The sequence below is a fragment of the Stegostoma tigrinum genome, chromosome 5, assembly GCF_030684315.1.
Source record: "Stegostoma tigrinum isolate sSteTig4 chromosome 5, sSteTig4.hap1, whole genome shotgun sequence".
Taxonomy (NCBI): Eukaryota; Metazoa; Chordata; class Chondrichthyes; order Orectolobiformes; family Stegostomatidae; genus Stegostoma; species Stegostoma tigrinum.
The window spans coordinates 81,248,893-81,475,600 of record NC_081358.1 but is presented as its reverse complement, the minus strand read 5'-3'; the positions used below and the strand labels follow the sequence as shown (position 1 = coordinate 81,475,600).

Below are 226,708 nucleotides of genomic sequence, written 5' to 3'. Positions count from 1 at the left end.
TGCAGATCAAAAATAGCACATTTGGAATCTTGGCGTGCAGCTCATTTATTTAGTAATTGCATTTAAATATGATATTTGACATAAAAGTGAACCTTCCAAGGTTAGCATTAGCTGGCATTTATTGAGATTTAACCTGACGCCAATCAGAAAAGCAAAATGAAATTAGGAAACAAAGTTCTGCTGATGTGAAGAATAGTCCAGGAACTCTATATAAGGAGAAATGTTTCAACAGGGGTTTGCCAGTTATGTATCTGTGCAGTTCCCTAGGCTCCTTTACACAACAGGAGAAGCATATGTACAACATCAAAATGGTGCAGAGGTTGGAAATCTGAAATCAATCCTGGTCTCCTGTGGCAATCCATTAGCTGTACATTTACATCCCTCTAAAAACTGCAGCCTATTTAATTCAGTGTACATGTGGTGGCTCACCTCACTTTCACTCCGAAAATCATTGAGACCTAACAGGATGTCACCATTCTAAATGAACCCAGTATTCATGCAAAACCTTTATAGAAATCACTTCCAGAAGTGGTTTGTACCCCACAGCAGTCTTGTACAAGTGCAAGGAATGTTTATTTTTGAAAAGACCACCTTGCAATTTTCAAAAAAGTAATTTTAAATAATTTTACTATGACACTCCCATGAATTTCTCCTAACTGTAACATTTTAAGTAGCATTCAAAAGTTTAAAAATAAATCTCTTACACAATAGTATGTTATCAGTAGACAGAGTGGAACAAATCTTACATTATGGCTGAGTGGAACATCCTATGGAAGGTTCCATTCTTATCTATTCAACAATCACCAGATAAACTTCTGAAATTACTTCTCTTCCCACCCTTGCCATTACTGCTGGAGACCTTCCCCCACTAATGATTTGTACAAGTCCACTTCTTTTTGTGTGGTGGACACAGGTTCAATTGAGGCATTCAAAGGGATATTGGATGATTATTTGGATAGAAATAGTGCACAAGGATATAAGGAAAAACCAGGAGATATAAAACCCATGATGGACCAAATGGTGTCCTCCTGTGACATCACAGTTCTGTGATTCTATGATTCTCAACTATATGCTGCCTCAGGGTGCCTCTACTTGAAAACACATTGCCAGGTACTGCACGAATGCTAAGGACTTCCAGTTCTATGTCAATAAGCTCCTTGATCCATGTTCAGCCCTGGATGATATGAAATTTCCTCTAATTAAACCTTGGTGAGACTGAAGTGTGTCTTTGGCACCCCACAAACTCTGTTTCTTGCTTATTGTTTTCATGGATGACTCTAGCTACTAGTTTAGGTTGAATCAGGCTGTTCACAAACTTGGTAACCTTTTTATTCTTCATTTGGGGAGTATGGGCTTCACTAGTAGGACCGTCATTTGCTGTCTATCATTAATTTCCCTCAAAGAAGATAGTGGTGAGCTGCCATTTTGAACCACTGTAGACCATTTGATGTAGGGACACCCACAATGCTGTTGGGCAGAGAGCTCCAGGATTTTGAGCCAGCAAAACTGAAGTCAGGATGACATCTAATTTGACTCCGAGCCAGACCACTATCCCTTCATCACAAAGAGTACAACCTCAATCATATTGATGATTCTTTGCCCTACCTAAACCCATCTGCTTCTGACATCTTCATCCATACACTTTTCACTATCGAAATTGACTGTTCAAAAACTCTTCTAGTTGATCTCCTGCTTTCCACAACTCATCTACGAACACCCATCCAAATGCTTCTTGCCTATTTTATTACTCACACTAAATCCCCTGTGCTCACAAAGCTACATTCACTCCAACCCCCAAATGTCTTTATTTCAAAGTCTTATTTTGTATTTAAACTCATCTATAACTTTAACACTCTTAACCCCATAACCTCCTCCAGTCCTTTAAGTCTCCAAGAATCCTTCCTCAAACTCTAGGCTCATGAGCATCAGCCATTATTTTCATCTTAAAATTGTTGGCCAAATTCAGCAATGAAGGACAAAGCTCCAGAGTTTCTTACTTAAGTCTCTCTACCTGTCCACCTCCCTTAACAGATTCCTTAAAACTTACTTACTTATTTAGTCAGGCTTTGATTGCTGTCCAAGTGTACCCTTCTTTGTTTCCTTCTGGTGTGGCTCAGGATGTTTTACTATATTAAAGGCAAAATATTAATGAAAGTTGTATTGCTTAAGTCAGCAGGTCTGATGTTTTAGGCTTGGGATTTAAAGCCAATATTTGTTCCCTGAATTCTAAGGAAGGTGACAAATGGTATTATAAACTATTTAGATTATCATCTGTGAAGATACTTTGCGTCAGTCTTCACAGTGGAAGAGTACTTTGCGTCAGTCTTCACAGTGGAAGACATGAGTAGTATGCCAACAATTAGGGAGAGCCAGGGGGCAGAGTTGAGTATGGTAGGCATTACAAAATAGAAAGTGCTAGAAAAGCTAAAAGATCTAAAAATTGATAAATCTCCTGGCCCCAATGGGCTACATCGCAGAGTTCTGAGGGAGGTGGCTGAGGAAATAGCGGAGGCTTTGGTTGTGATCTTTCAAAAGTCACTGGAGTCAGGGAAAGTCCCAGATGATTGGAAAATTGCTGTTGTAACTCCCTTGTTTAAGAAAGGATCAAGGCAAAAGATAGAAAATTATGGGCCGATTAGCCTAACCTCGGTAGTTGGTAAAATTCTAGAATCCATTGTCAAGGACGAGATTTATAAATTCCTGGAAGTGCAGGGTCAGATTAGAACAAGTCAGCATGGATTTAGTAAGGGGAGGTCATGCCTGACAGACCTTTAGAATTCTTTGAAGAGGTAACAAGTATGTTAGACCAGGGAAACCCAGCAGATGTTATCTATCTAGACTTCCAAAAGGCTTTTGATACGGTGCGTCACGGGAGGCTGCTGAGCAAGGTGAGGGCCCATGGTGTTCGAGATGAGCTACTGGCTTGGATTGAGGATTGCCTGTCTGACAGAAGGCAGAGAGTTGGGATAAAAGGCTCTTTTTCGGAATGGTAACCGGTGACGATTGGTGTCCCGCAGGGTTCAGTGTTGGGGCCGCAGCTGTTCAACTTATACATTAATGACTTGGATGAAGGGACTGGGGACATTCTGACGAAGTTTGCCGATGGTACAAAGATAGGTGGACAGGCAGGTAGTACTGAAGAGGTGGGGAAGCTGCAGAAAGATTTAGACAGTTTAAGAGAGTGGTCCAGGAAATGGCTGATGAAATTCAATGTGAGTAAATGTGAGGTTTTGCACTTTTGAAAAAGGAATACAGGCATGGACTATTTTCTAAATAGTGAGAAAATTCGCAAAGCAGAAGTACAAAGGGATCTGGGAGTGTTGGTCCAGGATTCTCTAAAGGTAAACTTGCAGGTAGAGTCCGTAATTAAGAAAGCGAATGTAATGTTGTCGTTTATCACAAGAGGGTTGGAATATAAAAGCAGCGATGTGCTTCTGAGGCTTTATAAGGCTCTAGTTAGGCCCCATTTAGAATACTGTGTCCAATTTTGGGCCCCACACCTCAGGAAGGACATACTGGCCCTGGAGCGTGTCCAGTGGAGATTCACACAGATGATCCCTGGAATGGTAGGTTTAACGTATGATGAACGCCTGAGGATCCTGGGATTGTACTCATTAGAGTTTAGAAGGTTGAGGGGAGATCTAATAGAAACTTACAAGATAATGTATGGTTTAGAAGGGGTGGATGCTAGGAAGTTGTTTCCGTTAGGCGGGGAGACTAGGACCCGTGGACACAGCCTTAAAATTAGAGGGGGTAAATTTAAAACTGAAATGAGATGACATTTCTTCAGCCAGAGAGTGGTGGGCTTGTGGAATTCATTGCCACGGAGTGCAGTGGAGGCCGGGACGTTGGATGCCTTCAAGTCAGAGATCGACAAATTCTTGATCTCAGAAGGAATCAAGGGCTACGGGGAGAGTGCAGGGAAGTGGAATTGAAATGCCCATCAGCCATGATTTAAATGGCAGAGTGAACTTGATGGGCCGAATGGCCTTACTTCCACTATATTCCTGCCAATCCAAAAATAAATAATCTGCAATGCTTATCCTATCGATGGTAGATTTCATTACATTAGTTGATGCAATCCTTCTTTGCCACATTATCTTATATAAGGTCTTCTCTTTTGTTTATATTACAGAAACCACTTTATTTGATATTTATATTCTGAACTTGGAAGACCTACAAGGGAGAATAACTTGGAACTTCAATATATTTGCTTTACAAGGGCATCTTAATTTTGTCCAGCCAATAATAACTTTTTATTTAATTCTTGGCTTTTTTGCTGGATACCTTTGAAATGGGTTAATAATGAGGGTAGTTACACCTTAGTTTAACAGGCAAACTATTGAGTTTCTGAAGCACAATAAATTATAGATAACAATTAATAAACTTCAGTAATAAATTATTTGTATCTTTTAGAATAACTGGATATAAAATAATAAGCGCATTACAAAAATAGGCTTATAATGTGATTTTATTCTGTTGGCCCTTTACAATTATTTCTTGATGAAAACAAGAAACAGGCTCTGAAACAAGAAGAAACTTCTCATTTGGTTTTGATGAGAAAACGAACCAGTAATTTATACAAGTATGTGAGTGGGTTGACTCGGCAATGGTCATAAGGTTACATTTGTTTCTCATTAAATTGTATACGTACACTGATTTGGGAAAAACTCCAAGATTTGTTAAACCTCTAACAAATTTATACCGTATCACTCACAACCAGTGTAGTCAGAGTTGTCCAGATTTTCCCATTCCTCATGCATCACATATTACAGATAGGAACATCTGCACGCACTGTCACAAGTTACTGAGCGATGAGGAAGACAATTCCCAAAGTACTTGGATTACAATCAATCACTGGATCACTAACATATCAGCTTCTGAGTGGAAAGTCCACAATTTAATATTCTTGTAATATTGCACAACAATCTGGGGAATAAACTAAATCTTAATGGGCAATTGATTCTGAAACACATTGCTTCCACAATTTTTGGAATCCTGTTCTCGAAATATCTTAGCTAACTTTTGCAATTCAAATCAATGATATCAAAAAATTAGGGCTTCTCTGTAATATAAATTGAAATGTGACACCCATTACACTAAAGACTGTCTAAAGTTCGCTCATGATCCTTTCATGTTAACATTTGTCAGAATTTGGGGTTTCTATTGCCAATCGTGTTTGAAGAGACTTTGAGAGATATTTCCTATAGTTAGAAACTGAAGTGTCAGTCTATTTAAATTAAAATGAACAAAGAAAAGAACAGAATATTGAATTCTTCAGTTTTGAGTTGAATTTTGTTTGGCTTGCTGGCAAAGACCTGGTCAGCAAGGATTTCCACACAATAATGGCAATTTCACACGATCCAAATCACTTAAAGGAATAAAACGGAGTGGTGCGTTCAAGCACCAAGTAACTGTCAGGAATCATTTCCAAATTTTGAAATACCAATTGGAATTGTGTCATGTGGAAATGAAAGATTTGCTCTTGTTACAAAGTAAAAATCTGAAATTTGAATTTTGAAATTTAAAACAAAAACCAAAATTTCTAAAACAAAGTCACATACTCCATCTGTTTGTCTCATTAAGGCTTTGGAACTATTAGCTGATTCATTTGTAAGCCATGGTAGTGTCGAAAATCATAAAAAATCCCAGATAGTATTTGTGGTTACTAGAGTGTTTAATTTCCAGTAAATCCTATCAACACTAATACTGAGTATATTCATATAACAAAAGATTAGCTAAACTGGTACTGAAGCCAAAATGCATGGCTACTCCAAACTTGACTGTACTCCAAGTGTAGGTTATCTAGTGCATTATTTCATTTTAATTTTCCAAGCTGGGAGACTGCCATATCTTTTTCTACATATTCATTAACAAAGTCTTAAGCAACATGAAGCTTATAAAAACATCTTGCCAGAAATTTTACCTCCCTTTTCGTGGGGCAGTATACAGAACCCAGTTATTTATTACTCACTCTGACCTGATCAAATGAAGCATTGTTGAAGAACTCCCATTCTCAAAGCACTGTGGATGTAATTATTACCACAGTGACTGCAGGAGTTTAAAAAGATGGTTCACCATCACCTTCAAATACATTTAGAGATGGGCAACAAGGCTGGGAAAATGAAAGAATAAAATAAATTTATTCAGTCTAAACCCTGCAATGATCTAGGAACATTCTGAAATGGCAAGGGCAATATCAGACATCTTTTAGTGCCAGTGTCAAATGATACACTGAATACACGTCTGTCGCACACGCTGTTATTTCAAAAATCCAGGTTTTGAGGCCCTCAAATATTTCTTTATTAGCAAGGTGAAATCACCTTCATACAGGTGCCTGTACTATACCTTCTCACTAAATTTCAACAGCCCCAACTCAAACCCTGAACCCTTAACTAATATTGCCTCATTTATACAACTGCCAAATTGAAATTTGTTCTCAACTTCAGATCCCTATTGAGACTCACTTCCTACTCTCTCTCTACATTTTCCTGTCAGCCTAAATTACTCATTGAGCACTCCATTCCTCTGACTCTTCTGATCTCAGCCATTTTCTCTCCCTTCAATCACAGAGTTTACAACCAGTTTTGACTTCTCTGCCTGCAAAAACTTTTTGAAAAGTCTTCTGTCCAACAAAGCTTTTTAATACGATCTCATAATCTCTCCCTTTCTGACATTCATTTCTGTGAAGAGACTTTACTGCTGAAAAAAGAACAAGAACTCAAATGGTTGGGATATAGTGAGAAGGAAATAGGAATAAGAGTAGGCCTTCAGCCCTTCAAGATTCTGTCATTCAGCTGGATCGGGGTGAACTTTATTTCAACATCATTCATCTGCATGATCCCCCATATCCCTATGAAGTCTTTAATATCTAGAAATCTATTAGTCTCTTGTCTTGACATACTAAACCATTCAAAATTCTACAGATTCATAATTTCTGAGTGAAGAAATGACTCTCCATCTTGGTTCCCAAATGGCCTGCACCATATTCTGAGACTGTTCTAGACCCCGTCCCCCGCCAAGAAGGGAAATGCCCTTCTTACATTGACCCTGTTGAGTGGTTGGAATTTTATTTATTTCAGTGAGATCATGTTTCATTCTTCTTAACTCCAGAGAGTACAGACCCAGAAAACCAAATTATGAGCATCAGCATCTGTAGAAGAATACGACAGATTAACAATATTGCAGTCACACTCTGCCTTTTCACCTTACTGATATTGATATAGTTATAATTTGATAAAAATCTTTATCTTTTTTTAAAAATATCTTTTCTATGTTTAAAACCTGAGTTATTGTGTACTTCAGGAATGAAATGAAAATATCAAAATATGAAAATGGTCAGCATTTCTTTAAACCACCAGTACAAAAACAAGTAAATGATCATTCAGAGATAGCGGGATCGCCATCCCCTATTCCCAATTCCTTCGCCTCTGCCGCATCTGCTCCCAGGACGAGGCATTCCATTCCCGAACATCTCAGATGTCCTCGTTTTTCAAGGACCGTAACTTCCCCCCCTCAGTGGTCGAGAACGCTCTCGATCGTGTCTTCCACATTTGCTGCAACTCATTCCTCACACCCCCTCCCTGCAATAACAACCAAAACAGAATCCCTCTCGTCCTTATGTACCACCCCACCAACCTCCAGATCCAACGCATCATCCTCTGACACTTCCGCCCTCTGCAATCCGATCCCACCACCAAAGTCAGTTATTCCTCCCCACCTTTATTTGCTTTCCAGAGGGACCACTCTAGATGGGACTCCGATGTCCACTCCACACTCCCCTCCAGCCCCACCACAACCAGCACTTTTCCCTGCAACCACAGGAAGTGCCACACCTGCCCCTCCACCTCCCCACTCACCCCCATCCAGGCCCCAAGAAGACTTTCCACATCAAACAGATGTTCACCTGCACGTCTGCTTGATGTGGTATACTGCATCTGCTGTTCCTGTTGTTCCTCTACATCAGGGAAACCATGCGGAGCCTTGGGGACCGCTTTGCAGAACACCTACGCTTAGTTTGCACTAAACCACTGCACCTCCCAGTCGCGAACCATTTCAACTCCCCCTCCCATTCCTTAGACGACATGTCCATCCTGGGCCTCCTGCAGTGCCACAGTGATGCTACCTGAAGGTTGCAGGAACAGCAACTCATATTCCGCTTGGGAACCCTGCAGCCCAATGGTATCAGTGTGGTCTTCACAAGCTTCAAAATCTCCCCTCCCCCTACCGCATCCCAAAACCAGCCCAGCTCATTCCCACCTTCCTAACCTGTCCTTCCTTCCACCTATCCCTTCCTCCCACCCCAAGCCCCACCCACAAATCCTACCTACTAACCTCATCCTGCCCCCTTGACCTGTCCGTCCTCCCAGGACTGACCTGTCTCCTCCCTACCTTCCCACCTACACTCACCTCTACTGGCTCCATCCCCGCATCTTTGACCTGTCTGTCTCCTCTCCACCTATCTTCTCCTCTATCCATCTCCTATCCGCCTCCCCCTCTGTCCCTATTTATTTCAGAACCCCCTTCCCCTCCCCCATTTCAGAGGTAGGAGCTAGGCCCAAAACGTTAGCCTTCCTGCTCCTCTGATGCTGCTTGGCCTGCTGTGTTCATCCAGCTCTACACCTTGTTATCTATAAATGATCATTCATCATTGTTTATGGGATTTTGAACAGTTTCAATGACTAACATGTTTGCCTACATAACAACAAAACCAAAATAAATAACTGTTTATGGAACACAGATTTATGAGAGGAAAGAAAGAACAAACAAGGCAAGGGAATATACGATGAACACTAGGTCCCTTCGAAGCACCACAGATCAGAGTGACCCTGATGTGTGTGTACAACAGTTCCTTAAGGTATCAGGATAGGTGGATGAAGTGGTTAAGTAGGCATACGCCCTAGGAAAATATAATTATTCTTATTAGCTGCAGCATAGAACTTTAGAGCTGGGAGGTTATGCTGGAACCATATAAGATATTGGTCAGGCCACAGCTGGAGTATTGTGTGCAATTCTGGAATCCATATTATAAGAGGAAATATGACAAGAAAGGGTGCAGTGCAGATTTACCAGGATGTTGTGTGGACCAGAGAGTTTCAGTTGTGAAAGGAGATTGGACAGACTAGATTATTTTCATTGGAGCAGAGGAGACTGAGGGAGGATGTGCTCGAACTGTATAAAAAAATAAGGCGCATGAAGAGGGTAGACAAGAAGGAACTATTCCCTTCAGAGGATGGATCATTAACTGGGGACATAGATTTAAGAGAAAGGACAGAAGGCTTAGAAGAGATGTGAGGAAAATCTTTTTGATCCAGAGGGTGGTGAGAACCTGTAAGTCTCTGCCTGTAAGGGTGGCAGAGACAGAAACTCTAATAATACTTAAGAATTATTTAGATGTATACTTACAATGCCAAGGAAAAAAAAGGATGTGGGCCAAGTGCTGGCAAATGGATTAGAATAATTAGGTGGTTGTTTTTGACCAGCGTGGACACAATGGGCTTTTTTCTGTGCTGTAGATATTTATGACTATGACTGTGCAATACCATTTAGAGGGAAATGTTTTAGAAAAATGTATCTGTTGGAAAACCGTTTTACTTCTCTGCTAAAATCAGTGTGGTTACACAAGTTAAAAAGAATGTCTTTGAGAGACGATGGAGAAAATTGAAACTAAACTTTTGAAACCATAAATATATTTTGGGTTAAACTTGATTACAAAATGCTCTTTTACAATGTGGTTTACTTTTCACCATACACAAAGGATGCTTGAAAAATTCTTAACATAATAACAAAGGACAAGGATATATGATTATAACAACCTTATTCCTAATGATAGCTCCACAGTGTCATGTATAAGTGAAAGAGACCAGAGAACTAGATTATTTCCAATCAAGACGTAAGCCATAGTGGATAAATGCAGCAGTAGGTCTGGTACTGAATAAGAAACTACCATCCCCTTCAACCTCCTTTGGCTGAGGTAAAGGAAATAAACCCAAGGTTCCCACTACTGTTGCTGCCCTGCCACAAATGGTTGGAAACTGAAGATGTCGAAGAAGACGGGCTTACACCCAGCTTGGATCGCCTTCAAGATTGAATAACCCACAAGTAATTATTACCAGAAATCACATTTGAAGAATTGGCCACTATAGTGAGGTGCAGTAAGGGATGACAATATTTGTATAAGAGCAAGAGCTAGTACCCCCAGGCAAGGACGATTCAAATTTGAGTGGATGCCATTAGGGGAGGTGCAATGGCCATCTCATTTTAGAAAGATTGATATCAATACTTAGCAGTTTAAATTATTGTACCTATGAATTCTGGAAAAGGTGAGTGTAAAATCTAAACTGTTGGACTCCAGGAAACCTTGGCACAATAAAATTGCCCTTTTTTAGTAATGTTCTGTTCTTGGCCCTGTCAGAATACAGGATGATGAGTGATAGCCCTCTCATTACATTCCTAAAATTAGTCACACACTTTTACTTGTTTCACTAAGAGGCTCTTTTGGTGCAGTCTTAGCGCCTTACCACCAAGCCACACGTTCAGGTTCAATTCTCACATCAAGGCTTGTTGGTCACGAAAGAAGTACACATGATAATCTGCCCAGAATTATTTCACCAGCTCCCAAACATTCCCTCTCTCAAACAAAAGTTGTCCTTGAAAATGTACTTAAAATCGTTTCTATAAAGATCCAGGATATGATTATTTCTACATTATTGATCAAGTTAGGATCTCCTTGAAGTTCAAAAAAGTCATCTAATTTAAGTTGTATTGTTTATCCTACTAATGTTACATTTTTTTTGAAAAAAATTAAATCCTCAGATGGATTCTTTCAGACTTAGAGTAAGGCCTGATTCTGTCTGTTGTTTTAATTTCATGAAAACCAAATTGTGAACTGGACCAGCCTGTGTTGAGCCTCAGAGCTCATTGAATAAATGTTTCCAGCTCTTAATCCCACTTTTAAATCTGATGCCAACATGAGTCAGAACCCAGAGCATGACTTCACAGTGAATTCTTAGAGACAAGCATCCTCTGGAATGAGACACTAACTCAGCACTGCAAACACATACTTTACTAAACCCACTTTCTATTTATCCAATGTCATACTTTTATAAAGAAAAAAGTGGAGTGTTTCAAGAATATCCAGCAGACAGATATTTAGGTACAGTTGCACATTCAGCTAAGTTATGACCCTTTAAAGTCAAAGCATCGAGTACAACCACCGAATGCTGCACTCTGATTCCTTTTATGGATATAAACAGAGTGAGTAAATCACTCAACCAACTGAAGACCGGATTAGCTCTTTCTGGTGGTGTGCAGAGAATGGTAGTGGTGGTTTGGTAAATACAAATAGGATCTTATAATTTTATGTACATTTCAGCAGCCTTGTTATTCATCTGATGTTAAAATGAGTATGTTTCTACTCTAATAAAACATGCCTGCTCAAATTAAACAGGAATGTTTGTTATTATAGTTTTTGCACTATAAAGGGGCAGAGCCTAATTTCCTGCTGTATATGGCTCAGTATAATGTAATGTGTAGTGTGATATTGAGCTGGGCAAGCCTAAAGGTCCTTGGGTTGAGCTCAGTGAAGTGCATTCACTTGATTTCAGCACCTTTGGATAAAATTCCTAAATAGTATCCAACTGTGCTGCAATTAGTGACAAAACTGTCCTTTACATGGAAGACGTGTCAGTGTGAGCTGCTAGAAATGCTCGTAATCAATAAGAAAACACACTTCCGACTTCCAAACACTTACAAATTGGTAAATTATACATTTTTGTTTTAGACCAAAGGGTATGTTTTAGTTTATTATTCCATAGGAAATGTATGTGTAAATATATTTTATGAAGTCTATTCACAATTTTATTCAATGCTTAGATCAATACATTGTGAAAACGTTATGCATACAGTACTGTTTGGGGTGTGTAGGAACGGGGAGGGGGAAATCAGGATAATTTATGATGGTGCCTAATTTTGGGTGATTGAGGAACATTAAAGTCTTACATAGGGCTTTGACATTTCTGGCACAGTAGAATATGTTCATGTGCAGCCTCACTCTGACTTTTTTGAGAGTGTGGTCTGGTCTCTACAGATCATTTTGGTTTCCAGAATAGATTCCAGATTTGTATTTACTGCCCTCTGGGTAATAAGCCTTTATAACCATATATGACTGTCACATGTACCACAATGTTTTTGTTGTGGGTGGTGCACATTCATTCAGATAGCATTGACACTTATCCTGCAATACTATGGGCTTCTTGTAGGTAGGCTTAAAGACCAATTCCAGGTCTGCAGGAATTCTGAGACCTCCCACCATCACCCTGAACTTCTGGAGCACTGCCAAATTGCTTTACTTCTCTGTTTTAGTTCCTTTATTCGGTCAGTGCATTTTAAGGCCTCTCGAGCATCCATTCCTGAGGGAGTGATGGTTTTGCAGATCAGATGTTGGGTGCAGTAAGTTTCACGTATGCTTGAAAGCTTGATCCTGAGCTAACTCTTGTATGATTTGCTATGGGTGGTCTCTTTTTCCGCAATTTTCTTCATTCCTTCTCTTTGATAAAGAAGAATGATGAGAATTATATAAACAGAAATACTATCAGTCATTAAGTGGCTCAGGTATCACTCCCAGCCTTTGTGTTGTGGTTTTTGTTGAAGAAAATATGGTAGAGGTTTGGAGATACGTTTGTGGACACTTATCAAGGACTGAAGGTACAGTTCCACATCCAGGAATTAAAACTGTTGACTATAGCCTATAAAGAACTCACTGGCTGGTATTTATTAGAACAATTCCAAAATTAATCTCGCTTTCTCACCATGATCTTATATTTCCCTTCAAATAATTATCCATTTTTTCCTGAAAAGATACAAGTAATCTCTACCTCAACATGTTCCATGTTCCAACAATTCTCTATGGAAAGAAATTACTCATCCTTAAAGTGAGGATCGTCAAATTTCAGAACTTGCTCCTGCAACAGGAAAGAGAAACAATTTTCCTGCCCCAAAATTTGTCATCTTTTGGAAAAGTATTAAATTTTCTCTTGGCCTTCTTTGCTTCCTTAAGGAGTACCATAATTTCCAATCACTCTTCATAATTATAGTTTCCCACCTCTCATATCATTCGGATGAACTTATTGTATGTGACTCTAATGTTCTTTCTGTAATGACCAACAGAATTACACACAATTTTCTAAATGTGGTTTGGCAATTAAAGCAACGTTTCTGGATGAATCTTTTATTAATCCATGTACTCTAAGCCCCTTATCTGAAATCCAAAGCACTTTGACCTATATATGGTCTTATTTACCTGCATTGCCTTGTATTGAATCCCTGTTCATTTTTGGTTATCACACGTTTATCACTGCCTGCACAGTCTCATTCCTGATTCTTCCTACCAAAATGTGTTTATTTACACTATCCATATTCATTTGCTTTGGTTGCTGTTTAGCTAACTTCCCTATGCTTTTCAGAAGTTTATTTTTAAAATCTTCTTCCTCACTGTCAAACCATCTGCTTTTGTGTCATTAGTGAAATGTTTATATACTGTGCGACCAATGGCCAAGCCTAAATCATTAGCATATAAAATCTCACCAATCACGAGATTTCAATAATCTAAGCAACAATTATTTTTTCAAACATATTGTTTCCCACCTAATAACTAAATTTTTACCAGCCACATTGTGTCTTACAACTTTTTGCCAAAGCTATTAACAAACTCCTCCAGAAAATCCAGTTCCTTTGTATGAATTTCATTCTTGTTATTCAGTCACTTGCCAATATTGTACAGCTTCTGTCCTGTAAGGTTGAGGGGAAAAAAAAACATTCAATGCTACTACATTTGGTTTTACAAAAAACTGATCTGACACTAGCCGAAAGAAAAATGGCTCCACAAATCCTCTGAGTCTACAGCTGGATTTTTTCAATGGATTGCAGACAGTCATGCCCAGATATGTAAAGACTCTCGAGATGCTAGGAACTTGCAAAGAGACAAAGAAGGGATAAGATCTCCAACTCTGGAGAGGAAATGTGGCTGAGAAGGACAAGTTCAAAGGGACACAGCATAATCGATTTAATCCCTTCATGGAATCTTGTTTTCTTCAAAGTAACATACTACAATTTTGAGTTTTTGAATGGTATAACAGTCCTGGCCAAGAACAGCCAGTGTGCAAAACTCCAATTAGAACCCTTGGGGCGGCAACATTAACCAAGGAACATGACAACAGCCTATATAAACGTTAAGCTGGAAGAAAGCAAGGCAGAGCAAGAGGGACAAACATCGCAAAGCAGCCAGCAGTTTGCTTAAAGTAATTGAACAGCTAAAGGTCTCACACAGAACCTGAAGTCAAGAAAATCTCCTTTATCTCTAAAACATTGGTGTAAATTCTAAGGATCTGACTTGGACAAGAAATTACCACTCAATTATGAACACAGAACTACTGCTGCTATTAACATCTTCAAGCGTTAATAAGAACATGAGCCCATCTAGTCTTCTCTGCCATTCAGTAAGAATGTAATTGATCTCTATTGAGCTCCTATATTTTCTCTGCCAAGGTTCATAATGCCACATTTTCCCCATGTTATATTTTATCCACCATATTTTTGCTCACTCAGTTAACCTGTCCGTAGCTCTCTACAGATTCTATGTGATAGTCTCACTAAGTGCCCTACCAAGTATTTTTGTGTTATCCATAATTTTGGCTATAACATATGCATTTGCCGTATTAAGTCATTAAAAGAAATTGTAATTAATTGTGGCTCCAGCACTGATCCCTGTAACCTTCCACTAGTTATGGTTTCCATCCTGAAAATGGTGTCTCTCCTCAACGCTATCTCTGTCTCCTATTAGTCAATGAATTCACTATATGTGAATTAATATTCTGCCTCCAACATCTTGGCTCTGATCAAATAGCGTGATGTGTAATTGTTATCAGATGTCCTCTGAAAATCCAAATATATTACATCCATTGCTCTCCCTTTATCTATCCTGCTTGTTACCTACTCATATCACCAAATCCAAAATAGCCTAATCCCTAGTTGGATCCACAACATATTGTTCTAAGAAAGTGTTCTGAATACGTTCTATGAATTCTTCCTCTACATCTGCCAATCTGACTCCCAATCTGCATGAAGATAAAGGTTGTTTATGATTAATGCACTGCTATTGTTACGCACTGTCATTATCTTTTGATATATCTTTGGTCCCACTGGATAGTTATGGTTAGGACGCCTGTAGACAACTCCCACTAATGTCTCCTTCCCCTTTTTATTTTTTAACCTCTATTCATGGATTCCATGTCTTCCAATCCAATTTCTTGCTATTGCCTTTCCTTCTGAAAAGTCACATACCACTGGATATTTACTTACCAGCTTTCATTTCCTTATATCCGGTATGGAAACATGGTTACAAGTAGATACCCATTAACCTGTATTTGTGCCATTGCTCCATTTATTTTGTTCTGAATACTATGAGCATTCATGTAAAGATTGTTGCCTTTTTGCCACATTTTCCCCCTTTTGATCCTATTTCCTGCTGTTTGTACACTCTGTCCCTTCATTCTCACTCTGGGCCTGGTTGTCCAAATAGCTGCTTTTCAAAGCAGCTATATCCACCTGCACTCTACTCCTATATTTCTCCTCTTTCAAATCCTTCCCCCTAGTTAATTTAAAACCCTCTCTGCAGACTTATTCAATTCACCAGGACGCTAGATCACCATTGGTTCAAGTGAAGCCCATCCGATCAGAAAGAGATCTCTTCCATCTCAGTATTGGTGCCAATGAACCATGTCCTAAAACCCACTCTACTCACACAATTTTTTGAGCTATATATTTACCTCCTTGACTTTATTTACCCTTTGCCCGTGGTGCTGGTAGTATTGCATTACTTTGGTGATTTGCCTTTGGAACTTAGTTCCTAACTGTTCCAAATCTTTCAGCAGAACCTCCTTTACAGTCCATGATAATATAGACGATAATAAAGCTGCTGTTGGCTTTCTTGTGTGGATATGAAAGATTCAATTTTAAACAATAGAGGGATTATCATTGGTCCTGGCAATCATTTCAACAACAACGGGTGATTTAATCATTATCACATGACTGTGAGTAGATTGGTTGCTACCTTTCTTACAACAGGAACTACACTTCAAAATTATTTCATTACCTGTACTTTTCCTCATGATTTCCAGAAGTTGTGCAAAACCCTACTCAAATGCACATTTGTTTAAAATTTAATAGAGGTTTTCAAAATCACGGGAGGCCTGGACAGATTAGAGATAGCACGAACTGCAGATGCTGGAATCCACTTCAACATAGGGTGGAGTTGGAGGAACACAACAGACCAGGTGGCATCCGAGGAGCAGGAAAGCTGACATTTCAGGTCAGGACCCTTCTTTAGAAATGGGGAGGGAGAAGGAAGCTGGGAAACAACTAGAGGGAGAAGGGGTGGGGCTGGGAGAGGGGAGGTGGGATGGTAATGGATGGATGCAGATGGGGGATAATAGCGATTGCTCAGTGGGAAGGGTAGGGCGGATGGGTAGGGAAGAAGATGCACTGTTTGTGTCAGGTCAAGGGGGCAGGGATGAGAGGGAGAGTTGGACATGGGATAAGGCTGGGGGTAGGGACATTTGAAAACTGTTGAATTCTATGCCAAACTATCAGGCTGTGGGCTCCCGATGTGGAATATGAAGTGTTGCTCCTCCAGTTTGCATGTGTCATCAGTATGGCACTGGAGGAGGCCCAGGAAACAACATGTCACTTGGTGGGGTGATATGTGAGGACAAGGGGGATTCTGTCTTTATCTTTGTTGGGGTAAGGAGGTTTGAGGGCAGTGCAAGAGATGCGTTTGAGGGCATTTTGGATCACCGGAAGAGGGGGAGTTGAAGTCCTTGAATTAGGAGGACATCTGGGATGTCTAGGAGTGGAGTGCCCCATCCTGGGAGCAAATGCAGAGGGTGGATGCAGAGGAATTGGGAGCCTGGGATAGCATGTTTGCAGGAGGGTGGGTGGGAGGAGATGTACTCCAGGTAGCAATGGGAGTCAGTGGATTTGAAATTGATGTTGGAGTTGAGATGGTTACCAGTGATGGAGATGGAGAGGTCCAGGAATGTCAGGGGGTGGGGGGGAAGTAGGGGAGAGGTATCGGAGATGGCACAGGTGAATTTTGGGTTGGGGTGACAGATGTCAGTAAAGTTGATGAACTCCTCATGGGATCATGAGGCAGCACCAATGCAGTCATCATCAATGTAATGGAGGAAGAGGTGGGGGATAGTGCCCACCCTTCCCACTGACCAATCCCCACCACTGCCTACCTGCACCCCGCATTGCCATCCTACTTACCTTTCCCAGCTCCTCCCTTCATTTATTTCCCAACTCCCTTCCCCCTCCCCATTTCTGATGAAGGGTCCCAACCCGAAATGTTGACTTTCCTTCTCCTCCGGTGCTGCCTGACCTGCTGTGTTCCTCCAATTCTGTTCTATCTGGACAGATCAGGCAGGCAGAAATATTGGCAAAAGGTTCAAGAACCAAGAGATATGGGTTTAAGGTTGGTATAACGTCGGTTCTGTTTTGTATATCAGATCTAGTTCAATGTGTTTGTTGATGGAGTTCCGGTTGGAATGCCGGGCCTCCAGGAGTTCCTTGGCGTGTCTCTGTTTAGCTTGTTCTATTATAGATGTGGTGTCCCAGTCAAATTCGTGTCCTCCTTTGTCCGTGTGTATTGAGACCCATAAGAATTGGTTGTGCCTTTTGGTGGCTAGTTGGTGTTCGTGTATCCTTAGTGCCAGTTTTCTTCCAGTTTGGCCTATGTAATGTTTCTCGCAGTCCTTGCATGATATTTTGTATATGATATTGGTTTTATTGATTGTGGGTATAGGGTCCTTTAAGTTCACCAATAGCTGTCGCAGGGTGGTTGTTGGTTTGTGGGCTACTCTGTTACCACGGGCAAAACCAGGGAATTCCTAGAGGCCTGGCATTCCAACTGGAACTCCGTCAACAAATGCATTGAACTGGACCCGATATACAAATCATTGAAAAACAGAACTGAAAATGATGACAATTATCCCAGCAAATAAGTAACAAACAGGACAGAACACCAACACTTCACTTGAGGTGCACTGATGATGTTACCTAGCAGGGTGACAAAACCCAAGCTACAAATCTTCACAAAAACTTTAAAGGGAATTGACTAATTAACTGAAGAGAAAAAGGAAACTACAGTGCTACAGGCTTAGGGCAGGGAGTAGTCAGGGGAATCTGATGGAAATAATGATCTGAAATGTCTTCCTTCTCTGTTGTCGTGACTCTATGATTCCACTTTTATGGCTGGGATCAACAGATTCTGGACTCCAAGGGAATTATGAGATAAAGGGACCAAGGGAAAAAGTGGAATTAGGGATAAAGATCAGCTGTAATTTTGTTGAACGTCAGAACAGACAAAAAGGACTATCTCACCTACTCATGGATTCATCGAATCCCAATGTGGAAGCAGGCAATTTGGCAAATGAAGTTGACAGTGACTTTCCGAAGAGCACCCCACCCTGACCCATTCCCTATCCTAGGCACTATAAGCAATTTAACATGGCCAATCCACCTAACATGCACATCTTTGGACTGCAGGAGGAAATCAGAGCACCTGGAGGAAACCCATGCAGACACAGTTAAGAATGTGCAAACTCCACACAGCCAGTCGCCCGAGGATGGAATCAAACCCAGGTCCCTGGCGCTGTGAGGCTGCAGTGCTAACCACTGAGCCACCATGCCTCCCCTCTGCCCCTATTTCTTATTAATTACTCCCTTTTTTTGGTACAATTTGCATAGCGAAGGAGGATTGATATTGTTCTAGTTGACAAGATAGACTAGGTTATATTGAGAGAGGCAATAAATTCTCAGGTAATTATTGGATAGGCATGATCTGTTAAGAAGCTGATTTTCATAGCTGTACTATATGATAAAGTTCTAACTGAACTTGGCAACTTTTGGTGAATGCATCTTGAAATTTCCCACTGGGGAAGTGGTGAATAAGTCTTGAGAAATTTTTAAGGGAATTTAGGCTTCTTTTCCCCCAGGCAGATGGTGTCTATCTTATCACAGGGTATTTCAGAGCCCTATGCACCTCTTAGTTCTTGAATGGCAGATCGTATATGGAGTTTGATTAGGAACCACCGCTCTCCAAGGTATAACCAAGTCCTTTGGGGACACTTAAGAATAGAATCCCTCCAGTGTGGAAACAGGCCCTTTGGCCCAACAAGTCCACAAGCATCCCACCCAGACCCATCCCCATTCCCCTATAATCCACATACCCCTGAACACTATAGGCAACTTAGCATGGCCAATCCACCTAGCCTGCATATCTTTGGACTGTGGGAGGAAACCGGAGCACCTGAAGGAAACCCATGCAGACACGGGGAGAATGTGCAAACTCCGCACAGACAGTTACCCAAAGCTGGAATCGAACCCGGGTCCCTGGCGCTGTGAGGCTGCAGTGCTAACCACTGAGCCACTGTGCCGCCCTAAATTCATGCCATAATTCCCTTGAATTGGGTTTCCTGTTTGACTCTGATCTCCCTTCACTCAGGTTTCCACCCCTGCTACAGTATAGATTATGGAACTCATCAAATTCACAAATGACATCCTTCATTACTGAGATAAAGGGAATTTATTCCTCCTACTCATTTGAAACGTTTGACACAGTTGATCAACATCTCTCTATAATCAGGGTTGGGTAGTACTGAATTCTCTTGGTTTCATTCTTAAAGCAACTGGTAATTGCTAGATAATCACTGCAACAACTTTTTTTCCAATGCTGCTTTGTTACTTGAATTGTCAAAAGGTCGAATCTTGTTCCCTTAATATCTCTCATAAATGCTGCTGAAGAAACGCTAGTTTCTACACCCATTTCTCCATCATTACCACCACTCTCAACCCCTTCATGTTTCTAAGTTGTCAGCCTCCTTGTCTAACATCCAAAAATGGATGAGTGCCTAATTTTAAAATCCATTCTTCTCCAATTTCTCAACTTTCCAAGATTATTCTTTGACCAAACTTTCAATCATCTGTTGTAATTTGTCCTTACGTGATAAACATCTTATTTTGTTTATAATGCACTGCGTGAAGTGCCTTGAGCACTTTTGTATTTATTTAGTGACTGTAATATAACAAGTTATTGTTGTCACTGAATAGTTATACCCAAAATAGAGAAAGCACAGCTCTCAGAGTCATAGAGTCAGATCCTTTGGTCCAACTCATCCATGTTTCCCAAACTAAATGAGTCCCACTTGTCTGTATTTGGCCCATATCTCTCTAAACCTTTCCTATTCATGAACCTATCCAAATGTCTTAAATTATGTAACTGTACCTGCATCTACTACTTCCTCTGACAGTTCATTTCGCATACAAAGCTCCCTCTGTGTGAAACAGTTGTCCCTCAAGTGCCTTTAAAATTCTTTCCCTCTCACCTTAAACTTATGCCCTCATGGTTAGTTTCCTTCATGCAAGACAACTTGCAGGGATCCAAGAGAAAGTAGGAACTGCCACTGCTGGAGTCTGAGATAACACGGTGTAGAGCTAGATGAACACAGCAGGCCAAGCAGCATCAGAGGGGCAGGAAAGCTGACGTTTCGGGTCTGGATATTTCTCCAAAAAATCTGAAGAAGGGTCCAGACCCGAAACATCAGTTTTCTGCTCCTCTGATGCTGCCTGGCCTGCTGTGTTCATCCAGCTCCACACATTGTTATGTGCAGGGATCCAAGGTGGTTTTTGGAGTTTCTTGCTGACCTATGACATTTAGAGACACCAATGTCAAGATTGTGGATTAACTGCGTGGCAGTATCTAAAACTATTAAAAGGAACTAAAGGAATGCATTCATTTTTGTTTCTATCTTATTTTGGTGGGACAGGAGGACATCTGTCTCGATTTTTATGCTGTCTGACTGGTGGTGGTGTGCTGGAGATGGACAGAATGAAAGAAAAATTGCCAAAGTTGAAATGTATGGGATGAATAGTTATATGCGAAAAGCTGGACCGTGTTAATGTTGTCAGATCACATAGAACTGAGACATGATTTTAGAAGTCCAGCTTTTAATTATGCCGCTGTATATAATGTAAATAAGTAAGACATCTTTATCAGTTTTCTTTAGTATGGTGTCCAATCCTTATCTAAGATTCCCAGACAAGGCTAGATGATAGTTATAGAAAGGTCAGTTTTGGAATAGTTGTTATTTCTAGGGTATTTGGAATCTGGTCCTTTTTGATACTAAGGTGCAAATCTTAGGAATATGCAAAAGGATAGCATGTATGACAGATATCTTCTGCATTTCATAGAATCCTATTGTGCAGAAAGAAGCCATTCAGTCCATCAAGTCTGCACCCATTCTCCAAAGGGCATCCTGCCCAGAGCCACCACACCCCATGCCCACTGGATCCACCTAGTCTGTACATGCATGGACACAAAGGGGTAGTTTAGCATGGCCAATCCACCTAACCTGTATATCCTTAGACTGTGGGAGAAGACACAAGCAGTCATGCAGAGGATGTGAAAACTCCACATAGACATCATTCAAGGCTGGAATCAAGCACAAGTCCCTGGCGCTTTGAGGCAGCAATGGTAACCACTGAGCCACTTTATCTGGACTCAATAAACTTAAATCTTGAAAACTTCCAATACCTTTTTGAACCAAAACAAAAACAGAAATTGCTGGGAAAACACAGTAGGTCTGGTAGCATCTGTGGAGAGAAAGCATAGTTAATGTTTTGGGTCCAGTGACCCTTTTTCAGAACTCAAGGGTCATAGAATCCCTACAGTGTGGAAACAGGCCCCTTGGCCCACAAGGTCCACACTGATCCTTGGAGCATCCCACCCAGACCCATCCCCCTATAACCCATGCACCCCTGAACACTATGGGCAATTTAGCATGGCCAATCCACCTAACGTGCACATCTTTGGACAGTGGGAGGAAACCCACACAGACACAGACACAGAAAATGTGCAAACTCCACACAGACAGTCACCCGAGGCTAGAATTGAACCCGGGTCCCGAGCGCTGTGAGTCTGCATAGCTAACCACTCAGCCACTGTGCCACCCCTAGCACTGGACCAAAACGTTAATTCTCATTTCTCTCTGGAGATGCTGCCAGAACTGCTGAGTTTTTCCAACAATTCTGTTTTTGGTTTTATTTTCAATTTCCAGCATCTGCAGTTTTTCCATTTTTTGGTTAAAGCCTCTTTTAATCAATTTGGAGCTGTTGATGAATAAGATGAGAGATTACCTACGTGAAATGTCCCATCTAATATGATCAAATATGTGTGCAGGTTTATGCAAACTTCTGCATTTCTGATCCTATAAATTATTAAAATCAAACAAATTTAAAAGAGTCAGAACATCTTTATTGCTATATTGTTGAAAATGTTGAATAGCAAAGGCCCAAATGTCCTGGCTGTCACTTGTACTGATGCTTCCTAGTATTTCTTCTAGAAAGGACACATCCACATGCACGCAAAATGTGCAAGGACAGGCTCTAGGTCTTCTGTGCTACCTCCCGCAGTGGAATAGTTTACTGACATTGCCTACTGGAATCATGCAATAGTCCTGGATATTTGGATGAAGCATTGAAGAATTGCTGATTTCCACAACCCCATACTTCTGCAAGACTCAACAGCTTATAAAAATTAAAAACTAAAGCAGTGAGTCATCATGAAAGTTCACACCATGATATCACCCTCTGTATCTCTGTAGGCAGTTCTGGGAGTTATCTGTACTCTAATTCTGATTTTAGTATCCTTGATTTTAATCACTCCACCAGTATTGACCTTGCTTTCTATTGCTGAGCTATCAAAGCTTTTGAATACCCTCTCTGCTATTCTACTGCACATATCTTCTTCAATAATTCTTTAAAACCTGGAGAGATCAGCTTTCTTGTGATTATTTGAGGAGCCCATTGTACAAGCATGTATTTAATATGAATTGTCATCATGTTGGGTATCTGTCATGAGCTGAAAACATTTTTTAAAATGACAGTTGCATTGAAATAAATATGCCATTTACTTCACTCAAGCAAAAATGATTAAGCCTGCAATTGTAATTTACCTACGTGTAAAACAGCAGCCAATTTGAGTCACTTTATATTATAAAATCTTCTCTGTACCTCTTCTATCTCCCACTAATATGGATTTATTCTTTTATGTTAGAAATGGGTCCCATATCTAAAATTGGCTGTGCTGTAGGGTCATTTAGTATTACATATGGCCTTCAGTACTTCAAAGACAGGGAGAGGATTTTCATTCCAGTTGGAAACCACACAGAGTACATCAAATGAGAGCTGAATCAGGCTTGACCCTATTTTCACTCCAACCCTAACTTGATAATTCTGTCTGTGTTGGATCAGAAATGAATGACTATTCAGACTAGAATCAGCAGAAATGCAGCCCAGAGTGAACCAATGCCTCAAGTCTGAGTCATCTCATTCTTTCCCTTGCTCTCCTGCAATCTGTTGGCTTGAGTTCTCACTATTTCCTTATGAATCTCATTCTACCATCCCTAAAGTTGATGTCATACAAAATACTATTGTCCTTTTCTGGCAATAACTATATTCCCCTCTCACCCCTGTGGTTGCTGGGCTACATTGACTCTTCATCAAACAAAGTCCTGATTTAGGATTCTCATCCTTGTTTCAAAACCACCATGATATCACACTCTGCACAGACAGTCCTGGGAGTTATCTGTACTCTAATTCTGGCTTTAGTATCCTCAATTTTAATCGCTCCTCCATTAATGAACATGTTTTCAGTTGCTAAGGTATCAGAGCTTCAGAATACTTTTCTACCTCATATTTTTGCTTTAAGGTACTTTTAAAAACCTACCTTTGTGGTCATCTGACCTAATGACTCCATATGTGGCTCAGTGTCACACTGTCTTACTGTGCTCCTGCAAAGTCCTTAGGACTTTGATTACATTAAATAGGTGCTTTACAAATATTAGTTATTGATAACAATTGAAGCAATGCTTTCTGTGCCACTCACCTTCCATGGGTTTGGCCAAAATAGATGTTTTTCTTCTTAGAGTTCGTCTGAGGTGAGGCCATTGGAATCTTTTGTGACACTGTTGAGGCATAAGCATGTAACACATTTGGTGACATTGTAAGGATGAGTACATTGAGACCACAAGGATAGGAGAACAGGACTGGATGATTAGAAAACAAGGATAGTTGTTTATAAGGATCAAAGCTGGAATGACATTAAGAGACATATACCTTGCATTGCCTCCAGTCCTATGGTCTGCCACTTGCCTTGTGAAGTCTCCTCAAAGGAGGGAATTCAGGGAATTAGATTTTCCCTCTCTCAGTTAGATATTGACGACTGCTGGAATGTGCTTTATCCTGGAAGAGAAAATCAGAGTGGGGATTGTCAGTAACTCCATTGGTAGTGACTTTCACATGTACTTGACCTGATGTGCGACGTGACTGAGGTGAAGAATGCATGTGAAGAATGCATTCCTGTGGGCTTTGTATATACCAATGTGTAGTTTGTTAGAACATAGGAAATAGGAGCAGGAGTAGGCCATCCAGCCCATTGAGCCTGCTCCTCCATTCAATCAGATCAAGGCTCATCTTTTCGTGGACTCAGCTCCATTACCCACCCACTCACAATAATCCTTAGTTCCTTTACTGTTCAAAAATCTATCTTAGCCTTAAAAACATTCAATAAGGTGGCCTCAACTGCTTCACTGGGCAGGGAATTCAACACATTCACTACCCTGTGGATGAAGAAGTTCTTCCTCAACTCAGTCCTGAACCTGCTCCCCCTTAGTTTGAGGCTACGTCCCCTAGTTCTAGTTTCAACTGCCAGTGGCAATAAACTCCCTGCTTCTATCTTATCTATTTCCTTCACAATTTTATATGTTTCTACAAGATTCCCCCCCACTCCTTCTTCTAAATTCCAATGATTACAGCCCCAGTCTTCTCAATCTCTCCTCATAAACCACCCTGCTCAACTCTGGAACCAACCCAATGAAACTCCTCTGCACCCCCTCCAGCGCCATTACATCCTTTCTTAAGTAAGGAGACCAAAACTGTATGCAGTACTCCAGGTGTGGCCTCACCAGCACCCTATTCAGTTGTAGCATAACCTCTCTATTTTGAAAACTCCATCCCTCTAGCATGAAGAACAATATTCCATTTGCCTTCTTAATTACCTGCTGCACCTGCAAACCAACCTTTTGTGATTCATGTTAGAAGGTGGATACAGCGTGTTAGAGTTGTTGTGGCAGTTGATGGTTTTGAGGTGGTAATTTTGTAATTGAGAAGTTTGACACGTGGAATGCATTAAGCAAAGATGATACTCAATTATCATCATGGAAACAGTGCTCCTGGCTGTGGTCTCCTTAATAATTTCCTTCAATATCCACCGCATTAATGCCTTTGTAGCATCCGTCATCACATGAATACAGGGCAATTCGCTTCAGTTATAGAGATAGTAAGAATTTAAGGGCGGCACGCTGGCACAGTGGTTAGCACTGCAGCCTCACAGCGCCAGGGACCCAGGTTCGATTCCAGCCTCTGCTAACTGTCTGTGTGGAGTTTGCACATTCTCCCCATGTCTGCGTGGGTTTCCTCCTACAGTCCAAAGATGTGCAGGCTAGGTGGATTGGCCATGCTAAATTGCCCGTAGTGTTCAGGGGCATGTGGGTTATAGGGGGATGGGTCTGGGTGGGATGCTTCAAGGGGCGGTGTGGACTTGTTGGGCCAAAGGGCCTGTTTCTACACTGTAGGGATTCTAATCTAAACTGCTGATGCTGGTGTCTAAGACAACACAGTCGAGTCCCTTCTTTAGTCCCGACCCAAAACATCAGCTTTCCTGCTCCTCTGATGTTGCCTGGCCTGCTGTGTTCCTCCAGCTCCATAATGTGTTATCTCCCTTCAATTATATTCTCCTGCATTTCGAGGGAGTGCAATTTGAGAACCTGCAAACCTTACATCCTGATCTCTGAGCCATCCTGATATAAATTGGGTGCAATACACCTTCAGTAAAAACGGGCGCACTGAGGTTACATATAGTTTTTTTAAAAAATCACACCTAATCTGCACTGATTCCTAAACACCGATCTTTGTTTTAGCTCAGTTATTGAATTATACATATAAAGATATAAAATAGAGCAGAAGTAGTCCATTGAACCTCTCGAGCCCGCTCTGCTCCTCAATAATATCATGGCTAATGTGTATTTTGGATTCCAAATGTACAAATACTGCCAATAACCTTTGATTCCCTTGCCTAACAACAATCTATCTGCTTTCTGTCTTAAAAATATTTAATGACTCTGCCTCTACTGTCTTGTGAAGCACACACACTGTTCCAAAGTTGCACAACATTCAGAAAAACAAATTCTCTTCTCTGCCCTAAAAGAGTGACGCCTAATTTTAAAGTAATACTCCCTAACCTTTTCCTACAATAGAGTCAGACTGCACCAAAACAGACCCTTCGGTCTATGCTGACCAAGTTTCCCAAATTAAACTAGTCCCACTTGCCTGCATTTGGCCCATAATCCCGCTAAACCTTTCCTCTTCATGTACCTATCGACGTCTTTTAAATGTTGTAACTGTACATGCAGCTACCACTTCCTCTGGCAATTTATTCCAAATATGAACTACCCTGTGTGAAAAAGTTGCCCTTCAGATACCTTTTGAATCTTTCTCGTCTCACTTTAAAAATAAGCCGTCTAGTTCTGAACTCCCATATCCAATGGATCATTGATATGTTTGCTGAGCTGGTGGGTTGGTTTGCAGATGTTTCGCCACCATACTAGGTAACATCATCAATTCACCTCCGATGAAGCATTGTTGGTCCATCCCACTTATTACTTATGTCGTCCAATTTGATGTTGTGGTTGGCTCATTTCTAGGTCTGCTTCGTAGTGGTTGGTATATGGGATCTATTTCCACATGTTTGTTGATGGGGATCTGGTTTGAGTACCAGGCCTCTAGGAATTCCTGTGTGTCTTTGGTTGGCTTGTCCTAGGATGGTTATGTTGTCCCGGTTGAATTGGTGGCCTTCTTTGTCCAAGTGTATGGGAAAGAGTGATAATTGGTCATGCCTCTTGGTAGCTGGTTGGTGCTCATATACCCTGATGGCTATTTATCTCCCAGTTTGTCTGAGATAGTTTTTGAGGCAGTCCTTACATGGGATTTTATATAAAACATTGGTCTTGTTAGCTGTGGGTATGGGATCCTTTGTTCTTGGCAGTAGTTGTCATAGCGTAGCTGTGGGTTTGTGTGCTACCATGATTCCTAGTGGTTGGAGAAGTCAAGTGGTCATTGCTGATACATTCTCGATGCGCGGTAGGGTGATAAGTATATTCAGGCATACTGTGTCTTTCTGTTGTTGCCTGTTGAGCAAGTACCAGGGGACGATGCTTTTTGGGTAGCTGTTATTTTTAAGCTTTCCTTGAATCCCATGCAATCTAACTTTGCTAGCCAGTGGAAACTATCACGAGTAAAGCCTTTGATGGGGTTCCACAAGTCCATGCAGGTAACATCTACTGCTCTGCCCTCATTTATCTTTTCAGTTATGCCCTTAAAAAACTCAATCAAGTTTGTGTGAGACAGTTTTCCATGCACAAAGTCATGCTGACTATGCCTAATCAGTCCTTGCCTCTACAAATCCTATCCCTCAGAATCCCCTCCATCAGTTTACCCACCACAGATGTTAGACTCAGTCATCCATAGTTCTGGGTTTCTCCTTACAGCTTTTCTTAAATAAGAGGGACAACATTAGTCCTCCAGCACCTCACCTGTGTCTATAGATGATACAGATATCTCTGTTAGAGATTCTGTAATTTCTTTCCCAACCTCCCACAACATCCTGGGATTCATTTTATTTGATCCCAGAGACTTATCCACCTTTATGCTTTTTAAGAATTCCAGCACTTCCTATTTTTTTGTAATGTCAACTGTTTTCAAGACATCAATATTTATTTCCTGGAACTCCATGTCTTTCTCCACAGTAAGTACTGATATGAAATATTTGTTTATGATCTCTTCTACCTCCTGTGGTTCTACACATAGACAACCGTGTTGATCTTTAAAAGGGCCATATTCTCTCCCAAGTTGCTCATCTGCTCTTGTACCTGTAGCATCTCTTTATATTATCCTTAACCTTAACTGCCAAGGCTGTCTAAGATCTCCCTTTTTGCCTTCCCAATTTCCCACTTAGAATGGCCCTATACCCTTATTCGAGAGAATTACTTGGTCCCTGTTGTCTATACCTAAAATATGCATCCTTCTTATTCTTGACCAGAGCTTCAATATCTTTATTCATCCATTGTTCCCTCCTCCTACCAGCCTTACTCTTCACCTCTGAACTCTCATTATCTTAATTTTGAAAGCCTTCCATTTTTCAGTTGTCTCCTTACCTGTAGTCTATTCCAATCAACTTTTGAAAGTTCCTGTATCGTACAATCAAAATTTGCCTTATTCCAGTGAAGATCTTTAACGTTTATACAAGGCCTGTCCTTTTCCATAACTATTTGAAAACTAATTGAATTATGATTGCTGATCCCAAAGCACTTCCCCACTAACACTTCAGTCACTTGCCCTGCCTTATTTCACAAAGAAATGGTAAAATTTTCTTTCTCTAGTAGGTACATCTATATATTGGTAAATAAGATTTTCTTGAACACATTGAACAAATTCCTCCCGTGCAAGCCCTTAACACCACAGCAGTTCCAGTCTGTGTTTGAAAAGTTAAAATCCCCTACCGTTATAACCCTATTATTCTTAAACATATCTGAGATATCTGTACATATTTGCACCACAGTTTCTTGCTGACTTTTGGGGATGGCGGGTGGTGGGGGGGGTGGGGGGGGGGGTGGGCGGCGCGATGGCTATAGTACAATCCCATGATGATGATTATCATCTTCTCATGTCTGAGTTGCATCCATATAGCTTTATAGGCTATTCCTGAGGGATCGTCCAAGTACAGCGATAATGTTTTTCCTAATCAAAGATGCCATACCTACACCTCTCTTGCCTCCCTTTTCATTCTTTCCTATTGGACCTAACCCTAGAACACTAAGCTGCCAGTCTTGTCCCTCCCTCAGCCAGGTTTCTGTAATAGTTATAATGTCCCAGTTCCATGCCCCAATACGTGCCCCGAGTTCATCCACCTTACCTGTCAAACCCCTTGCATTGAAATGCGAGGTAACCCTGAATAATTAAACTGGAAAAGATGCAGTTTAATTCTTCAGTTATCTTATTCTCTGATTTGCTCTTGCCTGCCTTGTATAATTACTTTGTTCGCTTTCACTTCCAAATCATCCTCATCTTTTTACTCTCTCCACTACTTAGATACCCCCATCCCTTCCCATCTCTCTACTAGTTTAAAGGTTCTCAAATAGCACTATTTGTTTGGGTCCCCTTCCAGTTCAGGTAAATACACACCTTTTGAATATGTCTTTTCATCCCAATGATGCTAAAATCTGAATCGTTGCCCACTGCACTATCTCCTCAACCACTGATTTATCTGCCCTATCTTCTTATTCCTACTCTCACGAGCACGCGGCACCAGGAGTAATCCAGAGATTACCACCTTTGAAGTTCTGCTTTCTAACCTCCTACCTAACTTCCCATATTCACTCTGCAAAGCCTCAACCCTTTCTCTAACTGTGTCATTCTTACCAATGTGTACAACAACTTACAGCTTCTCACTCTCTGCTTTGACAATATGCTGCAACCGTATTGAGACCTGGCCTGGCACCAGGAAGGAGAAAACATTCTTTTTATATCCACCTGGTCAACACTTCAAATCAACTTAAATCTCTCTTTTCTAATCTTCAACTGAAACAACAAAATAAAGCAAAGAATTGCAGATGCTGGCAAAACTGAGTGGATCTGGCAGCATCTAGAAGAAAATAGTAATGTTTAGAGTCTGGTTACTGTTCAACCATCACAAAATTATCTTACATATCAGTAAAGACTTCTTGAAATAAAAACAAGCACTTAGAAGGTTAGAGATGAAAAGTAGGAAATTGATGCTTGTTCTGTTACAAGCATGGTTGTTAGATTTAGAATGCCGCATGCAGTTCTGAAGAAGAATCACTGGACTCGAAATGTTAACTTGGTTTTCTCCCCATGGATACTGCCAGACTGGCTATGTTTCTCCAACAATTTCTGTTTTTGTTCCAGTGGAAACAAGCTCAGCTTCTCCAACCTATCCTATGATCAACAGTTAATCCTAAAACCCATGAGCTAATGCGTGACTTTTAAACAAATATCTCTTAACACAAAATCCACTCAGCAGGTTTTTACTCCTCCCCCTACCACAAAACCCTAGAATTTGGTTTACTAATGTCCTTTGGGAGGGCAATTTGCCACCTTTACCTGGTCTGGCTTACATGTGATTCAAGACCCGCTGCAATGTAGTCCATTTGTAAGGTTTTCAATCAGATTTGTAGCTCAGGTCATGGATGTTGCAGTTAGTTCACTCACCAAGCTGGTTCGTTATTCCACAGATGTTTCATTACCCTGCTGGGTGACATCTTCAGTTCAGCCCCCAATGAAGCGCTGTTGTGTTTTCCCACCTGGTTTACATTGAGTTGGATTACCTCAATTCCAGTTTTCCTTCACAGTGGTCTAGCTGCACGTGTTTGTTGATGGCCTTCTCAGTGGAGAACCAGGCCTCTGGGAATTTCTGTGCTTGTCTCTGCTTGGCCTGTCGCAAGATCCTGGTGTTGTCCCACTTGAACTGGTAGTTTTCCTTATCCATGCGGATGGAAATGAGTGAGTGATTACTCTCTGGGCAGTTAGGGATGGGCATTACATGCTGGCCTAACTAGAGATGCCCATATCCCATGAATGAATAAAAATAGGCAAAATAAGGAGGGCCTTCTAACCAGTCTGCTTTGGCACTCAGCCACCCACAACCATCCATGCTGTTTCTGGGGTCAGTGAGCCAGATTCCATTCCATACCTAATCATTTTTATATTATAGTGACAAGAACTGCATCCTATACTCTAAATCAAACAAAGGTTGATACAGAACAAGCATAACTTCTCTACTTTTCAACTCTAACCTTTCAGAAATAAAACCTAGTGCTTGTTTTTTTTTGTAGGAAAAGGCACCATTGACCTGTGATTGATATGTTTGAATGTCAAGACTCCTTTGTTCTTCTCACGTAAACTTACAGCTGCAAGGTAAAAGATGATTTCCTACCAGACTGTATTGCCTTGTTTTTTTTCTGCACTGAACTTAGTTTAACAAATTATAAGAGGATATGAATAAATCTGCAGAATGTGCAAATAACTGGCACAGTTCACTTCAGTATCAATTATCCGAAACTGTTACCCTCAAATTTAGAGATTGTGTTTTGATTCCAAAGTATAAGCTATTAATGTAAACTGCAAAAAGCAGTGATCTCTGGAACCAATACTTGTAAGCACACCGCTTCTCACCTTCTGCCACTCCAATTCATTGCTGTTTTCCTTTGGTTAACTAGCTATTTATTTTGTCATTTGTCCCTTTCTTCTCCACTCTGACCACACTGTCTTTTATTCCTACTGACCTCATTAAGTCAACTGGCCAAAAATTCTGAGCGTTTTCTGACTTTGTTAAGCCTAATCATTATATTAGTGGATTGCTAATCTTCTGGCACAATACCCTTTTCTGACAAATTAAATTTGTCAATGGCTCTTGCTGTCTCATTCACAAATTTATTTAATTTTTTTGTCAAAAGAAACTTCAGTCGTTTTTAGTACAGCAGGCTGCCATTCAGCCTATTGAGAATACTCTGGGTTTCTACACAGAACTCAACCAACCAGTCCCACTTCAGTATACTCATGGCCCTGCAGGTTTATTTCACTCAAGTGCTTATCTAATTTCTTTTTGAAAGAATTCATCCTCTTGGCTCATACCAGTCTTGCAGACAGCAAGTCCCACTTGTTCTGTAAGAGTTCTTTCTCACATCGCTGTTGTATCATTTGTTCAAAACTTTAAATCTTGTGCTCATAGTCCTTGCATTTCTGACTAACAGTAACAACTTTATTGTAACATGTCATAACCTTGTACACCTCCATCAAACCATCCCTCAATCATCTTTGGTCAACAGAGAACCACCCTAGCAGCTCCAGTCTAACTATGTAGTTAAAATAACTCATATCCTTGGAACCATTCTGGTAACTTTCATCTCCTATTAGTTGCCAGCTTTCCTGGACCCGTAGCATCCAGTCTCCGGCATTAAACGTTCACCTTGCTTCTAAAATCTGAGGCAGAAGTGTTAAGCTGAAATTCTTCACCCAACTTTTGAGAGCCATATCAGACTCAACATGTTAACTCTTGATTCCCTCTCCACTGGCATCCTGTGTTTGGTTCCAGAACAGGTTATTTGACATTTCCCTCTCCAACACTGGGATGAGCTGTTAAACCAGAAGTAGATGCAACTCTTTTTTTAAAGGCCTAACTTTCTCAATCAACCTGTTCAGGATCTTCTTAGATCATAGACTCACTAGTGTGGAAATGGGCCATTTGGCCGACCAAGTCCTCACCGCCCTTCCGAACAGCATCCCAACCAACTCCATTCCTCTACCCTTTCACTGTAACCTGGCATTTCTCTTGCCTAATCCATCCAACTTATGCACCCCTGAACACTACGGGCAGTTTAGCATAGCCAATCCACCTAACCTGCACAACTTTGGACTGTGGGAGGAAACTCACGCAGACATTGGGAAAATTGCGAACTCCACACAGACAGTGTTATTACACACCTCTGAAGCAGGTGTGACTTGAATTTGGGTGCCTCAGTTCACGAGTAGGGACATTAGCACTGCACCACAAGAGGGCCTGCCCCTGCTAGAACTTTATCCCCTCAAAGAAATGCATTTTACCAAATTTCATTGGGAACCGGTCTTCCATATTTAAGAATTTAATAGCTTCAAAGACCTCCTGCTCATCATGCTCCAGCTGGTGTGGATGGTGGGTGGGAGAAGACAAAATTCCCCAGTGCACTACAACAGTGGCCTCAACTGTTGGACATGGGTACTGCTGCTGCTGGAAATAACACCAAAGCAGCCTTAGGCCTTATTTTCACAGCTTATTTTGTACATCTCAATAAATTCATTTCTCATCGATCATCACATAATTCAATTTAGCAACACTTACTTCGAACATATTTTTCAAGAGTCATGCCATCTAACCATTCATTTGATGTCAATAAGTATTCCCTATATTGGTTTCTGTTAGATTTGTCATCAGACATCACAACACAAAGCATTTTTAAAATTAGCATATGAAATTAATATATTTGATTAAATCACTGGACAGTAATTTTAAGCTGCGGTTAGGGCAGATGTTCTATCCAATTGAATTTTACCTCTGATGTAGAGCCAATTGGTTGAAACTCAAAGTAATAGTGTGGCAACATGAGGTTGTAGAATGGGCAACTGGTTGTTTCCAGGACTGCTTTGTTTCAGTGGGTTTGGTAAGGGTAAGAAAGGAAAGCATAGCCCAGAATTTTGGTGCAGGCACTTCTAACAGATCAAATTTCTGCCAGGAGAGATGTAAATAATGTGAAGGAAACCCAATCTCAGCAGCATCATTAGAAGATAATAAAATGTGAGGCTGGATAAACACAGCAGGCCAAGCAGCATCTCAGGAGCACAAAAGCTGACGTTTCGGGCCTAGACCCTTCATCAGAGAGGGGGATGGGGTGAGGGTTCTGGAATAAATAGGGAGAGAGGGGGAGGCGGACCGAAGATGGAGAGAAAAGAAGATAGGTGTAGAGAGTATAGGTGGGGAGGTAGGGAGGGGATAGGTCAGTCCAGGGAAGACGGACAGGTCAAGGAGGTGGGATGAGTTAGTAGGTAGATGAGGGTGTGGCTTGGGGTGGGAGGAAGGGATGGGTGAGAGGAAGAACAGGTTAGGGAGGCAGAGACAGGTTGGACTGGTTTTGGGCTGCAGTGGGTGGAGGGGAAGAGCTGGGCTGGTTGTGTGGTGCAGTGGGGGGAGGGGACGAACTGGGCTAGTTTAGGGATGTGGTGGGGGAAGGGGAGATTTTGAAACTGGTGAAGTCAACATTGATACCATTAGGCTGCAGGGTTCCCAGGCGGAATATGAGTTGCTGTTCCTGCAACCTTTGGGTGGCATCATTGTGGCACTGCAGGAGGCCCATGATGGACATGTCATCTAAAGAATGGGAGGGGGAGTGGAAATGGTTTGCGACTGGGAGGTGCAGTTGTTTGTTGCGAACTGAGCGGAGGTGTTCTGCAAAGCGGTCCCCAAGCCTCCGCTTGGTTTCCCCAATGTAGGGGAAGCCACACCGGGTACAGCATCATTAGAACTCTGTGCCGAGTTCAAAAGGACCACAGACATACCTTTTCAAAAAAATGTAAGCACTCATGAAGGGCAAATAAGGTCTATTTAACCATCACAATCTGGATTATTAAATTCCCAGCCCTTTAGAAAATGGAACAAATAAATCTAGACTTAGGGTCATCCTATATTAGTAAGCGTCTAAAAAAGTAGCTTTCTATATTGCTTTGACAGACCAGGTGGGGTTGTCTATTCTTGTAGATTCAATAGTTGTTTGTTGACATTTCCCCGAGGACTCTTATGAATATCTTACTTGTTTCCAAAATAGGTTATTCTGTTTAGGGGAATGACAAGAGGGAAGAATTTCGAGCACTACTGAGTGCTTTATCGATAGGGGTCAAGAGACTATGAAAGGATTGCCTGCCTTTTGATGTGGAGTATGAATAGAAATTTGTTTTTCTAAGAAACTGAGCATTTAAAAAAAAGTTGATGATAGATCAGATCTGAAGAGTGAAACATTGAACTTTTAAAGCTTTTTTCTCCCCTAAGTCATTTCCATGTATGACCTTGAACAAATTCTGGGTGAGTTGACGTGAGTTATCACAGGGTTATGGGAACAATTGGGCAGTGGAAATTGAGGAATATCAGTTTGCACATGGGAGGGAAGAGCATGAATTGAGCATAAGTTTTCTTGGAGGCATAAAGGGCCAAGGCATTTTTTTGGCAGTGTTGGGGAGTGGGGGGGTGGAATTTGTTAAAGAATCCAACAACACAACTGAGACCAAGAAGAATGCATTTTATAAACTTTTCTTCCAAACTACTTTTTGTTGAATTGACTTATCTAGTCAATGAAGTCTTCATACTTAACTATGTTGCCTTTCAGAATTTCCTTGTTTCTTGGTTAATGCTGTGCATGCCAATTTATCTGAATTTTTCAAATAAGTAGCAAAAGTGGAAGGGGAATCTGGTGGTGCTTTTGTGGTTGGTGTGGAGCTGGCACGACACTAGAGTCCTTAAGATACATAAATACAAGTTGTGAATATTTGAAAAATACAAGCTAAATAATAAAAATCACAAAATCAATTGAGGGGAGCTAAAATACTCAGGAGCACAAAGACAACTAAAGATGGCAAGTTTATGGACAACAACAATGTAGCCCAAAAATAATCACATGCTTATTTTAGTAGTATGTAGGATGTTTAGGAACGAGTAAATTGTAAAAGGGATAACAGAAGATCAGGAAATGGTAGACATCAAAAGAATTCTGTTAACAAATCCTGGATCTAGTCATTAATCCCAAATCTTGCAAGTGGGTTAATATCAAGAAACTGGAATACAAGATTACAAATTATTTTAAAATTTACAAGCATTAAGGCATTGCAGATTGTTTTGTGACTGAGTATCTTTCAACTGGCCATTAATTCCATATATTTGTGTGCTCGCAGTTACAGGATAGCAGTGAGTTATTCAGCCAACCAGACATAATAACAAATACTGACAAGACAGAAAAAAAATTTCTAAAAGTTGCTCACTATCTGCTTCTCTAAGGTGATCAGAGACTGTTAACAGATGCATGTTTTGTCAGTGATGCTCACTTCCCATAAACAAATGAAATGGGAAATAATTGAGCAGAGTTGACAAAAAAGGCAATTGCTTCCCCATTAAGGAGGCCTGATTCTTGGACCATAATACGATGTTGATTCCAGAGAGGGTATATCTTGTAGTTTGCAATGTTTTGAAAATACATTTATGTCAACAATCCATGCATTTAATGCACTCTTGAAATATGTCACAACAGGTAAACATATCTCTATTTTATCAACTTAGAGGTTAAGATTCAAAAGATGGGAAGAAATAAGTGGGCAGAACAGTATTGACAGAATTAACAATAAATCCAGGACAACAATCTGTACGGTTACAAAAATAAAGGCAAAGACAGAGATACACATTTAGGCAGTCAGTTGGTCAGAGGTTGATAGCGTGTTGTGTGCTTTCTTCTTGCTCTCACATATATGGCTGTTGGCATCTTTTGTTTATTCATTCATGAGGTGAGGATGTCACTGGCAAAGCCAGCATTTATTGCCCATACCCAATTGCCCAGAGGGCAGTTAAGAATCAATCACCTTACTGTGGGTCTGGAGTCACATGAAGGTCAGACAAGGTAAGGATGGCAGATTCCTTCCCTGAAGAATATTAGTGAATCAGATGGGTTTTTCCAACAATCAACAATGGCTTCACGGTCATCATTAGACTCTTAATTTCAGATATCTATTGAACTTAAATTCCACTATCACCTGTGGCAGAGTTTGAACCGTGTCCCCAGAACATTTCCCGGGCCTGTGGGTTAACAACCCAGTGATAGTACCACCAGATCATTGCCTCCCCATCTGTCCTGACTCAAGGTCAGGTTGTGGAACAGGTTCTATTGTGCTCTATCCAGTTCGTCTATGAGCTGTTGAAATCAAAGTCAGCCTTCAAATAAGTTTTCAGGATATCCACTAGTTGCTCATCAAGTGCCTGATGTAGATAGTACACTCCCGCAACATTCCCTTCCTCCCCACGATGTGTTTCCCCCGTCACTTTTTCTTTTCTATATATTACCTTTTAGCCTCACATTCAACTGTACAGCCTCTCTTCTAATTAGAATTAGAAATGTCAAATATGTGGATGAAAATTAAGCCAAAGGGATAACCACAATACATTAATCCTGAGGAAGTGAACCAATGAGCCAAATGTTTAGTAAAGCAATTGCACTTATTTCAGGAAATTAGTGCTTCATAAAATACATGTGCCATTTGGATAAGAGTAACTTTAAAGAAAATAGCAGCTAATTATAGAGATTTTTATTTCTTGCTTCATGACCAACAAGTTCAGTAAGCCTTTCAAAAAGTTTTTAAAAATAAAAAGTACAAAGTTGAATGTATAAAATTAAGCCTCTCAATTTAAATAACTACAAATGAACATATTATCTACCAACAGTTTTTATATATTTTCAACTGGTGGATAGAAATCTCTGTAGCACATTCATACACAGTTCAATTTTTCTCTCAGACTATATACATTTTTGCTTAACAGTAATTCTAGTTCTTCAAATTCTCATCTATTGAGATATATTGCCCTATGTGAAGCTTAAGAAAATTCTTTTTGTAAAACATTTGAGTTTAGTAACCAAATTTCACAGAGGAAAATATACCCACAAAACATCTACATTTGTTCTAACTCTTCTGTTCAATGTCCAAAAACTTCCATTTGCTCTAAGCCTTTCTTTTCCGTGACAAAGTACTTCCATTTGTGTCCAATCCAGATCCTGAAGGTGGCTGCTGTGATTTTTTCAAAGGTATTGAAACCCACTCTTCCGTACTGTTACAAAGAAAAGAAAGTATTACCCTGTTGCCATTTCATAAAAAAAAATGAAAGGACCAACGATTTACTCATCCTCAAAAGCAGTAAATAGTTGACATTTTTTCAGAAAATAGCTTTGATAACTACCTATATGTTTTCTTTGCACTCTCTCTTCTCATTTTTTTGCTTGGAGCCTGTCCATCAGACAAATCTAAAGCCATTGCTTTAGGACTGCATTCAGAAGTTGCTCTTGTTGGAGTCATACCTGTAGACAGGTAAAAAAACACAGCAATTAGTATAAATGACTTTTTTTAAACCTGGAGAACAATACTAATTTTGTATTGTGTAATCTAGACTAGTTACAGAACTATATTCTTTTGTACTATATTGAGAAAACAAAAATCAAACATCAGAGTCCGATTCATTCTTTCTTTAATTCGTTCATGGGATGTGGGTATCACTGGCTAGACTGGCATTTATTGCCCAGAGGGCAGTTAAAAGTCAACCACATATCTGTGGGTTTGGAGGCACAGACAGCAGGTAAGAATGGCAGTTTCCTTCTCTGAAGGACATTATTGAACCAGATTGGTTCCATGATCATCATTAAGACTCTCAATTCCAGATTTTTATTGAATTCAAGATCTACCATTCGTCATGGCAGGATCTGAACCCAGGTCTATAGAACATTACCTGGGTCTTTGGATTAATAGTCTAGTGATAATACTATTGGGCTAGCACCTGTATAATATAATTTCAACATGTTATTGCTTGTTAGGACCTAAACAGTCTAAAATATATAGAAACAGTATTTTTAGTTTGCAAAAGCATTTCAAACCAAGTTATCATTTATTATTTTGCAGACTTAGGCAGAAAATAATCAATGAAATTTCAATAAAATCTCGATCTTCAAGCAATATAATATTGGGGACAACCATGTAGTTGCGGGGCAACTTGACTGCGATGCAAGATATTTCTGTTCAGCTTGAATTTACTTTGAGTTGTAATCCATTGAAGGTGTAAGATGTTTTGTACTGATGAGGGAAATGTGACACGGAGTTGGATAAACAAAGTGATTAACAATATCTCCTTAACAAATGAAATTTATGGACTGAGAAAGGAAGAGGAATGATGCAGTTGGCTGGATGTAAGTGGACAAATTATAGCAACAAGAACTATAAGAAATATTAAATTGAGAGATCAAGCGTAAAAACAAAGTAAAAAAAAGTCTGAAATGTGGCAAACATCTTACCACGTGTAAGAATCATTTCCATTATTTAAAGAGTTTGTTTCCTCAGATGCATAAATTGATTGGTATTGCAATAACCAAGCACCTGTCTAAAAAGTTAATTACAAACTCCAAATTTCTACAGCATTTTTTCAGAACAAATAATGCACACATCTAGTAAGCTTTGAGAAGTTACTGGAAAGCAAGGGTTGATGTAGGTTGTTAAAAAGACAAGTCTCAGAATGATGTAAATCACCTAGCAATCTCCAGAGATTTGAAACTCATGGCATATCTTCCTCTGAAGATAATGGTCAATTTGCACCGACTATGCATAGTATGTCATTTTTCCATGAAGTTTTGGATTATTGTGTTCGGGGAACTAATAACTTGCCTAGTTGTTTCTCTATTTGCTTGAGTTGGTTCTCTTGTTCATTGAGCTCTTTGTGCTTCAGGGTCATCTCTGGAGAGCCAAGATACTTCAGCTGCAGATCCAGTTCCTGATTAACGTTATTAAGCTTGATCAGAGCAGAGCGATACTGCTGGATAAGATCTACAAGAGAAATGAAACAGCTGAAAACAGAATATACAGAGGACCATTAAAGAAAAGAACCAGTATATTTGATAAGTAAATTAATAAATCAATCAACAAACTGCAGTGGAAAAAACCTTCCAAGTTTGAAGCTTTAGAGTATCTTTCACCAAATTACATTTGTGCCTTACTTTTATTTGCCTACATGCTGAGTTGCTGATCATGGCTGTATCACCAGGCACAAAAGTAGTCCCTTACAAAAATTAACAAACCAGACGACCGGTTAACACAGACCACTCTCAGTGGGCAAAGTGGTACATGGCCAATGTCTGAAAATTGGACACATGCTTATTCTGGTTTGAGGAGCTGACAGTTGATTAAAATGAGTGGATCTCTTTTAAGGGTGCCTGAAGGAGATAAAATCACAATTTAATGGCAGGTTTTATTTTCAGGTGTACAGAATAATCACCATATTAATGTATTGTCCAAAGTAAACTTTGGATTTAAAGTGACAGCACTGCCCTGACGACTACTAAAATGTTTCAAAGAACCAAGAATGAAAGAAACCAAAGAACAAAATGAAATAAAAATTAACCGGATATTGTTCAAATCAAAAGCAGTTTCATTATGAGGTCAGAAACAAAATATTCTCAGCAGAAACAGATCAAAAGATTGACAAGTGTTTTAGATTTATGAAAGCGTCTATGATGTTAGGTGGATATATACTGAATAGGTACACCAGTGAAATCAGCAAGGTGGCAGGTCTGACATACACACTGTTGCCACGTATCATCCAAACTGGAAATATGAAACCTTGACTTAGATTTCCTTAGAGTGTGGATGGGGATTACTAGATAAGATCACCACTGACCCCTGCTGGTGCAAAACATATTCTTTCAGATAAATATACATTTTTGCAACAGTAATTGAATAGCATTCTGCACAGTTTATTCATGAATCATGGCCAATTGTTATTTTACTCAATGTTAAGAGTTTATACCGTAAATAGAGAAAGCTAAGCAGGCCAGAAAGGTGATTGGTTTGGTTGATAGGCTATTAAAATAGCAGAGAAAAGAAAGATTTTTAACAGATTTCCTTCTTCAACATCTGTAATAATTCTCCTGTGACACAGCTTATCAAATATCTTTGCAAAATCTCTATGTGCACTACATTACATCATAAAAATAGTAACATGTTTGAAAACTATTTGTCAACTATGGCCTGCTTTTAAAACCTTTATTATTTAGCTCCGAACATAAAATTAACATGGGTTATTTGGATTCTGGGGTTCTGCTCAAAACTGATAGATGAATAGATATGAATTGTCCAAGAATGTAGTAACCACAAAAATCAGCAACAAAATAACCTGGCTGATTATCATTATTGCATCCTAGTCTTCATTAAAAAGGAGCCAACTTAGAGATTTCAATGCAAAATGCAAATTTCTGAAACAGCATATCTACAGAAGTAGGAAACAAACTCTAACAGAGACCTCCTCCTGCCCAAATATCTAGAGTATGAACCAGTCACGACTAACTTCCTATTCTGCCACCTCAGGACCTAAACACACCTACGCAAACACGAGCAATTATGCTGTTAAGTGCCTAAGAAATGGACTGCAGAGATGGCTACGTCACCTGCATGTATCAATGATCACTGAAACAATCGTCACCCTATTCAATCTATCACTGCCATGAGGCCATGCCCCCAAAACGGAGGAAGTGGAAACAATACCAAAAGAAAACTGAAAACCTAAAGACATCACCAAGCTGACCTTCTCCGTCAGAACTTTAATGCCAAACTCTCACCCTCCAGCCACCAAGAGCACTATTGCACTTTGTCAACTCATAAGTAGCTAACAAAAAGGTTTTTGGTTTCTCTACCAGAAAACATTGCGATAGATTGACAAAAATGACCAAGAAATACAGAATACAACTGAAAATATGCTCAAAGCTTTCACAGACTGGAAGCTTCAAGACTCAAGAGTAAAGCAGCAACTTAGTATAAAAACACAATAAAGAACAAACAGTGGGTAGAAACTGCTTGGGTAATTAACAACTTTTAGACACCAACAAACGTGCACTGTTTCTACAATGCAGTCAAAATGAGTTATAGTTCAAACACCTGAACAGTCCGTTCGCCAAGAACCAAACAGAAGACAGCAAAAATCCAGTGAAAAAAATCAGCTGACACTATCCTTAGCTTGAATGTCTCCAATTCCATTCCTAGCCCACCCAGTTCAGTTTCAGTGTTGTCCCAATCTGTAATGAAGTTGATAAAAAACATTAAACGGCTGAAAAATCACACTGCGTCTGCAGCAGATAGAATCCCTGCCCTAATTCTGAAACACAGTAGAAATGTACTCACAACATGGGAACACAACCTCATACCCCTCTGCTCTAGGAAGAGAAGTGCATGCTAGGGGATCTCAGGGATGCTAACTGAGTATATTCAAAAAGGGAGACAATCCGTGCACAGTGGCTACAAAGCAGTCTTCCTACTGTCTACCCGGGAAAAATCATTGCAACGTCCTCTTCGATCTCATTCTGAGTAAGCTGAGGAGCTCTTTTCTTGGTGACAATTTGGTTTCCATCCATCAAGGGACAGAAAATATGGTGTTCATTGCCTAGCAGATTCTACAAAAACTTAGGAGTTGCACAAAATCCTGTACATGGCCTTTTGAACCTCACAAAAGCCTATGACAGTCAAACAAAAAGGCTCATGGAAAATCTTCTTCAAACTTGGCAGCCCTCAAAGTTGTCACCATCCTCTGTCTTATTCTCACCAACAGAACTATTAAACTTGAGAAAAATCAAATCAAATCAAACACGGCTGTGTCAGTGCACCAATGTTCTTCTCAGTTTTTCACACTGTACTACTTATCTTCAGCAAATTTTCCACGTGCATGTAGAAAATTTGCAGGACAAGAAACCATTCAACACAAGCTGCATTCAATTGAAAGCAAAAAGCATCCCACCTTCAGTCAGAGCTTCAGTAAGCAGATAACACCTGCGTACACTGCTGTCCTCATCTTAGAGTTTATTTTCATTTGAAAAAGGCTGGAAAACACCCAGAAACTAAAGTTCCCTTCTAACTGACTCCCACAATGTAACATCATAAGACTGGTGGGTAGATCCAGGAAATACAGATATTTCTTGTATCTTGGCAGTGTACTCTGGACAAAGACAGTCAGTGATGGAGAACTTTAACACCTCAAGTGTACTGACCAACCTTAAGCAGACTAAGGAAGAGAAACTGAAGATAAAGGATCTCAAACCCAAAGCAAAGGGGATAGCTTATTGGGCAGTGATCCCTATATGCTACAGAAAGTTGAACAATCTATAGTAGGCATCTCATATTACCTTTGTAAGATTCTCTAAATTCAGTGGGAAGAAAGGCAGTCAAACAGCCACCAATGTGCTCAGCATCAATGCAATAATCACCCAAAACTAGCTTTTCTGAGCTGGACATATGGTTCGTGTGTCTATAATCCAGCAACAGCTCTATGAAGAACAGTCATCACCACAAAGTACTCCCAAGCAGTCAGAAAAAGAACAACTTCAGCGTGTCCTCAAAGCTACCCTGAGATCAAACATCCCCTCCAACTCAAGGCAGCCCTGATTTGTGGTGGAACAAGGTGGAGAAGGTTCATTCAGGAAGGCACTGAAGATATCTGAAGACTTTGTTGAGGACAGACAGACGAAACGGACATGCTAGAGAGCACAAAAATCCCAAAATACTTTATCTGTCTGACCCTTTAAACATCTTCTACGCCTTGTGTGGCAGAGTCTGCAGATTGTGCACTGGACTTATCTGTGAACACCAGAACTGTTGAACCAATTGGGAGCAACTATTCCTTGATCGCAAAGGGCTGTTTAATAAAGGAATTTCAGCAAAGCCATCAACAAAGCTTTGATGTTATAGGATTAGGTTGTTTTTCAACAAGTTTCTGAAAGGAAAAGAGTCACATAACATAGGTCAAAAAGTATGATCATGAGTTTATGGTTGCCTTTATGGCTCAAGCTAACGTAAGCTAAAGGTGAATAAATGTGAGTGTTGTTTAACTCTAGATATAGGGAATAGCAAGAACTGCAGATGCTGGAGTCAGAGACGACAAGTTGGAACTGGAGGTTCACAGCAGGTCTGCAGCAGAGGAGCAGGAAAGTTGATGTTGCGGGTCGGGTTGGGTCCTCTGATGCTGCCTAACCTGTGTTCCTCAAAGAAACCTACAGCACAGGAACAGGCCCTTCGGCCCTCCAAGTCTGCGCCGATCAAGATCCTCTGTCTAACCTGTCATTTATTTTCTAACGGTCTGCGTCCATTTGCTCCCTGCCCATCCATGTACCTGTCCAAAAATATCTTAAATGACGCTAACATGTCTGCGTCTACCACCTCCGCTGGCAACGTGTTCCAGGCACCCACCACCCTCTGTGTAAAGAACTTTCCACGCATATCTCCCTTAAACTTTCCTCCTCTCACTTTGAACTCATGACGCCTAGTAATTGAGTCCCCCACTCTGGGAAAAAGCTTTTTGCTATCCACCCTGTCTATACCCCTAATGATTTTGTAGACCTCAATCAGGTCCCCTCTCAATCTCAGTCTTTCTAATAAAAATAATCCTAAACAATTCAACCTCTCTTCATAGCTAGCACCCTCCATACCAGGCAACATCCTGGTGAACCTCCTCTGCACCCTCTCCAAAGCATCCACATCCAGAACTGTACACAGTACTCCAAATGTAGCTGAACCAAAGTCCTATACAACTGCAACATGACTGGCCAACTCTTGTACTCAATACCCCGCCCAATGAAGGAAAGCATGCCATATGCCTTCTTGACCACTCTATTGACCTGCGTCGTCACCTTCAGGGAACCATGGACCTGAACACCCAGATCTCTCTCTCCATTCATCAATTTTCCCAGCCGATCAAGATCCTCTGTCTCCTCTGGGAGAGATCTGATCTGGATGATCCTCCAGCTCCAACTGTTGTCTTTTACTCCAGGCATAGCTATGTTTTAAATTTGTAACTTAAAATCTATGTACATTTGTTTGTACAGTCATTGAGTTTTGATTAGTTTTACATATTCACAGTGGTTGAGTGACGCATGGTTCCAGTTAAAATAATACTGACAGGTTTGGGACAACATTCAGATAAATCAGTTAGGAAATTTGGGATGATAATCACTATAAAGTTGGTAAACTAAGACAGAAAAGGAAATAAAAGGTAATTGAGTAATTGGCATGTCAAAAAAATGACTGAGAGACAGGAGGAAGTGATTTCATTAAGCTATTACTGTAAAGGATCAGATATTGGGCAGATACTACCCACAAAAAAAAACTCGAAGACTGACTACAAACTGTTCATGCACTGATAAGCCAATCAGAATTTAGGTCATTTCTGATCAGGCATTGGGGGTAGTAGCAATCAAGGATCAGTAATGTTTCTTGGTGGTCTGAAGCACCATAAAGACAATTGAAGAAAGAATGTCTTGAAGCAACAGAACAGTATTCCAGGATTACTAACTAGTGTCTCAAAGTTGTTGACTGAAAAAATTCTGCTTTTGGGCATTATCTTTGTGCATTTGTTCTACAAGTAATAAATTCCGTAAAATATTTAAAACACTTTTTAAAAACATGGAATGGCTCTTAACAATTTAGGACTAGAAAAACTTTTAGCTTGGTCCTCTCAAACTTGGTCCACAATTGTAGAACACTAATTCAGTTACACTTAAAGTTGAAGTGAACCCCAATATCTTTCACTGCTGCAGTGCAATCTTCAAGATATGTCAGAGATAATGGGAACTGCAGATGCTGCAGAATCCAAGGTAACAAAGTGTGAAGCTGGATGAACACAGCAGGCCAAGCAGCATCTCCGGAGCACAAAAGCTGATGTTTCGGGCCGAGACCCTTCATCAGAGAGGGGGATGGGGAGAGGGAAGTACAACAAACTCACTGGCTTCTGCCACCTTAAAAAGGATTCCTGCACCTCCCAAATCCCGAGCCTGTCCCTGCCCCTCCCCCACCATGCACCCGCCGCCATTGACCATGAGGACACGGCCAGTGACCCCACCGATGACCCCACCCATGATGTCACATCCGCCACCGCCGGGCACACCACTTCCGGGACCGCGAACGCTGCAGCAGTCACCGCCTCCACTTCCAGAACCAACACCACACAACTCATCCTCACCGCCGCTGCTGTCCATTCCGCTCTGCCCGCAGCCGACGGAACCCCGCCCACAGCTGACGACCACATCGCTCCGCCCACAACCTCCACAGCCAGCAACCCCAGAGAAGACAGCCACACTGAGCCCTGACGAATCTTCATCATCCCCCCAGACCTCCCACTGACTGAGGACAAACAGTCAGTCCTAAGCAAGAGGCTCACCTTTGTCCCCCTCCACCCACACATCAACGAATACCAGTCACGTTTGGACATTGAGCAGCTTTTCCACCGCTTTCGCCTCCACGCTTACTTCTTTAACCAGGAGCCTAACCTTCCTCCACTGACCCCTTCACCCACCTCCAACACAAGTCCTCTTCCTGGACACCACCAACAGGCCTCCTACCCTCCCTTGACCTCTTCGTCTCCAACTGCTGTCGAGACATCAACCGCCTCAACCTCTCCACCCCCTCAACCACTCCAACCCCAACCTCACCATCAAACCTGCAGACAAGGGCGGTGCAGTGGTAGTACGGCGCACTGACCTCTACATCGCCGAGGCCAGACGCCAACTCTCTGAAACCTCCTCCTACCGCCCCCTTGATCATGACCCCACCCCCGAGCACCAAACCATCATCTCCAACACCATCCATGACCTCATCACCTCAGGGGACCTCCCACCCACAGCCTCCAACCTCATTGTTCCCCAACCCCGCACGGCCCGTTTCTATCTCCTTCCCAAAATCCACAAACCTGCCTGCCCTGGTCGACCCATTGTCTCAGCCTGTTCCTGCCCCACCGAACTCATCTCCACCTATCTGGGCTCCATTTTCTCCCCTTAGGCCCAGGAACTCCCTACGTACGTCCGTGACACCACCCACGCCCTCCACCTCCTCCAGGACTTCCAATTCCCTGGCCCCCAACACCTCATTTTCACCATGGACGTCCAGTCCCTATACACCTGTATTCCTCATGCAGATGGCCTCAAGGCCCTCCGCTTCTTCCTGTCCCGCAGGCCCGACCAATCCCCCTCCACCGACACCCTCATTCGCCTAGCCGAACTCGTCCTCACCCTCAACAACTTCTCTTTCGATTCCTCGTACTTCCTACAGACAAAGCGGGTGGCCATGGGTACCCGCATGGGCCCAACCTATGCCTGCCTCTTTGTGGGTTACGTGGAACAGTCCCTCTTCTGCACCTACACAGGCCCCAAACCCCACCTCTTCCTCCGTTACATTGATGACTGTGTCAGCGCCGTCTCTTGCTCCCCAGGAGCTCGAACAGTTCATCCACTTCAACACCTTCTACCCCAACCTCAAGTTCACCTGGGCCATCTCCAACATATCCCTCACCTTCCTGGACACCTCAGTCTCCATCTCAGGTAACCAGCTAGAAACTGATGTCCATTTCAAGCCTACTGACCCCCACAGCTACCTAGAATACACCTCCTCCCACCCACCCTCCTGCAAAAATTCCATCCCCTATTCCCAATTCCTCTGCCTCTGCTGCATTCCACTCCCGCACATCCCAGATGTCCACGTTCTTCAAGGACCACAACTTTCCCCCCACAGTGGTCAAGAACACCCTTGACCGTGTCTCCCACATTTCCCGCAACACCCGCCCCCAGAGGATCCCCGTGTTCTCACATACCACCCCACTAACCTCCGGATACACACATCATCCTCCAACACTTCTGCCATCTACAATCCGACTCCACTACCCAAGCTATTTTTCCATCCCCACCCTTGTCTGCCTTCCGGAGAGACCACTCTCTCCGCGACTCCCTTGTCCGCTCCCCTCCAACCCCACCACACCAGGCACTTTCCCCTGCAATCACAGGAAGTGCTACACTTGCTCCCACACCACCTCCCTCACCCCTATCCCAGACCCCAAGATGACTTTCCATATCAAGCAGATGTTCACCTGCACATCTGCCAATGTGGTATATTACATCCATTGTATCCGGTGTGGCTTCCTCTACATTGGGGAAACGAAGCGGAGGCTTGGGGACCGCTTTGCAGAACACCTCTGCTCGGTTTGCAACAAACAACTGCACCTCCCAGTCACGAACCATTTTAACTTCCCCTCCCACTCCTCAGACGACATGTCCATCATGGGCCTCCTGCAGTGCCACAATGATGCCACCCGAAGGTTGCAAGAACAGCAACTCATTTCCTGCTTGGGAAGCCTGCAGCCCAATGGTATCAGTGTGGACTTCACAAGCTTCAAAATCTCCCCTTCCCCCACTGCTTCCCACAACCAGCCCAGCTCCTCCCCTCCCCCCACTGCATCCCTAAACCAGCCCAGCCTGTCTTCGCTTCCCTAACCTGTTCTTCCTCTCATCCATCCCTTCCTCCCACCTCAAGCCGCAACTCCGTTTCCTACCTACCACCTCATCCCGCCTCCTTGACCTGTCCGTCTTCCCTGGACTGACCTATCCCCTCCCTATATGCCTTAAATATTATTCCTGAACTGAAACGTACCAATTTGAGAATTCAGTGTATGATAAGCTTTTGGTAGAGGAGCTCCAAACACCAGTCCTCGAAGTTTATCCATTTGTGGAGCTTTGTTTTGAAGGCCTCCAAACTTTCCATTGCTTCGAATTCTGTCTCCATCTCTAGTCAATAAGGTAGGGCAATGGGTGATTTTCACAACCTGAAAATGGCATATTAAAGTGAAATTAAGCAAAATTTCAGAGTCAGAGCCCATTTAAGAATTAAGAGTGTTTCCAGAAAGCTTCATTGAATTAGTTCTGCATCTTAAATTTTTAAGCAAAATAATGGTCAGTTTAAGTACTTAGCTTACTGTATATACAGCATATTTTCAAACACCATGCAAAAGTAATAACTTAAGTTTCATGCACATTATGACTAGATGGTGGAGTTGATCAGCTCCACGCTTTCACAGTCCCTTGGTTAATTGCAACAAATATTTATGATTTTTTTTAAAGCATGCAGCTATCACAATTCAATTAAAATCAAGGAGCACATTTATTACATTTGTTCTTGAGTGAAATGAAGTTGAGTTTTATTACCCGTTATCCTGAAAAGGAAATAAAAATGCAACAAATACTTTGAAGGAGTAACCTGCTTGGAATAAAAGTGAAACAGGTGTTTTGTACTAGGATTTCTCTTGCTGCTGGTTTGCTAGTGTGTTGGAAAAGAAGTTTAAACTAGTCCAGCAGGGGTTGGGGACACAGAACATTAGTCAGTAAACGAACCAAAACCAGAGTAAGGCAAGGCTTAATGGCTTCTAATCCTTGGACTATTATAGATAACACAGAGGAGTTAAAATTGTGGATTAACACATAGAACGTGCTAACACTGCCATCACAGATGCGTGGTTGAGGGAGAGGCAGGATTGGCAACTCAATATTCTGAAGTATTGGATCTTCAAGTAAATGAGGAGTTGTGCAAGATAGGAAGTGGTTTTGTGTTATTAATTAAAGAGTCAATTACTGTAATAAGGAGGGAAGACATCTTCGAACAGTTTTCAATGAGATTTTGAGAGTAGGGTCCGGGAATAGAAAGGGATTAAGTCACATATTGGGAAAGTATTATAGGCCTCCAAACAATTAACAAGTAATAGAGGTGCACAGACAGATAATTGGCTCAGTTGGGAGATTAGAATATTAGGATAATTGTTTTATGAGATTTCAACTTCCTCAATATTAATTGTTATACAAGTGGGCAGATTTCTTGAAATGTATTCAGGACAGCTGTTTGCATCAACGCATAGAAGCTCCCAACAAGGGACTGTACAATGCTGAACCTAACTTTGGGGAACAAAGGTAAGCAGGTGGCTGAGGTGGTCGTGCAGCATCGTTTTACTCTTGAAAACCACACACAGTACTGTTAATTTTATCATGGGAAAGGAAAGTGATGGCATGCAAAAATCAGGGTTTTCGATTGGGAGAAGGCTGATATTATTAAAATAAGGCAGGATCTGCCCAAAGCAGAATGGGAATAGCTACTTCTGGGTAAATGTACACCACAACGGTGGGGAGATAGGAAATGCCAAAAGGAAAATAAGAGATCACATGCCCTACATGTAGGCGACCAATTCGCAGAGCATCTGCGCTCTGTACACTATATTCAACAGCACCTTCTGATTGCCAACCATTTTAACTCCCCTTCCCACTCCCTTAGTGGGATGCCCATCCTGGGTCTCCTCCAGAGTCACAATGATGCCACACAAACTGGAGGAGCAACATCTCATATACAGCTTCAGGAGCTCACAGCCCAATGGCCTTGACATAGAATTCATCAAGTTCAAAATCGCCCCAACCCCTGCCTCATCCCATGTCCAGGCCCCTCTTTCATCCCTGCCTCCTTGACCTGACACAATCTGTCTATCTTCTTTCTCACCTATCCACCCCACCCTCTTCATGATTTACCTCTACTTGCATCCAGGTATCTCCTACTATCTCCCAGCCCCAGCAGTCCCACTTATTTCCCATCTCTGTTCCCCCTCCTGAGTCTTGATGAAGGCTGTAAATCTGAAACATAGACTTTCCTGTCCTTCTGATGTTCATCCAGGTCCACTGTATATTGACTGACTCCAGCATCTGCAGCTCTTGCTATCTCCAAGTGACATATAAAAACAAGCTCAGAGAACCCTGGATGTTTAGGGACATTCAGGACTACATGAGGAAGAGAAAGGCCTTGAACCGGTGCAAAGAGAGCAAACCAATGCAGGCTGTAGTGGAGTATAGAAACTGCAGGAAGAAACAAAGCCATCAGGAGATCAAAGAAGGGATATGAACAAACACCGATGGGTAAAATCAGGGGGAAACCCCAAAGATGTACAAACTGGAGGCTGGAAGAACACAGCAAGTCAAACAGCATCTGGAGGAAAGGAGCAGTCAACATTTCGGGTATTACCCTTCTTTGGGAGAGGATGTTGGGGGAGGGGGAGCTGCAGTTAAGGGGGTGGTGAGGGTGGGAGTTGAGGCAGAATGGTGGTGATAGGTGGACACTGGTATTCGGTCCAACCTGGTTGGTTGATGGGAGGGATGAATCTGGCTGGTGGCTAGAAGGGAGGGTCAGACGGTGGAATGGAAGGGAGGCAGTGGGGCTGGTAGGGGAGCTGAGGGATAGATGGGAAGGTTATATAAAATTGGAGAACTCAATGTGCAGTCCTCTGGACTGTAGGATGCCCAAGCAGGAGACAAGGTGTTGTTCTTCAAATATGAGTTCCAGTGTCACAGCGACAGTGGAGGAGGCTGAAGATAGACATGTTGGAGGGGGTGGGGCAGGTAGTTGAAATGGGCAGTGACCGTGTGGTTAGGTTGGCTGTTACAGGCCAATCGGGAGATGCTCAGTGAAACAGTCACTAGTCTCCGTATTGGTGGTGGTGGTGGTGGTGGCGGCGGGGTGGGGTGGGGTGGGGTGTAGTAGTATAGATGGAAGGTGGAATGGTAGTGATAGGGGACACTGGTCGTAGGTATGAATCCGGTTGGTGATCGAAAAAAGGAGCGTTAGAAGGTGGAATGGAAGGGAGGAAGTAGCAGCTGCAGAGAGGGTGGCCTCCTCCAATGTCACTGCGACTTGGAACACAAATTTGAAGAACACCTTGTCTTCTGCCTGGGTATCCTACAGCACGGAGGACTCAACACTGAGTTCCCCAATTTCACGTAACCTTCCTACACATGCCCCCAGCTTCCCTACCAGTCCCACCTCCTCCCTTCTACTCCACCTTATCTGTCCCATCAACCAACCGGGTTGCACCTACTACCATTTAGCACCACCATTCCACCTCCACCCCTTCTCCCCCTCTTTATCTGCAGCTCTCCCTAACCCCACATTCATGCCCGAAGGAGGATAATACCCAAAACATTGACTACTTCTTTCCTCCGGATGCTGCCTGCTTGCTGTGTTCTTCCAGCCACCTATTTGTCTATCTTGGATTCCAGCATCTGCAGTTTCTTTTTGTCTCAAAACAAGAATCCCAAATTACTCTAAATACATTGAGAGGAAAGAGCATAACCAAAGAATAGGGTCCATTAGACACAATAGGAACAATGTGTATGGAGCCAGAACACATTAAATACGGTGTTAAGTGCAAACTTCACTTCTACTGTCAGTCAGGAGGAGAACGATGGTGTACGTACAGATTTTGGCAAATACGACTACGAATTGACAGATTGGTAGAGAATAAGGCAGCATCAGAGGTTTTGGCAGACTTAAAAGTGGATGAATCCCAGGGTGCTGTGGGAGGCAAAGCAAGAAATTGCTGGGTACTTTGACCCAAAACTTTAATTCCTCTCTGCCATAAGGGAGATGCCAGAGGAATGGTGGCAGCTAATATGGTTCCAGTCTTCAAGATGGGTTGTAGGGATAAATCAGAGAATTATGGACCAGTGAGCCACATATCAGTGGGAGGGGAACTATTGGAAAAAATTCTGAATCTGCTCTTGGAGAGGCATGGTTCGAATAGAGATTGTCAGCACAGCTTTGAAGAGGGGCACCACGCCTAACAAATTTGATTCAATTTTTTTGGTTTTTGTAGATGAGGGTAGTGCATTTGATAGAAATTTGTGCCTTTTTTTGACAAGGCCCCACTTTGGAGAAGCATTTAGATCCAGGTCTGTCTTAGTGGTAGGAGACAGTGGTGGTCATAGCGGGCTGTTTGAGAGATTACAGGCCAAAGACCAGTAATGTACCACAGATGGGAATATGGAGGGGAAGAGATGGGAAGATACGTATGTATGCACAACTCGTGGTGCTTGTCGACAGATCCCTGAAAGTAGTAAGACACTGAAGATTAATAAAAGGTGGTTAAGGTGGCATATGGGACACTTGGTTCTGACTTTGCAGGACTTTAGATAGGACATAGTTGAAGTCGCCACAGTATTGGAAGAATGTAGTTTTACTAGAGGGGGCACAGAAGAAATTAACCAGGCTGTTGCCTGGTTTGGAGCATTTTAGCTATGATGAGAGGCTAGATAGAGTCGAACTGCTTTCTTTAGAGGAGAAAAGGTTGGGGTGGTCCTAGGTGAGATGCATTCAATTATGAGGGGCATTGATACAATCATAGGAAGCAGTCACTTCCCCTAGCTAAAAGGCCAATTAACAAGGCAGGCACAATTTCTAAGGTGAAAGGCAAGGGATTGAAGGGGATTTGAGGAAAATCTTCTTTACCATAGGGTGGTGGGAATATAGAATGCACTTCCTAAATAGGTGGTAGAGGTGGAAACGTCACAACTTTGAAAAAGTGCGTAGATGAGCATCTAATTGTCATAACATTCAAGGGTATGGGCCAAGTGTTGGAAAGTGAGATTAGCATAGATAGCTTGGTGCAGAGATGACAGGCCTTTGCTGCACTGCATCACTGAGATATCTAATAAAATGCCACTAAAAGTTTACTGCACAAAATAAGAGACAATAACGTAGGAGGAAGAAAGAAAATTGACTGGCTGGTAGAAAACAGCATAAACAGAAATTAAAATAACTATACTCTCCAAATTGTTAGATCAGGTCAAGTGGTGTGGGCTAGTGACCAAATTTGGAGCCTTTTTCAATTTATAACAATAACTTCAATGAGGGGAGTGAAGGCATAATAGCCAAATTTGCAGTTGTCTCAAAGATAGGTAGAAAAATATGGTGTGAAGAGGGCATAAGGAGATTGCAGAGATATAGATACAGGGAGAATGGGCGAATATCTGACACATGAAGTATTATGTTAAATTGTTCACTTTGGAAGGAGGAATACAGAAGTGAGTATCACATCACCAGAGAAGTTGACAAAATTCCAAGATGCAGAGGCATTATAGTGCGAGTTGAAATTAGTATGCAAAACATCAAATAATTAAGGCGGACTAATTAAACACTATCCTGCATTGCGGACTAATTTAATATAAAAGTAAGGATGTTATGTTTCATTTATACAGGGCACTTGGTGACACTACATTCCAAATACTGAGAGTAATTTTGTTCTCCTCATTTAATAAAAGATGCAAACACACCAAAAGTGGTTCAGAGGTGGTTTACTCTGACATCCTGGACTGATCAGGTTGTCTTATGAGGGATAGCTTGGGGAGACCAATGTATTTCCACTTGCGTTAAAAGGAGAGAGGGGTGAATTGGTAAAATAATATACTATCCTGAACAGTACCAACAAAGTGGAGGACGACAGAATGTTTCTTTGTGTGCAGTATTGGGAGCTGCCATTTAAAAAAACTTGTCATTGCCTTTCAGGACTTTGGAATTCTGTACTTCATGAGGCTTTGAAGCCACAGGGTCATTGAATATTTTTAGGTTGAAGGCAGTCAGATTCTTGATAGGCGAGGGAGTCCAAATTCAGAAGTAGATGGGAATGTGGAGTTCAAAACTCAAACACATCGGTTAGAATCCTACTGTATGACAAAGCAGGCTTGAGGAGTTCATTTGCTCTCAATTCATATATGTTCGTATGTACACAAAAAACGCAGAGGTAATAAAGCTAAAAAGACAGTGGGGAAGAGTTTAGTACAGGCAAGAACGTAAAAGCAATTGCAGTTGAGAACTCGTAAAGACAGAGTTGTTTGAATAACTCAGGTCCTGACTTGTCAGCTATTTTTTCCTGATATGGGTAATTTTACAGATCTTGCTCGATCTCAGCGAACAACTGTTCCAAACTGCTTTTTCACCAGGCACTAACTTTTAAAGAAGAGATGTGCACAGGAACGCTTTCAATAATCTCAATTATCTGCCAGTGTTGTTTTCTTTCTGTTGCTCAAAGGCAGCTATTGTTATACAGTTACTTTGCGGATTCAGATGCCAATGTCATTGTTTCATTCCAAATTGCTTATTTGTAGGCAACCTTTCATCTCTCAATATTCAATGTCATCACACGAGTGTGAACTAACGGGAGACGAAGATGTCTTTTTGATGTCTCAAAGAGTTGGTGTCTCTTGATAAAAATGTTAATTTTGACGCAACCCAGTTTTGTTCATATGGATTCCCTACACATGCCTCAATCTGTGGTAGGTGATCACAGCAGCATTTAGTTTAATATTTGCCTTTTTAAAACCATTTTTTGCCCATAAAAGGTCTCAGGAGTAATAATCAGATGATGGATACTGACTGACAATCACAAAATACAGAATAATTACAAGGCAAGAACATACCTCTTTTCTATATTGATTGGCAGCATTTAAGTCATCCAGAATAATTGTATCTCCTAGAAGCATTCCAAACACTGAAATACAAACACACATTCTAAGAAAATGCTCTTGCCCGCAAGCTAAAAAGCTTACATGCTACAATATTCAACATATTTGCAAGGTTAACTGCAAAGCTGGGTTTTCCCATGGTATGATTGCTGTTAATACATACATAGGAACAACATTTGAAAATCTGATCCTCTGATAAAAGTCTTATTATACACTGACTAACATTCTAAGAAAGTAGTTAGTAGTTTCTTTTTCAGAATTAACATCAGCACAAAAACACTCGTCTCTTGAAGGAAGTCTTGAAGAGCCTACTCAACTTCTCTATCTGAAAATCAACCTGGAAAAATGCAGTTTATTATAACCAGGGTTGATTACTTTATGAACCAGGACACAAATTTCTACTTGCAAAACTCAACATAAAGCTCAAAATTTTCACGTGCATCTACAAATGGTGATAAAGGTCTACATGCTTTCTCCAAGATTTACCACTCAGATGTGCAGTAAACGACAGGAGGTTGATGGAAGCTATTTCAATGCAAGTGAAATATTGTCAGAAACAAAAAACTAAAATAGATTACTAATTGTTACCTTTATAAACTAATATCAAAAGGACAGAATTATTGCAACATAACTCATTCACACTTGCTAAATGCTACAGATATTCACATGCAGGAAGCGTGGGGGCTGCAGGGTGAATGAGTAAGGACGGAGACTGTAGAGCTGGGGGCTGCAGGGCAAATGAAATGAACTTAGTTCCATGGCATCATGACATAAGCAGCTATTTCAAGTGGAGTTGTAAGAAGGCATGCTGGTGTAGAGGTGGCCAGTATAGTGCTGCTGCAAAGTGCACAAGTCCATGTGGCTGTATTGCCTGTCCAGCGTCAGGGTTCAGGACATCTGTTTAGAGCTGGAGAGTAACTTGCAGTAGTAGGGAGATGATTTAATCATGATGGTCCATGTGGGTAACAATACAAGCAGGATAGAGGAGGATGTGCACTGTTAGCAAAAAGCTAATTGCCAAATTAAGCAGAAACTCAAAGGTCATAATCTCTGAATTATTGAGCCATGCACAAATTGCTACTTAGCACGTCAGAGTAAAGAGATATAAACTTAGCTCAATATTGGTAGAGAAGAAGTGGGCTCTGGTTCATAAGGCACCAGAACTACGACTGGGAAAACAGGAATGTTTACTGATGAGGCTGTCTCCACCTGAAAGATGCTAGGACCCTGTGCTCTTGCCAATTGCATACGTAGGGAAGTAAAGAGGATTTTAAATAAAATAGTGGGGACAAGGAATCAGTTTTGTCAAGATAGGTAGATCAAAAAGAGTAGCATCAAACCCAAAGTAAAACGTACAACTACAGAAAATGACAAAAAGATAAATACTATCTATTTTTCCAGTCCCAATTTAAGACCGAACTGACTGATAAAACTAGAATGCAAAAAGGGAACTAAAGGCTTTATATCTGAATGCACAGAGCATCTGAAATGGAATAGATGAAGTCAGAGGACAAATAGAAATGAACGTGTACAATCTGGTTGACAGATTTAGAGGGGAACCTTGAAGGGTATAGAACATTTAGAAATGACAGGAAGCAAGAGAGAGCGCGCAAGAGTGTGAGGGGTTGGGGTCAGTAGTTCTGGTTCTTAATGATGGTACAGCACAATAGAGAATGATGGCTTAAGTTCAGGAAACCAAGGTGCGGAAACAGTTTATACGCTATGTGAAGAGGTTATTTGTGGGAGTGTGAAACAGGACCCTTAACAGGAACCTCACTAAGTTGAAGTATCAAGGAAGAAATAATTCAAACTTATCAGAAAGGTATGGCAATAATCATGGGAGGTTTTAATCTGTATACAGACAGGAAAAGACAGGTGGGCAAAGTAGCTAGACAACAAGTTCACAGTATTTTCTTCATAATTTCTTGGAACAGCATCTTCTGGAGTCAACTAGAAAATTAGCTATATCTTAAACCTAGTATCGTGCAATGAAACAGGATTAATAACCTCAGCGATGGTGCTTCTAAGCAACAGTGACAATAAAATGATTGGATTATACATTTAGTTTGAGGGAGAAAGAGAGCAGTAGCTCAGGGACTACATACTTCAATTTAAAAAAAGGGAATTAGGAGGGTCTTAAAATGGAACTGGTTCAAGTGAATTAGCCCTTTAGTTTAAAGGACAGGTGAATAGAGATGTAATGGCAGATATTTAAGGAGGCATTTCTGAATACATAAATGGATACATTCCACTAATAAAGAAAAAAATCCCACTATCCATGGTTAACTAGTAATGATAAAGAGAATATCAAACTAAAAAGAAAAAACTGAAAGAATTGTGAAAAGAAAGATGCAATGTTAGAAGACAGCGTAGAAAATAAAATGCAAAGAATGATCAAAGAATAAAGATTTAAATTGAGAGAGTGAGATATAGTCAGCCCCAAATATAAAAACAGCTTAAGTTTCTGGAAATATTTAAATTAAGTCAGACTAGAGGATAATGAAAAATAAAGAAATGTCCGATGCACTGAGCAAATATTTTCCATCAGCTTTCATTACAAGAGAAACAAGTAGCATCCCAGAAGCAGGAATAAATCAGGAAATGGAAAAGAGGGAGGTACTTGCGGAAAGCACAATCACCAGAGAAGTGTCACTGAATCAAGTGTTGCAGCAAAGTCTTGGAATATTTTTCAGGGAGAGGTAGAATGATTCTCATTAAACAGAGATGAAAGTTTATCATAGGTAGGCCAGAACACGAGGTTACAGTCAGAACAGCCATTATCTTACTGAACAGGCAGAGCAGGTTTGAGTGACAGAAGGCCTACTCCTGTTCATGATGTGTATTTGGAAGCATGTAGAACCCTTCCAATGTTGAAGAAATTGCTATGGACTTAGGAATTGCATCAGGCCTGTTAAGTTAAAGATAAAATTTTCTCCTTTTTTTCCCCCCCAACAAAACTAGCGTTCTGTACTGTTTGAGAAACATAGTCTGTATGGCTTTAGACATGGTTAAGTTCAAATCTTTACCTGTGTGACACTGCTCCACATTGTCAGGAAAAATAAGCAGTTCCCGAGCAAAAATTGGATTTCCCTCAGGCTTGAAATGACATTTTCCATTTCGCATGTGAGGTAAAGGTCTATAATTTAAAACAGGTCATGAGCTTCTTGATCTCTAAACAAAATTTATAAAACATTTACAAAAGTCATGTTCAAACATATTTAAAATAACCTTATATGCATGTAGTTAACAAAGTGTGAAGCTGGATGAACACAGCAGGCCAAGCAGCATCTCAGGAGCACAAAAACTGACGTTTTGGGCCTAGACCCTTCATTATTATATGCATATAATGTAACTTTTGTATTTCTTTTCATGGCAGGAGCTGATTCTGGCTTAAATTAGGGCTGAGAATTTTTAAGTACCACATCTTATGTTTGAGCACTTATAACTCCTTTAATATTGCCAACCACATTAGAAAGTATGCATGTTGAACTGAAAATATACAGTACAAAAACAGATCATTCAGCCTAACCAGTCAAAGTTAACATTTGTGTTCCACTTTTATCCCCCTTCAGTCCTTCAAGTCCTAAATATCAGCATAACCTGTCTTCCCTTCCCATAGGCTTAATGATGCATTTAAGGGGAGGGTAAATATTATTCACCTCAAACTCTTTGGTACAGCAATTTGTACACTTGCACCACTCCCTGAGCAAAACGGTCTCGTGAATTTTGCAGTTAGTCTCTTTTACATTTGTGACTCTAGCTTTGTTTTTCATTTTCTCCGCACCTATTATACACATACACGGCAACAATTTTTATTTTCTAAGGTTTGTGCAAAGATTTGTAGCTAGGGTTGTGGGTGAAGCTGCTGACTTGCTCACCAAGCTGACTTGTTTTCATTCAGACGTTTTGTCACCATGCTAGGTACCATCATCAGTGAGGCCTCCGATGAAGTATTGTTGTTCTATTGAAGTATCGGGAGTGGGATACAGTGCAGAGAGAGGGAGAACAGAGAACAGAGAAGTGTGGCAGAGGGGAGGGGCTGTAAAGAAGGCAAGTGGTAAGCCAGGAAACTATAGGTCAATTATTCCTAGCTCTAGAGGTGGGAAACTACTGGCAGCAATTCCGAGGCATAAAATCAACCATCACTTGAAAAGGCAGGGATGAATCAAGAATAGTCAGCATAGCTTTATTAACGAGGTCATGCATGACGAACTTGATTGAATTTTTCAACGAGGTGATCAAGTGAAGGCAGATGTCCAACACAAGGGAGTGACAGAGAAAGTGAGAGCCGATGTTATCCAATGAAATTCAGTTCATTGATGAGAATAGGCGAAGTGGCAGCAAGGTCAAGGGGTGTCTGTATCCATGGAGTTCTGCAGGGATCAGTTTAGAGAGTGTTCCTGCCTGTCATATATGTAAATAATTTAAACTTCAATGTCAAGAGAGTTGGTCAGTAAGTTCGCAGATGATGTGGAAATTAATGGGGTGGTAAACAGACAGGATAGCCTTAGATCACAATAGGATACAGATGGGCTGATCAATAGCAAATGGAATTAGATTCAGATAAGTGTGAGGTGAGGAACTTTGCAAGATAAACAAAACAAAGGAATACATGATGAATGGTAGGACCCTGAGAAGCACCAAGGATCAGAGGGACCTTGGTATGCATGTCTATCAGTTCCTTAAGGTAGTGCAACAGCTGGACAAAGTCATTCTGATACTTATCTTTATAAGGTGAGGCACAGTTTATGCTGGAACTGTGCAAGAAGTACTTAGACCACATCAACAGTATTGTACGCAATTTGGTATCCACATTTTAGGTGGGATGGGATTGCACTGGAGAAGTTAGTAAAGAATGATTGGATTGTCATTAGCAATCACTTGTTCAGAAGCCCTCATAACATTTGAGCTTTCTAAAAAAAATTAAATACCCTGACCACTGATTTCCCTCAGCGTAGCCTACTAGTTTGAGTGTTTTGAAAAGAAGTTCAACAGATTTGTGACCAGCCATTATCCTTGAATGGCAGAGCAGAATCAAAGGGCTGAATGGCTTACACCTGTTCTTATTACTTGTGGCATTAGTATTTAGATGTGTAGTTGCAATGCCAAGGCATATAAGACTATGGGCTGTACTAGAAAATGGGAGTTAAACAGTTAGGTGCTTATTTTGTCCGGCACTGACTTGATTAGCTAAAGGGCCCTTATCTGTGCCGTAGTTCTCAGTGACACTATCAAGAACTATTACAATTTGAAAGGATCATCATTAAATTACTCCAGAATCTTCCTTTTTTATGAGGAAAGTGACCTAGTCTGTTCATTATTTTCCTGGTAGACATAACCTAACATTTCTCATATCATGCTCGTAAATCTTTTTGGAATTGTCAGTGTCAATTGTTAATATGGTAAGAAGTATATGCACTTTAAAAGTATTGCCTATCAAGGTTCATCATGAGTCTAGCTTAGCATCACTACTGCTCAATTCTACCCCCTAGAAATAAACCTTAGTGCTTGGTTATTTGATCTTGCTAACTTGTACCACTACTTTTTAGTGATTTGCATTATTTCATCGTCCAAGATACATCTGATCCTTTACCTCATTTGAGTTCTTTATTATAAGCAATATTTTACAGCATTTTTCAAGGAAATATATAACTTTACACTTATCTGCACTGAACATATCAATGATACTTCTTCTGCACATCTATTAATGTTGCTGTGATGATTGTTAAGAGTTTTCCTCAGTACAGAATAACTACCCCAAACTTGGATTAATAAGCAGGAAGTAATATCTGCACCTGGTAACTGCTGGACAATAACCATGCCTATAAAAAGAGGGAATCTGAACACTGCCCCATTATATTCAATGGCATTACCATTGCTGAATTCCCACAGAGAGGAAACATCACTGGAGCAGCCACATAAGTACCTTAGAATTCCGTGCCAAACAAATCATCTGACTCCCAAAAGCCTTCTACTATTTACAGGGCAGAAGTGAGGATTGTGATGGAATATTCACCACTTGCTGGGATGAATTCAGCTCTGGTAACACTATAAAGAAGCTCAACACCCTCCAAACAAGGAAGCCTTCTTGATTAGCACTCCGCCTACTACCTTAAATATTCGATCTTTTCCACCATTGGAGAATGGCAGCAAAGCATAAGAGTCACAAAATACATTGCAACTTGGCAATGCTTCTGCAACAACACTGTCTAAAGCCTCAGACTCCAGCATTTAAATGATCAAGCACAGATGCATGAGAACCGAGACAAAGTGTAGAGCTGGATGAACACAGGTCGAGCAGCATCCTAGAACTGCCATTCAAGTGCCCCTCTAAGAAGCAAATTTCTGAATTGGAACTGTATCGCTAACTGGCACTGGGTCAAAATCCTGCAGGTCTCGAAGCAGCACCACACTACATCGATTGCACCAGTACACAACCACTTCTCAACCATAATAAATGTTAGTCTTAGCAATAATGATTACGTTACAAGAATAAGTGAAGAAACAAGTGGTCTCATATGTAAATTTAAAGGTTGTGCTTTTGTTCAAAGACTAACTTGTTAATATAACAGCTAACAGTGAAATGATCGCCGATAGTCGGGAGATCCTATTTTCCACATTACGGAAGAAGTCACGTGTGTTCAAGAGCAGTTTTACTCCTTACAGTTCTTCAAGATTTGCAGCTAACAGAGAGAAACTTCAAAATTCTGCGAGTGCAAAATATCGCTGAATTTAGAAATTTGAAATAAAAAATGCTGGAAATAATTAGCAGGACATTTCATGGAGTGGAACAGTTAACATTTTAGGTGGAAGACCTTTCAACAGATTGGTACAACATTCAAGCCTGCAATGCAACAAGTTCCTTATTTTTGTGGTTGTTTCTAAAAAAGAGTGATAAGGCGGCAAATTTTTAAAAAAATTTAAGGACAGAGAATATTGCTGCAAACATTGTTACTTTGACATTTGCCCTGATGTGAGTTTGGGTGCATTTTACAGCACTTTCAAGTGACTGGCTTTTAATTAAGTTAGGTTTAATCAGGGCAGAATTTTCAATGGCTTTTGTACCTTTTAGCATCTGGGAGATTTTTTCTGTATATGGAATCAAGTGGTAGTACTTGTTGGCGTCCCTGACTTTCATCGAAGATACGTCGAGCAGCATCAGTGGTTAAAGTAACCACACAGTCCATATCGCTGGCCATATGCCAAGATATTACCCTGGCCACCTCATCATCTTCGATCATTGCCAAGTGGGCAATCTGTAATCAAGACAAATATCCATTTTGAGTTGAGGAATGTTCTGCATCACAAACTGAAAGAAAACTAATAATGGGGGAGAAATATACAATGCTGTAAAGGAAATATAACCTTGAAAAATAAATGTTTTATTGGAGAAGTATAAACAAGAATGAGAACAGTAAAGAACAGGAATAACAGAATGAGTAACCAAAATTATTCTCTTTGGTTACTTGATTAATATAGTATGCGAATCTGCATTCTGTCATTCTAAATAGGCTTTAACTTTGATGCTGAATGTAGTAGGTCAATAATTTCTAAGTTAAATATTTAATAAAGAAGAAAGAGAAACAGAAATCGGAGAAACTTGGCAGGTCTGGCAGTATCTGTGGAAGAAAGCAGAGTTAACATTTCCAGTCCACTGACTCCTCAGAAGTTCTCGAACATTAACTTTGCATTCTCCCCACAGACGCTGCCACACCTGTTGACTTTCTCCAGAATTTTGTTTGTTTCTAAACTCCAGCATCTATAGTTCTTTGTTTTATAAACAGGAAATATAATTTTGTTTAGCTTTAAGTACTAATAGAATAGTTGCAACTTGATTATCAAATGGCCGGGAGCAGGGAGATTGTGGAAAAAGAGAAGATGAGAAGCAGTACAAATGAGAACTTAGGTCTTTTCCACAAGAATACATCAAGCAGATTGAATTAATACAAAAATTAAACGTTTCAGGCCGGGTGATATGGGCTTTGTCTCAATAGTGCAGAGAAAAATGACAGTACAAAAATTATTAGTAAAGAGCAGCTGACAATGCAGTTATTTACATTAGCCATACCTTTCCTAAAACGTCAGCACTACTTCTGGTATAGTTAGACAGAGAACATGTTCTTCTGGGTAGTTTTAATATCCTGTCTCTTTCAATCTTCATTTGCATCAGGACTGCATCAATATCTTGGACCTACATTATAAAACAAAAAGCAGTAACATTCAAAGCATTTCTTTGGTTGGAGAGGACATTGCAAGGAAGATTGACAGTAAATTATTGCAGAAGAAGTAAATAAATATGCATACCAAAGAGCATTATGCAATCTAAAATGTTTTTAGAACAAATGGAAACAATTCAAATGTAAATAATAAACCATAAAGAGATAACTCCCAAAAATTTTCGAGTAACATTATCTTCAAAAAAGATTAACCAGGACATTGCAGGGTATAGAAGGTTTAAGTTATAACGGTCAGCTGTGACTTTTTTCATTAGAATGTAGGAAGTTGAGGGGTGACCTCAGAGGTTAATAAAATCACGAGGGTCTTAGATAAGGTGTTTAGCAAAGGTCTTTTCCCTCGAGTGGGAGGGGAGGGTGTTGTGGTCAAAACAAGCTGGGCATACTTTTACAGTGAAAGGGATCTGTGGGATAACTTTTTCCACACAGGGTGGTTTGTATGCGGAATGAACTGCCAGAGAAAGTGGTAAATGCAAGTACAGTTGCAACATTTAAAAGACATTTGGATAGGCATATGAATCAAAGGTTTAGAGGGATCTAGGTGAATTCAGGCGAGAGAGACTAATTTAGTTTGGGAAAATTGGTCAGCATGGATGAGTTAGACTGAAGGTCTGTTTCTGTGCATATGACTCTATAAAAGTTATACAAAGTTTATACATCATAATTTTTATCCACCTTTAAAATTAAACTTTATTGCTAATTTTAAAATCACAGAATCCCTACAGGCCAAAAAGAAGTCAATCAGCCCATCAAGTCTGCACTGATCCTCCAAACAGCATCCCACCGAAACACAGCCCCCTACCTTTAAGACTCCACATTCTTCATGGTCAATCTGCCTCGCTTGCATATCCCTAAACACTATGGGCAATTCAACAAGCCAATCCACCTATTCTGTACATCTTCGGACTGTGGAAAGGAACTAGACCACCTGTCACCCAAGGTTCGAATTGAACTTCAGCCCCCAGCACTGTGAAGCAGCAGTAACTATTGAGCCACCATGTTGCCCTTAATCAAGTGGAGAATGTGAGAAAGTTGGGACAATAAATAAATTAGTTGGAAAAGAATCACATTTATTTGAAACATTGTTAAAATACAGCAACATGAGGCCCAAGTGAAGTAAACTGGAACAATTGGCATGTAACAACATCATTTATTAACAAATTCCATCTGCAAGATAGATTCCCCGTACTCAAATTGTAATTTAAACTAAAGGACTGTATTTTGTTGCTGTGGCCTTTGTGATTACAAAGGAGAGGCAACCAAATTGATAGAATTCAAGATGAATAGTTTTGATTTAAGGCTGGTGTCAGTCTTTCATTGAAAAGCCCATACTTAGGGAGATAATCAGAATTGTTAGTACGCATCATGCCAATACCAGTTCATCAAACAACCATCATTATCTATTACCAACATTCTGCTTTTTCTTCATACCCAATGTGGCAACTATCATTGTAGCACCGATCTGGACTGAACTAACTTTAAAAAGAGGCATATTTCAATAATAGGAACAATCTTCACAGCAACATCAAAATGATGATTTAGATTTGTGTAAAATCACAAACTTCACAACTGTTGTTTCTTCTCCTGTTGAAAACTGAATCCAGACATGTACATGCATTGCTTACAGACAGGGTCTATGGAAAGGTAACGCTGCACATTTCCATAAGTCAAACAGAACTTTTTTTTTTGGTTCACACTCCTCACATTTGGGAGGAGACTCCTGTTTATCTTGCTGTTCAACAACCTAAAAAATAATCTTGGAATCCCATTGATCAAAAGGAGGTGAAACTGATCTCAATAGTTCCAAATCATACTACTTTATTTTTGACTGCATAGCTCAAAAGGGAAAAAATAAATTCTGGCTAGGTAAAATGTTTGCAGATTTGCATTTTGCTTGTTGCTCTTTAGACTTCCAATTACACTCCATCTTTGAATCAGCTCTACCAGGATGTTAGCACTTTCTTTGAGATTTACAGAACTAGGATTATTAGACCACTTCAGCTTCAGGATTGTCCACATGTACACATTTAAAATTAATACACAAGTTAACTTACAGTTGAAACTTCTGCAATGTCTATCTTCTGTTTTCGAAGTTCATTTCTTAGGTGAGTTTCTTTTGCTGTAGCTTCATGTGCTTGACCTTAATATTAGAGATTTCAATTTCAGTACTTAATCTGATAAACTTTAATTGTTATTTCTCCAAATCATATTTAAAAAGATTAATTGCATTCGTGAACCACTCGGGGAGGTGTCACTGAATGACTGTCTTCTGTCCAGTATATTCAAATTGCATAATTACCTATGAAATCAAATTATCATTCAATGGCTCAAATGAATTTTGGCTGATCCATGTATCCATCACATTTGGGCAAGAAAGGGTTGTCATATTTATTGTATTCGATAAAGATTAGGGAGTAGCCAGGGTTTGGGGTCAACCTCTAGACTAGCTTACAGCACCACAGATCAGCTCTCAGTGAGCTCTAGTTATCAAAATTGTAAATCAAAATCAACAAGTGTTGCTCTAATTCTTCAGATGTTCAGTCTGAGAGGATAAGTAACTGTCAGGAATTCCATGATGTTTAGTGTCAGACAACATGGCTGAAATAAATGCAGATATTTACACACATTAAATTGCAAGAACTTTTCAGTTTGTAATATGTGGTCTATAGATTAACACACTTCATAAATTCAGCTATTTGCACTACGTTTTCAGAGGCATACTAGTTCACAGATTTATTTTTTTAAAGTTTGTTTTTAAAAACAATGTTGTTATTATTGGCCAATCTTAATTATCCTTGAAATTGACAAAATCTAAAACACGAGTCCGGTCTCGAATTAAAATCATTGTTCATAATTTGTACAAATAATCAGATTCTAATTTAACTCACTGCTAAGTTAATAAGATCTCCATTTCAAAACCATTTCCAATCATCCGAGGTTAATGGTTTACTCAGTCAGGAGTTCAAGAATTATCTGCCTGAAGATCTTATATTGCATTGCTGAGGACATGTTCAATTTTTGTTTCGCAGCAAGAATCAGAGGGGCCTTAGTGCATATGTGCACAAGTCCCTTATGTAGGACAGGTAGCAGAAGTGTTTAAGGCAGCACATGGGATATTTGCCTTTAGAATTTCAGAGCAGTGTGGTTAAACTGGAACTGTATAACAAATTGATTTTACCACAGCTAGAGTACTGCATTCAGTTCTGGAATTCACACTATAAGTAGGATGACAGTACATTGGAGAGGGTGCAGAGATTTGCCAAGATGTTGCCTGTGTGGAGATTTTTGGTTGAGCAGAGGTTGGATAGACTGAGGTTCTTTTCTATGAAGCAGGGAAGACAGAGATGATAATGATTTAGATGAATAAAATTATGAGGGAGCATAGATAGGGTAGACAGGAAGGAACTTCTCCCCTTGGTGGATCATAGATTTCAGATAAGAGCAAGAGGTTGAAACGTTACATCGATGGTAGGAATCCGAATCTCAGTGCCTCTAAGAATGGTAAAGGCAGAGTCCCTAATAACATTTTAGTATTTAGATGTAAACTTGTGATGCTAAGGTATACAAGGCGACAGTCTAAGTGCTTGAAAATGGCAATTGAACAGGCAGGTGCATGTTTTGACCAGCACAGACTTGATGGGGCATAAGGCCTTTTGCTGTGCTGCAGACTATGACTGTATGACTATGGCTTGTTACTATGTACATCAGATAATCAAACTAACTAGAATACCAATGGTTTACAGTATAGCTTTCTTTAGTAAATTAGACTTAGCTATATAAATTTTCCCACTGTTAAGTGTCATCAGTAGCAAATAATTCCAAGTCACACAAGAACAGGATATAGGTAAAGCTTCTTCCATCCTGATGCACTACATTTTTTTAATGCTAATTTCAGAATAGCTTTACAGAGATGGCATTTGACTTTCTATCCCAATCATCCTCTGCTCTTTAGTGATTGTGGATTTGGGAAGATCCGTGCTGCAGTTTAGCAGGAAAACCGAATGGAATACCTAAATTTATTTTTTAAGTAGAATCTATACAAAGGGGGAATTTGAGCAACTCTAAATAAAAGCTACACAAAAAAATTCACTGCATGTACACGTTGGGGTATGCATGGAACAGTAACTGATGGATAGCTCTAATTTGCTGTGATAATGACAGCAACTGTTCAATGTTCATTACTTCTCAAACTACACAATAACAAACTCCATGGAAAGCTTAGATGTATCCTGAAGATTTCAGACAAGTAGAAATTGTTATTTGACGCACTTGCATAAATCTCATGAAAGATTTAAACTTGCCTTTCCCCGGAAATATCAAATTTCTCATCGATTATATTATTTTGAAAATATGCAGACTTTACGTTCATAATAATGCAACTTCTACCAGAATGTCATCTGCACATACAAACTTTACATTTTGGCAAGATATTAACAAGAAGGATCACTTTGCCTTGCTGTCTGAGAATACATCAATGTGACTGGCTGCTTGCACTGTTTGATGATGTCACTTGCTAGATATCAAGAGATTTCTCCAGGCACAAATTCAAATCAAAAGAGGGTTAACCTAACTTCAGTTATAAAGTGATATTAGTACAAGTTGTTCCCTAGGAAGCAATGACCTTTAGACAACAGGTCTAAAATTTTTTTTCTACTTTTTGGAGTACTTTCAGGATACAGGCAATCACTGTTAGGAGAAGATGCCAAGGTTGTTTTAACAGAAAAGCAATGAAGCAGTAACACTGAAACTGGTCTCATTTACAAGTGGATTAAATGTGATCCGTTGGAATATTTCTCTCATTTTCAGCTGTCACATCTCTCGCTGTTTGGAAGTAATTCAACTGACCTCCAGTTGCTAGTATACTTTCATATACATGATTGACATTTGTAGTGCTCATTTTTCAAATAAACAGAAATTAACTTCCTTTCTCATATGCAAATTTATGTATGACAAATATAAATGTATAATATAGCTTACACTTCATTTCACTGATTAGTTGATTTGTGGTGTCAAATAAACTCCTGTATGCAATAATAGATAGGGAGAGTTGGTCCTTTTCTTTCGTCAAGGTTGTCATCTGTTGCTGTTTCTTAAAATCTGTGAAGAAAAATATTGTCATCTATTTCAATATGCCAAATTGAATCTCATTTCAAGAAGGGTGGACTGTATTTTTTTTTGAAACCAGAATTTCATTTCTCATTTTTGGATCAACCCTTCGCTGATTCTGTCAACCAATTAGAACATGTGCACTTCGAGAATGGATAGAAAGGCAGTAGACATTGCTACTTGGAACTTAGTACAGCCTTTGACAGGGTTCTGTCTAATTCGACTAAGTGGTGAAATTAGATCACATGGGATTCATGGTGAGTGTGTCAATTGGATACAAAATTGGCTTAAAGCGAGAGACAGTGATGGTAAAGAGTTGTTCTTCTGCCTGGAGGGCTATGACCAGTGGTATTCCACAGGGATAAGTGCTAGGTTCACTTTTGTGTGTCATTTATATAAATGATTCAGATGGGAATATAGAAGGTATGGTTAGTAAGTTTGTGGATGCCTAGGACTGGCGCTATAGTAGACAAAGATGTTTATCCAAGATTACAAAACAATCTTGATCAGTTGGGTCAATGAGCTGAAGAGTAACAAATGGGGTTTAATTTGGATAAATACGAGGTATTGCATTTTGGTAAACAAACAAAACAGGACTTCTGCATTTAAAAGTAGGGCCCTGGGTAATTTGTAGAACAGAGAGCTCTGGAGTTCAGGTACATAATTCCTTGCTTTTTACATCATATATAGATAGGGTGGTTAAGGAGACGTTTAACACACTGTCTTCGTTGCTCAGACCTTTGATCAGGGTCGGAATGTTATTTTTAGGTTCTACAGGATGCTAGTGAGGCCTCTTCTCGAATACTGTGTCCAATTTTAGTCATGCTGTTAGGATAGACTGGGACTTCTTTCACTGGAGCATGGGAGATTGAGGGGTGACTTGCAAGAGATTTATAAAATTATCAGAGGTATAGTTAAGGTGAATGGCAGGTGACTGTTCCCTAGGGTGCGGTATTTCAAGACTAGGGGCATATTTTTAAGGTAAGAGGAGAAAAATTTCAAAGATATGAGGGTTTTTTTTTTAAAATGCAGTGATTAGTGTGTGGAATGAACCTCCAGAGGAAGTGGTGGATGCAAGTACAGTTACAATGTTTAAAAGACATTTAGATAAGTACATGAATAAGAAATCTTTGGAAGGATATGGGCCAAATGCAGGCCTAGTTTATTTTGGAATTATGGTTGGCATGGACTAAAGGGTCTGTTTCCATGCTGTATGACTCAAATTTGGGATAAATTACACATTTAACCATTTGCAGCTCAGCAGCATTTGTATTGGTAACTATAAGTAACAAGTTTCAAAAGATGTTACCATTCAGATTAGTTACATTTTATTTTTCTTCAGGAGCTGTGCTTAACTACAGGCAAATTAAGTCTTTCTTTCTAAAATATTTTACATTTCCATTTTAGGTGTATTATGTGACAAAGGCTGTTTAACTTCACAAGCAAAATTTCAACACATTTCAGTTATCAAATAATAAAACAAGATTACCACTGACAAAATCACAGCCAAGAACAAGTTCTTATTGCCCAGAAGACTGAAGTTTGAACTATGACTTTTCCTTATACCTACCACTACTGAGATCAGCTGGCTTGGAATAAAGATAAACTGAACCAGGAATCATACTGATTTGAACCACAGATGACAATGTGGCATTATCCTTTCAGTCATGACTCCTTACTATTTATTTTCTCACTGATATGACAAAAGGCCGGAGTCAACCTCAAATATTTGTAATGAAGTAATCAATGAGCTAGCTAGGACACTGTCACGTTAATTAAATAAGCTATAACATTTCAAGTTCTTGGTAAATAAGCAAGCTATATAAGCTGCTTTATGCTTACCATTATAAAACATAAATGATAAGATGTACGGAGGTAAAGGATTCCGCTTGACAGGTTTTGAAATAGTCGGTTCAAAAATTAACATATATTCAGTACTATCCCTACCAGGACAGTTTTCTGCCAGCACCAAGTTCTGTTAAAGAGGAATAAAAGTAAACAAAAAAATTAGGGTTCAAAGATTGATAAACAATTTATGTTCACTGAAATTATAGGATTAGGTATAGGAGTGGATGGAAAATCATTTTATGCTGTTGCAGATAATTTTTGACCAAATAAACTTTGATTGTAAAGGAGTTAAAGGCACAATGTTAGGACTGCTAGCTTATTGCAAAAATTAATAATTTAATTTCTAATAATTTCAATGACTGCAGACTGAAACATTCACTTTAAAGTTACAATAAAGCACTCGCAACATAAACTTCTTTGCACACTTTCTTGTCCATTTCAAGTTTCATAAATTATAATGTATAATCTAAAGATAGAAAATTAGGATAGTAAATGCAATATATATCAAATGAATGAATAACATACAATAAATCTATTTTATAGATTCTGATGTTTTGCTCTTAAATACTGACTGCAAAATAATTTGCCAGCATTTATAGAAATGACTGAACAGATTTTGTAATCAAAAACCTGTCACATCAAATTTCATACTTGAACTGCATTCAAAGAATGCTCCCATGCAGAAAAGAATAACCAAATTCCTAACAAAAGGGAACACTGCAAAGTTCCCTATAAATGGGAAAACTATAGAATTATACAATTTCTTTTTCATTTCCATAGATACAAAGTGGGACAACAGTAGACAAATGCACATCCAGAAAACAGCGCAAGGTCAACTGAGTGTGCGCGTATACACACACACACAAATTTTGTTGCAATGGTGGGATATTAACTGCTTCTTGAAATGACAGGAAGCACCCACAGTTTATAGAATTCTGTAAGAAACTTAAAGGCCATAACATAGATAACCAAGCATAGCCAATAAGATTTTTTTTGCAAGTGGTGGGGAGCTGCTTTTTTTTGAAATAGTCAAAAGCCAGTGGGACATGGTTAGAGTAGATATTTCATAAGCACAAATACTTATTGGGCTTGGATCAGCAAAACTGGAAAGAAACCAAAATCAACACAAAGTCAGAAAGGCTTTTGGCAAATGAAGCTAAAATGGGAATGAGGTAATAATAAACTTTGACATGATGGCATACAACATGAAAAGAAAATTCTAAAAAGGTTTAATCACATCTAGCAGAGAAACAAGATTAACACTTCAGCCCTAAAATATTCAGATCAACTACGCCAGTCAGCCGACTTTTACCAGATTAGTTAAACCAAGTTAAACTTACTGAGACAACAGAGGACCCCTGGTTGAGCTGAAACTCCAAACTGCTGAGTTTTCCCTGAAACTGAGGAATCTCACTATCATCTTCAGTTGTACTTTTAATCGTAACCACCAACTTGCCACAAATATCCTCTCCAGTTGGATTGTTATATTCATCCTAATTGAACAAATAAAGAAATCTTCAATGCAGATGAGTGTATTAATAACAAATGTCTACATATTCAAATGTAAATATCCATCCAGAACATTTTTTTTAGTTAAAAATTACTGCGAGGAAAATAAACAGTTCAGAAAAATATTGACTTTATATTAGTCCTTTTAATGAACAGCTCTCATCTTCATGCTTTTAAATTTGCTCATCTATCCTCTCTCCACACAAACCTTCTTATCTGCAAATCACATAGCACCTCTGAACTTATTGTAATTTTGTGTTTAAATAAACAACATACATTTCTCAGATTGGAAAATGGAAGCAAAATATCATGGATATCACATAAAACAGAAGGAGGTAACGAAACTCTGGTAGCATTTTAAATGGACCTAAACAAAACCTATTTGAAGTGTTACATGTTTGCTGAATGAGGTGGTTTGTTACAGAAGCTCAGCTATACTCCCTCATATTATTCATTGCAATTTAGACAGGCAATGGCTGTAAGTCACATGTTCTATACCCTGTTACTTTTTGAAGTGATATCACAATACCTATGGCCTTCAGTGTTTCACACTCTCAGTCAATAAAACAACTTCTGACAAGTATCGTGCATTGCACACCATTCACAAATCCCTATCCTCTCAGGTCGTTTTTTTTTGTTTGTCTCTGGAAAAATATTCTCCAAATCAGTCAGAGCTCCACTTTCAAATTCCCAACTATCTATTACTTCGTCCCAACACCTCTACAGTTAATATATGCACAAATATTTCCTCTGCTTCAACTTTAGTACCCGAGTCTCCACTGTCCCCCATCCCAGGCAGTACCTCTGTACAGCTGAAAAACCTGTCCTTCAGATCCAAAAAGCATTTCCTCTACTAGGCACCAAACAGTCATAACCACCCATAGCAAGATCTGGCTGGAGCACTCCAACTAGTCATCGCTTGCTTACCTCTGGCAAAACCATCTACATGGAAAATAAAGATAACATGTGAATTCATGAATAATCGCCTCTAAATTCCCACCCTTGCTCCTGCCCTTCCAGCATATGCAAGCTCATGATTTCTGTAGGATGGATTCAGAAAAGGAGTTATTTAACCTGAGGTGCATATGCCAGCTATTTGCAAGAGCAATTAAGTTATGCCCATTTACTTGATCTTTCCCTGTAATCTGGAAAATCTCTCTTCAGGCCATTGTCTACTTTCCTTTCAAAAGCCATGATTGGATTTTCCCTCAATCCCAGTCTTGGGCAGTGTATTCCAGATCATAAGCACTCATGGCTTGAAGAATGCTTTTCCTCATGCTGACTTTGATTCTTTTACCAGTCACTTTAAAATCATTCTTTGCTTCTTAAGTCTTCCATCAACAAGAACAATTACTCTGTATCCACTTCGGTGAGCCCCCTCGTTTTAGTGAATGTTTTATATAAAAGCACCTCTCACCGTTCTCATCTCAGAAGAGCTTTAGTTTCTCTAAACTATACAGATAACTGAGGTCCCTTATCTCTGGGACTATTCTCTGAATCATTTCTACATTGCATGTCCTCTGTGACACCTTCACGTTCTTCCTGAAATGCAGTGCATATAATTGGACAAAATCCTCCAAAGATTCATCACTATTTCCTTACTTTTGCACTCTTAGTCACCAAGGCACATTCAAATACCTTTGCTGCATTCTTCTTCATGCCATATCTTCAAAAAGCTTTTAAGCACTCAGGCTGTCTATCTCAGATCTCTTCTCATATCTGCTCTAACTAAGCATTTCTGCTCCCCGAACCCATCTATACTTACTGACAGCAAACACTTCCATCTCCAGATATACTCTACTACTTTTTCAAAAAGTGATGTAACTCTCTACTTCTCTTTCAAAGTGATGTCTAGCTAAAGAAAGACTACACCGTTAGTATGATAATATTGTAATAGCTACGTACTAACCATATGAGATTTTCCACCATGTAGAGTTGCTGGGAATGGACTGGGGTAGACAAAGTCAGAAGTCACAGAACACCAGGTGACAATCCAACAGATTTATTTGAAATCACAAGGTTTAGCAGTGGTGCTCCTTCGTCAGGTGGTGACTTCACCTGACGAAGGAGAAGCACTTCACAAGCTTGTGATTTCAAATAAAAGACTATAACCGAGTACTAGACTTTCAACAATTAAGTATACCATTCCTCACCAATGTCTTGCCACTTCGATTATGATCAGAAAATCTCACTCCACACCAGATTGCTCTTTCCTCAAATACTTTTCCTCCTTAAACTCTTTTTTTTAAACCATTTACTCATAAATAACACTTTACAGCAACAACCAATCATTTGCTTACAAACATTCAGACTTTACAAGCGATCCACAATAGTAATTTACCAGGCTTTACCTTCCTGATAGCAATTTAGCAACGTCAGGAAACACGTGGACATGGTCATGAGGACAATTGATGAAAGCAGAATTCTGCTCAGCTGTGATAGCCTCTGCAACTCATCTACTGAAAATCACTATGTAAGCACAAGGAATGGGCAAGAATTTAAAGGACTGTTGTCATACAAAAAAAACAAAATGCAACAGAAAGGGAACAATTATTTGCATTTCATATTGGAACAGAATTTTATTACCATGACTTTCAGACACAAATTTTTGACCAAGGTACGATGGGTCACACTGCGGACATTTGAGACAGTGGGAGTGGCTGGCTGCTCTTCTGGCATTAATTTAACTGGTTCACCTGGTACCACATGGAAAATGATCTGGAATGAAGCAAATGGCACAGAAAATAGAATTAGATTGGTTATGGTACAACAAGCAGTGATTATGCATGCTATATCAATTGGTTATACCACACCCTTTTTCTCTGTAGTTCTTTCCTCTCTAGGTAGATTTCAATTTCTTTTGAAAGTCAGAATTGAGTGTGATACTACCACACTCTTAGACAACATGTTACAGATCCTACTCTGTTAAACATTTCTCATGTTGATTCTTTTGCCTCGATAAATTTCTATCCTTTCGTTCGCAATCCTGAAATAACTGATGGGAAGAATTTGTCTCATAGCTCATCTTCAGCATCTCTATCAAATCTTCTCTCGAAGTTCTTTTTAAGAAAACATTCCAAATACCCAATGTAATTTCATTTTTTAAAATCAACCTGCTCAGGATATTGTGACACATTTCTGGAGCAGGTGGGACTTCAATTCGGGCCTCCTGGCTCAGATGTAGGGTCATTGCATCACAAAAGCCCCGATTCTACCTATATAGCTGAAATCCCTGAAAACTTCTCTGTGCCCTCCTGAATTCCTTGATATCCTTCCTAAAGTGGTACTTAGAACAGGGCACAATATTCCAGTTCAGATTGGGTCAGCATTTTATAAGAGGTATAAACATTTTACTTCAATTTATAAAGCTGAAGATCTCAAATGCCTTGTTAATGCCTTTCTCAATCTGCCATGCACACAATAATTTGTGCACATGCAGAATGTCCCTCTGTTCCTCACCCATTTGAATTATATTCTTTATTTTATACTGCTTTTTCATCATTCTTCCAACTAAAATATCACTTCACACATCTCAGCATTCAGTTTGTTCCCACCCAACCAGTCTATGTTTAGCCACGTATTTATTTCACTAATCACTATCTTCCTTACAGATGAGCAAGTTTTATGTCATCCGAAAATTTTGAAATTGTGCCCTGTACATCCGAAGTCAAGTTTATTAACATGGATAAAGAAAAACAGTTGCCCTAATACCAAAACTTCGGGAACTCCACTCTACACATCCTTGGACTTGGAGGGGGTCCAGAGGAGATTCACAAGAAAGATCCTTGGAATGAACAGTTTGTCATAGGAGGAACAGTTGAGGCTTCTGGGTCTGCACTTGGGAATTTACAAGTACGAGGAGCGATCTCACTGAAATTTACAGAATACTGAGGGTCCTGGAAGATGCTCTTCCACTAGTAGGAGAGACAAAGACATGAGGGCATAGCTTCAGAATGAAGGGATTACTCTTTAGAACTGAGACGAGGAGGAATTTCTTCAGCCTGAGGGTGGTGCATCTGTGAAATTAATTGCCACAGAAGGCTGTGGGGCCTGAATCATATCAAAGACAGAGATAAATAGGTTCTTGATTAGTAATGCGATCAAGCATTATGGGGAGAAGGTAGGAGAATGGGGTTAAGGAACATCTCTGTCATATTGAAATGGCAGGGCAGACACTACAGGTTGAATGGCCTAATTCTGCTTTGGCATCTTTTGGTCAATATCACCCTCCAGACTAAGAAACAAAAGTGCACCACTATTTTCTTTTCCGGTCAGGCAACCAAATTTTTTTCACGCCATCTGTCTTTTTATTTCGTATTATTGTCAACTGGATTTCAGCCGGTAGCCCTCTTACCTCTGAACCTAAAGTTTCTGGGTTCAAGATGCACTGCAGCACATGACATACAAGGAGTGACTGAGAGAGTGCCGAGTTATGAGAAATGTCATTTTTCAGATGACATGTCAAACAGAGGGCCTAACTGCCTGCTTGGTTGGATGCAAAAATCCCACAACATTATTTTCAAAAAGGCATAAAGAGATAGCTCCTGTTTCCTGGCCAATCAACATCAGAAAACAGGTTGCCTGGTTATTATCTCTTCATTGTTTGTGGGAGCACTTTGCTACATACCTGAAATTAAAACAGCGACTACAATTCAAAGCCATTTCATTAACTAAGGCACTTTGCAATGTCCAGTAGTCGTGAATATAAATGTATTTCTTTTTAAAAAAATTTGAGCTTCAAACTTTGTTGACAAAGCTGCTGTGTTGCACTTTATCAAATGCCTTTTGGAAGTTCATATATATTACATGAATACTGGCAATTTATATTTAACAAAAAAAACAAAAACTAGTTAACCACAATTACCATGACAAATAATGAAGACTTTCCTCAATTAATGTGTCCAAATTACTAAAACGTGGAGGCGCCGGTGTTGGACTAGATGGACAAAGTCAGACATCACATGATGGCAAGCTCTAGTCCAACAGGTTGATTTGAAATCTTTTCACCTGACGAAGGGCAACGCTGTGAAAACTTCTGATTTCAAATAAAGCTGTTGGATTATGACCTGTTGTTGTAGGGCTTCTGGCTCTGTTCAAGTCAGTTATAATTATGTTTAGTATTAATGCTTTTAAACATTAAACTGGCTGGTTATATATTCAATAGATTAACATTACACACTTCTTTGAATAAAGCTGTAACATCTGCAGTTTCTCTCATACTCTGACTCCACTCATTTACTCGAGGACTGGACCAGAAAATTACCGAGACCATAAAATATAGGAGCATCTAAGCTGTTCAGCCATCCAACGAAATCACAGCTGATCAGACAATCCTCAACATAACTCTCCATAATCTAAGCATAATACAGTGGCTCTTATTTGTATTATGAAGTTGTAATAGCTGTCACATGCATTACTAACAAGAGGCAGAGTGGCAGCAATGAAAAGACAAGGAAGCAAATTCTACACTCCAGGTTCTACGACCTTGAGGGACATTGTAAATCCTTGAGTGTATGTTGTACAAGTCACAAATCTGCATGTTCAGTCAAATGAAGACCTACAGCAGAAATTAGCAATCCTCAGAAAATGACATCCTTGAATCAAGGGAGAGTCCATGATGACTAACTAGCACATGTACGTGAGGAATGAGGAAATTATTACCTTCAAATTTTTTCATGTTGATTTCTTTGCTAAATGAAGACTTCATGTTATCATTTTAGGAGCACTTAAAAGTGAAGACGTACTATAACAATACCTCCATAGGCTCGGAGAAACACTATAACTCAACAGTTTTACAGTCAATATTCTGATTTTTGTCTGTCTTACTTGAGTCAGTACTTCAAATTTACCCCTACTGGATAATTTATGCTATGTACCTTCTTTAAAGCTGGAAAAGACATTTCAGCATTGAAACACATTGGCACTATGGTCTCATATTGTAAGTGACAAAAAAAAAGTGTTGAGTATAATTGATAGGCTCAGATCACTATTAAATTTTCCAACATATTGCAGGGCTTTCATGGCATACCAGAAGTCACCATTCACCATTCTGTTATTTTGTTTATTTAATGCTGCTACAGAGCAGCAACCAATGAAGACTTCAAGGCCTTTCAATTTCATTTGTTAGAATTTAAGAAACGAGAAATAACAGTGAGCCATTCAGCCTCTTAAACCTGATCTGCTCAATGAGATTGTGGATATCAATCTCATTCTTCAACATATGGAATAACTGATTAATTATTTCACCTCCATATCCAAATCTGATAGATTATGAACTGCTGGAGCCCAAGCACTGATCCTTCTGACACTCCATTAGAGACAGCATGCTAGTCTGAAAGTCACCCATCTACTTTCACTGTTTATGTCTATTAACCTGTTCTCAATCCATTCCTCCCCATCCCATATGTATTAATTTTGTTCACTAAGGGACCTTATTACAGACTTTCAGAAGAGCTAAACATAATACTCAACATCTACCCTCAAATATTCTGCTAAACTATCAAAGCATCTACGATCCCTACAGCAAAATCTTTCAATGTTTAGATATAGGTCATCGGGTCCAGTGCATTTTTTTACTTTAAGGTGGATTACTTTCTCTATTTTTGTCCTCTCTGATACCAATATCTTGCGAATCTTTAGCTAATACTAGTCTTTTGATTCCCTATTGTTTCTGGGAGTTTTTTTTAGTTTTCATATTGTGAAGGCAGACACAAGTTTTGATTAGTTAATCTGTCATTTTCTTATTTTCTATTATAAATTCTCCTGAAACAAGATGGACCCACATTTGATTTTGCTTGGCTTTTCCATTTTACTTAGAAATAGAAACATTTAGGCATTTTTTTTTGTTTCTTGCTAGTTTATTCTTGTTCTATTTCTCAGAACAGTATAATATCCTCTAATTAAAAAGCTATCCCACTGCCCCTTTCTTACTTCCTCTCCTTTCTAAATTGAAGTATCATTGGATATTCAGGTGCCAATCTTTGGTTTCCACGTAGCCACGTCTTTTTACTAGCTATCAAGTCGTATATATGAATTTCTTTCATAGGTGACTTTTTGCAAATGCTGTGGGCATTCAAAAAAAAGAATGCTTAATCTGTTTCTTTTACATCAGTGGCTCCATTTGCAGGTCTACAAATTTATAATCACTGGCTCTTCATGCCAGATTCTGATTACTTACTTTGATGGTTACACTTGATCTATTGCTTTCCCATTTCCCTATAATGTACACAATATATTCCCCCCATGATTCCTGCTCCAATTTAGTTGAAAGCCCCTTGGTGGCATGACTTGATAAATACTGGCTTCAGCACCATTCAAGTAAAGTGCTTCCCAATAGTAAGCACCCCTCCCCACTCTCCCCATTGCAAATGACAGTGCCCCACAAACCAGAAATACTACTACTCAGAGCAATGTCTGAACCAAGTATTCATTTCACTAACCTGCTCTATCCTACAGCACAGGTTTTCAATCAATCAGTTTGTCAGCGCAGCAAGATGAGAAGAAAGCTGTGAAATTTTCAGGAAGCAGTGTCACTTTACCCAAGTGTCAAGGCTGTTACTTCCAATCTCTTTCGGAGCATCTGTGCCTATTATTTAAGACAGTTTCTGCTGATATTCATCATCTCACACGTACAGTAGAAAGGCAATCCACTGTTATGCAACTTACTTACATGTGTGTACCAAATATTCAGTTTCACCAAACACAATGATTGCATGTTGTATTTCCCATGTGAGGAGAAACCTTGCACACACAGGAAACAGGCTCCCAACTGAAAACAGTTATGAGCTGACCTGCCTACCTGCATACTTCTCATGCCAGCACAGATTTACAGAATATTTTTGGTACTCTTTTTAAGTTATGCTGCTAATCTAAGTCTGAGATTCTAAAAGTAAATGGATAAGCTTTGTGTCGAAAGAGACGATTCCTCTGCTAATTCAGTTGACAAAACATCTGAACTCAAAGAAAGCAAGAACAATTCAGAGACAATATAAAGAATGGTCTTGCCCTCAAATTTTCACGAACAGGTGAAACAGCAAAATCCTTGCGTTCGGATCACCCATTTCATCGTCCACCAGAAAACTCTCATAGCCAAAACACCACCACTGGAGTTAGCTGCAGTATTACAGCATGCTGTGAAAATTCATACAACCAAGGTCATTGGAATTAGGTTTGTTCACTATTTTGCATGCTGTGATAAGGGCAGAGCATCGGAGTTTACTGCTACACACCAAGGTGCAATTGTTATGGTGGGGCAAGGTTCTTGCCCATGTGGATAAGGTCAGGAGAGAAGTGACAGGATTTTCAACAATATATGAACTGTCTTATAAAGAGTTACTATCTGGTGATTACTGGTGGGCTAAATTGCCATAGCTCGCGGACATTTTCAGCCATCTGATTGAGTCGCAGACTAAAATGCAAAGGAAGACCTAGGTGATTATAACCATTGCAGATAAATTTCAAAGGATTAGGTCAAAGTGAGCCTTTGGCAAGACAGTGACAGGGGGTTCACTTGAAATGTTTCCACTAGTATCATCAGCAGATGCAGCGGTCAAGATTCATATCCTCATATTCAACTATCTCAAAGTAATGAAAAATGTCAGATTCTAGATTCCCTCTACCAATGTAGAAAATTATTACTGTATGTGATCAGTTTAGTTCACTGTCTTCTGATGCATCACAAAAGCAGGCATTAAAAGAAAGGAGATAACACAGTGTGAAGCTGGATGAACACAGCAGGCCAAGCAACATCAGACAAACAGGAAAGTTTGACGTTTCATTTCTGAAGAAGGGTCTTGACCCGAAACATCAAACTTTCCTATTCTTCTGATGCTGCTTGGTCTGCTGTGTTCACCCAGCTTCACACCGTGTTATCTCAGATTCTCCACCATCGGCAGTTCCTACTATCTCATTAAAAGAAAGGAATTGTTTGTCTCACTGAAGTGTGCCCTGAAACTGAAAAAAGGTTGAGAACCTCTACCCCACAGCATATAAGTGTAAATTATCACAGGTATAGCTACAGTATCTGGAGCATCATGTTACAAATTCAGAGCCAAACTAAAATGAAACTAAAACTACATCCTTATTTAGAAATCTAGGAAAGATCATGTCACTGAATGGAAACGAATAATACTAAACGCAGAACACATGTATCAAGTGTCACAGTTGAACTTCTGATTTTCTAAATTTGGGTTAGTTTCTTTCTCCAATTTTCTACTTTTGTTCATACAGATATTCCAAAGTTTTGTCATTCAATTTCAACCTTTTATCCTTTCATTATCACAATGGAGTTTTTATATTTAATCACGTTTCTATTAAGAGTTAGAAAATCATCTGACTGCATCTCCCTTTGACAATTATTTCTCTCTCATTTTCCTCGCTTTTTAAAATGCTGAATAATTTACTATTCAGTTCTGATGAATATTCAGTTGAGTTTGACTTGCCTTCAGATTCTAAATATGATGTAGTTCTAAACCCAGACATTGGCAACAATAGCAAAAATGCTGCATTTACAATGAACACCCATTACTTTTACAATGTCAAAAGGTCCAACATGGTCAGAAGTCATACAACCACATTTGTAGGTGTAAACAAAGTACTCTTGACCACAATCTGAAAGAACTTCCCTCAACTTTCTTCAAAACAGTTCTCAAAATTTTAATATTGAAAAATAACAATGCTGGAACACGTCATCCTCACTAATGGAGGGGTATTAGAGAAGTCTAAATCCTTACTGCTGTCCCCAGAAAAAGAATTCAACAACCATTAAGGATCCATTTGTGTAAAGGTGACTCTGGCTGCAGCCCAGCATTTGGAATAATCTATGAATTTTCTGAATTATGAGTCAAAGCACTTTTAAAATAACACTATAGAGTTTTATCGTTTTGCCAGTCTTCAAAATGATAGCGTATATTATTTTTCAAGGAGGAAAGCTGGTACATTTGCAGGTTTTAAAGCTTTTATTAATAGCCTTCACTTAGGCAAGTTTTTTTTGCGATGAACTGATTATTTGTTAACTAATCTGGCTCATTTGTTTCTGATACTGAGCTATATACAACTTAATATATAATTGGCAATATTACCTACCTTCTAAATTCAAAATTTGTTGTGGTCAGTGGTAGAGTGGGATAAAGAGAGAGTTCAGTCCACTAACCTGTTTGGAACAATATCATACCTGTTCACCACAGATCACGGTCTTGTCCTGTGAATAAACAAACTGAATAGTATGCTCTCCTGTCCGCTCTGGAAGCATTTTATCCCTGAAACGTAAGTATATATTACAAAATAAGAAATTAAACAATTCAATGACATTACAATGGGGTACTATGAAATTCTGTAAATTTCTGTAAATGACCTTTTTGTTTCCTCTAACCCTTTTGTTTAAAAAGCATTCATTCAACCACTCAACCCAAGGGTTTTTTGTTTTTAAAAAAAAACTTTAAATACATTTAACAGATTTCCAGACAAACCCACACCATCCACAGAGCCAAACAACAACAAAACAAATTACATTCTTATTTACAATCACAATATACAAATCAAATTTTTAAGAATTGTATATGGTTCTCTCTATCTTTGACCCAAGTTTCCAAATAATAATAATAATACTATATCATAAGCCATCATCACACAAGGAAGTGGTACTTTGAACTGGGGGCTGACAGGTCCCCAAGTGCTCACTGATTTCATCTTAATTCAAATTGTGCTAAATTCCCTATAGTATAACAAGGCACTTGGAAAAGTTAAAGATAATCATGCAGAATCAACGACCTGTAAAATAGAAAACTGTAATTCATTTATTTGATCTCTTTGAGGAAGTAACATATGGTGGATAAAAGAGAGCCAGTAGACATACTGTACTTAGATTTCCAAAAGACATGTAGTAAAGTATCTTAAGAGTTGCGTAAAATAACAGCTCATGGTGTAGCTATTTTTATCAATCTGTTCAAAAACGTTTTGACATACTTCTGGAGTAGTGGAACATAAGCCCACTACTTCTGCCTAAGAGGCAGGGACACCACCAATGCACTACAAGATCCCCGAAAAATGCCAATCTAAGAAGCTCATGGTGTAGTGGGTGACATATTGACACTGATATCACATTGGCTAGCTATTACAAATGGCAAACCAATTGGCAAGATGCAATGAAAAGCGTGCATAGGGGTCAGTGCCGAAGCCTCAACCTCAAGGCAGTGGTGTCATGGTAATGACACTGGACTAGTAATCCAGACATCCAAGATAACATTGAGGACATGGATTCAAATCCCACCGCTTAAGTAGTGAAATTTGAATTTAACTAAAATTTGGAATGAAAAGACTATCATTTAAAACAATATATATCATGTTCAATAATGTCCTTAAGGAAGGAAATCTGCCATTCTTCACCAGCCTGGTCTGCATTCCACTCCAGACCCACAGCAATGTGGTTGACTCTTCACTGCCCTCTAAGCAATAAACATTGGCACAGTCAGCTATGTCTACATCACATGAATGAATTAGAAAATGTATTTACAATTGGTATAAATAATGTGGATAAAGGGAGCAAAGTTATGATGGCCAAATTTCCTGATGACAGATATTTGGCAAAAATAAATTGTGAAGATGAAATAAGCACCGTACAGAGGGATATAACTAGGCTAAGTGCGAAAAGATGGGCAAACTCAGCATAATATGGGAAGATATGAAATTTGTCATTCCATTTTGGAAGAACAATAAAGAAGCTTATTACCTGAATGGTGAGAGATTACAGAGCTCAAATACAGAGAATCTGGTTGCCTTCATGCATGAATCACAAAAAGGCTAGAATGGACGAAGTGCAGTCGAGCTAAGAGAATGTTATTGTTATTGCGAGACTGTGCAGAATACAAAAAGTAGGAGTTCATGTCTCAATTATATGAGGCCACAAAAAGAGCACTGATGTGGGTGGGTTGTCAATATGAGGAAAGGTTGGACAGACAAGACCTTCATGCACTGAAATTTAGAAGAGTTGACAGTCAAAATGGTTAAAACATACAAGATCCTGTATTTAAGTGCCATTGAAACGCTGCTACTCAAATGATATTGCAAGCAGAGTCTTTGAATATCTTTAAGGCAAAGGTAGATAGATTCTTGATGAGCAAAGAGGTGAACGTGAATATGGGTCATGGGAGTAGGGTCTAGGGTTGAGGGCAAGATGTGGAGTAATCAAGTTAGCCATGATCTTATTATCTGACAGGTCAGGCTTGATGGGATAAGAAGTCTACTCTTACTCCTAACTCTCATATCAGAACATTCAACACAAAATTCAACATTCATATCGGTAAAATATGGAATCATCAGCTTTACACAATTTAGATTCTAGCTGCTGAAAAACTTTTAAAAACGCAGGCATATGCACCAAATACACATCCAAAACATTTCAGGATTGCTTTTGCACATTATAAGCAGCATGTAAATGCAAGCTGCTATTACACACGTCAAATATATAAGTAAACCAAAAAACAATGATAATGCCAATACCTGAAATAAAAGAACCCTTCTCTGTCACCATCTCGTGCTTTATTGCAATTTAGAATTGTGGGCTGCAGAAATAAAATGCAGAGATGGTGAACACTTTTAGAATAAAGACCAGATTTATTAACATAATTGAATTTGCACTTTATACAAAAATAAATTAAACTTCTCATTGAAGCAACTAAGCATACTGTTCACTTTTTCTGTTCTGAATGAAATGCAAATCTCTACTTAAGAATACACTTCTACAGTCTCACAAAAACTTCTTGGAAACGTGAAATACTTTTCACACTCTTGAATTCATCTTTATGGTTTGGAATGCTTAGTCTTAGTCTTTTATTCATTCATAGATTGCTGGCATTTATTACCCATCCCTAACTGGTCTTGAGGTGGTGCAGCAGGCCTTGATCTGTTGCAGTTCGTGAGGTGTAGAGACACACACACAGTAGTGACAGGGAAGGCAGTTCCAGGGTTTTTAACCCAGTGACAATGAAGGAATGATAATTTCAAGTCAGGATAGCATGTAGGTTGGAAATGAACTTACACGTAACATTTGAGTGTAACATGCTTCCCCTATCCTTCTAGCCAGTACAGGTCGCAGGTTTGGAAGATATTATCCAAGGAGCCTTGTTTAGCCGCTGCAGTACATCGTCCGAACAGTACACACTGACACCACTATGCATAGTTGGGAGAGTGTGAAAATTAAAGGTACCATGTGGTTCAAGCATCCTTTGTGTGTTGTGGTGGTCAAGTTAGGCTCATCCTGTTGTTTTTTTCGACAGGACATGCCTGGGATATTTTTCCACATTTGCAGGTATGTGCCAATGTGGTAACTGTACTAGAATAGCTCGGCTAAGGGACACCTGGCTTTTCAGCACATTTTTTTAGTACTGTTGTCAGGATTTACAGCACATCGAGTATATCCAGTGCTTTCAGCTATTTCTTGATATCACATGGAACAAACCAATTGCCCACTAAGGGTGGTATGACACTGGGGAACTGAGGCAGTGGCAAAAGATGGACCATCCACTCAACACTTCTGGCTAAAAATATTTGCAAATTTTCAGTCTCTTAAGTGCTGGGCTGCTGCACCATTGGGGATGGGGATTTTTGTGCGGCTTCCTCCTGTTAGTTGTCTAATTGTAATGCATCATTCCTGACTGGATAGGATAAAAGTTGACCCATTCGTTGTGGGATTGCTTAACTCTTATCATATGATACTAGCATGCAACTATTCTTCAGTAGGTTGGTATATCATTTTTCATTATAGTTAGTGGTGCTACCTGGCATGCCTTTTAGGATTCTTCCTTAAATCCAATCAGAAAATCTTGAATGATTTTATCTTCTTAAACAAAGCAATGCTTAACACATACACACACACAAAGATTCGACAGATTAAAACTTTAACTTTAATATGTAAGCAGTGATTTAACAGTGAATAAGTTATCAGTTACTTTATTGTAGTCTCTAATGCTCTGGCTAAATAGGATTCACAAGAAATGTTTGTATGGCTAACCAATTGGGAGATAAGCATGCATTATGGTAGTTACAGGAAATTTGAGCTACAAATTCAGGTAGTTTCTAAAAGCCCTGTATTTTCTTGGAAGGAGTTGAGTAGATACTTGGAAGAATTTCAATGATAATGATATTTTTACCTGACATCAAGTATTCACTTCACTTACATTGGATGATGAACGCTGACCCCTCCAGATTCGCATGGTGAGGTCTGCTGGTTTGATATTCTTCATTGCACTGCCATCTTCAGAAGTAACACTAACCGCAAATTCTAGAAGAGTGACAAAAAAAGTGAACACTAATTAGATTATTTTTTTCACACATGGGATTAAATTCTTGCAAACTACCATTTCACAGTAGATTAATATCAAGTACAACAATAAGATATGCTGTATCAATAATTTGTACTGTTTAGTTTATAGAGTTTAGATGTATATTGTTTGCTGCATTTTATTCCAATGTCTCTTTTTTTTTTTAAAGTGACTACATTCACAGTTCCATTCAATATAAAAGCTAGATCTGCATGTTTTGCTGGAACACCTTGGCTTAGGCAGTCAAAGCCACATTATAATCACTATCACATTTGATACATTTCTGGGATAGGATATTTGAAAGCTTGAACATGGATGACATGGTTAACCTGTTCTATTATTTTGCATTTAGCCAGTAACAGAATGCAATGACTGAATTTGATAAGATGCAAAAAAAAAGCTTAAATAATATAAGACCTTCTAGCTACTTGGCACCTCGTACACAAAGCACCTCAAAAGAATGTGCAGATGATTAGTTTTTCAGGCATTGCTGTTAAATAATTCAATGATTATACAAGCTTAATTGAATACTCTAGAATCAACTTGCTCTAACACGAAAAAAGTTCTTGAGAAGATAATTTTCAAAAAATTACAATGGCAGAAGAACTGTAGGCAATGAAAACAAACTCTTTGGTTCACATCTGTTACTATATATTCATATTAGTCTTCAAATTCCCATCGCCAAACTTGAACAATCAGTCCTCAGAAAAGGCCAAAAGCTTAATTCCTTTCTGCTCTTCACTTCAATCCCAGTACAGTGCTGAGAATTTCTCCATTACTTTTGCTTTCCCCCTCAATTCCCTTGGCCAGGAGTTCTTCCCTTAACGATGCTTATAGCCATCTTCAGGATTTACCCTTCCTATGGATAGTTCCCTTTATACTTGGACTTTTTCTTGATCTTTTTGTCAAAAACTACCAGCATATTGGTCACTTTAATTTCTCTTTTCTCTCTTTCGTCTGTCAAGTTATGGCTCTCCAATTTATATGTTGTCATCAAACCTGCTGACAAGGGCAGCACTGTTATCATCTGGCAGACTGACTACATAGCAGGGGGTAAACAATGTTCCAATGCTTCCTCTTTCCACCCTTTGGGACATACCCAGTCAAGACTGAACAGCAGGTAAATGTTTCCAGGACATCAAGTCTTTTCTAGTGCTTCTGTCTAATCTTCCAACTTCATAATCGACCTCCACTGCTGACTTGGGACATTAACTGTGTTTCAATCTTCACAGATGGTGACCCAACTGAACGCATTCAGCAGTTTTTGTGCTTATTTCAGATTTTCAGCATTTGCATTATTGGGCTTTTGTATTGCAAGACACGTTCTGGTAAACGAACTGCATTTAAACTAAAGATTTTACGCCAGTGAAAGAACCTAGCAGTATTACTATAAGACAAGCAATTTACTTCATTGGAAAATGCATTTCTGCTTCCTTTTCACTCTACTCCATGTGTTGGCACAAATTGATGTCTACCACATACAGTATGTTCCTACAGTTGCAGAAAAACAAAAAAATACTTTGCCACTCAAAAGTGATTATAATCCCTAATTAAGGGAAAAAATGTAATTTGTGGGGCAATTACAGCAGCACTACAACAGGGATGAGTTAAAGTCATTTATATGTGAAGTTGAGTTTTAAGCACTGTGCATACTCGTGTAAAAAGTAAGTCTTGAGACCAAACTTTTAGGCAAAAAGTAAGGGGATAACTTACACACGAGTAATGTTTTAGTGGTTGAAATCCATGCCAGTTCTTGAAAACTGCCGATGACATTGTCTCAGCGGTTGCTGGCCATGGTTCTGAATTCAGTTGGGAACTGCAGTCCCACGCTATCTATGTCTGGCAATTTAAACGAGAAAAAAGCAATTGTGAAAATGACTCACTGAACTGGTCCTGCCAACCCCACTCAAAACTAGCTTGAAGCATAGGAAAAGTCAAGTATTACTGGGCCAAAGGTCAGGATTCATACATGTGATACTTGAAAAATAAAATATTTTTGCTCAACAGTTAGGAAAGATCTGCTTTACTTTTACGCAAGATTGACTGCTGCATGTGTATAAACAATTCCACAATTGACTAACCTTTGCTGAAATTGCTTCGATATCTTAACCTTTAAAATAAGGTCACCTCCCACTACTATACTATCAAAAGATCACATGGTGTCAGGTGGGTGGTAATTTACATATTGGAATAGACAAACCATCACATTAATGTCGGATAGTGGATGAAACAGAAGATTGTTCCAGGAGATAAAGTTTAAGAGGGGAGACTGTATTGTTTTTATTGTGAATGCTTGAAAAACTTGTTGTGCCTTAAACTGTTGTCATTAATGTATACTTATGCTCAGTTTAAAAAGCTGTTTTAGCATCACTATCCTGTATACTTTTAAAGCAATAGAATATGCTAGCAGAGTAAGATACTCAAATCAGGACAGCTCTCAAGTCAGTACAGTATGATAAAATATGTAAAACTATAATCTTAGCTGGAAACTTGATAAATGAATTAAACTGTATTGTAAATGCAAAAATTAATTTCAGAGAAAATATTCAATGCCTTCACAGTTATAAGCAGAGTTACAAACAGATGCAAGGTTGTTACATAGAAGTAGACTGTGAATGCACCCTAAGCAGGGAAGATAACAGCTTCAAACAAGAATTATAAACAGTGTTTAAAAAACTAAATTGCTGTTCCACACCTAAAGTATGCTTTATATACAGGTAAATATTCCACCTAAGGACACGTTGGACTGATGAAGCAGCAATTAGAAGATTATTTTGATAAATACTCTGGTATTACACATATACAAGTCAGTGTAAAGATTAAGAAGTAAATTTAATTCTAAATATAACATTAAAAGATTTTCCAAAAGAATTCTAACCAATTATAGCAATTATCCTACGGTCTAATCACCAAGCATGTCTATCAATATCTACTGCAAACAAATATCATGCATACCTGTTAAAAATCCACCAGCAACAAAAGGTGCATTTTTGTCATAGTCTACATGCAAGCTGACAGGTTTGTTGGGGTCTGGTACTATATTTAATCTGATCACCGGGCCATCCACTGCACTTTTATTAATGACAGCTTTAGCTTGTATTGTATATTCTCCCCTGAAATACAAAACGGATACCCGCACAGTTTAGCTTTTTTAACGTGAAAAATATCAGAGACCTTAAGGTCAACTAAGTATGATATATTCAAAAAGCCAACTGTATTTTCAGAAGTCACAATTTACATAAAGGATTGATTCAAAATTAGGTCATTTTGAACATGAGCAACTTAAGACTCCTATGCCACTCTTCTTACTGGCAGCTAAAACTTAGATTAAAAAAATCAAATAAAGTATTGCATTTGCAAGCCTCACATACAGAGAATGTGGAGTACATACATATAAGATTTGTTCTTTCCTTCACTATTACCTACAGTGGTGGGCCAAATACCCCGCTCACAGGCCACTGCCAACAGTACTCTGCAACCGTGGACCAGGTAGAATACATATATAGAACACACGATCACTTTCTTGAAAGAATGTGTTCATTCATTTCTCTTAACTTCCACAATGTCCATAACAAAGAATTTCAAATTTATAAACTCTTTGCTAAACAAGAAGAACTTACCCTAGTCCTTTTGAGTCTTTTTAGGGGATGGGGAAGAAGAAAATCATTAAAACTAATTCTAGTTTCAAAATGCTCAATTATAAAAAGGGAAAAGGAACTTTTAATTTCTTTTCATATTTTTCATGTGTAAGGGTGCAAAGTCATATATACATATGCAAGAGACCAATAGAAAACACCACAAACACACAACTGTAACCAGAGATTAATCGGACAGAGAACATTCTTAGGAAATCTGTACCAGAAACAAAAAACAGTGGGAACTGTAACATGATGCAAAACTCAAAACCACCAAAACTTATTTTCCTTTCATGATGTATTCAACAGAACATTACTCTATGAATAGGCACAAGTAGTGTATCACCTGCAGATGGAAGGTGCAACAGAAATAAGAATTGGGTAATCGTGGAAACTCTGGTATTTTGGCAAGAGGAGATAGTTGCTAATTGAAAGAAAAATTTAAGAATCACTCTATAAAACAAAATTTATTTGAAGTTTTAATTTGTGTGGTTGTAGGAATTGGATTTTAGAGAGAGGAGACCAACCAATCCTGCTTATAGCTTTGCAATATGGGTTTAGATAAAAATGTGGTGGATCAGTTGTACAGAAAACGTAACAAGTGAAGTGATCTAGGCTGTGAATGAACAAAATTTACTGAATGTAAATAGAAAAAGGTGTAGAGACAAGATAACATCTCTTAGGAAATGGGTGAGTTAAAAATATCATGGAAGGAAGATCACAAGGATAAAGAAAACGAAAGGAAGAAAACATTCAAGCTGAATGGCTTGAAATCGGAAAGAAATTAGACAGTTAAGGTTGAAAGGGCCAGAGATATGGAAAGATTATCCTTTAAGATCTTGCCTTTGGGCAGAGCAGACAACACACACACATACAAAACTAACACCTATGTTTTCTTCCAGTTGTTTCTTATCCCATTCAATATACAGAACTAAATGTTTTCGTCAAAGGGCTAGAATTTTGCAAAAAGACTTACCCACGGCTTTTTCTTTCATTAATTCAAATCTTTCAATACATAAAACAACTTTCAGTATACTCTTGTACCTATCATCTGAGGCATAATCATGGAGATTGATTTAGGAAACTGTAGAGCAATAGATTTGTGACAAATTTTCAGATCAAATTCATAATTACTAAATAGCCTTCTATGCAATTGTTCAATGAAACTGGATTTATTAATAACCTTCCAGTAAAAGGACCTCCAGGGAAGAGCAATCACAAAGGACACCGATCTAGCCAAGTCAGAAATTAGAGTTATAAATCTGCAGAAACAGTGGATACTGGCAAAGACCTGCAAACATTTATTCCCTTCATTTTTAAATTTACTTTTTCATGGCATGAAGGTTGCATTGGCAAGACCATTATTTGGTGGCACTTCATAAGTGTCCTGGCAAGCAGTCAGGAACCGACTACATCATTCTGGGTGTGGAGTCACACATAGATGAGACCAACTAAGAATGATAAATTTCCTTCCTTGAGTATTAATAAACCAGATGAGTTCTTGCAACAATTGATCACTATGAGTAGTTTCCAATGCCAGAGATTTTTAAAAAATGATATAAATTCCACTAGTTATCATGGGATCTGAACTCGCACCCATTAGAATCCAAGTCCCTGAAAACTAGTGACATTACCAATATGCAACTATCAACCCTTTAGTGCAGCAATACTGCTGAATCCCCACCCTTCCTATTTTATCCTTCCATGCGGTTACTGCCCCCCATTAAAAGTCACTATTATCCTGCAAATGCTAGCCACGCTACTTCAATCCTCTAAGTAGGGCTACACCCCAACTTCTGAGCTACAAAGTATATGCAATAATTTCATGATAATACATTTCACTCTTACTGCATTCTGGTCATAATACATTTTTCTCATGCCATATCCATCTCATGAATTACATTTTTCCTCATTCTCATTGTCATTGTCTCAATGTCACCCTTTTTCCTATGCTATGCTATCCAATCAATGACTCACTTCCATATTTTCCATGCGTTGCTCCATCTTATTTTATTCCCCGCTCACAAGCCCTCCAATCAATTTAACCTTATTATTGAGCTTCCGCTTATTGTCCTCGCTACAAACTGCTGTGGTGAATGCAGTATCTCAGCCAGATGTACTACTATAAATTCCTATTCAAATTCTTTCATCCCTCTTATATCAAACCAACCTTAGCCATCTTTCCTATGCTATTTTATATCTCCTGAATAATCTAGCCACTCCATTCAATTTTGATTCCCCTAGATTTGGCACATTTGTTCTACATGTGTGGAAATGAGGTGGTTAATTAAATATTTAGAACTTTTGCTGCCCTATTCAACCATTGCACATATTGTGAAACAACAGCCACGCCCCCTAAAATGAACAATAAAATGTTTCAACAGACAAAAATTGCACAATATTGCTGTGGTGAGAGCAGAAAGCTGAAGTAGAATTAACTGTATTAAAATGTCACAGTAGACAGGTCTTGTCAAATATTTAACAACAAATCCTTTAAGGAAAAAGAAATCTCACAGAAAAGTGGTCCAACTCTTACCCAAGTTAAAGATTGTTTATTCAAAAACTAAGCGGAATACCAGTAGGAAACTTGAAGATAGGAAGGATGACAAAGAAACTAATAGGTTACAGAATGTAGGCAAAATTAGCAAAAGATGTAAAAGAGACTGCAAATCCTTCTAGAGGTATGGAAAAGATTAACATGAACAATCACAGATCGCTTACAGCCAAATTTAAAAAAAGTACTTGGCAAGATAAGGAAACTGCAGAAACAATGGAATGTTACAAAGCAACCGTATTCTTGGAACCAAGTGTCCAGTAAGCATTTACAGAAATAAAAGTAAAAGTAAAAGTTACAGAGACATTAAATTAAGTGAATAGCTGACCAATCCCATGGGCTTGGTGGATTACCTCAGGGATTTTAAAAAAAGGGTGGCTACAGAAATGGTGGATACATCATTAGATTCCCTACAGTGTGGAAACAGGCCCTTCTGCCCAACAAGTCCACACTGCCCCTTGAAGCATCCCACCCAGACACATCCCCCAATAGCCCACACACCCCTGAACACTATGGGCAATTTAACATGGCCAATCCACCTAGCCTGCACATCTCTGGTCTGGGGGAGGAAACCGGAGCACCCGGAGGAAACCCACACAGACACGGGGAGAACGTGCAAACTTCTCACAGACAGCTGCCCGAGGCTGGAGTCGAACCCGGGTCCCCTGGTGCTGTGAGGCTGCAGTGCTAACCACTGAGTCACCGTGCCGCATCAGTTTTGATTTTTCTGTGTTCTCTGGACCCAAGCGCTGGCATGACAACCAAGGAAGGAGGGAATGAAAACTGGGGTAAAAGCCTTTTTAACCTGATAAATTCTAATGTATTGCTGACAACTATTAGACAGAGTCCCAGTGCAATATTTAGACTACAATATGAATCTCATTTATGAAAGAAAAAGATCATGCTTGGCAAATAAGACCATTAGTAATAGGAACAGGAGTAGGCTGTTCAGCTCCTCAAACTTGCTCTCCCGTTCAAAGGATAACAGCTGATCATAAATCTGAAACTTATTTTTAAAACACAAACTATTGGGTAAACTGAAGGGAATCAGTATATTGTTTGGATTTTTAAAAAGCGCACTCCGTACAGTGTCATACAATATTTTATAAAACTAGGGTTTATGGAATTGGGGATTACAATAGATTGATCAATAGATAGAAAATAGAAAACAGAAAACAGAAATGCACAGATCATTTTCAGGTTGGCAATGGGTAACTTAGGGTCAGTGTTCGGGCTCCAGGAAATTTACTAAGAAAGTTTGTGTTTAAATAATACCTTTCACGGGACATCTCAAAAGCTTTCAAGCCAATCTCAAGCTTTTTAAGTACAGTCAGTGTCAAGGCGAGAGACAAAGAGTATCCTTGTGCATGAATCATAGGAGATTAGCATGTAGGTACAGCCATGAATTAATGGAAGTATATAATAATTTTTAAGAGCAATTATTTCTTAAAGTAATACCTGGGATGTAGGGACTGGCCATGAGAACAGTATTAACAGATGAAATTTATATCCCTACAATTGAAAAGAAAGGCGTGATTTCTGTTTTTAAAAGAACGAGTTAAGAAAGGTTTTCCATAAGACCGTAAGACAAGTGCAGAAATTAGGCCATTCAGCCCATCGAGTCAGGTCCACCATTCAATCATGGCTGATAAGTTCCTTAACCCCATTCTTCCGCCTTCTCCCTGTAACCCTTGACAGTCAACAACCTATCTATCTCAGACTTAAAATGTACTCAATGACCTGGCCTCCACAGCCTTCTGTGGCAGTGAATTCCACAGATTCACCATTCTCTGGCAGAAGCAGCTTCTCCTTATCTCCATCCTAAAATGTCTTCCCTTTACTCTAAGGCTATGCCTTCAGGTCCTAGCTTCTCCTACCAGTGGAAGCATCTTCCAAACATCCACGCTGTCCAGGCCATTCAGTATTCTGTAAGTTTCAATGAGATCTTCCCTCATCCTTCTAAACTCCAACGAGTATAGTCCCAGAGTCCTCAAACATTCCTCATACATTAAACTTTCTGTTCCTGAGACTATTCACATGAACCTTCTCTGAACCCGCTCCACGGCCTGTACATCCTTCTTGAGATGTGAGGGCCCAAAACTGCACACAATACTCCAAATGTGGCCTGATCAGAGCCTTATAAAACTTCAGCAGAACATCCCTGCATTTACATTCAAGTCCTCTCAAAATAAATGCCAACACTGCATTTGCCTTCCTGACATCTGACTCAACCTACAAGTTTACCTTGAGAGAATCCTGGACTAGAACTCCCAAGTCTCTCTGCACTTCAGACTTCTGAATTTTCTCCCCATTTAGAAAATAGTCTATGCTTTTATTCTTCTTACCATAGCGCATGGCCTCACACTTCCCAAGGTGTACTCTGTCTTCCACTTTGTCCACTCTCCTAACCTGTCCAAATCCTTCTGCAGCCTTCCCACCTCTTCAATACTACCTGAACCTCCACTTGTCTTTGTACCATCTGCAAACTTAGCCAGAATGCCCGCAGTTCCTTCATCTAGAAGATTAATGTATAAAGTGAAAAGTTGTGGTCCCAACACTGACCCTTGGGGAAAACTACTTGTCGCCAGCTGCCATCCTGAGAAACACCCTTTTAACCCCACTCTCTCTGCTTTCTGCCAGACAGCCAATCTTCTATCCATGCTAGCACCTTGCCTCCAACACCATGGGCCCTTATCTTACTCAGCAGCCTCCTGTGTGGCACCTTGTCAGAGGCCATCTTGAAGTCCAGGTAGATAACATCCATTGGCTGTCCTTGGCCTACCTTGCTCATTACTTACTCAAAGAATTCTAGCAGATTTGTCAGGCATGACCTCCCCTTGATAAAGCCATGCTGACTTTGTCCTACTTTACCATACACTTCCAAATATTCAGAAATCTCATCCTTTACAATGGACTCCAAAATCTTACCCACAACTGAGGTTAGACTAAATCGGCCTGTAATTTTTCACCTTTTGCCTTACTCCCTTTTTAAGCAGGGGTGTTACCGATTTTTCAGTCCTCTGGGACCCTCCTTGACTCGAGCAATTCCCGAAAAATCACGGACTAGTGGTTCTATTATCTCTTCAACTATCTCCTTTAGAACTCTGGGTTGTAGTCCATCAGCTGGTCCAGGTGATTTATCCACTTTCAGGCCAGTTTTATTAGCACCTTTTCCTTGGTGATGACCACCATACTCAGATCTGCCCCGACTCTCAAATTTTTGGGAGATTACTCGTGTCTTCCACTGTGAAGACTGGCGCGAAGTAATTATTCAGTTCCTCAGCCATTTCCTTGATCCCCACCATCTCTCCAACATCAGTTTCCAGGTCCAATGTCCTCTTTTGCCCTTTGTATACCTAAAGAAATTCTTACAGTCTTCATTTATATTACTGGCTAGCTTACCCTCATTTTTAATCTTCTCCCTCTTTATTTCAACTTTTGTTGCCGTCTGTTGGTCTTTGCAAGCTTCCTAGTCCTCTGGTTTCCCACTGCCCTTCGCCAAATTATATGATTTCTCTTCTGCTTTTATGCTATCCCCGACTACTTCTTTGCCATTCTTATATACCTTTTCTATCTCCTGGTGTATCTTGCGTCCCAGCTCCTGACTTCTGTTTGGAGGCCGATACACAACTCCAACTATGGTTGTTTTTTAAACCCTTGTTCCTCAATTCTACCCACACAGATTCTACACCATCTGACCCTACTTCATTTCTTCCTATTGATTTCATTTCACTTCTCACTAATAAGGCAACCCCACCCCCTCAGCGCACCTGCCTGTCTTTTCGACAGGATGTATATTCTTGGATATTTGGTTCCCAATCCTGATACCCCTGCAGCCAGGTCTCTGTGATGCCTACCATGACACATCTGCCAGTTTCAATCTGCGCCACAAGCTCATTTACCTTATTCCTGATACGGTGTGCATTCAGATAAAACACCTTCAGTCGTGTATTAACCCTCCCTCTTCCCATTTTCATTTGTTTTTTCAGTGTTTGATTGCTAGCCCTTTCCAAACTCTGTCCTATTTGTGTCTGTGCCAGAGACTTTAATAACCTCTGAGTTTCCCCCTTCCCTGTCACTTCTTTCATATTTTTCCATGTGGTTGAATCCACCACTGCAGATGTTAACCCGCCGCTTTGTTTCCCACTGGAGCAAGTTTCACCATTCAAACATCAAGCAATGTTTGATGATGAACCAAACATTTCAAAATGAGTTATCGGCCATTTAGGGCTGAGATGAAGAAAAATTCCAACATTCTTGTTAATCAAACTGGCATCTTTGGAATTTTCTGCCCCACAGTGAATGTTCACTCACTCATGCATAGTCAAGACAAATCAACAAGTTTTTTTGAATACTATCTATATTATAGGCATGGAGTAGTGTAGTTAATGTAAAAGATCAGACACAACGCACTGATTTAGTGTGAAAGGACCTGCTCTTTCTTGTATTTTTATGACAACAGTAGAGCGTGCCGTGAAAAGTGGTTCTATTCTTGATGATTCGCCTCTACCCAGAAGGCTTCAAAATATGCGACTGCTCTATTAATAATCTAAAAAAAAGCATTTAAATGAAAATGCTTAATTAAATAATAGAAGGGCCTTTCAAATTGCATGGAAGGCTTCAGGATCACTTGTTTTTGAATAAAACCTATTGGCGAACAGCAACAACTGTAATGTACTTTTCAAAACATGCTTTTAAAAAAAAGCATTGATCAAGCTAAAATGTGATTCCTGGTCACTGCTGAAAACTTTGCATTTCACTCAGAAATGGATTCTGTAAAGGAATGCACTGATACGCTCGGCTCACAGTGACCAACTGCGCCTCCCAGTCACCAACCATTTCAACTCCCCCCTCCCATTCTTTACACGGCACGTCCATCCTGGGCCTCCAAAAATAAAAGCGTTTCTGAAGAAGGGTCTAAGCCCGAAACGTCAGCTTTTGTGCTCCTAAGATGCTGCTTGACCTGCTGTGCTCATCCAGCCCCACACTTTGTTACCTTGGATTCTCCAGCATCTGCTGTTCCCATTATCTCTGATCACTTATTTATTTGGACCAGGTACAGTAAGTAAGAATGGGAGATGTTAGCCAATTTGGTGATAAAGACTAGGACAGACAACGGGGTAAAACTGACTTCAGGCAGAGTAATGTAAAACAGGCCACTGAAAATAGAGGGGAGAAGGCTGGCACTGGTAGGTGCAAGTTGACATGCAACAGTAAAGTGTCACAGGAAGACAATACAAACAACTGGGATTTGCATCTATATGAAATAGTTAGATCATTTTAGGTATATTTGACTTCCATCCTGAACAGTTACATAGGTTACGTGGCATAGGAACAATACCTTTAATTCACAAAGTTCAATATTTCTGCTTAACGTGAGCTTCCTCCTCAATGTTGCTCATTTAAATCTACCAATTTAACTTGATTTCCTTATTAAAAGGTCTGAACCACTCCAAATAATATACAAACTTACACAATGGCAATGTGCTAATTTACAAGGGCAAGTGAACTGTAATTCAGATTTACATAATATTTTAATGAAAAGGCTGCTAATTAAAAAACAAGTTTTGCTCAACTGACCAGACCTTAGCCTTTCATAAGGCTCTTAATAAGCAGTTCTGCATTAAAGCTGATCTCTGCACTTGCTTTGGGAAGGAGAAACAAGAGGCAGATTTTAATGACAAGGGAATAGAGTGTTTATTGATGGGTTTAGATGAAAAAAAGGTGAGGTAAAGGTCAACTTGGGCATAAACATTGGACAGGTGGGCCAAATGTGCATAACAAAACTATATCTTGATTAATGTGTACATTCTTAGATATGCCTTCCAGTGATTAATTCTGAACTGTGTACTTACATTGTGTGAATCACATCAAGCTCAATTATAAATCCCTAGCAATAAAATAAATGTCTGTGGCATATGTAGACTAAGAAACCACGCAGTTTGAGATGTGATCAAAAGTGGAAAAGGTTTATGGGATGGTGGCTGTGTACCATCCCAAGGCAGCAAGAAAAGGGGTGTTATTGTTATGCTCTTTACACAAACAGAAGTTTACGTTAGTGATATGCAGAAAGTAAAAACGATCATAATGCGCCCCTAATGTTTAAATACAAAATTGTTTATTTCTTGCACAAATTCATTTTTATACTGTTACAAAACAGGATGATATGAACATATTTGTTCTATGGTCCTGTTATGTTCTATTAGTTTCTGTACTGATATTTACATTGCTGTGCTCTGTAAAAAATTAGGCATATCCAACAGTTGACTGTTTACTGACGTATACAATGGTTGAGTGTTTATTCCTCAAATATTCAGTACTCCAAAGATATTCTTTGTGGGTAACAAATAAGGAAGGAAGAACAGCATTGTTGGATAAAATAGCCTTTTTACATCCTGTGTAACTTGCTTGTGGTCATTGTACAATGAAATCTTTTACTGAACAGATATTCCATTTTAGAACTGGTGAAGACTGATTGGGAATCCTTTGATTGTGGATGAGATTGTAACAGTTTTGATTTAGACAGCACATGTAAATACATGTTTGTAGAATACTGTCACATTTGTCGTCACTGTGGTGAATCAGATTTCCAGAACAATGCAAAATACAGTGCAATTAACAAAATCTGCTCTGAAAGATGCTCTTGCATCAAATAGCTGCAGCTTAATTTCCAACTATTAAAAAATAATTCTAGGTACGTCATGTTTATGTTCAGTTTGTAAACATTGAAAAAGGACGACTAGAACTCTTAATATTTTTTTAAGTCAGTAATCTTCCTGTGAGGCAATAACATATCCAATAAATCAGAAACCTTTACATTTAATACAGGTTTGTGGTAATGTAGCTGACTCCAGCCAAATCAGAGATGAAATTACTCAACTGCATTAATGATCATTAAATTAGGAACAGAATTAGAGAAAACAAACCATTGCTGCCACTAATTTTCCAGCACAAGGCAGTCTACATATCAATTCTAAATGAGAGTTCGCTGCAGCAACGTCTAAAGTCAAAAGGCCTGTAAATACACGCCACGTTGTCGCATTTATGCAAACTGCATTTCTATAAGGTGGCAATGCCTTTAATACACAAATAAATATTTACAATGCATGCAAATTCACACAGCACATTTAAATGAGCAAGTATCTCAAGATGCTTAACATGAACAAAGTTGATCAAACTATGCTAGGAGGAAACAGAACATTGGACAATAGCTTGATTAAAAAGACATTTTAAAAGAAAACGGAGGGGTTGAAGACAAGGTTTACAAAGAATATTCTAAAGCTTCAGGTCAAGGTAATTGTAAGTACAGCTGTCAAATGTGAAGTGATTACAACAGAGGCAGTGCAAGGGGCTTGATGAAAGAAGATTGCAAAAGATATGCACAGCTGAAGGAGTGAGAGATTAGGACATCCAGGACCACAAAATGCTATGCAAAATTATGGTTTTAACATCGAGTGTGCACTTAACTAGGGGCCAGTTTAATAAACATGAAGGTTGAATGAGTCATGGAGTTAAAATGTAACCAACAGAATCTTTGATACCAAATTTTTGGATGGTGATAGATGGGAGGCCAGCCAGAAATGCAGTGAATGAATCAAGCCTGTCTCAGGTAGTTGACAAATGGAAACTAAAGTCAGGGAGCAGTGTTTCTGGAAGGGTCCAAACACAATGGCTCCAATCTTCCCAATGCATAATTTGAGGACATTTTAGATGTTGGACAACAGTGATAAAGCAGATGTGCACAGAGTTCATGTGGAACCTAACACACCTTCAGATGATATCAATGGAGAGTAGAGAAGATTCTTGGGAGACCCCAGAGAATGCAGTGCAGGAGTAAGAGGGGAAGCCATACACATGCTTCTCTGAGAAAGAACAATGCTGGCCAGCTCCATTTAGTTGGACAGGGATGATGTGTTGCAAAATAATGGTGTGATCATTTGAGAAAGGCTGCAATGAGGTGAAGGAGGATGAGGAAGGATAGGTGACCACAATAAAAGGTAATTAGTGGCTTTGATTTTGGCTTGTCCAGCACTATAGATAAGCCAGAAACTTGAATGTTTCAAAATGTGTAATGCTAGGAAAGATCAGCACCAATTTGGAAAGTTGCGAAGGGCATGTGAGAAAAGGAATTTGGAAATGGGCTAGTATCTTGCAATAAGACAGAACTCAAGGTTTGGTGATTTGAAGAAAGGACAATGGACTTGAGGCAGTATGAGGAAAGTGAACAGTTAGGACATCAACAGAAGCTCAGTCAGCAAGTCAGCAGAATGAGTCAAGGGAGCAGGAAATGCATTTTAAAGACAAATTCTCAGGATTTTTTTGCCAAGGGTGCCAAGAGAGTTGGAAAACAATAAGGAAATACGGATGGAAATAAGTATCCAGAATTTGCCTGATCAGTTATAGTTATAATGGCAGCAGCAGCGTCACTCCCTTATTAAGATCCATAAGAAACATACAAGCTTTAAATGATTTGATTTAGCTCTACCTTGCTGCAAAGATTTGAAATGCACCAAAACTTGCCCTTCCATTTTCATCTGTTTTCTGCAATTGTGGGGCTGGAGATAACTAAAGGAAAAGGAAACTAATCATTACAGAAGAAAATTAAGTTTATTACTCAAATCCAAGTAACAGCTATTTTACATATGTACCATCACAGCTTGTGGACAATACACATAAGACTATTACCTGCAAAAGATTGAAGAACTAATTTTTCTGTGTCCTCAGAACAACTGAAGTTCAATCTTTGCTAAATTATATCCAAGAGGATGATGAAAGTATCACTAAGAAACAGTGCTTTCTCTCAAAAAAAACTTCAGGTTATTTTCTTTCTCTACCGCTCCACCTAATACATTTATGATTTGTAGCTTTCAAATAAACTTTATCATTGAGCTTAGTTAATTAAAGAGAGAGTAATTTCTCAATAACATCAGGCAGTAGTAGTAATTTGGGAATCCAGTTTGATATTAATGTGAAGTTAACGAGTCTATCTTCAGCATTAAACTGAACGAATAGACAACACAAAATCCTGCAAGAATTTAATTACATGCGTCATCTCAAATATTACTTCACCTATATTAGGAGGCAAGCTGGAAAACAAACCAAGGCCTCCGAGGACTTTAATGTGTGATAATTTACATTTCTATTCAGTTTTGGTGCTCTGTTTTAGGATTTATTCACCAAGGTCCTTTGCAAACCTCTAGGCTCACAGAAGAAACTAAAGGTATGCAAACACAAATAGGACTCCATTTCTTGGCTATCATGAGGGCTCACACTTTAATACGATCCGTATGCATTGTAAAACATGCAACATTATAGGGAACAAACATTTAAATCAGTGCTTGTGGAGAAATCTATCACAATTTTTTCTTGTGAGCATCATAATCATGGCATTATATATTCAAAATGTTCAAGCCAAAGCGCTGAGTAAATTCCTTACCTTTAGGCCACTTTCTTTTAGTAGGACAACTTTAACCATAGGCTCAGGAGAAGGATTTCCCCAGGCATCACAAAGCTGTACAACCAAAGGTTTATCAAGGGTCCTACCATTGACAACTGAGAGGGGCTGAAAATAATAAGTGTACAGTTAAGGTACATACAGTGCCACAAACAATACAGTACTGTTTTCTAAATGTGAACTTTCAGTTAAATCTGCATTAAATTGAGCTGATAGTCATACTAAATACCTACAATGTAGTTAATCACAGTTCAATTTCCAAACACAAATCAATGATTCGTCATCCAAATATACACAGAGAGCATCCCAGATTATGGAACTTAAAAAACACACCAACAAATACATGATTGGCAAAAGACTGAACAAATATTCTGTATGAACCTTCACAGTAGAAGACAATAAAAACATCCCATTGTTAGAAAATCAAGGGACAACTAGGAAGAGACCTAAAACACTAAAGAAAAAGCATGGAGGAAGAATAAAAGGGATGAGAGGTTTATGAGTACCTCAGGCCTGAAGGCCTGCATCCTTGGCTTTAAAAGAAGTGGCTGCAGTTATGTTGGATATATTGGTTGGAAACAGATTTGGTAAGAAGCCAGCAGAAAGGAATACAACAAATGTAATGCCCTTTTCCAGGAAGCAGAAAATGACAAGCTAAGTAACCTAATATCAGTTACTGGAAAAAGGTTATAATCAATCATTAAGGAGGTAGCAGAATGATATTTAAGACAAGCAGAATTAACAATGGTTTATCAAAGAGAATCAGATTTAATAAATTAAAGCTCTTTCAAAAGGTAATAAGCAGGGCGGACACAGGTTTTGTATTTGGATTTACAGAAGGCATTCAATAAGGTGTCAATACAGGTTAATTCACAATTTGCAGGATTCATGTTGGGGGTAACACATAGCACGGATAAGAGGATTGCAAAATTAATGGAAAACAGAGGCAAGATAATTAGGTAATCTTCAGGTTGGTAAGCTGTAATTTATAAAAGTCCACAGGGCAATAACTTCACTCAGGATAGTGACCATAACTATCCACATTCGAACCAAAGATGATAGAAGGAGCAGGCCATGCGGGATTGAGACTGACTTCCATTCAATGTGATCTTGACTGCCACACTTGAGATCCTCTCCCCATATTCCTTGACTCCTTTAGCATCTTAAAAACACATTAATTTTTTTCTTAAATATTTAATGAACTGGTGTCCACAGCGTTCTGTCATAAAGAATTTACATGGCCATCATCCTGAGTGAAGAAATCTTTCATCTCAGTTCCAAATGGTTTACCCCGACCTCATATCACAAACCTTCCATCCTGGTAATCAGCTTGGCGAACTTTTGCTGAACTGTGTAAAGTACAAATTTTCTTCCTCAAGGAGGCCAAAACTCCAACCAATACTCAAGTATGACCAAGGCCTTGCAAAGCTGCAGCATGACATCCTTACTCTCGTATTCAAATCCTCATATAATGAAGGCCAACAAACTAATGACCTTCCTCACTGCCTGCTGCACCTGCATGCTTGCTTTTAGAGGCTTTTTTTGCAAAGATGCCCAGGTCCCTCTATACAACAACATTTTTCAATCTACCACTAGTTAAACAATGTTTGACCATTCAGTTTTTTTCTACTAAAGTGGCTAGCTTCACACTTATCCATGGTATTCTGCACTTGCCATGTACTTGCCCCACTTACTGTAAACCACCTTCAAGCCTCTCTACTTCCTCATTGGTCAATTCCTCCTATTTGTGTCATCAGTAATTCATGTCTTATATTTAATTTTCTCAGCTAAAATTATTGATGTGCGTATAAAATGTACATACTGTATTTATACAGCAAGCAGCCAGGGCTGGAACACAGATCCCTGTGGTATCCAACTAGTTAATCCACTCCAAAAAGTCCTGTTTATTCTTATACTGTGTGAGCTAACGAATTCTCAATCCATGCCAGCACATTACCATCCCACAATCCCATATGCTTTAATCTTGCACACTAACTGCTTACACTGTAATCAAATGCTCTCTGGGTATCTAAATACATCAGTGATGAATGGATGAAAAGATTCCATTCAAGTCCAGTGGAGTTCAAAATATGAAGAGATCATTTTATTAAACTTAAGATTTTTTAGATGACTTAGCAAAATAGTAGATATACCCCTTGTTGGAAAGATCTAGAACTGAGGGAAACAGTCCTAGGATAAGGGTGTGACCCAGTTAAACAGAGATCAAGACAAATTTCTTTGCTGAAGACCATGGAATTTGAGTCATTAACTATAATTCAAGGTTGACATAAACATATGAAAGAGATTAAGTCAAGAAAAAAAATCCACCATTATGTGATCGAACAGCAGAGCAAGCTTTGGGGCCATTTAGTCTATTATTCCTACTTATGTCCATAAATCATAGTTCTGAAGGTCTGGGACTGGAGGATCACACCAAGAAAGAAAAACAAGAATGGAATCTTTATAGTGGGTTGAATTATACTCATTTCTAAAATAGAGATTTGTTGATAAACTCAGAACAATATGATGTAAAACTGGACAAGATACAAAAAGCAGAGTTGTGGTGTTTTAAGACTGGAGAGAAGTACAGTTGTAATGTCTCCAAGGTGGTCAGTTATTAGGCTATTATAAAAAATTTCCTGCACTTATTTTTAAATGATAAAAAAAGCATTTTGAAAGTTTTATTTTGTTCTAACCAAATTTTCAAATCACCAAAGAATAAGGAATATTGTACAAAGAACATTTTCCACAGATGTGACATAATCGGTGAAATAGGTATCACACTTGTCTAATTGCAGCCACTATGCCTTTTGTCCTGCTAAAACCGTGGCGTCTCCCAACAGAGCACCACGTCAGAGTATTTACCTGATGATTGGTTACCCGTAACCAAGTGAAGAGATAAATTTTCAACAAGTCAATTTTGATTAGTGCTTCAGATTGAACAAAACTTAGGCTACAGGGTAAACAAAATCATCCACTTCTGGCAAGAAAATTGCCCCATGGTTCAGGGTATTTGAGAGTAACTCCACAAGTGGCATTTTTCTAAACAAAAGAATTTAATAGACTTCCAATACTTCAAGGAATCTAACTGTTCAATCTTACCTCTTCTGCATTTCCCCATTCAAGGAGGCTAATTTGGGTTGGGGGTCCTGCAGTCAGATGAATTCGTACATAATCTACAAAATCACGCCAAGCAAAACAAAGTTCTTTGAGACCGGTCGCTCCAGGTACAAATTTGATGCCCCGAACAACCATATTCTGGGTATTTTCCTAGGAAGACAAGGAGAACGCTTATTTACATAGCATCTTTAATTTCCATAAAGTCTCATTATTTTTCCAGTTTCACTACTCCCAATTTATGATTCATGATAACTACTCTAAGAATACTAGCGCTTTTCTCAACACACCTAGCACACAGTTAATCACCAATTGATGAAGAGCTAATTATGGATAAATATTAACATGTAGGCTGATATTTTTATGTCTGTATCCAAATTTTGATCAGAAATACAAATCATAAATCAAAGATAAAACAGATTTTCTTCAAATCAAATGTAGTTAGTATTTGATAAAGTGCCCCTGAGGGGTAATGATAGCATGGTGATAACGTCATTGGTCCAGTAATCAAGGTTAATGCTCCAGGGATTAGGCAGCTGGAGAATTTTAAATACTATTTAACTCGCAATTAACCTTGGCTTGTCTCAGCAGTGATACCTTGAAATAGCAATTTTAAAAAGCCATCTGACTAACTCATGACCTTTAGGTCAGGAAATCTACGATCCTGATCTAATCTAGGTGACTCCAGACTACAGCTCATGCTTGGCTATCATGTGAAACTAGCATAATCATTCATTTCAAGCGTAATCGGTGGTGGGCATCAAATGTTGCCTTTGCAATTTCACCAACTCATGAAATAACTTTGTTTTTGATTTGTTGACAAAAACTGAACAGCAAACAGCAATATCATGCAAAACACGCCCCAGGGACAGAAATCAGAAAGTGATGGTGACACACTCTTAAGAATGAATGGAAGTACACTGTGGTGTCTCAGAGGGAGTCAGTATTACAACTGCTGCCCTTGATGCACATCATCATCCTGGACTTGGATATAAAGAGAAAAATTCCAAAGTTTTCAACTGGCAATACCTTTAAAATGTGCTAAACAATGGCACTTGTCAGGAAGGCAGGCGTTAGAGAAATGGGAAGGCAAATGTCAGATGAAAGATAATGCAGATAGAAGTGTGAACTATGCATTTGGTAACAAAAAGCAAGGACAGCTAACATAAACCATCAGTATAAAGCAGATACAGGAACAAAGCATAGGAGGTTCACATTTAAACAATTATTTTGAAGATGCCAGAACAAATGGATAATAAAAGTAGGTAGTCTCTTGGTTTTATAGAATACAACAGAAAAACGTTATGTTAAACATTTTCAAAATATTGGTTATGCCTCAGCAAGTGTATTATTCTGAAATATGACACCACGTTATTGTAGTTAGCATCTTGGAGAAAAATTACTGTTGTTATATTTAAGATGATAGAGTTGAATAATGAGAAGAAATCAGGTGAGAATTTTCACTTTACAGAGGAAGTTAAAGGAGTTTTAAATAGAATGATTCCAAACATGAAGGGTCAAAATAATAAATAAGGAATCACTGGTGAGAGGGTCAGTAACTGGAGGACACAGGTTCAATGTAATTTTGCATAAGAGTGGGGAGAGGTGAGGTGTTGTGTTTTGGAAACTTACATTTAAATGAGTTTGAATGCAATATCTGAAAAAGGAAGTAGAAGGAAATCCAGTTATCTTAGAAACAAAAATTTGATAGGACAGAAATGGGGAGCCACTTGTTGCCATTTATTTTCAACCATTTTTACTAAGACTTTGCATAAAGTCACAAGAAACATGGCTAATCCAAAAAATTGCAAACACAATTTTTAAAAATTCAATCATAGGACCATGGGCATTGCTGTCTAGCCAGCAATTATTGCTTTTGTTAGTTGCCCTTGAGCTAACAGTGGTGGGCTGGCTACCTTCATTATTTCATCATTTCAGAGGGCATGGTATTCGAGACAGGTTCTAGAAGCCATATATACCTACACTGCATCTTTAGTGTGATAAAATATTTAAGGTGCATATCAGAGCATCATAAAGCACAGAAATCTCCATAATGGAAGATTTTATACCACATATCTAAATCCTTGAAGATTTTAAGTACAGGCTCAAAGGAGGAAATGGAGGGGTAAAGAAGTGAAGGGAGGGAATACCACAATATTGGGGATAGACAATTGTCAGTGTGGTTATCTAAATCAGAGTAATTAAGATTGGAAATGCATCAGAATTAAAGCATAGATATCTCAATTGACAACTGTGAAGCAATTAGAAATAACAGATTACAGACATTACACAAACAGGTCAGAAGCTAGGAATCCTGTACTAATTAACTCATCACCTGACTCCCCATCCATAAGGCATAAGTAGGAATATTCTCCACTCGCCTGTATGAGTGAGCTGTTACAGTGAAGAGGCATAACACCAGCCAGCTTGATTATTTGTGGATATGGTACCATTCAGTGTGTACTATCTACAAAATGCACTGCAGAAATTCAAAGATGATCCTTAGACAGCATCTTGCAAACCCACAATTATTTCCATCTAGAAGTACAAGGGCAGCAGATACATGGGAACATCACCATCTACATGTTCCCTTCCAAGTCACTCATTCACCTGACTTGGAAATATATTGCTGTTCCTTCAGTGTTGTTGGCTCAAAGTCCTGGAATTCCCTCCCTAATGGCATTACGGGTCTATTAACAGCACATGGACTGCAGTGGTCCAAGAGAGCAGTTCACCACTGTGCCTTTGAGAGATGTGTGCTGCCCTGTTTCTCTTGCCGAGAGGTGCTGCCATCGTGGTACCGAGATGTCTCCTTCAGACTGGCAGTTGGTAAATAGTTTGGAGTTATCACTGGGTGTTTCTTTTTTAAATGAGTCAAAAGAATCATGAGTGAGCAGGGTCAGGGCTCTCACTGACCAGGGACGGATTTTAGCTTTGCTTTTAGTTAGTGAAAGCTTTTTTTGGTGGCTGGCTGCTGGAACTAACAGCTAGTTTTTGCTCTCTCGCTCCCTCTGCTGCTAATGAGCAGACAGCACGTGAGAATAAATTGGTTTTGCTAAATTGTGTCTCTATGGGATGCTGCCTTTACTGGTTAAGTCATATATCTTGTTACGTATTTCAATACATCGAAGATTATCCCAGTTCTTCCTTTCACTTAATTTTAAAAACTGTGTTGTAAGTATAAGGTGTGTTTTGCTTATAACTTAGCGGTCGACCAATCGAGTTACATCTGGAACACAGCGCCTTAGGCTTGCCTTTAAATAAATCTAGAAATTAGGGACTAGGCTGTTTCCTTAATATGTCTGGCAGGTGGGAGTGTGGGGCGTGAGGGTGGCGGCGGTCAGGTCCATAACACCACCTTCTCAAGGGCAACTGGGTATGAGCAATAAAAGGCTAACCTACCCAATGATGTCCAAATCCTGAGAACAAATTAAACAATTAATAAAAGGCAGTGAGGCCATGGAGAGATTTGAAACAGGATGAGAATTTTAAAATCAAGACATTGCTAAACGTGAGAGCAAGTGCTGAGAGTTAAGACACAGGGAACACGATTCAATTACAAGTGCAGAGAAGTCATTAAGTATAGAAAAAGCCATTAAGGCATGGATGAGGATTTCACTACAGATGTCTAGCAATGTTATAGAAGGTGGAAAAAGACGATCTTAGAGATAGAACAATTAACTCAGGAGATAATGAGGGCATGTGAAAAAAACGCAGTACATTGATCACGTGTGACTTTAATCTTCATGTAGATTGGGGAAGTCAGATTGGTAGCCAGTGATAAAAGAATTCAAAGTGCACTTGGATCAGTAGTCTAAACTAATATTTTGAGGATCCAACCTGCAACCAAGCTGTCAGGAGTTAACGCTGTGATTCACATGTTGTGCGTGGAACACCAGAGTAGCTGCTTATGCATAATTTAAAAGATAGATTTCTGGTAACGTGCAATGAGACAGGTTTAATAAATGATCTCAAAGTAAAAGGTGCTTGGAGAAACAGTAACCATAACATTATAAAACTTAGCATTCTGTCTGGGGAGGAAACCACGGGCCAGTGTTCCAGAACTTGCCACTCCCGTAGCCAAGCTGTTCCAGTACATTACTATACTGGCATCTACCTGACAATGTGGAAAATTGCCCAGGTACGTCTGTACATTAAAAACAGGACAAATCCAACACACAATTACCGCCCATCAGTCTAAACTGGATCATTAGTGATGGAAGTTCTCACCAACAGTGCTATCAAGGCAGCATCTGCTTAGCAATAACCTGCTCAGTTTGGGTTCCGCCAGGGCCACTTAGCTCCTGATCTCATTACAGCCTTTGATCAACCATGGATGAAGGAGCTGAATTCCAAAGGTTAGGTGAGACTGACAGCCCTTGAAGCAAATGTCGTATTCGACAGGGTGGCATCAAGGTGCCCCAGCAAAACTAGAACCAATGGGTATCAGGGGCAAACTCTCCGGTGGTTGGAGTCATAGCTGACAAGAGAAAATGGTGATTGCTGGAGGTTAGTCATCTCAGCTCCGGCACATCTCCGCAGGAGTTTCTCAGGGTAGTGTCCGAGGCCCAAATATCTTTAGCTACTTCACTGACCCTCCATTCATCATAAGTGAGCATGTTCGCTAATGATTGCACAATATTCAGCACTATTTGTGACTCCTCAGATACTGAAACAGTCCATGTTCAAATGTAACAAGATCTGTACAATATTCAGGTTTAGGCTGATGTGGCAAGTAAAATTCATGTCACACAAATGCCAGCCTATGACCATTACCCATACAAGACAATCTAGTCACCACTTGAAATTCAATGGTATTACCATCACCGAATCTCCCACTATCTAACTCCTAGGAACTACCAATGCTCAGAATCTCAACTGGACTTGCCCAGTAAACACAGTGGCTACAACAGCAGGTCAGAAGCTAGGAATACTGTGGCAACTAATTCACCCGCTGATTCCTCATGGCCTGTCCACCATCTTCAAGGCACAAGGCAGGAGTGTGAAGGAATACTCCCCACTTGCCTCAACGAATGCAGCTCCAATAACACTCAGGAAGTTGACTCCATCCGGAACAAAGCAACCCTCTTGATTGGCACTACATCCACAAGCATCCACTCTCTCCACCACCGACATTCAGTAGTAGCAGTGTGTACTATCGACAAGATGCAATGCAGAAATTCATCAAAGTTCTTCGGACAGCACCTTCCAAATCCACGACCACTTCCATCTCAAAGGACATGGGCAGCAGAAATATGGGAACATCACCATCTTCAAGTTTCCCTCCAAGCCACTCCCAATCATGACTTGGAAATATAATCACTGATCTTTCACTGTCACTGGGTCAAAATCCAGGAATTCCCTCCCTAAGGAGGGGCAGGTGGATAGCAGTAGTTCAAGAAGGCAGCTCACCATTACCTTCTCAAGGACAACTATGAACGAACAATAAATGCTGGCCAACCAGCGATGCCCACATCCAACAAATGAATCACAATAATAGAAGGACAAAAGTTAACACCGGCCCCTTAGAGAGGGGGGATGGAGAAATAATAATTGGAAACCAGGAAATAGCACAGCAGTTGAATAAATGCTTTATATGTCTTCACAGTAGAAGATACTAATGACAATCTAAAAATACTAACTGATCGAAGGTCAAAAGGAGGAGAGAAAATAAATACAAAAACTATCCCTCGAGAAAAGGGACAAAGGGAACTTAAGAGGCCGAAGACTGATAAGTCCCCTGATGCTGATGGGACATATCCGAGAATATTAAAGACAGTAAGTGCAGAGATAGTGGATGCGCTGGTAGTAATCATCTAAGAATCCTTAAATTCTGAAGTCGTCCAGTGGATTGCAAAATTGCCAATGCAATACTTTTACTTGAAAAGCAAAGACAACAAAAACAGATAACTATAAGCAGTAAGCTTAACATCCGCTATTGAGAAAATGTTAGTGGCGATAATAAAGGGTATAATATCAGATCATTTATAATTATGTAATCAAACAGAGTCAGTGTGGTTTTGCAAAGCATAATCACACCTGAGAAACATGTTAGGAGGTAGTAAAAGCAGGATAATAAAGGGGAAGCACTGAATGCAATATTTGGTTTTCCATAAGACATTTGGTAAAATACCACAGATTAGGCTACCTAATTAGAGCCATGGAAGTAGTATATTAGCATGGATAGAGGATTGGCTAACTAAGTCAGTATTTTGATTAAAGATGGCATTTTCATGAGCATACCGTGAAACTAAATGAGTGCTACAAGGATCAGTACTGGGGTGACAGTTATTTTAAATACATGTTAATGGCTTTTATAAGGAAAGTGAATGAACAATCTCCGGGTTTGTAAATGATATAAGTGGGAAGGCACATGTTGAGGATGAAAAAGTCTGCAGAGGGACATGGACAGTTTAAATGAATGGGCAAAAACTTGGCAGATGGAATATAATATAGGGAAATGAGAGGTGGCAGCAACAACAGAGGAGTAGAATATCATTTAAATGGGGAAAGACTACAGAAAGCTACAGAATAGAGAAACGTAAGAAGTCCTTGCGCCTAAATCACAAAAAGCTAGCTTTCAACTTCAGCAAATAATAGGGAAGACAAATGCCACGATGGCCGATGCTTCAAAGGGACTGGAGTATGTAAATAGGGAAGTCTTGCTAAAATTATACAAGGCACTAGGACCAGAGCAGAAATACTGTGAACAGTTTTAGGTCCCTTATCTAAAGAAATGTGTATTGGTATTGGTGGCAATCCAAAGACGATTTGCGAGGTTGATCCCAGGTGTGGAAGAATTGTCTTATGAGGACAGGTTTAATAGATTGGGCCAGTGCTCACTGGAGTTTGGATGAATGAGAGGTAACCTTCTTGAAACTTTATTGATTCTTAGAGCATTGTGCAGGGTAAGTGCAGAAGTTCTTATCTCCTTGCAGAGGAATCTGGGACCAGAGAGCATAATCTTGGAGAAAGACAGAGAGGAGGAAGAATTTTCTCTCTCTCAGGGTAGTGAATTTGTTGAGTGTCTTTGTTGTAGATGGTGGGTCATTAAGTACAGTCATAGATGAGAGTGAGTTTTTCTTTCAGTATTATTCTGGGAATCAGGCACTAAAGGGAAAGCAGGAAATTGAGGTCGAGGATGATCAATTTAGCAATGATGTCACTGAATGCTGGAACAGACTTGGTGGGTTGAGTGGTATACTGCTCCAGTGTCTTATGGCTTTGTGTGCAGTTGGAAGCGCATCTCAGGATCAAACGTGACAAAGTTGTGGGGAAGAAAAAGCTTAATCTTCGATTCTTGCAAGGGAGGAGGATGGAAGTGATAGTTTTGAACTTGGTTTAGAGTAAAGCCAAGCATCAGTTTTCCCAGTATTTAAATAGAGGAAATTTCTGCTCATCCTCTATTGGATGGCATATAAGCAAGATTGGAGTTAACAAGATTGGACTTGATTAGCTTATTGCCAGAAGTAGCTCTGAATTGATGACAACTGAATGAAGATTGTTACAATTCAGTTTTTACAGAGAAGATCAAAGAGTAAGAACAGGCAAACAATACTCCTGCGTTCAATCAAGATAGATTCCAGTTTGATAAAAGCTGTCAAACTTTTTTAACCAAAGGCAGAGGAGAAGTCTGTGCCCTGGATGTCTTTGCTAACAAAATGGTATGCGTTAGCCTTTACTGAGCACCAGCGTACAGGTGCACCATTGGACTTGAAGACTCAAACTCCTTCACAACAAGATACGAGGAGAATCAGGCAATATCTCAGAAGTGGAATGCTACAGGTCAGGGAGTACATAAAGATGTAGCAGAAAGCAGTCACGTACTTCAGGACATATGCAAAACAACCAGCCGTTTAATTCTAGTACTCTTACCGAATAAAATAAATGCCATGCTTTACTAGAATAAAGTATGGTACAGATTCATCCGAAGAATTTGATTTAGAAAGTAAACTGTTCCACAATGAAATACCACTTTTAAATTTTAAAGGGCAGCCCAAAATATTGGATATGCAACACGTACAAGTACTTGCTTAGAAATTATAGGTAAAGTCAAACTGCTAGAGCTATTAATGCAAGGATTCCAAATAGCTGAGTGAAACGTAACATTTTATGCAAGGGAAGTAGTGTGAAAATTACGGCCATGCTAAAAACAAAGCTAGGCAAAAGTTATTTGCTTGTATTACAATGATGGCGCACTCAGTTCCCTTGAGGACATACTCTCGACTCTCTAAAACTCCGGTTGAATAACAGTAATGGTATTTTGCCTTTGTTCCCTTGGTCTGAACAATGGATAGCTATAGTTTACGAAGAGAGTGAGGAATCAACTATATCGTAGAATAAATTTCACAATATTTTAAATACCAAACTCAACTCAGTTGAAAAACAATACCTCCCTGCAAAAATGCCAAGTCTCTTGAAACATGACTACTTGATGTACCTGCCAAGTCACTTTTAGATTACTTTTGTCCAGTCCTTCTCCAGCTATTCCCAATAAGTCTATACAAGATGATGTTAGGGTTTGAATCTGATTGCCATGACGATCAGAAAGTGTTACATCTAAGAAATGAAAATAACATTTTAAGTTAGAGGAACTTTAACAATTCATCCTCAACTTGTTGTTAAAGATTCGTAGTTATAATAAAATACAGAGTATAGCATTATGCTAAAATTACAATGTGCAAGTTTCCCACCATTCAGCATCTTTTTCCAATTGTGAAAAATGCCCACCTGTCTTTGGAACAAAGGAACAGTGACAGAATTCAATGGTTTCTATGTTGCGACAATCTAGTAATGGGGAGACATTAAAAATTACTTAAACACAGTAAAGTAAAATCAAATTAAGATTAAGTTGTCCATACCCTAGGAATTTCAATAAGGAAATCTAGCAGGACACCCTTAAAAAAAAAAATCAGGCAATGTAATCTTCCTCAGTGTGCTATAAAATTACACCATGACCTAAAGCATATGGTTACCTGACCGAAAGAAGTAGCACTGAGCTCCAAATAACCAAAAAAAAGCACTGGAACTTCAGTATTTTTTAGGCAATAAGGCCAGTCTAAAAAAAGTGCTAGAGTAAGGAAAAGAAGAAATTTAAATATAAACAAATAAAAAGTATCACATGAATTTTATCCTCCTACTGATATGAGTGAGTTTGCCAAAAACAAGCTACCAAAAGGTACAGTTTATATCAAAATGAAAAATAAATCATGTTTCAGTCATGGACAGGTGTTGTTAAAAAATAAAACTGACAACCTTTATAGTAAGGACACAAACTGCAAGTTGAAGATGCTTGCATGCAACTACTGCGATTATAACAAAAGAATAAACAAACTGTGAGGCGTGATTTTGAACAAACCTTCACTGGGGCTTGACAGATACAAAGGATTAATGCCTCTATTGATTTTGCTTAGTCACTCAATTCTCTCCACATGTCTGGGAATGATTTTAGCTTTTATTTTGCATGCAAAATATGATGTATTAAAAACACAAATTCTATCACCTTCAATGATAACTGAGCTTTATTTCTTGAATACGAATAACTTAAACGGATGACAAGACCAGCAGATGTCAAGACTGGTCAGGAATTCAAACGCCTGTGCTTAAGCTTGTACATTTGTTATCTTCAATTACAACAATCTGTCACAGTTTCAATGGAATAAGTATGTTTAGATTAATAAATGGTTCAAGTAACAGTTAGCTCTGAGATACTATAAGAAAAGTGGTATACTGCATTATTTTGTCTAATTTATCATGTCAGAGGCTGGTCTGAAGTCATGCTGTTTTTAAGCCACAGATTTAAAAAGTAGGAATTTTAAAAATTGAACAGTGGACAAAATACCTTGTGTAATTATGAAAAATAAATTTAAAGAACTTACGTATTTCTCCTTGTAGCTGTTCACCCATCTGAACAGTACTTAAGCCTTTCAGTGAACATTTCAAAAGTCTAGGTTCATCTGGCTGTGGCCTAAACAAAGTTAAAAATTACATTACTATTTGAAAAGTCAGCATTTCCTTAACTGCATTTCTGCCAAGAATCAGGCTTCTAGCCTATTACAACAAATATTAGTTCACACTTTAACAACAGATCAACAATAATCTATACCGAAGGCTGTTTTCAGTACAAGTTTCATAATTCAGTAAAGTTGGTCCAACTAAATCAGTTTGATACCAAATAAATGATTCAAAGAAAAACATCAGTAGAGTCTGGCCAAAAAGTATTTGATGAACGCTAGTGCCTTCATTTCCATGTTAATTGTACGCTCGTTAATTTATACCTCCTGCTTATTTCTAGCTTTTAGAATTTGACCTGTTCTTTAATGGTTTTCAAATTTCTCTTTTACATTGCTATATCATATTACAGCAAACTTTGTCTTAACTGGCACCTTGAGAACCGGCAATCTTGATAAGCCAGCACAGATTATATAGCTGAAATACTGGAAGGTTACTGTATTTTCATGATCTCCACGATGTCTGATAAGTCAGCTGCAGGTGCAAGTGAGAAGGCTCTCTGCCAGTAAAATTTATTTAAAGAAAAGTTGCATTATTATTTAAGTTATTTGTGCATTAAGTATAATGGTGATGTGTGTGTCCCCTGCATTACATTTTATTTTTTAGTATGTTTTTTTACATGGATTACATGGATCTCCTGATCAACCAAAGTATTTGATCACTGGCACACTCCTGGTCCCACAGGTGGTGGTTAATAAAAGGTTTGCTGTACTTCTCAAAGTAAACAACATTCACAAATTAATTCCAGTAGATGGCATAAAGATGGCATGATCTCAAGTGGAGTCTGTGCTACTATACTATCTTTATAAACCCTGGATTGACAAAATAGAAACAAAAATCCTAGTTGAGCAGTAGTTTATACAAGATTTCTTTGTTTTTGATCTAGAAAATCAGTTTGCAAGTTTGGCTCAATATTATCTTGTTCACAGGTTTGAGCGTTCCAGGTGACTTCATGACCGAAGCACAGAAAATGAGCTGGTACATCAATTCAATATCGAGACAGCGCTGCTCTGCTGTCCTTCAGGCAATGGACTTAATCAGAAAAACCAAAAGAACTGCGGTGCTGTAAATCAGGAGCAAAAACAAAGTTGCTGGAAAAACTCAGCAGGTCTGTCAGCATCTGTGGAGGACAAAACAGGGTTAATGTTTCAGGTCCAGTGACCCTTCCTCAGAATTGATGGTGGCTGGGAAATCGTCAGTTTATATGCAGAAAATAGGGAGGTAGGTGGGGTAGGGAGTAAATGATAGGATAGATCCCAAAGAGAGAGAAAGACAGTTGGACAGACAAAGGAGTTGCTAATCATCAGGCTGAGAGGGTGAATTGTTGTTAATGGAGACTAATAGTGACTAACAACAGAGAATGTGTAGTGGCAGGCTATGTGGTAACAAGGCCTGATGTGTGGGGTGAGGGGGCTGGGACATGGGGGAGTTTAGGCCCTAAAATTATTGAACTCAACGTTGAGTCCGGAGGGCTGCAGGGTCCCCAGGCGAGAAATGAGGTGTTGTTCCTCCAGATTGCGCTGGGCTTCACTGGAACACTGTAGCAAGTCGGAGACAGAGATGTTGGCCAGGGAGCAAGGTGGTGCACTAAATCAACTGTTGGACTAAACCAAGAGAAGCCTTTACCTAGTATTTGGATGTACAGACAGCCGAAGACTTCCTGGAACTAAACAGAATCCTGCTTAGTGCTTTAGCTGATGCTTCTCCTTCTTCAGTCACAAAAACAGATTGAGCTGTAATCTCATTGCACATAAGGTCCCAAAAACAGCAAAGTAGCTATGTTTGGCTGCATAACCACTGCAGTTCATAATAAAATTGCTCTGAAGTTCAGGTTTGTGGTATTTGAGGAACAACAGGCTGTTACATAAATACAGATCTTATCTTTTATTATGTAATCTGTTATGCACTATGCTTGGAAATCCATGGTGCCTATTGCATAGTGCATTAACTGGAAGTTACAGCATGGGAACACAGAATGAAAGTAATTGCTTGTGAAAATAACTGCTCCATTCATTCTTGCAACTCCTTATAACTGAACTGTACATTTCATTGTTAAACTATCAAAGTAGAAATGCCAACTAATGTCACCAACCCTGCTGAGTATTTGCAGCATTGTTTTTATTATATATTTAACTGACCTGACGTTTTAAAAATTGAACAAAGATATGAAATAAAGATTTTTCAGCTTACTTGACTGTAAATGCACTTTCCAGTGAAATGTGATCATCCTGGTAAGAGACCTGACAATAACGCACATCCTTAATGGAGCATGGTACTTTAACATCAGGCAGTAATCCTTGAATCAAGTGTTCTCTATTTATCCGAGGAGTCCAGTTGACCTACAGTTAAGATGTTTAACTAAATTATGAGATCATTTGAGAAACGAAACAAATGTAGATTGCTCTCATTTTCCCCTACTTATTGGAGGTTAATTTTAGCCACTTTTACTAGTTAAAAAAATTACATTTGATGCCCTTATTTTATATTTTTTCTCAAATTAACAAAGGGGCATCCAATAAAACAGGCAAAAAAGAAAACTGACATTTTACAAAAGAAGGAATTGGGTTAAGTTTCTGAGCAGGAAAAATATAAAAAAGGATACAGGAAAGAGGTGGAGGACAGCACTTACAGAAAATACACAATGTGTTTCTGGCTGCTATTATGCAAACACAGTAAGGAATCAGGTTTGTTACCTTGACAGAAAATGGCTCAAATCTGCAAGATCAAATAGCTAGAAAACAATTCTAAATAACTAAGTTTCATTAGCAAAGTCTCAAGGAGCCTGGGTAGTTTTCCACATTTGAGTGTACATGCTTGCTATTGTTACAGCTGTTAATAGAACAGCTTAGTTAGTTCTCCAGATTAAATCTTTAGCACTAATGCTAGGATGTTGCCAGACTTTGCAGTGTCCAGTAAACTTGTCTATTTTAAAATGAAAGTACTACTTACCCAGAAATTGCTATACTGTTAATTTGCTGATGTAACACAGGTAATTAACAACACAATATAACGAAACATTCGCCATAACATCAATCTCAGGTCTGGCAACCCCCCTTCCACCACATATTACCAGCCACTCTGACTCAGCCACCTGCTCTTAAAAAGTTACTTGACTATGGCAGCTGATGGTTATAACAGGCATGCTCTTCAAGCCCCAAATCTTTATTAATCTTCTACTTGATGGCTGCCCTGAGGCTGGGATCTTAAGTCCCAGCCTGAAGAGCAAAGAACGGTGTGCAATGATCTCCACAGGCAGCAGCAACATACACAACAATATTCTTGGTCCAATCAGTTTCTGGAATTACTGTCAAGTCCTTTAGACGTCTGTATGTTTGATTCCAATGTCATAGGCATGACGACCAAATGGTCTTCTGCACTGAACTTTGTGTGGTTCTATATTCAAAGCAGCATTTTAATCTAAGAATAAAACAAGAATCCTTGAAGGAGATTTTAGCAAAGGTTAGTAGGAAACCAATGTCTACCTTAATTTTCTCCGCCAGAGATGAATTAACAACAATCTGTCGATCGCCTTCATCATACATTTGAAAGATAAGATGGTGAATTACATCTCCAGCAATCCAGTCAATTTCATCCTGATGCTTAATAGGAATTGCTTTTTGCCCGTCTATGCTGAAGATCTGAAGCTTTGTAACTTGTGTGCTAGGCAGCAACTTAATTATCTTCTCCACAGCTGGCACATCTTTACAGCTCTGTACATTAAGAATCACACATTTTTTATTGAACAAAAATCAGACCGGAAATAATCTTAAAAGTAAAATGTTACAAAATAACCTGGTATGATTAATATATAATCCTTAAAATGTTATATTATTTTGAGGTATTCCACAATGCAATACTCTAAATAATGGGGGCAGACTACAACTGTTAATTAATACAATGAAACACCTTTAAATGTGAAACAAAATATGTCAACAATTATAGTGACATGAGTCTGGTTTCCTAGTTCATCCTTCGCTCCCTTCTTGAGCAGTCATTGTACTGGTTGTCCTCCACATTCACGACAATACGAATATCTAACGGGTATTGAAAATTGTGCTCAAGAGTTTTGGGCAATCTTATGACTCCATTCAATTGACAGTTGTATTCTATTAGCAACCAATTATCATCCAAATGAGAATTACATTGTTTTTTTTCCCCCAAGGGAATCAATTCCACTACTCTCTTTAGCATTTGCTACAATGATCTCAAATTGTTACATTCTGCTTCTCAAAAAGCACAGACAGTTAAACTCTCACAGGCATCCCAACAGTGATGGAGAACTTTGAGATGTTACAGGGTAATTCAAAACAAAATTAATTGTGACTTGACAAAATAACAATAGATAAATGATAGCTATAGCAGATTTTTCAACTGAAAAGTGTACAGCTAATATGTTTGCAGAAGTAATGAAGCAAAGATAAACATATTATATTTTATTATACATATATGCTGGCTAAATCAAAGCCCATAGGTTTGAGGGTGCAATGGTAGCATAGATACACAATTGGTTAAGAATATTATTAGTGAATGGTTGCTTTTCAAAAAGCAAGTATACAGTAATATCAGAATTCGATAAAGACAAGAGGCAATATTATTTCTTGTTATTCTTAAATTTCTCAAATATCAAATGATCTGCATTTCATTAGACTCAGCAGAAAATCATGTCAATATGTGGCTTATCCATCTTCAGCAGCTTCACAGAGCTTCTCTTCATCAGAAGGTTAAATGTGGGAATGTGTGCACAGTACTTTACATCATTCAGAAGTGGCAATACTCACCGATGTCTGCACAATGTTTTGCACCAACGATGATATCTCATAGACTGCAACAGTCCATATCCAAACATAGCAATACTTAGACAACATCGAGGTTTTGGTTAATTAGTACCATCACTCCTCGCCATTCAATGAGGTTACCATCTCTGAATACCCGACCAATAACATCTGGGAGTTACCAATGACCAGAAAGTGAACCAACCATATAAATACAAAAAGCAGAACTCCTGCAGTGAGTAACTTACTTGACTCCCCAGCGAATATCGGGACGAGAGAGAATATTCCCCAGTAACTTTCAAGAAGCCTGACACCAGGACAAAGCAGCCCATTTAACTCATATCACATCCTGCACCACTGATGCTTACTAACAGCAGTGTGCACCATCTACAAGGTGCACTGCAGATGTTCAAAGGTACATTAGGCAGAAACTTCCAAACCCACTGCCCATCTAGAAGGACAAGGGCAGTATACACTTGGGAGCATCACCTGCATTATTCCCTCCAATCCATTCATCATCTCGCCTAGGAATGCACTGCCATTTCTTCACTAGGTTCAAATCCCTCTTTAAAAGCATGAAGTGTAACTGCACCAAACAGACAACTGTTGTTCAAGACGGCAGCTCAGCAGCACATTCTCCAGGCTAACTAGGGACTGATAAAACAGTCTGTCTCAGCCAATGAAGCTCACAACCCCCCAAAAAAAAAATCACAGGACGACACCTGACATACGCGAACTTGTAGGTAATGGAGTTTCAACATATTCTTGCCAAATAGGGGTCTTGTGGCGATACACCGGTAATGCCCCTAACTCTGGGCTGGTCTAGGCTCAAGTGCTGCCTGCCCTGGAGGTGTGTTGTAATATTTACAATCTACCCTTAAAGGTGCAGACGATGGGGATTGCGTGCTTGCGAGTGCTTCCTAGAGAATATTCTCAGTGTGCCAGAAATCCTTCTGATAACTAGGAAAACTTGGGTGATCTCAATTATAAGCTTCAGCATTAACATCATAGCCATTCATGGAATGTGCACAGTACGACATAGGCCAGCAATGATCACCCTTCCCTGAGGATGTGGGGCCTGTGAAGTGGGCTTCGTCATGGATGGTCATTGAGTCACAGCTAGAATTAATATCCAAAAGCAGGCTCCTTTATCCCCTAATTTCCTTCTCCAGCTAGCCACTTATCTTCCATCGTCCTTCAAAAACACAAGATCACCCTTTTAGAATGTTCTTTCAGCCAAGCTACCTACAATAATAATTATAATAATACCTATAATAATTGGATAAGCATGGAATAGTGTAGGTTAGATGGGCTTGAGATCGGTATGACAGGTCGGCACAACATTGAGGGCCGAAGGGCCTGTACTGTGCTGTAATGTTCTATAATACAACTGTGTCAAGACTGTTGGAACTACACAATTGAAGTAAATTTGATCACACTCCTCACTTGTGCCTTTTAGATATTCAACAGGCATTGTAGACACTGAAGGGGTGCCTCAGAATTATTATCCTCTGATCTATTCTTGTAGCCACATTACTTAACAGCTGACCTGATTCAGTTTCTGGCCAATGGCAATCTTCAGGATATTGATAGTGGGGATTCAGTGACAGCAATGTTATTGAATGCCATGAAGTGATATTAGATCCTCTCCTTTCAAGATTATCATATTTGGCACTTGAAAGGCTTGAATTGTATTTGCCATTTATCGACCCAAGCCTTGATGTTTTCCGTGTCTTGCCGCATATGAATACGTGCTGTTTCAACACCCGGGACATGAGTGGTGCTGAACATTTTGCTTGATTGCGCAAATCACTACTTTTAATCTTATGGTGTAGGGTAAGTCATTGATGAAGTAACTGAAGATAGTTGGGGGCACTGCCCAAAAGAGTTCTTGCAATTGGCAAGCCAGAAGGGCCAAGCAGAGTGTTCATCTTGCAAGATGTGAAGTCATGGTCATATGTGCAAACCTACACAAAGTATCACCAATCATGTGAGATTGAGCTCCAGCAGCAGTAAGCTTTGCATGCTAAGGACAGAGAGATCACATCCACATTGAGACACAAACTACGTGAGCATATAGTTTGGCAACTCTGGGGGCAGCATGAGAATTCAGTGCAGAGAGAAAGAATGCTTTTTGCTTGCTTTTTAAGTTCCGAGACTGTAAGGTATTTTTACAAGCTAACTGAAGCCTAGGATCAGGGGCCCAGCACAAAACAGTGACATCACAGGGAGACTGCAAGTGCACTGGTTGGTATTAAGAGATAATAAAATGTGAGGCTGGATGAACACAGCAGGCCAAGCAGCATCTCAGGAGCACAAAAGCTGACGTTTCGGGCCTAGATCCTTCATCAGAGAGCTCTCTGATGAAGGGTCTAGGCCCGAAACGTCAGCTTTTGTGCTCCTGAGATGCTGCTTGGCCTGCTGTGTTCATCCAGCCTCACATTTTATTATCTTGGAATCTCCAGCATCTGCAGTTCCCATTATCACTGGTTGGTATTGACTGCTAACTGGACTATTTGTTATAGGTTACTTTCGACTGATGGTAAATAGGAGAAATATTTACAGATTCCAAACTAAAAAGATCAACAGGAAGATTTTTTTTGAAAAATACATATTAAGGACTAAGCAAATAGAGATGCAGAGCCAGGCAATGTGTTGCACCTGCATGATGTGGGTGCTGGTGAACCCCATTGTGGTTTATAGTGACCAGATTTGTAGCAAGTATTGGTTGCTTAAGGAGCTCCAGCTCAGAGCTGATGAGCTGCAGTCTGAGTTTCCAACCCTGCGACATGGGGAGGTCATGCCTGACAAATCTGTTTGAATTCTTTCAGGAGGTAATGGGCAAGTTTGACAAAGGAGAGCAAATGGATGTGATCTATTTGGAATTCCAGGAAGCCTTTGACAAGGTACTGTTCTGGAGGTTGCTAAATAAGACCAGAGCCCATTGTGTTAGAGGCAAGGTACTGACATGAACAGAGGATCGGCTGACAAGCAGAAGGCAGAGTGGACGTATGGTGGCCTTTTTGGGAGAGCAGCCAATGATTAGAGAATGTTGGGGACCACAACTGTTTATGTTATACATTCACAATCCGGACGAAGGAGCTGATGGCATTGTTGTTAAGTCTGCGGATGTCACAAAGATAGGTAGACGGACAGGTCACACTGAGGTGGTGGGGGAGGCTGCAGAAGGACTTGGGCAAGCGAGGAGAGTGAACAAAGAAGTTGCAGATGGCATGTAACGTGGGAATGTGAGAAGTTCAATACTGCAATAATTAATGTGGATCACATACTTCATTTAACTCTTCACAGGCTTAATTAAATCAAAGATGAACTTGTGCAGAAACTCAGTTACATTTAGGTCAAATTTTGCTTCAATACTGACTACAAACTCAATACTTTCCTACTTTTTCCACACTAGTTTCTTTGTAAAGCCTCTATATCCAGCAAATGCAAACTTGTAGCCCAAATGCAACATAAGACAGACGGGTGTAACAATTCATTAAAGCATCTCCAAATAGGTACCAAGCAAACATTTAAAGAGTTCTTTGTTGACCTATTCATGACTAGAAAAATAAATCAAGAATAAATTCTTACTGATATCTCAATTCTTGCTTTCAGTGTTTGGTCTTTCTTAATATTCTGGACATGTATCACAGGGCCAGTTAAGATTCCTGTTCCGGTATTACTACAATCCACAGTATACACAGGCAAATTTGGGGCACCAAGAAACTGAAAACAAAGTGTATAGAAAATTAAAGCTCATAGTAATATAAGCAAACAATGACGAGACAACTGGTAAAATAGCATGTATGGTCTGCAAGCTCAAAGAGCTGGAGAGACAGTAATTATATAACCAGTTCACTTCTGACTTCAGTTCTAGCCAAGTCCAGGATGATGAAACTTTTTGCTGTACACTAAAGTAAAATGCCTTAAGTCGGTATCTGAAAAAGGTTTTTTAGTCTGTTATTCATGCACAGGATGAGGGCATAGCTAGTTGGGTCAAAGAAAGAACAGGCCAATTAAGAACCACAGTGGTAATTTGTGGATGGAACTAGAGGACATAGGTAGCGTTCTAAATGAATACCGTGTCAGTGTCCACGAATGAGAGGGACGATGTGGATATAGAAATCAAGAAGAACTCAGCATGTTTAAAGAAATCAGCATAGACAGAGAGGAATTGAGCTGAGAGCAATCTGGAAGGTTTAAAACCGGATAAAGTTTGTACCAGGCTGTTTCAAGGGGCGAGAAGGAAATAGCAGTGGGACTGGAAATAATTTTCAATTCCTCTCAGGCCATAGGAGATGTGCCAGAGGACTGGAGGACAGCCGCTGCGGCACCATCATTCAAGGAGGGAACAAGAGATGAGCCACGAAACTGCAGTCTAGTTATTTTAACCCCAGTGATGGAGAAACTATCGGAAGCAATTCTAAGGACAGAAGTAAACCGCATTTGGAGAAGCAGGGACTAAGAACAGTCAGCACGGTTTTAAGGGCAAGCCACATCTGATCCACTTGATTGGATTTTTCAAAGAAGTAACCAGGTATGCAGATGAGGGCAATGCATTTGATGTAGTTTATTCAGACCTCAGCAAGGCTTTTGATAAGGTCCCACATGGGAGACTGATAACTAAAGATAGGAGCCCATGGTTGACATGTATAAAATTATGAGGAAAATGGACAGGACTGAATTTTCCCTTTGATGGAGAGACAAACAACAAAAGGCAGAGATTAAAAGGCAAGGGGTAGAAGGTTTAGATGAGATGTGAGGAAAAGGTTTTTCACTCCGAATCTCAAACGCACTGCTTATAAAGAGCGATAATAACATGGTAAGAAAAAGGGAGAGTGTGCAGCTAAACACTTGGTTACAGAGCTGGCATAGGAGGGAGGGCTTCCATTATGTGGATAATTAGTGTCATTCTGGTGAAGGTGGGACCTGGACAGTAAGGACGGGTTGCACCGGAACCAGAAGGGCACAAATATTCAAGGAGGGAGGTTTGCTCGAGTTAAACAGGATGGTTTAAACTCGATTGGCAGGGGATGGGAAACCAGATGAGTAATTCAGAGGGTGAGGTATTCAGTTTTCCAACAGACAACGTGGAGAGGTTGTTAATAAAGGAATGCAGTCGATGGAACGTAATTGTGGACACAGATGGTTTGAGGTGTGCGTACTTCAATGCTAGAAGTATCAGAAATAGGGCGGATGAACTTACAGCATGGGTCAGTACTTGGAACTACGACGTTGTGGCCATGACAGAAACCTAGGTAACTCAGGGAGGAATGGATGGTGGAATCCGGGATTTAGATGCTTTAAAAGAAATAGGAAGGGTGGAAAGAGAGGTGGGGGAATGGCATTGCTAATCAGGGCTAGTGCAGCAGCTACTGAAAGGCAGTTCAAGAACGATATGTCTATAGAGTCAGTTTGGGTTGAGTTCAGAAACAAGAAAGGAGCAGTCACTTTGTTGGGGGTTTTTTGCAGGCCCCCTAATAGTTGCAGAGAAGTGGAGGAGCGGATTGGGAGACAGATACTGGAAAGGTGCAGAAGTCACAGGGTTGTAATCATGGATGACTTCAACTTTCCTAATATTGATTGGAAACTTTTTAAGTTGTAATAGTTTAGATGGAGTGGATTTTGTCCAGTGTGTTCAGGAAGCATTTCTGACACAATACGTAGATAGACCAACATGAGGAGAGGCCACTTTGGATTCGGTGCTTGGCAATGATCCAGGCCAAGTGATAGACCTGTTGGTAGGAAAGCATTTTGGCGGTAGCGATCATAACTGCTACCTTTACATCAGTCATGGAAAAGGATAGGTACATACAGCAGGGCAAGGTTTATAATTGGGGGAAGGGTAAATACAATTCTGTTAGACAAGAACTGGGTAATAAAATGGGAACAGATGCTGTCAGGGAAGAGCACTATTAAAATGTGGAGATTGTTTAAGGAAGGCATACTGCGTGTGCTCGACATGTTTGTCCCTAGCAGGCAGGGAAAACGCGTTTGAATGAGGGAGCCTTGGTTCTCAAGAGAGGTTGAACGACTGGTGAGGAGGAAGAAGGGTGCTTATATAAGGTTGAGGAAACAAGGAACGGAAAAGGCTCTACAGGAATACAAGTTATCCAGAAAGGAGCTGAAGAAAGGGCTCAGGACTGCTATTAGGGGGCATGAGAAAACCTTGGCAGATAGGATCAAGTAAAGCTCCAAGGCTTTTGATACATGCGTGAGAAATAAGAGAATTACCAAAGAAAGAGTAGGGCTGATCAAGGATTGTAAAGGGAATTTGTGCACGAAGCCAAAAGAGATAGAAGAGGTCCTTAATGAATACTTTTCTTCATAACTGAGAGGGACCTAGTTGTAGAGGAGGGCAGTGTAAAACAGGCTAGAGGAGGTCGATGTTAGTAAGGAAGATATACTAGGAATTTTGAGGAACTTGAAGATAGTTAAGACCCCGGGCCCAATGGGATTTATCCAAGAATTCTATGGGAAACGAGCGAAGAGATTGCAGGGCCTTTGGCGATGATATAGTGCCAGAAGATTGGAGAGGGGGAAACGTCATTCCCTTGTTCAAATACAGGGAATAGAGATAACCCTGGAAATTACAGGCCAATTACTCTTATGTCAGTGGTGGGCAAATTACTGGAAAGGGTTCTGAGAGATACGATTTATGATCACTTGGAAAGGCACAGTTTGATTCATGATAGTCAGCATGGATTTGTGAGGGGTAGATCATGCCTCACAAAGCTTTACTGAATTCTTTGAAGAGGTGACCAAACACACAGATGAAGGTAGAGCAGTGGACGTAGTATATATGGATTTAAGTAAGGCATTTGATAAGGTTCCCCATGGTAGGCTCATGCAGAAGGTAAGGAGACATGGGATAGGGGGAAATGTGGCAGATTGGATTCAGGATTGGCTGGCCCCTAGAAGGTAAAGGGTGGTAGTAGACAGAAAACATTCAATATGATGCTCCATGACGAGTGGTGGACCACGAGGATCTGATCTGGGTGCTCATCTAATTGTGATTTTTGTAAATTATTTGGATGAAGGTGTGGAAGGGTGGATTAGTAAGTTTGTGGACGATACAAAGATGAGTGGAGTTGTGTACAGTGCAGAGGGCTGTCCTGGGTTACAAAGGGACATCGATAGGATGCAGCAGATGGGAGTTTAACCCCGAAAAGTGTGAGGTGATTCATTCTGGAAGGACAAACTTGAACACAGAATACAGGGTTAATGAAAAGATTCTTGGCAGTGTGGAGGAGTAGAGGGATCTTGGGCTCACATCCACAGTTCCCTGAAAGCTGCCATCCAGGTGGATAGAGATGTTAAAGTGGTGTATGGTGTGTTAGCTTTCATTAATAGAAGGATTGAGTTCAAGAGCCATGAGGTTATACTCCAGCTATATAAAAGCCTGATTTGGCCACATCTGGAGTATCGTCTCCAGTTTTGATCACCTCATTACAGGAAAGATGTGGAAGCGTTGGAAAAAGGTGCAGAGTAGGTTTACCAGGATGTTACCTGGAATGAAGGGAAGGTCTTACAAGGAAAGGTTGAGCGCACCAGGGCTTTGCTCTCTAGAATAACGAAGGATGAGAGGTGACTTGATGGAGGTGTACAAAGTGATCAGAGGTACAGATAGAATGGACAGACACAGACTTTTTCCTAGGGTGGAGGTAGCTATTATGAGGGGTCATTATTTTGAAGCGAGTGGAGGTAGATATAGGGGCGATGTCAGAGGTAGGTTTTTTCTTCTGTGGTCGGGGCATAAAATGCATTGCTGGAGAGGGTAGTGGAGTCGGCCTCATCAGGGGCATTTAAGAGGCTATTAGATAAGCGTATGGATGATAGCATAAAGTAGGGCTGGAGGTTAGGTAGACCTGAGGATTAGTGTAAAAGTTCAGCACAACATCGTGGGCCGAAGGGCCTGTACTGTGCTGTTCTGTTTTATGTTCTATGATAGAAGCAGAAACCCTTATAATACTTAAGTAGTATTTAAATGTGCACTTGCAATGCCAAGACAAACAAGACAATGGGCCAAGTGGTGGAAAATAGGATTAGGAAAATTAGGTGGTTGTTTTTGACCAGCTCAGCCTCAATGGGCTGAAGGGTGTTTTTCTGTGCTGTCAACATCTTATGATTCTAATTACTTGATACAGCAGCATTATGAAATACTGGATAGGAAATCAGATCAGGAGAACAGGTAATGGTGACATTAAAAAAAAATCAAGAACAGCAGTTCAACTGAAGATTTCACTTACCTTGCAATGGACCACCAATTTGGGCTGTGCTGTAATATTTCCTGCTTCATCTAGCACTTCAGCTTGAAAAGGGAAGGTGGTTCCATTTTCAATAACTACTTTATTAGAATCTGGCTTAATTCTCAGCTCACGAGGTGGACCTATAATAAACACGGCATTAGAGGCTCTGCATTAGCAAAAACTTTCTCTTTTTCATCCCCCTTAAATGTTCATCTGCCCTTTCTTTCAGGGTTGAGCTATAAATCACAGGCAACAAAACTCACCAGGGATCTTCACACCTGAATGTAAGCAGAATGTTGACAGTTTCTAGAACTTCACAAAACAATCACTCAAGCCACATTCTGTAGCAGACACGTACTTGAATGTATTTTAGCAAAGATCGTCAGATAAGATAATCAATGAAATTTATCACTTCTTGTTATCTTGTCAGGAAAGGCACTGAAGTCAAATACAACATACTGTTGCCTTTTGCACAACTAATTCATAAGCAAGTTGAATAAATAAATTAGTTGCCCTGATTCAATATTACACTGGGTTGTTCATTGATCCACAGATCAGCAAAAAGAATTATAGTGCTTTCAGCATGAAACATTGAAATTAGAAAATCAAATTTAGGAAGGAGCTCTGACTAGAGTGTGGGCCAATTTTTCAGATGCGTAAATAAATTATATACTTATCCATTTAATGCTGTTCCAGAGCATTTTTAGAATATTTCTTAAATTGAGTATTGCTGAAAAAATACATTTTGTTGAAGTGTTTCTCCTGCATTCATCACAGATTGCGCAGTTCAAATTCAATGGGGAAACAAATATTTCGACTGCATGGCAGGACGGTGCTGACTGAGTGGCAAGTGGAGTCTGAGGCATGAGTCGACGTGGATAATGGACCTACTAATGCTGACAGTTAGCAGCCAGGCTTTGTTAACTTGTAAGCCAGACAGGTTTACTCTGATTGGTCAGAGCAACACCCTAATAAAAGTGAACCAGTGAATAGTTGTTACCCATTTTGTTGCATTAAGACAAACAAACTTCAATTGACTGTCAGTATAATTCTTCGCAGATTCAGCATTATCCAGCAAATGCTGCCCAATCGCAGAAGCGCATTTGATTTTAGTGTTGTAAGTTTTACAAGCGTAGATTGGTTGGCTATTGTCAATACCTTACATGCGCTGAGCAGCTGAAGGAACACAGTTTGATATGATCTGCTAATCTTTGGGATGCACAGTCTAGATATCCAGCATCACACTAGTACTGAAGTTTAGATACTCATTTCTACGGCTGCCTTGATAGCAGTGATAGTGAACATCACCTGTGTTACTACTAGAGTAGCAGTATGGAACAGCCAACTTCACCTGTTTCCCTGAGGTAAATGGAGCACTTTTGAGTACTAAGATTGATCACCTTAAGGCTTTCTATGAATTTGCAAAATATACAGAAAGAAATGATCTGATTAGGGTAGCTATTATACTGGAAATGACTCTGATGTGCCCTATTTCAGCATTAGACTTGTGTAGTGAACAAATGGCTAGGGCCCTATTTACAAGAGTTTCTCTAAAGTCAGTTTTGAAGCATGTGGAACTGTAGGATTCCCAGCACCTATACTGACCAGTGAAGGTAGTTTGTGGCAGACAGTTGCACAGAATAGAAAATAACTTGCAGCTCTTGTTAAAAAGGCCTGTCCATCGAGTGCTTTGGTAACATGCTAAAATGTAGCAGGTAGGCAGGCTATGTTCTCACCTTCCCAACTACAATATATATGGTAACAAACCAATACAGAATAATTTGTTTAAAAACGTACATAAATGCTTCTGTTGTCACCTTAAATGCACAAATGAAATTTCAAATATGTGAAAATTTATACATCTTGAACAATCTAAGAAATTTATGAACTTACCAGGCAACAGTCTAATTTTTAATGTTTGAGAATCTTCTTTCAATCCCGGTAGGATTACTTTAAGAGTGAAGTTCTACAAGGAAATAATACAATAATAAGAATTAAGAAAATCAAGAAAAACGTGCAGTTAGCTATTTGGTCCCTATAGCCTGGAGTGCTTTTCAGTCTCATGGCTGATCCAACTATGGTTTTAACTATCTTGACTGGCCCACACTTTTCCACTTGCTGGTAGATCAAAAATCTATCTAACCCAATCTCCATTGGTTAGATAGGTAATGCCAAAGGTGAAGAATCTCATCCCCACGTCCAATTTAAATAAAACAATTTTACTTTAAAATGTTGTCCCCTACACCTACATTCTAGCCACCACCTCCTCTTAAAGGAACATCTCCTCAACATGCATTCTGTTAAAACCGCTCAGAATCAAAGGCTATTACAAAAATTACAAGAATTTATGAAGTTGAAAACCTTTCATTTACCAGTAAAAAATTGCTACTTGATAAACACAAATAAAAAGTAAAATCAATAATAAACCTAGGTAGTGGCATCACAGTTAACATTACATGTTAAGGCAATTATGTGCAACAGTATGCAACATGAAATGCATTAAAACTATACAAGATTAAGAGATTTTATAATAATTAAACATACCCGGCCTTGACAAGTGGTCACAGAGCCCCGAGCTGTTACACCCTTAATGATGAAACTTGTTCCTTTTGCCACAAAGGCTTCATAATGTAGTTCTAACCCACTGCAAGGCACACTTAAATTAGAAAGAGTTATATGCCATACCATATCATTAACATCAATTGGTTCGTAGTTATTGAATGGACATTTACATTTTCATACACAGTATCAACAGCAAACATTCATGGGTCTGACTAAATCAATATATTGTAAAGGCTTCATCATTTTTCCATTCCTAGCCCACTAGTGGCTAAAGCGCCTATTAGCCTCTTAAGCCTGTTCATCCATACAATCAAATCATGGATGACCTGTGGCCAAGGCCCATTTAACTATTTTTGTCCCAAACTTAATAATTCCCTGGTTAATAAAAATCTACTAATCTCTAACTTTAAATTAATTAATTTAGATGCATAGGAGCAGTTGTCCATTTAGCCCTTTGAACATGATCTGTCATTCTACATCATGGCTGACTAAATAAAATCTTTCCTAGCCGCTGAGCATGAATCAAACACATACAACTCTAATTTTATTTCAGTGCTAACAAAAGATCCCAGACTTGAAATATTAACACTCCTTCCCCTCGCAGATGCTCCTGAACTACTGAGCACTTCCAGCACTTTCTGTTCTATATCAGATTTCTTATATTTGTAATATTTTTGCAAAAAGGTTTTAACTTTTATACTATATTGCCAAGCCCTAGGCTGTCTAACTCACTGGCTCCCCATAATATTTTGTAAACTTCCATCAAATCATCCTATAACCTTCTAAATTTCAACAAAGTGTGCAATCTCTTTTCATTATTTGATCTTTGAAGGTTATTTTAGTAAATACGAAGAGTGTAAGTTGCAGCTGTACCGAGTCTGATTTGACTCTACCTGGAGTACAACACTGAGTCGGCGTATCGTGTCTCTGGAAGTTGACATGATCTTAGAAGGGATTTAGTGGAGTGTAGTTTCACCAGAATGATGCTGGGGCTAAAACAATTTAATTAAAAGGACTGGTTTAAAACTCTAAACTGGCATTCCTTGACTGCAGAAACAAAAAAAAAACACAGCGTTTATGATAGTTGAATGGGTTTGTGGGCGGCTGAGAAAGTGGGTGGAAAGAAGTGTAAGGAAACTATTTCATTTGACACAGGAGTTCAAGCCTAGGGGAGCAAGTTTCAAAATAAAGTTTAGACTATTTAGGGAAGGTGTCACAACTTTTTCTCACACTAATGGGAGTAGAAATCTGGAAATCTTCCTAAAGCTGCTGTTGAGGCTAGAAAAACAAATCTCAAATTGGAGAATGGTGATAGATTTTTGTTCGCTAAATGTTTTAGGGGTTATGGAAGGAAGACAAGTAGACGGTATTTATAAATGGCTCAGTCATGATCCAACTAAATAGCAGAACATACTTAAGGAGCCAAATGGCTTATTCCTGTTCTTATGTTCTTGCTTTTCCATACAAATGCTTCCTTTTTTGTGCAAACCTTTTTGGCTCCCACACATCAAAGTAAAGTTATTCACTAAACAGCTTTTTTAAAAAAGATTTAAAACTCACATTCCAGTAACATAGCTATCCATTTGAAGCTCAAAACTTTGTCAAGCTATTTAGTCATTTGCCGCTTTCAATAAGCATCAATCAAGCAGGATATTTGGACATAGTAGGAACTGCCAATGCTGGAGTCCGAGATAACAAGGTGTAGAGCTGGATGAACACAGCAGGCCAGGCAGCATCAGAGGAGCAGGAAAGCTGCTGTTTCGGGTCTGAACCCTTCTTCAGTCATTTTTGGAGTTGTTTCTAAATAAACTACTTCGGCAGTGCATCATTATTGACCTTAGTTTCATGACTGTTTCCTGCCCTGAGGATCACAGATTTTTCCCAAAGGGCTTAGCTTATACACGCAGGGAAACATTACACAGTACAGGGCACTCCTGGAGAAGAGTGCAATTTTTGTCTCCTTGTTTCAGAAAGTTTATTGCATTTTCAATAGAAGTAGCGCCAAGACAGTTCACTACAATGATTCCTGCAATGAAGAGGTTTTTCTCAGGAGGAACGATACTGTAGGTTTGGCCTATATTCACTGAATTTAGAAGAGTGAGAGGTGAATTTATTGAAGCAGACAAGACTATGAGGGGATCCAACTTTCCACTTGCAGAAGAACCTAGTCCAAGGGAGTACAGTTTCAAAATCAGGGGTCATCTATTCAAGACAGATGTAAGGAAGAATTTTTTCTTTTTGAGGGTGACTAATCTTTGTAATTATTTTTCTCAGACATGAGTAGTGGCTCAACATGGTCAAAGCTGAATTAGAATTTTGATCGAAAAGGCATCAATAATTATGGAATCGCAGAGAAAAGCGAAGCTTAGGTCACATTCAGATCAGCCGTATCTTACTGAATGGTGGAATAGGCTTGAAGGGTAAAACGGTCTCCTGGTACTCCTATTCTATGTTTAAACGTTCAACATATCTACATTTCTGCAGCCAACACCCCCAACAGAATTCTACAGCAGCAAGATTCAGGAATGTCATGTCTCTGCACAATTTCTTCAATCTGTTCAAAATAACCACTTTTGAAATTTAACTTGCATTGTTCTTCTCAAATATACATGAATAAAACAGGTCGATTGATCATCAAAATTCATCGGATTGAAAAGTGAAAACCTTAACCAAAGACGACAAATCTCATTAGATTCTATAATGATTGAAGCACTAGTGAGCATCATCTGACACATTTTCATGCTGGCTCTCATCAACAGCAATTAATCTAGTGTCACTCAACACTGCAAATTCTCCCACTTAAGACAATACAGTTTTCTCTTGAAAGCCATAGCTGAATCTGCCTTCACCATGCAGACTGACAGTAATTCAGATCTCAACTTTGCATGTGACTTAACAAGGAAACAAATTAAGTGGAGAAGTATTTTTCTTTATTTTGCAGGTATATCAGTGGCCACAATTTTAACTTAAAGATCAAGGAGGTCATCCTTATGTTGAACTCCAGGAGATGGGAGAGATGCTAAATGAATATTTTGCATCAGCTTTCACTGTGGAGAAAGAAATGGAGTCTAGAGAATGCAGATAAATAAACCATGTTTTAAAAAACAGTTCACATTACAGAAGAGATAGTTTGGGAGGTCTTAAGAGGACATAAAGATGGAAAACTCTCCAGGACCCAATTTATTGAATCCCAGAATGTTGTGGGAAGTAAGGGAAGAAATTATGAGACCTCTTGCAGAAATAGTTGCAACACCTGTAACTACGGGTGAAGTGCCTGTTGACTGGAGGGAGGCTAATATTGTACCTGTGTTTAAGAAAAGTCGTGCGGAGAAACCAGGGATCTATAGACCTGTAAGTTGCGGGTAAATTGTTGGAGGTGACTATAAAAGATAGGATTTACGGTCATCTAGGAGGTAAAAATTGCTTAGGAATAGTCAGCATGGTTTAGTGCAAGGAAAACCACATCTCAGAAACTTGATTGCATTTCTTGAAGTTTGGCAGAGCAGTAGGTGGTTTTTAACTTGGATTTTAGTGAAGTTTCTGACAATGTTCTGCATATTAGACCAATTAGTAAAGTTAGGACGCATGGGATTCAGGGTGATGTTGCCAATTGAGTATGTAATTGGCTTAATGGCAGGGGAGACAAAGTACTCTGGAGGGTTGCTTTTTGGACTGGAGGCCTGTATCGAGCGGTGTTCCACAGGGATTGGTTCTGGGACCTCGTTTGTCATCTATATAAATGATTTGGATGAGAATATATAAAGGTATGGTTAGTAAGTTTGCAGTTGACACCAAAATCGGTGGCATTGTAATCTTAGAAAACCTTCTTCACAGTCTACAAAGGGGTATTAATCAAATGGGTCAATGGGCTGAAAAACAGCAGATGGAGTTCAATCCGGATAAATGCGAAGTATTGCAATTTGGTACAAAAACATGGGAGGGGCTTATACAATTAATGGTAGGGCGTTGGGTAGTGTTGAAGAACAGAGGGACCTAGAAGTGCAGGTACATAGTTCTTTAAAGTTTGCGTCACGTAGATACGAAGGTCGAAAGGTGTTTGGCACACTTGCCTTCATTGCTCAGTCCTTTGAGTATAAATGTTGGGATGTTATGTTGAGGTTGTACAGGAATTGGTGAGATCTCTTCTGGAATACTGTATTCAGTTCTGGTCACCCAGTTATAGGAAGGATATCAAACTGGAGAGGGTTCAGAAGAGATTTACCAGGATGTTGCCAGATACAGATGGTTTGAGTTATCAGGAAAGGCTGGATAAGGCTGTGACTCTTTTCCACTGGAGCGTAGGAGGTTGAGGGGTGACCCGGTAGAAGTTTATAAAATAATGAGAGGTATAGTTACCCGAGTTGATGGTAATTGCCTTTCCCCTAAAATGGGGAATTTCAAGACAAGGGGGCACGTTTTTAAGGAGAGAGGCTGAAAGACATGTGGCAATTTTTTTTTACCTCTTTGCATATGGAGTGAACTTCCTGAAGAAATGGTGATGTCAGTACAATTACAACATTTAAAAGATTTGAATGGATGTGTGAATAAGAATGGTTTGGAAGGGTATGGGCTAAGCGCAAGCTGGTGGGATTAGTTTAGTTTGGGATTATGATCAGCACGGACTGGTTGGACCAAAGGGTCTGTTTCCGTGCTGTATGACTATGGTTCTATAACTTATTGTAACATGCTGTATTTTAAATCGTTCCACAGATGCTCAAAGATTAGCAATGTGATCAAATTTCTTCCAGGTTTGTCTTAAGTCATGAAACCTGGCCATCATAATGAGTGTCAAACATTTAATCAAGACTACCTTTATACTGTTTACACACAAGGGGGAAGCAGGACAGGAGAAAAAGGATAGCAAACATCAAGTGATGCTACATTATGAAGTTATATACATAATACCTTGCCTCCACAATTGGCTTGATAACAGAAGATGGTTGCGTAGAATGCCCAAACTCATCTTGCAAATCTAGAGGAATGTTGAAAGGCACTGCAATGCGAAATGGAGGATCCAACAATCCAACTGTAAATTTATATGGTTTTCCCTCTTAACAGAAAAAATCACATTAATCTCAATTTTAATATCTTAGTCGAAGGCTAGACAAACCTTGAAAAACTACACAAGAAATCAAAAAAAAATCTCCAAGCAAATTTCCAAACCTTAATTCAAGTGATTAGGATTTGAATAATTAAAATTAATTTTGAAAATCCAGAAGAGCAGCAACATGCAAGTGCAAGAATACAATAATGCAAGTTACTTAGCAGTTGTGTTATTAAATCAGTAACCCAGTAGCTGGAATCAGTAATTCAGAGAACAGAAGTTCAGCCCCATGCAATAATGAGTGTTGGTAACTAAATACAACATCTGGAATTAAAGAATAAAATTGATCAGGAAATCAGTGTATACAATAAAAACCTAACATTAACATCCATGGGGGAAGGAAACCTATGGGTGTTATATGGTGTGACTTGCGAGAGACTCCAGTCCATCCCAATGTGACTGTGAACTGCTCACATGCCAAGAGCGTGAGGTGGTGTTCCACTAATTATACAATGCCTTCTTGAAACTGTTAGAAGTATAATTCCTGTTTCAAGCCTTAGCAGTCACTGAATGTGTCAAACGATATCTTTACATAATAGATTCACTAAAATCTGAAGCAGTCAGGACACTATTCAAATAAGCCACACCACAGTGCAGCAACTCGGAATTGCGCAAAGCAGAACAGGAGCACTTGTACAGAATTTTTATAAGGAATGGATACCCAAAAAGCACAATCCCCCATTACATCCATAACAGATCACAAGAAAACACAACATGGCCAGAGACACTAGTCACCCCACCATATGTCAGGGGCATATCAGAGATGACCACAGAACTACTCAGACCCCTAGCTATCAGGGTAGCCCACAAGCCAACAAGCATCCTGTGACAGCTACTAACAAACATAAAAGACCCCACACCTACAACCAATAAAACTATTGTAATGTACAAAATAGGTCTGCGAGAAACATTACATAGGCCAAACTGGGAGAAAACTAGTAATAAAGATACATGAGCACCAACAAGCCACCAAGAGACATGACCAATTCTCACTGGTCTCAATACACACAGACAAAGGAAGACACAAATTCGACTGGGACAACATATCCATAATGGCACAAGCCAAACAGACATGCCAGGGAATTCCTGGAGGCCTGGCATTCCAACCAGAAAGCCGTTAACAAACACAGTCAACTGGATCCAAAATACAAACCGCTGAAGAACAAAACGGGAAGAAATACCAACCACCCCAGAAAACCGAGATATATAAATAACATGTAGGCCAGAACACCAACGCTTTGCTGCAGGTGCACTGACGAAGTTTCCTAGCAGGGTGACGAAACATTCACAATCAAACACTCTGGCTCGGCAAGCGGGTCTACAACTTCATCCACAACCCGAGCTACGAATCTTCTCAAAAACCTCAACCATTAATATCTCAGAATTGAATGGATCATAGATTCTTGTATTAACCAACATGCCTTTGTATTCTGGGTTAAAGTTATCAGCTGATTAATATTAAATATAAACCAGTAACTGAAAAAATGACCTATTAACAAGTGCTCTAAAGTCATTTTGTAAACCCCACAAAATGCAACAATCCCAGCATCCACGATCTTTCAAACTTAAATCAAAAAAGAAATATGAAGTCCTAATAACAGTATATGGCACAACTTGAAAAGTGGTTTGTCAGTTTCAGTACTGCTTTTGCTGGTCTTTGACAGTTCAACCTCAATTACATGTTTAAAAAATAATGGTAAATAAGAAGTTTGCTCTCCATTCATGAGATGAGAGCATCACCATTTACTGCTTATTCCCCATTATCCTTAGGAATACTGTGGTGAGCTGTCTTCTTGACTACAACTGAGTGATTTATGAAGACAGTTAACAGACAGGTCACATTTTGGTTGAGGGGGCTTGGCGTCAAAGACTGAAAGGGGTGAGGACTGAATAGAAGATTTACTTCACTGAAATATATTACTGAACCTAGTGAAGGCTTTTCTTTACAATAATCTCATGGTTTCACTATAAATAATACAAGTTTTTAACTTCAGTTTTCATTAAATAAATGCAAACTCCTCAGTTTTGGTAAGATTTGAACCAATAACTCAGTCGTACATCAATACCTCAGGGTTTCTGTTCCTGTTACATTAGGCAAAATGGTATGATATACGTCGCTTCTGTAGTGCCGTATATGGAATATTCCCAGTGAAATCCAAAGCACAAAATGTGTACTGCCAAACAAAGTGACTAACATTCTACTTTAGGAATTGTGGTGTTTTGGCAACATTCGCAAACGTTCTTACATTCAGGAAAGGTCCCATTAGATTGAAAAAGATATAAATGTAAACCCTTTATTCAAAAAGGGGAGGCAAAAGGACAAAGTTAGCTTGACATTTGTCATAGGGAAATCATTAGAAGCTATTATTAAAATAATTAAAACAGGGCACTTAGCTTTAAGTTTCAGATGGTCAGACAAAGTCAACATGTTTAGTTGAAAAAAAATGCACGTTTAACCAATCTACTTGAAATCTTTAAGTATCATGTGCAGTGGATAAAGTGAAACCAGCAGGTATGCTTTGCTTAGATTTCTCGAATACATCTGATAAAGTGCCACAAATATTGTGTGTAAGTTAATACATATACATTATAAAGTGCCATAATACAAAAAATAAGAGATTTGTGGGTAACACTGGCTGTCAACAACAGAGCAGGCGTACTGGCAACTTGACAAAAGGTACAAGATACTATGGTGTGTGCCAGTTATCAGATCTGCAATCTCAACTGTTGTGCACATTATCTAAATGGTGAGAGATTGCAGAGCCGAGATACAAAGGGATCCGGGTATCCAACAGCATGAATTACAAAAGTACTTGGGTACAGCAAGTAATTAAGAAAGCTAATAAAATGCTAATATTAATTTGGATGAGGTAATGCAGCAGTCATACAGGGGAATGGTGCGACCATATATACAGTACGGTATTGTGTGTGTGTGTGTGTGCGTGCGTGCGTGCTGGAAGCAGTTCAGAGAAGGTTTACCAGATTCTCCTCAGATGCTGCCAAACCAGAGTTTCAACCAGCATTTTGTTTTTATTTCAGATTTCCAGCATTATAGTGTTTTGCTTTTATTTACCAGACTATGGCCTGGAATGGGAGAATGTCTAGAATAAAGTTTAGACAGGCTAGGCTCTTTGATGAAATTCAAATTATTTGACTGTAACATAAGATACTGAGGGTCTTGACACAGTAGTTGGGGAAAGGATGTCCTTTCATGTGAGAGAATCTAGAGCTAGCAATCAATTGATTAAAAATCAAGATGTATTCATTTAAAACACAGATGAGGCAGAACGTTTTCTGCCTCAGCTGAAAAGGCAATGGAAGTACTGTCTTGAATAGAGGTGGACGGACTCTTGGTAAGCAAAGGGAAAAACTTTCGGGGTAGAGAAAGACATGGATTTTAGGTCAGAATCATATCTGATCTGATTATATTAGATTTTGGAGCAGGTGCAAGGTGCAGGTGCCATACTTGGTTCATATTTAGAATACTGGTGAATAAGTACAATAGAGAAACCAAAGGTTTAAGCAATAAAATATTTCCCCAATAATTGCATGAACCATAAGGATCATAGAAAATTAAAAGCACAAGTAAATACTGAATGCCTCAAAAGGCCATAGTGTAATTTCATTTCGAACATATCAGTTATTTAGAGCATAAAAATATTTCCACAACAATATAAAAATCAATGGCAAAGTACAAAAAGAAGAAAGTACAAATTACTGAACACTTTCCTGATATACACATACTTAAAAATATGGAGAATAAGACAATAGTTGTATTACTGTTCTTTACCTGTAACAGTGAATTTGAAGACTCGGCTTGGAAGGGATCTCCCTGCATATGTGTCTGCATTACTTTCATTCAACACCACTTGTAGTTTTAATGTATAATTTCCAAGTTTATTAATATTTTCTGGAAAAAAGTGAAATTCAAATACAAAGTAATACGATGGAGCCATGAAATTCTGGACTGAACCAGGCACTTGACCACTTTTAAACATTTACCTCCTCAGTTTCTCCAAAAGCAAACTAAGCACATACTGAGACAAAGGAAAATATTAAAATATTGAGTAGTGTCATTTCACAGAAAGGTGAACATATAAGAATACATTTTCTGAGTAGAATCTTAGATAAATCCGTAATTATACAAGTTCATAACACTCAATTTTAAATAAATGGCATTTACCATCCATTAACATCTTCGATGGTTAACATAACAGAAGTTCTTGTTAAGTTCCTAAGAAACCTAACTATACACTCGGCATTTTAAAAAAAAATTATGCTCAGAGACCGATGGGGATCAAAGGACTTTCCAACATAATGTGACTACACTTTGTTACTAGTTAGATAAATTAAAAAATAAAGTGGCAATTAGAAGGAATTAAATGACCAAGGGGATGAGGCAAGGTAAAGGGGATTCAGACTGATTTTTAAAATTTCATATGTATCCCATTACCATCTCCTTTTGCCTTGCAACATCATTCCTTTTCCTATTTAAGCCCCCCTGGGATCCATCATCAGAAAATCTTTTCCTACTTGTTCCACCCCATCCAAGTTTCCTACATCCATACAAAAAAAAATGTTACTTTGTCAATTTTGTTCAGTTTTGATACCTGAAACACAACTGTTTCTCGCCCACAAAATCTGCCTTCCCTGCTGAGCATTTCCAACATGTTCTGCTTTTTTTTAAATTTGAGGTCCCTAGCATCCAAAGCACCTAACTTTAGTCATAAATATTTATGGTATTGCCATTGTTTAAAAAAAAACATTTCAGTTGTGTGTGTTAAGCATCTTTTGTGCAAATGTGTTTTTAAGAGAAGTTATTTGTAGATATTTTAACAATATTAAGTTTTCATCCCATGCCTTTTGTGAAAGAAAGACCACATTACAAGATAGATTACTTTCTTGTTGAAAGACTCACCCATCTTTTTGAACCAATATGGCCACTTGCCACCATGTTGACTGATGTGAGAAACTATTTCTTTGTCACCACCAGACGCTGTAATAAAGCAAAAATGTCAATTTTTCATGGATGCACAAGTTGCCATGACTGATGCTACCGTTAATATTTCAAAATTCAGTAACATCTTCAGGTGGTTAGAGGTTTCTTTGCAAAAATGTTAATTTATTCACAGATCTGTGATAAGGACCAGTTCAATTATTTGGCGGTTGGGAACAAAAACAGGGAGAGGAAATCAGAATTTTTCCTTTATATGATCTCAGCTGATTGTACTACTGGACAAATCAGATTACAGACTGAAATCAGATTGGATAAGATCTTTGTTTCAGTTATCATGGTGGTCATTCACTGAAACATGAATAAATTCTACAGCCTCATGTCAATATAATACTGATGTTTATTACACAAAAAGTAAGACAAAACTAAACCAAGCTATCTGGATATAGAACACAGTTCAAAAATCTTAAAACATCCAGATCTATTCCATAACATCACTGTACAGCTATTCAAATAGAGGCAAATTATAACACCATTTGAAATCTTTAAGTTTACTTGACTGGTTCACAATGGTTTCAGATCTGTGAACTGTGCAAATGTCTTCCATGATTACTTGAAACTTGGATTTTATCAGCTTCTAATAAGCTACAGATTTCTAACCAAACATTTCTTGTCTGGAAGTTGCGCAATCTAAACTTGGCTACTGATATAACATATTCTCTTAACAGCTCTGAAAAATTCCTCTCCAGGAGAAAGGTTACACTTGCTTCTGACTTCGATCAGGTCGTCTGTGAACTCTATGTTCAGTCTAGAAGGAGGTACAAGATTAACTCAAAAGAGGAAATTCTCAGGCTTCTACTGGCCTTCATTAGGCCGGGGGTGAAAAGTCAGAATGGGAGCAAAATAGAGAATTGAAATGAAATGTTAAGAATCACAAACTTATGCTTGCAGTCTGAATAAAGTGTTCTGTCAAGTGGTCAGACAGCCTGCACTTGGTATCCCCAAGGTACAGATCACATCATAAATCGTAAACATAATATAACCAATTTTTTTTAGTTTAAAAGGGTACATGTAAAATCAGTTTGATTTGGAGAAAAATGTTTAGAAAAAGAGTAGATGTGGTGCTACCTGAACTTACATGTCAAGATGACATAGAAAAAAAAAAGAGGGAACTCAGTGTGACTGGGAAGCTCTCAGCCCTTTTATTGCTCAAAACTTTTTATTGTTTCCTTAGCTCAAATGAAGTATCAGCAAGTTGAAACATTACCTTTGTTTCCTTCGATTGATACTGACTGATCTGCTCAGCATTTCCAGCGTTTTCTGTTTACACCCCAGCATTGTTGGTATTTGGCTTTTGTCATATGTAACAATGTCCATTGGTGGAAATAAAAATTTCCAATGACCATCCAACCATGCCCTAGCATGCGTATAACTTTTGCAGGTGGAGGGGGAAAAAGGAGGAGGGATGGCAAGGATTGTAACTATTATTAATACTGGAGCTGTGTAAGCACATCAGGCTCAGGTTATTTTGGACAATCTACACCAGGCTTGCCAAAGTGTGACTCCATACCCGGACCTCTGGGAAACTGGTAATAGCTTTCAGGCTGCTTTAAATCCTTACATTAGTGATAGATTGGCCAAACTTTGAGGCCTGAATAACTGCATTCTTGGAACAGAAAATGTAGGTGATTTTTACTTAAAATCACAACTCGCTAATAATCACGTTCCTTCCCCCAGCATACCTTAAATACTTTCCCTCTAAGAGTGCCATCACGAACCGCAAATTCTCCTGCTCTGGAATTAGAGCAATTTTCAAACCTCAGCGTAGAAACACAAGAAAACTGCTGAGAAGCACTGACCTGAAGCACTGGTGATAACAGAATGCCTTCCCTTCAATAAGGCTAAAATTGGAGACAATTTTCAACTTGCCATACAAGATAAAAGCCAAGATAATATTCAACTTACAACCCTTGATATGAAAGTCAAATTTACATATTCATTATTTTACTATTAAATAAACTAAAACCTAAATTATAACATGTGAACTGTCAGCAACCTTTAACCAACTTCAAATGATTTTCCCAAGTACAATTAACATGGCTGCCAAAGCCAGAAAGCAACTGCTTGGTAAAGCAGAACCATGAATTAGAGACGAAAAACCTAATCCACCTGCATTTGCAAAAGATAAAGTTAGCAAAACATATGCATTTAACTAATCATAAGACAGACAAACCACAAATTATTGTTAGCTTTTACTGGATGAAGAGTTTTTGAAGAGTTAAAGCGCAGTTCGCTAGTCTTCACAAGCCTGTTATCTCAAGTGCCATGCCAAATGTTTTTTAAAGCTCCAAGTCATATCATCAGAGCTGGTCTATATAGCTTAATATCCCAAAGAACAACATTTAAGATAGCGGAAAAATCAATTTCTGAACATTCAGGGCATTTCCTCTCATTGCCCTTATGAATGATCTTGACTATAAATAAACTGAAATTTTGGGATCTATGTGTAGATGAAAAGCTGTCTCAATTTCAAAAGCAACATTTGGGCAACTCTTTTGGATAAATGGCACGAGATCTAATATTGGGTGGCTCAATTTCTCAAATGAAAACTACTCCAACATGAAAATTTACACAAAATTATTAGTCTGTTGTCATGCAAGGTATAATGTGCAGATCTTATGGGAGGATTAAATTAGAGTAAAGCCCACAATTCAATGGAAACCTCTGATGAAAATTAAACTATAAATCTTCAGATTGGTTTGTACTGCTGCATGCATGTAATCGTCACACTGTTCGAAGACTGCAGAAATAATCCATCATAGAATAAACAGTTAGTACTAAGAAAGGAAAGATAGTCAAGGCATTAAGTATTTTACAGTAAATTTAGGACTGTACATACTTCTAAGTAGTGTTGCAACGTAGTGATCACAACAATTTATGCAAACCCTCACCATATACAGCTTGGTACAATACTTATGTAATATTGTGAAGCACCTTCGAGATGATAATTCCTCAGCTTTACTGAGCTAACAGTAAACAGATTCTCAAACTTAAAATGAGTGCACACATTAACTAGAAAGGGCAAATAAGTTACAGAAGTCTGACTCACACCTCAAACAAAAACTACATTAACGATAGCACTCATTTCCATGATATTGCAGAACATCCACCTCAACAAGCAGAGTTCAGAAAAAATATTTACCTAGATTTCCAGATCTTCCGTGAGCAGAGTCGGGCCCACTTTGACTGCGGACAGTAGTCTAATGCAAACAAGACATGAGGAACTGTACCCAATCTCTTGCTATTTTTGTGAAGGCCCGCTAGCTGTACATCCCATCAAAGGGTATGTGGTGAAATAGGAATTATAATTCGCTCTGCAATACTTGAGGGTATGCTATTCTTACCCCATGTAGATAGGAAAATTTACTTCAAACATATATACTAATTTGTCATTTTGCGTAATTGTAATAAGTTAGAAATAAGCAATGGTGCTACATTTTATATACGAATGATTAATGCTCATAACCACGTTTAAGTGCTAGCTATGCCTTAACTGGTAGCGCTCTTGGCTGATTTCAAGATTGAAAGTTAAAAATCTACTTAAATACCTGAACACAAAAATCAAGGTTGACACTCTGATGTCTCACCAAGGAGTACTACTTTATACCGTCAGAGGTGGTTTCATTTGGATAAGAGGTCAAAGCAAAACCCATCTGCCTGCAAAGGTGAATGTAAAAAAATCCAACTATTTCAATGAAGATCAGACACCACCTGCAATATCTTGGTCAATAACTATCCCCAAATCAACATTATAAAAACAGATTTTCTGGGCATTAACATATTACTGCTTGTTTGCACACAAATTGGCTACATTATTTCCTGCATGGCAATAGTGACTAGTTTGGAAAGTACTTAAACAGCTATAAGGCACTTGGGAGCATCTAACGACTGTAAAAGGCAATGTATGAATACAAGTATTTTTCTTAATTGAAGCAGGTGACAAGCTTAAGTAGTTGTATCAGGATATGCTTTAAAATTATTTTCACAAATTGAAAAAGTCAAGCTAACATTAATCTTTTGTGTACTTACAATGCCAAATAACTTTCAGCTCAACCAAGAGTTTTTTTGATCCACCATGACTTGTTCCTGGAAGTTTCTGCATAGTTTCGCCTTTTTTATTGAGAATTTCTATTCTTAAAGCACCTGGAAACAGAACCAAAACCTTACATGAAAGGAATATATATTTATTCAGGCTCTTCAAGGAGTCCCAAGCATTCAATTACAAAATAAAATTTCATACAACCCTATTGCTCAGCCCTATAGATAGCTGTAAAGATGAAGTATGCATTGAATATCTTGCTTCAAAGGATGAACAATTCTGCAGGGCATCATGGTTGGGGGAGGGGGTCAGTGTGGGGAAGATGTTTTTGCACAAGTTTAAATTATACAATGGGCAGTACATTTCAAGATCAATGCTACAGCTTGGCTTTTTGTTAATATTTTCTCAGAAAATTAAACGCATGCTTCATTGAATGAATGGCACCTCGTAAAATTTCAATTTTAACAGCGAATTAACATATACTCCATTTTTAATATTTTAGATTCTACAAACTATTTATTGTGGTACATGAACTATGCTATTTTTCTATTTAAACATAACCTATTTTCTGCTAGCTCCGTGCATCAAAATCTTCCTTCAGTGGACCTGCTTTACTTCTATTTTTATTCTCAAAATTGACTTTGCTCCAATAAACAATTTTGGTCTTGCATCTACAATGCACTGATCCTTCCCAAAAATCTTAAAATATCAATTTTCAAATTACCACCATCAATTTGAGACAGATGCAGAGACATGAAGGAAGTCTTTTCAACTGCTGCTAGCAAAAAACATTACTCCAAAAACAAAAATTACCATGTGAAATTTAAAGATTTAAACACATGTATAGAAATCTCCCAAATCACTGGCGAGGCAACCAGATTCAGTCACTGATGTGGGTACTGAACAGCAGATTTATTACCTGTACACAAGAATAAACTATCACCATGCTGCAATAATGGTGGCCTCACTTCTGCCAGTGTGGCTACAGGTAAATTGCTGGGCCAAAATACTAACCAAAAAAAAAGCATGGGAAGAATGAGTCCAACAATATGGAATGTAGGCACTGAAATTTTCATTGTTTTTAACAATTTCAATAAACTGTTAGAATGCTGAATGCTACAAAAATAAGTTATTTCATAATATGTTACAGATTCTGCATTGTTCACAGACTATGATAATAGCATAAGATATATTTTCAAGCTTGATGTGCTATAACAATTCCCAAAAATAATCTTTGCTATGATCAAAAGTGGTTACATTATTGAAGCACAAATGGAAACAAAATAAACAAAATTGAACAAGTTTTCTTCTCACCTATAGGCATTCCTGCTTGTCTGCTTTCATTTGTAGTAAGTGCATCTCCTTCTGGCCACGTTACGGATAGTTTGTCAGGGAGTCTGTTTTAAACAAATGGTAAATATATAAATATATTTAAAAGCATTTGTTTTAAATTAATTCATGAGAATTGGTATTATCTAAACTTTAAGTACCTTGCCATTTCATCTTCTATATACTTCTTGATGACAGAAACAGCTACAGTTCTATCCAATTTCGAGATTGGAATGGTCTTCACTTCATCATACAAAGCTTGGGGTTCCTTTGGGTCCAGGAGGAGGAAAAGAAAGAACAAAATGTATTATCGAGCTGTACGGATTCATTTTCCATCAATTTGTGGATAATGTTAGCTGATTTGTCTAATGGTAAATGGGATGGGATGGCCACATGACCAGTTTAGTATACTACCTTATTTGAAATAGGGACGTAGGAGGCAGCCAACCTGAAACTATCAATTTACTGTAGTTTAGTTATTTCCCCACATCTTTAGGCCCTGTCGTAGCAAGCCAATGGAACTCTGCATTTACATCCTACTTTGACAAAAACATTTAAAATAATCTTTTACACGTACTTCATGAGTGCTTTAATCCTGTGTTTTAAATTGCTTTACCCAAAAATTACATCAGAACCACACCATTGTACTCTTTTTGTATTTGCTTTTATTTTCAAGTTACAGATAAACATACACTGACAGCTGTTGCAAAGAATGTTCAAACACTACATACCAAGAGGAATGAAAATTAAGCCAATGTGTTAGTCATCCTCAAATTCAGAAGAGAACGTACTTCAAATATTTTAAGCTATTTGAAATATATGAAGCTTAATTGCCAGGTATAAGGAAATTGATAGATCACTTCATTCAATGTAGGTTCTTATCAAACAATTTTATCAGTTCAAGTAGCAGGATGTCATCTTTCATCAGAATCATTCACAGTATTCTAGCTGAGGTCTAGCTAATACCTTATATAGTTTTAGCTAAAACCTCCCTAATTTCATACTGCATTCCTTCGGAAATAAAGCCCAATGTTATGCTTTTATTTCTCTATTACGGAGTGAACTTCGATTCTAACTTTTTCTCATGCATACATACCAAACCCTTCTGTACTGTAGCTTTCTGAAGTCTCTCTATTCAAATAATATTCAGATATGTGGAGCAAATTTGAAAACCTAGTTTCTTTTTCCTCCACTGCCCCCACCAGCACCCCCCACCACATGCAACCATTTTTCAACCTTACAAGTTCAAGTCTCCCAAACAGTAAACTGCTAAATGCAAGCCTCATAAGCTTGATTGGATTGATATTAACAGAACTGTTTTGGACCTTTCCAAAGGGTGATAACTTACACTATGTTTACTGGACTGCTAGGGCATCTAAAAAGTAGAATAGTGAATCATACACTTGAAGAAGAAATAATTTAACGTATAGTAAAAGTAACATTCTTTAGAACTCCATTCCAATGGAGCAATCTGCTGCTAAGATTGGAACAATAAGCCTGATAGTTGGTTTGCATACCACAGCTGTCCAAAAGTTCTGATGACAGGTCACTCACCCGATGAGGATTCAGCTCCCCCCCCCGCCACAACAGACACTGTCACGATCAGAATCAGAACACTTAAGCACTGCAGATATTTTTAGCACTTAACTCCGAAATGTGCTTTTCAAAGACAACTGTCTACAGATAACAACTCTAAGTGTTTAAAAAAAGACCTGTGTGGGACAAATGGGAAGTAACATCCCAAAAGTATCAAGAAAACCCTTGTGATCCCTTGTGACTACAGAGACAATGAAGGGGAGATGGGCTCCTGTTCAACAACAAGCATTCCTTGTGAATAATGTCCCAAACTGCAGACATATTGTGCTCTACCCTTTGAAGAATACATAAGGAAAAGTTTAAATTCTACTGGAAAAGACTAATGAAACTGAATGTACGTGTGTACGCCAGCCTTGGTTTGAGCATTAGTGTGACGTGACAGTCACAGCTGAAAAGTTACCCAACTTGTCTAATCTTTGAATGCTGCCAACCAACTAACAGGACAAAGGAAACTTTCATCTTATATGCTGGTTCATAATCACAGTTGAAAGATCAAGCTACAGAATCTCAAGCAGTCTGCAAAACTAAAAACGTGAGGCAAACTATTCACCTGCAATCATCAGTGCTACTAGTAATCTTTGGACATGCGCCATTGCAAATGCTTCTCACATTTAGTAATTGTAGGGGTGACTCGTACCTGTCCATACATGGTGACCTGTACCTGCTTCATCCATGGTTAAAAGACTGAACAAAATGGGGCAGCCCGCTCTAACATTTACAGTGAAATGTAATAGTATCTTGGAACAAAGCTACCCAAGGTCATACAAAGGCCCTGCAACTCATCATGCAAAACAGTTTTAATAAGAGGATGCCTATGAACAGACAAATGACAGTAGTCTCATTAATGAAAGTATGTTATCCCACTAAAGACAGAAATGGGAGAGTAAATCTTAGCTCATTATCTCATCAGATTACCTCCATGAAGAGGTGCAAAGAAAAACACAGCTAAAGATATTTTGTAGTAACTAGGTTACTACAAAATAGCCTCTCTGGTTAGAGCATATTCAGATAATCACAGATGTTAGTTTTAGAATATAATTGGGGCAGCACAGTGGCTTAGTGGTTAGCACTGCTGTCTCACAGCACCAGGGACCTGCGTTCGATTCTATCATTGAGCAACTGTCTGAGTGGAGTTTGCACATTCTTCCCATGTCTGCATGGTTCCTCCAGGTGCTCAAGTTTCCTCCCACAGTCCAAAGATGGGCAAGCTAGGTGAATTGGCCATGCTAAATTGCCTGTAGAATTCAGGGATGAGTAGATTAGGTGGGTTATAGGGCTAGATGGGATACTTTCAGGGTCAGTGTGGACTTGTTGGGCTGAAGGGTCAGTTTCCACACTGTAGGAATTCTACGATTCTATGATTTAATAGAAGCAGCAGGGGGAAAAAAAAACACAACCCCAGAAGTCAAAACTAATTAGCTTTAGGACACATTTTAGCTTATGGCCTGAACAAGATAGATTGGTCCAACTCATTAAATACAAAGCACTAGCAGTAAAAGTAAGTATATAACTTTACACTTTATAACTAACCTCAACAAGAGTTAATTATATCGCAATTAGTTAAAAGTAACTGTCTCTTGTTATTTTCTTTAACATATATTCAGGATAGTGGGAAATATAAAAGGAATGATTAAATTTGATAAAGGTAGCACACAATATGAATAACAGAATTTAAACAGCCTTGAGAGATAAAGTCTCGGACAGACCAGGAGGACTATAATTAATAACTTTTGAAATGTGATTTAATAGGATGCATAGAATGATGCCAAGACCCAGCAATTACAATGATTAGTAAACATCATGGGATTGAGAGAACCTAGGGCTGTGCTTAGGAATGAGCACCATTGATTAGGTGTCCCATGGGATTGGGTGTTTGGATTAAGGTGAAGGACATTGATGATGTTGTAGTTAATTACTGTAACACAAAGAAGTGTATAAAATGCTGCACTTTGTAAAATCAGGTGTGTCACTGACTTCTCTTCCTATTTGGGGAAGATTCTTTGGCCCTCTCTCTGCATCAACAGGTTTCCGTTTGAATAATCATCTTCCACTTGCCTAAATCCTATATGCCCCCTGAGTTTTTGATGGCAGTCAGGAAATACACTCCTACTACAGTAATCAAAAACTTGTTCTATTAGTTTGAGAGAGCCTGATAAAACTGCCTTGTTTTAAAAACAGGAAAAACGATTAGAGAAAGATTTCCAGAAGTGAAAGGCTCCCTTTTAAATCCCTCCTCATCCAGGAAAGAGCAACCTAATTGAGGCAGAAAATAAGTCTACCTTAAGCGCAGGCTTGTTAGTACAGAAATGGTACCATCAAAAATTTCTTACGCTCATGGACTAACCAGACATACCTGAAATTCGAAAGACTTAAACAGATTGCATTCCACCAAGTGCACTTCAGACTGAAGCAACATATGAAAGACTGAAATAACTCCCCTTGAAAAGGTTGAAAATTCTATTCCAGTCCCAATTAAAATAAGCTTCAAGAAACAGTATATGGCTGAATCAAAACCGCCAGCCACATTGTGCGCTGATCCACATATGCCAGTCCAAGAAGTCACCCCCACAAGGAAGGTGGGGGAGGAGATAGTAACAAGAAAGTGATAGGTAAGTGATAGGAAAATGAATACCTATGGGAAATACAGAAACACCAGGAGGCCTCTTTAGGGCAAAATGAGTAGTAGTACTGAGATGAAAGATGAGGCCAAACGGGGCCAACTACTGGAGGCTCAGAGAAAAACACAATTAGATTTAATCAGGGCTTATACACACTGAATGACAGCCAAAGCATAGTAGGCAAGGCTATGGCTCTGACTGCGGCTGCAAATCCTGTAAAGATTCAGCTAATTGCATGGATAAGGTTAGTCAAATCTGAGATTTACTAGGATTTTGTGTCTTAAGGAATGGTGGTACATTTCCCAAGGATAAATTGAGCAGGATTGTGGTGGTACAGAGGGACACTGGGACCAACCAAATTCTACAGCTAGGTATCTTCCCACCAAAGAATGCAGCAAGCACCAAGATTCTGCTAAAAGGTATTGAAGGAGAGTTCCAGATGCACCACATGCACCTGGAATTCAACATGCTTTCAGGACCACCGATTGTAGGAGACATACCTAGTGTGCTTGTGGATGGTACTGAACATGCTCCATAAGTGACTTAATAGGATAAAGGTAATAGCATCCCTAATGGTCTCCAAGTGACTATGAGGCCAATGAGAATGAATAGCTGCAGTGTGAAAGTGCCTGCAGTTTTCCTTGACTGTGGTCACATGGTCTATGGCAAGACAAGTGCAGTTAACGCAGGCTGACGTGACACTACACATGGGAGATCTTACAGTCTGGCTACCTGAAACCTCAAGATTCTAGAAACCACCATGGAGTAATACGCAGAACTTCTCTGGTAGCAGGCTGAGCCATATTTTAAAAATCACAAGCTCAGGCTGCCCTTACTAAAGCTGAGACAGAAGCTGTCCTTGAATGCCATAAGGTTAAAAATGAGATCCTTATGAAAAAATGGAGACCTTTCCCAACCTTCATGCCTGCAAAAAGAAGTGGGCAGTGATCCATCAAGCACTGATGCCGCCAAAATTCTGTAGGGAAATATTAATGCTACTGCACAAAATGTTTATGCCCAATGCAAAATGCAAGCCCACATCAACTAAATCCTTACTATTCACATTTCTACAAGCTTATAGTAAGGCTTTGAAGAACGCCACCAGATTGTCCAAAAATCCTAACCTGCAAGAGACTTGCACCCATGATTCCCACTGACACCTTTTGGGGAATCATTCAAAGTGGTATATAGTCATAGTAATATACAGCACAGAAACAGACCCTTCAGTTCAACTCGTCCATGCTGACCAGGTATCCCATATAAATCTAGCCCCATTTTCCAGCATTTGGCCCACAGCTCTCTAAACCCTTCCTATTCTTATGCCCATCCAGATGCCTTTTAGATGTTGTAATCGTACCAGCACCTACCACTTCCTCTGCAGCTCATTCCATATATATGCACCACCCTGTGTGTGAAGGAGTTGCCCCTTAGGACCTTTTATATCTTTTCCCCTCTCATCTTAAACATATCCCCTCTACATTTTGGACTCCCCCACCCCAGTGAAAAGACCCTACCTATTTACCCTATCCATGCCCCTCATGATTTTATAAACCTCTTATAAGGTCACCTCTCAGCCCCCAACCCTCCAGGGAAAATAGCCCCAACCTATTCTGCCTCACCCTATTGTTCAACCCTACAACCCTAGCAACAGGCTCATAAATCTTGTCTGAACATTTTCTAGTTTCACAACATCCTATAAGCAGGGAGACCAGAATTGCACGCAGTACTCCAAAAGGTACCAGTGTCCTGTGCAGCCACAACATGAATTCCCAAAAGAAAAAGGGAGGTTGGGGGTGGTGGTGGTGAGAGCTACCAGTACATCCTTACAATCGTAGACATTATTACCAGTTTGCCAGAGGCTGTTCCCTTGAGAATCATATCTGACAAGATAACGGTGAGGGAACTGACTCAATTCTACATCAAGGACGGTATGTCCATTGAGATCCTGTCAGACCAGGGCTGAAGCTTTATAAACATTCCAGCAAATCATGGTACACTGGCATGACCTAGCCGAAGTCTTCACCCAGTCACAAAGGACATTAGAATGGTATTACCACATCCTAAAAACAAACAAATATCACTATATACTAGTATTTCCCACGATGGCATTGAGGATTAAACTTTCTTCTGTTCATCAACAAGGACTCACTCTAAGTCCACTGGTTTAAATTTATTTGATTGTGTTTCCAGGCACCAAGAGTAAGAGCCTCCGAAACTAATCAAGAAGAGGTTTTTAAGAGAGGAGACATTGCTGAGTTGTTAATCCAGCAACCCAGGTAATGTTCTGGGGACCAGCAATACCATCATTCTGTGTATGAATGAAAAATACACGTTAGACCACGTAAGAGTTCAGACAGTGACTCACGTTATTTGGCCCAAGAACATTTGAAAATCTCCCAAACTGTGATGAAACAAAAAAAAGACAAACATACCAGGAGCCAACCTTTCAAGCAAGAGACTGTTAATATAGCTAGAAATAACTGGTGAACCCTTAAAGGCATGGTGCAATACCTTGTAGCGTAATCTGGTCGAGACTCTGGAATGGGGTAAAAAGCAAAACATCTGCCACGACAACATGATAAAGAAATAACATAGCTCAGAAGGGAGTAACAGGCTGTGATCAGTCCTATTGCCAACAACGTAGTGGACGAGGTTAGTAGCAGGAATTAATTGGAGGGAGATATTGGTGAAGCCTATACTGAATCCCCCACAATCCAACTAATCTGTACAGAAACACTAGCAAGCAAAGTCTTTATTTGCTTACCTAGGTGCAGTGTAAATGTGTATGCAGAGATAAGTCAAGTTGCATGGTGCGGTCACAAAAGAGGCTTCTTGCCTACAGCAACATTCCTATCAGCAAAGCCCAGAAAATATGGCCCAGGTTCAAGAGGAGATTAACTAAATGCTGCAGCACCAACTAATAGAGCCCGGCAGCAGGAACTGGAGCTCTGAGGTTGCTTTCCTGCCCAAGCCAGACAACTGCACAAGGCTCTGCATTCATGACTCAAAAGTTAATGCAGCGACCACATCTGCAGTCATTCCAACATCCAAATTATTGATATATATTGCGATAAGCTGGCACCGAAGTATTGGTTCCAGCAGTATATCCATTGTCAACAACTTCCACTACAAAACACATTTATTTTGACTGCTTTTTGTCTGCTAGTTTATTCCCAATCCATGGGAATACACTACCACAGATGTGATCTTTGATTTTGAACAATAACCTCTCACATTCCTTTCCAAAAATCTAAATACACAACATCCACTGGTTCTCACTCATCTATTCTACGAGTTGCGTGTCTTCATAAAACTCCAGTAGGTTTGTCAAACATGATTTCCCCTTTCATAAACCTCTATGGTTTCTGTAGAACTACTGTTCTTCGTCTAAAAAATTCTTATCACATCCTTTATTAGCAACTCCAGCATTTTTTCCTAACTATTAATGATAGGCAAACCAGTCACCTCTTTTAGCACCCAGAATGGAGATTACCATTCATGGGGGTTTATCAGCTTTCAATCCCAATAATTTCTCCAGGACTGTTTTTATTCACCAGTTTTCTTCAATTCCTTCTGCCCAAAGGGCTCATTTCCCCAGTATTCTGGGAAGCTGTCATCATTCTTTGGAAGAGACAAGCTGTTGTTTAAATGCTCTACCATTGCTTTGCTCTTGACAATTTTACTGGTTTAGATTTTAAGCGGTAGAATCCTCTTCTTTTCACACACTTATAGAAGCTCTAATCCTCAGTTTTTATGTTCCTTGAAAGTTTACTTTCATACTCTATTTTGTCCCTCTCAGTCAATCTTTGGTACTGCATTGTTTAATTCTAAACTGCTCCCAGTCCTTAAACTTTCCACTTTTTCTAGCAACTTTACATATCTCCTCTTTGATTTTAATACTATCCATAATTTCTTGTTAGCCATGGTTGCAGCACTTTTCCTACTGTCCTCATTTGCCCAAAAAGAAGATATAACTACTTCTATTAATATACTCATTCCTTGAATATTGGCCACTATATATCCAGTCATGCTTTTTAACAAAATTGTCCAGTTTATCAGATCCAACTCATTCCTCATACCTTAATAGTTTCCCTTTGTCTACATTAAAGTTCAATTTGTAAAGATCGAGAATCTGAAAAAGTACATTTTGTTTTAGCTACTTCCAAATGCATTTTTTAAAAACAGAAAACTGTAAATGGCAGGTAACTACAGGCTTTAAAAAAAAAGTGGGACTGAAGGAATGTAACATTTAACGGTGTCAACTTGACTTCAAACTCTTACGATGACAAAGGTAATGAAGGCTGAAGGCCTCCTTCTAAGAGTCCTCCTTACATGCACAGCAGTTACCTGTGTTGCAGACAAGAATTCTCTAACTTTGAGGGCTGTACGTCAGTAAACAAGGACTCTCCCTCTCACCATGAATACTGGAATTCGTTCATTGTCAAAAAGCATCAAGTCTGAGCATGAAGTCACTGTTATCCCACCACTGTCAGTGCAACCTATAGCCGCCACAGTGCTGCAGCAGCTCATGACAGAAGTTGACAAGATGGTTGCCTGGAGCTTTTTTTTTCCCCAAGCTGACATAAGATGGCTGAAAGGAACTGGCAGCAAAATACAGATGTTCACAGTCAGACACGTGGTCTCCATAGAAAGATACTGGATAAGATTCTTCATTGGAAGAACCAGAGAAGTTAATTAGGTTCCTGTAAACAGGTAGTTCTAAACATAAGAATTTTAATAAGGAACATTTTTGATGGGCCTTGGTTAGCCACAGTCCCAAGCTTGTTATTTATCAAAATGTAGGAAAAGTCCCACTCTACAGTATTGTGAACTTCTTAGTTCATTGCACTAATGGAAATGCAAACTACAAATTAATGTGTAAAGATTAGTTGCATTCTTTGAGCAAATACTTATATGCAATAAAACTTGCTTGCGGCATCATTAGGAAAGATAAAGCAACAAATTATGTATACAATCACTACGAGAGCAAAGGTGGTTGTAAGATACGGAAAGATATGCAATTGCAGTTTAAATGCAGGTTTTTACATCCAAAGATTACAAAATGCAGAGTGAAGCTGTGGTTATGTCCCCTAATTATTTGTAATTCTAAAAAAGTTCATGAGTTAATGAATTGGCAAAGTTGTAAAGTGATTGAATTTCATCCTCAGGTGAAATTTGAATAGGTGCTTTCCATTAAGAAAATTAGTAATAGAAAGTGTTTAGGAATAGAAACAGTAAAGATCTATTTAAAAGTGAACCTCTGGTTTAAAATTTACTTACAGCATGCAAATAGCCGGTGTTGCAATAATTGCAAATGCACGGCAGAAGGCTGAAATGAGACAGGACCTATCCCAATCTCCGTTTGTCACAGAATTGTAGTAACTTTACATTAGAACTGATTTTAAAGACTTTACTACAATTAGTAGAAATTAATATCCTTCCTAATCTTCCACACTAAATTTAGAAGAGAATTTGGAAGAGTTCTTAGTGATAAATATTTAGATTATTGACAAATAATGCAGTGTAGCTGGCAAATATTTCAGAGGTGTGCTAATGTCAGAAGCATTGTTAAGATCGCAAAGACAGATGATGGAAGTATCTGGCAGACATGAGATTATGAGAGGACCTAGTGCTGTCCACAGTGCTGTTTACCACTGATCCTTTGTTTGTTGGATTGGATGTATAGAATGGGGGGCAGGGATGGGGTAAATGTGGTTTAAAAAAATGTTGTATTCAGCTGGGGATAGTTAGAGTGACAATGACCTCTCCACTGATCTGAGCTATGTCAAAGGAGGTAACTGAGCATCTTGGGATAGCCAGATATGAAGTGTTCTCTGGCCTCTCTCATTTGTGATAAAAACTCTAAATAAAGATTGCTCCTACTGCTGAATATAGAAGTTAAGACTGCTCTTTGATAGTTCTCCCTACAAGAGTAATGGCCACACTGTTCAAATATCAACTCTTTGCTGACAATTCATTCGTACATATTTCAAAATTCTTTTGTATTTTTGCACTTGACTCATTTCTAAACTGTGTGCTGGTGTTGCATTACAAATTGTTATGTTTCATAATTAATAAGCTCACTTTTATTTATTCAAGAAACCCTAGTGCAAGGGTAGGGAACCTTTTTACATTGGAAGATCACATTTTATTTAACCAAGATCCTATTAGGTGCATGCTGAGAATTTAACATATACAAGAAAATGTCATACTTTTGTCAAAATATTTACCAACTTTAATTGAAGCCTGCTACTACATGAGGACTTTAACAAAATATAAGTTCAGCAATGACACATGTTTGTTTGGCAAAGTTGACAAAAGAAAAAAGAAGAAGTGAAAAACTTAGACAACGAATCATTTAATACTGTGATAACATAACGTAGAGCTGGATGAACACAGCAGGCCAAGCAGCAGAGGAGCAGGAAAGCTTGACCTTTCAGGTCGGGACCCTTCTTCAGAAATGGGGGAGGGGTAGGGGATTCTGAAATAAATAGGGAGACAGGGGGAGGCGGATAGAATATGGATAAAGGAGAAGATAGGGTGAGAGGAGACAGACAGGTCAAACAGGCGGGGTTACAGCCAGTGAAGGTGAAAGTAGGTGGGGAATTAGGGAGGGGATAGGTCAGTCTAGGGAGGATAGACAGGTCGGAGGGCGGCAGGGGAGATGAGGTTAGTGGTTAGGGGATGGAGGTGGGGCTTGAGGTTGGAGGAATGGTCAGGGAGGTGGGGACTAGCTAGGCTGGTTTTGGCATGTGGTCAGGGGAAGGGAGATTTTGAAGCTTGTGAAGACCTTTGTAGGGTACATGGGTCAGCTACCCTTGCCTCTTTGTAGGGTATGTGGAACAATCTCTCTTCCAAAGCTACATTGGCCCTATCCCTCATCTCTTCCTCCGTTACATTGATGACTGTTTTGGCACCGCGTTGTGTTCTCACGAGGAGCTCGAACAGTTCATCCACTTCACTAACAGCTTCTACCCCAACCCTAAGTTTACCTGAACCATCTCTGCCTCTCTACCCTTCCTGGACCCCGCTGTCTCCACCTCTGGCATCCACCTGGAAACCGATATCCATTTTAAGCCTACCGACTCCCACAACTACCTAGAATATTCCTTCTCTGACCCACCTTCCTGTAAAAAGGCCATCCCCTCTTCCCAATTCCTTCGCCTATGCCGCATCTGCTCCCGAGATGAGGCATTCCACTCCCAAACATCCAGATGTACTCTTTTTTTCAAAAGCCGCAACTTGCCCTCCAGTGATCGAAAATGTCTTCGACCGTGTCTCCCGCATTTCCCGTAACTCATCCCTCATATGCCCTATCCACAATAATAACCAAAACAGAACCCCCCCCTCATCCTCACGTACCACCCCACCAACCTCCAGATCCAACGTATCATCCTCCGACATTCCCGTCATTTGCAAACTGACCCACTACCAAAGACATTTATCCCTCCCCACCTTTATATGCTTTCCAGAGAGACCACTCTCTCCGTGACTCCCTTGTCCGCTCCACACTCCCCTCCAGCCCCACCACACCCGTCACTTTTCCCTGCAACCAAAGCATGTGCTACACCTGCCCCTATACCTCCCCTCTCACCCCCATCCCAGGCCCTAGAAAGACTTTTCACATCAAACAGATGTTCACCTGCACATCTGATAACGTGATATACTGTATCCGCTGTTCCCAACGTGGCCTCCTCTACATCGGGGAAACCAAATGGAGGCTTGGGAACAGCTTTGCAGAACACCTACGCTCAGTTTGCAACGAACAACTACACCTCCCAGTCGACAACCATTTCATCTCTCCCCACCCAAAAAACCACCGACCGCCCCACCACCACCCCCCTCCCAACTCCTCGGACAACATGTCCATCCTGGGCCTCCTGCATTGTCACAATGACGGCACTCAAAAGATGCAGGAACAGCATCTTATATTTTGCTCGGGAACCCTGCAGCCCAAAGGTATCAACGTGGACTTCACAAACTTCAAAATCTCCCTTCCCCCGACCACATGCTAAAACCAGCCCAGCTCGTTCCCGCCTCCCTCACCATTCCTCCTACCTCAAGCCCCCTCCATCCCCTACCCACTAACCTCATCCATCATGACCCCCCCCGCCAAACAGGCCAGTCAATCCCCCCTGGACTGACCTATCCCCTCCCTAACTCCCCACTTACATTCACCTTCACTGGCTCCAACCCCTCTTTGACCTTCTGTCTACTCTCACCCTAGCTTCTCTTTTATCCATTTCTGAAGAAGGGTCCCGACCCAAAACGTCAAGCTTTCCTGCTCCTCTGATGCTGCTTGGCCTGCTGTGTTCATCCAGCTCTACACCGTGTTATCTCAGATTCTCCAGCATCGGCAGTTCCTACTATCTCTGTAACCATTTAATACTGAGATTGCTTATTGTGAATATGGGAACCAGATATTCAGCATCATTGGTTCCAACATCATTGACTGTAGCTTTAATTGGTCCTCCAGGTGAATATCCATCATGAGATCTCAAGTGCATTTTAATTTGGGTCACATATGAAAATGTTGATTCAAAATAGTAGGTTCTGCCAAAACAAGACAGCATTCAATGAGCACGTTGACAAAGATGTGGGTATTCAATGGCACTTTTCCATACTTCAATGGGATCCTTCTTAGTGTCAAATAGAGACTTCAGAATATTATCCTGAGAACTCAATCAATTCCATCTGTAAGCCATCAGGTACTTTGCAGACATCAACCAATGTGGTCGAAAAGCTAGTTTCAGTGAGAGATCACGTTTCTCAAAATCGGCAAACGTTCCACTGTGTTCTTCGATCAGAGAGTCAAGAGCAGCTGTGTGTTCTTTTGTCGCATTTCTTTAATGATTCGTGTATCCTGCCGCATTTCTGCAGAAATCTGCTTTTGATAATTCACGTGATTCATGCAGTTCCTCAAAAAATCTTGACTTGTTTTTACAAAGACAAAATTTTAAGAAGCATTTGTCCTTGTTACAACCAGCACACTTCAGAATGATAAGACAGATCCACACCGAAGGATTTATCATCCATCTGAAGCATGTTGCGAAAGTGGCAATGCCATGATGCATTTGCGAATGTAGCTTACAATACCTATAACTTTATTCAATGTGTCACTTAAAACGATAGATTTGACACAGAGATTCTGTTCATGCAAAAAACAATGAAAGGAAATCAAAGTATCTGGATCTGGCAAATTCCTTTGTGGTAATGCAACAAATCCTTCATGTTTTCCTCTCATGGAAGGTGCACTGTCTGTGCATAGACTTACTAAATTATATAAATTCAGTTTTGCTTCACGGCATTTTTCTTTGAAGATGGTAACAGCTGTCAATTCCACGTGTCCGCACCGTAAAGGTACCCAAAGTCTGAAACTCCTCATGGCAATGAAAATCCAGTTATAGCACTCATTAAAAATAACACCTGCGCTGAGGCAGTAATGTCAATGGATTCATCCAAGGCAATGTCTTCGCTTTGGCATATTGTATGAAGTTGTTCTGTTACATCGAGGGTTAATTCATGTTGCTGATCAGTTATGGTCCTTTGCCCTTGGCCTGACATTGTTTAAAACACTTGCTGCTGCTGCTGTTTTTGATCTTTCATTTTCTCAAGTGCAGACTTTTGGGATTCTCCTTCCAGTTTGGCATATTTGTGGTACTCATGAGTTGCATAATGCTCATATGCATTGTATTTCTTCACTGTTATAATTATGGCGTCACAGTGCAAACACATCATTTTATCTTTCACAGCAACTACGTAATACTGCAATTCCAATTCTTCATTGAATACTTTGTTCTCTTCCTTTAATGTTCTTTTAGTTTTTGACATGACTGGGTTACCAGTAAAAATTTTAAAAATGGTACACAGATTTAAAAGGGCAGAGTTAGTATTTGCAGACAAACAGGCAAAAGGCCACAATCAGTACCCCAAAAGGGTGCAGGTTCCCCACCCCTGCCCTAGCGAAATTGGCTCCTTTTAAAACATTTGCTTATTTGGGTGTGGGAGATAGATATCCCCAAGAGGAGGAATCCTTTTTAAGTTAACCTTGTTGTAATCACAGAAGGCACAGGAAAATATCAATCCAGAACCAGCTTATCTTTCCTCAACTGGGAACTTAACCATTTTGGGTACCTCATCTGGAGCCACAAATTGCAGAACCTTGCACCTGTTCTGATCATAATAATGCTGACTGGCCTTTTGAGTGTTCCCGATATATTTATGTTGGTTTACAGCATTTAATGAAACTTCAGGAGAAGAGATCCTGTTTTTCAGTGAACTACACTGCTCAGCCAAATCCTATCTGGGAGAATAATGCACAATAAATGCTGGCCCAGCTATCGTACCCAGACTCCATGAATGAAAAGAAAAGCTTACTGGCACTATGTCAGAGCTACCATTACCACAAAAAATGCAATGACAGCACAAGAGATTGAAATTTCACAAATAAGATTTTCTCAGGTCTTTTTATAACAATTACTAATTACCACTCATACGCAACAATCCTAAATATTTTTGTATATTCTAAATATATTGTATACTTTCAAGAATTCAGCAAGGTAATAAAAGGTTAAGTACAAAATAAATGGATATGATTAACAGAAAATTTGACAGTGGAGCTTTATTGGCAGCATTACTAACCACAGCTACTTGTACTTCTCCTCCAGTAGAATACACATCGCCTTCATGGTCGCCATAAAGAAGGAAACGAACTATGCGTCCATAAATTATTGGCATTGTTTTGATAGTTTTAACCTGGAAATACAGATATCCTTTAAGATCGTGTCTCACAAATTAATTCTACAGACTGAAAATGAAAACTCAAAGCATTTTCAGCATATGATTGCACATAATGACATGAATTTCATTTCGAAGCACATTGAAACAGTCCAAAATACTCTTGCTATATTTGTGCAATGGATTTACTCAGTTTGAACGCGACATCAAGTAAAATGGATCTTCACACAACTAACAATAGTGATATCACCAAGCAGAGTGAGCAGGCAGTTCATCGAAGAACAAAATAAATGATTGGGGCATACACAAGACTAAGCATCGAAAAACATATTTTTAACCATAATGGTGAAATGTGAACTATCCCAAATATCAAATTAGTTCTTCAGAGTCAGGAGGATTGTTCAGTAGCAACAAAACTCAACACCAGAGAAAACTGATTTGATTCAATAAGGATTACTTCCAAGTGATTTTACTTAGGACCACAGGAAGAGGACCAGCCATTCAGCCACTCAAGCCTGTTCAACCACCGAGATATAGGCATAGAGATGTACAGCACCTAACAGACCCTGCGGTTCAATTTGTCCAAGCCAACCATATATCCTTAATTAATCTAGTCCCATTTCCCAGCATTTAGCCTGTATCCCTCTAAACCCTTCCTGTTTACATACCCATCCAGTAGCCTCTTAAATGTTGTAATCATACCAGCCTCTACCACTCCCTCTGGCAGTTCATTCCATACATGCATCACCCTCCTCATGAAAAAGTTGCCCCTCGAGTCCCTTTTAAATCTTCCCCCTACCTCTTATCTTAAACTTATGCCCTCTTGTTTTGGACTGCCCTACCCTGGGGTAAGACTGACTATTCACGCTATCCATGACTGTGATTTTATAAACCTCTACAACGTCACCCCTCAGCCTTTGACACTCCAGAAAAAAATATCCTGTCTATTCACTCTCTCCCTATAGCTCAAACCTTCCAACCTTAGGAACATCTGTGCAAACTTTAAAAGGTTCAGAAAATACAACATCCGTCCTTTAGCAGGGAGACCAGAACTGCACGCAGTATTCCAAAAGTGGCCTAAAGCAATGTCCTGTACAGCTGCAACATGACTTCCCAACTCCTATGCTCAATGTACTGACCAATGGAGGTAAACATACCAAATGCCTTCACTACCCCTACCTGTGACTCTGCTTTCAAGGAATCTCAAGATCTGTGGCCTGCCTTCATGTATTTGCATTTGGCTTTTGTCCCTTTTCTAAGCAAAATTTCTGACGTTCAAAATTAACAACTGATCTACGATCCACTGCTGCTTTCGGAGTGCATTCCAAACATTGTCCATTGTGTGTAGAAGCGCTTCCTAATATCTCACATGATAGTCTTGCTCTAATTCTCTGACTATGCTCCCTATTTCTAGAATCCAGAATGAGTGGAAATAGTATATCTTTATCTATTCTGTCTTTCCTGTTAATATCTTGAATACTTCATTCAGATCACTTCCTTAACCTAGCTCCCAGAGAAAACAGGCCTAATTTGTACAAGCTCTCTTCAACTTAACCCCTGAAGTTATGTATCATTCTTGAAATCCTATGTTGTATTCCCTCTGTGGCTAATATATTCTTGCTAAGGCATGATGCCCAGATTTGTTCACAGTAGTAGGGTCTAATCAGCGTTTTGCATAACTGAAGAATAACTTCTGCGCCCTTTTACTCTGGTTCCCTAGATATTAAGGACAGCAGTTCACATGTTTTCTTGATTATTTTCCACAACTGTTTGTGACATTTTAAAGATCTATGCACTTGAACCCCCCAAGTTTCTTAGGACATCCATTGTATTTAATTTCATACTATCCAGAAAGAACCCTGATTTATCCTTATTCAGTCCAAATTTGATAACCTTATCCTGGTTTACATTGTACTCCATCTGCTAGTTATATCAACTCACTTACATTATCAATACCCCATTGTAATTTCAGGGGATCTACACGGTCTACAATGACAGGTAAGTTTGTGTCATCAGCAAATTTGGATGTATGACTTTCTATTCCACTGTCCAAATTAACAGATAATGTAAATAATTGAGGCCGTAACAAAGATCAGGACTTCAGGGGTTCAGGAATAGCAATGCTGTTGGATGTCATAGAGAAACAGAAAATTAAGCTAATTTTATGGATTACTGCTGGAATTTGATGAATATCAGCCATTATAGTGTCTTGGTTTATAGGTTATTTAGAACGTTTACAAAATAAAAGCTCAAAAGTGAGTTACTAAAATCTTTAAACTCAACTTTTTTTCAAGCCTCTATTTTCCTTTTAACCAATTCCTCCTCCATCCTGAAGCTTTTGTTTGTTTTCGGGATTATATTTCCAGATACAGGTTCCTACCTGATAATTCACTTTTAAATGTTCGACCAAAGTAAGCGCGATGTCAGATGTTAATCTCCCATAAACCCACATCTTTCCAACACCTAGCACATACTCCCAAACAGGGTCCCACTGGATAATGGTAAGCATCAACTCCAACTCAATTTTCCCTTCATCGCTGATAGTTAGCCAACACAACTGCAACCACTACAACTGAAATGAGGGATACAAGTTCAACATCTTGCTATGTAAATCAAGCTGCTCAGTCGAGCTTTTAAGAATTGAGAGAAATTCAAATGTTGCTATTGTTCTTCAGGACACCCAGTAAGATGCACTTATGAATAGTCAAAAAACAGCACCAAGAGCAAAATAATCAAATGAAGCCTGGAACTGGTCAATTATTTAGTCCTCCTAACAAAAATATCTGGAGTCAAACAAACAAAAGAAAGCACAAGTTGTCTAACCAGGCATTATCAAGCATTTTTTTTGTACTGAGGATATGTAAACACCCATTATCAGAGGCACTTTAGAGTTTGGCAATCCAGAGACAAAAGGAAGATCATTTAAGCTGGCTAATTTCCGTGTGTGGTATCAATGCTAATATTAATATTCAATGCACAGAAACTTACCAAGTCTCCTGCTTTGAAGGTTTTGCCATCCCACTCAATACCAGCATATAAAGCCCAAGGACTCTGCATTCTTTTAGATGGTAGATCACTTCTTGTGATTGTGCCTTTATAACAACTGAACTTTATTTGTTTGTCATATTTCTCATGGCATTCTTTAAGCCACATTGCAAACTCTCTGTCTATCTTCATTCTTTGCTCCTGAAAGAGGATTTTATGTCAAATATTACTCATATCAGAAGCAAAATGTACAAAGACTATCTGTGAATTAGAAATTACCACCAGCACTAGGCAGGATAAAATAGCCTTAGGCCACAAAATCAAAAATCGCTTCATAATACCAAACTTTGGAGGTTACTAGGAGAAAAAAGGTTCAAAAACTGGTCTTTTGTTGTGTAAAGATTGAAGGCTTGCACAACAGATATTAAAATTATGAAAGTTATTAGAACAATAAATACCGCACTTTGACACTACTGGTTAGTAAAATTAAAATATGAGACATAGACCCAGGATGGCATGTTCAAGAATAATGGAGAAATTAGATGAAAGATATTTGCAGCATTCTCATTCTTATACAGAAGTGGAGATCTCCATCACAGGAGAAAAGGGAGAATTTAGGGGCAAAGATACATCTTAAACACCACTTCTAAAATACCATTATATTGGAACTAGGTGCTAGCAAAATATCTGTCAGCCTCCAAAGCAGAGGTTGGACGCAAAAAAAAAGCAAAAGGTTCAAGGGGTAACAAACTACTATAAATATCTGGTAAAAGTTTCTATCCTTAACTAGCTCCTTGGAGTGTCCTCTTACATTGCATTGCTGCACCAAGTTTTCATTAATCCTGGACCATTTTTTCCAAATGTTTAGAGCAAATAAATAAGTAGCCTCTCTTGACATCAAATATGTCATTGCTCAATGCTCCGCACTTCTCCAGAAATTTTCCTTTTCGAAACATAGAATCCCTAAAGTGTGAAAACAGGCCTTTCGGCCCAACAAATCCACACTGACACAAACAGCATCCCACCCAGACCTATCCCCCTAATCCACACATCCCTGAACACTATGGGCAATTTAGCATGGCCAATCCATCTAACCTGCACATCTTTGGACTGTGGGAGGAAACTGGAGCACTCAGAAGAAACCCACACAGGCATAGGGAGAATGTGCAAACTTAACGGAGTCACCCCAGGGTGGAATTGAACCCGGGTCCAGTCGAACCAGTGCTAACCACTGAGCCACTGTGCCGCCCAATCAATTTACTAAGACTACATCTATTATCATGGCAAATTTTTGCAAAAAGTAAACTATTTTAGCTTGCACACAGCAATTCCATGAAACTCCACTTAATAATCCTTCAAACTGAACAGACTGTGGATAAATTTAATTTCTTGTATCAAATGATTGGTTACCCTGTACAGGGATTGCATTTCCAAGCCAGAGGACAGGGCTCACAGCTTCTCCTACTCAATATGAATCTGACTACTGTCAGCTTGTACATAATTTGGCAGATCTACTGGCTTCATCAGAGGTGCAGTTAAAAAAAACCCATATAGCCACACAGTAGTTACCACTGGAGTTCCAGCAAAGTAACATTACGAAGCAGAAACTGATGTGAGGAATTTCATGGTCAATAAATTTTGAAAATCTTTATCTAAATATACATAGTTTCATAGCCAGAAGGTGTGGGACTTGGATTAAGTGGATTGCGCATGGCCTTTGGTAAAAAGGGCACTTGAGATGAAAAACATATTGCTTATCAATTTAATACTGCTTGATCTTAGTGCAATTAAGAAACAGCAGACCGCATGTTCTTACATAACGAATTAAAATAATTAAACTATTTATAATTTTGTTTTCCTGATTAGTTATGCACAAATTAGATGTCCATACCTGGCCATTCACAACACGTGTGAAAAGTGTGTTCTTATCCTTCAACTTCAGTTCCAAATCCATAAATGTCAATTTGTTGGTGCTGACCTGAAATTTATCATTTGTAAAAAGCACCCCCGAGATCCTGTTGAAACATTCCAGTGCCACCAGTCCTCTTTTCTTAGGGGGTGCACAAAACTCAAAACTAGAAAAATAAACATCAAACAGCACTTCAGTAACTGTAACAAGCAGAATGATCTTGCTAATATTGTGCTGTTTTTGCTATTTCATCAGAAGGCTGTAATTAAGATATTTTGATGCTGTGAAGCTATTTGAACCATAATGAGCAATTTGAAACTTCAGTTACTGAGTGTGCAGATAAACAGTAGATTTAGAAACAGAGGACATACAGACCCTACTGTAAACAGCAACAGAGATGTCAAAGAATGGGGCGGAAATTACTCGTAAGTATGTATGATTCTAAGGCATAACAGAATTGGCTGTGATGACCTTACATTAGTTTCATAAGAGATTTGGGTAAGGAATAAACTCAAAAAAAAAGGGCTGCACAATCACACTCCAGTAAAATTATTATAGGCAGGAAAAGAAAAGAACAGGCCCAAAAGAAATCTGCAAAACAAATTAATTAAATAATTTGCTCAATCTTACTCTTCCACTGTGGTGTAGGGAATCAACCTTCCATTCCAAAAGCATTCAAATATGGGTCTTTTGCCTCTGGCTCCTTTATCAACAGAATAACAGTCTTCCTCATCATCTTCAACAGTATCTTAAAACAGACAAAAATGAAAAATGTTTAAAGAGTTCGAAATATTAGTTGTGGTACTGCAATTCTTTTTCCTGTCATTCTCCTGCTGCTAATGTACTCATTTTCTACCATGTTCTAATATACTTATTACAGAAGTTACTTATAGGTTGAACAAATTCAACATACATTTGCAGTCAGAAAAAACACAATTCACTTATGAATCCAAGGGTTTATAATTAGGTTCAACACTCAAAATGATAGGTAAGCATTTTGCAACTTCACAAAAAGAAGAAATGTCAATATCATGAGCGTTTACAACAATCTGTAATATGGATAAGGACAGAATGGGCGCTATCCACTAATCTGGGTTTCTCTACGCTGATCATTCACATATGTCTAATTATTTCAGTACACTCAAGAGCTGTCAACAGATTTTTGGTCATCAAGGGTAAGGAGATACACAGGACTGGTATCAGTGTGAACAGTGAAATGGGCTTCATGGGCCAATTTGGGAGTGAGTTAGCTCAGTTGACTGAATGGCTTGTTTGCAATGCAGAGTGACACGAACAGTGAAGCTCTACTTCTCAATTTCAAGCAATGTCTGAGGCTACCTGACCTTCAGCTTAATTCTACTACCAGTCACCACCTCCTAATGAAATAGCAGCTCTATGCTCCTTAAGAACTTTCTCTTTATGTACTCCTATTTATAATCTCATAAAACTTAAGTTATAACACAAGTTCAGTATGCCTTGCTTTGAGTGGTTAAAGTGAATTTCTGTAATGGTAAAAGAAGAATTGCTGACTGTATATTGGTGGTCTCAGATTTTGAGAGTAATGTCACAAGAAACAAATTAGCATTGTACACTTGTACCACAGATGCTGAAAACAGAACTCAGATGGTCGCGGTGGAAGTTGGAAAAAAGACAATAAAATGCCAAATGTCAGAAGTATGCTTACTGAATGTGCAGCTAACGTCTTCAGGATAAGTTTCTTTGTCGTACAGGAATGGATGATACCGTATTACTCCTTCAACAACACCTTCTCCTTCTACATGCGCTTTAAATTCAAAGCAGTCTGCAGCTGTGTTGATGAAGAGTGTCTGCATGTCATCTTTTATTTCCCTTAAATTCACAATCTTAGGGACTTTTGCCTTCTCAAACATTGAGATCTAACACAAAAACATGAAAAAAAAACTTTGAAACCACATCAACAATTAAGCAAGTCACATCATCCGATCTGCATATAGCAGAACAAACCCATTTAAAATACACAGTTCTTTACTATAACTTTCCTTAATTTAAAAATATTTAATTAGAGGTATTGGAGATAAATCAGGAGAATAAGTGGAAGCCACTTAAAATTTATGAAGCTGCAAATGACTGAATGACCCAGTCAATTTCACACTGTCAGAACCACAAACTAGCAGACTGGACAGTGTTGAAAAAAATGTATTTAGTCTGTTTGGGTGCAACTTACTGTGGATATCAGCATTTGCTTTTATTGGTCTTCCTATAACAAATATAGTTCTAATCACAATTATGGTGTAGGATTACTTCTAGTACAAAGTACAGAGCTTTCAAGGGAAAACAATCAAAATAGGTGAGTACTCAAGCATCTGGTAACAAATGACTGATACTCCCCATTTGATTAAACAGGCAAGACAAATCCAACCAAGATATTGTAAAAATTGCTTTTTACAATTAGATTTTCATATTATCTGACTAAACTAACATTCCCACTAAAGCAGTTTCCATAAGTTATAGTGATGATGTTGCATTATCAGGACCTGTTTTAAAACTACTGATTCTAAAGAAATACAAGTTCTGAGGGAGGAGGCAGAGCCCGTGTTCCCTAGCTCTACCAATGACATAGCATAAAGAGGAATGAGCTCCCGCAGAAAACTTTCAGGGAATTTGGAAAAATATTGGCAAGACCTCAAAAGAAGTAATTTCCAGACCAGTCTTGGTGCCATCTACTCCTGAGTACTGGCATTGGTGGGTAAAACAGATTAACGCACGTGAGAGTGTGCGCGCGTGCATGTGGGCAGGTGGAAGGAGAACAAGACAAAAGGAAGGCAGAAAATTTGAAGAGAACGTCACATTTGGCAAATCTGATCTAAGATGTCGGAGAGGTAACCAGGAATAATAGAAGCAATGCTTCTGATGTGGTCTCCCTGGACTTAGCAGGGCTTTGATAAGGTTTGTTAAGGCAGTCTGATTGAAAAAGGAAGAGCACATGGAACCCAAGGCACATGGATCCAAAACTAGCAGAGAAGCAGAAGGCACATAGTGACAGAAGAGGAAGGCTTCCATGACTGGAATTCTGTTTCCATTGGGATTCTGCAAGATATGATTTTGAGCCACAATCTAACTGTGATGCACATTAATGACTTGGACTTAAATGTACTGGGTATAATCAAGAAGTTGACAGACAACACAAAACTTTCTGCAGTGGTAAACAGAGAACAGGATAGTCATAACTGCAATGGAATGTTCAGCTAGGCAAAACAATGTGAAATGAAATTCAGCCCAGAGAACAGAGGGGTTCAGGAGCAGTAACAAACAAGGCAAGGGATGGTAGGACCATGGCAAGTAGTGAAGATAAAAACAGACTTTGGGCAAGCATGCCCAGAGATCTTTGAAGGAAGATCAGATTGGTAGGGCAGTTAAGGCAGCATCTGGAATACTTACTTTTATTAGCAAAGACACAGAATACCTGAGCAAGGTTATGCTGGTTAGGATACAACTCGAGTAGTGTGTGTAGTTCTGTTCACAATATAGGACGTAAGCAATTGTACTAGAGAAGATAGAGGAGATTTATCAGGATGCTGCCTGGGCTGAAGGGTGTAAGCTATGAGGTAAGATTGGATCGGCTGGGATGTTTTCCATGGAGCAGTGAAGGTTGAGAAGGGATTTGATAGAGGTGTACAACTGAGGAGCACAGATAGGGTGGACAGGAAAACAGTAGAGGGGTCAATAACCAGGAAGCACAGATTTGTGGTAAGAGATAGAAGGTGTTATAAACAGAGGTCGATCCCTCTCCACAACTCCAATAACTGAAACTGAAGCACCCAGAGAAGCTTGCCTTGCCTCAATCTGTTAAAGGAAGACTGAACAGTGGTATAACCTGACTCTCATCTCCCAATGTTATAAATGGGAGGTTAAATGAAATGAACTCTTGACAGTCACTCTATTATCAAGTAACAACTTATTTATGTAACAGTGAACAAATTAACAGAAATAACACACTGAATAATTCCCCCCTTAACTATCAACTATTCCCAAATAAAAATATCTAATGGGATGCTGTTCGAAAAAATACAAGTCCCACTTATATAAACCAAACACAGCCAGGATGCGTCTTCTAGAATGCTCCACGTCCTCTCTGCTGATGCTCAGTCCGGAATGCCTTTCTCTGAATTCTTGTGTCAGGGATATTAGCTTTAGTACCTATACCTTTAGTCAGACAATGATTTTCTGAGTGCTTAGCTAATTCTGAGAGCCTGTAATTTCTCTTTTGAGCTTTTGGTTAACTTCAACAGATGGCAGTTGCTCTCACATCAATTTTCAAATATCCTCTTCTTTTATACCCTTGATGACCTACCATTTTTTTCAACAGGATTGGTCGTAGGTTGTCAAAACCATCAGATTTAAATTTACATGTGCCTTGTTTAAATTAATTGGCTGATATTCAAACTGGTTACCAATATAACAAAACAAAACTACAGCCTGGCTTGCTAACCATACAGGCGTTTGATACAAATGTTTCAATTTCAGGAACTCTGTGCCTGCTGCTACTCGTAGACAATTTTTTAAATCTCCAAGCCTACAAAAAACACATCATCTTTTAAAAGGGATCATGTATTCTTCCCCAACATCACTTTACAAACAAATTCTGAAGTCTTGCTTTCCAATCCACAAGTACTCCATCCAACTTTGTGACAAGGGCTACAAGGGAAGTTGAGGAGAATTGTTTCACCTTAAGGGTGAACGCATTGCCGGGAAGGGTGGTTGAGTCAGAATCTCGTGTAACATTTGAGCAGTACTTAGACACTTCACACGCATAGCCATTGCCTCCAAGGCGACTGGAAAATGGACTTTGCATAGTCAGATCTTGTTAACCCATTTAGACATAATAGGCCAAGGGCCTCTTGTGCTGTAAACATCAGAGTGCACAGAAAGGGTCTGGCTCTGGAGGACGCAAGGCCCGCACAGGCTAAATAAGTTGCACCTAAACGGGTAACGTTCTGTTGAAGCATTTGCTGGTACTGAGAGATTAAGTCAAATTGTCAGAAGCTTAGGAAATATAATCCGGAGCAATAAACAAGGGCATTAAGGGCTAGAAGAAACATACAGCGCTAGTCTAAGAAACATTAACGTATTAGATGTAATAAGACTTTAGGAAATGCCATACATTCTTAATTAAGTTACTGGAAATTGTACATAAAATTTGATAAGGTACAGTGCAAATACACATATTGGAATAAGATGCTGCAACAATAAAACATCAATAAAGGCTGGACAGGATACTAAATATCCCAAGATATCAAGTGTTCAGGAACGGAATGAAGAGGGTTATTTATAACGATTGAAAATATTACAGCATACATCATATTACAGCAGAGATAATGTTCTAGAAGAGCCATGGACTGAATCCATTGGGCTAGAATTAAAAAGATCAGAAATACCATTACACTAATAAGTATAAGGGGAATACAGCAGCTCTGTGTAGTGTCACCAGACTGGTAACCTAGAGGCTTAATTTAATGCTCTGAGGACAAGTGTTCACATCCCACCACGGAATTTATTAGTGCAAATTAAATCCAGAGTTAAAAGCTTGTCTCAGCAATGGAAAATGCTAAACTATATTTGAACATCATAAAAGTTCATCCTGTTCTTTAAGGAAATCTGCTGTCCTTATCCTGTCTGGTACATATGACTCCAGACCCACAGCAGTGTAGCTGAAAAACAATTTCTTGATCACAATGGGTTCCAGCCCAGCAAAGGACGTATTGCTGGATCTGGTTCTGGAGAATGGAGTGGGACAAGTGAATCAAGAATCAACGGAGGGTCATTTAGGGAACAGCGATCATAGAATGACGTCTAGTTTAGCCATAGAAAAGGAAATATCTAAAATTAAGATAGCAACGTGGTCAGAATGGATCTGTTGTAAGTAAACAGGAATTACAGACTGGTAGGGAAAACCTCAACAGAACAATGCCTTTAAAGAACACATTGTCCAGGTAAAATTGAAGTATATTGCCACAAGCGGAAAAGTTACAAGCTAAGACTGAGTTCCAAGGATGATAAAAGGGAGAGAGTTGAAGCAGAAAAAAGCACATGAGACAGAGATTAAGCTGACTCTAAAAACAAGAGACAGAGTGTGAATATACAATGTTCGGAAGGGAATAAGTAAAAATAAACAAATAAGAGAAACAAAGAAAGAGACCAAAACTGACTCAAGGTGTGACTGATAGTAAACATAAAAAGAAATTCATAGGTCCTCTCTATCATATAAACAGGAGTACGGTGAGATGACAGTTGAAGCTGATTAAGGACCAAAAACATGATCCATACATGAAGGTAAAGGCATTGCTGAGATACTAAATTACTGTTTTCTTTATCAAACCAAAGAAGGGAATGCTACAGAAGTCACAGTCAGAAATGGCAGCAAGCTAAACCAACAAAATAACAACTGTACTTAAAGGTGATCACCAGAACTAAAAAATACACTGCACCCAAGGATGCTGAGGCAAATCAAGGGAGTAAACTGTAGACACACAGGTCCTAATCTTTCAATCCTTCTTGGATGCAGAAGTGATGCTACAAAATTGAAATACTGTAAATATTTAAGCCTTAAACTTTTATAAACAAGGAAAGTCCACCAACAGATTTTATTGGTACGGAGGTTTTAACAAACAATAATGCAAGGAAAATTAAGTCACTTGTTCAACTGTGGATTAATCATGGAAAGCTAGTACAGTTGTGTCGAAGGTAAATTGTGCTTAATTACTTTGGATTTTTTAATGATTTAACAAAGACAGCTAATTTTGTGTACATAGACTTCAAAGGTTTTGGTAAAATGTTACATAATAGTCTTGCAACGAAATAATAAATAATAGCTGGAAAATGGACTTCCTGAGTTGTTTTTGCAGACAACCTAACATGCACGGTCCCTTTCTGTGCTGTAACCATTCTATGATTCCATGAATTGATTTTACTTAATGTCCTTGACATTCTAGATTAAAAAATTCTTCCAAAACTGACTCTACTCTCCTCGTAACCAAAAATTAGCAAACACTGACTTAATATAGCCTTTTAATATGAAGTAATAGAGTAATTTAAAAAATATCTACCTACTTGTTTGAAATAAAAATAAATGCCATTGAAGGAAAATGCTGTCAAGAATGTGGCCGAAGTAGAGATTGGAAAAATTAAGAATGGCAGGTTTTAAATGTGCTATTCAACAATGAAAATATAGTCACAATAGCTTTTTGGAATGGACCTACAAAATATTTTTCTCTCATTAATAAGCATACAAACACCTCACCTCATTCCAGGCTTTTATGTAATTCCCCTCATCACATTTCAACCTTCCTTCAGTTCTAAAAAGAGTCATTTTCAACTAGAAATATTAACTTCATTTCACTGCATTTAAATGCTACCAGATTTACATAGAAATATAGAAGACAGGAGCAGATCATTTGACCTTTTGAAGCTGCTCCGCCATTCATCACGATCATGGCTTATCATCCAACTCAGTAGCCTAATCCTGCTTCCTCCCCATAACATTTGATCCCATATGCTATATCCAGCTGCCTCTTGAATACGTCCAATGTTTTTGCATCAATTACTTCCTGTGGTAGTGAATTCCACAGGCTCACCACTCTTTGGGTGAAGAAACGTCTCATCTGTTCTAAATAATCTCATCGAATCCTCCCTGCATCTACCCTGTCTAGTCCTGTTAGAATTTTATAAGTCTCTATGAGATTCCCCCTCATTCATCTTAACTCCAGCAAAAAGCAATCCTAACCTAGTCAATCTCTCCTCATACATCAGTCCCACTATCCCTGGAATCAGCTTGGTAAACCTTCGCAGCACTCCCAAAAGCAAGAGCATCCTTCCTCACCATGAAGGCCAACATACCATTTGCCCTCTTTACTACCTGCTGCATCTGCTTACCTTCAGCAACTGGTGCACAAGGACATCGGGGTCCTGCTGCACATTCTGTTGTTCAAATTTACAGCCAATCAGGTAGTAATATGCCTTGATAACAAAGTGTGAAGCTGGATGAACACAGCAGGCCAAGCAGCATCTCAAGTGCTCCTGAGATGCTGCTTGGCCTGCTGTGTTCATCCAGCTTCACACTTTGTTATCTTGGATTCTCCAGCGATTGCAGTTTCCATTATCAGTAATATGCCTTCTTGCTTTTACTTCTAAAAAGTGAATAATCTCACATTTATCCAAATTATACAGCATCTGCCATTGATTTGCCCACTCAACCAACCTGTCCAAATCATGCTGAAGGAACTCTGCATCCTTGTCACAGTTCACTCTCCCACCCAACTTGGTAACATCTGCAAACTTGATGTTACATTTTGTTCTTCCATCTAAATCATAAATGTATCTTGAGGACATAGTAGGAACTGCTGATGCTGGAGAATCTGAGATAACAAGATGTATAGCAGGCCAGGCAGCATTAAAAGAGCAGGAAAGCTGACATTTCGGGTCTGGAGCCTTCTTCAGAAATTATTTCTAAGAAGGGTCCAGACCCGAAACGTCAGCATTCCTGCTCCTCTGATGCTGCCTGGCCTGCTGTGTTCATCCAGCTCTACATCTTGTTATCCCAATATATTTGGTGAATAGCTGGGATGTCAGCACCAATCCTTGTGGCATTCCGCTAGTTACTGTCTGCCAAATTGAAAAAGGACCCATTAATTCCTCTCTGCCAACCAGTTTTCTATCTGTCTCAATGCACTCCCGCCCAATCCCATGTGCTCTAGTCTTGCAATAATCAAACACTGTCAAATACTTTTTTGCAAGTCCAAATATACCACATCGACTGGCTCCCCCTTATCAACTTTACTAGTTACATTAAAATAGAATTCCAACAGATTTGTCAAGCTTTATCTCCTCTTCATAAATCCATGCTGACCGTCTAATCCTGCCACTGCTTTTTAAATGCTCCACTATAAAGTCCTTGAAAATGGATTTCAGAAATTTCCACACTACCAACATTAGGCTTACTGGTCTATAACGCCTTTCTAAATATTACAATGACATTATCTACCCTCCAAACAGCAGGGGCTGTTTCTGAGTCTACAGAATTCTAGAAGATGACTACCAATGCATCCACTATTTTTGGAGCCACTTCCTTAAGTACCCTGGGATGTAGATCTTCAGGCTTAGATTTGCTTAGTTTTTTAAAAAAGTTAGAATACAGGCATAACTAACTAGGCCATCATTTACTGCCCATCTCCAATTCCTCTGAAAATTATGGCGATGATGTGTTTCTTAAACAGCTGTAACCCTTGGATGTAGGGACACCCAGTGCTTTCTGCTTGTATTTCAGATTTCCCACCTTCATAGTCTTCTGCTTTAATTTAAACATTTAAGGAAACTGCATGAAAATTAATGTTATAATATTACCTCAATATCAATGTTGTTAAAGGGTCCTATTTCTTTGGTAGCTGTCATATCATTTCCTTTAGGTCCATGAATGTAGTAATGGTATATGTGGCTAAAAACAAAGCAAACATATTGAAGTATTTCATGAAGTTGAAACAAACAGTAATTTTAAAATCAGAATGCTAAAGTACATAATTTACGCAAAATAAATAGGTCAACAAACTGCCTGAAAAAATACCATGCCATGAGTTCAGTTTGCCTACGAATTTAGCCCCTTAGCTAGTCCTTCAGAATTTTTCGTCACAGAATTAGGTGATGTATCAAGCAGTAGCAAACCTTTACTTTAAAAAAAATGATAATGTGTAAAGAAGCAATTGTCACCAATTTAAAACTGATACAGACAGTGGTTGCAAACAATCTTTTCTTCGCCTACATTTTCCGTGAGCTAGAAAATTTACATCTGGTAATTCTCAGAATGTTTATCGATGACTCAAAATATTTCTCAGAGTACACAATAGTTTTGTTTAAGGTTTAAAGTGTCATCCATCTCGAAGGAAACATCCTATTTTGGCTCAGTATTGGTCCAGAAAGAAAGTTAACTGATTACATTTTGAATGGATGCCCACAATTATGCCTGTCTCTAATATTCCTTATTCCAGTCTCACACAGATACCCATCCACACTCTTTCTCCTGTTCACTGAAGACATCATTGGTGCTGCTTCATCTGGAATTGGAATCAACTTTGCTACCAATTCCATCCCACTCTCACTGTGACTCCTCTATCTGACTCCTCCCTTGCCCTCCTCAAACCGGTTTCCATTTCCGGAGATAGAACGGCCATCAATATCCACTACAAACCCATCAACTCCCAGTTACCTTGTCTATATATTACATATCCTCATACTGCTTCCTGTAAAGTCTTTATTCCATTCTCCCAGTTTCTCCCACCCCATCTCCAATGAAGAGCCCTTCTACAAAGGGGCCTCTGAAATGTCCAGCTTCTTCTTCAACTGAGAATTCCCCACCACCATGGTTGACCCATCTCCTGCACTTGGGCCCTCACCCCTTCTACAGCAACACTAGGGTTCCTCAGACCTCAATTACTATCCCACTAGCACCCACTTCAAAAGGATCATTTTCTGCCATTTCCACCAGATGCCATATGACACATAGTCCGCTTCCAAAGAGACTATTCCCTCCAGGATACCTTGGTCCGCTCCTCCTCCACTCCCAACACCTTCCTGCATCCCAAAGGCATCTTTCCTTGCAACTGCAAAAGGCATAGCATCTACCTATTTACTTCCTCCTTCCTCTCTATCCAAGGCTCCCACCTTCCAGATTAAGCAGCAATTTACTTTAATAATTATACCTTTGTCAAACTAGTCTACTGTATTTGCTGCTCACAACGTGGGCACACTGCAGGGACAAAGCTCAGACCAGACGACAGCTTTGCAGAAGACTTGCACTTTGTCTGCAAAAATGACCCTGAGCTTCCTGTTGCCTGCCACTACCTTGTTCTATGGCCAACACCACTGTCTCAGGCTTGCTGCAGTGTTCTAGTAAAGATCAATGCAAACTGGAAGAATAACAGCTCATTTTCCCCTCAGGAAGACTGGAGACTTCTGGACTTGGTATAGAGTTCAATAATTTTGGCCCCAATCACCCTGTCCCACGTGCTTATTGCAGCTCCCCGCCATCACCAGGCCTTGACATCACCTGGGCTACGGCTGCAATCAACCCATGGTAAACTAATAATGGTCTCAGGCTGACTTTTACCTATTCCTTTGTGTGCCCAACTGTGGATTTCTCCCCAAGCTTCATCTCCAAATACTGTTTACTCCTCCCAAATTTCCCCCACCCCAACTTTTCCTCACTAAAATCACTTCTGTAGAAATGTCAATGGTCCCAAAACCTTAATTCTGCTTTGTCTCCACAGATGTTGCCAGACCAGCTAAGTCTTTTTATCCCAGAAATTTCTGTCTCTATTCCTGATTTCTAGCATCCTCAGTTCTTTCAGGATTTTTAGTCACGTTGTAAACGGTTTGCTCACACAAAAATAAAATGTATCTAGTTAGTAAAGGTAGGAAAATTATTGCCCCACACACAATAATCCATAAAATACATAGGGACATCCTACTACTATAACTTAAATAACTACATTTCAAACTTTAACGTTTTATTCTACAACTATTCCAACCTAATGAGTCCTTTTGAAATGTACTTTACAATTATTCAAAATGTCAGTCTACTTAACATGGTCCAGAAAAAGTTTTCAAAGATTACACTGTAAATATAGGTGATCTATAGCTGCAATTAGAAAGTCATATCAAGACCTATGGCTTTCAACAATGAAGTGTTGATAATTTTTTTTATTTTAAGAAGAACAGCTGTCACTCACGCCAACTGTCTGGTCCATAGGTGAAAGTAATTTTTCAGGTACTGCACATGGGCCTGCTGAACTCCTGTGATTATTACTGCAGTAAAACTTTCCTTGTCTTTTTCTTCCACAATGAGACTGTGGAGGAATCGTTCATCTTCACTGGTGATGTGCATTGAATCGGTGGCCTATTTTAAAAAATACACAACGTTTTGTAAAAGAAAGTTTTATGAATGTGAAACATTTTGGAACTATAATCTCGAAACACAGTCACTACATTTGTCTAACAGTCTAACTTATATATCCTGTCCCTGGAAACAATATTTCACGGATGTGAGTTTGCTCACTGAGCTGGAAGGTTCGTTTTCAGACGTTTCGTCACCATACTCTGTAACATCATCAGTGAGCCTCCGATGAAGCACTGGTGTTATGAACCGCTTTCTATTTATCTGGTTAGGTTTCCTTGGGTTGGTGATGTCATTTCCTGCATTGGTGATGTCATTTCCTATTCCAGAACAGGAAATGACATCACCAACACAGGAAATGACATCACCAACCCAAGGAAACCTAGCCAGATAAACAGAAAGCGGGACATAACACCAGCTCTTCGTCGGAGGCTCACTGATGTTACCTAGTACGGTGACGAAACATCTGAAAACGAACCTTCCAGCTCAGCGAGCAAACTCACATCCAGAACCTCAGCCTGAGCTACAAATCGTCTCAAAACTCGCTAACAATATTTCGTGGACAAAAACTCCTTATTACATCTGTCTCAGTGTAATTTAAATTCAACTCCAGTTGAATAACCTGAGGTTATTTTAAAATTAAGCAGTTACAGGCATCCAGGCAAATTATGCAAGAGCATTAGAATTCAATCTGTCCATCTTCAATAGAAACTTGTCATCACGTTATATAGATTTATCAATTGGAAAACTTCCATCCATACATTTTAAACATATTTCAAACACTAATTGGGAGTGTTAAGTTACACTGAAAAAACTGAACATAATTTCTCATTAATTCTAAATTAAAAACCTCAAGAAAGACTAAGCATCATATTACCTTTCTATTTCTGATGAATCCACTATATATTGCCTCTTTATTTTTTTCCTTCTTTTCAAAATCATCTTTAGAAAGTATTAATTCATGTACATCTTGAGATTCAGCTGGTTTGGTTATCATCTATAGAAAAACACAATAAGTACATGCAGAGGAAACAAAATAAATGCTGCACCATGTAATCAAGTAAATAATTATTTCCTTTAAACTTAATAGACACCCCAAATTTCAGCACAGAAACGGCTTATTTTTGTAATTGCCTTGTGATACGAGCAGTAATGATTTCCTAAAACTTCAAACTGTTACAGAAACAAAAAGATTTACTGAGATACTGATCTACAAATTGTACAGACTGTTCTTTACACTCAAGATTTTCTTCATAACTGTACACTATTTTTGCTCTCCATTCTATTGATTCTTGAATTAATCTGAAGTTAACTAAACCTTTATTGAATTGAAGCACTTATTCCAAGGGCTATAAATTTTGAAACTTACTCTAGTTGATTGGCCAATGAAGAAAACTGCTTGCTTCCCACCGACACCGAAATAAGAAATGTCACTATTAAGACTGCGAGGCACCATGGGTGGGCGGACATATCCTGAATGATCACTGAGGAAATAATATTCATATATTTTGTACATAATAAAGATCAAGCTCAGTTAATAATTTAGATTTCACTGTTTTCTAGTAACATGCTTCTCATTTTAACTTTGATACAACTGAGTGCCCTTCTATGCCATTTCAAATGGCACTTAGGAGTTAACTCCATTGCTGTGGCTCTAAACGACAGATCAGGTAAGGATAGCAGTGACCCACATGAATTTTTACAACAATCTTGCAGTTTCACAACTATTACTACTAGCATTATACTAACTAATTGAATTTAAATTAGTCCAGGCAAATTTGAATCCATATTAATTCATGACTGTAATGGACAATTTAACATGGCCAATCTACCTAACCGGCACAGGGTGAGGTTACCAGAAGGACTACTCTTCTCAACGCTGACCCTTGCCTGAGACATGGTGACCCTCAATCACTACCAGTTGGCTCTCTCTAATTACACCAGTTCTATGGTCTGGTGAGACAATGGTGATCTTACCTTTACCCATTGATTCATTGTTTCAGGCAAGACATGTCCAGCTGAAGTTCTGGTAGCCTGTACTAAAATATTACAAATACTAAAAGATATTTTCATAATAAAACAAACATTCTTGTTTTATTATGAAATATTCCTTAATTTTTAAACAAAAATAAACTTGTCAGAAGTTTCCAGTACAAACAAGTGTTGCAACATAGCTGTGGAATATAGTCAACATATGGATTGATGAACATAATTCTCAAAAATGTCACCGAACTGCAACTCAGCTTACTGAGAAGAGAGGTTGGAGGCTAGTTGCTTCATTTGGGAATAAAGAAGTTACGAGGATATCTGGGAAACGCTCAAATAACATCCAAAATAAGTGGCATTAAATCAATGTCAAGGTAAAAGACATTGAACTATCAGAAAACAAACATACCCAATCCATACAAAGCTTAAAGCACATCCCCCACCAAGCCCTTGATAATAATAGTGAAAAAAGCAGGCAAGTTTAGAATTAGCATTCTTCAACAAGAGAGTCCATTTGTAACCTTACATTGAAAAGGTCTCAGTGTAAAAGTGATCACATGACTTAATTTTAGACTGGGTTTAATAGTTTGACAGAACTGTTGATTTGTTCAAACTAGCTGGAGAAACTTAATTAAAAGGTATGATAATGGCTAGAAAATGGCCAGTATTTAGAGTTAATTCAAAAATTCTAAATGTCATCAAAAACAAGTGGAAAAGATCTTTTTTCAGGTGTAACCAGAGAAGGCAAAGATAGCGACAAAAACAGAATTGCTGTGAAAACTCGGCAGCATCTTTGGAAATAAAGCGGAGTTAACTTTTTGGGTACAATAATCCTTCTTCAGAACAGGCAAAGACAGTATCAGATTAAAGAGAAAGACTGATAAGGCAGTAACAAAGAGAAGTAAAGGTTGGGAAGAATTTAGAATTAAATAGATGGTAAATATTTAATACAAAAGGAAATTGAATGAGAGCAAAATAAGAGTGAACCAAAAATAAGCTTGCTAAAGCCATCATGTGAAAAGGAAAAGAGTAACAAGAATAAATATGTGGCCCTTAGATGCTAAGAAAAATAAAACTATTTGTGGGGAATAAGAGAATGGTCAAGATATTAAACTAGGGCTTCATATTTACTGTCACAAAATATTTCCATACTGGGAAACTAAGGGTCTAGTGAAAAATACTTTGTTTTAAAATAAGCTCTGGAGAAATTAATGGCACTAAAAGTTTATAAATGCCTTGGACCCAAGGACCTATATTTTAGGGTCTGAGAAGAGGTGGCTACTAGGATAATGGACAAACTGATTTTCATCTTCCTGAATTCCCAGGACTGTATAGCAGTCCCTATGATTGCAAGATAACAAAACGAAATTAACTGTGTACAAAAGGGAGAGGGCCGAATGACAGAATTATGGTTAATTCGTAATGACATCAGATTTAGAGAAAATGTTAGAAATAATTAGAGGAGCAGGGGAGTATCAGACTACTTAAATCTTAATATACATGGGTGGGTCAATGTAGATTTGTGATAGGGATAGCATTTGAACTCTCAAGTTTTTGAGATTGTTAATTAGCAGAGTTTATGAGGAGGAAATTGTGGAAATATTTGGATTTGTTAAAAAAAATTCAATAAGAAGGTCAGAAGGAGGTTATTGGAGGATTTGAATGAGCATGTTTACATCAGGAAACAAACCTTTCAATGTCATCATCCGTTCTGGTGAACTTGGAAAGTCGATACACAGCCCAGTTATTAAGCTGCTTAGATGTCATTCCCCTCCCATTGTCAATTACAGCTACAGCTGGTTTACCTTGCGACTCATCAAACAACTAAAAAAAAAGGAAAAATAGATCATCAGAATTGAATTCAGTGAAAAATCTGCAAAGCATCAGAAACAGACAAATAGTATTAGCCAGTTTCTAATGGTATTGTGTACAAGGATTAAAGACCAAACCAAATTGCAGGTGAGACAGGTTTGGACGTTGAATTATTACAATCTTGAGATCAATCCCCGCATGTATTTCTATCAATATTACAGGAAGTATACTCGCTCATCTGAAGTGCAATTTGCTATTAAGTCTGCACATGTTGCCATGTACTCTTGAAAACTTTTCCACCATACCGTCTGTTCTTAGTTTCACATTTCCATCATAAATGCCTACATCCACATTTTTATTGCAGTTGCTTCCATTAACTCATCATTCTGTTATTGGACCACTCTAACTGCTGCAGTATTTCAATATGCAGGAGTGTACAATTCCAGTATTAGAAGTAATTAGAGGAAGTTTTCATTATAATGTGGACACTGGAAGTGATAAGTGAAGAGGTTTACAGGAAGTATATAATATTATATTTGAATATAATATATTACATTACTCACCAGTCGGACCTGTATATTACGGATTCCTTTGTTATTGGCTGTTGCAGATAAGGAATTATCTATCAACTCAGCGAAGGCAAATGCTGTTTATTGAAAATAAATGGTTATTGGTGCTTGGTCTCTCTTTAGTAAAGCTACATTCCAATCTGAGTAGTTCAAGCTAAACAGAGCACTTTCAATTCTGAATTATCACTCAAAATTAAATGGTGAAAGATAGATACTCACGCAATGGAGTCTGTCCTTCACTGGCATAGTATTCATACATTCCGCTTTTAACCAACGTATCATAGTGAGGAAGAAAGTCAATTCGCTCCCTGGTAGCCGAGGGCAGTGTTTGGTCAACTGAGTTAAGTATATACAAGGTAACGCCATCTTTGACACATTTATCTAAGTTTGAAAAACAACACAAATCAGTCTGATATGTTCACAAAAAATACACAGCAAATTAAAATTATATGTATGGCAAAAAAAGGAAAGCTGTTACTCCAACAGGGAATCCAAATATTTTCTTATTCAAGTATCTTTAAGATGTGTAATCAAAAATATAAGACAGAAATCTGCACGAAAAAGGAGGCAAAACAATCTGTGCAAAACATTTTGTTCAAGCATTATCTTAATATGCAATATACTGTTAAATTAGCACATTGCAAAAGATAATGTAAAACGACTCAAAGATGTCAAGCCCAACATGCTTGACAACTTTCAGAAAGACGCGATTCAAAAACAAAACAATATTGAAGAACTTCATTTGCTACATATTCAAAGAAAACATAGCTGGCTACTTTTTTTTTTAAATGTCTTTCTGACCATCATTGTAGTCCTGCTATTCCATGGATCACAGCATAAAAAGAAAAATACTCTTCCTAATTACCAAGCTGCCGATTAAACACCTAAGCTATAAACAGCTTTTAAACAAAAAATTATCAACCATGCTCTTTTTAAAAATATAGTCATGAATATAATTGCTTTTGTAAAGAAAATGTAATATGTAGTTAAAATACACAACCAGTAACGTTGAAGTATAAATGTCTATTCCTCTACATAACCCAAAACAGACACCCTTCAGCTAAACAAAAAAAAATCAGTTTTCCCTAGCCAAACTTCACTTTTAAAAAAAAAACAACTCTGGCGGTTAGGGCTGTTCTTAAAGACAGAAAGGATAAGGCAAAAGACAAAAATCTGATGTCTGTCATGTGATCGACGCAAAGAGAGCTTACTCAGAAAATACAATATTGAGATATTCATCCGACTACTATTTCAGAGGAAAAACAGATTTCATGCTGAATTCAGCAGAAGTGTTCTTCTGTGCAGACCCCGAGCACTGTGTGGCAGCGATTTCCAGAACCAGAAGTCAATGCCGCAATTTGTGCTTGCAGGCTGATTGCCATGCACAGAACCTCTGAGGATCTGAAGGAGATCATGATCCCAGCATCATGGCAAATATGATGGTTTACCAAAGCTACCAAAAATCCCAATTAGTCTTTGAATGACTGCTATCAGGATACAGAAAACTCACATTAAGATCCCTCAGTAAGAACTGAAAGCTATTTATTGTGACGTTTTAACAAAATAGTAAAAGATTTCTAATTTATGAAAACTTAAACTCTACCCTATTTAAAACTCCTACACAGATATATATTATGAGTGGAAGGGAAAACAAAATGGTTAGAAGAGTTGTGTATCACCAATCCAAAAATCACAAAACTAGATGAGTTGGGTTTTGCATGATCAAAATATCTTGGCATCACTGACGTTATCTACACAGTGACGACTAATCTTTAGTTCACCAGTTGCTTGGCTGGACCCAAGATCCTTCTTGTCACTTTAGGTTTCAGAATTATTTCTTTCATTGTCTCAGTGTAGTCTTTATGCTCTTTCAGCAGATAGTAACTTTAGAGATAATAACCTTACCAAAAGGAGGAAGGGGAAAAGGTGAAGCTAATTTCAGGTGGCTTCCTTGCTTCACTTTGTCTAATTCACTCCACTCTCAGTCTATGTTAAACTGCAACCTGATCATTCAATAGATTGTTGCCATGCTGAGTTCTCCCGAACCTATCACAAACATTGTTATTTTGTTTGGGTTCAATGTCCCGACAAAAAAAATGTAACTGTTTCATATGCACTTTACCTTCACTTATCTTCCCAAAATTACAAATATTTCCTTGTACTTTCTCTCCTTTTAAGCAATGTCTACTTTTCTCATTTTCAGTCCATAGTCCAAAAAAGTAGTCTCTCTTATAGCATAAAACTTGAAATCGACCATCCTTTCCCACAACCTTTCAAAATCTAAATCCTCTAAGAGTATTAACTACGATGATTCATCAGTCTTTAGATACTTACTTGAAAAAGCTACATTAGTTTTGAATAAAGTATTGTGTGGTTTATGTGCAAGGAATTAGTATGAGCACAAGATATCATTGCAGTACCTGTCATTTGCAGTTGTTATGTTCTCTCACTTAGTCAGGCTATATCAGACACTTACAGCATTCAATACAGCAAGGTCATCATACATGATAACAAATTGTACTCAGTCAGGTAGCTAGATGAAAGACACGACGTTACATAAAATCCAATCGGAGCATTCAAACAAACTTACCAAAGTTTTGACTTTTGATTTCTTTCCTATTTGTTGTTGTAATTACAAAATTATTTCCTGTAGTAATGTCGAAAGCCTGAAAAAAGAAAACAATAGCCACATTCAGCACACAAATAGCCAGCTTTGCTTCAAAGTTTCTTCAGTCATCCAATGATATTTTGTGGGAAACCTCACAACCTTTATATTGTAGCTGGATAAGCCTTGAATGTTATGACACTTCAAGTGCTGAGTGCCAAGTGCAGTTTCAGAGCAGCTTTAGTTGGTACAGACTCAATGGGCCAAAGGGTCTCTTCGCTACTATTCTATCAACTGCTGCTTCCACATATCAAAGATGTAACTTTGATGGTTCAATGAAAATTGTGTGTTAATCATGCACACGCATGGTCACTCTTATCCTATCAATTTTTTTTCAAAAAGGCAGTGGCATAGGTAAATTTGTGGGTGAAAGACTGGTACAGCACCAATGGGTTCCGAATGATGAGACACGAGCACCAGTATTAAGAAAAGTCAGAGCTGTTTCACAGGCATGGCTTTCATAAGGCAGGTGGCAGCTGAGTAGAATTATTACTGGCTTGTAAATCCAGAGACCCACGTAATGCTCGGGGGACCTAGGTTCAAATCCCACCATGTCAGAGTCTGAGAGTCATAGAATCCCTGCAGTGTGGAATCAGGCCATTTGGCCCAGCAAATCCACACCATCCCTTGAAATAGCATTGTACCTAGACCACCCTATCCTTGCATCTCCCCCCTAAACACTATAGGCAATTTAGCCTAGCCAAATCACCTAACCTGCACAACTCTGCACTGTGGTGGAAACCGGAACATCTGGAGGAAACACACCCAGATACGGAGAGAATGTGCAAACTCCACATAGCCAGTCATCCAAGGCTGGAATGGAACCCAGGTCCCTGGTGCTGTGAGGCAGCAGTGCTAATCATTGAGGCGCTCCAATGTCAGGCGATGGAATTTGAATTCAATAAAAATCTGGAGTTAACAGTCCAAAGAATTCAATGTTGACTGTCAGAAAAGTACACCTGGGTCACTGATGTACTTCAGGGAAGGATACTGTCGCCCTTACCTGGACGAGCCAACGCATAATGCCAGACATACAGAAACGTGGTTAACACGTAACTTTTCCACCGGCACTAAGGTTTTGCAGTAGATTTATAGGATACAAAGGAAAACCGGAAGTGAGGCAATCCAGTTCAATGGACCCCAGAGTTTAAAAACCGGATGGGAAAACACACTGATGCTTCATTGGAGGCTGCACTGAGGATGTTACCCAGCATGGTAACGAAACATCTGCGAAACAAGAAACCAGTTCGGCGAGCCAACCAACCTCAATTCCCTGCGGATGATTGGAGATGGGCAATAAATCCTGGCCTAGCCTGCAATGTCCTCATCCCATGAATGAATATTTTAAAATAAACACTGAACCTTGAAGGTATGGTTACACATGCAGATGGCAACAAAATTGGAGATGTAGTGGGCAACAAAGGAGGTTACTTCAGAGTGCCACAGGACCTTGACTGGATGGGCCAATGGGCTGAGAAGTGACACATGGGGTTTACTTTAGATAAATGTGCATTTTGTAAAGGCAAATCACGGAAGGGCTTATACAATTAATGGTAGGGTCTTGGAGAGTGTTGCTGAACAAAGAGACCTTGGAGTTGCTGGTCGATAGGATTGTGAAGGCGGCATTTGGTATGATTGCCTTTATTGATCAGTGCATTGAGTATAGGAGTTGGGAAGTTATGTTGTGGCTGTATGGGGCACTGATTAGGCCACTTTTGGAATATAGCATGCAATTCTGGTCTCCCTCCTATTGGATGTTGTGAGACTTGAAACAGTCCAGAAAAGATTTACAAAGTTCAGAGGGGTTGTGCTGTAGGGAGACCGTGAATAGGCTGGGGCTTTCTCGAAGTGTCAGAGGCTAAGAGGTGACTTTATGGGTGTTTATAAAATCATGAGGAGCATGGATGGGAGAAATTGACAAGATCTTTTCCCCAGGGTGGAGGAGTCCAAAACCAGAGGACACAGGTTGAAGGTGAGGTTGGGTTAAGATTTAAAAGGGACCTAAAGTACAACTTTTTCACACAGAGGATAGTGTGTGTACGGAACGAGCTGCCACAGCAAGAGGAGGAGGCTGGTACAATTACACTATTTAAAAAGGCATCTGGATAGGTGCATGAATAGAAAGGGTTTGAGAGAGATATGTGCCAAATGCTGGCAAATGGGATTAGATTTATTTAGGATACCTGGTTGGCATGGAAGAGTTAGACCTAAGTTTTTGTGTTTTACATCTCTAGGACTCTTCATAACTGCGATTGTGCTAATTAACCTAATTAGTGCTGAGGGAGGAGGGATTTTTATTAAAACTTCCCTTCAAAAGAAAATTCAAAAAATTCAGAGAGCAGACGTGCAGGATAGTGAAGAGGATAATTGAAGTGAGGTAGGAAAGGGTTGAAAACGTATGCAAAGGAAGATTAGTTAAAGAAAGAAACTCAAAAGTGCAGCACAGAGGGATCAGGGTATTCTTGTGCATGACACAAAACATTACCATGTGGGTAATGCAAGTGATTAAGGAGGCAAATGAAAATTTGAGGTATGCTGTTAAGGTTTTGGAGTATAAATATAGGGAAGTCTTGTTACCACTATACAGTGTGTTGGTGAGATGTACTTGGCGTATGTATCCTACTGGTCCTATATTTAAGGACGGATATACTCACATTAGAGCAGATCAAGAAAGCTTAACTAGGCTGATTTCTGAAATTTAGGATTGACCTTATTGAAGCAGAGAAGACTTCAAGGTAGCTGTTCAGAAGACAGGTCTACCAGTGGGAAAATCTCAAAGTTGAGGATACAATTACAGATTTAGTGGACATTCATTTAAAATTGAGATGCGAAGAAATTTCTTTTCCTACAGCAAAAAGTGAATGCCTGTAACTTTCTACGCCAGAAAGTTGAGGAGGCAATCACAAAGTGTTTAAAGGAGGTGGATAGATGTTTAAAGTATCATGGAACTAACAGCACAAACGACAAGTTGAGGCCTGGGACACAGCACCCACGATCTTGTTGAATGACACAGCAGGCTTGAGGGGCCAAATAACCTACTCCTGATTCTATTTCTTGCACTCTTATGCAAGTGTTTACAAAATGCTGGATCCAGGCAACGCCTGCTAAGGTTTTCCAATTCCACATGATGCTCAGGGCTACACCATTGCACCTATCCAACGAGACACCTTTTAAACCACCTTATCTACCTGTCTCACTCACGTTAGGATCCAGTGGACACGCACATAAGATCTTTCTGATCCCCAGTGCTTTCCAAGATCCTACCATTCACCATGCATGTCCTCATTTGTCCTTTCCAAAGGCATTACCTCACACTTAGCTCAAATGAATTCCATCTGCAACTGATCAGCCCATTTGACCAGCTTTCTACATTATCTTGTAAACTCATGCCATCTTCCAATGATATGCTACCCTACCAATTTCCTCATCACCAGCAATCAGCAAACTGATTGATCAACCTCCCTACATTCAAGTCTAAAGTATTATATATATGGCAAACAAGGGCACCCAGCACAGATTCCAATTGAACCAAACTGGATATAGGGCTCTAATCACAAAAACAGCCCTCATCCATCGCCCTCTGCTTCCCGCTACCCAGCCAATTCTCAGTTCAATTAGCGAAATTTCCTTGAATACAGGGGCTCTTACGTTCGCAGTGTCCCCTGCAAGACCTTATCAGAAGCCTTTAAGTCCATTAGATGACATAAAATTACTGCCCCGGCACACCCAGCTAGCTCTACAAAAAATTTCAATGAAGTTGACCAGACATGACCTTCCACTAACGAAACTATGCTGACTTGATTAATGCCTATCTCTCCAACTGCATATTAATTCAGTCCCTCATAACTGCTTCCGACAATCTCCCCACCACTGAGGTTATATTGACTACACCGTAGTTAATGGTTCATTACTTGCTCCTTTATTAAACACAGCATTTTACTTGGGCCACTGCAAGGATCAGTATTTTGGGCCCCCTCCCCTCCGTAATGGCTTGATGCATTTTCAGCACCCCCCCCCCCCCCCCCCCGCCAATAACGGAGTTCCTGTCTCCCATTCCCAACCGGCCAAAATCTATCCATTGAGACCACCGCCCCCTTGTTCCCACCGCCTTGTTGTTGCTCTGTCACAACTCCTCGTAAATGTCTTACGCCCACCGAATTATCTGTCCATCACCCCCATCCCTCCCGCATTTATCTCCCCATCCAACACCTAAACCCCTTCTCCTTCCCTCTCCCCGACCCTCCAAACCCACCGCCTATCCCGCTGCCTCTACCAGCCCCTCAACCTATTCTCGCCTCCACCGCCAAGTACACTGCTCCACCAAACCCCTTCGCCTCCCCACCCACCCCCCCCAATGTTCCCTTTTTCTCTTCCACGCTCCCTCGGCTCCTGACTCCAGTTTCCCCTCACCCGACACACGGCGCTCTTGAACTCAGCGAACGTGATCCAGCTGCTGAGGTCTAGACACTTCTCGAGCGAGTCTCCCAGGCGACGGTCGAAGACGAAGACCACCTTTTTGTTGCTGTCTTTTTCGGGGACGGCCGGCGGGAGCGGCTGCTCGGCTGCCATTTTGGGGCAGGTCGCGCGGACAAACCAGGACCGGATGTGACTGCAGACAGGGCCGCGTCACTTCCGCTCCGTACCAGGACCCGGTGCTGTGTTGTCGGTCATGTCCCTTCAGCTGTCTTCGGGGTGACTCTCTTTACCTGAGCGCGGCAACTTTGTCCCGGGAGAAATCCCTCGGCCTCTTCCCGAGTGTTCAGGCGGGGGACTGCCTGAACAGCCCCCGGGATGGTTTACGGTTGGTCCTGTGTGATTTCAGACAAGTGTTGAATCAAGGTGAGCACAACATTCAGTGAAGATAACAAAGTGTGGAGCTGGATGAACACTTTGTTATCTCGGATTCTCCAGTATCTGCAGTTCCCATTATCTCTGACAACATTCAGTGAAAATGCTTCTTGAGGGCAAGGTGGCATTCGTATAGTCGCTGCATGTATTTGTCTGTTTTCCATACATCAACCCATTCAACGTGAGGCACATTTTATTTGTATACAGTGGGAAAATGGTCTCCGCCCATGGATCTCCCCAGAGTCCACTTGCGCAGCGGCAGCGCTCCTGAAATGTTGAGTAAACTTCTGGTCATTGTCATCGGGGATGAAAAATAATGATGAGGTAATAAATATATGAAGGTAAGTGAGAAAAAAAATTCAAGAGTCTCATCTTCTTTATAAGATACCTGTGAAGCTGCTCGTACCTATTACTGACTACAGATGTGCCATCATGGTATGCCATGTTCGTCTGTTTTACACCATCTTTACATACGCACTAATTCATCTGCGAATACTTTGTGTGGAGCTGGATGAACGCAGCAGGCCAGGCAGCATCAGAGGAGCAGAAACATTTTTCCGGAGGGAGAAGGGTAACTTCATCAAGGTAGGCATGCTTAGAAGAGGCTTCGCAGTGGGGTTAAAACTCATTCAGAGATAGTACGTACTGCCCATGCTGAAGTCCAACACAACAAGGTGTGGAGCTGGATGAACACAGCAGGGCAGCCAGCATCTGATACTGCCTGGTATGCTGTGTTCATCCAGCTCCCCATCTTGTTGTCTCGGAATCCGGCATCAGCAGTTCCTATTATCTCTGTCTGACTACTTTGTGTCATTTGTCAACTGTGCTAGGTCAACCCATCTTGCTGTTTCCGTCCACTTTTCCTTCAGGATGTGACCTTTCAACAGTTGATTTTGCACTTGCAATTTCAAGTAACCCTTTGTTTGTTTTATGGTCTCTGTATGGATTTATTAGCATACAGCATAGCATCTACAGTTCTGTGGCTTCTCTTTCATAAATCTTCACTTACTGCCCATATTTCTGAGACATACAAGAAAAGTGGATAGAATGTAGCAATTTTGGGATTTTTTTCCCTTGTTACAAGCTTGAGTTTCCTAGTTGTTAACACATTCTTCACCTTCACAAAATTACTTTGTTTGTCCCCATCCTTCTAGCACTGCATTTTATCTGCTATCTTCTGTTATCTTTAGGCCTATTTAGAGGCTAGCAGCTCTCAATTTCCAGCAGTGCCATTTGGACACTGATTCATTTGGACTTTCACTAGGGTTCATGTTGAAATCCTCAGAAAAAGGTAAGATGATGTGATAGAGGTGAGGCTTTTGAAGAAAAGAAAGAGGGATGGTTTTCAGTGCATGCCCTCCCTCATTTCTGACGTCAGGTCCCTTTATCAGACCCAATACTGAAAAGATTTCCTTGACAACCTCTCTGCATCGATTACCTACTCATGTGCCTCAAATTAGTGTCTGAATCAGACTTTCCATCTCAGACTCATGATTGGGGGAGAAACCCATACCTTTCTGCCTCATCAGAAACTTCTGCGTCTCTGCACTTGTCTTCAGAGAAACCTGAAAAGATGTCCATGCAGAAGGTTGTTTCTTTTCTTTTTCTTTCCTTTCCAACATAGTTTTGCACATACACAAAGATAACAATCAAAGACAATCGAGACAAGGTTCTGGCAAAAGTTAATGAATAGTATCAAGTATGAGATAACCTGCAGGATGTCCACAAGGCAAAATGAAAGGTAGGAAGAAGATTTACCTTGGCTACCTGTAGCTTGATTGGACAATGATATCAACAAGTAATTGCAGTAGAGCACTCCTCAGCCTCTAGAAATAAGGTATACAAAGAGGCGCTCGAGAAAAATACAATTCACTTTAAAGTGATCTGTGCTGGCTTCAGCCTCACATTAACACTGGCTAGTTCCTGAAGACAGACAACAGGAAAAAAATGCCATTTATGAAGATGGTAATCAGCTTCATCCATCATCTGTTTGTCTAATCTTAGATCAGTAAATTTCCCTTTCCCAGGAGTTTGCTGCTGCTGCTGTACATGAGTACCGTACTCTTACTATAAGCACCAGTTCTTCAATAGTATCTCTATAAAACTCCAAAGTATTTGCAGACACTTTAAACAGGAAACAATTCTTTAAATTTTCCTTGAGCACAGTTTGAGGAACATGCTTTTTAATTGTATATTAATACTTGATTTTTCAGAGGGTAAATGACCTGCTCCTGGCTTACTTCTGCTACTGTGTTCCTGTCTTCCTATGTCCCTACCTTGCATCACACTGGGATTAAAATTTATAAACCACAATATTTTGAGCAATGGTTGAAGCTAGCTGTTCCATGTTGTTGTTAATGCATAACAACATGCTGCTGTTAAGTCAAAAAATGTTCTGGCTGTCACATGAATAAGTAATGTAACATATGTTTCAATGTCAGTGTGATGCTATGTATATTGACCATATGTTCTAAAGACTGGCAATCATTACAAATTGCATATACTGCTCTCAAAGAGCTAGGTATTGACTGTAACCTATCAGCAGCTGCTTGCAGAACTCAGAAGATGTAATCACATTAAATGTGATTGGATAGCATTTGATAACAAGTGTGCTCAGAATTACACTGACAACCAATTTAAACATTTATCTAATTGTATTCGATTGTGTGCTGATGCTGAGCATTAACTGAGATTTTTATGACTCCAATAAATAAAACAACTGACTGAAACTGACATTTGGTTGCAATGATGTCTGTTTGTAATGTGTCTCTTTGTGAATAAATTCCATGAAAGTGTATGAAGTTACCCCCAGTGCTTTTCTTTACTATGTACATCCCAGCACCTCAAATACCAGTCTTCAGCCAATTCAATTCATTCTACGTGACATCAGAAAACAACTGGAAGCATTGGATGCCACAAAGGCTATGGTCCTGGCAAAATTCCAGCAATAGTCCTGAAGACTTATGTTCTGTAACTTGCCTGACACTAAGCCAACCTTTTCCTGTACAGTTAGAACACTGGCATTTATCTGATAAAGTGAAAAATTGCCTGAGTGTTCTGTGCACAAAACAGGACAAATCCATCCTGACCAATTATTGCTCCATCGGTTTACTCTTGATTATCAGTAAAATGATGGAAGTTGTTATCCACGGTGTTAACAGGTAGCACCTGCTCAGCAGTGACCTGTTTGCAGATGTTCAGTTTGGGTTCTGTCAGGGCTTCATTATAGCCTCAGTTCAAACATAGATAAAAGAGCTGAATTTCAGAGGTGGGTGAGAGTGACTGCCTTTGACATCAAAGCCACAGTTGACCAAGTATGGTATCAAGTCCTAGCAAAACTGGAGTAAATGGGAATCAAGCAAATCTCTCCACTGGCTGTTGCCATACCTGTGCAAAGTAAGATGGTTGTGGTTTTTGGAGGTCAGCTATCTTAGTTCCAGGATACCTGTGCAGGATTTCCTCAGGCAAGTGGCCTGAGTCCAATCATCTTGAGCTGCTTCATCGATGACGTGTCTATCATAAAATAGATGTGGGATGTTTGCTGATGATTGCTCAGATTCTGAAGCATTCATGTCCAAATGCAGCAAGTCCTAACAATATCCAGGTTTGTCTGTCATGTGGCAAGTAACATTCACCACGCGTGTCAGGCAGTAATGATTTGCAACAAAAAATAATTAAACCATTACCTGTGACATTCAGTGAAATGATGATTACTGATTCTCCCACTATCAATATCATGAGAGTTACCATTGATCAGAAACCAACTAGCCATATAAATATTGTGGCTACACGATCAAGTCAGATATTATGAATCCTGCAGTAACTCTTTTCTTGACCATCCAAAGCCTGTCCACCATGTCCACAAGTCAGGACTGTGGTGGAAAAGTCTCCGCTCATTTCAAGTGCAGCTCCAACAACACACAAGAAGCTTGACACCATTCAGGAGAAAGCAGCCTTCTTTGTTAGTACCACATTCACAGACATTTATTCCCAACACCACCAATATTTGGTATCAGCAATGTGCTCCATCTAAGAAAATGCACCGCAGAAATTCAGCAAGGGTCCATAGATATCGTTTTCATATCCGCAGCTGCAATAATTTAGAAGGACAAGGGCAGCAAATATAGGGGTATGCCACTGCATTTAAGTTCCCCTTGAATCCACTAATCATGCTGCCCTGGAAATAAATATTCCTTCCTTTACTAACTGTCTCTGGGTCAAAGTCAAAGAAATTTCTCCCTACTGGTATTATGGATGTACCTACAACAAATGGATTTCAATGGTTCAATTAGGTAGCTCACCTTCTCAAAGGCAACTGGACAAATTCTGGCCAGCCAGTGACATGCACATCCCAAGAGTGAACATAAAAAATTGCTGAGAGGTGGATGCCCGCCAGTTGGCTAAGAGTGTAGTTTGGACCTTGTTCAAAAAAGAGATCTGTTAATAAATAATTTCTTTCGGATAACATGTAACTCTTATGGAATTGGCTGGTGAAACATTGGTTTTATCTCACTGGAAAAATATAAGCGATTCCAAATTCAGGGACCAATACAAGGACCAATAAAAGTCACAAAGACAGTGCTCCCAGTATGAGGTTATTACATTTTCGTACTGACATCAGGGAGTGTTTTAGTGTTCCACGTATCCTCTTTAGCCATGGAAGAGTGTAGAAAATGCCAGGAAATGTTCATCAGTTTGAAGTAAATTTAAAAGATGACCTCAATTTGAGTCATGAACAAGGAGAGATGTGACCATCCTAACTTGCCTACCTATTCCATATTCATCCAAATGATTAATGGGGTAAATTACCAGTCCCTAAATGAAAATGTATTAATAAGTGCAAAAACAGAATTTGCTGGTAAAACTCAGCAGGTCTGACAGCATCTGTAGAGAGAAAGCAGCGTTAACATTTTGGGCCCAGTGACCCTTCTTAGGAGACAGTAGGTGAAGCCAAGTGGGACCTTATTGCTGTTGTGGGAGGAAAGAGGGGAGTGAGAGCTGAAGTGTGGGACATGGGTTAGACCCAGCTCAGGGCCCTGTCCTTCCCTGGAGCGAAGAGGCTGAGGGGTGACCTTAAAAAGTTTTATAAAATCATGAGGGACATGGATAGGATGAATAGTCAAGATCTTTTTCTCAGGTTAGGGGAGTCCAAACTTCATGGGCATACGTTTAAGGTGAGAGGGCAAAGATTTATAAGGAACCTGAAGGGCAACTTTTTCAACACAGAGTGTGGTGCATGCATGCAATGAGTTGCCAGAGGAAGTGGTGGAAGCTGGCACAATTGCAACATTCAAAAGGCATCTGAATGGGTATGTGAATAGGAAGGGTTTAGAGAGATGTGGACCAAACGCTGGCAAATGGGACGAGTTCAGTTTAGGAAACTTGGTCAGCATGGATGAGTTGAACCAAAAGGTGCTTCCATGCTGTATGACTTTATGTTTCAATTCTGTACTTTTATGATTTACTGTGCCTGGATTAAAATTTGATGACATTATACAATGTGGGGCAATTACGTGGTTTAGAAAAATGATCCAGTTGTAATTCCTTCCCAAGCCTGGGGTGATCACTCATTACAAAGGGAATGTTTGGATTTCTCCCAAAAATAAATCAACCTGTATTATAGCCCCACCATTGGCAAGGAGTTCTGTGTATGGATTGTTTATGCCAGGGCAAAATTTAACTTGCTACTTGGTAAGACTGCTCGAATTTTATGAATCATCTCATCCATTACTATGTGGTTTATTCCACATAATCTGTTACCTAAGAAATCTGATTCACTACAGGCTGTGACGGTGGCTTCCTATGTTTGTTAAATATATCACATCTATTATTAATCTCTTCTATAGTTTTAGTGTACACATTGGCCTGTGTTATTACCTCCTTTAGTAGGATTTTAATCAATTAAAAAATGGGTGACAAACTGTTGTGCTATTTTAAGACAACTAATTATTTTTCCCCTTTAATTGCAAATGCCAATAACATGCTTAATATTTTGATAGAGGGATCTGCTAAGTAAGCTTGTAGATGACGCAATTATTAACCAGGTAGTTGACAGTGAAGAGGAATGTCTTAGGTTGCAGGAGGACAGAAGGAATGGTCAGTTGGATAAATCAGAGGCAAATGGAATTTAACCTTCATAAATGTGAAGTGATGTACTTTGGAAGAAGTAAGAAGACAAGGGTGCAGTCAGTGAATGGCAGAATATCAAGAAGCTAAAATATGATTGCACTGGAAGAGGTGCAGAGGAGATTCATCAGGATTATGCCTGGGATGGCGCATCTTATCTCCAAAAAGAGGCTGGATAGCTCAGATTGTTTTCGTTGGAGCAGAGGAGGTTGAGGATGGACCTGATAGGGATGTTTAACATTATGAAGGACAAGGTCAAGGTGGATAGAAAGCAGCTATTCCCCTTAGTTGAAGTCCATAAGTCAATAACAAGGGGGTGTAATTTTAAGGTGAAAGGCAGGAGGTTTAACTGGAACTGGAGGAAAAAATGTTTTCAACCAGATGACGGCAGGGATCTGGAATACATTGCCAGGGAGGGTATTTTGAGGCAGGTAACCTCATCTCCTTTAGATGTATTTGAATGAGCACTTGAAGTGTCATAACATTCAATGCCATGTGCCTAGTGCTGGAAAGTGGGGCTAATGTAGATACTTTTAGTACAAACTTGATGGGCTGAATGGCCCCATCTGTAGTGTAGGATTCTATGATTGAGAAGTTAATTCTTGTTAAGGGAACACTATAATGCCCATATTTTGGGAATTATAAATCCATCAAGTTTCCAAAAACAATTGCCGAGCTGTGTTCAAATTTTATTTGAACCTTTGTCATAGACAGCTTGCTTAACAGTAAGGGCATTTCACATGACACTACATCTAGATTTACCCTAGCCATGCTAAAGAGAATCATCCATCTTCTTAGTGATTTCAGCATGTTGTCCCCAAATCTGAAGTGATTAGAACTGTCTAAGTCCTTAATCTTACTATTTCAAGAATTTTGGTAGCCATAGAAAGGATATAGCACAGAAAGAGGTCATTCAACCTATCATGTTTCCAATGTTTGAATAAACTAGCAACCCATTTCAATCCCACATTCTAACACCTAGTCAGTGGTATTGTAGGTTATATTATTTCAGATGCAGATCTTGTCTTTTTTTAAATGAGCTGAGGGTTTCTGCCTCAACCGCCAAACTAGGCAGCAAATTCCAGACATTCACCAGCCTCTATGTAAAAAAGGTTTTTACCTTGTTTTGTTTTAATTCATTCAAGGGACATGTATTTTATTGACAGGGCTGGCATTTAATGCCCACCCCCATTTACCCTAAAGAAGATGGTGATAAGCTATCCATTTGCTTTAGGTTGACAGACAATGCTGCTAGGGAAGGAGTTTCAGGCTTTTGACCTAGCAACACTGAAGGAAAGGCAAAATATTTCCAATTGAGGATAGTGAGTGGCTTGGAAGAAATCTGTGTTCCCATGTATCTACTGCTATTGTCCTTCTAGATGTTAGAGGTCATAGAAGATGGCATCAATGGAATCTTGGTGAATTTCTGCAGTGCACCCTGAAGATGATACTTACTGTTGCTACTGAGCACTGGTGGTGAAGGGAGCAAATGTTTGTAGAGGTGTGGTACCAATCAAGTGGACTGCTTTGTCCTGAATGGTGCCAAGCTTCTTGAGTGTTGATGAAGCTGTATACATCCAGACAGGTATGGAGTATTCCATGACATGCTTGCCTTGTGCCTCTTGGATGGTGTCCAGGCTTTGTGGAGCCAGGTGTTGTTACTTGCTGCAGAATTCTTATCCTTTGACATGCGCCTGAAGTCACAGCATTTGTATGATGTTAAGCTCAGTTCAGTTTGTGGTCAATGGTAACCTCTAGTCTTCTGTAGCCCTTCTACCAATCTCCTTAAATCTGTTGCTCTAGTAGTGGGGTGGTCGTTCCTGTCTACTCTATCTACGCCCCTCATTGGTTTACTCACCTTCATTAAGTCACTCTTCAGCCTCCTGTGCTTCACCCTAACCTCTCCAATTTTCCCTCATATCTGCAATTTTCAGTTTTGGCAACATTCTTGTAAATCTCCTGTGTACTCTCAGTAGGGTAGTTATTTCATTCCTGTAATGTGGTGACTAGAATTTAATTTGATACTCTGACAGTCGCCTAACCATCTTAACCAATGCACTTCATACACTGAATGTGCCTGCACAGTCCAACACAGCACAATTGAATGAACCTGCAACTGGAAAATATATTAATAGATTGTAGCTTGTTGTATCGAGTGTAATTCCCTCTGTTTGATCAGTATCTTCATTGCCTTCTGGTTCTTCCAAGTTGTGTGGAAAAAATTCATTTAGAACTCTTAATTACAGGTCTCTGTTTGGAATATCATCCAAAATACCTGTTAACCATTCTCTGGGAATTCTAGGGTTCATTGTTCTGTTATTGTTGCCGAATTCATGTTATTTACTGTAATAGCCAGAGGTATCTCTATCCTCACTCCTTTATGTTGTGCTTCTCCTTTCACGTTGACACTCTCAACCTGCATCTGGATGGTCTCACACTTCTGCTACCAGTGAATCTCCATTCTTTGTGTTCCTGCTGAGTATCTCATTTGAGCCTGAAGGCTGCTGGAAATGAATGTTTTTGTAGGAATTTGTTTAAATATTCTGACATCTGTTCCAAGTGTGTCTCATTCTGAAAATTTTAACTCCAGGTTATTACTAGTGATCTATTCATGTGTGATACCTTAGCTCAGTACAACAATTTAAAGGCAACCACTGAATTTGGAATCTCCAAGTAGAATCTCTACAATCTTTTGTGTGTAGTCTGTTAATCTTTTAGACTGTTAAAATCTTCTAAGGTGTATCCGTCTTGCTTTCTAAATAATCAAAAGTTGACCATCATATTTAATAATTTTAAAAAATGTATTTAAAAAGATTATGCAAACCTTTCTCAGTACTCAACTATTGAGTCTCTGATTCTGACAATATTTTGCTGATTCTGCTTCTCGTGGGAAGCAACAGTACCAAGACCACCAGTTTAGCTCTGAACATGTATGTAACCTCTGTCTACACGTCCACTCTATTGTGATCATAACATTCAATATCACACAACATCAGTGGGAAAACATATCATGACACTTTGCATTTAGCTTTAGCCATTCTTTACAAAATTAAGTCAAATAGCCTGACAAGAACATGCATTTTCTAATATTCACATTTAGGCAACTACTTTCTGGTATCATTGTCGATTTGGATTGGCATCAGCTGAAGTAGCAGCATTCGGGCTCCTGCTCCTCTACTGCTTTCTTTCATTCATTTCTCTTTTTCTTTGTTTTCTTCTTTCTATTTTTTTTCCACACTTGTCTCTTACTTTTTTCCCTTGGAGAGCCTGGTGGCAGTGGAATTGGCAGCATTGGCAATGGCAGCAAGTGTGGGGCCCAGTGGCAAGAGATGGTGCTGGAGGGTGGTGACTTTGATGGGAGCCCGAGTTGTGATGAAAGGTCACTCGAACTGAAACGTTAACTATGATTTCTCTCCACAGATGATGCCAGGCCTGCTGAGCCTTGCCAACAATTCCTGCTTTTGTTTCAGATTTACAGCAATCTACAGTTTTTTTCAGTTTTTGCTGAGAAAAATTCAACCAGATTTCTACTCGTAAATTTCTCCAAAACTCATTGTGGTATGTAACATCTGAACATTAGCTACTAGTAACATTAATATTGACAGAGATGCCTGCAAACTTGAACAAACTGTCAATACTCACTCCCTATGCCCATAGATGAAGAATTGGTCTATGAATAAGCTCCTAGTATATGGATGTGAGTTTGCTCGCTGAGCTGGAAGTTTCGTTTTCAGACGTTTCGTCACCATTCTAGGTAACATCATCAGTGAGCCTCCGACGAAGCGCTGGTTTTATGTCACTACATTGGACAAACTGACAGGAAGCTAGCCACCAGGATACATGAACATCAACTAGCCACAAAACGACATGACCCACTATCACTCGTATCCTTACATACAGATAAGGAAGGACACCACTTTGATTGGGACAACACATCCATCCTAGGACAAGCCAAACAGAGACATGCACGAGAATTCCTAGAAGCATGGCATTCCAACCGGAACTCCATCAACAAACACATTGACTTGGAGCCAATCTACCATCCCCTGAGAAAAAGAACAGGAAATGACATCACCAACCCAAGGAAACCTAACCAGATAAATAGAAAGCGGGACATAACACCAGCGCTTCGTCGGAGGCTCACTGATGATGTTACCTAGAATGGTGACGAAACGTCTGAAAACTAACCTTCCAGCTCAGCGAGCAAACTCACATCCAGAACCTCAACCTGAGCTACAAATCTTCTCAAAACTCCCAGTATATGGTCAGCACCCTTGGAACCCAGTATAAAATCTAACATAAATCCCCACCTGCAGAAAAGAAAGCAATAAAAATGAAGGAGTTTAAATTGCACATATTTGGTGTACACTGTAAGAAGTCTCGGTCCTAATGTTTAATGCACTCTGATTTGGGCATGTCCAGATGATACGCTGACTTTTCTGTGCAATGTACTGTATTGTGCTTCGTGCATATCTCAAATTTTGGACCACTGCTTGTCCACAGTGAAGCCTCGGCGTTCTATTTTATCAGCCTTATTTTTAAAGCTTGTTAAAAAATGAAATATTGAATCTAATGGAATTTTCCTGTTCTTGAAAATTCAGATGATTCTAAATTATAATATTTCAGCACTTTTATAAGTGTTTTTGCAAAAATAATTATGTCAAGCTGATACAGACAAGAAAAAATGTTTGGTAAAATGAATTTTGCTGCATATTTAGTTACCAATTACAGGTGGCTGGATTTTATAAAAGATACTTTACTTTCATCTGACTTCTATTGTAGTTGACCAGGAGGCAGATGGACTGATTGACTTAGGTCTGAATCTTAATTCCAAAAATGTGTGGGTTAAAAGTCAAAAAATAAAGCGTAACACATATGAAACAGGAATCCATCACACTCACTTCTCATTTGAAGTGAAGAATGATGAGGAAACAACAACAACAATCTACATGGGCAAAGTGAGCATGGTCACTTAAACATTACAAGGCTACCTACTTTCATTTCAGTAATCATTATACTTTTAACTCATTTTGGCTGGATTTGCAGTTGTTGGAGAAACCTGGCAGCTGAATTGTGAGAAGAACTGATTCCAAAGGTTGGTGTCTTTATAACATTACTTATGGATAAAAAGATGCTGTAGTGCTTCCTCCATGCACAACAAGCAACACAGGAAAACCCATCCTCACCTTCTGCATTAGAGATGGAAAGACCGCAGATGCTGGAAGCTTGAGTCAAAAAATGTGGAGCTGGAAATGCACAGCAGGTCAGTCCTGATGAAAGGTTCTGACCCAAAGCATTGACTTTCCTGGTCCTCGGATGCTGTCTGACCTGCTATGGTTTTCTAGCCTCACATTTTTTGACTTCACCTTGTGTATTGTTTGGCAGAAAGAATCATTTGTTTCTTCTGTTGATATGCTAGTGTACAGAACAGAACTGCCTCCATGACATTGTATATGTACAAAGTTTTTTTTATGAATAAAGTATAATTTTGAATTAAAGAACACTTAACAGTTTCTTTAAGGTTTGATCAAAATGATTCCAAGACACATGCACTTCAATATATGACTAAGTTATTGGTTTAAACTACTCAACACCATACATTTATGAATTAGTAGTTGTTAGTTTATTCTACTTGTATATCTCTTATCAATTTACATAATTAGGTTAAACAACTGAGCTAAAGAAATAATGGGAACTGCAGATGCTGAAGAATCTAAGATAACAATGTGTGAAGCTCGATAAACGCAGCAGGCCAAGCAGCATCTCAGGAGTACAAAAGTGTCTTTCTATTCATTGGTTTCTGCCTTTGGCAATGTGTGGCACTCCAAGCTCTACCTCAGATTCCACAGCACTGGTCTCAGAAACCCAATTGAATGGTATGAAGTCCAATAAGCAGGACAAAGTCTCTGATATTCATACTAATCTGAATCTAAAGTTACGTGCTGAATCCCCATTTTGTAATAACTTCAGTATTTTTCCAATCTCCGAAAAGTAGGTGGAAAAATAAGTCCAGGTAACCCCATGAAGACCACACAAGAGGACATTTCCCACTGCCCCTCAAATTCAGGCAGTTTTGCCAATCCTAGGATTTTTGCATTAGGCCTGTTTCTCATGTACTTTTCCAATTTAATTCAGTTGCTTATTGTCATATCCAATTCACCTTAAATGATTAAGCATCAAAGGTTTGGTTTGAAGATATCACTTTAAAGCCCAATACTTTCCCTTCCCCAGAACACCTAGCTATCTTCACAGACTGTGATCTCATGAAGTGAACACCCACTAAGGTCTGCCAATCTGCAATGTTGTTTGCAGCCCTGGTTCTTAAATTTCCCTATCTCATAATTACACCAACCCTACAATCACCGCTCCACCAACACTGCATAGAAATCACCGGCAGATTAAAATCCAGATCTGGTGTAATAGTACCCTCTTGTGTCGATTTGTAGAAAATCAGAATAAACCTCTTTCAGTTAAATATTAGAACTTGCTAGGTGTAATCTTCAAAGCTCATGAACGAAAGAACTCCTGCAAGAAAGTTGGGAAAATTGGGTGAGATGTCCAACATGGACCATCTAAATGTCAAGAGCAAAAAAATCATATTTTTAAACCAAGTGTTTAATACTGAGATGTGATTCTTACTAGAGCGCAGTGAGAGACCAATTGGCATGCATTAGTGCTCAATAACATTGTATTGTTACTTAATTACACCTCATTAATTGCATTTTCTCATTGTCCCACCTCCTGGATAGAAACTGGACAGGAAGAATTCTGACATGAACGAGTGATTGCCTGGAGACTCAAGCTCACCGTTTTTTCTTCCAGACTTGCACCAACATCTCAGATGTTCCTCCTCCTACTGGGTGCCCACTAGTCCCACCCTCTCCGCTTTGAGGAAATGTTGGAGCAATGGAGTACACGTCTGAGAATATATCCAGCAAACTCTGAGAGTACTGGCTGTCCATGGCAGTCATGAGCCTGCCCATTAACACTGCTTAGATGCTTGCATGCCAGAAGCGGCAGGGTTCAAAAGATTGTTGCAAAATTTTTGTCAGGTTTCCCAGTGCTCTCTGCAGACAAACCAGCCCGTTCCTCCTGTGCTTACTCGAGCATGTCAATAAAGCAATGAATTGCCAACAGTATGGGGTTGTCTCCCGCTTGGCTTGAGTAAGTACTTACTCTCTGAGTGCCAAGAACCTGGTGCATTTCTTACTTAGCCAACTGCAGAAATGTGACACTGATATGCTCATGACTTTGTGCACCTAACCAATCCAGTTAACATTGACACTGAGGTGTCAGTATCTGATCTGGTGGGCGTGCAAGAGACAACCTTGTTAGTGCATTTCAGGAGGCAGCGTGTATGGCAGTAATGTCAATGGACTAGTAATGCAGAATGGCAGGATAATATTCTGGGGGCATAGGTCCAATTTTACCATGGCAGCTGCTGAAATTTGAATTCAATAAAAAATCTAAAATAAAATACCAGCTCAATGGCGACTATTTAACGATATCCATAAAAATCCATCTGGTTGACTAATGTCCTTTAAGGAAGAAAATCTATTGGCTTCGCCCAGTCTGGTCAACATGTGACTCCAGATCCACAGAAAATTGGTTGACTCCTTACTGCCCTCTGGATTATTAAGGTTGGACAATAAATGCTGGCCTTACTAGCAATGCTCACATCCCATGAATGAATGAAAAAAAATCCTCTGAGGCATCTATACTGTCTTTCTTGGTAAAGGAACATGTTGATTGTGACAGGGTTGGCCATGATACTTGGTGGGGGTTAGGTATAGTAGCAGAAATAGAGTCAGTGTGAGGCACTGGTGAAAGGCAACTTCTTCCTACACTGCTGGGAGTTACTCTAACAGCTGGGACCCCACTGATCTGGGTGACAATCTCAGACCAGCCTGCAAGAGTCTGATGTTGTAGTCTCCACTGCTGGCGCTAGGGAAGGAGGACAGCTCTCTCCTATACCAGCCCATCTATCAGGAATTCATGATGGGGCACAAATTTTCCTTAGCTGTCTTGTTTGAGGCAAATGATATGAAAAATTCCACCCAGGTCCAGACTGCCAGCTCTTGATTGGGTGCACACTAGTCCTTTAAATAAGGCACCAATGCCAGGAACGTCAGCAGGTCTCAGCTTTCATCGCTGGTGAGTGTGGAAATCAGACAAGTGGGGTGTTTAGGATCATTGTGCAAGGTTAGTAAGGCTAGCTTGGGATAATTGCGTGAGAAAACCCATTAGGTTTGCAGAAAGTAATATGAAATGAATCTCAATGAAAATAACACTTAGCTGAATTTCTGGTAAGATGCATGAGCATGTGTGAGCAGCAAATATCACAGTCCAGCAAGGAGGAATAGATTAAAGATAGTCTAGCCAAATAAATTTGGTTAAAAAGATTCCAGTAAGCCAGCAGAAGATTAGTGAGGTTTCCTTCTTCTAAGAAATAGGCTTAAAATTTGGTCTTAGTGGATGAAGACATATGTACATTTCGGTGTTGTTCAAAAATGGCTGCATAAACTCGTATTATGATGTGAATAGGAGAGGCCATTCATGACTGAGCATTTTCGCATGCACAAGAGTGGCTCAAGATGTTTTTGCCTGCTAATACGTAAAGAGATTCCAGCTGTGAAACCACTCTGCAAAGGAAAAAAAGCAAGTCCAGAGGTGTATGAAATGGTCAAGAATTTACTTGTATTTGCTCAGCCGAATAAGACTTAGGGAACTTGTGTAAATGTGATCAGCACAAGGAGATTGCTGGAAACTATTACTTTGGAACAAAAAATAATCCAATTGCCCAGTGAGGACATTGTAAACATTACTATGGCTCTGAAAACATTGCCTATTTATTATTACTTTGGAAAAAAAATTCAAGAAAGAAGTTTGTAGAATAGATGTTTATTCAATTAAAAAAATGGAGTGCATTCTTAATAGGTTGCTGAGATTGACATGGTTTGCCAAATAAGTAGCTGCTAGATTGGGTGTCTGGTCAATGTTGAGGGAACTAATAACAGTGTATATTCCTCACACTACTGTTACCTTTGCTGTGATGAAGAAAGGAGGGTGCACTAATTCCTCATTCAGTGAGGACTGCAGGAGGGCAAGCCTGGAACAGGACCAACTATACTGAAGATGAGGTGTCACCCTGGTAAAGCTACAACACAGGACCACTCACATACCAAACGGTGAAAACTGTATACAATTGCAGAGTTTCTCAAGCAATTTCAGTTTTGTTTTGGAAATATATTGCTGTTCTCTGCTGTTGTTGAGTCAAAATCCTGGAACTCCCTCCCTGGCAGCATTGCCTGTGTACCTACACCAAATAGACTGCAGTGGTTCAAGAAGGAAGATCACCACCAACTTTCTCAAGAACTGCCGATATCGACACCGCTCCCCCCACTGCCGACGCTGCTCCACCCACCGTCCCTACAGCCAGCAGCTCTACAGCCAACACCATCCCCCAGCCCTGCCGGGTCTTCACCATCCCCCCTGACTTCCCTCTCACTGAGAACAAATGGTCAGTCCTCAGTAAAGGACTCACCATCATCCCCCTCCAACCAAACATCAATGAATACCGCTCGTTCCTGGACATCGAACAGTTTTTCTAATGCCTCCACCTCTGCATTTATTTCTTTAATTGCAAGTTTAACACCCCCTCTACAGACCCCTTCTCCCATCTCCAACATACACCATCCTCCTGGACACCACCCCAAGGCCTCCTACCCTCCCTCAACCTCTTATTCTGTAACGGCCATCGTGACATTGATCACCTCATCCTTTCCACCATTCTCACCCACTCCAACTTCTCCCCCACGGAATGTGCAGAGGTCTGCTCCCTCCGCTCCAACGCTAACCTCACTATAAAAACTGCAGATAAGGGAGACGCAGTTGTAGTACGGCGAACTGACTTTTACATTGCCGAGGCCAGGTGCCAACTCTCTGACACCTCCTCCTACTGCCCCCTCGATCATGACCCCACCCCTGACCACCAAAATATCATCTCCCAGACCATCCATAACCTCATTACCTCAGGTGAGCTCCCACCCACAGTCTCCAACCTCATTGTTCCCCAACACTGCACAGCTCGTTTCTATCTCAAATTTGTATTTCTATTTCTTTTTCTATTTCTAAACGTAACTGCCCTGGCTAACCGATTGTTTCTGCCTGCTCCTGCCCCACCAAACTTATCTCCATTATCTCGACTCTATTTTCTCCCCCCGGTCCAGGAATTCCCCATCTACATATAGGACACCATCCATGCCCTCCACCTTCTCCAAACTTCTGATTTTGTGATCCCCAATACCACATCTTCACCATGAACGCCCAGTCCCTATACACTTGTATTCCCCATGCAGATGGCCTAAAGGACCTTCACTTCTTTCTCTCCCGCAGGCCCGACCAGTCCCCCTCCACTGACACCCTTATCCGCCTAACTGAACTCGTCCTTACCCTCAACAACTTCTCCTTCAACTCCTCCCACTTCCTACAGATTAAAGGGATGGCCATGGGTACCCGCGTGGGTCCAAGCTATGCCTGCCTCTTTATAGGATATGTGGAACAGTCCCTCTTCTGCAGCTACACTGGCCCCATTCCCCACCTCTTCTTCCACTACATTGATGACTGAATCGGCGCCACTTTGTGCTCCCACAAGGAGCTTGAACAGTTCATCAACTTTACTAACACCTTCCACCCCAACCTCAACTTCACCTGGACCATCTCTGACACCTCTTTCTCCTTCCTGGACCTCTCTGTTTCCATCTCTGGTGACCACCTCGAAACCGATATCAATTTCAAGCACACGGACTCCCACAGCTACTTAGAATACACCTCCTCATCCACCTTCCTACAAGAATGCCATCCCCAATTCCTAGTTCCTCCACCGCATCTGCTCCCAGGATGAGGCATTTCACTCCCAAACATCCCAGATGTTGTTGTTTTTCAAGGACCGCAATTCCCCCCTCCCCCACAAGGGTTGAAACCGCCCTCGACTGCATTTCTTGCGTTTCCTGCATGTCAACCCTCACACCCTGCCCCACAATAAAAACAAAGACAGAATTCCCCTTGTCCTCACGTATCACCCCATCAACCTCCAGATTCAATGCATCATTCTCGGTCACTTCCGCAGCCTGCAATCTGAGCCCACTACGAAGGATATATTCCTCTCCCCACCCTCATCTGCCTTCCGGAGGGACCAATCTCTCCGCGTCTCCCTCATCGGCTCCACACTTCCCACTAGCCCCGGCACCTCTCCCTGCAACCGCAGGAGGTGCTACACCTCCCCCCCTCACCTCCATCACAGGCCCCCCAAAAAACCTTCCACATTAAACAGATGTTCATCTGCTGATGTGCTCTACTGTATCCGCTGTTCCTGATGTGGTCTCTTCTATAACGGTGAGACTGGAGGAACAGCTCCTCATATTCCGCCTTGGAGCTTACAACCAGATGTATCAATGTGGACTTTACTAGCTTCAAAATCTCCCCACACCTGAACTCATCCCAAGAACAACATCCCCCCATCCCCGTCTCCTTGACCTGTTTGTCTTTTCCCCCACCTATCCGACCCCCTCTCCTCACTGACCAACCCCCATCCCCACTTCCTATCTATACTCACCTTTACAAGCTTCATCCCTGCCTCCATTATCCACCTTCCATCACTGTCCCCCGATCTCTATTTATTTCAGAACCCCCCTTCCCCTCCCCCATTTCTGAAGAAGAGTCCAGACCGAAAACAACAGCTTTCCTGCTTCTCTGATGCTGCCTGGCCTGTTGTGTTCATTCGGCTCCTCAACCTGTTATCTAGAGAAATTAAATGTTGGCCCAGCCAGAAAGTCAGCCTCTGTCAAATGAATAAAAACAAACTTAGTCTTAGACACTCCCAACCATTCAATACCCTACAAATTTATAACAATTAATCCTGAACAGATGTTATATATCATTGTGATCTCTATGTACTGTGAGGCAAGACCTTCTCCTACACTGCCATTTGTCTTGCTGTCACTGTGTGCTGATATCTTGATGTTCACAACATGACATTTTTATGTTATGAGTTGAAGTTATTGCATCTTTTTTTAATGAAATGAAGGATATCTTTTATTTCCTCATGTTACTAACATTTTCCTATCAGTTTGCTTCGAGGAAAGGTGATGGCGGTGGGAAAGAACATATTTATTTCAGAATTCAATGGCTGCAAGTCAGTTGATCTCCATGCAGGTGTTAAAAAAGTTGTAGCAAGATGAGTGATGAAGGAAAATGAAAAGTGGCGGCTGAGGTGGTTTTAAACTGATCTTGTCATGTCACTGTCATCTGCAAAGAACTGAATAGTAGTATCACATGGACCCAGTCATAGCTATAACTTCCGCTGGTCAGGCATTTCCTGTGTGAAGTCTACATTTTGTTGTTGGTAGTTAATTTTGCTGATTGCACAATACAAGCTTATCTAGGTTTTAACAGAAATAGAAATGGAGATATTGTTAATAAAATATGAGTCAAACTGAAAAAGATGTATTATTTTAGAGTTTCTCATGCAAATGTTGACAATTCAGTCTTGCCTGCTTTTAAATTTTTTAGAACTGAAATGTAGTCAAAATGTAGTCATGTACACACAGTACGATAAACTAGAAACCCGTGATATTGACATTGATATTGATACTGGATTGAACAGTCAATTGAATTTGATTTCAGTGTGATGTAGCAATTGCCTATATTATGTCCAAAGAGTTTGGTTTCACTGTACAAACTGTGGGGGAATTGCAGCATGATTCAGATGCCTGGATATAATGAGTCATGTGTCTGGGTATTGATAATGGACCACTGATGTTAGATGACTGGTAGTTCTAAATCTGCAGGAAACTTTTTTTTTGCAGAAAAAACAACAAACTTGTACCAGGGCAGTGAAACACAAAGTTCATCCCATGGTGGCTTAGTGGTTTGCACTGCTACCTCACAGTACCAGGGACCTGGGTTTGATTCCACCCTTGGGTGACTATCTGTGTGGAGTTTGCATGTTCTCCCCGTGTCTGCATGGGTTTCCTCCCACAATCAAAAGTTATGCAGGCTAGGTGAATTGGCCATGCTAAATTGCTTATAGTGTTCAGGGATCTGTAGATTAGGTGGGTTTATAGGGGGATGGGACTGGACTTGTTGGGCTGAACAATTGTTTCCACACTGTAGGGATTTTAAGAAATAATTTAGGCTACTTATGGTGTCAATTGGATGCCCCATGTATCTCAAGGTTCAGGTTCTCATTAAATTTTGCTGTCATCAAGTAGGGAAGTTGGGAATGCTTTGCTTGGAGAGGAGAAGGCTGAAGGAGATCTGATTGAAGTGGACTTGTTAGTGGACTTGTTGGGCTGAAGGGCCTGTTTCCACACTGTAGGGAATCTAATCTCATCTGAAGTGTTCAAAGCCATGGCAAGTCTGGACAGCATAAAAAGGGAACAAATGTTTTCAAACTATAAACCAAAAGAACTGCAGATGCTGTAAATCAGAAACAAAAACAGAAGTTGCTGGAAAAGCTCAGCACGCCTGGCAGCATCTGTGGGGAGAATCAGAGTTAATGTTTCAGGTGCAGTGATCCTTTTCACTTGTGAAATGATTGAGGAAAGAGCAGGCACCAATTTACTGTAAATAGTAAAAGAAGCAAAAATATTATGAGGGGAAACATTTTCATGTATTGAGTGGTTAGGAGTCTGGAATGCATTGCCCGGGAGTATTGTGGTAGCAGGTTCTGTTGAGTGCGATGCAGATTTGTTCAAAATAGTGACAGCTGTCCAATACCTCCCAGTGGCAGAATGGCTGAGATTAGGGTATACCATTTAAGGAATATTATTTATACTTTTCACACCACTATTACTTGTTCTAGTGGGCAGAATTGGAGTTTTGAGTTGTACCAGGCTGTCTGTGACTTTACTCCACTCCCTATCCCCAATATATTCCTATTTAGTGTTGCTTGGGCATATTATGAATGCAATAAATATTGGAAGTTCTTACTTTAGCATAGGAATTATGTGATTCTGTTTTAATATTATTGAAAATAAAATATTTCTACTGAGAAATAAAATTATCACCTGGCATATTGTGAAATTTAAATTAATTAAGATCTTAATTAAAGTCTTCCATTCTTATTTAGTGCACCCATCTTCAGTATTTCTATATGATAGCATTTACCAGTTGGTGTTTTAACTTTGAATAGAACATCAACATCCAAAACAGAACGTCGATTGTTGGATGTGATTCCAACATTGTACAGTACTTGCTGAAAAACCCTGAGTCTGTTAATGAGTAATTTAAAATAATCAGTGTAACGAGCAATTTGGATCATTTACTCCTGCTAAAAATTAATTCATACTAAAATACGTTCATATGTAGGGATCCATTTTCTACATGTACAGCTCTCTAGCATACCCAAGAGTACACAAGAGAAATGTATTTTCAATGTTGGACCTTAATTATACCAGAGACATCACATGCACAAAGTCAGAAATTTAATATTGAAAAGGAACGTGGCCGCAAAGTAAGCATGTTTTGATTTTACTTATCAATGCTTTCTCCATAGCAATGCTTCAATCAATCAGAGTTGACTACCATATTGTTCTGATAATTTGCATGGTGGCTCAATGGTTAACACTGCTGCCTCACAGCACCAGAGACTTAAGTTTGATTCCACCCTTGGGTGACTGTCTGTGTTGAGGTTTCACAGTCTCATTGTGTCTATGTGGGTTTGCTCCAGTTGCTCTGGTTTGCTCTTACAGTTCAAACACGTGCAGGTTAGGTGGATTGGCCATGTTATATTGCCAATAGTGTCCAAAAATCTGTAGATTAGGTGCATTAGCCATGGGAAATGCAGGAAATTGAGGACAGAGTAAGGGACTGTGTTTGGGTGGGATGCTGTTTGGAGGGTCAGTGCAGACTTGATGGGCTGAATGGCAAGCTTCTACACTGTGGGGATTCTATGACTTGAAATTTGGCATTTTATTATGTTTGTCCAAATGAACGTAAGACAAAAAAATGAATTGAATTGAAATAGCCTTATTATCACGTGTACTCAAACGGTGCTACTTATAGCACCATCTTGAGTACAAAAGTACCTAGGTACAGCTTCTTCAGTTACACATTAATTACAGCGTAACAATGTCATCAACACATCGCACATAGTACCTAGGTGCAATTCTTATTTACAGAATAGAGAAACGAAGAAAAAGAAAGTTACATTATAGTTGTACACAGTATAACCATAGGTCAGGAATTATCAAAGACAAAAATCACAATCTCTGTCCAAGGGGTCTCCATAGCAGACCAACGCAGGGAGCCCCCACATATCGCACTGGGCCACTAAAAAGCTTATAAATATGCTTATAAATGTACATGGGAAACCTTACAGGAATCATACATTGCAAAAAAGATGGCATGAACCATAAATCACTTTCCTTTCAATATGTATCACGTTATTTACTTGGGAGTACCTATTGACTTGAATCTCTGCATTTTGCATTCTGAAATGAGAAAGACACACACTGTTTTGCAGTATGTCAGTAAAATCAAAGGATGCATACCTTGATGTCACATTCCTTTTCAACAGCATTAATTAACTGACTTTGTGCATGTGAAGTCTCTGGTTTAATTAAGGTCTAACCTTGAAAACATGTTTCTAATACAATGGTTACTCTCAGGTATGCTCAATATTGACACCAATGTTAAAGCAGAAAGTATTCCAGTCTCCAACAATGGAATTTTGACAGAGGCAAACAAAAAATTGTTCACTTACTCACCCCCTCAGGCTAAAGTAATTTTTCATAGTGATTTTATTTTGAATAATTTTAATCAACTATGAGGTTCACTGCACTGAAGTATTTTGAGAACCAAAAGCAAACCTCTATATTTCAGGATAGAACCCAATAGTTACATTTAAAATAAATTGGTGACTTTGAAAGAGGATTTGCTGCTTCTACAGTCTGCGAGTGTGATGTATTTTCATGCTTTGAGCTACATAGCTGTATTGTCTAAAGTTTGGGAATAAGAAAGTGAAGCTGTTTTGTCATCAAGAATTATTGAATTGTCTCCCTAAATGAACGGTCATTTTTCACAAATGGCTAATTTATGTGAAAAATGTTTATGTTTTAAAAATGTTAAGGTGTTACTACAAAAGACAAATCACATGCTGGCAGCCTTTTATATTGGACTGACACTGACCCTAGATAAGCTGTGAGGCATATTGCAACCCTCTCCTGGCAGTGATATTGAAATTTAAATAAACACACAGCAACAGCTGTAACACATACAGAAAAAGAAAATGATTAAACAACACAGCCAATTCATCAATATCTTTAGCTGGTAGGTGGGAGGTACCCATGGTAGGTCAGAGGATTCTGTGTCTAGCGAACAGTTTTGTTTTGTCTTGGTCTTTGGAGGGCCTGCTGTTGCCTTATATTTGCCACTATCATTTCCCCTATTTTCTGCATTTAGTTGTGTTCATTATGTATGTCTACCTTACCAGTATCAACACTGTAATTTGTTCAAATAATTTAAGCATTTTTGCGACCTTGCAAAGATGACTTCACACATCATAGACCAATATTTATCACTTGCACCTTCTTTGAAAAATCAATTCATTGTTTGGTGAATCCAATAATTTTTCTCAGTGATAACAAGTAATTTAGAGAAACGCATCTTCATAGCTTGGCATTTGTGTTCAGAGGGAATGTGAGATGGAGATAGGTCTTGCAACACTGCAATCCAGTTTTGTTTTTCATTTATCCATGGGATTTGTATGTAGCTGGCTGGACCAACATTTAGTGCCCATCCCTAGTTGCTTATCAGAAAATGGTGGTGAGCACCAACATAAAATCCCCATAATGTAAGCTTCTTAAAGGGACCACAGAATTGGCCCTAAAGTTCCTAAAGTTTTGATATGCATGTGTTGTTGTCTTCCCTACTCCTTTAGCCCCAGAAAGCAGCTGTCTTATACTCATATGTCCAGTTCTAGTGAAGATTAAATTAATCTAAAATAATAATATATTTCATTGAAAAAAGTTGATGGCATTCATAGTGGTAATTTAACCTTGAAAATAAGCCTTAGAGCTGACCTACCACACAGTTTATGTTAAAATATGCTAGGTATTAGCTCAGTGATAATGGGAACTGCAGATGCCGGAGAATCCAAGATAATAAAGTGTGAAGCTGAATGAACACAGCAGGCCAAGCAGCATCTCAGGAGCACAAAAGCTGACGTTTCGGGCCTAGACCCTTCATCAGAGAGGGGGATGGGCTGAGGGTTCTGGAATAAATAGGGAGAGAGGGGGAGGCGGACCGAAGATGGAGAGAAAAGAAGATAGGTGGAGAGGAGAGTATAGGTGGGGAGGTGGGGAGGGGATAGGTCAGTCCAGGGAAGACGGACAGGTCAAGGAGGTGGGATGAGGTTAGTAGGTAGGAGATGGAGATGCAGCTTGAGGTGGGAGGAAGGGATGGGTGAGAGGAAGAACAGGTTAGGGAGGCAGAGACAGGCTGGACTGGTTTTGGGATGCAGTGGGTGGAGGGGAAGAGCTGGGCTGGTTGTGTGGTGCAGTGGGGGGAGGGGACGAACTGGGCTGGTTTTGGGATGCTGTGGGGGAAGGGGAGATTTTGAAGCTGGTGAAGTCCACATTGATACCATTGGGCTGCAGGGTTCCCAAGCGGAATATGAGTTGCTGTTCCTGCAACCTTCGGGTGGCATCATTGTGGCACTGCAGGAGGCCCATGATGGACATGTCATCTAAAAAATGGGAGGGGGAGTAGAAATGGTTTGCGACTGTACCCGGTGTGGCTTCCTCTACATTGGGGAAACCAAGCGGAGGTGTTCTGCAAAGTGGCCCCCAAGCCTCCGCTTGGTTTCCCCAATGTAGAGGAAGCTACACCGTTTGGTCTTTGCTGGTATTTATGATCCACTTGAACAACTTCCCAAATTACTCCTTCACTCTATCTCCATATTGTTCCATTCCATGCCATCTGCACCCATCACGTCAAGAAGTTGTTGTGACTGGAGTGTCATAACCTAGAGGTCATGCTGGTTAATTAAATAATTTAGTCATCTTGTGTTATTAATGATGTGCATTGAAACAAACGGATTACATGATGGCTGAAGGGACTTTTTTCAAGCCCTAAAATTCCAAAACCCAGCTGTTTCAGCAATGGGAAGCAGCCATCCATGCATAGTTTGGCTTGTATTTCATTTCTGACCCTCAGCAATGCAGTTGATTCTTAATCACCCTCTGAAATGATCAGTAGAACCAAAACACCACAGCAAAGCATATTAGCACCACACAAACTGCAATAATTCAATACAGCAGAATATTAACTCCCTATGAAGGGCAATTAGAGATTGACAATGAATACTGGTCTTGAATACTGTAAATTAATCTAAGTTATATCTTTCAGGCTCTCTGAGCAGAGATTTTGTGCGTCTTGTATTTATGTCCCCAAGTTTGAGAATCCCTCACATGCATAAAAATTACATTCAGGCTTAATTTAATGGTTGCAGAGGGGGCAGAGTTCTTGTCTACATTAAGGACTGAGATAGATAAATTCTTGATCAACAGGAGAATCAAGGTTACAGGGAAAATGCAGAAAAGTGGACATGAGGAATGTTGAATCAATCATGATCCTATTGAATGACAGAGTAGGTTCAAGGGGCCAAACACCTTACTCCTGTTCCTGTTTCTTATGGTCTTATGGTGCAGCGAAATTATATAAAACATCCATCGTAACAGTAATGCCAAATACATTTAGAAAGTCAATGAAAATACAATCAACCTGTGATTTGCTAAAATATATTTACGAACATTTTCTTATACAGTCCAATAACTAAAAGGTCTTTCAGAGGAGACACTTTCTGATGCAAAGCTTGCTTCTGCTTTGGTTGTTAATAATAATGGTTGATGGAATAATAATAATCAAATAATATGCTTCTGTGATGTCAGTTAATGGGTAGATGTTGCCCAAGACATCAAGGATAACTGCCCTGTTCTGAGAAAAAGAGTAATGTGATCTTTTACATCAACCTGGGCTGTAGATTGGACTTTAATTTAACAGTACACGCAGAAGATGCACCACTGACAATGCAGAATTCCCTCAGTAATGAATTTAAGTTTCAACCTTGTTTTTATTATGATCTCAAGCCCTGGAATGGAACTTGAACTTATAAAGCAAATACTTAGCCATCCTATTCAATCTATGATTCTAGAAAGGGATTCTAAATAATGAACTACAAACGTGAACACTGAAATTGCAATACTGGGAAAAATATGCACTATATTATCTTTGACTTCCTCCTCTCTGTAAAATGTTGCCAATGTGGTTACATCTATAGAAAGAATTCTATGTTCTTTGCATGGATTACTTGATGGCCTTAGCTAGGTTAAAATGCAGATTTAATATTTGTTTATATTTCACTCTAGGACAAACATATCCATTTCTCCAATTTGCATATTGAAAGATTGTCCAAATAAATAGTTTAGAGTAGACAATTAAGCTTAGGCCAGCTTGCAAAAATACATTAGTGGGCATATTTCAAACAAAAATGTATTATATACAATTTTTTTCTACGTTGATGTAGGGAGGGAGACTCCTTCTTGAAGTGATTGTTGAATTTGCTGTATGTTTCCAAAAAATGGTAAATTGTGAAAGCTTTTTACAATTATGCTTATAGAACAAATTAAATAACGGAAGGGCTATTTTAACATCAAATTATATGCTAATTCAAATAGATTTTCTGTTGGAAATCTGATGTTGCAATTATGTGACAGCATACAGTTGTACAGCAGAGGGCAGCATGTCCACACTATGCCATGATACAGGTCCAAAAACATTGCAGGGCATTAACATTTACTTCTACGTCATAAGAACTGCAGCAAGTGTGAAAGTTTTTTTAGGTTTTCTATTTTAAAGAAGATTGTTAGATACATGGTAAAAATATCAGAAGGATCCACTATGATCAAAATCTTTGAAGAAAATTTTAGTTCAAGTGAAAAGATTCTAGATGAAGCAGTTAACTACAACAATCCACATTTAAATAGTGCTTTTAACGTAGGAAAACCTCCCAAGTGCTTCATGGAAGCATAATGAAGAAAAAGGTTTTCAAGCCAAAGAAGGGCATATTAAGAGAACTGACCAAACCATGGCCAAATAATTGGGCCTTAAGGTAGGTCAACATATGGTAACAGCCAAAACTTTCATTTATATTGCTCCTGTATTTAAATATCTTGAGGTGAGCAGGAGCATTGTAAAAGGAAATAAAGCACAGAATCATTAAAGGGAACAGTAGCTCGGATGACCAAGATTTTAAGGATTGCTTTTAAGGAGTGTTTCTTTAAGAAACAAAGTGAAGTAGGGAGGTGGCTCAGAAGCCAGAGAAAATTTAATTGAAACCTGCATCTAAGGTGAATGAGATAACAAGGTGAAGAGCTGGATGAACACATTAGGCCAAGCAGCATCAGAGGAGCAGGAAGGCTGACGTTTCAGGCCTTGGGTCTAGGTGGCACTGTTCCTCTGATGCTGCTTGGCCTGCTGTGTTCATCCAGCTCTACACCTTGTTATCTCAGATTCTCCAGCATCTGCAGTTCCTACTATCTCTAAGATGAATGAGCTGGTTCTGGGATTTCTTTCATTGTGAAATCTTCTGTTGGTTATTTGGCAAAATTACATGTTAACCCAGTTATTTTTGCAGACCTTGAACTTTTTTCTGTTGCTGAGTATACTGTTCATTTGTTTGTAAGCTTAATCTCTTCATGTGATCCCATATTCAAGTATCTTTGCTTTACAGGTCCCCCTGACCTTTAGGGAAAAGCAACAGTCAGGAAGACAGGGCATTAAGATGGCATGGCACAAAGGCTAGGTTGCTTTCAAGGCTTCAGTCAGCATTTGATTTTGAAGCGTTATGCAGTGAAACCTTTCATGATAGCCTGTAGATTGGGAATAATCCTGAGACAATTCGTCATTCATAGGGAGGCGATGGCTTAGTGGTATTATTGCTGGGCTGCTAACCCAGAGGTACAGGTAATGACTTAGGGACCTGGGTCAGGTGGCACTATGGCTCAGTGGTTAGCACTGCTGCCTTACTGCGCAAAGGGCTTTGGTTCAATTCCACCCTTAGGCAACTGTCTATGTAGAGTTTGCATATTTTCCGTGTGGGTTTTCTCTTGGTACTTGAGTTTTCTCCCAGGTCCAAAGATATGCAGGTCAGATGGATTGGCTGTGGGAAGTGCAGGATTACAGGGATAGGGTGGGATGCTGCTTGGAGGGGTTGTGTGGTGTGGACTAAATTGGCTTGCTTCCACACTGTAGGGATTCTGCGGAATTGTGCTATGGCAGGAATTTGAATTCAATAAAAATCTGGAATTAAAAGTCTAATGATGACCATGAATCCATTGTCGATTGTTGGAAAACCCCATCTCATTCTCTAATGTCCTTTAGGGAAGGAAATTACCATCCTTTGCTTATCCGATCTACATGTGACTCCAGACCGACAGCAATGTGATTGACTCTTAACTGCTCTCTAGGCAATTAGGAATGGGCAATAACTGTTGACCTAGCCATTGACACTTCAGCCTTTGAATGAACAAGTTAAGAAAAAAATTCTTTAGGCTTCAAAATTTGTTTAGATTTCTAAGCTGCCCTGAAGTGTTTAAGCTTTCTGTAGAACTCATTTAACTTGAGAAAGATAGCACTTTATGCAGTTTTGTTGCCTTTGTATGACTTGGTGATACTGAATCCATTTGAGAAAATGAGCAGTCTGACCTGAATTGTACACCTCCCAGCCTTGAGTGTACTCCCTTCAAAAGCTGGTAGTTAGAATGAACCTCTGCCTCCAGAGAAATGTGGAACCATCACTGATTCCATACTCACAGGGTGGGTGTAAGAGTGAACAATTTGTGCAGGGCAGACCCAACCACAATTCCTGAAAATTGCTTGTAACCTCAGTACCATGCACATTAAAATGCAACACCTTGGTTACAGTAAATAATTTTCCTTCTGAAGGATCTCTGATGTCTGAAGCTGTCGGCAGTCAATGAGCTGGTGGCATTTGGGAGATGAGCAACATTCATCCATTACAAATTCTTTCATTCTTTTGCTGTCTGAAGAGATTGCTCATCCATCAAGTGGACTTCACCAGCTCTGGCAGAGAGACTAGAGCAAGCATTATGAGAATATGGACGAACATGTATTTAAGGAAATACAGTATTAATTACAATGAAGCATTGTCATCTGTGCTACCTTTGTGCCTTTAGGAGGATTTTATTTTTCGTTTCTTACCCTTCCAATATCCACAGCTAAGTTGGAGGGTACCTGCCCTGTAGTTGGTGCTGTTGGTCTGGAAGACATGGCTAGTTAGACCTAGAGGATCCAGGCCTGCTGTGAGTGCGCTGCCCAGATGCAGCCCCACCCACATCATCTTGGATTTTTGTAAGAATTAGCAGCACAGGCATGGGAGTAGGATGGAAGGGCCAACATCTCTGGAGTATCCTGATAGGAAGTCTCTGCGGGTCCCATTTTTGGCTCCTTCTCCCTCTGAGTTTTGACTGGCAGCACACTGTCTCCTTGACAGGAATGGACACTAGACGTGAGGGCAGGGTCTCACACCCTTCCCCTCTCCCCTTTTGCCTTGCCATTGATGCTGAGCACCTATTATTGGAGGAATGGAGTGGATGTCTGTGCACATATCCAGCAGACACTGAGTGTGCTGGACCTCGGTGTCTATACCGGCAGCCCTCTGAGTGTCAGAAATCTGAGGCCTTTCTTCTTTGGACAGCTGCAAGATACATATCAGTGATGCCCACTTCAGACTGTGTTCCTGAGTCTCATCTCATAGAGAAGCCACTGAGGTGAAAGTCTCTGAACTGATGGAGGTGAGGGTGAAAACCTTGCTGATGCGTTCTCCGAGGATTGAGGGCTTCCTCCTCAGAGGTGGATATAGATTTGAATGGCCTGTACTTTGTGGAGGTTCACTGAATGCTGCTAGTGCCTGCAGAAGGGAGGACAGGGAATTAATTGTGTAAAAATGATGAACGCTTGTGCTGTTTAAGAACGAGTTAATGCTGGTATAATGGAGAATGGTGTAGTACAACAAAGATCACAGGATTGGTTGTCCTCGGAGCTCTGCACACTCCCACATGTCCAGTCGCACCATCTCCAGCCACTCTTCTTTCTTCTCCTTATATCAGATTGTTGTCCTCTTGGCCCCGTTCTGAGACTTGTTTATTGCTAGGTGAAAAAAGGAGGGCTGATTGTGATAGACAAGACTGAAGAACAGTGAAGACAATTAGGAAGATGCAGAAGCAGGAGAGGTGGTGAGGTGTCCTTCAGTGAAGGTATAGAAAGTTGTGAGAGAGGGCAGGGAGACTTGATAGTTTGGGAGGATGAGGCTGGTTAGAACCATTAAGTGGAAGGGTTGGATGCAGTAGAAAAAGTGGAGTCCGTGAGTCTGTTGAGTGGCATGCGTAGCGATAGAGGTAGAATGAGTGCTAGCTGCACATGTGTGAGGTAACAGAGAGAAGATGGTTGCACCTTCACACAGGCAGAAGATCATTAACCTTCTTCCTGCACCGTTAGGCATTTCTTTTAATCTGGGCCACTACACTAACCTGGGCCACAATCTCAGCCCAGCCTAGCTGAATCTGGTGTCAAGGCCTCCTTTGATGGTCAGCAAGATTAGGGGTGGTCCTCCTCTCCACCACTATGTCCCCCAGTAAGCAACTGAAGGTCAGGGTCAGTGAAACAAGGAGCTAACTTCACTTCCAGAGCTATTTACATTTTGCCAAAAAAAGAGGAAATTCAGCCCACAATTTTTAATGTATTTCAATGAGATACACATCTAATTTTGAATTATTATCACATTAATTACACTGACAGTCCAGACAGTAATGTCAAGGCAAAAAGTAGATTTAAAGGACCCTGCAGATAGAATTAGACTATATGTAAAATACTCACCTCTGAGCTCAATTAGATTTATTCAGGTCCTTTCACAGATCACAACTGTTTTGGTATTTATTGCTCTGTGGCTTTAATCCTTACCTTATGCCATCAACCACAGTCCTTAAAAAACACATTGAGTTTAATAAATTCGTCTGGTAGCTCTTTCCCCGGCTGCGTGTTATTATGATTTTTAGTCTATCGTATTTTGAAATCAAGGACAATCTGACAAAGTCACACAATAAGTTGTAAGATGAAAACAGTATGAAGGGTTTTATTTGTTCAAACCTTGGGCTTATTCCGCATTTTTTTAGCACTATACAAGTAAACAGTGAATTGTGCATTATGGAAATTGAGGGCTTGTTTATGAATTCTAATGCTGAATGTGAGAAGAATATGAAGTAGAAGTCAAAAAGCATAACAATACATTGATCCAAGCACTGGATTATAAATTAGAGAAGTAATTTTGACAAGCAGATGGATAAGTTTGCTGCTAGAAGGAACCTTTAACATGTATGATGGTTGATATCATATTTCTCAATCTCTTAAAGGCCCAGTATGAAGAATGCTCTGTGACAAAAAAGCATAATACCTATTCCACATAATGTGCAGCTGCTAAGCTGATAGTGAAGACAATGTGTGAAGCATTCTGCTCCTTGAACCGGCTCTGCCATTCAATGTGATCACGGCTGATCTCATCTCCACTTCAACTCCACTTTCCTGCCCTGTCCCCATAACCGTTCAACTATTACTAATAAAAAAAAATCTATCTCCCCTTAAATTTACTCAGTGTCCCAGCATCCACTGCAGTCTGGGGTAGTTAATTCCAGAGATTTACAACACTTTAAGAGAAGTAATTGTTCCTCACCACTGATTTTAAGTCTGCTATCCCTTATCCTAAAACCACGATTTCTCGTTCTAGATTGCCCCCGTGAGAAAGGAACATCCTCTCTATGTCTACTTTGTCAATCTACTTTCGCATCTGATATATCTCAGTTAGATCTCCTGTCCTTCCAAACTCCAGAGTGTATAGACATAAACTATTCAATCTCCCCTCATAACACAAACCTCTCAAATCTGGAATCAATTTAATGAGCTTCCTCCGCACTGTCTCCAATGTAACTATATGCCCCAGCTTCAAGTAAGGGAACCAAAACTTTATGCAATACTCCAGGTGTGGTCTCACTAATATCTTGTACAGCTGTAACAACACTTCCTTACTTTAATACTCTATTCCTTTAGCAATAAATGCCAAAATTTCATTTGTCTTCCTCAATACTTGCACCTGCATACTAGTTTTCTGTGAATCATGTATGAGGACACCAAGATCCCTTTTATCGGGATTTCATCCAAATTCATGAGTGTGATGCATTCCTTTCTGGTTGACATTTTTCAACATGTCACTTTAAAGTCAACACAACCTGTTTACTACAAGCAATGAACTAACTTGACCAGGGAGGTTTGGAGCCCTGTCCACCTTCTGCTGCCAGAGTAACTGGCCACAAACTCCATACCCAATGGCATAAAAACAATGACTGATTACTCCTGTGATAATGGGAACTGCAGATGCTGGAGAATCCAAGATAACAAATTGTGAAGCTGGATGAACATAGCAGGCCAAGCAGCATCTCAGGAGCACAAAAGCTGATGTTTCGGGCCTAGATCCTTCATCAGATGATGACCCTCTGATGAAGGGTCTAGGCCCGAAACGTCAGCTTTTGTGCTCCTGAGATGCTGCTTGGCCTGCTGTGTTCATCCAGCTTCACACTTTGTTATCTATGACTGATTACTCCTGTTCCATTTAGGTTGATTACATAGATGTTAAAAACAACATAAACTCTTTAAATTTGGAATTTAGTATGGTAGTTTAAATTATTTGCCTTGAAAGTAAAATGATTTTCTTTCACAATTGCCAGGAATTATAAATTTTATTTTTAATGGACATTATTTTGCTTTTATAAAAAAAACATAAAGAAGTGAATGAAGAAGCCAGTAGAAGGATTTTGTTTGAAAAATAAAAGTGAGAATTCAAAGAGTGGGAGGAAAATGAAAAATAAATCTGAAATGTCAGGAGTGTAGGTGATGAAATCCTTATTCTCTGTCTGTTAATGAAAATCCCTCCATCAAACTGCTCCAATTGGATATTTCTTTCTAAGAATTCTCAAGGGCACAGATTGTCAATGATTTCTGACTATATAAAAACCTGAAAGGGAATGCTTAAAATTAGCTTTCTGCTTTTAATGAAAAACAGTTTATTTTACATTCAAATGATAAGTGATGATTGATTAACTGTACGCTTAAACTGTGTTTTTACTCTAAGGTTCTCGAAAAAAAATCACATTTCATGCTGACTGCTTGTTTGATTGCACCTTGCAGCCTTATTAAATACAGCTGAGAAAGAGTATATAATCCGAAGACCCTTATTACTCTTGGATCTGCAGTTGAAGAAGACCATTTTATTCTATCCTGAAAGGATAATTAAAAGTTCTGTTCAGAAAACTACAGTTCCAATGCACCTATAAAATTTAAAACAAGAACATAACTTTTAGGGAAGAATTAATGACGGGCCAAATTATCATGTCATAGTCTAAAACAACATTGATCGAGTAATATTCACATCTTTAATAACCTTTGCATCATGTAACAATGTATTGGGCACACTTAATGAGGGCAATTATAATGATTTGACCAACTGAATTTGTAATTTTCCATCCTTTTTCTCTTTAAACAATCTTTATTAAACTTTTATTTTCTTATTGATTAAAATTGAAAAGGCACTTTGATGTATTTACTTCATTCTGGAACCAATTTAATCTCAAAATATAATTAGTTACTTATAATGCTGAATTGGATAATTCTGATTTTGGGCATGAGGATTGTGATATGTGATTTTCCTACACCTGTTCAAAATGATGTGGGCAGCACACAAACCTGGTGCTGTGTGCTCATTCCCAGTTGGGCGTCTGGTCTAGTACTGAATGTGCTGCTGTGTGACTATATGCCTCAGCAGAGGACATTACTTCATGAAATGCTTCATGAAATGCTATCAGCAATTATTGAGGTTGGTTGGCTCGCCCGGCAGTTTGTTGTTCCGCAGACGTTTCGTTGCCGTGCTTTGTAACATCCGCAGCGTAGCCTCTGATGAAGAGTTGGTGTGTTATCCTGCCTGGTTTTAATCTCTGGGGTCCGTTGCGATGGGTTGCCTCACTTCTGGGTTTCCTCGGTAGTGGAATGTATATGGGGCCAAGTTCAATGTGTTTGTTAATGGCATGCTTCATGGAGTGCCATGCTTCCAGGAATTCACGATCAATACTCACTCACCTCAAACCACATGGACAAGGAGGACCACGACTTCGACTGGGACTACACCAAGATCCTGGGGCAGGCTAGGCAGAGACAAGCATAAAAATTCCTGACTGTATCTCCTGATTTTCCAATATTACACTGAAGTCATTGTTGTCCGAGGGACTGGAGGAGAGGAAGTCTCTTCTTTCAGAGACCAGGAAGCTCTTCAGATGATTGTTCAAAAGGCATTGGCAGCAGTTTACCATGGTGGCCAATGTTAACAGCCTGTTACCAAGGACATGAGTACAGTGCCGCAATGACCTCATATAGATTGGTAAGGCCATTGAATGCATCTGGACACATCAAATCCTACCAACCACACCAATAGCCTTGCATACTCCTTCAATCATTGTCCCTTTTCACTTGCCAACCAAGGAGGTAGGATAATCACATCTCCAATTTCATTTTTACATATTTTTTCACACTCACACATTTGACACTGATGCAAGCTACATATTTACATCTTATTGCTTCTCTATATTGTCAGCTGTGGATGGTGCATCACCCGTACACTTTGCAGCATGCTTAATAACACACTTCCTTGTCATTCGGATATCGAACTGGTAAGGGAACTTAAGCATCAGGCACTGACCCTCATAAGGCAGTTAGTGCTGTGATGAAATGGATTGGCCATCACTGATGCTGTGGCCAGTGACATCACAGAAGCCATTAAGGATGATGGTACTTTCCTGCATAATGATTATGGCAAAATCTCATATCATCATCATCCATGTAATTTGGTATTATGTACAAGTTGCAGGTGTTGTAACCATTTACCTTTTTACATTTTATGTCGACTATCACCTACTTTCCCTTACCCAACTCAACCCCTTGTGTTTTAATGCATTCAGATATTCAACATGCCACTTGGCTACCCAATGGCAGCTGAGGGTGAAGGCTTGGAGAGTCAGAGCAGACCCTTGAGAAATAAATAGAGCCACTTGATTTGATAGATCAGTCTCTGGCATGAACTTTAAACGGGAGGACAGTGGTGCGAACTGCACATGCTAAGTCACTGCAGTGCACTGCAGATAAGTTTTGGGGGAGCAAAAGGATAGCATAGCATATGCTCAATGGATTCTAGTGGGTTTTACCCTCTGATTATGCATGAAAAGAAAAAAGACTGATGGAATTATTCACATAAATGTTTGATGCATTGACAGTCTTGCCCAAGAACATGTTGTCACAGTCAGGCTCCAACTTGACAAAGAGTTTCATGTTGCATCTGGACCCCAACATTTCTTGTGTGGATGTCATAGACTATTCCATGAGAATATTTGCACGCCCAACCATGATGCCATGTCTAATGGCCAATGTCTCTGTTTCCATTACTGTGGAAGTAGAAGCCACCAACACTTGACTGGGTAGGATGTTCTTTAGAGAGTTGGTATGAATCAATGAGCTGAATGGCATGCTTCCATGCTGTAGGGATTCTAAATTCTATGTGACTCCAGACCCACAGCAATGTGGTTGCCTCGTAACCAGCTTCTGAAATGACCTAGCAAGCCAATGGTAGCAAACCATTACAAAGTCAAGATGGAATGAAACTGGACTGACATCCAACGTTGACAACAATGACAAGAGCACACTTAGCCCTGTTGGTCCTTATTAACATTTGGGGGCTTATGCCAAAAATGTTTCACTGGGAGGCCACAACATTGCCCCTGGACACCAAGAAGTCTCATGGGCTCAGGTTAAACCTAGGCAAGAAAACCTCCTGCTAATGAGCAACTACTGCACACCCCTGCCCAGCCCCCAAACTCTACCATAAGCTGAAGGCAGCAGGTGGATATATTATTTAAGGAAATATGCAGGATACTGTCCTTTTTGGACCAAAATATAAAATATTTGATCTGCATAAGACCACACATAGAGTCATACAGCATGGAAACATATCCTTTGTTTCAAACAAGCCAAGCCAATCATAATCCCAAACTAAACTAGTCCCACCTGCCTGCACTTGGCCCATATCTCTCCAAATATTTCTTATTCATGTACTTATCTAAATGTCTTTTAAACATCGTGACTGTACCCATATCCACCACTTCCTCTGAAAGTTCATTCCACACGCAAGTCACTCGCTTGTGTGAAAATGTTACCCCCCCCGTGTTTTTTTTAAATCTTTCTCCTTACACCTTAAGAATATGCACCCTCATCTTGAAATCCCCTATTCTAGAGAAAAGACACCTGCTATTCACATTATCCATAGCCCTCATAATTTTATAAACCTCCAAAAGGTCACCCCACCAACCTTTTACTCTCCAGTGAAAAATGTACCATCTGATCCAGCCTCTCTTTATCATTCAAACCCTCCATTCTCAGCAAAATCTTGGTAAATCTTTTATGAATCCTCTCCGGCTAAATAATATCCTTCCTGTAAGCCAGAACTAGACACCATACTCCAGAACAGGCCTCACCAAAGTCCTGTACAATCTCAGCTTGTAGAGCCGGTTATGGGCACCATTGATCAACAACAAAACAAACCTTCCCTTATCTCAGTGCACTCGCACAATGAGGGCCAGGAATTAGTTTGGCCTCCTTTCTGACAATCCTTTTGTGGCAGGTACAAATGCCAAAATTTCACATAGCACCTGGATGACACCCTGGGTACTATATGAATATGGTAAGAAATATTTACTCATACTCAAATGCTCTTGTATATGGGCAAATTTTACATTTCCCTTCTCAATTGTTAACATCGTAATTTTCAGTAATTCTTGGCTGAAGACAAAAAAATTCCCTTTGAAGTTCAATATTTCTTGGATTCTCACCATTTAAGAAATGTTGTTTTTCTGACCAAAGCACAGAACCTCACATTTTTCAACATTGAATCCCATCTGCCAGATTATTGCCTACACAGTTAACCTCACTGAACCCCCAGAAGCATATTAGTGTCCTTATAACTCACATTTCCACTAAATTTTGCCATCTACAAATTTGGCAACGTTACATTTACACTCCACACTGAAACATTCCCTCTCATTTTATTTATTAATCTCTCATGAGACAGTGTCAGAATTTTGTTGAAAATCTAAATAAACCACATCCAGTATCTTCCCCCTCCACACCACCCCTGTTATCAGCTTGAACATCAAACCTTCTTAGCGAAGGAACAGTCTGCCTACTAACTCCTGTACTCAAACATCTGAGCAATGAAGGCAAACATGCTAAATGCCTTCTTAACCACCCTATGTGTATGGTGAAACAAACTTCAAAGAATTGTGTACCTGAACCCTTATGTCTCTCTGTTCTACAACACAACCCAAGGGCCCACTTTTAATTGTTTAAGTCCTGCCCTTGTTTGTTTTACCAAAAGGCAATACCTCACATTTATGCAAATTAAACTCCATCTACAAATCTTCGGATCTCCACCCCAATTGTTCAAGATCTCTTTGTAATCATAATTAACCTTCTTCACTATCCACTTTACCACTAATCTAGGTATCATCCGCCAACCTATTAAGCATGCCTTCTACATTCTCATCTACCTCAATAATATAAATACATGCAAAAGTTAACCCAGCACCGATCCCTGTAGAAAGCAGAAAGAAATGCATTTGCAGCTGGATGAGGGAGCTCATCACTAAATTTTGAATAGGGAGAAAATTGAAGAGTAGAGGAAAGAAGAAAATAAAGATAAGACAACAGCCTTGCCTTTTTTAATGATGTGCGAGGCTTCCCCATTGTTGAATAGCCCCCTCCCACAATTGTTTAATTGTTCATCACCACTCACTGCTGAATGTAATCAGACTACAGACCTTTGGCTTGATCTATAAGTGGCATAACTTTGTCTGTCACATGTTGTTTACACTGAATGGTATGCAAGTAATCCTGTGTTGCAGTTTCACAGGCAAAACATCTCATTTTAGCTTTTCCTGGAATGCTTCCCTGTATTCATGCAGAGGATTTCATCCCCAGAAAGACAGTGTGGTAGTCAGTCCTTTCAATTCTATCATGGGCAGATAGATCTGCAACAGATAGTGTTAGTAAGGTTGATGTATAATAATTTTTCTGTATTATTGGTTCCCTCGCCGTGTACTGCAGGCCAAGTCTAGCTGCTTTGTCCGTTAAGATTTGGCCAATTCAGTCAGCTATGATGTAACTAAGCCAATGT

General features: G+C 39.6%; 1 protein-coding gene across 2 annotated transcripts; it reads right to left on the bottom strand.

Annotated features, from left to right (window-relative positions):
- Nucleotides 1-37,081: 37,081 nt before the first annotated feature.
- smchd1 (structural maintenance of chromosomes flexible hinge domain containing 1) lies at nt 37,082-188,912 on the bottom strand. 2 transcript variants are annotated; one of them, XM_048529359.2, is made up of 48 exons: nt 188,746-188,912; nt 184,261-184,336; nt 181,890-182,051; nt 181,665-181,747; nt 180,980-181,113; nt 178,673-178,787; nt 178,181-178,300; nt 177,140-177,306; nt 174,762-174,852; nt 167,071-167,281; nt 166,017-166,134; nt 165,369-165,552; nt 163,481-163,678; nt 160,397-160,510; nt 145,703-145,809; nt 145,527-145,609; nt 144,203-144,316; nt 140,078-140,155; nt 138,950-139,069; nt 134,961-135,105; nt 130,038-130,137; nt 129,387-129,459; nt 127,494-127,633; nt 122,836-122,970; nt 117,952-118,179; nt 116,660-116,808; nt 114,337-114,425; nt 112,899-113,017; nt 104,444-104,611; nt 101,324-101,449; nt 100,373-100,452; nt 88,654-88,811; nt 85,555-85,658; nt 83,879-83,940; nt 81,555-81,639; nt 73,970-74,101; nt 71,215-71,367; nt 69,869-70,001; nt 67,898-68,017; nt 64,975-65,060; nt 62,755-62,877; nt 61,752-61,942; nt 57,713-57,822; nt 54,642-54,712; nt 48,016-48,187; nt 39,232-39,390; nt 37,763-37,880; nt 37,082-37,633 (listed from the first exon to the last, which is right to left on the bottom strand). In XM_048529359.2, exons 1-48 carry the CDS (start codon nt 188,902-188,904, stop codon nt 37,528-37,530), a joined length of 6,069 nt encoding a protein of 2,022 aa, XP_048385316.2. In that variant the 5' UTR covers nt 188,905-188,912; the 3' UTR covers nt 37,082-37,527. The 2 variants fall into 2 exon arrangements, with proteins under 2 accessions (XP_048385316.2, XP_048385315.2); XM_048529358.2 differs by having other exon boundaries at nt 37,083-37,633; nt 130,038-130,149.
- Between the last annotated feature and the right edge of the window lie 37,796 nt (nt 188,913-226,708).

Excerpts from the sequence above, each read along its gene's own strand:
- smchd1 (XM_048529358.2), bottom strand. The coding sequence starts at position 188,904 with ATGGCAGCCGAGCAGCCGCTCCCGCCGGCCGTCCCCGAAAAAGACAGC. Across the intron at positions 83,941-85,554 it reads GTCAGCGTTCATCATCCAAT|CCCACAATTCTAAATTGCAA; the intron begins GTAAGTGAAGTG and ends TTATTTCTGCAG. Across the intron at positions 39,391-48,015 it reads TACACTGAATTCTCAAATTG|ATCTTATCCAGCAGTATCGC; the intron begins GTACGTTTCAGT and ends TTTCTCTTGTAG.